Source organism: Pungitius pungitius, chromosome 20 (assembly GCF_949316345.1).
Source record: "Pungitius pungitius chromosome 20, fPunPun2.1, whole genome shotgun sequence".
Taxonomy (NCBI): Eukaryota; Metazoa; Chordata; class Actinopteri; order Perciformes; family Gasterosteidae; genus Pungitius; species Pungitius pungitius.
The window spans coordinates 9,132,548-9,344,650 of NC_084919.1; the positions used below are offsets into that span (position 1 = coordinate 9,132,548).

Genomic DNA, 212,103 nt, shown 5'->3' on the forward strand with positions numbered 1-212,103 from the left:
AAAACCTTGATTAGCAAACTGCAGACTCGCCATCTCCACTAATCTATTGCTCCGAACAGTACGGCAGGTGGGGGCCGACGGGGGGGGGACGTGCTCACGGTGGTAAACTAAGAATCTCAAGCTGTTGTTCTAATGTACACTTCTATCTATTGGATCTCCTAATTCTTTTCACAATTTAATTATTGTTGTTTTACATTCAAATAATATCTGAACTCTAATAAGGAATCGCATTTTGTCAATTCTGCCACTTTTGTATATTTGATTAATGATTTTAGATTGAGTGGACCTAGTAGGAGAGGTAACATGCTTGTATTTCACACATTCTCGCACCTTTTCAGAATGACCTTTAACAGAAACATTGATCGTCTCTTCAGTGTGTTGTTCATGCATTGAGGGCAAAATGAAGACCTGGTGAAGAAAGGAGCAAATGGCAGCACGAGAGAGAGGAAGAATGAGACAGTGCTTAAATGATACAACAAACAAATTGAAGTGAAGTACTCAGTGCAGGAGATGAAAGAAATGCACGAGAAGAATGAACACAATATTAACTGTAGATATGTCATTGTTGCGCGTGGTGGGACGAAGCCAAATGGGGAGAGAACAGGAGCGATTCATTTATGACGATGGTGGACCATTAGGTGATTGCTGCGATGTTTGCCAAGAAGACTCCTAAGGCCTTTTCACCTGCAGTCATTTATTTAGTTTCAAACCCAAGCACAGAAGCCACGTGGGGATCATAATGCAGACAGAAACACAGGTGCATGCAGTTTGTAGAGTGGAAGCACCGTTATCATTTATCTCAATCTCAGTCCCTCACTGAAGGTCACTCTCAAGCCGTCTAAAGGTCAAACATTTGACATTTTCCTCTTCCTGCTCCTATTGTTTCTTCCTCGCATTGTGATAATTAACAATTGACCTTTAATCGAATATGCTTGTCACAGCTCACACTTATGTTAACGTAGTTTCATGTCGTGCACAGCCGATAGAGCAGCCAGCACACACTTAATATCTCACACAGTCCAAAGTACACAGGGTCTGACCTTCGGGTATTGATCAGATGATTAACCTTTATGCTCATTTAACTTAATGAAATTTTAATTACAAAGCCAAAATCAAATTCTGAGAACCTTTCCAAGAAAATCCATATCCATGCTCTCCCTGGGAGTCAGTTAATGCGCAAATTGAATCTATCCGCATGCTTTGTCTTGGTCTGCCAGCTACCAAGGACAACAAAACATCTTAGCTGTAGTTAAAGGAATGTGTCTAATCCAACTTTTGTCTGGCAACATGTCAAGAAAACCTCCTGGCCATCAGTATTTGTCATTTTGTGAGATCCCTAATGTGAAAAGCTGTTCATTATGGCTGAGCGCTGGCACCAGGAGCCTGTGTTAAATGGATCTTCAAGCCTCTTTGCTGCTTCGGGAAAGACGGACGCTATTCCAGGTGCACTACAAAGCAGACCCCATATCAGCCGACTCAACCGCATTGCCGTTTGCATGAACTCAAACAACACAGTCGGGCACGGAGTAAACAAGTGAGCAGTGAACCGGTTTCTGATATATTTGGCCTTTTTGCTCCACTTTTGCACTTTAGCTTGGCCCCCAACAGCCGAATACTGAGCGTGTGGCGGAGACGAGGCTGGCATCTCTGGGTCAGCTGACGCCAGTAACCGCTTGAAATTGTTAAACTGCGGATTTTGGAACAAAAACAAGTTGTTGTTTCATCCCCGTCCTATTCCTGTGAAAGGATAACCTGCCTTCCAAACGCAATCTGCATCACACAGAGCCCTGATCCCCAGCTAATTTTGTTAAGACCACAGCTGCTGAAAGGGGCTACGAGGAAATGTATCGAGAGCCTTAAGCCGGATTGGTTTCAGCTTTATTTCAACATTTAGGGATGTAGGACAGGGACAAGTGGGGTGACTATTTCCCCGACAATCCATGTCACCCAAGGATAACGCAGAGTGGAGGGAGCGAGGAGGCGCAATCACAAAATGTCAATTGCAGCCGTGAGATTTTTATTTTGAAGACTGTTACGCACAAAAAAAAGGGACAGAAGTAACAATGTACATGGACTTAAACAATGTTGATCCAAACAAGATGAATTCATGTGAGGGCAGCGTGGATAATGTTACAAAAAGTTGCCTTCTGACCCACTTCTGTAAAGCGTATACGATACGCTTAAAGCATGTTGGGTTCAGTTGTTAAAGCCGACGCGCTTGTTTTGCCTGCAAAGGTTTAAGGCGCAATTTAACACGCTCGTAGCAATTGTTTAAAATGCGTGTCGGGCTTTGTAATGTGCAATGTGGCTTTAAAGAGCCATTTAAAGAAATGGCTCTTTAAAGGACCTTGGTCTCAAAGGTTTACAAGTCGCTAAATTAGTTTAGTGTTTTTTTTGTGAGAAGAAACCAAGCCATGTGTGCATTTCTCTGTGAAAATGTGACGGTTTGAACATCAAGCATATGGGAAGGACAATGTCAAATATATTGCTAAATGTGGGAAATGTATTTATTATTTTGGAGAATACAAACAGGACGCTGTTCTCAACGAACTGCTGAATAAAGACACACAGCTGAACACACCGCACTCCGACTGATTGAATTTGGCACATTCACTGCAGCTGGTGACGAAAGAAGTATTTTAACGTGTTGCAGCAGCGCGGCTTTCTAAGCACTTCAACCAAAGCACCACTACCTGCTAGGCACAAATCTGGTCTCTTAATTATCCTTCAAAGAGCGTTCTGAACAATGAATTCTAAATTAGCGTCCCTGATTGGAACGGGCAGAAGGAAATGGAGGGACAACATGAAATGCAGAATAGAAAGAGGCTTAACAGCTCGGGTTGCACAAAGAGTCAGGATCACTTCTAAGCAGCAACCGCTAAAATTGCCAATTAGAGCAAATGAAAACAACTAAAGGCTGATGATGGACAGGTCCTGTACTCACAAGCAGATAATTGAAAGCATTGCTCCTTCAGTCATGCTGAAACACGCAGAAAACAGCCTCCGTGGCATCTTACAGACCGTATTAAAAAGTTTTTCAGTAGTCAGTTATTCACAATAGAAATAATTACACTGACCTGAATCTGAAGGGGCTGCCACCAGCTGACAGCTTGATTCTCTGCTTACCTGTCCTCCTTTTTCTTTGGCTTTAGCAAAGTTATTATTTCTTCTGATGCCGCGGAATCGTCGCAATTGGCCTTCCTGTTTTTCTTTCTGTGCTCTTCATTCGATTTGCAGTGTGCTTTTCTCCACTTTAACATGTAAATATAGCCGTATGCTGGAGATCGATGTTATATTAAATATTAGCCGTATGCTGGAGATCGATGTTATATTAAATCTTAGCTGTATACTGGAGATCAATGTTATATTAAATCTTAGCTGTATACTGGAGATAACGCTGAGCTGGGAAAGCACTCATCTCAATGTAAAATGCAATGACGATAAGAACCCTAACGATCAACACACTGTTGATGGATTGCTGTTGATAATTTAACCACCTGTGCATAAGCAATGTCTTTTTAAGGTGTGTTGTAAAACTAAAATGTGCTGTACACGTAGTAAACTCCTTTTAAAGAGAAATTAAATCCAGTCCATTTTTCTTTTCAGGCAATTTGATGAAAGTTGGCATAAGCAGAACACCTGCGAGACCATTTAACATGACAGAAGTTCAGCCTCCTTCAAACATCAGAAAATCATTTGCATATCAAACAACTATCGCTATGCAAAGGTTATTTCAAATCATTGCACCTGCTGCCATACCAGAAATTGTTTTTTTTTCAAAATGTGGACCAATTGTCTTAATTGTCTTCAGTGCCCCATTTTAAATTCAACCTTTCACTTGGTGGATACTGAATTCAGGATAGTACTCATGAAATACTGACGGCAACTGGGCTTTGAGCCCCATAAATTGAGTAGTTGAAAATTTGCAATCTGTGCATTGAGCACAACCTGTCAGCCAGAGGTGTGATGAGATTAAGTTCTGGCAGACGGTGTCATCTGAAAGTAAAGGTGTGAACACCTGGCACCTGATGACTTCCTGTCTAACACAAAGTAGGAAATATGCCGATCCAACTGAAATCATTCGGCATTACATTTTGAATACTGCTGTTAAAATTCAATTTTCAAAAATCGCCACACGTCAAAACGGAGATCCATTCCATATTTTCGCTCAATCTTTCAGCCAATTGAACATTTCAGCACCTGTGTTTACAAGTGGCCTGATTGGTTCGTACTGGCCTTGTGGGAGCAGCACTTTGCACATCGTGGCGAGGAACGTCAATGACCTGTCAGCAGCTAATGGCCCCATACCGACTGATTCCCTGCCCACCTCCCACTGCTCTGACTTCGGTTATCTCCTTCCATTAGTCATTGGCCCTGACCAGGCCACTGGAAAGAGCCTTTTACAAAAAGATGTAGAGAACTCTGTCTTTGAAAGCTTGGTACAGTATTGTATGTTTTAGAGAGAAAAGCAGATGAAATGGTGGTGTACTGCAGCAATACACCACCATTTGTGTCTGGAGTGACAATGCATGTGTACTGAGGGGAGGTTACGGTTAGCAAAGGACTGCGTAGAAATGAGATAAAGGTGACAGATGTGATGTTGCTCGTTGCCTGAATTTTCTTAGGAATTAGTTTCATCAAATGGTCTTAAAATCACAATAATACAGTATTTCAAAGTTATCATGATGGGCCTCCTGCTAAAGGGATAAGATATGAAAATAGGAAAGCAATGAGAGAAGATTAAAAATGAAAAATATACCAATAGGTTAAAAAGTAGTTTGAGCAGGGCTGACTAACAGCAGAGGGTCGGCGGGTGCATTGTGAAGTACATAAAAATGATTTAAGAAAGTATACTTGATATAACAGGTTCATATCATTTAATGCTGATGTGGGACAAACCCACTAAATATATTGCGTGAAGCATCCACAGTTTAAACCCCAAGTCGAAGCTCCTGTGCAGTTAGATACTGACAATGAATCGTCAATGAGAGAGCTAGAAAAGTGCTAACGCTAACGGACTTTGCACACGCAGCATTTCAGGAGATCGGGAGTGTACTGGGGACAATAAACCTCAGCAGATAAGCACTGCGAGGTAGTTGTTAAAGCCGGGAGGTTCATTCGGATACGAGTTCATCTCAAGAGGAGCACTGTGCAAGCACAACAGAGATTCAACTGCTCACGTAAAAAGCAATTACGAAAATAAAACTGTGCGTTGTATTTGTCTGATCTGTTTGGTTTCCCCCTCTTGGTTCCCTGCCTTGTGCTCTTTCTCTTGGAGTTCTGCCTGTGCACCACATCGCGGACAGGTTGCCCCTCCCCGTCCTCGGCATCTGGTCCCCGTCCTGTGTGCCCCTTTGCCTGGTGCCAGTGGCAGCTACCCGCCAGGACACCGGTAGCACGGCCTGCCAAGCTGATCAAAGCCGACAGCTGTCGAACGGATCCGCGTGCCAGCTCGCCCTGCATGAATGAGAAAATGGCTGCGGAACGGGAACAAAATAGCCATCCAGCAGCATCTAGCAGCATCCAGCATTGATTTGATATTGTGGGTTTTCCTGCATGTGGAGCTCAGAGAAGGTCAGGCGACGTGTTTCACTGCCAAAGAAGGCACCTTTACTAAAAAGTAGTTAATGGGGACAATTGACTCATGGTGTTAATATCAGAAGTTGCTTTAAGCTTAAAGGTTTTGAAGCTGTGTCCTTCAAAGGCTCCAGAGAGCAAACTTTAAGTTCATTACTTACTTGTGAATGCATAGTGTAGCTGGTCTGGTCTTAAACACCTCAAAGTTAAATCTGTGTTGTTCGTCTCACCTTCCAACTCCAAACAAGAGCCCCTGCTGTCTGGCCGGCTTCAATCTGAGGCAGACAGCAGTGGCTCTTGAATACTAGCCTCAACAAATCCGTGTAAAGGAATCCACACCGTGTTCAAGCAAGCCAGAAGCAAACCCACGCGGTAATCAGTATAATGACTGAATGATTCTTTTTAAATTATGATTAATTCCGTGAATTCGTGTGAATTAAATCAATCAAATATATTAATAAAGAATATATGTATCATTTCGATCTGACCGTACGCTAGATTAAATTCAGAAAATGCTGAACGTTAATAGGAAACGACTAGTTGCCTTTGGGTGTGATGGGGACACACTGAGAAAATATCAGGACATTCTTACGTAGAATTTCAGATTAAAAGCTCATACATGAGTCAATTTCCTTCTTCTGGCCCACCTTTCTACCTCTGGAATAATAACTCCCACTACTGTATTACCCTTCCACTGTTGTGTTCAATCTTTGCACTATTGCTTGTTTAGTTAAGTTAGATTTCGTGTGACTTTTCTACTTATTATTCATTTGTGTTCATACAAATGCGTTTGTTGGCATTACATGAACTGATTAGTTAGTTTTGTTGTATCTTCTATGTCAACAGGCTTTTGCAATTCGTGCCAGCGCCGCATGGCTGCACTGTTGTGTAGCAGAGCCTGACCTTCGATCTCCATTTGAAGTGACAAGAAATTCCACTCAAATGCCTATTGTTTCATTATTAAAAACATCCACTAGATGGATCTCCTTTCTGCTGTGCTGCAGGAGGCTCGTCTTTGCTCACGAGCAGACTGCACCTCACTGGAGCCTCTGTTTAATGCGTTAATTCCCAGAGAGCTCCGTCTGAGCAGGATTAAAATACTTAGAAAGATGGCTAATAAATCATGCATTCTTGCATTGACTATGTTTCATACGAGCACATTAGACTGTTACGGTAATTAAGCCAAATCCTCCGTTCACATAGAGCCTTATTGTCACATTAATATTAATAACACTACTTCCTAAAACGGGATCCAGTGAGCAATAATTTCCACCTCTCGCTTGTTTAAGTTTATTACTGAAACTTCCTCGTCAAACAAGCAGACTGATAGTATTACAGAAAGGGGATTGGTGGACTAATTAAAGCACCTCAGGAAGCCCAGAGCAACGTTATTGTTGATAGGGAGGGATTTTAAGACAAAACTGGGAGTGGAAAAGTTAGAGCTTTCATTTGGGGAGACTTTGCACAGCCACCACAAAAAAACAAAAAACATATGGAAAGCATCCAAGGGATTGATGTGTCAGTTATCACCATTTCCTCCGTTCTGTAGTGCAGAGGAAATGATTTCACCACGAGGACTTTCCCGCGCAGTCAAAGGACGGAGACGACTCATTTGTGGCCTGATAACGGCCCCCCGAGTTCAGGCAATTTGCCGCCTGGAAATATGAAAAGGTTTGACAGATTGCAAAAACGAGCTGATTGTACACGATTAAATGACTTGCCCAGTCAGAAATGATTTATAACCAGCAACAAGTGACAGCCATTGGAAAGGCGCCAATGTAAACCAAGCGGAATGTCTTTAATGGAACATTTAGCAGGCTTCAAGAGCTATCGACGCGTGCGGCAACACGCTGCTCAATCAAAAGAAAATGTGAAGCAACTAAAGGCTAATTACCTTTCATCCTTCATTTGCAGTTCTTAGTAACAGCTCGGCATGTTCACTGCAAACGTGTAACGACACAGCGTCTCCCCGCACCATCAATCCCTGAGATAAATAGTGATGCTGTAACGAGGCAGGTGTACAACAAGCTTTAAATGCTGTGCAAGTGCTGCATGTGAAAAACACTTCAAGTAGTGGAATTGAATTTCTAATCAGCGTTTATGAAATTCTGCGATGAGGCAGGAGCGATTAATCTTTATTAACTTTAAATATTTACACCCTCAATCTACTATAAGAGGCCTTAACAATCCGATTACGTGAAGTAATTGCAGAGGGGAAAGAAACTTGTTATAAAAACTTTATTTAGAGTAAAACGTAGCCATATTACATGTAGTGTGGTCTATCTTACATACCTCAGGAGAAGCGACACAGTTCTGCCATGGTACTGTCCGTCATGATTGGAATCATTAAAAATCCATCATCATCATCATCATCATCATCGGTCCACAGTCCGAGGAGGTTATAGTAGTGTTGTTCAGTCTCACAAGTTTTACAGGATAGCATAGCACGACAACACGACGCAGTGAGGGACCAGTGCTAGTAAGCCAGTGGAAAAACCAACATGAAGCAAAACTCGTCATAACGCCTCATCGGGACACAGACCCATTGTGGTACAGTAATACATTTTCTATTTTTTTTTAACTTGGCGTCTCCTCGTTGCAGTGTACACCAATACAGCAAGCTAAAGCTTAGGAAGCTAAACCAGGTTGTTCTGTTGATTATCACAAGTAAACCAGTTTCAATACCACAAAACCAAAAACTGTGTCTATGAGTCTGAGGTAGCAAGGCAATCATGGCTTTCCTCTGATTTCTGGACAAATATCTTTAAAAGAAAAAGAAAAAAAAAGATTTCTAAATGTCAGCGGGCCTCTTAAAAACCCAAATTCAGAACTACTTTAGATTAAAATCTTTATTCTCCAAAAACTCCCTCTTTATACACAAACCCTCTTTCATTTATTAACTCTTATCTCAGTCTGACAAACTGTATAGGCACAGAAGGGGCAACGTTTACATCAACAAATCGCCGTGGACACAAAGTACGCCGCCATATGAACGCTTTAAAGGGGAACTTGACATCGAGCATGCTACCAGATTCATCTTCAAAGCAAAACGGAGGCTTGAAAAGGGACAAAGACTCAAATCCTTTCAGCCTCTAGATGTTTTTACTCAGGAACTGTGCGTGCTCCCAAACATGGAAACCTGTGGCTACCATCGACTAAGGAACTGCACTGGAATGAAAACACATGTAACAGTTTGAAAAGAACGAATCTCAAACCACCTGCTGAACAAAAAGAAAAGAAAAAAAAAGCATCCTTTTTTTGTTTACTATACAAAGCGTCATCTGCATGACTAGACAAATCACCACCAGGTACAATGTACAGTCCATCAAATGTACAGTTTGCATAGTACGAGACAAGGTGGTCAAAGTCGTTAAGTTGTCTGGTCCTGTGCGTCTTTGGAATCGGAATAGGGGGGGTGTCGGGGGGGGGGTGGGGCGGGGGGGTTGTTTGTTTTCGGACTCATCAACCTCCATCCCTTACTGCCCACGCAACTCGCTCCGTGGTCCTCACAACGCCTGCAGAGCAGAGAACACAGACATTGAGTCGTCTCGTCGGATCAGAACCCCTGAAACACAACGGTGCAGTAGGTGTGTGTGTGTGTGTGTGTGGGGGGGGGGGGGTAGAGCAGTAAAACCCGCCTCATTTCTCCTCATCAGTCATCTCTGTGTGGGAATATCAGATGTCTGAACAAAGTAATCAAGTTTGAAAGCTGGTAAATGGGCTGCAGTCCCTGACGCCAGTAACAGTCTATTAGGAGCTCGCCGTGGAGGGGGGAAGAGGGGGTTGGGGGGGGGATGCAGGAGAGATTTTCAAAAACATCGCTGTCTTGTGAGTGGAATTAGACACTCAGACCTATCCAACCATGGCTTTGTGTGAAAACCAACAGAAAGTGTGTTGCACGTTTTTTGCCAAGGACAATGAACAAGAAAAGAGAAAAGGATGATTCAAGAATGAGGAGACGTAGGAGGTTTGGTTCACTGGTCTCCTGAGGGGACTGGGAACAAAGTGTGCACTGCAGGCTAAACAAGAGTCGAGCAGAACTCGGATCAACTTCAGCCACAGGTGTAAAATGCTGAAGGTTGAAGACAAACAACCATGGAATAGAAAAGAAAAAAACAGCCACCACAAAAAGATCTGAGAACTTTTTGAAATACATTCAGAGTCTGATGAACGGCTTTCACATCCAAACACACGTCGGTCTACCGACCCGGGGGAACCACAAAGATCCATTAGATGAGTCTTTCTCACAGGCCGCCTGACGCGGGCCAACGAGCAGACTGCTTTATATGCGTGTTGTGGAGGAGCCTCGTCTTACCTGTGGTCTCGAGGAGAGGCTTGAAGCTGAGGAAGACAAGAACAAAAGAGTGGTTTAACACTTGAATTCACACACACATGCAAACGCACACACACACACACACACGCTCCGCCTCGGAGCTCTTCAGTAACCAAACGGTTTCATAATGCCGGCGGTCTTCTCTGCCAGATTGGAATGGATTTCTAACTAATGTCCGCACAGGAGTTTTGATTCTTAAAATTTGAATGCAATTTAAAGTCAGTGAGCTCTGACTCGCTATTTCAGACCCTTTTTTTCCTTATTTCTCGATTTAATGAACATTCTCGGGGGGGATATTCCTCCCGCTGTAAAGATGAATGGGTTGCGAAGTGTTTTTCCTGATCATATCGCACACAACAAAACCTTGAAGCTGTTTTAAAAAAATCGATGCGCTTGAAAAAGCACGTTAGTAAAATAAATTAAAAAACACACACGAGGTAAGAACCAGAATGCAGTGCAAAAAACCTTAATATGAATGAACTCTATACACCAGCCTTAAATACAGGACAAGACCTTTTGTATTCAAGGAATTAGGACAGAGACAAAAGCATCAACCAAAGCAGTAAGAGGACACGTTTCTCCGTGGCCTCGGTTTCCTGGTGCTGATGGGTTTTACTGCTGCTGCGACATAAGGCCTTGAAGTAAAAAGACTATTGTATGAATTGTGAGCGGGGAGTTTGATTATCAAGTTGTAGATCTACACACTTTTGATATTTTTATTTATTTAACAAATATGTCTTCAGATTTGGGTTTTCAACTGTTGGGTCACACGGGACTTTTTGTCCACATTGAGAGAGGGATAAATGTATTTCGGTCTCATTCAAATAGCTGGTGCGCTACACATCATGTGAGATGGCGGGACGAGCGCCGCCTCCTTCCGCTGAGCGGCGTCCATGTGGCGAAACACAAATCTGCCCCCAGGCGCTGGGAAGACACTTACGACTGCATGCAGGGAAGGAGTTGTTAATCTGCTCCATCACATCTGCCAGGTCAGAGCTGCTGTGGTGGGACTCCAGCAACTCGTCTGAACACACACACACACACACATTTCTTAGACATCTCATCTTGATACATCAAGATCAATGGGAGTGTGTTTGTGTCGGAGTACGCAAGGCTCCTTGAGCTCGAGTTTCTCACCTGAGTTCTCAGTGAGTGCTCCTCCGTCTGGCGCGGTTAGAGAGGACACTCCATTTACCCTCGAGTCCATCTCCGGCTGTGAGAGAAAGAGAAACGATGATGCATTATTCCGCCCGACAACTTCAAAATCAAGCCGTCATTATTGTTCTTGTGTCGAGTGCAACGAGTCCTGCTAACATGGACGATTCAAATTTAACTCTCGACCACGCAGCCGTCAAGACATCCCTCCGTCCATATTCACACGTGCTCTACAGCGATGACGTACATTCTCTCCCCCCCGAGGGAGAAGATGCGTGTCGCACACATCCACAGGGCGGATGTGTGTGACATGAATGCGGCTGCCAGGTGGCAGACGGTGAATACCGATGACCCAGACTAATCCAGCAATGTTTCTATTCACGTTGTCATGGTCGGGGCCCCTGTGGGTGACGGGCTGCCTCACCGTTTCTATTCGCTGAGGTCTGCACTGTGACTATGGAGAACCTGCAGTGGTCCAAGAGGCCACTAATGAAAAGACCACTGTGGGCCAACTGCAGACAGAGCTTCACCGAGGATTATTCTAAATTAAGCTTCAAGTCGTAGTCACTTGTCAACGTCTGACAAAAGCGATTTCTCAAACCATTAAATACATTATGTTGCCCATAAAAAATAAAAAAAAAGACATAACAAAGCTGTATTCCTATCTAATAATAACATTTTGGGATTGTGTCACTGAAGCGCTGTGGACAGTTGATCAATCGCTTTCACGCCCAGAAGAAAAGGCTTGATGTCTGGCGACATTTAAGGCAGACTCCCACACTCTCTTCAGCTTTTCAGCTGCAAATCGATGTTGCCTCTGTCCCCTCCCCCCCCCTTTCCTCTTCTACTCCTCCTCCATCTCCCGGGGGGCCGAGGCGCTGGTCGAAGGCTAAAATGTTGGAAACGTCTGTCGAGCGCAGGCGGCGTCCTGAGGCCCGTCTGAGAATAGCTAAGGTCAGGGCTTTGGTCAGCCTCCAGGAGAGGGGATTTAGTGCGTGCCATCAGGCTGTCTGGGTGCATTATTCTGCATCGGGGATGATGGAAAGACTTGTTGACATATCATCGGGACCTGGGGCACTCAAACGTCAGAAAAGTTCTCATTCAGTGTGGGGGTGTTTTAGTGATTTCAGGTGAGCGTCTCTTCAATAAATATTTGTGTTTTTTTTAATCAGTTGGAAGGCACAACGCACAAGAACGCACAAGAGGTGATGATATTTGTTGAGGAAAAAAACAGAATTTGCGCGTTGACACTGCTTGACACTTTTAATGAAGGAGGATTTATATTGGAGGGAAATCTCCAATATGGTGAAGGGCGGGTGCATCTTTTTATTGTCAAATTGTTAATCTTCATCCATTAAAAATCTGCAGAGTCACGTCAGCTGCCTTCCTCTGGCCATATTTGTTAAGAGTTATTACTGTGCCTCCACAGCTCTGCGGCCACCACGGAGCCAATACAGGCTCGATCTGATTTGTTGGCTTGAGGACGGAGCCTTTCTCCCTTTGCACAAACAACCAAACCTCAGCGAGCAATTAGTGCGGGCATAAACAAATCTGAAAGGTATTGATAGGAGGACTGTAAACAAATGCTGGACTGCTGGCTGGAATGGAAATCATGTGATTAGGATTTCATCTGAGTGTTTTGTTACACAAAAACTAAAAATGAAGTGAGACTGCATGTTTGCATACAAATCTTTGTGGAGGTTAATGGGAGTAGAACACAATTAGGATTTATTTAAATTACTCTGAAAGGATCTCGCTACTTTTTAAAGGACATTTTGTATTGGCTTTTTCCCCCCTATTTTGTGGCACTAGAAGCTGGTGTGAGTGAGTCTGTGAACTGTGATTATTGCTCTAACAATAGACTTAAGACAAACAAACAGCCTCCAATAAAGACAAACTCATCAGCTACTAAGATAAGCAAGCTTTCACTATAGTGAAAAAACATTACTTGTCCAGCAGTACTTTCAAATGTCAGATACCAAACACATAATTACAGGTTACAAATGCTACCGACTCACTGTAGTATCACGTAACTGTGATTAAGTCCTCTTCCATTAGAGAACAGTTAGTGACGTGGTTTTCTGTCTGCTAACCAGCAGAAAGAACAACCACTCTCTCTGTTAACGGCCTCTTCGCAGCTGCAGTTCAAATCCATTAGAAACAACTATCCTGAGGACTCACGGCCTGCGTGATGTACGAGCCTTGGACCCTCCCCCCCCCCCCGGGCCTCCTCTCAGCCGTAAACCTGTGGTAAACTACCCGACGTGTAAGTGTCCCGTCACCTGGTGCAGCAGCTGTCGGAGGCGATGGAGCTGCGACTCCAGCTGCTTATTGTGTTCCTCCAGGATGTGCATGCGGGCCTCCAGCCGGCCCTTGTGCTGTCGCAGAAGTTTGGCCTCGGCTAGAAGATCGGCTTCATCGGGGCCCTCGGAGTCCCAGGGGCTTCCAGCGGGGGCCCCTCGCTGGCCGTGCTGCTCCTTTAGCTGCTCGTACTCCTTCTGTAGGCCCCTGGTAAACAAGAGTCACACCCAGAAGGTCAAAATGTGTTGGGATTATACAGGAAGCATTCTAAATTTAACTCAAGTAAAGGAGGTAATATGAGCAATGTGACAAATCGTACCGTTATTATGATTGGATTATTACTACTGATGCGTTAATGTCTATTAATGTAGAGCACTTTGATTTGAAGTTGATTTCGAGCACTGATGGATAGTTGTTTTGTACATAAAATCCTCTGTAAATTAACCATTAACTCCAGATACTAGATAAAGATAATGGAGTAAAAAGTACAGTACTGAAGGATGCAATTCAAGTCCAAGAGCTGATTTGCATTGTGATCCTTATAAACCTGTTTCCGGTGTTTATTTCAATATTCGTCATCCATCTCAGGGTCGAGGAAGAGCTTGTAGTCATTATTCAACCACATAAAGTACAAAGGAGAACGACATAGCTGTCCTGTATTTTTAAACATGTTCGAGCACTTTACTTGATGGACAAAGGGGTCAGTGTATGTATCATTGTCTTTTTAGTATGTAGCATCTGTGCATGTATTGGCATTTATTTACCATATGAAGTATGAATAAACAAGAATCCATATATATGTGTTCATGCACAGTGTATTTGTAAATACAGTATATATAGCAACACGTATCCTCATCCTTTTTAAGGGTCCATCTTATTATTATTTTACACTGGCAGTACAACGTGTGTTGTATTCCATGGAGCTCTGTATAAATAGATCACAGGACTGTTCCTCAGAGCGTGTCTTTTATGTTATTATTAGATATCTTTGCCTTTCGTTCATGCCGCGGCTAAGAAAAATAATTGTCCCAAACTACTAAAAAAAAAACTTTATTATTAACTGAGCTTTGAAAAATCTCCTTACCTCGGCTTTCTGCTTCTTGATACACAAACACACCGACCCCCCTCCCCCCTCCTCCCCCTTCACGTGCGCCAAATCTCTGGCACGACTCCCGCCTCACGCCCGCTCTCTCAGAGCGGAACCATAAGCCGCTGTGCTTCACTTCCTGAGCCGGGCAGCAAAGCTCTCCTCTCTGTTCCTCAGGGTGCCCGTATGTGGCAGCAATCAGTGTTAAATCACTGCAGCCGAGCCACTGGCTGTGCAGAAGCACCACCGCAACAGTAGGTGGTGGAGCGGCTCCGTCTGCAGCCCCCGGGCCCGCCGCCATTTAGCAATCAAAGCGGCGAAGGACCTGGCGTGCGAGACGGACTCGAGGCGCGGGAAGTGCCTGGATGTCTTTGTGTTGTGCGCTCAAACAATTGCCTTTGAAAAATGTCACGTTCCATAAAACATTCTTTCCCACACTCTACGGTTATACTTTCCGTATCTAATTTGAGTCTCGAGCGACTCCTTTCCTCACCGGTGTGCTCATCTCTGCGGCCTTACCTCTGCTCCTCCTCGAGGCGAACGATGATGCGCTCCAGCTCCCCTCGCTCTTCCCTCTCCACGGCCTGCAGGATCTGTGCCGGGCTCTGGGGCTGACTCCTTGGGGAGCCCTCCCCCCCCAGCGTCTGACAGTACTGCAGGATCAGGGCATGCTCGTCGTCCCTGTGGAGGTGAGGGACAGGACTTATGGGGTGATGCATGAGCAGAGACATCTCGTCCCTGCCGGTCAGCTCAGTTTCCTGTTCAGTTTTCTTTTTGCAACGACGTGCCGGAAAAAACGGTGTTTTGCACTTTACAAATATTATGATGAATCAATTCATGCAAATCCTTCTGTTTGGAAAACAGAACGGAAACAGAAGTCACAAATGGAAGCCTAGAAATGACCGTGTAGCAGAATAAGGCTCTACAAACATCAATGATATAAGATTTTATTCCTGTTTCTGCTGTCTCGGGTAAAAAAAAAAACAGTAAACCGAAATCTGTGATGAATCCATGGATCTTACTGATTACAACGTGTGTAAATTGACCCGCAGCCTACAGCGTTTGATTATAAAAATCTTCTGAACCTAATCCAAACAAAAGGCTGTGCTGCCGTGATGTGTGAGATCTGCAGCTATTGTGCGTCTGCTACGGCGTAAGTTTCCACAATACTCGGTGGAACACGGATGTGCGAGTCCCTCCCATCGGATACCGGGAATAAAGGAGGGAGCAGAGCCGAAGCCTGGCAGACAGACGGAAAGATATGGAGGCAGAGAAGGAGAAATGGCTGCTGTTGTGTGTGTGTGTGTGTCAGTCAATCTCTTTGTGTGCTATCTCGGTGATCTGAAAGGGGCTGGCAGGTCTAGCTGGAGCCCAGCTGTCACCGTCATTGTGAAAACAACCTTGAGCCTTGACGACTTACGCCTGACAGTCACACAACAACAACACAACAACATGGCAGACTGTTATTTAATAATCCTTTCCATCGCTGGAGAGACTTTAATTTTCGGCGTCGGTTTGACAGCCGGAAATAAATAAAGTTTGTGTGAGAAAGTTGAGTCGCATGGTGACTCGACGTGTGGTTTCCCATCAGGTGGCGACTCTATTTTAGTCGTTATGTTTGTGGTTCCAGCGTCTCTAAATATCCGGCAGCGCTGAGGCTGCGGTTATGCAACATTAAAATGAATATATATGACTCATGGCCTGCTTGTGTAAAGAAAGTATTTAAACCTGGGATTTGTCTGTTGTGACCACATGTAACGGATTATATCATAACACGGCTGCAACGAAAAACACCGACAAACTAACCGACAACGTAACCAAAGCCGCAGCTCAGTCAGTGACGTCCAGGCAGGGAGTCTCGACTCGCTATGAAGTCGGTTCAGAGTCTTATCGAGCCCAGGCCATAAAAAGAGTGCATAATCCCCGGCTATAATGAGTAAGTTAATCGAATGCGATATGGAGGGCGGGCCTGCAAACTGAAATGTCTCAGGTTTTTACACAAGACGCCCCGCTGAATTTCACCAGACGAAACAATCAACGGGGGTTTGCAAAACGATTCAGGATGAGAAGATTACACTATTTCAGGACCCAGGATTGGGCTGAACGGATGGACATGAGAGGTACACAGGATGCTGCTTTCACCTCTTTTTACATGAAAGGAACAGAATCCCGAGGGGAACTTTTTGAAAATTTGTTAACCAGCCTAAGGTTCTTATGTGATTTGGAGCATAAGTTGAGGGAGTCCACAATTTCTGTCGATGTTCAATATTTTACTGAACTGAGAGGCACAAATGATGAAAGACACACAAATTAAACGTTCTATACAACTCATTGAAGTACATTTTACTTTAAACCTTCCTCCATGTGGGACTTTCACATTTTTGGGACCCATCACAGTAAAGTGAAAATGTTTCGTGTATTTTACAAATAACCAAACAATAAAGCAAAGAGGAGAGTCTTGTCGAGGACAACACTGTGCTTCCGCTCGAGGTCAGAGGAAATGGGCAACATTGACTTTGTAATTCACAATTCCCTTTAAGTTAAAAGCAATACAGGACAAGCATTCAATCACTGAAACCACCTAGTGTGCGCATGCACACGCACACACACACACAGAATCTCTAGAGCTTTCTCACATACACACACTTTTACATTTAATTATTGATATCAGTGCAAAGCTGGCAGCTCAGTGTTTGCAGGCTGGGAGCGATCACAGAGAACAAGCCAAAAGCCAAACACGCATGTAATTGGCAAACGCAGTCATCCATGTTGCACTCTGCATGTTTTCATAAGCGCCAACACTGTCAAGAAGACACCTTCTACTATCGCGCCAAGCACCAAGATCATTTCTTTGCTTATGTGTGTGTGTGTCCTTCACACGAAAACACACACGCACACATGATCAGATGGTGTAATAGACAAACAAGCTGGGGGGAAATCAGCTGTAGGCGGTAAAGAATATTTTCTAAGAAAAAGAGCAAATTATTAGAAATCAAGCGGGCTGTGATGATGAAAATTGATTTTCTTTCTGAAGATCAACATTGTTTAGGCAGGTGCACATTTCAATATGTTAATTATCCTGCACTCAACCCACAAATAATAACCTACAACAGAGTAATTGGATGTAACTGGGGTTTTTTTTGTAATTTGTGTTGAGCACTGTTACGAAAAGTTACAAAATATGAAAGTGCATAACGAGTCCTGGGCCTCTGTGTTTTTTTTTTTTTTAATTCAGAGCCTTGTTATTCATTTTATGTATTAAAATAACCAAATGTGTATTTGCGTTGCATAAAAATTTCACAATAGATAAAAAATGATGTTTATTTCTCCTGAAATGTAACACATGAAGTACGCACACACTGATAAGCCATTCTTGGCAAAGCTGTGTGCTGGATGAACAATAAATCTTGTCTAGTTATTAAGTTGAGGTTGTTTTGCAGTAAAGTTGAATAAAAAGCCTCCATGGGTGAGACTGAGGGGAAAGAGTCCGTGAAGGCACAAGAACCACCATTATGTTCTAAATGTGTCCTGGTGGTGTTTTTTCGCTCTGCTGTTGAAGCCATTAGACGTCATCAGTGCTCTACACGTGTGTGTGTGTGTGTGTGTGTGTGTGTGTATCAGTGTTATTTTGGAGCTGCCAAAGAAAAGAATAATAATGGCATCCTCTCTTAAATAAGCCAGAGAGAACAAAGCACAAAAGATTGAGGAGGAGTGGAAATAATGTGTTTGTGCCACATTACAAAAGCTGGAACATGAATCCACCTCGTGCTCACCACCACATTTTGTCTTTCCATTCCACGTTGTATTAATCAGTTGAAAAGCAAAGACTTTTCTTTAGGGGGGGGGGGGGCATGGCAGGGATGGAGGAGGGTGGAGTGGATGGAGCTGTGGTCCACACAACACCGGCACGTCAGCGGGGGACGCAACCGACAGCAGAACGAAGCCTGATGCTTCATTTCTCCTTCACTCCATCTCTTGTAGGCTTTTATCCCTCCTCCCACGGGCCGTTTCTCTGTTGTGCTGTAGTACTCCGTTTTGAGAAGAAACTTGTTTTTACTTTCCTTTACATGCGGGGGAACTGCTTCTCTCTACAGGGGCACACTTTACACCTTACAACTATTTGGAAGTATATTTTGGGCTTTGTGCTACCTGGGATTGTTGAGAGTGAGCTTTCTCTGTAACGGCTTTATTTTCAAGCATAAATTCTGGCTAATTTAGAGCTAATTTCTAAAATTATGAGGATGATCCCTGATCTGGAAAAGATCTACAAGTGTCTCATCAAAGCAGGCAACCAGAAAGGAAAGGAATTCCCTCCAAATACGAGCACAGAGAGAAAAGCGCGTGCCTGTATGTGTGTTTCGGTTTGAACGCACATATTAGCGCAGCCATGAGTTCAGAGGGCGTTTGGACCTACGGAGCTCATTCCCCCGATAGGGATCTCACTCAGGAAAAGGGAGGAATCACCTCAGAAGCCCTCCTCCCCCTTTTTGTGATTTCTTCTTGGCCACGTCCTCATCTCCTCTGATCAAAGATGACTGATCGTTATCTGACATCCCAAAACCAATCACTCTCAGTTGTCATTGTTGGCTCTAAAGCCTGGAAAACACCAAGCCGACGCTCGGGCAGACTAAATCTCCTCAGTGTGTTCCGCACCGTCGGCCGAAGTCGGTCCCCGTGGGCTTTGTTACGGCCGAGTCGACATGTTGAATCGGCGTCGAGGCTTGTCGGTCAGTCGGGCCTTCTGATCATTCTGATTGGCCGCTCAGCCAAAAAACGGCAGGCGCAGAACGGACGTGCTACTTGGCCGTCGGGTGTTGAGAATCGGCTCGGTGTGACGGCGCAACTTTGGACCCAGACGCTGCCGACGTGAGCCGGTTCTGCCGTCTGCTCACGTCGCCACTAGTTGGTCGGCGTCGGCTTGGCGTGTTCCAGGCTTAATGCATTACATTTTCACAAAAGCCCAGACCTTTGCACTGAATTCAACCATGTCCCATTGTCTGTTTTACCCCTCAATCCACCCTTATTTTGCTCTCTCTCTCTCTCTCTCTCTCTCTTTTCAGCATTGCTGGAAGCCACCTATTAATTTCTCTGTCTGGTTTTAATAGACTGTAAGTGGGGATAGCAATATTTTGGGCTGGCCTGATATAAACAAACATCCTCCATCAAATGTAGTTATTGTTATTAGTCATCTGGGTGCAGATTTGATCAGGTGCTTGTGTACTGTGTCATATTAAACCAGATGAAAATGTATGATCGTGTGCAGCATTTTAAAAGGGAAAAAAGTTCAATTGAAGGAAACAAAGAAACAAACCCACGATAGAAATGATCAGTGGTGACTTACATGCTGCCTGTGGCGGAGCTGCTGTCGGTGGGCAGCGAGCCGTTGGATCGCTCCATCTGGGCCAACCTGAGGAGGAAAACCCAAATTAAAGACATCAAACGTGGTCATCGCCTCGTCAAAAAGGCAGAGCAACCGCATCAACACATGTGGATGTCAACACCACAGCAGTTCTAGTGTTGTATACGTTTGGAGACCTTTGCAGACGGAGCAGCCTTGCTAGTGAGGCCCGTTCCTCAGATCTAAGCCTGTATTTCTATATGCCGAATGTAGCAGAGAGGAGGATTAAGAACACGGGCCGCACACTAAACTTCAGGATGAAATTGATCGGGGGCAGAATATGCACAGAGAGAGAGAGCTACTTAAAAGTTATTCTGCCCGGGGTGAAACCTCATCACCGTGTGCATTTTTCCATGCAAATCTATGAGCTACGCCATAATCTTCAATGTCGGTGTCTATATTTCAGGGGAAATAGTAATTTCACGAGGCCCCTGTCTGTGTCATTGCTGATAAAACAATGCAAGCAGAAGCACTGAGTGAAGGTTAATGGCGTGTGACCAATGAAAGGTTACAGGGCAGCATCAGAGGAGCCTTCATCATTGAAGCCTTTCGGAGGAAGGACGACTGGCTCCGTTTCGGCAAAAGTAACCACGGTGCCATTCAGAGAAGATAAGTGTTGGACGGATTAGAGATTCATTCAAGAGGCAAGGTGGGGTTCGTGACCATTTTGAATCCTAATACCCACTTATCTCAACGCCGGACGTGACACATCCATTTTTCAGTTTGCTGATGTTGGCGATATTTAAGTGCCGGTCGCACACTGTGTGCACGAATGGGACCTGCACAGCAGGATCGTTCGAAGGAGGAGGCTGAAAACAGCCCCCAGGGTTCGAGCGCCTGCCCGACTTCACTCACTTTGACATTTAACGTCTTAGATCACCACATGATAGAGACAAGACATATGAAGCGCACATTATGGTTTTCTATCTTCACTGACCAGAAATAATGCAATAGTCTACTGAAACATGGTAGTAGCCATAACAAAATATGTCTGTGTGTGTGTGTGTGTGTGCGTGTGTGTGTGCGCACAATAGAAAGATCAGGCTGACTTTAAAGGTCCTATTTTTAAAGTTCCACAACATTTGGAGGGGATGTGTTACTACAGACTCCTGCCATGAGAGAGATACAAATGGTGTTCAGATGTTGTGTGTCTGAGGGCAAACTAGAGAACCTGTTTTTGCTTCTCTCATTTGCATGTAATTAGGTGGTGAAAGAGATCTCAGAGTTCTTATTTTTTGTAGTAAACTTGCTTTCTCCTTCTTTCTGTTGGAGTAATGTCTCATAAATAAAAAGCAGTCCATATTCCCTAAACATGCAAAAAAATGTTCTTTGGTAAATACTGGAGCGTAGATCGGTAGAACGTGCTTTGGTCACATTACAGTGTAATGATGATAAATAGCGAACATTTCCTCAAGAAGCTCAGGGGCAACTAATAAAGACATCCAACATCCTCTGTACGATTGTCTGGAAGCTTTCCAGTCGACAGTAAACAACAAATTCTTAAATTGTTTTTCTTAAACCATTATACTACATTATACTTACTTGGTCCTACAAGAGTGGATTACTCAACCCTTAATGGACCCTTTTAAATGAGCTACATCTACATGCAGTGAGCAGGTCTTTCTGTGTGTGGGTTTGTGGCATCTGAGATGATGAGATGACGACTGGCGAAAGCGATGCGTACCTGCTGGCATACTGCTCTATCCGGGAGTGCGTGTCATCATGTGAGAGCTGGGGTGACTGGGACAGCCTGGAAATGAATGGAGCGATGGAGATGAATGAGATTCTGCATGCTCACACAACCTCGTTAACACACAGCGATTCACAGGCACATGCCAACTCACTCGCGCACGCACACACGCACACACACACACACACACACTCTCTCAGACTCTAATGGCCCCTCACAACATCACCTAGAAAACAAATGTGATGATCCTAGAGAGAGCAATAGGAGAGCGGGATGATCTACGATGCGGCTGCATGGTTTTTGGCCAGCCGCCGCTGGGATGAGAGACCGAATGCTTTAGAGGGGAGTGGGTGACGCCAAGGAAGGGAAGTGGGTGAGCTTTTAGTCGGCATGTTCGACCATGCAGACAAGTGAGCGGGCAGGCAGCATGCAGCGCATTCATGGCCTAGTTGGATTGAGGACTTGAGGGGGAGGTGAGTGAGGAGAGAAGGGAGCAAACAAGGTGTCGTTAAAAGGCATTCCGGTCCGGAGACGAGGCGTTGTCGCTGGTGGCGTAGATACTCACTCGTACTGCTCGGGACACATGCTGATGAGGGTGACGGGACTGCAAGAGAATCGGAGGGAGGAAGGGAGGGAGGGAGGGAGGGGAAGGGGGAGTTTAGGTACCACAACACATTTCAGGGTCCAAAACACAGCAGGTGGAGGAAGAAGTGGAAGGAAATGTCCGTCCAACATGTGAACGGGTGGACTCCACACGGAGCGCGGACATGGGAAACAGTCACAGGTACACACACCACATGTGGTTATGATTGAGCCCCCCCACGTACTGGTGACACAGCCACAAAGCACGAGATGTGCATGTGGACTCAGTAATGTACCCAGGTGTGTGTGCGTGTGTTTTTTTGTAAAAGATCGTGCAGAAGAATAACAGATTGAGCCACTTGGCTTTGCTACAGTAACATATATTTCATTTATACTACATTATAAAGTAAAGTTTTTTTTAATCAATATGTGCATGCAGGACGATATGGCCCATATTCACGCCCTTTTGTCATTTATTTCAAGATGGATTTACTGAAATAAAATCCTAGCAAAAGACATAATAATCAGTTTTGTTGTTAATTCGCTGTTGGGTATATAATGTTGTAAAACAAAAAACTGTTCAGGGCATGAGAACTCAGTCGATGAAGCTGGAATTAATTAGAGATTTGGGAAGCAAAATGTCAAAAGCCAGGATGCTGGAGGCGTGCGTCTTGAAGTCCTGGTTTAGTCCATGATCATTGCAGCTAGAGACGAAGAGCATTACTTGTTGTTTGTAAGCCAATGGGGCTCTAAAGGAAGATATGAATCGTTTACACAGAGGAAGCTTGATAGAAATTGGTAAGATAAGGTTGAGGTTGCCATATTTTTGCCTCGTGCTTTTGTTCCTGTATTAAAGCAGGGAAATTTAAAAGGATGCGTGTGTCTCGGTGGGTACGTTTCTCACAGCGGGGATGCTAGTGTAGTCCCACTTCTGTAGCTGCGAGGCAAATTTCCAACGTAGCGGGGGATTCAGACGAAGAGGCAGACTGAGACAAGTATGCTGAGAGGTTGGTGCGGCATTCCTGCCCCTCCGACCTCGTCGCTCAGGAGCAAAGTCCGTCTGCTCATTTTTTTCGGCAGCGAAGTGAAGGCAGAAACACAAGCTGCCGTAACCGAGAAGGAGAAGAAATAAGACGAAAAGAAGAATGAAGGAAAAATGACCAAAGGAAAGGGAGGGAGGGGGAGAAATCCCATCAGCTCGGGAGTCTCTGGGAGTATTTGCTGCCTGACAAATGTGGCTGCTGTAAAGGTGGTGTTTAATGGGAGGTTTGTACCGGATAAAGTGCAGCGAGGAGGGAGCAGAACAGACCTCTGGTCACATTTACCTTCCACTGCTATTGTGAGAAAAGTCTGACTGCAGATCACCATTAGTCAACCTATGATCAGTAGCTTCATTTTTATTTCCCCCAAGAACAAAGGTTTGATTTTCAATGACAATGAGGTGTAAGGATCAGAATCAAAAATAACTGTAAAAAATAGCCAATCTTTTTTACTTAAGATCTCATCAAGGACTCAAATTAAACAGACAGTTTCATAACCATTTGAAAGTCCTGAAAGGTTTCATAACAATTCGGATAGTTGGTCATTGTACTCGTTGCTCTGTCACAGTTAACACTGCTTCCCTCTGTTCGACTTGTCCTCCTCTTCCTCTGTCGGGATAAAGGGCAATGGGAGATGCTGACGCCTCTGTCTGTCTGTCAGAACGCGCTTAAGGGCCGAGAGGAGAAGATGTGTTTAACGTGGAGCTGTATGCTGCCACAAAGCCCAGCACAGCCTTTTACCTACATATAAACAGAAAAACTGCAACTTTCCCTAATGTTATAATTAAGAAATACTTGGCTGACAACAAAAAAAATAAAGTATTTGTGTTTTCAGTAAAGCACAAAGGGTCATAATTGATTCTGGAAAAAGCGAAAATATTTAGCCACTAATTTTCACATCCAAATTAAAACCTGCGAGATCCACTTGTTCTGGTAATGTTGTGTAACAAGCAAGAACCAGAACTGAGTGGGAAACCATTAGAGGGGTTCTTTCACATTATGAAACATGGCTGTAAAGAATCAAAATCCCATTTGCCGTGAAAAGAAGCAGAGGTACAAGTGGGACGCCATGGAGTGGGCGGTGTTTAGTGCTCTCAAAGCAGAAAGGAACGGGGTGCAATAAAAAATAAATAAATCTAATTTTCGCTTCTGCTGCTGTAGTATTGTCAAATGTCTGTGAGTCAACTTATTGCCATTAAAATTGGTCTCTTAAAATTGTGTGGACAGCACAGGTACATGTGTTAGTCGCACGTTCAATTGACTGATTCATCATTATTTTATAAGACATACGTATCTGATCAGATTTTCATCACAACAATCATGAAAGCAACCGTTATATTTAACTAATCTGTACGTTCATGCATCTCAAACCGAATCCTTGTTCCAATTACATATCCACAGTAATTTAGGTCACATTCATGTCAGTGACATGGAGATGAAAGAAGCCCTTTAAATGGGATAATATGAGTCTTAAAGGAATTCTGCGCATTTCCTAACTCGGTCCTATGTTTGAGCCATATCTAAGAAAGCAAAGAGCAAACAATACCACATTCAGGCTAATAACAACACATTGTGTACTCAAGTCTGTGGCTACATGCCCACAGTCCACAGGGGACAGCTGAGACAGTAAGAGGGATGGGGAGATGGTGACCATGATGAAAGGGTCCTAAACTTCTTAAGTCTTCATTACTTAGCCTAAGAGGCATTTATCAAGCAGGCATCTCAGCAGGAGTCATTTTTCAGAGAGGAAGGGCCGTGAAAATATAAAGCAAGGTGGGAGGTGAGGGTGAGGGTGAGGATGGGAGGGAGGAAGCAGGGAGTGCAATCCATCTAAGAAGTGACTGTGTGCAGCTGGATGTCGGGAGTGAACGAGTGAGGCATTGTGAGTTTTTTGTTGTTGCTGCTGACAAGATGCAAAACTACATTGTTGAAAAGTAAGGGAGTCCGAGCAGGAAATGTGTGACAGGCAGAGAAAAGCAAACAATAGATAGATTAACGGATAAAGTGTATCATAAGAGAAACACCGAAAAATGTGGAAAGGAGTCTGTGAGCACACGGGGCGAGTGGGCCGGGGTTCCAAAGGGCCGCTACTCAGGAAACCACTGAGGAGCTCGCCTGAGGCGTCTGCATAATGTGGGCCGGGTTGAATGTCTCTCCGGAGGGGGATTTAAAGCAGGGACATAAATCAGGCGCGGCCAGGCAGGTACTGCAGAGAGAAGATCTACGGTGTAGCAGCGGCAACCACGGCGCACAAAAAAACACACACTAAGTGGGAAATAAACACTGACCACACATTGTGGCACAAGGTTAGCTGTGTGTGTGTGTGTGTGTGTGTGTGTGTGTGCCTGGTGATGATACTTCTTAAAACATGTGACCTGAGGCCGATTGGCAAGAGGATACATTTACACAGGCACTTTATCACTATTACGTCACAGTTGAATCTTCAATGAAATTGAATATTTCAAGTGTTACCACCAAAGTCATCTTTGCTCTGACAAACTGGGAGCACTTGACTTTACAGGTTTGCACTGAGTCCAGTTTTATTCATTTTCACTCACAAACATGTCATTTCACCGCATCCCTTTCACTGTGAGAACAGCGGAGAGCCATTGTGAAGACAGCGGGGGTTCGAACGTCCTTTAGCTAATCCTATTCCAGTGTTACTTACGTCTCCATGTTGTCGCCCTCTAGAACCGTCTGGACCGGCAGGTAACCGAGCCGAGGGTGTTTGGCAAAGTACTTCTTCGATCGGAACTTGTTCTTCAGCACTTTGGTGAAATCGCGCATGTCCTCACCTGATGTCGTCTGCAGCGCGGCAGACAGAGGGAGAGGGGAGAGAGGATGTTATTCATCGCAGCGTTTGTGCGTGTCCGTTGTATGCATTTCCACAGTCTCTTGTGCACACATCAGCAGCATCATCTTCATGCGTTTGTGGGGAAGAGAAAGTGTTTTGTTAATTAGATGCTTAGCAGAGGAGATCCTCCTGCAGAAGCGGTTTCTGCCTTGCGAGCAAACAACAAATTACAACAACGGTGTGACCGGAGGGGGAGAAAATCCCTTGTCAGAGGAGTCGCACAACCACGGCTTAACACAGGCGCGCGCACACAAATGTGCAACTCCCCTCAGTCCATGGAGGGACGTGAATGAAGAGACTCTATCGAGTTCACTGTGCTTATTAACTAATCCGCGAGATTTACGGCAGGAGCTGGAGCAAAACAAGGGCAATTACCGCACAATTAAAACTAAAGCTGGAGAAGAAGTTAATTTGTGTCTGCGTGCTTTTCGGCTTTTTGTGTGGTTTAAGATTTTGTTCCTTTGAAAATGTGGGTATAAATACGGAAGAATAATGGGAGAGAGAATGAGGGGTGGTTATAATGTGTGTATCATAACCACAAGGCCACCGTAATGGATTCTGACATCTCCGCTCGGGAAAGGTTCTCCAGCAATGAAAAGTCCCATTGGATCTGTAAAAAAAAATGTCACTCCCATAAAAATAAAAACCTAATGAAAAACAGAAATATTGCGGCAATAAAGTACAGACTGCAGAACAAAAAGAGAGAAAGAATCTTATTAAACTCACAAACCGCTATCAGTCTTTAAATCTCTGCAAAATCTTTGTATTGAAGAATCATTCTTCAATACAAAGATTCTCATTCTTTTCAAAGGTATAAAACTGAAACACAATTTGGTTTTGGGGAGAGGGGTAAATATGATTGAATATCAGGCTGATGTTTTCAGAAGAAACAAACCGAGGGATAAGTGGATTCAGGTGAGGTTTCATCTGGTTTTTGCAGGTGTCAGCTTGGAGATGCTGGATTTGGGGGGTTTCCCTCGAGTCTCTTGCTGTTTGAATAAAGCTGTGTTAAGTTTCTGTGTTAGTTTTAGTTTCTCGTGATGTCAAAGCTTTTGAAGAGAAAGCTTAAGGTTTTTCTTGCTTTTGTTCTACGGGCCCTCCCGTATCGGCCCCACGGTGCTGAATGCTTTAAGGAAAGTGTGAGCAGAAGATAAGCTGTTATCACGTCTGATTCTTGGCACAGCGAAACAAGCTGTCGTCAATAATTTGTTGGTATTTGGCTCTATTTGAGGCTCCCTTTCTCCTTGTTTGTGCTGAGAGCCCTGTGCACAGTACACTGCTGTCACAGCCATTCTTTAAAAGAGTCGTGTTGGTAAGATGTGAGTCTCAGAGTTAAAGTGGTTACGATTAAAAAAAAAAAAAAACTGGCCAAAGAGGGGATCACAAAGAAGAATTGAATTGAAATTCGGATTAAGTTTAACTGTACTTTATGGTGGTTTAGTTTTTTTTTTATTGAATTGGGAATAACAGTGGGGCACCAACGAGACTTATATCGTACAGATACAACGGCCGACACACAGCACACACAAAATAATGCTATCCAACACCAGATAGACCTACAACAACCGCTAATCCAGCTAACTGGGTCCGTAGCAGAACAATATCTATATCAGTATCGCTCAATGTGGAAAAAGTTGGCGGGAATGTTAATTCCTCTCTGAGCGCACAGTTTATTTCCTCCTTTTATGGTAAGGCAGCAGAACAGTAAACTCCTGAGTGATTAGGGCGCCCTGCAGCTACGTAATAATCTTTACACAGCATTTTAAGTGTTTGTTGCTGCAAAACAGATAAAGTTTTTCCAAGTTGTTGCAGGCTGCTGCTCCGCAAACTCAGCTCAGGGAAGAGTGATCACTGCTCCCTGCAGCTACTCTCAGAGTCAATAACCATCCCATTTGCAAAATTGAAAAAGCAAATTAAAAGACGGAATTGAGAAACGTCTCCAGTTGAGTCACTCAAAGTTTGACGCTGGGCATTATTGGAACGCGTTGGCCCACGAGTGCGCGATACTAATTGAGAAATGGGCCAATGTTCAATTTCACCAAGCTCCCCATTTTGTAATATTCTTCTCTCCGCGCAGTAGTAAAGTGGAATATTGCTTTCTGGCAGAAATCATAAAAAGACCCCAGAGAGCCACAAGCATTTCACCATTTGTTCACGAAAAGTCAAATTAAACCAGAGCTCCGTCGGGGGGGTTGGTTGTTGAACTAGTCGGAGGGATCTGCTGCAGATGCAGTAGGAGGTGGAGGCGAGTGGAAGGAGTGAATTCAACCACCATTCATCCCAGTAAGGGGATACAAATCTGTTCTCCTCACTGTGTATGCAAGGCCAAGTGGTTTTCTGAGCCTTGAACCCGTTTGATCTCAAAAGAGTCCTGACAGGCTGTCAGATGGAAAACGGCCCACCATTAATCAAGTCTGAGTGATAGATGGAGTTTGAAGGCTCATCCGACCCGTAAAAAAAGAAGCACAGCTCTATGTCATATTACGAGTGGGGATTTTACAACTTGTGGAAGTGTTTTGACCCCATTGTCGCTTCCCGCCTACTTGACAGCACAAATGATTGCAAGGCGATCTGCGGCGACTTTGAAAAACTTGCGCTATCAACGCGCGGTACGAGGTCACTTTGGAAAACGGCCCGCAACGTCCTTCAAGCGGTGAGAAGAGCCGGCGCGGGTGCGGCGTGGCGGACGGAGAACGCGTGAGGCCACCCACTCACCGGCGTGCAGTACTCCACCATGGGGTAGTTGAGCTTGTGGCCCTTGGCGGTCCGCCCAGAGAAGAAGCAGCTCTGACACACGTCGTAGTTGAAGTGCTTCAGACTGCGATACCTGGAGGGAGGAAGAGAGAGTGTGAGGGGAGGACAGGAAGGCAGAAGTGTGGGTAGAACTTGCGTAACACCTGAGGGGGCACGCACCCTTCTCAACGCGCTGCCGGCGTGACGGAGACTTGGATCCGCAACAAAAACACAACAACGTGACAACGCCTGGCGGGATGTTGTTCTCAGAAGCTGTAGCCAGGAGGCCATCTAACAGCTCAATTGTGACAGGCCCCATTCAGACATAATAGCTTAAGTCTTTTATCTCCAGCTCTCCCAAGGTTAGCTGACTGATGAGCTGCGGGAGGGCCGCCATACATCAAAGGGATGCAACATCGCACACGACACCGGCAAGTCGGAAGCGCCATTACGTACGGACGGGTAGCATATTACCATGAAGAGGCGGTGTTGATCCACCTTCATAGCTGGAGAGGACCTCCTCCGGATAAAAATAGCTTTTAATTAAGTTCCTTAAGTAAGAAACTGTCAATGAATGATCCATTCAAGCAGTGTTTGAACAAAGGATTAGAAGCAAGGGAATCAATAGCAAGCAGCAATAACGATGTTACCACTGACTCCGTGAGATTCATGGTGTCAGCCCATCGTAGCTCACAGCGCACTGGTTATTGTCACACTAATATGGATTTTCATAATATGCTTCTTTCCCACAACACAAATAGGTTGATGATTTTATTTCCTCAAATCATGATTTAATTTCTTCTTTTTTTAATTGATTGTTGCCAGGGGTTATATGTAGAACAAATTGTCGAGTAGCTCAGTTGATTTTTTTTTTTTACACGTAGTCCTGTTTGGGAATCACTGATTGAAACCACAGCAATAAGATGACATCACCAAAAGGAGATTGAAACGAGAGGGGAGTGAAGGCTTTTGTCTCACTGACCTTTTGAGAAGCAGTTTACGTTTAAACTACTGTTTACAGGCACAACCCTGAGAAGTAAGTAGGCGAATGACGCCCACGTTCAGGACAAGTCGGCCTGAATGCTCAGGAAATGGTGCATGTTGAACGATGTCTCAGCCGCCCTCAACAAGCCGAGAGCGACCGGGATGGGTTGACATTCATCAAATGTAAGCACATCTGCTGACACGTCACCCTGCTGGAGTCCGAGGACGAACCCATGTACAACGCTGCTTTGAAATCCACTGCTACATGAAATCTACAAAATGCCTGCTGTGCAATTTCCCGCCTCTTTCTCTCTGCCATTCCCTCCTTCGCTCCCTCTCATCGATCAATGACAGAACTTGGCGGACGTGTGCTTCATCAAACGTCTGACTGTATTTCTCTTTTTGCTGGCCAAGCAAGGAATCCGGAGGGGACAATACAGCCACCTCCCCTTCACTTGGCATAGTGTCGGACACGTCTCCAGCCACGACTGGTCAGGGAGAAACTGAACTGTGTGAAGAATTGACACCATGAGAAACCAGCTGAAACAGAGGTAGCTGTGTGCGCGTGTGTGTGTGTTTGTGTGCGTGTTTGTGTGTGCGCGTGAAAGTCCGGCACAGAGTCAGAAGTCCGGTCTGTTACGGATCGTTGCGATCCAATCGCCTCTCTCTGAACTTTGTGAATGTGGAAGTGCCCCTGTGCGTCTTGAGCGTGTTGCTGCCTTTGCGAGGAGCTGTGTGCGTTTCCTCGCAAACCACCACCATGGTATTTAGTCAGGGCTGTATCAGCTGTTGACATTTAGACAAATGCCTGCCCTCCAGTGCAGATCTGCCCTTTATGCTCAACCAGGAGAGAACAACACCGAACACAGACACATTCAGTGTTTGCGTGTGAAGCCTCTCACGCGTTGCAACCTTATTTGTATTGGATGTGCTCACCTGAAGCCGACAATAGGACACTCCTTGCAGATGTTACACTTGGCCTGATGTTTTGCGGTCTCGGCGGCAGCCACCCTGTGTAGGACAGGAAGCCAAACCATGGACTGGGGTTCCAGACGCATCCAATCAACAAACTGCCTGGGCTCCAGCTCCACCTTGTTGGTCACCTGGGTGCAAAAGAGGCATCAAAAGTTCACTTTACAGTTTCCATTAAAAGTTCCCACAAGGCTGGTAAACTGTAAGGACACTTTGTGTCAGGAGAAATAGTAAAAACAGCCACTGCATCATCCGCATGAATGACAAACAGGCTGTTACTCTTGGCTTGTTACTGAAGGCCTAATAAAGATGCAGGCAAATTGAAGATGACCGTACATAAAAAAACAAAGATTCCCTAAGCACACATTACTGCCTTGAATTGCGGACCAAGATGATGTCACTTTTACGAGCTCTCAATTCACGTCTCTCGGTTGAAATAAAAAAAGATAAACATTGATATTGCTCCGTATAAGGAGCTATAAATTACACCCCTAAACTCCTCTCTACTGCCATGAACTTTTTCATGTGTAATTGTTTATCTGACCCTTACTTGCACAGTGCTGCATATGTTGTTTTAGATATTGTTTAGATGTAATATACATATATATAATATATATGTCTAGGCTTCTCCAAGGAAAACCAGCAAAATTTTTCCTTTCAAAAGCAACCTGTCAATAAGAAGAAATATCACAGGAGCCCCAAAGAAAAAAAGAAATTCCATTTCAGGATTTGCTGGGCTGCAGGTTATAATGAGCTCATTGGAAAACTGTGACTTGGTTGCTAAACAAAATCAAAGCCGACCCTTCCATCATCGCTGACACACAAAAAGGGCAGCAAATGGAGCAAAGGGCTGAATGCATTTGAAACAGTAGGAGAAAATAATCGGGAAGAAAAGAGGTGTGTGTGTGTGTGTGTGTTCACTGATCCCTTCCCAAGGCTTATGCCATACAAGACGGTAAGTGTCTTAATATTATTAGCCTATCCTCCTGAAAATAAACTCAAGCTGCAAAACAAGCCACGGTAACTAGAGGCCGACCTCAAATTGGAATCAGGGATTGGGACTCAATCAATTCAGTCAGTTCACAGTAACAACTTTCAGTGAATATACATTTTTGATGAGTTCATAGCCCCAGATATAAAAAACATCCCAGTACCAGAAACTGGCATCATTTATTCAGATTTGTGCTCTGATTAAAAATGTCTTCTATTTAATTCATGATGCTGGTTCTTGGGCCTTTGTTTAAACAACATTGAACATCTCAGATGTTTTTGTTCCCTTGGAGAAAAACCTGTCTATATTTCTAAAAGTATTACATTTTACGGTTAAGTGTAAATAGAATGTCAAACGATACTTGGGCCTGAATATGGCCCGTTTAATGATTTCAGGTGATCAATCAATGATCTATAATGTTTAGTGAAACATATGGCCGTTTAGAAAAGTTAAACATCAAACCGGTTATTAAAGTGTGGGTTCTTTCAGGTGAGTTGAAGGGCAGACAGTAAGATACTGGTTGAAAAATGAGAACACTGACAATTAACGCCCCTCCCCCCCTTGATGACATCTCAAATCATCTCAGCACCCTTCACCCTTCCATGTGACCTTCCCCTGCACAATCAGAGCACATCTCCGTCTCTCCTTTCCCATACGTTAGTCTCATTGCCGCCTCCCGCCCCTCCTCCGTGTCATCTAACGGCAGAATTATGGCACTTACAGATTAATTACTGCAGAGAGGAGACGGCTCGGAGGGTGGCTGGATGAGTGGATGGACGGATGGATAAATGAAGGAGAGGGACAAAGGAACGGCGAAAGCGGCCATATTTATGGCGGAGCACCTCGTTCATCACCGGCCCATTAAACCAAATGGACTGGGTGACTGCAGTGTCACCGGCAGGGCAGACAGACAGACACACACACACACAGGTGGCTTTGCTTGCATTTGTGTGTTAGATCAAAGAGGTGTAGCGGCTGTGGGTGTGTGTGTGCCCGCGTTTGTGTGTCTGGTTTCTATATTCCAACTTGGTTTAATTATTGAATGATTTATGAGAAACTGAACAACAGCTGGCACATCACTTCCTGATAGAGAGTGTGCGTGTGTGCAGGCTCACCTCTGTGTGTGTGTTAACGTGTCATCGGGAGAGTGAATTGTTAAAAACAGGTTTGCCGTTTTCATTATTTTGACACGACAAGAGAAATAAGGTTCAAACTGCCTCACGCTGCTATTCTGAGAGGCGTGCAGCGCAGGAGAGCCGTGAAATTTATAGGTTCCTAATTTTAATGTCTGGCTTCCATTCAGACTGACGAAGCCCGAGCCAGGGGAGAGAAGTTGGGGAGAAAAATGAGCCGGCAATCCTGGGGGAGGAAGATGTCATTGAGTATTCGTAACGTGCAGAGACAAACCGGAGTCAAGTGGTTAGCTGGCCGCTGTAAAACACCAGAGGACAAACAGCCGAAGACTGAAGGCCGTTTGAGGCTTCATGGTTGGTCAGCGGAGCCTGAATATTGAAGCACTTTTACCGGATTGAGAGAGGCAGGCGTTACAGGACACTGGAGGAGTCTGGGGCTCTTGATGACAATTAACTTTGGGAAGATGCACTGAAACTTAATCTCTTACAGTACTAATTACCTGCCAAAAACTATTATCGGTAATGCAACTCTAAATGCACTGACCTCTTTGACCTACGTTTACTATGACTCTAAAACCGTTACATGTAGGAGAAGCTATAGACAAACCCAGGAGTACATTGAGCATATACGTGTCGGCAGCGTTAAAGTGCAGTGGAACTGCAACAACAATGAATATTTCTCAGCTCTTGGCACACTGCCTCACGTAGATGTTGATTCACGTCAAACAGTGTGACAAGAAAGGGCTTCATTTGAAAGAAGTCTTGCTGGGATGAAGTGGAACATCGGCAATTGTTTTTTGCGTTACAATTTATTTAAGCCGAAGCAGATGGCAGTTGTTTGTCAAGACTGCAAACCCTGTGCCTGCGGAGCTTCTTTCACTACACTACAAGGCTAAAAACCAATAAACCCTGATCCGGGGAGATGCTATTTCATCAAAATAACAACGGCTAGGTGTTATAAAAGTTGAGTTCGGTTGAGTTTATCATGGGATTGTCTGTGTGTGAACCTACGTGCTGAAAGCAGCTGCGGACGCTGGGTTCGATGTTCGAGCCTCCGAAGGCGGCCACCTCCCCGAGCTGCCTCGGCACCTGGATGGCTTCGTGCAGCAGCAGACCCAGCTGCCTCTGGTCACATGTGTCACCCGCTGACGCCACCTGGTTGAAGAGGTCTGTGGGGGCAATACGAAACAAAACATTAAAAAAAAAAAAAAAGAGAGAAAGAGGGGGTGGGTGAGATAGTCAATTCATGTGGGGGATATTTGGAATAAAGATATAGGTATTAATAGATGTAGAGGGAGAAAGTGTGAAATAATAGAACAGAGTGGGAGGGAAAGTGTTAGTGTGCGTATATGTTGGTGGGAGGCTGTAGGGAACAAATCAGGGACGAGACGTATTTTTAATCTGTCTTACTTCTAACATGCCAGGCTCTTCCTCCTGTAATGCCTCTCTCCCCCAAACCCTCCCAGAGATTGACAGAGCTGTGACTGGATACGGACGCCTGCCCCGTGACACGCAGGGCTCCACCGCTTAATGTGGGCGGGGCACGACCCGCTCTTTCTGCTGCTCTGCTTACAGTCCACTTTGATCTCTGAGTAAAGACTGGCTCCTGTTGAGTGTGCGCTCGCTACATACGTGAGCCGCCTCGTACGCGTCCGGCTCACTACTTTTGTCACAAAAACACAATCGACACTCATCCGTCACAAAAAAAGCAGCAAAAAAAGCAGCACGCCTGGTTGAGTGTGTGTGTGTTGCACAGTAGCACAATGTGCATGGGACTAACCGCAAATGAGACTCCAACAGAGTAAAGGAAGAACGACGCAATCAAGCATGGTCGATAGCCTCCTCGGGCTAATAGAAACTGCCAGTGGAACGAATGGGGTCGAGAAGGCCGTGGCAAGAGACCGGGGGGCGCAGGGGGGGGGGGTAGAAAGACGAAGAGGGGAAGGAGGATGGAGAAATAGAGGGAACGTGAGATCGTGGATGAACAATTGTGTTGGCAGTGACAGCACTGGAAGATAGACAGAGAGAGATAAAGCAGGCGAAACAAAGAGGGGGAAGCCAGAATGGCAGTCTCCTCCCTGGTGCAGCGGGCCCATATTGACGCTTTGCTAATCCTCAAAAAAATACATCGGAATAGAAAATTAAATAAAGAACAGGGGAGACGCGTAGGAGGTCTCTCATGCAATTAGACGATCCGCTCTCCAGCTATCTGGCTCTTTCTGTGAGTTTGATTAATACAGCTGGGACAGCGGCTTTGCAGGAGAAGCGGAGGACGGACTTGCCGCCAACAGGCTCGGACAGCGAGTTTAAGCGCATGTGTACATCAGCAAATATCTTACTAGCAGTCGGTACTTACACTTGTATTTCTCCTCCAGGTGTCCTTTGGAGAGAGAGAGCAAACCGATCTTCATGGACAGGACGCGGATCTTCCCACTGCGACCACTGCACGGACCACACACACACATACACGCACACACACACACACACCAGACAGTGGGCAATGAGCCAATTTTATATACTGTGGGTATATATCCGTGTACAACCAATATGTTATATGCAACAGCAGTGATAGAAAGTAATTAAGTGTTTGGATGGGAGGAATATTCAAGTGAGTGTGTGTTTGTGTGTGGAATGGAGGGGGAGTGAGGGGGGTGATTCTAGTGACAACTGGTGAGATTACTACTGCATTTTCTGGGGACCCACAAACAATATTTTAAACAGGTAGCACGTTGATTTGCAGCATGTGAACACATTTAGTTACACGGTATGTCCATGCAGATCGAATATCAACATGTAATATGCATGTCTGGTAGATATGCCAACTGATATTGATGCACACAGCATGTTGCCACTGCCACAATATGTGTATAGATAGGAGATGGGAGGGATAACTCAACCGTTATGCACAATGCCAATGCAGAGGAGTTTAAAAATGCTAGAGCACAGTGACAATGAGATGTGTCAGTTCTGCCGCTTTCGTCTGATTCAACGTTTCACACAGCGTATTTCAAAGCTTATGTTCAAATGTGTACCAAAACCTGATATTATAGCAACCCTGACAGCTTTCATTAGTTACTTTTTTTGAAAAAGACAAGGATGCAGGTGGCGACAGGCTTTGTCATAATCTGTGACAAATTCAGAGGCTCGCGTCCTAAATGGGAAGCAGATGGCGGACGTACGTGTCGTAGACGTTGAGCAACCAGTTGAGGCACATGTCGACGCAGAGCGGCACGTTAACCAGGTCTTTGTGCTCCTGCTCCAGACCGTCGTAGATGGACGTCAGGCAGTTGATGACGTCGGGGACCGACAGCAGCTGACTGTTGTTGGTGAGCTTGTGCTGCTCGAAGGTGTTCTGGGCCACGCTGAGGTCCAGCAGGTCCACTGCAGATGAGGAAGAGGAGGAGGCGGAGGAGGAAACAGAAACCAGGAAGATGGGGAGAAGAGGAGAAAGAAGAAAAAGAGGACTTGTTCAGTGGGCTTCCAGCAGCAGTTTGGATCCAAACAGGATCGAGGAGCTGGACATGGCGCAGTTTTCATAGAGGAACTGAAAATGTACTTTCTTGTTACTTGTTCTTCTGAGTTTGTATCTCTATGTGGAAATGCACTTATTGTACGTCGCTTTGGATAAAAGCGTCAGCTAAATGACATGTAATGTAATAATGTAATGGAACTTATAAAGTGCACCACTAATATCTGGTCCGGGCAGGACAGACACAGAGCAGATTATTGTGCTGAATTATTAATACGAGTGAGAAATCTTTATGGGGATGTTTGCGCTGCAACATTTGCGGCATATCTTTTGTGCATTAGATCTTGAGACGGCGCAGATATTCGTTGCAAATGATGCACATCATGGCGCTGTCAGCGGCTACAAATCAATTATCTGTGAATTCCACACACAGTGTGTTGTTTGCTACGGGTTTTTAAGACAAACAACTTAACAAGACAGGGTAATTAACGTGGTCCGTACGTATAAGGATACAGCGATTATGATACAATACATTTGCTATATATTGTGATGCTGTACGCACAGTGATACATTTCAAACCTAATAGTAGAGGATTACATACATTCAAGCGTCTGCACAAAATGTTTCAGATTTTATTCAAACTGAGCAAAATAATGAACCTTCCATCAAATATGTGCTCGTGGGAGCTTTTAGTTAAAGAAATCAAGCAAATGAAAGACAGTCTTTTGTAAATGTACTATTTTAAAATGCATAATGTGTATTTTGGCTTTATTTACATGGATCTCTAGATGTATCAACTTATCAACTATCGTACACCCCTACAAAATAAAGGTTATTACAGTGTGGACATATAGAAGAGCGTTGCTAAAATAAATATATACCCCTTATGTACATTTCTATTCCTAAAAAGGTACTGATTACCAATGAGTACTAAAAGTCACGCCATGACTCTTCTATTGCTCTGAGCACATCGCTCCCTCTGACCTCACCTCCTCATTTGCCCTGTTGCATGCTCCTTGCAAAGCCCCCTCTACGGCTCTGTGCCTTACTTTTACCCCCCATGTCCCCAAAAAGCACCCATTAGCGCGGTGCATGCGCGTTGAGCAGGCCCATGCAGCGATGGAGCCAAAGCTGTCGGAAAGCAGAACTTTGCTCCGCTCTAGTTTCCTCACTTTACACGCAGATAGGACAGCTATGAGATACAAGAGGCTGCTGCGGCATGTTAGCACGATACCACGCAAGCTCATTTGGGCTTCACCCACACCCCCCCCCTCCAACACCCGCGGCACAGACTTAACCCAATTAGACGTTTGATAGGATCCCTGTCATGTGTGCCCCCACCCACACAAAAAGGTCTCCAAGCAAAGGTTCCACATGAATCCAGGCTAATAACTAATAACTGCTGATCCTTCTGCTGTGAGTGTGTGTGTGTGTGTGTGTCTGTGTGCTGGCATATGTGCTTTTGTGGGTGTGTGTGTATTTTTGCTCTAATCTAATGGGTGAAATTGAATTGCAGCGCCGCCAGTCGAAATCACTCGGGCTAAAGCATCCCCATCAGAAACACACGCATGCGATCGGAGAGCCAATACGAGATCGCAAACCAGAATGCCCGAATCACTCAAACCTATTAATGACCAACAAACACAAAAACCCTTTGATAGCCACGGTTATTCAGGTACCCATATCTACTCTGCACAAACACAGGCACGGCCGATTTTGGTGACCTACAAGCAGCAGGATGTAAATGAGCAGTTGGGAGCTCCCAGCGTGTGTGTTTCAATAATAATGTCAGCAGCTAGATGATAGTTAACATTTGTCAACATTATTATTCCGTGCAGAGCACAAGTAGCTGCCGCCGGACTGCTTGAGTCTTCATGCACCTGCAGTGTGTGCGAGTATGCGTGTATATGTGTGTGCCTCCTCCATGGGTTTGATAGCCACCTGAGAACCTGGGTAATAGCCGCCTTTATCAAAGCTTCCTTCATAAACGACAAGACAGCAGCTTTTGTTTTGAGAGAAATTGAAAGGAAAAAGCCTAATGAAGTCCCACCTGTGCACAGCGAATGAGGACTCAATAGGTTTAAGACCGTGAAGGGTCAGGACCATGCCTGTACACACACTGACAGCATAAAATATCCCAGGCTCCTGCAATGTTTTGGCACATTGTCTGGCAAAGCTCCCAATTATTACTGAAGCCCCCTCCCTGGACTGAGAATCACGTCGCGCCGGTACCAAGGTGTGTTTGGGTGTGTTTGAGTCCTACTCACAGCACAGCGCTTTCTGCAGTCTGCGGATCTTCATGGCCGTTCGGTACGCTGAGAATCTCACGTTGTTCAAGTCCGCTACAAACGGGGGGGGGGGGGGGGGGGCGGGGGGGAAGACGAGAGGGATGAAAAACAAGCAGAAATCTGAACAGAAATACGCCCACCAGGCCCTCTGTCTTCAATGACAGGTTTTTGTTAGTTATTGTCTATGGAGATGCCCGGGGGGAGTGGCTAATGTGCATTGTGTAATTAGGTTAGTGAGTCCCGTCTCTCGGGGGTGGGGGGGGGTCTATTTGTTGAGCTGCTGGCCTAAAGCAAACGCTCCCAAAGTTTCACAGCTTATTACTTATCGGGCTGCTCATTAATGAACCGTCATACTAGTCCCTGTAACCTCCCCCCACCCCCCACTGGGAAAGACACGCGCATATGGATATTAACAAGGAGCAGGAGAAAGAGCGAAAAAGATCACGGTGCAGTTTTCATGACATTAAATCTAAAGAGTAAACTAACCAGAGACGAGAGGAATGAAACCACCAGAGAACCGAGAACACACCCTAGAAACCTTCATTGGAATATTTAACTAATCAGTTAATTTACTAAGTGACGGGAATGTGGTTTCTTAATAGATATTTCACTGTTGCATTTATGCAATAACATTTATTTAATACTTGGATTATTCCTGGTACTCTAAATACTAAGCGGTAGTGTGTTTCTCACCTAGCGACTGGTACAATTCTGTCATCTTTGGATGGTCCCAGCAGGTCGTCTGGATCTGATGACTGGAAAACACAACAGACGAGGGACGTTAGAATGAAGAAAGCTCACACACAAACAGAACGGGAGCCACTGACAACAACGCACACAGAAACAAAGACGTTTGAGGCTGATCACAGAAACCACCTCTGTAATTATCTAGAAACTAAAGGAACACACACAAAAAAAGAAAAAATTTAACACAAAAAACATTGACTTGCACGCAAGCTAACACCATAATGATCATCACTGGATGTGTGCAAACATTGTCACTGACTTCATTACCAACTCTTCTGTTGTTGAGCAGAAGGGACAAAGGCTAAATATTCTTCCACAAACCATAAATCACACACAAAAAAAACTAAACGGTCCACATTAAACTGCAAGCAGACAAACACAAATAGATACTTGAATCCCTCTCGCCACCACGCCTTCTGTCCTTTCCAAACACCATGGCACATGGAGGGAGCCGAGCTTTACAAGTCCGCCTCAGGCAGAAGCTTCACACACACACACGCACACGCACACACACACACCAACAAAGAATCAACTGAAACACAGATGCCATGAAAAGACAAAGGAATAAAGCCGATCGAACATGGGTGACTTCACTTGGGACAACAAACAATCTGACTTATGGCTCGGCGTGTGTGAGTGTGTGAGTGTGTGTGTGTGTGTCTGCGTTTTATCTGCCAGCCACAGGACTCGGCAATCAGATCTCAGTGGAATGTTTGAGAACATTTCTGGTCGACTTGTTCCTGGAAAGAGGTCCGTCTCCTGAATGCCCCTGTGGCCTCAGCAGGAAGTAAAGTGGAGTGCAGAGTGAGACGAGATGGCGGAGACCCTCCTCCCGCCCAGGGCCCATCATCGCTATCGCGGACCGATGGACCCGTTCACGCCGCCACAGGCGTCGCGCCTCCCGGTGCCGATGACAAGACGCACATCGAGCAGACGCGTAATTGGCCGCAGAAAAAAAAATGTTTGCCGCGCTAGACACACCATCAATTCCTTTGAGTGAGTTTATGTGAACACGCGTATACACACAATTCCACCTTCAAAAAGATGACAAAACCCGCGCTTACATCCAACAACTCATGAATGCCGTAATGAGGACGACCGAGTCGCCAGGTTCGACTGTGCTCGTACGCTTTGCCGTCACTGTATTCCCTCTGTAATGCCAAAGGCATCTTTTTTTTGACACATAACACAGCAGGGAACATTCGGAGGCAAGAGGAGAGGAAACAGGGAACATCAAAGAGCACGGGACACAAACAGATCTCCGAAAACAGACATTCGAAAGCACCTTGTAAATTACAGAAGTAAATCCTCAGTCTACCGCGACCCAGCGGGAGGTCGTCCCAATCAAAAGCTCGCTTCCACACCAGTGATTCAGGTGCAGTCAACAACTTGCTTGTGTATTTATTTCAGATCCGTTGACAGCTCTCTAAAGCAGGTGGGTAATTATGTTTTGATTGGACAAGCAACAGAAAATAAATCACCAGTGGTTGTTTTTGTTTTACAAGATTTCAAATTGAAGATTATCTGTGTTTTGGACTGCTGATCAAACCAAACATGTTGTTTTGCAGTGCAAATTCAAGCGAGACGTGGCAGGGCACTGTCCCTTAATCAGGGATGGTATCTTTTCTCTCGAGCTTCTGGGGATGACGTCCATGTTTTGACATTTTTCTTTCATTTAATGACCTCTCTTTTTGAGCCAGCAACAAAGCGCATGAGGTCACGGAGCTCTGCAGCAGGCGCAGGTGGGATGCAACGTACGTCGCCACTGGGCTGCATCTCTTTGCGAGAGATCTCTCACACCAGCAAAGTCGGCAGAGGAACATTCGAGTGTGGTCTGACCCCCTCAGGCCAAGAGATCACAATAACAATGCTATTGACCTTTTGACGTAAGTGTGTGTTATTGTTCGAGAGCACAGAGAATAATCATGAGTGACTGCTTTTCAAAGAGACAGAATGTTGAATATATCCGAGTATGGAAGATTTCAAGAACTTTCTTTCATGGAACCTGCCCGATTCCTCACAAAGTGTGACAGGAGAAGAGAGGCTGCTTTCACCACCTGACATCTTCTGTCTCTCCTCAAATACCCGGCCCTCCCGACGCCATCAGACTATTTCAAACTACTTTACAAAGGGATTAGGTCTTTTTTCATTCCGTCCAGCCAAGCCCACTAACGGTTTCCACACAAAGACACAGAGAGACCTTCTAAAATCTTTGCAGAGATGCAGCCCTGCTGTATTTCCCCTGAATTAGCCCAAACGGCCTTCGAGCCCTCCCCTGAAGTGGCGTAATGGGAGAAATGGGACGGCGCGTGAGGCCGCCAGCATGAGACGGCAGGCACAGAAATAGTGCAAAGCCATTTCATTTCCCCCCCCCCCCCCAGTATATCGCCCGAATGCGTCGCTGCAGCAGGCGGACAACGCGCTTTTTTAATCAGGGGCCCTTTGTCAGCCCCGAGAAAAGAGGCAGAGTGCGAGAGGAGATGGAAGAGGAAACGAGGATTGGTTCGGTGGGGTAATGAATGTGTCAAAGACTGATGCGGGTGTCCTAAGGATGTCGCGGCACTGGAAGCGACCTGTGATTAGTCCTGCAGATGGATTTAGAGTTCAGTTTTCTAAGGCTCCAAATGAAGTGGATTCGCACGAGTGTGTGCAGCGGCCCGATTGCGCGGGTCTGCGTGAGCGAGGTCCAGGGAGGGCAGACGGCCCGGTGGACCATCTTCATTTTAATATGAAAGAAAACCTCACACGGAGGTCAAGGCTGAGAAAGAATTGATCCTTTTCTTGTGGTTTCTGAAAAGCAATTTAATGTTTAAAAAAAAAGGAAGGAAAAAAAAAGAAGCCGTGCAGGAGACGGGTCCAACCCAGTCTGTGTAATCAACAACACCAATGGTGTGTGCTGACTCTGTTGTGTGTTTGTTTAGTGAATTCTCTGGTTTCCGGTGGGAGCTCACATGCGTGTTTGGGTGTGTGTGTGTGTGTGTGTGTGAGCGTTTACTTGCCAGTGAGACGATGGAAGTCTCAGGCGTGTGTGTTTATTTGCTTTGTACCAATACTCTGTTTGTTCCGTGGAGCGCGGGCCGGGTCATCGCCTTGGGCACGTCCGTGATCACAGGCAGATGTTGACTTCAAAGTTAGAAGCCTGTCCTCCGAGGCCGTTTGCGGTCTTTCATCTGATCCTCCTCTGATGCCAAGCTGCAGCCTAAACGCAGCGCAGGTGTCCCTCCTCTGCTCTATCCGTCTAAAGCCCTGGGTTTTCATCTTTGTTGTCCATCTGAAAACATTATATTGTGACCTCCTCCAAAATTGAGTCGTATTCATCCGGTACGATTCAAAGGACGGTTCATTTTAATTACTAATTATCATTTGGGAGGCCAAGTTTCCAGAAACACTTAAATGCACCGCTGAGCTAAAGTCTTCAAATCTATCCCGAGCGGACGTAAAGTCCAAGTCAACGACAAGTAAAAGTTAGTACGGACCGTACTAGACCAAAATTGATATGCTTTGGAAAATGTCGCATTAAATCTCTTTGGTGACATTTAACTTATCACAACCCCCGGGACGGATCAGTTCATCTCTGTGGCCGAAGCTTTTACGATGGGTTGCTCTGTGAACAATGGCACAAGGGGGAATTTTTTAAAAGTGCAGAGAATGCTGTTTTACTGATACGATGACATTCTCAATTCTGGGCGAAAGGCAATTTGAGGAAGTCCTAAAAATGACAACTTTTCTATTATCCTAAATCCAAAAGTTAGACAGCAACAGCGTCCCAACAGAAACTGGAGAGAAGAAACAGCTACACACAAGATTCTTCTAAAATGAGGGTGAATTTAGCTCTGGTTGGTCAGCAGTTTACTGACAGTTACATGAGTTCTTGATAATGAGGTCGTTGCAATTTGCAGAGCTGTCATTTGCAAAGAAGCCGCCTTGTTTGCCATCGACACAGATATTCACCTTTTTTTAATAAAAAACTGCTGTTTGTGCAGCAAAAAAATTGAACGGGATCAAGATGTCCAGCTAAAGTCGTTAAAAGTCACTGTTAAAACAGTGTGGAGGGCTCCCCGGGATTCATCCAGATATTCATCAATTCAAAGGGAAATGCAAATGGACTGAATGAGAAATGTGCAGGTGGAATTTTGACATATACACACACAGGAGCTATTGGGCTGAACCGAGCGGGTAATTGGGAGCAATAGAAATGAGGAACGTGCACAGAATGTAGAGGGGACAATGGCTACCTGATCACTCGTGGGTGATGTATGCGACAGGTCAGAACTTTAATGTGAAAAGGTTGATGAGCATTAGATAGGAAAGATAATGGGCTATTTCCTTATCAACTATGAACATTTTTTAAAAGGCAAAATATAATTGAAAAATCCAACTCTGCACAATACAGCCCACATTTCCCCTTTCTTGCGGAGGAAATATCAGTTGGAAATCTACAGAGCAATACATTTACCTTTCAAATGCCAGCTACAGTCGAGGATACTATTTCTGACTATTCAGAACATTTTGGCTGGTAATGAATTAACCTGCATTTTCTTAAAACTCTCCAGCTGGAATCTAAATTCTCAACCTTCGAATCAAGACAATAACAGCGGGCACAAATCAATCTAAAGGGCCAAAGATCGTCACCGGGAAGACAAATATAAAAAATAAAACCCACTATACACAATTGTATTAATAAATAATAGTAATTCTTCATCTTCAAAAATACTTTTTAGAACAATCCGAAGCAATTAAATTTATCTTAAATGTAGCTACTAACAACTGCAAGACAAACCCCTGGTGAAAACATTTAAGACACACAAAGATGGCTATCGAAGTCATCTTTGAACACTTACTTGATGTAATATGGAACCTTATTCTGAGACACTGCACGTTGCCAGGGGAGCTGCACAGAAGCTGCAGACAGAAAAAGACAAAGACGACAGGGAGAGAAAGACAAAGGTCAAAATCAAAACACCACCTTGATGAATATTGCAGAGTTTTAAAATGAAATACAATAATTCATTTTGTATTTTGGGGTTTGACGTGAATATAAATCTCATATCTAACACTTCCATAATAATAATAGAAATAAATAAGAGATAAAGTGGCACATGTTTTGCACTTTATAGAAAGGAGACAATAAACAGTGACAGACAAAGGTGCATGTTCACCACGACGGGCTTTTACGCCGTAGAAAGGAGCCACACATAAGACTCCAAGAGCCTCTTAAGAGAAACACGGAGCAGAAACGTTGCTTGATTTATTGCCCTCCCACTTTCCCTCCTACTTGACACAGCTATAAGCCCAGATAGAGAGATGAAAACACAGTAAGAGAAAGAGATTAAGCGAGATTGGGAGATGTACGAGATGGAGAGGCCAGATAACGACGCGGCGCTTTATTGATCCCCGGGGGAATATTAAGCTACAAGTGTAATGAGAGCGAATGTGTGATGGAGTAGATAGTGTCCTGGAACCAGGAAGATGAAAGAAGAGGCGCAGGGCCGTTTCGTCTGCTGCGGTTTGCTGGCCTCTCAGCAGGGCTTACTTGGGTAAATCCATGTCTATTGGAGACGTGGCGCGGCGGGGCCGAGCTTACCACCTGCCTCTGAGTCACACGCCGTCCCACTTCATCTCTGCGTCTGACAGCCGGCAGAGCAAATGGGGCGCAGCAGAAAGAACACTAATGGCCTCATGATTATAGAAATGACATTAGAAAGAGACACACTGTGAGAAAAAGAGTCTGCCAGCTTTGTTTACTGTTCACACTCGTACACTTATACTTTCTCTCTATAGCTGTGTCTCTGTTACCCTCTCTCTGCTAATCACCACTCTGAAGCAGGGGGGAAGAGAAAGGGAGGCAGTGGAGCGCTGTAATCAAGCATTGCATTATTCAAGATTGAAAAGCTCGTTTTCAAACTGCGTGTGTGTGTGTGTGAGTGGGTGTGCACGTTTTACCCACATATCGAAAAGAAGGCATGAGTGTGAAGCACATGGCCGAAGATTAGAAGATGAAGTGGGTTGTGAAACAGTGTAACTGAGTGGAAGCAAACAGAGTCCCCCGTGTTTGTCTAATTCCCCTGCACTGGCTCTGCACTTACTGGAGAGGAAATGTTGAGAGGACGGGCCGAAGTCTCTGTGGGCTTCCTGAAGCAGCTTCAGTCTGTCCTCCACCGCCACCTACACAACGACCAGACAGACAGACGGACAGGAGACAGTCAGCTGAGGGCCTGAGGGCGGTGCTCAGCGTAGTTCCTGATCCTTGATTTTCATTTCTGTGAATGTGGAGTTGCACATACTCGAGGAACTTCCTAACGAGAAATTATAAACACATTATCTTGAACACACATTCATATATGCAGCTATTTACCCTGTGGGTGGTGGTTTAGCGGTATGTATAGCCATATATATATATATATATATATATAGTCAGGCAGCGAAAGCAGCACATCAGCATTGTGCTTTTGAAAGCTTTTTTATGAGAACAATGAACAGTCACGCTTTAAAGTCATGGGAAACATTGGTGTGGATAGATGCATTGATGACTAGTTACAGCCTTCGCCATAAGTTCACTGAGAAGAAAAATGTTGTCCACATACATACATCGTCAACCCGGCGGCACAGAAAGTCTACGCAACCATCCTACTTTTTAAAGTGGGAACCAAAGATATGAGTCGCCATTTCAGTCTCTGACCAAATACGGTCACAAACTGGCCTTCTGTACTCAGGACCACACACTGATGAAGAAGCGTCCCCCAGACACGCTGTGACGATCAAGTGATGCTTTGCAAAATACAAAACGTCATATTCTGCTTTCAACAGGACAAATCTCCAGAAGCAGATGACAGCCATGTGGCAAAATGTATAATAATGTCAAATGTCAAATAACAAAACTGTATTTCAAAAACAAATAGCTCACTTGTCTGATTTTACTTGCATCCACACACACAGTCCTCTGCCCTTGAGTAAACTGAGTATTGACCTCGCAGTCAGTGGACCTGTGCCCTCTGTGGCAGTGGTGCTGCTTCGCTGCATGAGGCTGACTAGCAGGATGGTATTGGCAGTCTGTGATATTAGGACTCACACACAAACACACACATGCACACACGCCTCAGGCGGTGTGGAAGCCTGATAACAGCTGTGCACGCAGGCCATTTCTGGGAAATGGGCATAAAAAGGCCAATAGCTCAGTTTCTTTCTGGCTACTAATGGCTGTTATGGCGACTGTCCCACTGAGAGGAAGATGGGAGCTGTCTGCATTTGAAAAGCAAATCATCAAACTGCACAGCCAGATCTGGCTTGTTAGTGAAGCTGTGGCCTTCCTGCAGGAAGGATCAAAGACAACGCACAACAGAGAGAAGTGCGCAGACCACTGACCACTTTGTCCTCCTCCGACTCAGAATGTGAGTTATGTTTATTCTGCAGGCAGAATGACCATTAGGTGGTGTCGGTGCAGTACAGGGAAAATATCACAAGGCTACAAATGAGCACAGCTGGCCAGAAGAACGCTTTAAAAAACGGGAATGTTTGCATCCAGGGTTTTCATTTTTTTTCTCATTTCTCATTTCACATTTAACTCCCTTTCCTGTTTTCTTTCCTGCCCAACCTCTTTTATCTACACCAATAATGCTGCATGACCTCACACAAGAAAATCCTGTAGAAGTTTCCATGACAGGGACATCTTTGGCTGTCATGTGTCCTTCAAATTGATGTCATGTGGTCATTAAATCTACATTCAACCCTTCCACCACCAAACACCACGGGCTTCCCCGCCCAGCTGAGCCTGCTCAAGCACCTCAAAGGCACCTTCCTCTGCAACTGTACGGGAGATGTAGAAACGATGACATAACACTCAAGAAAAACACAGCCAATGTTTCAATGAGGCCCCGATGAAAGCGTAAATAAATAGAAAAAGATCGCACTCCACAATTAAAAGACGGCATCACTTCTCTTCCCATCTGATGACGTCAAAAACAGACTCCACGACTTTCCCCCTCGGGGCTGAGACATGCTCCACTCTGAGAAAACCGACGACACCGAGACACAGTGCGACGCGTGGGGAGCCAAGAACGTGACTAGTGTTCTCTGAGAATATGGTCCATTGATGTGCAGAGAGAAAGTGTGGAAGTGAGCTCTGGGCCGCGTTTAAATAAAACAGGTACACAGGCAGAGGGACAGCTCTCAGTCTCCTGTGTGTCTGACTGACACAGAGAGAAATCAGCATGCATACAGCAAGACAATAATAGAGAGAGAGAGACTAAAAACTCACAAGCAGGCAGTAGGAGAATGAAACGACATGAAGTAAGGAGGACCAAGCTATATGAAAAGCAGCCTTCATTTAGGCAAGCGAGGACAAAACGCTGTGAGACAAAAAGCGTCTTCTCCAACCGAAGGAGGAGGACTTCAGCTACCTCTAGCAGTTTCCACCTCATGTTGAGCTGGTCCAGTTGTCTGGAGGCGGTGGAGGACAGCTGGATGTCCAGCGGCGTCAGCTCCGCCGAGAGCTCGTTGACGACTCTGACGTCCTGGCGTAACGGGGCCGTCTCCTCTCTGAAGGTCTGAACAGAAAATCTTACGTTGTTACAGGGTCCAAAGCATTTCCTGGGATTTGTCGTTATTCAAGACTTGGGCTGTCTAATCACTTTAATCGTGGTGTTTGTGCTTTACAAACAATAATTATGTTCCAGAGGAACAGAAAGTGGTCTTTTTTGTTTCTCTTAATTGCTGTTTAATTTTTCCTTGTTTACTTTGTTAAACTTAGGTCTGGATTGCAGATAAATCCATTTTGCAGGCACGTTTTGTTGTGTGACAGATACTGTGGACGTGTTTTCACTGTTGTAAACCAGATCTATTTAAAGATAAATAGATTTATGCATAGTGGATGCTTACACTACATTGATTTAAAAGAAACAAATGGCCCGACTGTCTATGCCACTGGGAGGCATCATTAAGTCAGGAAGAGCTGTAAAAAAAAAAATTAAAAAAAAAAATTTCACTTTTGACTGTTTTACTGCCGCTGTTTCTCCTTTGTTTATGGATTGTTACTAGGAAGTAATTGTTCTGCCTTTACATGAAATGTGCTGCTTGTTTCTCTTGGCCAGGTGTCCTTGGCAAAATTCACTCTGACACAACAAGTGCATTTGGAACCAAACAGGAATTAACCGAACTGCATAAATCATCAAACAAATTCTAAATAAAGAAAAACGGGGGAAGTGGACCATTTGAAGTGAGAACTCACAGAAATGACTCACTTGTGTTAAAGCAGACTTCTTTTATGGATGTGCAGTCTCAGGCTTGTGCCTCTACTTGAGGATCCACTCCGCTGTTAAACGAGCCGAGATGCCGCGGGAGGCACTCAGAGGACTCACTCACCACCGTCTTGTCGATGTGGTCCTGCAGAGAGTCGATCAGCAGGTCCCCCACGGGCTGCCACGTGGCTTTGACCTCCTCCGCCCGAGTCAGCCGCAGGTCGAGCTGGTCCATGGAGCTCTGCAGCTCTTGGAGTCGCTCCAAGCCGCGCTCCACCTGACTGTGCCAGCCCCCCATGTGTCCTTTCAGGCGCTCCCATCGCTCCCTCACCTCGCCGGTCTGCTTGCGGATGGCCCGGGCCAACCCTCGAGCCTTCTCCTCCGCAGTGAGGTCTGGAGGAAGAGGAGACGGATTGATTTTCTCTCTACCAAAAATCATACCTATTCAAATCTTTCTATCAAAATGGCTATTTTTCATTTCCAGAAACCTGTAAAGTTATGATTCAAAGATAAAGAGAATCATTCTAACATTATAAGAGGTTATAAAATATGGAGCTCTGTAAATTAAAAATACAATTACATCTAAAGTTACTGAGCAGGACTTTCTTGGGAAGTTTCCCTCTTCCTGAACATTACTTTCCTCTTGTTTGATTTCAGCTTGGGGCAATTAGGAAAACTCAAGAGAAGAAGAGAAGAACAGGGGGTGATAAAGAACAAGGATCTCAATTATAGTGAGGGTGAAAGTGAAGGAAGGCATGAGAAAACTCAGAGATAAAAAAAAAGAAAAAAGAGCGAGACAGAGGATGCTGAGAGGAAAGAAACGAGGGGGCAGAGGAGAAAACGTCTATAGCCATTTTGAGCAGCTTTTATGAGGTCTAAAGTCTTCTCTCCAGGGTAGTGACACGATTACCATCTTCACCTGTGGCACCTCTCATTTTCTCTCTCTCCCCTCCTCATGGCTGTGCACACGCGCACACGCGCGCGCGCGCACGCGCACACACACACACACACACACACACACACACACACACACACACACACACACACACACACACACACACACACACACACACACACACACACACACACACACACACACACACACACACACACACACAACAGGCAACTGAAGTACCGCAGATGGAACCTCTTGGATACAAGCAACGTCATGCTGCCTGTGATAACATGGTGCACAAACCAAAACAATAACGGTCAATATACTAAATGGCAAAAAGAGAGACACGGTGTTCAAAAAGTGTCACTCTAAGATATCTTTTACCATCTCCACTGGTTCAACAACAAGCACAACGTCTCATCTGCAATCAGCAATACAATGTGGCGACACTTTAATATCCGTATCAGAGATCACAGACTACAGGCCTATCGGATTGCACTCTGAAGTCTTGCCACACTCCTACAAAGCCCTTTGGGAAGGTTTAATTATTTACACAGTTGAGTTTTAGATTGAAAGGGAATGTGCTGACTTAACCGCGACTTCAGCGGCGCACCCGATAGAGACCGAGAGAAAAGGCTGAATGAGACTTTGCATATTTTATCCTCCTGTTAGATATTGGCATAACCACAAGCTCAGACTTCAGTGAATGGCGTCTCTAGAGCACTTAACCTTAAAACTGGCCCAAATAAGCACTCGTGTTTGATTTAAAGACAACCAGACAGGCCTGCTGTGCATGTCTGAGTGCTTTCTGGTACTCAGTGTACTGATTCCGACGGGTATGCCAAGCTGATTAAAAGCTATTCTACGAGGACATTTCAGTGACCTACTGGGCCTGACTCACTAAACATGCAATCGTAATGTATCGAGCACCATGTGTGTCACATGGAAAAATAAAGTGTCCATAGCATGCTCACGATCTGGTATCGATCCCTCAATTTAATGTTGTACTTTAAAAAAAAGGCCATAACTACAGTTATGCAACACTACACAGGACACGGAATGCACACTATGCATCGCACTACTAAGTAAGGAGATAACATGCCTGTCTTTGGCTGCAGGGTCTTGCGCGGCTCCCCGGGACCCTCGATGGGCTGGTCAGCGAGAAACATCCGGGCTTGATCCAACGTGCTCATCACAAAGTACTCGCGTTCCTTCAGTTCGGACCGTAGTATCTGCAGGAGAAATGCAACGCGATACAAAGGTTATTGCTAATAAACGCATACGGCTATTTTACATTGTAACAATTATAATAGAAAAGACAGTGTGCGTTATCCAGTCAAACCTTTTTGCAGAGATAGAAGGCAGAACAAGCCATCCAGAAAGATAAGTGCATTTAATTAACGTATCCCCTGTGCAGGCACGTGTAGATATTTGACTCTTTAATCTCGTCAGCACCAGTGAACTCCACATGAACCTGCTGAAGAAGGTGTTGCACCCAGATTGCTGCTCGCCCAACTGAAATACCGTTTGAATCAGCTCCGACTTTCCTTTTCTTCCGAAAGATGACCTCACAATCACCAACATGGCAAAAGAATACGAGAGAACGATAATTTAAACTAGCGGTGGGATAAACAACACTCCCAGAGAGCTGCTATATTCCCCGGAGGCAGCGAGCGTGAGATCTGCAGGAAGGAAGAGAGCCGTCGAGGGCGAGAGTTCAGGGTCAAACCGGACATCGGTCAATTCTCTGTGGAGCAAAGTGAGCTGCTTGGAGCTCCAACCATGCACAGTTATCAGTATAAAGTTGGCTAGAGAAACTATCCTAGTCATCTTCTTACACTGCGATAAGACACATTACTACACATGTAGCCATCTGCTACACACTCCAAGTCCTAGGGTAGAAAAAAAAAAGATGTGCAGAGCTAGAAAAGAAAAAAAGATGTCCTCAGCATGGCAGGATAAAAAAAAAATGAATGAATAAACAGAGGGAATAAGGATGGCATGTAAGGGTATAATTGGTGTGGTTTTAATAAAACGGTTGACCCCTGGGGAACGGAGGCGGCGATGTGGCTGAAAAGGTGCCGTGGGGAGAGTTGATTAAATGGGGCGACGCGCTTTGAGGAATTCACACACTCATCAAACGGGCGATTGCGGCTAAAATGAGACACCCGGAAATGTGGTTTTCGCATTCTTGCACGCAACATTCACTGAGCGGCAGATGTCGAACGCGCCGTGTGCGTCGGGATCGTATGTGCAGCACCATCTGGAGAGAAAAGAAGAGCTGGTGGGAAGTAACAGTCTGCTCGCAGGCTGTGAGATCTACTTTTTTTTTTATTGCTTAAAAATAACAAAGCTATTTTTCAGGGAGTAAATTTCACACGGCGTCCTGCAAACAAAGGAGCCCTCGTGCTGAAATGGAGCATCCCGCTGAAGACAAATTAAATCACAACCTGCTAATAAATGGTTTGCGCTGATTTCCTACCCGGAGGAAACAACAGGCAGGTCGCTGACGGAGTGGACCAGGAGAGATGGAGACTGAATGAAGGGTGATTAGGGCAGAGAAAAAGAGGTGTTTGTGGAATTGAGATAAGAAAAAAGGAGGGTGGGGAGCTAAGCTGGGAGGACCGCAAGGGAAAGACCAACTTCTTGCTTTTTTTTTTTTTAATCCTTTTTTTGTTTTGCACTCACAGATTTGGTGGCGGCTTAAATTGGACTTCAAAAGAGCTCAAATTGAGGGTGGCGAGGTTTATTTAAAAAATATTCTTTGCATAATGAGTTAATGCAAGTAAAATAGTACGATATGTGTTTTCTCATGTCGCAATATTTTTTTCATTTCAAATCACAGATGGCCTTCCGGTTTGAATCGACCTTAATTGGACCTCATGTTAATAACCATGTCACGCGGCGCCGGTTTGATAAATGCGGTGTTATTTGTGATATTACAATAGAGGGTGACATTTATGAGAATTACATCGTTTAATGTCAACAGGCTCCGAAGATACACAGACAAAGACACAGAAGGTTGGTACATTGGCAACGAAAGCAGTGCCAAGTAATTCGCTGTGTCAGAAACCTCTCTGTCCGTCATCATGCCACTCTGTGTGCTTCCAGTTCAGACGGACTCCAAAGACTCCCTACACTCAAATGAGTCATTGGAAAGACACTTCGCTCTGGCACTCACATCCTCAGAGTGACACACAGGGACGCACTTTTCCAGAGGAAGCTGAAATGAAAAATATCAAACAGATGTGCAGCATTGAAGGTAGAGAAAAATGCTTTCTTTTAGCGAATCCCAGGTGGTTTATGAGTGATAAGACATGGCTGTCAAAGTTTTTTTTTTTTTAAAAGGGCCCATGTTCCGTATGCTTCACTAGTTGTTTTTTAGCATTTCACAATATGGTTTGGGGCCACTGTGATTCGTGAAAAGCAGAGGAAGACGAGGCTCCCGTCAATCCCACAATGCAGGATGAGTGCCTCAGGCCTTGGTTGCGAGTGTGTGTGCGCGTCCAGGTCTGGGATTGCGTAACGCGGCGTGGAGATAAGATACCATCACAACACGGCTACTTTCTGAGCTCCGCTGAACAGGCCTCCTTCCCGCTCCCCAGGCCATCTCTGCCTCGCTGAAATATTACTGCACTGCGCGACTTCAGCAGGAAAATATGCCCCCGGAGAGGAGCACTACAATATATATATATATATATATATATATATATATTGTTGTAAACATCAGTACAGAACGTGACTGGGTCTCGAGGAGCCTTTGAAATGAGGTTTTCACTCCCATTCAAAGAAATAACAGACTGTCCGTAAACTGAGGACTTCAAAATAAAAATGTTCAGTGGAGGCGAATCATTGACCTTGTAGTCGGAGCCAAATCAGACTTTACAACTGTTCAGTAGAGTAGCCGCAGTGTGACTACAAACATATTTACACCTTCCCCTTAACACCCACTGTTATCTCAGGAATAGCCAAAAGCTACAGATATGTAGATGTTGTTGTTGTTGTTGTCGTTTGAAATCATTCCCACCGACATGCTCTACTAATCTACTGCTTCCAGCCTGAGCCATTTTAAAATGAGTAAAATACCCAGAGATCCATGTGTCTCCCAAATACAACATAGTCATTTTATTATTCCCTCTAAAATATGCAGGGGTTATTCTAATTTTACAACGTTTCTGCCACTGCGATGCTTTTTCAAGGATTTGAGCGCTTTTGCTTCCGGCAAAAGGGAAAACCTTCAATTCCCAATGGAAATTGACTTTGAAATCATATTATTTCTGTAACTTTTATTATCACTATTCTGTCGCATTTATTCATTCATGTCTTTGTTTTTGTTTTTTGTTGTATTTTGTCTTAGTCACTTGAGGGCAGAAACAGACAGACATGCGATATTCATCCGTGGTGTTTTTTCACATGTGTGTATTGATTTTAGCTGTGATCGTAGAAGTTTTGATTGTTGATGCTGCTGAGATGTAGTGGGTGGAATATTTAGTAAAGCGTGCACTGAAACGCAAAGTGAACTGAACAGGCAGGACTACACACCGCCAGGACACAAGTCCGTGCAAGGAATACAGAGGGAAAAACAATCCAAAGTTACTCAAAATGAGGCAATTGAGTATTTAGAAATGTCCTTCCGTTCCTGAGAGATAAGGTGAAGTTAATTCATTCCATTCTTCTTTACTACCTGTCTGTTCAGGTGCAAATGGTGCTAATCAATCATGCAGGCACAATGATTAACATGGCTCTCTGGAGTAGTATACCCCTGATTAAGCATATTAAGAGACTGCTAAAGAAACCACTGTGAATACATACAAATTGAAATAAAATCCCACTTTTTGCCAGTTTACCTGCTTACTTATTCACAAAATCCCTGACAGTGTAGAGAAGACAAAAGTTACAGAAAGACAAAAGATGTCCAAAATGCCCACAAGCGCCTGTCGCCTTGTTCCCGTTTCTTGAAGCTGTTCATTTAATAGAAGAGAATAATGAGTTTAATCAGCAGAATGCTGACGGAGAGCTTTTTATTGGATAATTGAATGTGCAATTAATAGATGCCATTAGGCTCATTTTAGTAGAGGAAAACACACGCTCAGATCAATAGAGAGGAAGGAGCACAAAGTCGCTCAAGTGAGCAGGGACAGTGCCTTTTACCTCTCTGTCTCCCACACACTTAAAGCCCTCCTGCGTGTTGCCAAATGAACAGAAAGGCTCTCAGGCAGATTCAAAGGCAACAGCTGTGTTAGGAACTGAAAACCCTGAAAACAGGCGGGGGAAAGTGCTCCGTGTTTCTGCCTCCGATAACCTTCTCCCTTCCACGTATAAACCTCCGCATCACTTTCTTCAACCGTTCGGACGACTGCTCTCTCATATTTTTCTCCCCTCAGATTCTTTAATAACAGCGATATCCGTTTCTCTCTGTTGGGTAGAGTGGCTTAGCCTTCCCTTTTTATCTCCCAGGAGAAAAAGTGTTGGGGGGAAACAGACAGGTTTTTCCACTTAGCCCTTCTAAGCTCTCCGTACAGCATCCATACCCATTTCAAATTTCAAATCCCAATGCCCAGCATCGCATCAAGAGGGAAGCTGTGCATCACTGAGTGACTTAGTGTGTGTGTGTGCGTGCGTGAGCACAGGGGAATAGCGTGCGCGTCTGTGTAAGCATCTAATGGTGCACGACGTGTTCAAAGAGCCGGCGCTCTTTGTGCCGCTCAGGCCCCTCATCCCTCTCAGGGTCGGCAAGACCCTCAGGCCAAACTATTAAGAATACAAGGAGGGGAGCGCAGGGAAAATGCACTGTAACGTGGTCCAAATGAAAAGAGGGGCCTTCAACTCCCACGTTTCATTATTCCCCATTCCGGCGTTCTCAAAGCTAAGGACCCGGAGAACGAACGAAGGAAATGGAGAGAGAGGACGGAGCGAGAGGAAGGACGGTGCGCGAAGGAGACGCGAAGGCCGGGGAGAGCCACAAAGGAGACGGAGGGGCGGCGAGGGGCTAATGAGAAAAAGGGCGGCGCAAGTAGAGATGCGAGAAGATTGTATTCTCCTGCGGTTACTGTGTGCTCGCAGTCACATCGCTTATCGAAAGGACCCCGAATGATGATGATGTTTTTTGGGGTCAGTTTTCTGAGAACAAGACACCTCGGTATCATCTCACACACCTGAGGGGACACATTTTGATTAACCTGGGCAGTCGTCTCACGGATCAATCAGACAGAACTGGAACTCGTTGAGTCATAACTGGCAGGTAGTATTTATCCATCTTCCCATAACCTCGCACATGAACACGGCCCTTTTACTTTTAAATTCATATTCTGTGAATCTCTTTGCTTCACAGAATGAATTCATAATGATCCTTTTAGTTTTTTGTCCCTGGATACAGTGGTCTGGAATTATACTGGCATGAATTGTTTTAATGATATAAGATTCTAGCCATGATTATGAGGGGGAAAAAAACTTTTACATAATCAGTTCTTCTTTTGAATGATGATGACCCATTCAATGATTAAAAGTATATACTTAGCAGGCATTACAGCCGGCCAAGAAATTGATTGTCTGCCGATGCAGAACCCCACTCCGTCCCTACAATAGATCAGTTATCTGCCACTCTCAATCTATCGTCTTTGAAATTAGAGGCTGCAAAAAAGTTATTTTTTCTAACATTGGTCTTAGTTCCTGTATCTTTTTGGGGGTTAGGATAAGATGCAATACTCCTTTCAAGTTTCAAGACTTTTAAAAATAGTCTCATTTCCTTTACCTCATCTTCTTCTCCATCCGTGTATTAGCATTGAGGAGCGTTTCATAGTATTCACTCCTCATAAAGGACGTATCTTATTTCAGCTCTCTTGGAAAGCGACTGATGACACACACTCACACACACCGGGATCCATACGGTATGCACACCGCGGTGAACGTCCTGGTCCCCTGTCACAAGTTGTGTAAGTGTAGTAAGCATCATATACACAAATGTGATGTATTTGTATGTGTATAAATGATGTGGGGGTGATCAGCCCCACAGTGGCCGAATGTCCCCGATCACTTGCACCAGCACTATAAAGAACTGTTCAGCTGCCTGCATTTATCACCTTGTTCCAGACCTGAAGTTTCTTTAGGCTGGACGGGCTGATCCAGCCTTGTTTAGCAGAGTCTAGTCTGGGAGTCGTTCTCAATTAAGCAGGACGTCACAGGTGTGAATCATTTGATTGAACGATCGCTTGGTTTTATTTGACTGATGTGAGCGGATATAATTAGGTCCTAGTAAGGTTATCAGCATGGTGCTAATTTAAATTCTCAGTCATCCAGTTGCCTTTGACTTTAAAGGGGCTGTAAACCCACTCGGGTGGTTTTAATTCATCCGCCGGATGAAAACTGCACAGTTGAGGTAAGTCAGCACACAGCCAAAGAGCTTTAAAGAAAAATGAAGCAAAATAAAACTATAGCCTGGTGGGCTTATTAAAGAAGGGACTTTATAACATGGTTAATAAATGCTTAAACCATTGGACAAAAAAAAAAACAAAGAGAGACACGGTACAGTGAATGTAGTAATGAGCCTGTGGCCACAGAACGTACCGTGCAGTGGTTTTGCTGCTGCAGCAGGGTGGGGACATCCCCTCCAATTGGCATCTGCTTGGCCAGCTCCTCATCCTTCACGCAGATCCACCTCCACAGCTCCTCCAGGAGGCCCAGCAGACGAGACCAGCGCTCAGCACTCGCCTCCAGATGGGCTCTGCCAACACACACGCTCATGCTATTAACGAACCGCTTGCGTTTCCAACTCTCACTTTTGAGCCTCGTACAGCCTGGAACGCACATAAAGCTGTCCATCTAAGAGACAGATTCGAAAAATAAATGTACTCCGGTTAAAGGCTGACTTATTCACACCAAAGCGATGACATTCTTTTATTTTGAAGAGAAACTGATTGTATTGTAAGAATAGAGCCCAGCTCACCTGGTATGACACCAAAAAATAAAAATCTTCATAATAAAGAAGCCTGTATTACTACAGAAGCCCCGAAAGAACGTGATCCCTGACCACTCGATTGGTAGATTGTAGTCATAAACGGGAACACAGTTGGATGGTAATAGTGCGGGTGGTAGCATGCATGCAATATGTGTTGATAAGCACTCGAGTTTCTCTCCTCTCGGCATGTAGTTCCTGAACACAGTGTGCAGAGACCTCCTCTTGCGTCTCGCTGAGTTAGCCATAATTACACATGTACAGCAATTAAGGCATAATGGGCTATATGCAATCAACAAACCTGGTGCCCCGTCTCCCACACAAACTGATCTCTCACCATCTATTTCTCTCTTGTTTCCCCTCTGCAGCCTCTCTAACCATTGCCCTCGTCCCTGAAGCTTTGTTGTGCTCCTCTGCTGCTTCCCCTGCGTGTTGTCTTCATCTCCATCTGGCCCTGTCAACTTCACTTCCACCTTCGCTTTGGTCACCCTGCGCATCGCCACGCTTAATTACTTTAATCCGAGGTGCCAGCTGACGCGGCATTGTCTCTGTCCTCAGATGTTTATGCGCCACCGTGGCAACCATCATGTCCTTTTGGAGCCGATTCTCATCCCTGCGCTTCACGGTGTACATGTGGAGCACATGAGCTACTGTAACCCTCCATTTGAGCATTCCACAACATGCAGTAGGTATCGTGGGGTTTTCCATGAATCCAAGACATGGGAGCGGACAACAGTGCATGCCCCAGTTGACAGACATATCATCAGTTGAGAGTGGATTTGCTCTAGATAACAAACTCTAGATTTGTTGAAGAGCGAAACTCAATGTGTATTTTTAAAATATGTCTGGCTTTTTGGTTGCTTGGTGTTTCAGACGTGCATTACACGTTTTTTTGCATTCGAAATGTGAGAATTATATTTGAGACACTCCCCTCTGCAGCAAGAGTCTAGAAATAAACCATCTAAGCTGCTTGACCACTAAAAAACTTTTAGTTTTAAGCATTGGAGGAAGTTCTACTGACCGGATATTGGCAGATTTGGCCTTCAGGTCGCTCCAGCGTTGGTTCATGTCATCCAGTCGATGTTGGAGGAACACAGCTTCCTCTGAGCTGCCCAGAGCCTTGACCATCTTTGACTTGTTTCCCTCCACACTCTTGTAGATGTCATTGTGCGCATCAATCTCAGCCTGGATGTCCTGCAAATACACAGACAAAAAAAAGAGAAAGAATTGTCACAAGGAAACATTTCTTAGGGGGAAACTGTGGTCTCTGCGAGTTGAGGGCAGTCAGTGACAAAATCATCCAAAGTTTGGACAAAAAAAAAGTTTTTGTCATGAGGACTGCTCTTGAGGGAGTTCAAAGCTTACCGCACACAACTCTGCAGGCGGCAGAGAAGTTTATTTATATTTTTATGAAATGTCTTCAAGGTGCTTTTTGACTCTTTGACTAAAAAGATTTAAGCTTCTACCCTTTCGCTGACTTCCGAGGCCTACTCGAACCAAAAAGCGAGTCCCGAGGCAGTCTGCCTCCGTACTAATGCTGCGCGAGGTTAAACCAGGGCATCGCCAAATTAAGCTTTGATAATTTCATGCTGGGATACAGTATGCAATACTAGTGGATTGCAGTGCTATCCCAAAACACTGCAAATGTGCGTGTGTGTGTGTGTGTGTGCTTCCGGCGGCGAGATGCAATTACATTACAATGTGATAAAGTACTATTTTTAAGTGTCCTTAACGAGGCTGCATTATTACACAATCACATCTCAAAGGGAGTGCGTTACTGTTGTGTTGTGTGCGCGTGCACAGACCCACAAGAGGGAGGGGTGTAGTGGGTGAGGGGAGGGGAGGAGGGGTGGGGGTGTGTGTGGTGTGTGTGTGTGGGGGGGGGGGGGGGGTATGACGCAAGAAGAGGATCCTGTCAAATGTTTTATTTTTAGATGTGTAAAACTGCTCCATTTTCCCCTCACTCTCGCTCTCTAGTGGGACTCCCTTCAGTTCAACCCGTTTGAACTGCAGATAAAGAAAAGACTCCAAAAGCACATGGCTGAGTGAAACACTGCCTGCAGCACGCAGACCGATTTGCAAATGGAAAGAAATGAGTGTTGATAAGAGAAGTGTAATGAGGCACATAGCATACATATGTATGCTGATAGAAAAGAGCGCGGTCAGTGTGTGTGTGAAATGACCCTTCTTCAGAGCCTGCAGATGTTGCTCGCGTATCCGTCACGTTGTTGCATTACAGATTGGAAACCACTGAAAGCAAATCAAGCTTTTCCTCTTAAAAAATGCTGCGGGACTGTTTTCTTGTAGTCTCTGCAGTATCAAGAAATATTTACAATTACCAACAACAAGTTATTAATATTGCAATGTTCTCAGCTTTCACAAATCAGTGAATTAAGCAAAAATTATTCAGTTTGCATATCGGATGCCTTAATCCAATGTGCTTGAAAAATGTGACACAAATAGCATATATTAAAAAGAAAATACAGTAATGGAATGCCCTATTATCCCGCAAATATAGACAGAAACATACCCATCAGCAAGGGATTTAAGGCTATTAAACGAAGGCACAGACACATTATTGAAAATGATGGTGTACGACACAAAGTAACTGGAGCTGAGATGCTGGATGCGTCTGAGCCTCTCGGCAAGTGCAGTTTAGAGATGAACTGATCGAGCTGCAATACCAAAAGCCCTATCTGCTCTCTGGGTGTTGATACAGAGTACCGAAGCGATGCCAGGTGCTTAATTTGTAAGCTGTGTGCCTCACTTTGCCGATGTGACTGGGATCATTATTTTATCTGAAAGACAAAACCAGACTCCATCTTAACGTTGCCCACTTTTTAAAACAACTTGTAACAAATATATACAAATATATAAAAGCACTGAATTGTTATTTAGTAAACATGAAAGGTATTTAGTAAAGATGGGAATATTGTCACTTATTCCAGATACAGAAATTTGACCTGATATATTGTAACTGATATCATCATTATGCCAAACTATTTCAAATGGGACAAAATGCAATCCAGCTGCATTAAAACCCAACTACTCTGAGAACAACTATAAATTACCACAGTCATCCGAGGCACCGCGCTGCAATCCACTGAATGCCAATAGTCATTTCACAAAGGCTGAAGCAAAGGCTCCACGGTGATCTGCAAGGATCACCACCAGCTGGCCTTTTGACACAAATCAAATGCCTCACACTCAGAGAGTCAGAGAGACACACAGGGAGGCAGAAGAAGAAAGACACTGTGCGAAAGACGGGGGAAGCGAGAGAAAGACGTATAGTTATAGAAAGACAGGAGGACGGACAAAGAGCGAAAGACAGCGTCATTCTGTCGCTGAGCCAGCTGGCCGGGTTTCAAGTCATTACCAGAGTGCTTCCTTATTCGTTTTCTTTAGCACTTCTGCCTCCACTGGATGTGTGACACGCGTTCGCTCCCTTTAGATTTCATCCCTCCCAATGAAAGACTACTCTGAGCCGGTGGTTTATGTATCCCGGTTTACACAAAGGTCTCCGTTTGCCACCATTCTATGATTCATTCACGTGTAACGGGTGACAGAAATGAACTCAATATGGGTTGTTCGGTCCTGTCGAAATATTCTGAAATTTACACCAATAGCTTGTGGCTCTCAAGATATCAAAGACAGGGAAAAGGTGATGTATCCATATTTTTACTCTGAGCTTCATGAAAAATAAAAGTGTTAAACACACACAAGCTGTGGCTGAAGTCAAACAAACACAATTTCCTATTAAGGATAATTTTGCCCTAAATAAGTATTTCAGATTGACCAACAACCCTCAGTGGGCGAAGCCGTGTTTGCTGCTTTCCTTTAATTAACATGATTACTTTAAAGCCCCGCTTTGACAAATTAGACCTGATCCAAGGCTGTGGGTCTCATTCTATACTAATTCTCTCTCTGCATGGCAGTGCTCTCTAATACCTTGCAAAGCAGGCCAGAATAGATTATTCCACTTTAATGAAAACAATAATGACTGTTGAGACCCTATAGAGCTGACTACATTAGAAACTACAAACACAAGATGAAGAATCAATGGCGACTGGGATTGTATTCACGGTGTCAAAAACCACTCCTGTGAGACCAGATCCGGTGAGCCGGGTACACATGTACCTGTTCGAGCCTTTTGAGCAGCTCCTGCAAGCTGAAGTTCAAGCCAATCATGGCGAAGCGTGTGCACAGGCTCCTCCCTCTCCCTCCAGTGCCTACGTGTTCTCTACTGTCAACGGGGTGGAAGGTCGCCGAGGAGCCGGCGCAGGCCAGCGGGTGCCTTGGAGCTGGAGGCTTGGATCAACACTGAGCCCCAAGTACGGACAAACTACAATCCAACCAAGGAGAGACCCGGCTGTGGTGATCAGTTCAAAAGCAAGAGGGTGAAATTCGGGTTGCCGTCCTTCACACGCGCCCCGGCAGCACTTGGGCACGCGTGGCGGTGCGTGTGCTCGCCCAATCCCGCCGCATGTTCGTAGCATCCTCTTTGGAAAGGCAGCAGGGCTCAGAGTTTGGGTGACGGCCACCCTGCAGGCCGGGGGGGGGGCGGGCAGCTGGCTTCCTCCGGCCGCCGACTGGGCCACTAAAACACGAGGAGGGCTCCAACGAGTCTTAGGTCGGACGTGTGCAGAAGGGAGATAACGCGTTGTGTCTCGAGGGGCCCGATGCGGACCCTCCGAATGGCTCCTTCCACTCTGCTGTACTTCCCTCCCTGCACGGCCCCTCGGGGCCACGAAGGCTTGAACCGCGTCCAGCAGTCCAACCCGGGGCGGCGCTGCGGCATTTGCTCTCGATCGCTCGGATAAAGAGCGCTCTTGTCCCGCAGCTCGGTCACCCCCCCCCCTCCTCCCCCTTTGAGCAAAAAGGTAACAGGCTCAGAGAGACAGAGTCACCTCAGTGTCTGCCTCGCCACTTTGGTTTCTCCGACCCCGGCCTGGTCTGACTCCGTCACACCCTGCTAATCGCTGCCATGACTGGGCCACTTAGTCAGAGAATGCCTCCTTCTTCTTCGCCACGTGTTCGCAGGCGCCTCGATCCCGAAGGAGGCGAAGCTCGGACGATTATCCTCTCTTTGCCTCTTGAGCGGGAGGAGAGGTCGATTGGTTTGTCACCCTGTTCTCTCCCCCCAGCACCGCAGCAGCGCTCCCCTTGAACCTGGAAACTTCCATGAAAAGTTACGTTCCTTCTTTGGGTTTTTCTTTGCGGGAGGGGGGGGGGGGGGGGGGGTTCACACAAACACCCTGGAGGTTGGTGTCCACGTCCCTCTCTCCTCTTCCTCTGTGGCCCTCGTTCTCTCCGGCCACCCGCTCTTTTGCACAGCTGTTTATTTCTTTGATCAGTACCCTCCCTTTCCCCTCCTCTGCCTACCTTCCCACCTCCCTCTCTAGCTCTCTCTCCCTCTCTCTCTCTCTCTCTCTCTCGCTCTCTTCCCCACCCCCCCTTAAACTAACTCAACACACGACACGCCCACTTCCTGAGGCCTGTGGGGGCAGCGAGCATTGGCACACAGAGGAACGTTTACAGTGAGGGCTTCATATGGAATTTAATAGTTTGAAAAGTATTCAAATGTACGATGCGCTAAAAAATGGAAAAGTGGATCAAAATATAGAAAGCGAAGGGCAGAGGGAACGGGAACCAAACTCTCTCAGGTTTGATGAAAATACGGCTGTTGTGTTAAAAAGGACAAAGGACAGAAGACATCATTCATGCGTTTTAAATGTTCAGGAACTTTCTATGACTGCTCCTATTTAAAAGTTCAACTCCAGGAACCAATGAGCCGAAGCCGGTTACAGCTCAGGTGCACAGGTGGGGAGGATTAGGGGAGCGCTGGGATGCCTCTTAGAGTGTAGGCGATGTTGTCTATGGGGCAATGTTAAAGAATTACACAAAAATGCAATCCATATGGTGAACCTGTAAGCGGAGGTGTTTGTGCGCCTGTTTGAGTGCAGCGTTGTGTTGGCATTTTGAACAGCAGGGCAGACATGTGGTGTGCATCAAAGACATGCAGACAGATGGCTGTCGAGAGAGAGAGAAAAAAAAAAGAGAAGATACAATACATCGTTGCATATTCATATGAGAAAGACTTTGAAGTGCTTAGCTAATTTAACATATTTACATAGTGGAGGCCCTTTAAACAGCATTTTCTGATCTATGCTGACACATAAATACCATTTAAGGGGCTTTCCAGCGAATGATGTGAAATTAACCGGCAGGAATTGGTCCATTTGACAAGCATAACTAATTAAACAATGCGTGGAAGCAGAGACCAGAAGTGATGAAACAACCTTTTTGCGAAACATGTTCAACTTCTATCAGTCACAAAAACAGGGACTTATTGAGGCTGGAAACACGCTCTTATGTGGAGCTTAAGGAGGAAGACGTTGGGGTTAATGTTGGGCCACAGTACTAAAACTAACCGGATTACCAGCGTTACACGGGGAAGAATGGAACGGCTCCAATCCCTCCGGACTGAATGAGTGAGGAGAGAGGCACTGACGGAGTTACATGATAAATAAATAAAAAAAGTCATCAGAGAGAGAAAGATTATGTGGGGAAGAGTGAAAAGAAAAAGAAAATACAAGAAAAAGACATAGCTGCCTATAATTAATTGCCGGTAGGAATTGAAGCTTGAGGAAATAAAAGGTTGAGATATTTAATTGGAAACTCAAGAATTTCTGCGGTGTAAAATCAGGATAACAGAGCGGATGAACAAACATCCGAGCGGGACATTTTGTACGAGTCCGGGTTATGAACCCGTGAAGCTGCACAAACTTCTTATTTCTTCAGCAGAAAATAGATTGAGACCGGTTCAAGTATAGACACCTCGGGACAAATGATTCAGGTTGTGAGTGATGAAAAGAGAGGCTACTTTTATTCATCCACAGACGGAAGGGACACTATTCAACGATCTTAACCAAACAAGAGACGAGGATACGCAAGAGTTAGGACGCTAAGAGGGAGGCTGTACAGTCTAAATAAAGTCGGGCCGCCGTATCGCCGTATCACAAACAAACATGTAAATAAAACATGGCCGCCCAAACACAGCCAGTCTGCAAAGGTCGGATCAATGCGACCCATCCGATCCTATCTGATCCTGACTTCCTGCCCCTCGGACTAAAATCAATGCAGCTGCAGCATTCCACTGTAATTCTCCCCAATAAAGGCACTTCCTGTGCCCCAAGGTAATCACTGGCACTCCCCTTCCTGTTAGGAGGGAGGCACCCATCTGGGGAGATTAGGGGGGGGCCCCCCCACACTTTGTTTGTATACTCAGTATGTGAATGCTGGAGTAGTTCTTCATTGCTGCCCATTCAAACTGTGGAACAAATCACAGTGGGTGTAAGAAGATGAAAGAGCTCTCCGTCCTTTGGGGAACTAGTGCTCTTCAACCAAAATAACACACACACACACACACACACTTCTTTATGGTAACTTTGGCAATTACGCTGTAGTAGTAGGTCTCTACAAATAAGTGGCGCTTCACATAAACGCCTGATAATTTTATTTTTTTTAAAACACGATTACGGAGAGAATAATGGCTTCGGTACTCAGAACCCTCTTTGCTTTTATCAACACAAGGTCAGTGCAGCGTGCCGTTTGAATGGTGGAGGAAGTATGGAGGGAAGTAGTCCGCTGGGTGTAACAGCATCGACGAAGTGGTTCCGTAGCATGCGTGCGTCAGCTGTTCACATCCTGTGCGTCTCCCACAGAAATAATCACCCGACCTGTATGTATTATAAATATACACGTACGTACAAAGGCTTTACACATGACTCAAGTGGAGGATCTACTGTCTAAATCTAGACTTGTTGACTTGTGTGTCAACTGAACGGCAGATCGTGAGTCGAGAGAACTCCTTGAAACAAAGATAGTAAACTGTAATGGAAACGGCAAAGTCAAAAGTAATCCAAAAGTGATTGCATACATAATGCACTTATGAACACCTGGAGCTGGAGTTGGATTTCATAAACACCTCAAGTAGTGAAACTTAACAATTCAGAATTGAAACCGAGGTCACCAAAAAGCAGAAGAAGTAATAAATTGCCAGATAAAACCCCTTTTCGAGTTAAAGGATTTCCATTCATTAAATTTAGTAAAGTAGTTGCTCCCATAACTGGATTTTCAAACCAGAGGCTGCTACAGGCCCTCTGAGTTCTTATCTGCCGCCACTACTGTTCAAACATTTCTTCCCTTTTTTCATGGCTTCCCTCCAGCACGACTCCCCCCCCCCCCCCCCCCCCCCTCCGTTTTCTCTGGTCATCGAGACCCTTTGAAGTGTCGTGCCTCTCGGGAACAGAAGCTCTGGGCCGCGGTAGGTGGTCAGTCAGCACGAAAGAAACAAAAAAAACAAAAAGTCACAGTGATGTCACCGCTCCTGAAGCCGCCGTTGCCTCCACAGCAGGCCGAGGTGGGAGCTGGCCCCCTGTTGCGTGTGACGGGGGAGCAACGGGACTCAAAAGGTCATGTGACTGCACCAATTAAGACCGCTGAGCTAACAAAGTGCAGTTCCCCGCTTTAGAAAACCACAGTGTGGATAAAAACACGGGTGGGGGGGGTGCAAGCTTACGTCAACATAATCAACCATCACGAGTCATAACTAAGACCTCCCTGGATGGAGCCGAGAGGGGTGGGGGGGGGGGATGAGTGACGATAGATAAGCTAAAGCTGACAATATGTTGTGCAACACACAGAGGGCCCTCAAGAAAAATGTATATAGCAGAAGAAAAAAAAAGAGAATGATGAGAAGTAATAAAGAGAAAGGGAGAAGGACAGCATTAGTAGAAAGCTCAGGAAGGGAAGTATTCAGGGAACACCTCGGCTCATTAGGTTAGTTTTTCATCATTTGAACGCTTTGCGTCGGGACAAGAGACAACAGAAAGACGAGGGAAAGGGTGTGTTCAAATCCTCCTGCCAGGTTCTCCCAAAACACACACACACACACACACACACAAGAAACATTCCACTGCAGTTTTCCGATAACAGCCCCCAGAATGCACCCGGTAATCACGAGCTTTCCTGTGAACTACTCATCAACATCTCCGCTACCACCCACACCTCTGTAATGCCACGCTGTATCAACTCAGTATGCGTTTAAAGGGAGGGGGGGGGGGGGGTATATTAATTCAATATTAATTCTGCCCTGCATTTCCTCCTTGACTTGCACCACATCTCTGCCTCCAGGCGACAAAACAGAGCAAAAACAAAAACACCATTCAGAGCTTTTTTTAATAGGAGGACCTTAAAGTTTCTGCACGCGGTGGAAAAAAAGGGGCCCTGCTCTTCACGTGTTGTTTTCAACCGCATTATATTGAAGTTAGAGACTTGCTGTCCAGCGCTGGTGTTTATTGAGTTCACAGTGTTCTGTGGAGAGGGTCCTGGTCGTAGTGACCCCACGTGTAAAAAAAAACGCTTGAGGTTTGAGCGCTATGAGAAAAAAAATAAAAATAATCGGACAGTTTCCAGGCAACCTCAATTAAGCGCTCCATCGATCTGATGGATGAACGGGCTCGGATCTAAAGGGGATGTCTGCGTGACAATCAGAGCTTCGTTACAGTGAAAATCCATACAAATATTACAGTTCTCGTTGATTGAACATTGGTTGGATCAATGACCACAAGCCAAAAAAACATCAATGTAATCAAGCGTACAGAGAACCAGCCGCGGCTATTAGAAGTCAGATGATTTCGATTTCCATGACCTAAAAAAAAAAAAAAATCACATTCTAACGTGTCTACGTGAGTGTGCGTGCGTGGTGGTACAGGCAGAGTTCCTGTCCGGTCCCATGGGGGCGAGCAGCTGGGTGGGACTCACAACAACGCCACAGTTGAAGGGAAACATCCAGCTACGCTGTCACAGTCATTTTTATATCAGAAAACATCTCAAAGAAAACGAAAAAAGGCACTAGAAGAAAAAGTGTAAAAACAAACAGAGGACACTAAGGCGGTATTCAACCAGACAGGCTTTGATTTAAAGGTGAACGGGCGGTCAAGAGGAGGGGAACTCCAGGAGGAGACTTGACTGTGGGAACAATTCAAACAGAGCGAAGGAGACGGCTGAGACTGAAAGAAATGTCAAAAAGAGAAAACAGCGATGACATGGAAACAAGCGAGTGTGAGAAGATGACAGTGAGCAGTGGATGGGTAAGATAAGGACGATCATGTTCGGTACATCACGGTGGTTCACCGCTGTTTAAAAAAAAAAAAAAAAAGTTTAGTAAAGGTTTGTTGCTCAGAATATGCCAAACCTTCCCTTCTGATCCAGCGCTCTGCCTTGTGATAACTTTCTAGGTGTCTCACTCAGACCCAGGGGAGATTTAAAAAAAGAAAAACTATTGGATTCATGCCCACGGGCCAGAAGGAAAAACAAAGCCGCCCGAGTTCAATGGCTGCGCGGTAAGAGTGTGAAACGCCTGTGAGGTGGAAGCCATGCCGCTGACACGGTGGGCGCATGAGTGTGCGCTGAGCCACGCGCTCCTCCTCTCCACCACTCACAGCCCCCCCTCGTCTTCCTCCTCTGCTGACGTCAACACCGACCGCACTTTCTTCCTCTTCCTCCCTCTCCCGTTCGACTCTCACTTTCTGCACCTCCATTTCATCCCACTCGTCTTCTTTTTTTATTTTTTTATTGCTCGAGCGAGGTGAGCGAGAGGTACCCAACGTCCACAGGTCGTCCTCCCTTCTCCTGCTCACCACCTCCTCCCCCTCGCTCTCCTACGCCCTTCCCAGGAGAGCTGTCCAGGCCTGCGTCCGTGTTTTCTGTCCCGCTGAGGTTAAGGGCTTTCGGGGAATCGTTCAAGCGGGACTCGGGGCGGGAGGTTTCGTCCCGTCCCCTGCAATGACTCATTTAATGGTTTGTAATCCATCAGATTCACAACAGATGAGAAAGCAGGAGCTCATTTCTTTCTCTTTTTATCTCAGTCTACTGCTGCCGATGTGTATGACTTTCACATTCAGCCTCCCACTGGGAGTCCATTACAAGTTTTGATGAGTGGCGTCCGGGTACAGTACTCTCCTCCCCAGAGAGGGTTTGCGCGGTGCAACAATTTAGCACAAGGCGTGGAGGCTTCAGCTCGATTTACTTCCTCCGGACCAACAGGGAGCCGCTTCAACTCCACTGGGCATCAGGTGAAAATAAGAAAATTGAAAGGAGAGACTTGCTCCGGTGTTTTCCCAAATGCATTCTCTCCCTCTCTCTAAGCTCCTCGTCCCTAGAGGTACATGTCTCCTTTTCATAGGTGAGAAAAGCAATGTTCTTTTTCTTAAATGAATCATCTTTGTCCATTTTTCTCCCATCTCAACCACACAGGTCCGGGTGGTTAGTGGCCTCACCGGCGTACTCCTGACCTGCCTGTGCTTCTACTCCCTCCACAGGGAAGAATCAGGACCACCAGCAGCATCCACCCCTCCATTGGAAGTCCAGAGGAGTCTGCCTCAGGGCTCGGCAGCTCTCCCTGAGCTCTTAAACTACCTCAAAACAACCAACAAGCAAAAACATTTTCCCCAACATGAAGTTCAAAAAGTCCTTAAGAATCTCCAACGCTGTCTGTCACGATCGTTGTCCTGATACTTTGATGTGCCTGATTTAATGATAAGATTTGAAAGAAAAACTATTCAAAGGGATTCCTGTCGGCAGGTGAAATGCTTCATCACCTCACACGACCCTCACAGTGAAATTACAACTTGTGCCTGATACTGACGAGGTGGACACTGTCACACGTGAAACGGAGGCACAGACCGACTTCTGCACATTCACTCTGCTGCAATAACTGATGGGCCCCAAAAAGAAGGAAACCGCTTTAGCATCTTTATCAAGAGGAGACAAAATGCGAGTGATTAAGGACTACTACGGGCTAAAAGCGAGGATGAGACAGGTTATATATAATCTGACACATATTGGGGATAAAAGCCTTTAACAGCTAGGTGCAGACAAACATCCTCGCTCTCGGTAAGTTTGTGTGATAACTTTACTTAAAAAAGTAAGACACGGACATCACAGATGTCAGTGTGGCGGCATGCATTCACCCGCTACCCAATTCATTCATTGGAAAAGCTGTGATGCAAAAGAGATCTAGTTTGGAACAATGTCATCTGTCATCTGTCTTCACAGTGGAAATCCTGAGAAAGAAATGTTCGGTTTCCAAAATTCCAGTGCAGTGACCTTCGAAGGTTAAAAAAATAAATGAAACTAAAGAAGTAAAGTGTAGAAGTAAAATTAATTATTTATACGGCGATATGGCCATGAAACAGGATTTGACACCTCAAACCGCTTCATGAGTTGGTCCTAATGGGATCTTTATATTCTAAAGTCTGTAGTTACCAGTTTTCTCATTAGTGGATGCATACATTTTCACAACTATACAACAAATGGGCCGTGACGATCCTTTTTATTCTACCCACACATTTTGAGGGACTTTTGGGACCGTGCATGGCCAATAAGAGGGAAGAAATAAGAGAAAAAACTGGCAGGCAGTAAATGAGACCTCGAGGGGCCACACACTGTTGGACACGACCGAGTTTGAGGATCCGCCTCTTCGGTGTATAAGCACACAAAGACTGATGCTGTTACATCAATCTGTTCTCAAGTTACACGCCTTTTCATCAGCAGTTCACAAGTTCCCTTCCTTCCTTGTGCACATCCACTCCTCACGTAGTAAGATGAGATATAAACAAAAAGGGATGAAAACACACCGTCTTCCAACTTGGTTACACTTTAAAACCTTAAAGTAGGAATCGGGGCAAAATGTAACCGACTGTCAAACAAACGTCTGAGGTTTCACCTTTGAACTCACCAGTACAACCGGAGGGTCATGCAGCTAATCTGCGAGATGGGGTGGGGGCAGTTGGGGGGGGTTGGGATAGATCGCATGGTGGATGGTGTGTGAGGGCATGCGGGATTGCAGTTAACGGACAAACAGCATCTGCTTCCATCACTGAGGAGCCAGAGCGGGGGAGGGGTTCAGAATTAAGAGAATTAGAAAATATAGTGAGACATTTATAAATACAAAAAAAAAGATAAGATATATTAGACGCTAGTAGTCGCACTAAAATATCTAAGGATAGGCGAGTCATACCGTCAAACGACTAAATGTTTTTTTTAAATATAACATCAACGTGTCGGGAAAAGTCCATTAACGGACGTACCAGCAGAACCTCATTATCCCAACCGAATGTGTTGTTGGTGTTATTGTGTCGACAAAAAGGATGTTTACCCACCACTATAATGAAGTGCAAAGTACTAGCCAATTGGCATATAGAGCAATAATTAACAAGGGGCAGCAGCTTCCTCATGAAATGGATTCTTTTTAGTGGGTTGGCATTAATGCAGTCGCGTCTAGTTAACAAGTGGAAAAAAATGTGAAGTTCTGTTACCAGGCAACCAGACTCCTCGCCATACACTCACTATCCTGCTTTACTAAAGTTATCAGTTTAAAGTTATAACATTTCTGAATCCTTTAAGACGACATCCCTTTTTATAGTTTCCCTTTATTAAACAACTTTAAAACAACAAAAAAGTGGACAAATATTTAGTCCGACTTGGAAATAAATCATCCTTTATTAAAGTGAATACAATAACATGGAGGTAATAGAGTGCCTGCAATGTAAATGTAAAATCTACGCTTTATTTTCAGTTTTCAAAACTGTGGACAAGCTCCTTCATTGATAAAAGAAGATGTTGTTTGCTAGCAGCCGAGCATGAAATGAAGCCAAAAAGGACAGATTTGTTGGAGAACGAGGACCAAACTAGTATTAAAATGTGAGTAATTGTTAGACTTGGATAAGAAGTAGAAGACACAAATTAAAGTACCGACTTTAATGGGAAATCTGTGTTTCTCTGCTTTGTTTTGGCGTCTACTTTTACATCCCAGGGGCCACAACCACTTCATATATTTTTCGCCAAAGTGGGATCTCTGTCTCCGAACCACTGCAAGTGTTGCTGTGCCGTTAAATTTAGATTACGATTAAGACAAACCGAGTGTCAAACACGGATATATCAGTGTTCCCTCAGATGTTCTTTTTGAGTATGCATGGAGGCATCCACGCGCGCATATTTATACCGTCGTCTTTTTAATCTGTAAGTGCTGCCTTTGATCTGCCACGAATAGGAGACACATCATCAGAAAACCAGCACGAGCCCAGAGATGAAAGGCCCGTCCAATTACAGGGAACCAAAGCCAGCGCCGGAATACGCAGTTGTTCATAAACACATGTACACATTAGTTTGATACGCTGCGGAAAGAAGGAATACAATGAGCTACTCCTGTACACCAAATTAAAATAGTTGCACACAGTTGATGTTCTAGTGTTGGCCCCGGCATCAATTTTATGCTCCATTTGAAAATGGATTGGTCTTCATTCAAAGGGATTCCGTGGATTACTTGTAAGCCGCACATTAGGTTCTTGGTTTATTTCAAAGGCTTGTCTAATCATCGAAGTTTGTGGTATTACATCCGGAACACAAAAGGTGCTTTAAATAGAGCAAAAAGCTGATTTGCCAATGACGACTTTTTGCCGTTAGTGATCCTCAAGTGATGTGAAACATCACCAGAGCAACACAACACAGCACATTCCTTCAATGGAAGTCAACTGACGTCCTTCATTTGCTGAAAATGCAATATAAATATCATTTTTTATGCACTGAGGCTGTACTAAACTAAATGTTAGTTGACGCAATGACGTTAGGCAGACATAACTGTTGCCATGGCCACAAACGTAGTTTAGGGTGTTAGCTAATTAGGTGAAAAGTCAGGGGACACCAAAGTAATTTCAGTTCATCCTGAGGAGGATATGGAGGTCTTCACCAAATTTCTTTGCAACGCAAAGACATTTAACTAAAAACCCAGAAAAGTCATGTGGTGCCAGAAGGAAAGTGAAAGGATTTATCTGAGTCTGAGGGGTGGATCATCTTCTGGGGACCAACGGACCAAATTCCATAGCGATTCATTTAATAACAACCTGTGTGTCGGTCGCATTCTCTTTGGGACTATGGAGGTCTGTATGAAAACAGAAAGACGCTCTGCAATCCATCCATCAGCTTCCCCGAGTGCTCCTTCCAGTGGTGGAAATGAAATGACCTTTCATGTCATATATTCACCTTCGATGTCATCCAAAAAAAGTCTTGTAGTGATGATGAACTCTAATGTGGAACACACTAATGTCTCATGCAGTTACCTTTAAGTGGCACTAATATCCATGAGGGAAAGTGCAAGATGATGGCGAACATCCATTTTCAGCCTTTGATTTGCATCTATTTAGTGCTCTCGGGTGGGAATGGAGTCGGCAGCTGCTCACCTTTTGGTGCCCAATTAACCCTTCACACTTAGCAGCTGTATTAAGAAGAAGATAAAAGGGAAGAGCACGACTGCTCTTCCCTTTTATCTTCAAAATACTGCTTGTTCACTTGGCGCATTCAGTGGTCCGCAGCAGACGGTTGGAAACAACTGCTGAAGCTATGGATGGCTCAAAAGTGACGCCATCGATGACTCAATGGTGTCAACACTGACACTGTTAAAACCAAATGAAAAAATGGACCAATCAAAACTAGAAGCACAGAGGCTGCAGTGTGATACCTTCCAGCTTAATTTGATCGGTGAGGTAGAACGTTTAGAGAAGGCCTGAATTACAGAGTAAGATGAAGTGGTTAGTCATCCATGAGAAGTCGCAATGTTTACTATTTCGGAGCAAAAGAAAAAGGGTCAGAAATCTACCTCTCAGATTCCTTACATGTAAACAGAAACTGACACACTGGGTCTGTAGTTCTGCTTCAGGAGCTTGTTCATTTTACCATGAACAATAAAGGGTCAGTCTGCTTTATATTATTTAAAGTTTTTTTAAGTCAAAACTGCGTGCATGTGTGTATTTCATATATTAGCATATGGCTGTTCCTGACTTGCAGAATATTACCCTTCCCCTCTTTTAATGAAGCCTGAACTGCTTAGCTGCCGCCCCCCCCCCGATGATAGCAACCCCTGTAAATTGAACGTAGCACTTGGCAGATTCTTTACGGTTAAAAAATAATGAAAAAAATACTGCATGCTTTGAAGAATCCAGGACATCCCGGTAATAGATGTTCACCATCAAAAATAATAATACCAATGGCATGGTGGGGAGGGGTATCTGAACATTACTGGGTTTTATTCATATAACTAATTGTAAGGTTCCAACACTTTAAGTTATTCAATTATTCTCCCTCCACCACAAAGACCGTTATCAGACCTGCCTGCTGCGTGATGCCGGGATGGGATTTACGCCTCGTGCCTCCGTTAGTTCACTTAACCCTCCCTGGGAGAGTTGTGATGCAGTAATTGGCTTGACTTAAAGCCCAGTCTCTAAATCACGTTGCAATCAAACTCAAAGCCGCACACGCGCGCACACACACACACACAATTCATTGTACTCAACTACTTCTCCCTGATACGGCCTCCTTTTACACATTGAGATTCTCCAAATGAACACAAGGCTAATTACAGCCCAAGCTGGCAGACCTTTGTATCACCACACACAAACAACGAATTTCATAAAAGTGAATTTAGTAAATGCACTGGGTCCATGGTAATGCATTCCAGGGAAATCAGCATCGATCGGTAAAAAGAGGTGCTCTAAAAGCTTTAGGACAATTGCAGTGTGGCTTATTTCCCCCTACTTGCTTTATGGTTTTTATGGTGTTTACGTATTGCAGTCCTGCAGAAACAAAGCGTGCAGGAAAACATCAGCACTGCAGCACAGCGAGGCCCAATAACATGCTGCCATCTCTACCTGCAAATGTATGGGAGAAACAAACACTGGGAACATTTTCTAATCACAAGGTAAAACAAGGTAGATATTCACGACGTCTACCATCGATCTGTGAAATAAACGCTAGAGCCGATGACTGATGTTGACGAGCCGTCAGGAAAAAGAGACCACGAGCGATAAAAACTACAGAGCTATGTATGATCTCAATGTAATGTATTGCTACTATTACACACACATTTCCCCTTGGGGATTAATATTATCGATCTGTCTATGTGTGATCTGACATGTTTTCCACACCAAACTTTGTTTTACATATAAACTTAATATACGAGTGGGAAGTATAAAAAACATGGTGAGTGGGAAAAAGACAAGGAAAAAGAAACAATTAGGGTGACTGTTTAACTATAAACGAGGACAGTACGTTATACTGCACCTGTATAAAGACAAAAGAAATAAATAGTTTGTGTAGGAGCACAATGTTAATGGATAATTTCCCCTCCATGCGTTGCACTCAGGTGGGCGATCTGTCCCAGCTGAGGCACATCCTTCAGGTCAGTGGAGACTTGTTTTGCACCGTGGTGCTGACACAAGGCTTGAGGCGACCTTGTGTCTGGAGGCCCGATAACATCTGTGCCAGTTAACTGAGAAAAGTCTTGGGGAACAGCTGTATAAAAACTACAGAGCGCAAAAACAGGAAATACTTCACCCAGATCATGATAGTACTTGTATGTCAACCACTCGCATCGTGTTACCTCGTATTCTGCAGAAAGAAAATTGTGATTTTCTTGCAAGCAGATTCCAGATTCACAGATCATGTTTTCTCTGATACAAAAATGTTAATAAAATTAATCAGCAGAAAATGAATCGACTTGTTGACTGCCCCATGGTAATGTATTTCTGATATTAACCAATAAGCATTTAAGGTTTCTACGTGCACAGAAAACAAGCAAAAATCTTCTTTTGATCTAAAATATTGAAAAATGCTCATGTTAGCAAGTCAGCTGCCAACAAAATATGCTGCAGGTGATATTATCACAAAGGTCATCTCATAAAACTAGACTGCATCAATAAAACCAAATGCCACAGAAGGGCGGTATGGCAAACAATCTCACCAGACTTAACCTTCAAAATCAATAAAAAAGCTGGAATAACATCGACTGCAATGAAAAAGAGCATAAAATCTGAATTTTTCCTGTTGATACAAGAACAATCCTGTACTGAGAGAGTAATACGTCGATGGGGAACAGAGAGCAGGCCTGCCAATAATGCGTAGCAGGTGGATTCCTTTAGGCCTCGAATGTTCCCCCATTGGCTGAACAAAGTAATATCACATACCGTCTTTAGTACGACACAATGAGCTCAACTCCAAACTAAATAAAAAATTCCCAATTAGTGGTTTGCTTTCAGAAACATTTCAGCTCAATATTCCATGAAATATGAAGTGCAATATGTGCAATTTTTGATTGGTGCATCGGCGAAGAGAAAAACATTGGGGATTTTCTGACAGCAATTAATTCACAATTGTAAATCAGATTTAACCACAAAACGCATGTCAGCATATCACTGAGACATAACCCGCGTGGATAAAAAAAAAGAGAAAAAGAAGTTAAATCAACTTTATATGCATGTAGTGTCACAAAACTAATAAACAAGAAAAATCTGTATTTTTAAAAATAGCTAAAGTTAATAATTCAATAACTTTTTTCTTTGCTTAACTTCTCATTACATTTCACACCAAAGTTAAAAAGAAGCACAAATGTCCATGTCAGGATGTCCTGAAACAACCTTACGGTGATAAAGGAAGCAGCCACTTAGAGATGTCAGTTCAGCCTTAACAAGGCACTCGGCACCGACTGCGAGGCAGCAACGAGAAAACAAAGGAAACGAGACAGTCGGAGACACAGTGTGTGTGTGTGTGTGTGTGTGTGTGTGTGTGTGTGTGTGTGTGTGTGTGACGTCTCTGCTGTGCAGCCAATCAGCGTCACATTCACAAACACCGCTCAGCACCTCCAGCGCTAAAGCCATTCATCAACTCGTCTGCTCGGTGACAAACTGTGCACGACTGTGTGTGTGTGTGCTGGTTAATTAAAGTATACTAGTAAACTGAGCAATTATGTGATGAGTGACATGTCCATGGAAAGGTCGGAGCCCCTGAATTGATTCCCCAGCCAGCTTAAGGACCCGGGCCTGTCAGCGGAGGTGCATGAACATAAAAACAAGGCGGGCCGAGGCAGAGGAGGAAGCGCCGTCTCACGCCGCCGGCGTTAAAGTCACCGGGGCACAGCGGGCCGTTCACATACAAACTTCCAAGAAAAATGGGAAAAGGAGACAGAGATGAAATGGAGAAAAAAAAATAAAAATAGCCCTGCTCTGCCGGGTGTGATTGCGCTGCACTGAAATTGGAGAAAGGAAGTGAATAAAATCCACAACAGACTGAAAACCGAGTTACAGCACAGACACAGCCTCAGGCCGTCTTCCATTACAGCGACTATTTGTCCCCTCCAATTCAGCCCCCTTAATGCATGCGCTTTCCACAAGCAATTCAGCAACACAGCACATCCGCCCGATGCCCCCCATACGGCTGGAGAAACACAATCCTGGTGTCGGGAGCCAATCACACTCCCGACGGTTTCATTTGATGGAATGGCACCGTGGCAGCGACGTGGCCACAGACAGCATCGGCTGGACGTTAAGATTCAGCGGGAATTCACATCCGAGTACCGAGTGCATCGTGCCTCAATCAGCTGTGTGTGTGTGTGTGTGTGTGTGGAAGGGGGGGGGGGGGGGGAGGGGGGGGGGGGTATTTCATTGCTCTTTTGCATTATTGTATTTTTATAAAGGGCAGCACATGGCTCATTCGTTTCCATTATAATCTTGCAAGTCCGTCAGGTCAAACAGCCTCCATCTGCTCGGCATTCACATCGCCTTGTTTCCTGTAAGAGGACATCTTACCCGCAGAAACCGGATACAATTACTCTAATGCATGCTATTTAACGCAAGCCAGGTTTATTATACTCGAAGCCAGTAAAAAATCCGCAGCGGAGATTTGAACGGGTGGGAAATAAACAACGAACAGCCTCTTGAATGCCGTCACTTCTCTCAAAGGGGCTTTACTGGCAGTGCGGCCCTTCTTTCTGCTTGACTGGCATTCGTCATGAAAATGGAAACCTTCCTATAATCGTCGTGCCCATGAATCACTTCAAATGTGATTGATTATATGCACTCAGGCCTCGTTTCCAAAGTAATGCTTTCTAATTTTGCATTATTTTCCTCAGGGCACGCCACCAAAATGAAAGCCAAACCACCAGCAGCCTGTTTCAGTTTCGTCTTACTTTGACCAAACCTCAAACTAAATCACGCCTCAAGTGCTGGTTCATGTTGTCTTGCGCGACACGTTTTTAGCTGTGAGTATCCGCTTCTTCAGGTGGAGGGTAAGGTGACATTTATTTATTCCGTCATTATTTTACCTTCATTTCCTCTCGCCCGACCGCTCACAGGTCCTTTTTTTTTTTCTTTCTTGTTTTTCTTTCCTCCAGCCAGTGACACTGCCATGGCAACCAGCATTTGCAGGTCATGTTCACTAGCTGTGAGCGAGATGAGATGAGATGTTGAGTGGTGCTGTGGAAAGGTATGGATCCCTCCCGGGAGGAGGCAAAAGGATGTATGGTTTGTTTACTGCGGAGCGATAGATGGCGTGCTCTCAAAAATACATACGACTTTTTTTTTTCAAAAGTCCACTTGAACAAAGCAGAGAAATGTCACAGAGAACACTGATAGGTCAGTAAAGATGCGAAGAATCATAAAACTTCAACTGATTGACGCACTGAGACGCATCTGAGTAAAGAAAATGTATCCGCTAGATTCCAAAAGCAAGTCATTTTTTCTTTTTATTGATTTATTTTATGATTTGTTCAGTTGGTGTTTCACTGAACAAAAATGCGACAAAACATCATAAATGACACAAAAATAATAAAATGAAATTAGTGAGTCAGTAGTCGCTGGTTATAATTTTAGACCCACTCTTTTCAGGTCAGATCATTACTCATCTTTCCCCTTGTATACGACGTTGTTCTTGGGTTCCTGCTTTGATCCTTTGAGTATATTTCCTCTACAAAGCGACCTGCACGGATCATTGAAAATGCTTTTGTACGTCGGAGAGAAGGAATAACGGCTCTTCACATATTTACAGCTAAGATATTTCTCAACAAATAATTATCAGCAGTCGGTAATGAAGTGATCAATGTGTTGACGGGTGCATCTAAAAAAATATGCTTATTCAGACGGGAGGAGATCTCATGCTACACGATTCCCAGGGATTGTGTACAAAAAGCATGTGCTTTACGATGGTCACAGCGCCAAATTCAACGCCGATCGATGAACAAGCTCCCGGCGCGCTGTCAACAAACGTCACAAAGTGAAGACGGAACAATATCTTTGTGGTGCCAACAGGAATCTGAGTGGTGGCCAGTTAGTGGCAGAGCACCGACTCATCTTCCTGCACAACAGGGATGTGAAAGTGAAGCCACTGTGATAAAAGAAAGGAGTTTGCACTGAATGTAGTCGCGTTTGTTTTTTGCTGCACGAATAAGACTGAATCGAGTGGCGCAGCTGCAAATGTGGAGCCTTCATTAGATAAATATCAGCCTTTGCCGCTCATCCTTTTGATCCTAAACAAAACACCGTTGCTGATGCAAATGTGGGACACTCTGTAGGCCAAGAAGCACTAAGCTACGCTTTTATAAAGCTTAAAAAGGCACTATACATACCTACGATAATGTCAAAACATCTCGCTGGTTAGAAATACACCTAAAGCGTAAGCTGGGAAACTGACACCTTTTTTTTTCCTTTTTCTTTCACGGGAGGTGTTATGTGCACATAAGCACAACTGACACCTCATTTTTCCCCCTCACTTTCAAATGGTACAATTCAAACTTAGAATAAAAACTGACGGCCCGGGCCAATACACAACAACAGAGGTTGAAGTTAAAGGGCGAGCAGTTAATGTAGTCAAGTACAGTGCGTTTTGGCGGCGGGCCATCCAGACTGAGGGACACGGGGGACACCGGGGACACGGGGGACACCGCGGAGCGAGAACGGTCAGGCGCTTGCGATGCCACGGGGAAGGTGAATGGGTGGAAGGAGAGGGTTCGACGGGTGGAGCGTGCTTGCCGATTGCCGCGTCAATCATTTAGTTGCCATGGCACTGCCTGGCAGGGCGGGGCCTAAAATGGGCTATAAATAGAGCGGGGCGGGATGGAAAGAGGACAGAGGCCAAGTAGGATACACCGGCCTGGGGTAGAGGTGTCTCCCTGGACGCGTGTGTCTGCGTATATTCCCAGAGACGTTGGTAGTAATCAAAGGTCTTACTCCAGGAAGGAAAATATCAATCCAAAATGAACTGAAATTGACAGACTTGCAAACACACACACACACACACACACACACACACGCACACACACACACACACCCATCCATAGAGAAGTCATTTGAGATCTCACTCGTTCACACCCAAAAGAGCAAACCGATGTGTGTGATGTGTGTAAATGGAGACATGGCGGCCGATGGGACAGAGCTCAGTTTGACCTGAGGTGACCTGCACTTTAAGTCATCAGCGGTGGATCGTTTATCTTCCTCCGCAGCTTCGGCGCTAAAAGAGCATCGCCATAGTGCCTGTAAGGAACGTCTGCTTCTGGCTTTTAACGGTTTGTCCAGTTGAACTCTGCTGGTAAACTGGTAAATGTCTGAGTTGATCTGGTCAGATTTATCAATCGGTAAGAACAATTATTTTGAGATCTTGTGGTGTTGTGTGCCGGTAGTTGACTATTTGTGTGTTTATATCAGCTCGCAGTAGTTGTTTTTTGTTGTTGTTGGTGTATTGCTATTGTCACATGAAGTGGTTTTATTTGTGAGAGAACTCTGCAAAAGGAAGCATACAACTTCTGCCATTGGAGCGGGTTCACTCCTGTCTGGTTTGAGTGTGTGCGAGTACAGGTCGGGTTCGTTTGGAGAATGTTCTAACAACAGCATCCTGTTATCCCTGAACAGTCACCCGAGGGTCTCGAAATCCCTCACAAATAAATCCCCAGTTATACGAGTGAACACAAAAGCATCCTTTGTACTCAGAGAGATCAGTCAGTGATACAGTGAAGCACAAACACACACACACACAGACACACACATTTCCCTCCATCTACTGTCTTCCAGCATGCAGGGTTCTTCAAGGACGCTTCCCGCTGAGTCTACGAGAGAAGATCTCATTGCTGCCATTAGCAACATGGAATTCAGCCTTTAAGATGAAATGATTGTGCAAACCTGTTTCAGGGCTTCAGAGAGCGAAAAATGCCAAAAAGGAATAGAGAGACGGACAGAGGGGAGGCGACAGCGTGCCAACCAGCTCGTCAGGGAAAAGGACTTATGTCCTCAGAGCATATCACTCGCCCCTTTAACCTCCTAAACAAACGCACAGAGGCCACGAGAGGCCGAGGGGAAGGAAGCCCCTTCTCCACCGTTTCAGCCTTCACCCCTCTTCACCAATTACCAATTGTTTGTTTTAATCCTCCTTTAATTTGAGCAGACAATTGCACAATTTGTGTGTGCGTGTGTGTGTGTGTGTGCGTGCGTGCGTGAGATGCACGCTGTGGGTCCGTCGCCCCATTCGCCAGATTAGTCGAGCTACTCCTCGCCAAGCGTCGCCCGCGGCGACCAAAGGTAATTGCTTTTTAATTAAGCCCCCGGTGCTAATCCCAGTGATATTTAGCAAGCACGAACTGGCACACACATATGCTGGAGAGGGCACGGAGACTAAGAGAGGGGGACACTAAACAAGACCCACCTGGCTGTAAACTACACAAATGTGAAAAAGGCTTTGCTGCCATTTCTCTTTTGAACACAGTGGGAACCAAAGGATGGTGGAAAATGAGGTTGTTGTAGTGAAACAATAAATGAATTTTCACCCCGTGTCCAATGAATGAATACGAGCACCTGGATCGATCCAGCGCGTGTGTGTGTGTGTGTCTCTCCGGTGACCCTCAAATTAACCCGGCGAACCTTGAAGATGTAAAAACGCCATTGAACATTTCTTCCTCTCTGTGGCGTCTTTCAACTTTTCGAATTCATTAATGTGGCTCTTTATTCATCCATAATGTCCTGGTCTTCTTATCCCCACATCAGCTTTTCCCCCCACAGAAACACAAACTGCTTTCCTCCTTGGCTCATCGTCCTTGTGGAGTGGGGGGGGGGGGGGGGCTTTACTCGTCCCCTCCGGGGTGATGAGTGAAAATGTCCCTCTTTTCATACATTTCACTGATAACTATGAAATCCGCTGAACTAATGAACATCCACAGCAGCGGCCCCGTAGTGAATCTAATGTGACTCCTCGTCACGTGGGACCGCCCCGGGTTCCCTTTGAAGTGTACGGTCCGATGGTTGAAGGGACCACTCTGGCTGAGGGAGAGCTCAATGGTTGCTGCTCACACTGATCCTTCTCTGGACTATTGCACATTTGGTGGAGCCGTCTCACGTTGAATCTTAGGTCTAAACTATCACGTCAGCAGCAAGAACTCCTTTGGGCAGAGTTAAGATATCATACTAACAAATATTTCTTTGGACGGCTTCTGACTAGCCATCATATCAATTTGACTCTGGCTCCTCTTGCAGGCCGTAGCCTCCTGCAGATTACAGACTATATATAGCTCGATTTATCTTTAATCTCCCTGTGATATAACAGTGCAACCGTTTTCAGCTTTTGACACTTTCCAGTATTTACTTTCGGCCGGGGGGGGGGGAGGGGTGTTGTTGACACATTTCTTTATTTTATCCTTGTCCTGCAGAGTTCACATGTGTACATTCACTCATTCATTCTAAAGAGGCTGCTAGGCAAAGCTCTTCATTCACATAAAGCGTTAAAACAGCAAAAGATGCACACAAACACAACCTTGAGTTGTTGGGGCAGATCACATGTGACGTGGGAGTGGACGCTTAAGTGAGGGAAACATTCCCCACCCCCCCCGCATATCTGACCCTGCATAATTAGATTGAGCTGTGTCAGAGAAAGCATTTGATCAATGTTTCAGCAGCATGTAATGATCTGCCTCATAAGCGGGACATCAAGGCATTTTCAAGTAGCATGTAAGCCATCCGTCTAAAACCCGTGGAAGAGATGGGCAGAGGGTTTTAGGGAGAGGGGAGGAAGAGGAGAGAGAGCATGAATGATTTAAGAGTGGCATGCAAAGAGCAGATGACGCCATAAATGGAAAGTGGATGATATGAGACCCAGCATATGCTAACTTACTGGCTTACTGAGAGGTGGATTTAGGGAAATTGGAAGAGGCAACAGAAGAGGAAAAAAAACAGGTGCAGCCAGAGGGGAGTTTCTGCAAAAAAGTGCATAATTAACATAAAGAAAATATGTTTTGTCCCGATAAAAAACGGCAACGCTCAGAAACAACAAAACAAACACCATTGCTTCGACCTGAATGCAAGATTTTGCTGAATGCTGTTTTTTAAAAGTATATTTTTAAATGACTAAACTGTCACACAAAAGGATTTGTGCTGAGTGCACCGTGGAAATAAAATGACAAACCACTAAGACACAAAGGGGAAAATGTGCCACTTCTTTTATAAGAATTAATTATACTTGTAAGGAGAGTAAGAAAGGCCAGAAGGAAGAAGGACACTAAAGGGAACGAACCAAAGTGTTAAAATAAAGGGTTTTTTTATGGGTAAAATGAATAAAGCACCAACAGAAAAAAAACACCAGGAGGAGGAAAGAAGTAGAAGCAATATATATTTATGTAACAATATATAGGTCAATGCCCTACTGATCATTATTCCCGCCTAATGTTATCGATTGTGTATGTGTGTGTGTGTGTGTGTGTGTGTGTGTGAGGCCGACTGAGTGTGTGAGTGTGTGAGAGCGAGGATTACACACCGTAATCACTCCTCCAATCTGGGACTGTGATGTTTGTCGGCAACACAGAGTTACAGACGCACACACACCCACCACTTGGAGAAAATAACAACACGGGCTGTGAGTCAGCACAGAGCTTAGCGTAGATATTGGGCTGGAGGGGGGGCGGGGGGGGGGCAGCCATAGAAGGAGCACAAAGAACAAATTATTGCACCTCTTGTTTTATTCCCCCTCACCTAAGCTGCGCCCCGAACTTGGTGTGGCAAATGGCTTCACATTTATACTTTTGTTACACAGAAGAAGAAGATACGATCAATACGGTTAATTATAACACGAGTAGATCAAATCCAGCGTTCTGATTGGTTGAGAGTCAGTCATGAAGGGTGCATTATTGAACGATGCTACAAGTATTTTGTGCTGAAAGGCAGCTATTTACTTACTGTTTATAATTTTGCTGGTAACCATATTATAAAAGCAATAAGGGTTGCCTAACTACACCCTCGAACTGTTACATTATTGGTTGATAAAGTACAGCCTCTCGTACCTTATTGCTTAATTAAGCCGTTTCAGAGGTGCTTCTAGATGATTTTTCCTTCTGCTTCCAGTTGTTATGCTGAGATAATATCCCTTTCGTTTGGCTCCAAAAAAAAAAAAAGTCTACTTGCCAAAGGCTGATTACAGAAGTAAAAAGTATTAATACTCAATAGTTATGATCATCATTGTCCAGTAAGTGAAAAAAACTGAATTTTGGTTACTTAATCGGGTCAAGAAAGTATTGCTTTTGAAGACCGTGTGTTTCAATCACATCAAACCAATTCAGAGATGGCCGAAGCAATATAAGCCCCCCTACAATACAAAAATGAATGTAATTCTCCATGGATAGCACTGCGTCTGTCCCACATCCACTGCATGAGGGGCTTGTTATTACGTTCCACCTGACGACAAACCGCACACGCATTAGCATTTAACCTGCTGCTGCCTGAAAGCCACTAATGGAAGTGAGTGGCTAAAACCCTGTTGTGCACAAACCAACGCACAGATGCAATACCGGCTCAATAAGTTGGTTTACTGGAAGCTGGAGACAAAGTGGGGGGAGAGAGAGACAAAGTGGGGAGAGAGAGAGAGAGAGAGAGAGAGAGAGAAGGACTTTCTCTCCATTTATCTCTGAATCTAATAATATACAACATAGTTTAATCTAATCCCCGGATGGCATTTGTCCATCACATGGCGAGTTTCTCCTCATCTTCAGCTTAACTCTGGGCTGTATCCATGATTTAAGTGCAATTTAAAATCCCTGCTCCTGCCGGCCCATCTGCGGTGATCTCCATGTAATGTTGATTGGAGGCAGAATCACGTCTTCATTTTTCTTTCATTGTCTCTGCTTGCTTCCAATATGGTTTGACGAATTTAAATAATCTACACTTATGAATCTGTTACCGTATAATTCCCTTGTCTGTGAATCATCACCAAGGCTAGCTGTGAAGCAAGTAGCTGTGTGTGTGTGTGTGTGTGTGTGTGTGTGTGTGTGTGTGTGTGTGTGTGTGTGTGTGTGTGTGTGTGTATGAGTGAGCGTGAGCAGGATGCATTCTGGGCATGTGTGTCTGTGAACTACATTTTTCAGAGTATGCATGAAAGAAAAGAAATCTGGGATTTCAGTGCGACCCAAAAAACAGTGGGAGGAGTGTGTGTGTGTGTGTGTGTGTGTGTGTGTGTGTGTTTGTGTGTGTGAGAGAGTGGGCTATCCGGTGGCACCTGAGGCTCTGACCGCTAATGCTAACACCTGCTAATGACCCACAGGACCCCGTTGGAGCTGAAGGACGGGGAGGTCAGCCAGCCGGGCCACATGCCCGGGGTAACAGTGAGCCACGAGTACAGGTGGATGCAGCAGGGAGGCGACAGGCCGATGCCTTGGCCAGAAAAACCACACGACCGAGAAAACACCACTGCACTCTATCCGTGGAGCTGTTTTTTAATTGGGTTTTGGCATGCACGCACACGCACACACACACACACACACACACACCAGGGAACCGATGCCACAGTAATGAGAGCAGGAGGACACTCCCCAGGAGGGACGTCGGTCCTTCAGCCAATTGGCAGCCAGTGATTACACACAGAGAGAGACACGGCAGAGCAAAAGTTAGGAGAGTAGATGAGCTGCCGGGGCCCCCTGTATGCCAGAGTCAGCTGACCAGGCGAGCTACTCAGCCAGCAGGCACAAATGTGCACGCAGGCGAAGAAAAGAGCGAGATCGCTGGAGAGGAAGGACCAAAAAGTTAAGTGAATGTGAAAGGAAAGAGTCGGGACAGGGCAACAATTCACATGTACTTTTAAAGCCTTCAGTTGGCGTCTTCAATGGAGGCGAGTGCCGTTCTGCGTGTGGCGTAAACACGCTAGGACCAGCCTTAGGGAGCAGCATTGTTTAGATGTATTCCCTAATTGCCAACTAGCTCATTAAACCTTACAGCGATGAATTGCAGGAGAAGAAAGAAAAAACACAATATAAGCACCAAATAATAGATCCAATTTTCTGTTGAAGCTAAATGGCTTCTGCTTGCAAAGTCTGCAAAGCGCAGTATTATACATCAACGTAATGAGTTGCTGTTAAAAACAAATAATTAGTTGGACATGACTCATGAGACTTTATAATATATGGATCCCATCTCATCATATCTTGTTGAACGGGCCTGCTTCATCCTGCCAGACAGGGAGACACAGCGAGGACCAACATGATGGTGGTCATTGAGTTTTAGAAGATGAGCTTGGCTTTGAAGCTTAAAAAGGTAGGAAAGCAGAAGCAAAGCCGCGGCGCCACGGAAACCTTCACGCCACAGAGTGTCGCCATGGTCGGTCAAATCAGCCGCTGAATGCAGACACGCCGATTTCAAGGTACAAGATGGTCTCCTAACTAAAGAACATTTAATCTGACGCTTCTCATTGCTTCTCTCAAGGATGTCTCTCAGTGGTTACATAGCATTTAATCAATACAAGAGGGGCCACCAGTTTATAGACGTACTCATCATCCCGAGTCAACGGCCACGTGGGCTTGTTTTCCCCGGAGCAGAACGAATGGCCGGACCCTGGAGGGCGAGCCCCGAGCACAGATCCATCACGCACAACCTACTGCTCCAGTCTGGCAGCCAGTGAGCGCACCCCAGGGAGGCAGGAGGACAAGCCCAGCATCACCGAGCCCCCCCCCCCGCCCCCCCTCCTCCTCCATGGGAAGGCCAAACGAAGCTGAAATGACTGATGCAACCCAGGGGAGGCTAATCGAGGGTGGAATGACGGATGCCTCCCACCGCTAGGGAAGCATTCCAGGAAAGGTGCAGCCTAGGGATGCCCAGCGGAGCCATACAAGTGTGCAAAAGTGTGCAAAATTTCGGCACTGAAAGAAAGGGGCGGTTGTTGATTGGTGTAGATTTGGGACACCAGCAGGGCCGCGGGAGTCGTCCGACTTCACTCGTTTCGCCCAGAAATTGGTTGAACTAGCAGCAAACAAACGAAGCATCAAAAAGATGATGAAAAAGGAGTGATGGCTGTTTATTGCTCTCACCTGCTGTCGATTTCCTCCAAGTCCTGTTAATCTAATCCATTCAATATTCCCCTTTCTATGAGGGACTGGATAGGTAAACCAAACAAAATATAGTAAAGTGCACTACATTGACCTGTAGTAGTAACACTAAAGTCAAGTGGGAAAACAAAAAAAGAGAGCGATGAATTGGTGGATTAAAGCCGGATTAAGTCTAACCACCACATGTTTGTCGGAGCATTGATTGAAGCTGGCACGTGATCAGAACCTTCTCTGATGCATTAGCCGCTCACGCTGTCAAATCCCAACAGCTGGCCCCCTCTGGCCTTGCTCTGAGAGCGGGTCAATGTGGCGCAGAGGGAAGAGAGAAAAGGGATCAACAGCGGTGGATGGTGACAAGTCCGCTGTATTCGCTTCCTCTCTGGTGCACTTTGCTTTCACCAAGCAGAAAGCCACCTGGTCAGGACGCCTCTCGTAAACCGCAAAGCCCTCAGACGCTCATTTGGAAACAGTTGTTGGCGTGTTTTAAATAAATAGAAATAAAGGAGAAACACTTGGATGTGTCACAGTTAGATTACTTGGTGAGTGATTTGTGACAAATACATTGAAAGAAGAAAAAATTACACCTACGCAGCAAAGACTTTGTGACAAAACATCACATCACAAAAAAATTAAAGAATCCAAAAGCAAGACTCCAAAACATGCCTTGAAAGTTTTAAGAGTAAAGTAAAAATAAATGTAAAAGAATCAACTGTACTTAGGCAGAAACTTTCAACTAATATTCGTCCAATGTAGTAAAAGAAACCCCCAAACAGAAACCCTGAGTCTCTCTCTCTCTCTCTCTCTCTCTCTCTCTCTCGCGGAGTCCACGTACCTTGCAGAGTTTCTGGTAGCGCGGCGAGGAGATGGCCATCCTCTGGAGCCTGTGTAGGAAGACCACCACTTTCTGGAGGGAGGTCCGGACCATGGCCATCATCTTAAGACTGCTACAACTGTGCAGCAGCCTGCTCCTGGTCCGCATGCTAGCACTGCCCTACCTCGCTCATATTGTTCTCCCTCTCACCAGCCAGCCGACCAGACCCCAGCCAAGCTGACGTGATGCGCGCACGCACACACACACACACAGGGGAAAAGAAAAACAGACACACACACACTGTCTGTTTAGTCGCATACACACACACACACAAGACAGACACTACACACAGTGCGTGCAGCCCCAGTTATCTCTCTCTTTATAGACAGTCACTCTCTCACAGCTCTCAGCACGCACTCTCTCTCTCTCTCTCTCTCTCACAAACACACACACACACATACTATGATGCAGGCGAGGGGGACAAGACGAGACACTCACTTTCTCCTCCACGCGGACAATCACGCGCGCACCCCGACAGCAGAGCCAAAAGACAATCAAACAAATCACTTGTGACAGCAGAGTCAGAGGAGGGTGACGAGGGAGAAGAAAAAAAGAAATGAAAAAGAAAGAGCAAGAGAGAAAAAATAAATAAAATAAAAAGGAGGGAGAGAAGAGTGGAAAGTGCCGGCAAGCAGTGTTTGGAGAGGAGAGAGGAACCGTACGCGGTTCACTTTTTACTGCCACTGGACCGGAGAGAGATGAGGAGGAAGAGGAAGAGGGAGACAGGGCTCCTGTTAGATCATAGAAAGAGAGAGAGAGGGAGAAGGAGAGGGAGCGAGCTGGAGCAAAAGCAGCCGCGTGATGGAGGACAAACGCTGCCTCTGCCGTGAAGGTAGAATGACATTACGCACAACGGCCAGCGGATCAATGAGCGAGAGACAGGCGGGGAGAGAGAGAGAGAGAGGGAGGGAGAGCGGGTGGGAGGGGGAGAGAGCGTAACTGTGAGTGGGAACCCGGAGCACAAATGAGATGCAGGCACACAATAGAGTTCTGGGAGATGGAGGAGTTCTTTCTACCGCCGAGGGTTCCTGGTAAATGTCCCATTCATCTTCTGCCGCGGCGGCTTGAGAGAGCGAGCAACAATAAAACTAGTGGTGGAATCACGAGGACAAAGGCTGAGTAACTAGGAAAAATCGGTTTCTAGGGATCCAAGGGGAAAATGAAGAAAAAAAAACGGCGTACTTATTAAGAGCATTTGAGGAAACATCCAAAGTTTAAATTCCTGACATGTGTGCCAATGACACCAGACTTTTAGATTAAAAGGTGAGTTCTGAGTTCTGATGAGAACATCTGGCCTCGTAGGGTTAAAGGCCACGTTCCTTTAGGATACAGCACCAAGTTCAAACCTTTTACTTGGGTCTTCCTTTTCATTCAATCATTTAAAAAAGACAAGCATACATAGTCGGCATCAAGAAAGTGTCCAAAATACGTGACTGTTTCAATGTGCTCAATCACAGAAGATATTATTAGAAAAAAGGAAAATACAGCAAAGAAAAAGAAAAATGTTCAGACACCAGCAGCTCCTCCTACTGTGTGTGTGTGTGTGTGTGTGTGTTTAATCATTTTATTACATAAAGCTGACAAATCAGCTGCAGCAGGAGTAAGGAGATGATCTACGTACAAGATAACGGAAGAGGACTATAAATCTTGTCGCTTACAGAATTACAGGTGACCACAGGTAATTTCTAACAAACAGACCAATCGTTTGAGTTATTGTTTATTTCATTAACTCCAGAGGTTATTCCACTTTCTACACATGAGAGGCATCCATAAATCCTGACTCCAACTGAGACAGAGTGATGGAAATGAGAGGGAAAGGATGAGGATAAAAACACGATAATGCAGCAGTAGAAAAACTTTGAAAGACTTTTTAGGAATAAAATCCAATAAGTGTCCTTTTAGAACTTTGAAAAGACATAAAATCATGATGGACAAAACAAATAGATCCCTGTGACGGACGGATGAAAGTGAAAATCACGTCCTTTTTTTCCCCAATGGTCAGAATTATATTGGATTTAATCCAGCCGAGGCCTAACAGTGAGTGAAAGGTTCCTCACATCCATACCAAGTTAATAAAAGCTCAGAAATCCATTCATGCAGTGATTCATTGTCGTTTTCCTCTCTAACCTTGGCCTCCTTTTGACTAATTGGAACCTGGAAACAACGGTTTCATTCAAGACAATGAAGCCAAAAACTGTTGTTGGCCCTAAGCTTTCGGTTTCTAAAAGATGTACGAGGCTGCAGCGATATCTCAGGGACGAGTTTATCCCGAGACCAAGAGGAAGCTTGGATACACGCACATCTTTGTCAACGTCTGAAAAGCAGGTTGTGCAAATGAAGGCACCTCAATGTGCAAGCTAAAAAAGATGAAGACGCCGGTGACAGGGGAATTACAGTGCCCGTTTCATCCGTTGCATGGGTGAGAAGGAGCAATTTGGGGATTAAAAAAAAACGTTACATAAAGCATAAGACGATGTGTGTCAACAGATCCCTGAAGGGAGGTCTGAGCAAATGACAAGCTGGAGAGAGAACGCACAAAAAAACGTGTGCAAACTCGCGCACACTGAATTCCTGAGCAGCACGGGGCAAGAGGATCAATGAGCAGCACTCAATGCATACAAGCACTCACATGCCCTCTGCCTGCCCGGAGTCACACACACACACACACACACCTTAAATCAGCCACTTACACATGGATGCACACACGCACCTCTGTCTTATTGGTGAAGGATGCGCTAATGGAGGCTGACACTGAGATAATAGGCCTTACCATAGATTCCACACACACACACACACACACACAAAGTTTCTCCACCTGTTTATGGCCCTACCTCCAGTTGTCGCCTCAGCTCTTTCACGTGGGCGGACTCCTGCGACAGGTCTTCCCTCTGGGAGGCGTCGGCCAGCACGTTGACCGTGGTTTCCGCCTCTTGGAGCCATTTGAGGAAGGACTCGAGCTCCCGGAGAGACATCTGCAGACCCTTCAGCTCAGAGTCCAGATGGGCGTGGCGGTCACTCGCCCTGCGTATCAAATACGGCGGGTCGAACGCGTCACTTCACGTGCGAAACGATTCTGGAGTTTATCCACCGAAGCAGGCAGAGCGTTTAAGGCCCTCCTGTGGCACAATCAAAGCGTATGCACAGGTAGACGGGCGGGTGTGTGCGTGTGCGTGCGTGCGTGCGTGCGTGCGTGCACCTGTTGTTGATGCCGTTCCAGGCAGCGCTGTGCTTGTCGGTGACCTCTTTGATCCTCCTGGTGTCGTCGATGGAATACTCCCGCAGAAGCTGATTGGAGAGCTCGTTGAAGGCCACGACCGCAGCTTGGCCTCGGCCCAGGTCTTGGAGGAACGCCTGTGGCACAATCAACACGATTGGCATTAGCATCATCGCGGCGGAAATAGGGACAAATGCCACTTGACAATTATGTGTCACTGTGGAGGGCCGTGGAGGCTCATTATTTTTTGCCAGGTATCATATAAGTTATTAACGACCTCTTGTACACACTTCACGAATATCAAATTAGACTTCAGGGACCAAAGACACAAAGGCATTTGTTATTCTACCGCTCAGCAATCTGACTTTGGGTTTTTAACCTCTACTTAATCAAGCAGGTTACACGAGACACAACTGTTATTCATGAGGGCATTATTACTTCAGCATGAGCAAAAAGGTCATCCATATTTGACCCCCAGGCTCCTGGTCTTTTAACAAAAAGGTACACTTCACTATCGTAAATGGACAATTACTCATCGTTACAAAAGCACATAAACCAGGAGGAGTCTGTTTGTCCTGCTGGATTCTCTAAAACTCAGTTGCCCTCTAGTGCCTGGTTCTTGTAATGCATGAGACACTCGTCCTTTGTTTGCAGAAGCTCTCACACGAGTCTTCGTCATATTAAAATGATGGATTACGTGGTGTTATTAAGGTTCAAAGTTATACTGCAGAGAGGTGATTTATTCATTCCCCCCTTGCACAGACTTACAGTCATTAAAGGACCTCTGATACTTAAAATGAAATAAAGTTTGGTTAGCATAGAGATTTTTCTCTCCATTAGGAAAGTGAGCGGACAGATTCCCCCGGAGTGTATTTCTAGTCTACCGTGAATGACCGACGGAAGGACAGACACCCGGAGGACGTGGAAAGAAAGTCTATTAGTTTCACTTGTCCCTGACCTTGTTGTCAGCAAGCTGTTTAGTCAGGGGATCGCCAGACTGCTGCAGAAGGTTGTGGAATCGTCCTTCATTGTGCCCAATCACAGCGTTCACCTCCTTCCTTTGCTCCTCCCACTGGTTGCTGTGGCCAATCATGTTATCCAGCTGCTGAAGACGAGCCTCGACACCATGCTGGGTGCTGTCCCACTGGCTGCGTACCCGCTCCACTGGAGACAGACACAGTGACAAAATCATAGTAATAGTACCACCTGTCAAATGAGCCATTGTATTTATATATAAAGAAAAGGTTTTCTTTAAAGCAGCGGCCGTGTTTTAAACGGCTTTCTGCGTACGTTTTTCGGTGATTGATGTGCGAACGTCCAGATTGGACGTCTTGTTCTTTATGTTCTGCGCCAGGGTGAATATGTCCTGCAGCTGGGGGTGACGCTGTTCCAGGTCCCTCTTTGTCACCTGCCGAGAAAGAGGCACAAAAAAACACTCACCGTCACACAACATACTTTCAGGAAACCGGATCGCAATTGACGGGTCAGTTTTTTACAAAAAAAGAAACACGTACTGTTCGACTCACAAATGTTTGCCACACAACTTTTTTTTTTACGTCTTCTCAGCTCCGCGCGGCTTACCTGAAGACGTCCCATCGTTGTCCTGATCTCCTCCGTGTCCCCCACGGTTACAATGTTAGACTTGAGCATCTGAGTGATGAGTACAAGCCAGTTCGCCAGCTCGGTGGCGGTCTCGTTGAGGTCGGTGGGCGCCACAGACTCGGGCGTGTGCGGGGTTTGGTGGTGAGGGTCCTCGCTGACCAGGCTGGCCATCTGCACGGCCGAGGGGACAGGGGACACTGGAGCCGCGACGAAAAAACAGGCAGGAAATGTTAACATGTCGGGCTTCTTTTACAGAGGAAATTATGCAACGGACATACAAGAGCGAGAGGAGGTGCTGCTGTCAAATGGCTCCCAGAGGACTGTGGCATCCCACTAAATCATGATGAATGGGGCATCAGGGCTTGTTTTCTCACCTCGTTCCTGCATTTCCATGCACCGGATTAAGCCAAGCCTATATCGAATTTCAAATCTGCCAGCTGAGTACTTACATGTTTATATTTTTTCATACCTGTACCAGTGACAATATATGAATATAGAGCGGTGGATGAAGAAATGAGAGGAATTAAAAATGAGTTTAATTAAGTGCAACCCTATATATCTTTACCAGGCTGCTGGTGCTGGACGAAATGTTGTTGCTGTGTCCACGGAGAGACGGGTGCTTGGAGAGTTTCCCTCAGTCGACAATCCAGAGCTTTCCAATCGCCTGCCAGCTGCTCTACTTCACCCTATAAGCATGAACCGTAGATGGGAATGTACAATTAAAGACTAATGATCAACAACAGGAAAAAGAGACTGTATCAGCGTTTAATAGGAAAGCCAATTAAACTTGTGGCATTTTAACAAGCAATGTGGCATAACTCTATGTAACAATTAACAGTATGTCATTATTAAATTGTATCGCTATGGAAACTGGGACCTTTTCCTGAGGCAGCAGCTGCTGTTGTCGCTGTAGCTCTATAGAATGAGCCAACAGGTCCTCCAGGTCTTTCTTCCTGTCCCTCATGGAGGCTTCCAGATCCTACATCAGGTAAGAAATCATTTTAGGCATTTATGTCTGTGTAAAAAACAACAACACAGATTTCCCAATGATGTTAGGTCTCTTGGTCCTTATGATGCATTCAGAAAACCTACCTGTGCTTGGCCATGGCTCAAGCCTCTGGTGATGATGGTCTGGTGTGTGACGACGACCCAATCAGTGAGCCTGTTCATCCTGTCCTGGAACTGGGCGTGACTTCGCAGTTTGGTCTCCACCTCCCCGACTTTGTCCAACAACTCATGGGTCACCTGCCGAGGACAGAGGGTGAGTGGGATAACGGACAGGACGTGTTGCAATGTTGAAAAAAATGGTACATTTTACAGTATCGCAATGTTTAACAAGATTGCCTCGGAAACTTGGAAGACAATGGCAGAAAAATAGAAGTAAAAGAGAGTTAGCACCTTGCTCCAGCTGAGGTTGATGGCTCTTAGTCTACCAACATGCTGGTCTCTGCTCTGAGGGCTCACACTCGGACCGGTCAGGATCTGAGGCGCATGCTTGTTAAGCCATCCGAGGCGTTCATTATGTGCATCCATTTCCTCGGCAAGGACCTGCCAGGGGGACAAAGCACCAATGCAGACGAAAGGAAGAGAAATCAGAGTGTGAACCTGTAAAAAGGTGAGCATTGGAACATAAGAGTTGCTCCATAACGTCTCGTTACATCTCACATTGTACTTTTGTCCATGTTTTTTTTTGTCCAGAAGGGATGAAGGCCCCAAAAAAAAAAATATGCGAGTACACATGTGTCTGTTCACTGGGTTCGACAGGTTTTGCTTGAGATTGAGATACAGGGAGCGACATGACGGCAGAGAGGAAAAGAACAAAAACAGACCATGAAAATAGCTGATTCTTCCAGCCCCGGAGCGGAAATAAAAGAATCCTTGCGCTGCCATGCGTCACCCTAACATGGGCACGTCTGGGCCTCGGTGTACCTTGAGTTCTCTGAGGTCGCTGTCGGCGGCAGTGACGGGTAAGGAGCTGACGGCGTTCTCTGCCTGCTGCAACCACACAGCCAGCGCCTCGCTTCGCCTCACCAGGTCTGACAGGGCCTGGTCTCCTCCGGCCAGCCTGCAAAAACACACACACACACTCAGATTAGGATCTCCATTTCCTGCGAGTTGCAGGCCTATTGTTAAAATTTACATTTAAATTACTGTTACAGACCGATTGGCCACACTGATAATGTTAACCTGCCGAACACTGATAAAGAAACAAAGAAGAGTGACCTCTTTGCTAAATGATACTGTAAAACCAAAACGTTCCACAATCAAGGCGCAGCAATGATGTTCATCATATGTGTGAAAATCCACATTTGACCTCGTCCGCTCAGTATTTTCGTTCCACATGGCAAGTGACACCCTGTGTGTTTTCCTCCAGTGTGCATTACCTGCGCTGTCTCTCAAGCACATGGCGGTTGACAGCTCTCCAACGCTGAGCGAGGCTGTCGAGCTTCTCCTCGAGGAGGGATCCGTCAGGGGACGACAGATGCCCAATTATCTGTTCCCCGCTGCGCGTCAGCTCAGCGAGGACAGGCTGGTGGCTGACGAGACCTTCCTCCAGCTCCTAAAATACGTTCAAATGAAAGGAACGACAGCATGACCGCAAATACATATTAAAAAAGGTGGAATCGGCTTGATCCGAAACACTGCGGCCCAAATCCTTCCAGCTCAAGTTTGTCTCCTCAAGCAAATCTCGGATTGACACGAAGTCATCATTTGTGGCACATCAAGATTGAAGCTGCTAAATCCTTACTTCCACCGAGAGAGATTTAACTTGCCAAGACAGACGGCGAAAGACGGGCGAGCGAGCGCTAAGTCCGCCAAAAGGGCGAGTAAGCCAATTGATCCCTCGATTCCCATCCACTTGATCCCTCGCATCTCTCCCAGCGGCGGTGGAAACGCGCGAAAGAGCTCGACGGACACGGTGCGGCTCGCACTTTGCAGATCACAGCGATGAAAGCGTTATTGGCAATGGCGCCGGCGGCGGCTTCAGAAAACCTCATTCTCACACTTGGAAATTGAATTAGATCTCTCAATTCAAACAAAGCTCAAACAGAGGCCCCTCCTGATCTCACTTTTCAGTTCATCTCTCGCTGTTCTTAACGAATAGGTTGATGTGCAGGGTGTTTCTTTATTAGATACGGTATTGCGCTTATTTTCCCCCCTGCTGGAACCAAATGCAATTATCTGTAACATTCCCAAACACCTGCTTGTATTTCAAGCACTTTACTATTGTACCCAGGGAACGTAATAATCTAACTTTGGTACCTAAGGGATACCAGTCTATATTTGACTTGTTAGTGTTATAATGACAAAAGGGAAAACACATATGCGGACGTTAACTACCGTCCATTACTCCCCGCTGACCTCTTGGTGTTGTTTGGCACAGTTCAGGTCCAGCTGTCCATCAGGGCCAACGCTCTGTGACAGCAGCATCTCCGTATCAGTCAGCCACTGGTTCAGGTCGTTCATGTCGCAGTGGAACTGCCTCCACTCCTCCACGGCGCGGTCAAACCTCCTGCAACAAAGGGACAAGCACCGGGCCTCTCTTGAGTGTAATGGAAACGTGTAACAGAAAATCGGTATCAAGCCGGTGGCTGCAGATTGCAACCAATGGAAAACTGCTAAGAAGATGAGCCGCCAAAACGTGGTTAAAGCCTTTTACTTTCCTCACAGGTAATCCGTAACTTTAAGAACAAGTTCCATTTCTGATTATGGATCCCCCGAAATGTTACACACCGTCCCTTGAAGTCAATCTCAACAAATAAAAGCTAAACATACAGCAAGCATTGGTTGACATGTGAACCATTTGCATTGGACAATATTTCTAGTAAATAAATTTAAAAAACTAAAGAAAATTTCCATCAATTTCAAGCATTCCGTTTTTAAAGTTTACGAGCCAATTTGATTTTGAGAACTGCGGGTATAATTAAAATAAACAATGACAGGCATCTTCCTTACTTTTTTGCTCTTGTTATGATACAGAAAAATGACACAGTTGACCTCGATTAAAACATCACACAATCTCATGACGATCAAGAAACCCTGACAGCAGAGAAAAGTTCACACAGACGCTGCTGAATAAATCAGCATAGACGGGCCGATTACTTAAACTGCCTAATATAAAAAACAGATATTTATCTCATTGATGGTCTTCATGAGGGCTATTTCCTCCTACAGCAACGCTTGGAGCACAACAAATCTGATGAGAGAGACAAGGTGAGGAAAACCAATTTTGCAAAATGCGCGCAATTCTTTAGATTTTTTTTAATGATGCCCAAAGGTTATTGTGATTGCAGACAGAGTGCTTTAACATCAGTGTGCACTCTTCAGAATTAGCTTATTAGTTCATTCTCAGCGTTTGCACATTGTGTGCTCAGCAAATGAAGACTGTTTACCCCAAAGGAACTGTGTTGATGGTAGTCAAGGTCACCCAGTGTGTGTGTGTGTGTGTGTGTGTGTGTGTGTGTGTAAGCACATGTCAGTGAGTGAGTGTAGACGTGAATAAGCACAGGTTTATGCCAGAGGATTTGTTTTCTTTGTTTTGATAGTAATCAAGGTCAGTGTGTGTGTGTGTGTGTGTGTGGCGAGCTTTTGTGCCTTGGTCTCTTTATCTGTTCTCACGGTCTCCTGACTAGCTGACAGCTGGCATCCAGCTGTCCCTGCAGCTTCGACCCCAATTTCCCGACATCCACACACCACCACGCTTGGAGGGAGCGGCTCGGCATCTCCCGAGTCGCACGTTTTTTCTGTGGGCGACTCGTTCGAATTTGATTCTCCGGCATATTTCTACTTGATGGGTGCATGCACAGTGTGTCGTGTGACGGGTGCTGCGTGCAGAGGTTGGCGCGCGCACCCTTTGCGGTGGTTGTACATGCGGTTGAGGCGGTCCCACTCGGCGTTGAGCTGCGTGAGGGCGTCTCCGATCTGGGCGACCTCGGCAGGGGAAGCGTCCCGGACGACGTCGGGCTGTCGCGCGTGGATCCCCGCGACCTGCTCACCGACGCGCTCTAGACTCTCTTTGATGCTCTATGAAAAAGACAAAAGGTAAAACGGGGGTAAAAGGAGAGAGTGACAGTGAGTGGGAGCAGAGAAAGCTCGTTTACAAGGTGCAGCGCCACTGCTTTCTAGTCAATTATTTCCTCTATTAAAAGAAAAATGGTGACTTTCCCTCCCTCTGGTGAACACTGTTAGACAATAGCGACAACAATACAATATGAAGGAGAATATTTCTGACCCACCCTCAGCGTGTCCTCCTGGCTAGAAAAGTCTTCGTAGAGTCCACCGCTGAGCTCAGTGGAGTTCAGGAGCAGCTCGTTGTCGGCCATGGCGAGGAGCACTTTGTTGATGTCCAGCAGGTAGTCGGAGCTTCCCAGCGAGGGTCCGCTACGCTGCACTGAAGACATCTCCTGCGGCGAAGGAGGAGGGGAAGAAAACCTCAGCAACGCATTTGGGGCGTTGGGGTCACATTTGGGGAACGTTCTAAAAGTTAACATCTTAGTTCGTGTCAGTGTACGGACCATGTGCTTCTCCATGTGCGATTCCCTCACTTCGGCTCTTATCTGCTTTGTGAAGGTGTGAGCGGGCGTCTCCGCAGAGACTTCGGCCTGCCTGAGTCGTAGCACCCTCACTTCCTAAAACAGGCAAAAGAACACACACACACAATGACCAAACCGCCGGAGTGCAAACACAATAGGATAAAACATTGCCATATAAACCTGTTTTAAAGAAGACGCAGCATATTTCGTTTCTCACCCTGTGAGCAGAATATTGGCTCTGCAGCCGCAGCAGCAGGAGCCTCAACTCGTCTCGCTGGCCTTCGTCTGAAGTTTGCTGCAGCAGTTCGTCTCCTCTTCTCAACAATACTTCCACGCTGGCTTTCTCCTCATCCATCTGGTACAGAAAGGTTAAATGAAGAGTTCAAGAAATAGCTTATTCTACTACTCTGCGATCTTAATCTATTCAGTTACCGTTAAAAAATTAAACTTACACACGAGACACTGAAATCCGCGTTTAGGCGCTCCTGTGCTAAACCAGGAAAATACTGTTTGAAACACACCAAGAGTTTCCCGACTGGGATAATGACCTTGCTTAGGACTGGTCAGGTGTGCTCTGGCAGTGTGCTTTACGTCATAAACCTTGATAACACAGATTGAATTCCGGACTTGTTAGGCTTTGAAAGTCACCAATCAAAGCTTGTTTTATTCGGTGGCAGCTTTATATAGCCTCGCACGTTCAAAGTAGAAAATCACATTGAACTTCAGAAAGAGAATAATAGGCAGCCTGGGGCCATTTTTTGGAATTTCTGCGGAAAATTGCTGAAGACGGCAAACTTTGACAAAAAACCTTGGCCCGACAACAGATATGAGTGCCCTTAGAACTATTTACAAGACTTTGGCATGTGGGGCTTAGCAAAGCCATTACCTGGCTGCTCGTGCCTTGTGTATGAGTACATATCGCATGAGTATTTTTAAAGGGGAGTATATTTTAATTTTCAGTAAACAAAATGAAAAAGCGACAAAGATTAAAAGGCAGCCCGGCCGTGTACCTCGTCGTCATCCAGGGCGTCTGTTGGGTCGCGCTGCAGAGCCCTCAGTGTGTCCTGGAGCTCCGCCTGAAGGTCCATCACCTCGACGCCGACCCGCGTCCGACTCGGACTCTCGGGGCCGCAAATGACCTGACGAGAAAGAGCGGAAACAGACCTCGATTCACAACAAGCTAAATAAGTCAAACCACCTGGCTGCGTGCTTCGGTTTAAAAACGGCTGATGGGAGTTTGGATGAGATCTCTGTACCTTCTGAGCCTGCTGGTTGAACTCAACACGCCCTGATTCCAGACATGTCATCATCTGAATGCAAAAAAACAAATAGAGATGAGGTTTTTTGGACAGTACTACAAGTTTTATATTGCATTATTTCATTTTTTAGCTTCCATACAAGGCTTCTTTACCTTGGCAGTTTTGATGTGTTGGGAGACTTTGTCGAAGTTGCAGTTGAGTTCAGCCAGTTTGGGCTCCACCACATCTCGGCAGGCGGGCCCCCTGCTGGTCATCAGGATCACGGCCTGGTCCCTCACATTGTCCACGCGCAGACTGATGTCCTCCAGCTCCTCTAGCATGCTCTGCGGACAGACAAGGCGCTGCCATGAAGCCTTGGCACAGAACGATAAGCTTGGCACACCGTGTGTTGATGGAGGTTTAGCAGGGCCATGCACACGCTGGTATTTAGTGGAGACCTTTGTGTACTCGGGAGAGGAAGGGAGGTGTAAAGAATTGAATAAAACTGGAGGAGGCATTATTTCATAAAAGACTGAGTTTCTCCTCCTCCCTTTATACTCCAACAAACCTCTATCTGGCACCATCTAGCTTTCACTCTTTTTTCCGTTCCATTTTTTGAAGCATGGTGAAACTGGGCATCTTCAATAGCTTTTAATAAAGTTGCTAAAATAACTTTGTAATGTAAATTTCAAAATGTGCATTCCTTGAAAATTCCTATCTTCTGCTGCAACACTGGCCAACTCAGGTAATGGTAAATCTCAAAATGATTGATCATAGCCTTGATACTCTTTTTATGAAGAAAATTGAACATAAAACATCTGCATACTGCAAGGTAACAGGAGGCAGCTTTCTTGATGGATTCTTGTAGAATACATTTCCTTGATGAAAGATGAAGTTAGATGAAGGAATACTACTGTTAGATACTGCTTGTCAAAGTAAAGCTCTGCCAATTTTCACAAATTTCCTTGATTTCTAATCTAATCACTTTGCAAAGATAATTTATAAAACCTCCGACCACTAACAATCTTCTATGTACAGAGTGTGCTGTATCCTCCCTTCATTGATTATTATGTGAAAACAGAGGCTACCTCACCTGTACCACCTTCTCCCTCTCTGTTGGGCCGAGCCGCTCAGCCTCGTCCAGGTGGATCTGTGTCTGGTAGAGCCAGGTGCTGATATGAGCCAAGTTCTCATCAAAGATTTCCACTTCATTCTGGTGACTCTGCTCACACACAATATGAAACAAGAGGGATCAATGTTTCCATTAGAAATTAAAAACATGAATTGATGTTAAAAGGCCCATTCACTACTTCATTACATTTCTATGACTGGCACCAGTTCAAAATTACAAGAAGCAATTACAATTCGCAGACTGGTATATATATAAAATCAATTAACTTTTTTGAAATACGAAAAAAAATTAAGTTCAGTCATAATTGAAAAAAATAATTCTCGTTACTAACAAGTAAGACAAAAATACATGCATCTCCCAAGACTAGCCGTGGTTCATTTCAATTACATAAAATTAGATTTATTTCATTTTAAACTTGTGAAAATAAAATCATTGTTTAAGCATAACACTACCAAAAGCAGGTAAGAGTTTTGACTCGTGAAATAAAGAACACAGCATCTATATATTTATTAAGCCTTAAATGTCTGCACTCACCAGCACGGCACTGAGCCAGTCCTCGGTCCAGGTGCGCACACGGCCCCAGGCCTCATTGATGCCACCGAGTTTCTCCTCCAACGGAACCTCGCTGTCCTCCACCAGAGTCTGCAGACCAGCGCTGGTCTCCGTCAAGCTGGTCAGCTCCACCTTACGCCGCTCCGACTCCTTCAGCAGACCCTGCAGGAGGGACCCGTACATACAAATTCAATCTACGGGAATCATCAGATGACCTAATTATTGTCACATCAGCTTGCTGCTGCTAGGACGTATCCCACAGCCAACACACGCTGCAGCACATCCTCGGCACTGTCAAGTCAATATTCATATTTTCAACTGCTTTCACATTCTACAACCCAAAGACAAGTAGATCTGCAGAACCAAATTGAAAATTTGACAAATCTTTCTTCTGTGAACCCGTGACCTAATTTTTTATACTGTTGAGTCGAGTACTCACATTAGCCCAAGCGATCTCCGCATCAATGTCAGCCGGCATGTCTCCGCAGCTGTTCTTCTGCTGCAGCTCGGCCTCGTTGGTGGTCAGCCACTCCTCCAGGGCGGCGCTCTCTTTCTGGAACTTTTGAGACAGAGACAGAGCTTTTTCCAGGTCCTGCTTGCCCTCCGTTACCTGTAAAGAGGAGGAAAACAATCAAGTCTCTAGAATTGGCCCTCAGAAATATTGACTATTATAATAATCCAACACGAGTGGCATTCAGAACAAGAAGTAGATAAACTAATAAGGTACCTGTGCCCCCAGGTCATTGTAGAGCAGTTTGAGAGCAGTGAGCTGTTCATCCATAGCCTTGGGGTTCTCCGTCTGCTGTTTCTGCACAATCTGTCGACCTGTTTTTATCACTGTCTCCACCTCCAGTTTCACCTCACTTAACAACTTGTAAAGTTTCTGTAATAAAAAAAACAAAAAACATAATGAGCCGAGGGCGAGATGAACTTCCCACAGATCTACAATGAATGAACCGTTTGTGTTTGCTCATAACAGAGTTGGAGAAAGCTGTGGCTCTCACCATGCAACCACTGAGGTGGGACTGGAGTTTTTCGGGGTCCACGTCCGTGACATCCAGAATGTGAAGCTCAGCCTTGGCACCGTCCAGGACTCTCTTACAGTCCAACATGCGCTGCTCAAAGTTAGCTGGCTTCTGGAACAGCTGGTATTTTGTAGAGATCTCTCTCAGTTTCCTCTGCAGCGGGTTAAGAGAGAGATGCTTAAAGTAACACGTATGTATAACTAGATAGAAAACACATGTCTTTCCACGGCTTTAAACCTGAAAGTATTCATCCAGTGTGAATTCCTGCAGTGCCCCATGTTCTCCAGGAGAGGTCAGTGTTACCTGTAGATGGTCCAGCATGGTCCCACCCCGCGCAGCCTTGCCATCAGTGGCAACGGGAGGCAAGTTGGCCACATTTCTCTTCCTCATCTCCTCCACTGTCACCTCGTGGGCTGCGATCTCTGCCCCGATGGTCTGAACAACAAGGGGAAACAAACAACACGGTGTGAGTGTATGCACACACACACAGACCGCCTTCTCACACCTACTGAAGCCGTTTAGATTGAAGAATGAAGTATATTTAGGTATATCTGTGTCGTGTGAATAATATTAACACTTTTCATTAATATGTTGCCACTATTCACAGACCTCTAGGTGAAGGGAGGTAAAGGGGCCCCAGACAAGTGAGATTACAAGTAACATAAGTAACATAATTTATGAGGTTCCGGTGTTGTCTGGTACCCGTGTGTGCACTGCACATGTAATGCACCTGTGCCTCCTGTGAGAGCTGGATGGCGTCGATGCGGTCAGTGAGGTAGGACGTGAGTGTTTGGTCCAGCTGGCTCAGAGACTCCTGCAGCTTTTGGAGAGCCTGTTCGTTCTCCTTCAGAGTCTGCAGCTGCTGCTCGAGGCCGACCTGCCTGTTGACCGCCTGGAAGGGGACACGTACATTAAGTTGTGGGTTTGAATGTTTCAATTTGTCAATTTGGAATTCAAGCAATTAAGGGGAAATTCAAGTCTTTAAAATATCAATGCGTTGATATTACCATCAATATGATAAAACTTTCATATTTGAAGAGGAGACATTCAATCCAAATTCCTACAGTGAAATTAAATGCCGGTCCAAATATACTGGAGATGGAATTCAAACAAAACACATAATGGATGCCTTCTCTCTACACCACCAAACCCACACGTTTGCCTACACACGAAGCTCAACGCTCTGACCTGGTGGTTGAGTTGCTCGTAGCGGGAATTGAAGGCCTCTAGTTTCTCACTGATGAGCTCGTCCAGTATGCCTCCGTCTATCAGCGTCTGACCCAGCTCTCGGATTTGCGTCCGGTTGTCCCCCGGGTGCCGAAGTGCACCCTCCAAACCCTGGTGGGGAATGACCAGATGGAGATGGAGCAAAGAATCATGAAAATCAAGCAAAGAGGGAAGTGAGCGCGAGTGAATGAAGAAATAGAACAGTCCTATAGTCCTATAGTTAAGTTTCTTCCTCTCCTGCTCAGGTCCAAAAATGTGCCCAAGTAACAAAGAGAGACGATTTGTGTAAAAAGATTAATTATGTACCAAAATAGTGAATAAATAGATGGCGTGCAGATGCAGAAATCGCAGCGTTGGGTGCGTCGGATGGAGGCAAAAGAGAATGAAAAAGATAAAGAAATGAAGCAGTGAGAGAAGCTCATGGAGTGACGACACATCCAATGTTTTCAGAGGGTTCATTAAATCAGATTTTCTTTACCGGCGGTAATGGAGAGAGAGAGAGAGAGAGAGAGAGAGAGAGAGAGAGAGAGAGCGACAGCACCCTCTCCTCTGTTTGTGAAACTGGGAGGGAGGTTTAGAAGAAAGGATGAAGGAGAAGGGGAAACATTGTCTTTAAGGGTCTTCATTTCCCGTCGTCTCTATGCGATGTTACAGGAGCAGCACTGTGAGTGAAGCGAGCTTGACAGTCATGCTACAGGGCAAGTCCACAGATATAGAAACACAGCAAGGGACAGCAGAAGGGATTTGGAAGGCAAAGTCAATGAGGTTATTAACAGAGTGGGAATATTAAATGCCTTGTTTGATTCATCAAATGCAATTTTAAATGCATTATCTAGTGAGCATGCGGTGAGTTTAACTCGGCTAACTAAATTCCCGGCTTTATATTGGATCGAGCAGCAGCTTCTCTAAAAGGTACAAGAAAATGGAAGAAATGCAAATCTACAGAAATTCAAAGATGGATGGCTGATCCAACATTACAATTTGTTGTTCAAGTATGTTTTTCAAAACTCATTTCCATTATAAGAAAGAACCACACATCTTATTCACTTTCTGTGGATGGGGCTGTAGCCATAGTCAACTATGAGATGAAAGATGAATCAAATGTGATTACAGCGTGTGTGTGAGTGTGTGTGTGTGTGTGTGTTTGCATTTGTACCTCCAGAGCTTCGGTCACGGCCTCGGTGCTCTCTGCTATGTTCTCAGAAGCTTGGACCTTCGCCCCCAGCGTGTTGAGCCAACCTTGCTCCATATCCAGGTACTGAAGCAACTCCATCCAACACGACCAAACCTCCTGCACATAAACAGTCAGTAAGTCAGTGACATTTAAATGAAGTTGTGCAGAGCCAGAAGAAATGAGAGTACAAAAAAGGACAGCTGTATCAAGCACGTCCTCGTGTACAATCTTAAAGAACTTTAGGAAAAAAACTCTACCGACTAAGAGAGAATAGTGACCAATGGATCCATGAACATAAGTGCCGCTCATGTTTGACCTTTCCCCCCGCATTCTGACGGATGATGGACCAAAAACAGCCCCAAACTATCACACCCACATTACCTCCAGAGTGTGACACTTGCTCTTAAAGCGGTCACAGAGCTTTTGGTAGTTACGGAGAACTCCCTCCAGCTCAGAGGTCAGCTCCTCCGAACCACTTCCGACATGAGGCGATGTTCTGGACACCAGCAAGTTGATGCTGTCCTTCAGGATCTTCACCTTCACCTCCTTCTGCAGCACGTCCTCTTTGGCCCTCTGTGTGAGAGGTAAGCGGAAAGCGGCAACATTAACTGAATGAGGCCCCCACCCTTGAAGTTAAAAATCTGCTCATGGACTTATGGTTCTTAAAAGGTTTCTGAATGTTTCCTGTTATGTTAGAACCGAGCCTCCAGTCCCACCTTCATCTCCTCCAGCGATGCTTCCAGCTCCTCGGGACTCTTGTACTCAAAGTCCCTCATGAGAAACTCCTCATCGACCTGGGTCATCCATTCCTGCATCTCCGCCAAGTCCTTCCTCAGATTCACCTGCCTCTCCCGATTCTCTGCAACACGCTCCTGGTGCTTGAGCAGCTGCAAGGACACACAAGCTTTGTGAGCAAAACCAGACACCAAAACCTCACTGTGTTCATGCGAATGAATGCCAGAATACAAAAATACACACAAAGTGGGAAGCATCATTTCATCCCTGCGTGGAATGCGATGCGAATGAGAGAAGGTCTTCCTCACCTGTTTGCCGAGCGTGTCCCATTTCCCGCGGCACTCGTCCAACTTATCCTGCCCCCACTTGGCTAGTCCTGGGACTGCAGCGCCCTGGACGGCGCTCACATTCTCCCCCATCTGCTTCAACGAACCCTCCACTGACTCCATCTCATTCACGTACTCCTTGTGAGCAGAAGGAAAGACAAATGAAGTCAAACAAATGCAGTTTTCACATAAACAAATGTAGAAGGGACTTTCAACTGGTGAGGCCATCATGTCTTAGAAGGTTAAAATGTGTTCAAATGCACCGGCCCTAACCTTGCACTGGTTAAGCTCTTCCTCGATAGTCTCCTTGCCGCCCAACGACGTGGCGTCACGAGACAACAGTTCCTGAACCGCATCCAACCAACGTTCAACTTCCCCCAAACGCACCTGACAACATTAAAACAAAGGAATCAAGAACATTAAAGGCAGAAAAGAAATAACACACTCATAGGTTTCTGATGTCACCGACTGCAGCTACTTTACCTGATTGTCCTTCATGCTACCCAGGATGCACTGCAGTGTGCCCAGCTCCTCACGGGCCCTGGAGGAGAGCTGACTCCATCGTTGTAGTTCCGTAGGATCAGAAGCGTGCTGCGTTTGCTCAATCTCCAGACACAGGCCCTGAGGTCGACGAGAGATCAGGCTTATTAAAATGACGCGTCCAAGCTGCAGCAACATCAACAACAACAACTACAATGTCTAATTGAGTGTCATCTCTTAATGGGAAGATACCAGGTCTCTAATCTCGTTGACAAAAAGGATTCAAATGTCTCCAGGCCGTCTGCAGGTTTCACGTCAAACCAAATAGTTTGAGGTGAAAAAGATTCTTATGTTTATGACTGAATTTAACTTAACGTGGACCCATGACATGAGAGTTTAGCCGACTCATTCGGGATAAATTACCTGGAACGACGTGGGGCGTGTTTGTCTAATTTTCAGGTAATCAAACTTGACAGTAGGACTGTGTTGATTCTACTCCGGTTTGACAGCCATAGTCACAGTGGCTCCAGTTTGACATGAATAAGGCATTACAACCCGTTTGTTTTGCAGCAGTCAGTCGGCGACACGGTGCGATGGTGGAATGGAGACAATATGACTCGTGTCCACTCTGACCTACTTCACTGCTTCTGATGAAATGGGCTTCATGAATTTATAGTTTCAATTGAAATGTGTGTGTGTGTGTGGAGTGGGGGGGGTGAATCCATTTAAACACACGAGAGTCACAACGGGCCAACCAGATGATTAGCGTCATCTATCGTTAGGCTAATTGCTAATGGGAGTGTGTGTTGCTCGTCGGGCTGACCGACTGGTCGAGCTGTTGGGAGCTCCATGCGGCATGCACGGGCACGCTGCCCGGAATGTGCCAACTCCCCACCCCTTTCCCCGGCACCATGCCCTATCTGCCACGATAACAGGACTGAGCCACATTCCTCCAAACGATGGAGGTTTGAAACACACACACGAAACACAACAAAGCATATCACAGAGCTGCATACCATAACACACACACACACACACACGCGCTATGTTCCTCCTACACAGAGGTTTGATACAGTGCAGAGGGAAGTGACTGGCTGATAAAGGGGACCTATTGTATGCTAAGACTCAATCTGATGTACGTAGAGGGGCACACAGAAAAAGCAATGAAATATATTTGATTCATGTGTTATCAGCTTCAGTGTCAAGATAAACAAAAATAGTAATATGCTTTTTATTTATTCCAGTAACCAAGTGTGCAGTTTTTCTGTAGTTTTTACTTAGTTATTTATTTTAATATTTTCAATTGAAAAAAATCTATTAGGTGGGTCTCATAAAATAAAATTATAAATATAACTGGCAATTTACAAAATACCTGGGAACTCTGACATTTGTTTTTGTTTGTTGTTGACATGTTTAGACTGAGAGTTAAATGCAAACGTTTGAGAAATAAGGATATCATAAAAAATTTGTCAAACCTCCCAGACAACCTCGAACCATAAAATACCTCAAACAATAATAATAATGTATAATAATAAGTTCCCTTGTGGTTTTCACTTGAGTCAGAACTTCATTCGTCTACATGACGCAGGACTCACCTGAGCACTCTCCACTGCCTCCTGCGCGGTCGGGAGGTCTACTATTCCTTCTCTCAGAGAGGCCAGCCTGGCCTTCAGCCCGTCCACCCGGTTCGACACCCGGTTGGCCTCACAACTGGTCAAAGCTGGAACAAGGAGGACTTATATATTAAGTTGAAGTATCAGGGCTTTTGCATCTGGATTTAAGCATCAGGATTAAATCCACAAGGGGGCAGTGTGCAGGTTTGAGATTCTCCAGATGTTCGACACTCTCAAGAGATGTTTGGCTGAGCTCTACAGACAAAATCATGCATATGTCTGATTATCTAAATAGCAATACCCCGAGACAGAATATATTCATCCCGCAAATCAAATGATATTAAATGATATCTCATCCATACCCATTCAATCATTCTTTCAACAACTTCCTTCTGTCGAGCAAGAAGGAACCATTGAACCAACTGCAAGGCCATACGTTAGAGCTTATTAAAGCCTTTAGATACCTTTCCCCGTGGAATCCCCGCCGCACTTTCACCTTCTAACGCACTACACTGATAATCCAGCAATAACATCTACAACACATTTCACACGGACGTGGGAACGTGGAAGGACATGCCAGAACTCATCTTTCGTCATGTCTCATCTGTAACGTGGAGATGTTTACGTTTTGTTCCTGCGACTGTAATGTAATTGTGATTCGGTCTGTGGTCGGCTTTTGTGCAGGGAGTTTTAACGGAGTCGGGCCTCACCGCACCCACACACACATTAAAAGGTCACTACTAATGTATAAGAAGAAGAAGAAGAACACAGAAATGGTACCAATTATGACCGATGCATTTGAAAACTACACAAAAGTGAAGTAGTGCCCATTAGCGACTTGCTGAACCTTATTTCTACTGAACGTTGTATTCTTTTGTGTACATTCTCTCTTCGCATCTGTCATGTGAAGAGAGTCATTTAATAATCACCAGGTGATTTAATGCTTACTCAACATGGCTATGTTTATATACACAAAGAGCAGAGCTGGAGTGGAACTGGGGGGGGAATAGAGAGAGGCCCCGGTGGGAGGAAAACGGCCCCGAAGGAGAAACAAAATGGCCTAGAAGGCACAGTAAAAGTACACACACACACACACACACACACACACACAGGGACTGATTTTCTGGACCACTGCAGGTGCAAAGTGACGTCCTCAGGTCAAGATGGCCCAGGCACGGAGGGATGATCCCACACTCAATCGCTTGAACACACACACACACACACACTTTTGTGAGCTTTTGGAGGACATATAAGGACATCACGGATTCATATAAAAGCTGATGTCAAATTTACAGAACTCCCGTGGGACTGAGTCTTGCTCATCTTAGCTATTATTCTTCCAGTCTCCCCTATAAACCAGAGAGCCTTGAGCCAAGAAAAGAGAAATAGGTCTTTGTTTTAAAAGGGGGGCTTAAATCTCCTGTACTGTGTCGCTGTGAAATGGGAGGATGCCTCAGGGCTGTCCGGCCCCGTGAAACCCACATACCGTTAATACCTATAAACCTCCTCAAAGTTTCTGGACTTCTGCGGCCATTTAAAAAGCTCATTCCGATGCGGTTCGGGCCAAAGTACCTGTGTTGACCTCCTGCTCCCTGCTCTGTAGCCGCTGCAGTGTGGAGGCGTGATGCGCCGCCACCACCACCATGTTGTCTCTCAGAGAAGGCATGGCTCCCAATGACCCGGCCTCCGCAGAAAGCTGCTCCAATCGCGGACTCGAGGCAGCAACCCGGACAAGTCGGGACTAAAGAAAACGAGAGAAAGACGCAAGTTGCCTTCGTTTGTAAGAATTGTTTAAGGACAAGTCCTGTGTGTTGTCTTTGTCGTGCCACACAGAAAGGGAATGAAAAACTCTGCTCAAGTTAAGAATATTCTCTTGATATCTTCTTTCATGATGATCCAGTATGACACAAGATGTGAGTGCATTTGATCTATTTATTGCCATTAAGTTAAAAGGAGGCTGGAGAGTCTGGAGAGAAATCCACGGGTTGCAGAATGAAGTCATGCTTTAAACTGACAGGTTTTCCTCAGAGCTCAAAGGGAAATTATTTATACTTGAAAACTCACACCTCCCCCCGTCAGAAGGGGTTTTATCAGACTTAATTTGTACCCGTTTTATTGACTCTTGATATAAGGCACTGCCGTCTGTTAAAGAATGTATTCTCAGCTCACGTAGGGAGGGAGAAGTTGAAGGGGACATAAAAAGACCGAGCCTGTGACTCCTACCCGACATTCTCCACTCAGGCTTCTGAGCTCGGCCTCGTCACACTTTTCTCCGGCCGGAGTGGAGTCCAGCCACCGGTCCTGTTCCTCGAGGGCTCGGTCCAGGTCCGCCAGCTCCGCAGACAGCGCCCCGACGCGGCTCTGAGTGTGAACTCGCTCGCGGGCTGCCTGCAGCTCCCTCGCGCACGCATCCCACTCAGTTTGGGTCAGGTCTATGTCCGTCCTCACCGAGTCCACACACACTCCCTCTGCAGGGGGGGGGGGGAAACAGACCGGGGCTTGCTTAAAACGAACTGAACGACTGATTAAGTCCACTAAGTGGAGCAGTAGCAGCCAGGAAAAGTGAAAAAGGTGCGTTCAAATTTTTTAAAACTAACATTTTGGATGAGAGAACAGCAGATGTGAGGTAAGAAAATACCTCATATTGTATGTGTAACATACACCAACTTATCGGTGCCATTTCACTACCTCTCGCTCGACAACAGTTGAAACACAAAAAAAACATCTTTATTTCAGTGAGCAGTTATATGAAGACAACAACCCGCCGGGCTGACGGATTTTACTGCTCAATCCACAAGCACACGTTTCAGATTACTGACATTACAAACTGAAAATAGGCTTGTAAATACACAGAAAATTCTAACCAGCTGTAGAAAAGTGGTTAAATAAGACAAATAAGTATTTCTGTTTGAGCCAATAGTTTTGAGCCTGTGAAACAGTAAATATGAGCGACTATCTTGAAAATGACAGTAAATCATTAAAATACTTTGTTTGACATATTTTGTATGATAATGAAACATTTCCGTGTCAGTGAGTGAGTCGTACCTCTCTCCAGCTGGTCCATCAGGACACGTCCATCCTGGATCACTTGACTAACTGTGGCCTCCTTTGCATTGAAGTCCAACTCCAAACCCTGCAGTGATTGGTCAACACGTGTTAACAAAAAATATATATCTTTTTTTTTGTTTTTTTTGAGTGGTATCAACTGCTGGGTCAACCTTAAGAGTCTCCTGCAGGTCTGGTGTGTCGGGCGTAGCGTCAGGGTGTGTGGAGGCCAGCGCCTGAGCGGACGTCTTCCATCTTTTAGTCCAGCTCAGGGCTTCAGAAAGCTTCTTTTCAAACCTGCAGAACCCAAAACACAATATGTCTGTAACTCTTCCGCGTCACGGGCAAAGGAAGTGTCGCGTATCCGGGGGAGCCGTCCCAGGTCTTACAGTTGTCTGACTTCTCCATCTGTCTCCACCAGTCGTTTCTTAGGAGGAGCCGGCGGGGCCAACTCCTGGTCGGCGTGCGACGCAGCGACCGCAACCACGGTGACCTGCTCTTCCACCGGAGACATCCCAGCGTCCGTCGCGGCTTCCATTACCTTAGCAGGGAGGTGGAGAAACTGTGAGAACGGGACCGAACTCCACCACGCTCATCGAGTCAAAACAGAGGTTTATTCTCCATTATCTTCATCCAAGGTGATCTACTGTAGCTTTCCCTAACACCAACTTCTATATTTTCTAAATGAGCTTATATTCTGATGTAACCTGTAGCATTTGCTGGACTTATGCCCTGAATTGCCACGGTGAGTATCCGTGTATTAGTTCAATTACAGTATGCAGGTAGACCTGCCCATTCGGAATAATATTACATGCACATTTGGATGACACACACACACACACACCTGGAAGGAGCTGTCCTCCAGCTTCTGAACTAGTTTGTCCCATCTATGTGCCAGCTCTTCTGTGTTGTTCCTGATCGTGGCCCCCGCCTCGGGGCTCCGCAGTAGCAGTATCACATCCTGTCCTGCATCGGAGAGCTGGTCGAGAGTCTTCCTCTTCTTTTCCATGTCTTCCTTTAAAATCTGCAGAATTCCATCAAGATCAATGGCTACGCTAAACACAATGGCCTTACTAATAAAGTCCACCAACTAATAGTAGTTGTTATAAGTCTCTACAAATACTAGGCACTTACTGCTAATTGGCGCACATTGGTGTTCATTTCACTTGGGTCCTTAAAGTTGCTGGTCTGTATTTCACTCAAGGCTTCCTCTTTTTCTGCTAACCACGCATGAAACAAACTCTACAGAGAAGGCAAGAAAGTAGTATCATCTTGAAATACTTTGAAAACGTGAAACAAAGTGAATTTTGGCATCTTGTTAACGTCTAAAAGTTCTGAATTCAGCAATCATCCAAAAAAAGAAGTGCTATTCCACTTAAAATACTGAATCTGAAACACAAAAAGGACTTCATTGGACTTAAGCAAGAGGGAGTGCTCAGAAGAACAGATTACGGTGTGCACGTTTGACCCAACCTGGTCTGATAGGAGCTGCTGCCACACCATGAAGACTTCCTGCAGCTTGTGCCACCTCTCCTCCGTCCAGCGGCACACGGCCGCCCAGCGCTCCCCCAGAGACTTGAAGACGGGAGAGAAACGTTGAACACAAACATGGAGGTTCTCAGAAACCCAATGAAAGCAGAATACATAAAACTAGAGCTGCCCAAAACCCAAAGATGAATGGATGAGCATAATAGTTCTTCGATTTGTCAACTTGCCGTTGAAGCTCTCCATAGATACAGAGGTCAAGGGTCATGGATTAGACTTACTGGAGGAACACTGCCCTCCTATAGCTGCCATATCTAGACGTCCGATAACTCACTTGCAGCTGCTCCTCCAGGGCAGCGGTGGCACTCTCGCCGCTGTTCTCGTCTACCACCACCACCATGTGCGTTAGAGAGTTGACTTTCACCTGCTCCGCCTCCAGGTCGTTCTGAAGCTCCTGGACAGAAAAGGCAAATAGTCAATGGAGCACGGTGGCACATTAGCCATTAACAGAGCTGGCACAGCGTTACCGTGACACAGCGAATGACTCACGGCGGTTCAGGGTCAAACGTGAGACTAAGTGGTCACTGGACTGTTTTACAACGAGAGCCTCTCAGGAAGGCACAATGATTTTCATGTTCTACTCCATTCTTTCTGTATCGCATATATTTTGGCTTTGACTGAAAGCAATTTGCGAGGGAAACCATATATTTACTTTGTGCTGTTCCAGCTGTTCTCTGTACAGTTCAAGGTCTGTAGCCGCAGGTTCCGTCTCTATCTTTTTGATTCGCTCCTCTGTTTGTGACAGCCAATCAGAAAGCTGCTGTAACTGCTGCTGCTGGAGATCCATCAGGACTTCATGGAGCCTGGGGAGGGAAAGAGTCAGCACGGACGGTGAGGAAGGAAGGACATGAGAGCCGTCGGTTTCATAATCTTTACGGTGCAACTGCTTATATTCAATCACCTCACAGTAACACAAACACAACAATAAGGGGCAATGCTGTGTATGGACCTGGAAGACAATACGTCATGGCATTCAAAAGCACATATTCTGTGTGTGGGTCTCTAAAGCGCCATCAACCTTGATAGCATGGATTAAGAATAGCCACCGTCACACAGTTTGCAGCCTTGTACATTCTTCACATGGAAAACTCTTAAACATTGGATGTCAAAGGTGATACGAAGAGGAAAATGACCTCTGCTGGGTACTTTTTTTTTAAACGTAATGATGTACTTTGCTATTTCTGTCTAGCTCCATCGTACTAAATTAGGTGTACATAAAGCGTTTCAACCTGGCCTGGCGGTCCATGCTGGCCACTCGGAGGCTCTCCCAGCGGGAGTTGAGTAGGCACATCTGCTCCCGAATTTCCTCCTCTTCCTCGTCTGTCAGATTGCCCTGTGCGATCAGTTGGTTCCCCGCTTGGAGCACATTACCCACACTGCTCTGGTGCGCTGTCAACTCCATCATAAACACCTGTTGGGAGGGGAGGGGGGAGAACATGGTAAAAACATGTTTTACTTCAGAATACTCCAAACGAAAACTTTTCTCCTCCGCCGCCCCCCTCCCCCCCATCTAGCTTCTCTTGGTACAACCCTTGACAATGCCCTGCAGAAGCTCTGGGTATCACCTCTGCGCCCTTGCATTAACGAGCGTTGCCGTAGCAACAGTCAGACAAGCCTGCAAGCACAAACTGAAGAGCAGAGTCTGTCAACAGCTGACTGAGGCCCATTACAAAACAAAAGAGGGCGGTGAAATTCTTGAGGAAGGAAAACAAGCCTTCGAAGGAGTAAAGTTGCTTCTCAACTGTTTTAACTGTGCTACTTTTTGCCGGCCTTTGTCGTGAGCAATGTGAAGCCCAATGAATTGAGTTATTGTCTGTTTTGAGTGAGCTCTCTGGATGAGTAAGCATGTTTGACTGCACCTCCGACCACATAGTTTTTGATGAGGCTTTGCTGGAGAAGTTGGAGTAAATTGTAGACCTGCTTAGAAGCCTGGCTGTTAAAAGAGGCTTTGTTGCTCAGTCTAACTACCAGCTTTCAGCTTTGACCTGGATTCCAGACATTAGACTTGACAAATACTCACATTTCAGCCAAGGGAATCCAGCCAAAGCCCCTTTACACACATGCACAGACACAAACCCCGCGGCTACACCTTCTCAAGAAAGCAAGGAAGGTTTGTGCCAGGGAACCATGGGGTGCTGTGAGCCCCTGTGAGCAGCAGAATTCCTGACATTCCCAACATGGACGCAGCATGTACTGTTGGTTGTGGGAGGGCTTTGTCTCTGGGAGACTACATTCAGGCTCAGCAGTTCACTGCAGTTCTTAAGACCGGTCGGACAAATATTGCAATCGCCATATAACATTTTAACCACACAATGCATCACTCTGTCACTTTATTCAAGTGTCAGAGATGCAAACAAGTGTGTTATTCATTTGTTTATCAAGTTATGCAAGATACCTGTCTACATGTACAAGCATGTTTAAATTCATGCAAGCCCTAAGGCGGGTCTCCTTACTACCTCGTGCGTGTGAAACTGCTCTTTGACTTCCTCCACATCATCAGACACCTCCTCCTGGGTATGCAGGGCATCCTCAGCCGACAGCAGCCAGGTCAGGACCTCCTCCAGCGTGGTCTGGTAGCTGTCCAGGTCCACATCCAGCAGGCTGCCCTCCACCTCCCCTTCCGTCTCTGTCAGGGTGCTGGGGGTCTCAGCCCGGGGGCTGCTGCCAGCGTCCTCCATCTGCACATTCTGTAAGACGCAAGACCCTATTTCAGACACGCGTTATCATTACCGTCCTAACAGGAAATGTTCCATAGTAAAAGTTCATTTACAGGGGCCGAAACCTCCATTTGTCTTTTTGTTTTATTTTTATTTAAGCACAATAGTTGGTATGTTTTGAAAGAGTTTAGACATTTAGGAGGGGCCCGTGTTGGTCTGGACGCTGCAGAGCAACTTGTTCTGCTCAGTTAAGAAGAAAAACAAACAACTGTGAGCTTATTATAGGATGTTAGGAGGGGCCCTTTGAATGCTGGGCAGGGCAATTCTCATTCTAGGACTAGCAGCAAGTATGTTCCGGGTAAAGTTGAGTGTACAGTCATGAATGGTATGAATGGCGCAGGAGAAATGGCTTTAATTGCTTTAATTACTAGAGGGAAAGCATGTTTGAAGTTAAACAAAATTGGTCAGTAGTTTTGTCCTTCAGTACAGCTTCCCGGAATATATTTCAAAAACAAAAACAAAACCCCACGAAAAAGAGACTATTCCTGGTTTCTATTTTCTGAAGGGATGTCAGGATCGACGGAGCTCAACAAATTAGTCCGGCGCTGAAACACACAAGAGATGGAATCTTTGCAGCCAGAGCCCTGCCAAGTCAAAGACGACAGCAATGCTAATGGCAGTACAGACGGGTACAGTAACTAGTCAAATGGACCTTTGTCTTCTGGACTGGAACTACACAACGGCGCGCTCTGTGTAGCAAACTCTCAAAAAAGATCACCCGCTGAAAATATATGATGGCCTTTGGATATTTTGGTGTAAGTCACAAAAATACTCTATGTATTACTCTATACCTTATGTTAGACGAGTGATAGGCTGGCAGAGACAAAGCAACAACTATAGAACGAAGGAGAGAGAGAGAGAGAGAGAGAGAGAGGGGGGGGCGGGGCGGGAACAGACAGACTGAGAGAAAACTGCAGCCGTGCGCGTTTTAATCGACTTGAATGGCTGTAAAATAGCTGTGGTCTGGCTCAACAGAAGACTTTATTATAGCCAGATGATTTGCTCGACTCAATCCCTGAATCCATCATGTTTTACAGTGGAGGTCCTGCAGCGTGCCATGCCTCATTGCGCAGACGAAGACGCACTACTAAGATACCGTGAACCAGTAGCATGCACTTCAAACATCAAGGGCGGAATAAAACACTGTTACTCGACACAAAGGGCCTTCACTCCCCTCGCTCACTTCCAGCAGCGTGACGCATCACTTCCTATGGAGAGAGGAACTGTGCCAGGAAAGTGAAGGGAAGTATAGGCCCTGTGGGTAATACAACCTTAAGCGGTGGTTTCTGGGATCAAAACGTCTGGAACACCCCGCACCAGGGATGCAAACACACAGGGCTGCGGTTTGATGTGCTCTAGTCACTGATCACAACTTAGCCAAACGGCAGGAAAATCAAACCCAATCAACGTGCAAGAATGAGACACTCTGAAATGTTCCCAGCTGTTAAACATTGAACCAGTGTGAGCATGTAAGGCCTCCTGCTAGCACACAGACATCTTTAATGCTGAAATAACCTCAACTCGCGGCGCACACTCCCATTCTCACCAGCGCATTCCCTCATTTCCTTCCATCCCCCTTACGGCTGTGTTTCCAGCAGCAGGCAGTTGGGTCTGTTGGCTAATGTCAGAGGGGTGAGTCATGGCTCTGCTGTGCTTTTCATGAGCAGTGCTGGAGAGAATGAAGGCGACGGCTTTTTCAGGGTAGGAGGGACTCACTCTATCTGGCAACGCACAGTGGGACACTTGCGCACAATATCCCTTATGCCTGCACATAACGGCGTCAGTGGCCTTCAAGCTGAATGTTATCAGAGACGCATAAACAGCAGCAAAGGTTGAAGCAGTTATGTTTTTTTGTTTTTGCACCTTTAGCTTTTGAGTTGTTGAAGCTGATTTATTTTACCATTCATTAAAAGGAGGCACTGCTTTTTTTCCCCACAGACGAGAAGGGGCACAGCCAGCCAGCTACAGGGGAGCACTGTGTCACTATTGCTATCATCGAACCATGGGAATAAAAGAGATACGGTTTGGTTTGTTTCTCACGTGGTGTTTTGATGCAGAAAATGACCATAAACAGGATGTGATAGATGTGACATAAACATATAATAGAATACTTCCTGTGAAACCAATAGTTAGTCTACCACAATGTATTTGCAGTACATCTTAAACTACTGGCATTATTATTATTGGCATTTTGAAAATAAATATCCAATGAGGTCAGTTTGTGCAGGGTTAGTCATCATTTAGACCCGCTCACTAGATATCCCATTGACTTTTTGAAAATAATCTTTGCAAATTATCCCTGCTTTTTTAGGCATGAATGCATAAGCAAAATTGAAAAAGAGGTAATAATACTTACTTGTACCATGGTGGCACCAGTCACCAGCCTTATGTAAAAGGTGGACCGCTATGACAAAGTTAAGTAATCTCCTTTAGTCTTTGGTTGCACGGGTAAAAAGTCTCTGTATAAAGAGAACTCGCTCCGAACAGCTTTTTCATTCCAGGTATAAATTGCCTTGGCTTTTTTAAGGTTTGTCCATAAAAGAGCACCGTAGATCTTTAAAACACGGATGTCTCTTACCCATCTAAAAGGTTGTGATAATGTACTGTGACTTTCTCCTTCACATGGACTCAAGTGTCCCTCCCACTCTGCCCCAAAATCACGCAAAGTACAAAACGCGCCGCGTTGTGCGTCGTACCTGAGCGCTGAGGCCGGGCTCGGAGTGCTCAGACTCCACTTTGTATTTGCGCGGCAGGGTCTCCACTTCTCTGATCGCCTCCATGGTCACGTCTTTGGGCAGCACGGCGAACAGCGAGGTCACGTACATGATGATGGACTTCTTATCTGGTAACTGCACCGCCACGTCTGGGAGAGAAGGGATAGGGGGGGTACAAGGGCGGAAAGATCACAGGTAAGAATTAAGCAGAAGGAGGAGTGGGAGAGGGGGGGGGGGGCAGAGCAGCATGGAAGATGCAGAGAGATAACGGTTCAGTGGGACCAGAGGAGATCAGATGGGAAGGAAAGGGAGGGGGAGGGTGGGGGAGAAAAAGAGCAAGATGGGGCTAATTAAAACAAGGCTTTGACACAGGTCAAGTGTGACTAGCTTTCGGTTGGGACATAACAAGAAGTGCCTGAACGTAGACAGCTCGAGTGCGTGCACACTGTGGAATCTCCACTTAGGAAAAAAAACCATTCTGCACAAATGCAGCTTCTTGACTATCTGCAGGCAACAAGATATGCGCTCTACTGTGAAAAACTCCAGCTGGCACTACATGAAGGCATTTTTAGATATTTGAGCATTTTAGACAGTATAATGGGAGTCATTTGGGACTACTATAAAAAAAAAGGTAGTTGAGCAGGTGCCTTTGCTGTTATCCGTGTCCAAATAATTGCAACAGGTGTAGAAGGTGATTGAGTGTTTTGAACTGCTGCGACAGGTTGTACCTTCGGCATCCAGCAGCCTCTCAATAGCCAGCTGGTCTTTGGCTACAGTGAAGGCATGTTCCAGTCTCTCCACCGGGCTCATTCTGACCACCTGATCCCAGCCGAACGCATTCGGCCTGAAGACACCGAGAAGAGCGGCGATGAGAACAGCAACACACAGACATTTAAACAAAAAATACATCATGAGCACATCTCTGAAAGCTAGTGGAGGAAAAGTAACGCCCTAATGACGCTTAACCTGAATGAAGAAGAATGCATCTCATTCATTGTTTTTCTTTTTTTAACATAGCTTCTCGTTTACATGCACTTATGAGAAAATAACAACAATGTTATAACTCAGCCGGTTGAGGTTTCTAGAAAGTGCTTGGAGTAAAGCAATGCTTTTTCCTAAGCATAACCTGTGTGCAGAGAAAAGGGAACACATACTAGGAACATATAATCTGTCCTGCGTACAGAAAACACTCTTCCCTTACTTCTACGGGTGGAAGGGGGGGGGGCTTGTGTTCAGACTGGAATGTGGGTGTTCAGTTATCCACCTAAATCCTGGCCCACCTCTAAACCAACACTCGCCTTCCTCGTAGCTCACAGGCCTGCTGGTGTGTGTGTGTGTGTCACTATTAAAGACGAGGGGTTACAGAAAGCGGGGAAAAGCGTCTCTATGTTTCTCCCGCTCTCTTTTTCTGACACAGAGCGGCGTAAAGTAGAAGGACGAGCGTGAGTAAACACGGGCATGGCAGGCGTAAACACAGCAGGTCAAGCGGCTTACACACACCCAGCAGGCGCTGACCTGTCAGACTGACCTCCTGCCATTTAGCCTGGGTATCTTCACAATCTCTCTCTCACACACACACACGCACACTTTGAAGCGCTTAGACTGAGTTCCAGGAAGTTTACATTCAAAGGAGGATAAGTCAAATAGGTAGAACAACTGAAACAGAAAATTCCTACAAAACCAACTGATTTCAAAACATGACACATGAGAGGGTACAGAAAGGGAGTTTAGTTAATGCAACTCAAACTGAATGCACCAAAACACACAAATGAAGACAGATAATATTGTTCATTTATTGAGGTACCTGTGGTACAATGTTTGCCTTTTGCCACATGAATCTGATCTCTCCTCACCTGAAGTGATGCAAGATGCTGTTGAGAGCCAGGCCGTCCGCCCAGCTGGTGGTGAAGTTCAGCACATTGACTTCTGGGTACGAGCGGCTGCACTGACGAACCCAACTCAGTAGGATCTTCTCGCTGTTGGTCTGCTGCAGGTTGGACATGATATCCTTCATGATGTCTTTCACCTACACAAACAGAGGAAACAAACGGCATCAATATGGGCCAATAAACAAAGAGGGATTATTGTAATGATCACCGTGCTAACCAGGGTACCATGGCGGATAAGAGCATTGTGTGACTGGCATGGATTTTAAAAATGTTTACTTATGTGCGATTATTACTTAGTGAATCTGTGGTTATACAAAATAATTTGCTGGCTTCAAAAAAAAAAAACATAGTGATTTTCCATTGCCTGTTTACCGTCAGAGGAAACATTAATTTGTGTGGGTGGAGACAAAGGAACAGCCCATGTGTGTGTCTACGTGTGTGCTCACCTGCCAGTGAAGGATAATACTCCAGATGAGGCCCAAAGTCAGCTTGTGGTTCCCATCCACAATGTCTGTCCCGCCTATGTTTACCAGATCAACCTGAGGAAAAAAGGGGAGTGAGACTTGTTGAAAATAAATGAATAATAATACAAGCGATGGCACAAACTTGGGTCCAGACTGTAAAGTAGAAATGATTCCTGTTTTGAGCAGATTAGTTAGAAAGCCACACACAATAGAAAGGAAATCTTTTGCTTTCTGTAATCATATAATCTGTTCAAAGAATAAACCGGTTACAGTAAAACACAAAGTCACATCTGGATGTCTTCATCAAGTGAGAGTACATAGGTTGAGTCTACACCGACACAGCTGAAACCTTTTGTACCGTGCCTTGGCATCGCACGCTGGATTTTACGGGCCCAATTAGAGCCTTCCGCTGGTCCCCGTGAAGAGCCTCCGCAGCCTTGTCGGACACGAATCATATGAGGAGCGGCCAAGTGTGGACTGATTATATGTAAATATGTTTGAGAGGATCAGAGCACAGAGCAGAACATGAGGTTAAGTGTCTGGTCAAACTCAAAAGAGACCTCTGTGGCTAAGGCAGCCGCTAACCACTGACCCTTCTCTGCTCCCCACCACGGAGAAGAGGGGGGACCAGGGAGGGAGGGGGGGGGAAATGCAGGAAGAAAAAAAAAATAATGAACTCAGGGTTTCACTTTCAACAGCAGAGCTTACACTTCATTATAGTTCCTCTGGCTGTACGGTAGCTAAAACAAAAGCTTGCAGTCTCTTGGAAGCTCCTGGTTAAAAGCCAAAGATGTCCTTGATTTGGCTAAAATCCTCAGTTAAAAGCAGCGGCCGGGACCCAAAAGAAAAATGCAGAAAAAAGCCGATACTCACATTGTTTTGATGCAGGACTTGAAGAACTTTGTTGACGTTGTTGAGAGCGTGCACTCTGGTGGAGCCTCTCTCTTTGGTCTGAGGAACAGGAAGCACAACGCCGGTGATCAGGTGACAGCATGTTCAGTGTTATCGTAAGTTCATTATTAAACCATCAAAGATACATGGAGTGGTTCCTTCAAAATGTAGCCTATGGCACATTTATTTCATTATTTATTCGCATTCGAGGGGAAAAAAAAGTGAGGCATCGCTACACCCAGAAAAGGAATACCATCACTCAGCAGAAGGTTTCTCTCCATACGTTAATCACAGCCATTACCCTATCAGCAGTGTCCACAGGCCAACGTACGGAAAGAATGGCAGGATGAATAGCTGCCAGCTGCAAGTCTGCACATAACTCTGTCACTCATTAGCACCCCATTATAGAATTAGTATTCTGGTTTTGAAGAGATAGCACGTGCAGACGTAAGTGGCTGCACGTGTGGTATGGAGACAGCTGCAGGTGCTGGAAAGCACAAACGCTGTTGAGCAGGCGACACAGAGGGGACGCCACAACGTCCTACTTTGTGGGTTAACACATGAGCCTGACATACGCAGATAAATATACACGTGACTCACCAGCACCGCGCCAGTGAGACCCTCCAGCAGGTCCAGCAGCTTCCTCCCGTCCCGCAGGTCAGAGAACATGTCATTGATGGGCGTCTTCCCCGTCTGATGAGAGAACACGGCAGAGCGGGTCAGGCTGTGTCGACCACGTGGAGGCACCACAGATGAGAGCGGCCGAGCAATTCATGAACAAGCCAAAGAACAATCGCGCTGAGATATTTGTGCGGGAAGGTTAAACGCAAGTAGGTGAGGTTAGATAACTTGGTCAATATAGCACACACAAAGAGGATTTACTGCATGATTTGACGATTTTCCAAAAATGAAGATATTAACTTTGAATCAATCAATCTAGGAAGATTTAACGTGCACTGTCAGATGGGCACTGAGGGGACATTTTTTATGACAAAGTGCAATTAAAGTCCTGGAGGCATAACATTTATGCACATTTTAATAAGATAGTTTAAAATGTGCCGTTCAACCAGCCAGTGATGCCTCAAATATGGAAAAGACGAAGAGAGGTTTGGCAGGACGTAACCAAAGCCATTACCACAGACGTGGATATTAAACAGAACTTTCAAATCGTCTTCAGTGAGCACGCGGCCGAGAGCCGATCACATTCAAAAGAGCTTTCTAAAATCGAGAGCATAATTAACACGACTGTGTTAACGGCTTGCTTGTGACAACTCTGGAGGAACGAGTTGCTGAGTGCACGTTCATGTCATTGTCTTTTGCCACATTGAGAGATATTCAAGTAAATAATATAAAAGTGACAACAACATTTTCACAATGCAAGTTAAACAACAGACATAGCCACACCACTTAGGTCACTTTATACAGTATGTTGTTTCCATATTATGCAGATGAAGCTCTTTCAAAATCAGTAACGCCGCTCAGTGGACTTTGGTCTGAATGCATTTGCTTTTAAATTTTGGGCTTCAAGTGAGCTCGTCTGCAGTGTTTCCCGTTACCTTGGATAACTGTGCATTTATCCATTTGGTGAATGTTTTCTTCTGTACGGAATCATGCTCATCTGTGGAAGACAAAGAGGAGGAGTTGTTAGAAAGGACGTGGACTGGAAAGCACAGCCGGTCTTATGACAAAAACAAGAGAGCCTTCTTCACTCTCAAAGTCCATTTTCCCTTTGTTTATGTCAGGAATCCACTGGTCACATTGCCTCTGACGCCGTTATGCTGGTAAATGGTTAGCGAAGCCCGAGCCGTCACGGCTTGAAAGCATCGCCGCATCGATGTGGCTGGAACACCAGAAAATGACAGCCTCAAGAGGGACACTTGATCATTTGCAGAAAAAAATAAATAGGTGTGCTGTGTCAGCAAAGGACGCGCATGTACATCTGTGCACAAGTCCTTGCTCAGATATAATGCTGCCGCGGCCTCTGGAACCAAATGTACAAATAATTCACATTCCCATCCCTCCCCACGGCTCTCCAGTAAGGGTCGGTGGCTTTGATATGCTGGATGGATCAGAGTAGCCCGTAAAAAGCCTTGGACTCCACATTTAAAAGAAAACATTTAATATTAGGACTGTAATGAAATCGTGACAATTTATTCTTGGCTCGCGACATCTAGGCGACGATGACGACGAGGTTTGGTGTCGTCAGCTGTGAGTAGAAAACCTTCAAAGAGGACGCCTCTGAGGGTGTGATAAACAGTGTAGACCAGTGAGAAATGAAGTGGGAAAACTCGTCACCCGTTTCACTCCCGACAGACAAAATGAGCGAGTTTGGACAATGATCCCAACGCTTTGATCAGGATCAGACCTGAGTTCTATTTTCTATTGTGCCCAATCAATCCCATTCAGACACCAATCTGGTAGCCTTCGATTACATAAAAACGATCTCAGTGACTTACTTGCAGCAAGAAGGAAGCATACAGATTTAGAATTGGTAAAAAAAAAAAAAAAAGGGGGAGTGCTGGGACCGGATTGGCGTCCACATTTGTACACTGGCATCACACGAGCGTCATCCGCTCCTCCGTCAGAGAACCTGCACCTCACATAATTATGCACGGCAGCCTGCCGTGTTCAACAGGTTTAGTTTCTCTCCCTCTCGTGTGCCCCTCCTTTACTTTTAACCTCAAACGATCCCTTCATTAGGTTTTCACACCTGAGGGAGTCATTACTAGAATATAGAGGACTCTCGTGTGTGAGCATTAAACTGTCACTGTCATTCATCCAACCGGCCGCTGTGTAAAGTACCATGAACTGAACAAAAGGTCAAAAGGTTATGATCACCAGTCATCGGCGTCTTTGTTACGGTGTGTGTGTGTCAGTGTGTGTGTGTGGGTGAGAAGGGGCATGAAAACAAGAATGTACTGCAAACAGAGGGCAAAGTTGGAGGGGGGGGGGGGGGTAAATAGAGCTGGAAGAAACAAGACTGGACTTGGGCTTTTTGTAAACTATGAAGGGTCCATGTATGTCTCCTATATAGATAAATCGGTGATTGTTGGAGCCGACTTGAAGGAGTTCTTGAGGGCAGACTTTGAACTTGTGACAGATTGATAACTTTCGGTGGTCAAACAAAGTTGCTTTAAACTATGGACAAAATATACATGCATGACAATGCAGGAGAGGAAATTTCACAAACACCAGAGAGGACGATTGTGGCTGAGATGACGAGCACGTGGAGATTTATTTCTGTGGGAAACAGACAAAAGCAAGAGAGACCGGTCACTCGTGGGCACAGCGTTATTTTCTCTGTGCCATTGTCTGGCTGTAAAAAGGTCGTCCTGGGAGTCTGTTGACCTATTTATTTTCACCACAGAAATCTCAGGCGGCAACGATGCAACCAAAAGGAGGACAGGAAGGGGACAGCTGAAGGAGGTGAGGGACCGCGATATGGACGGAGAAAAGGACGAAGGCACTGAATCGCGGTGGAGAACTTACCGAGGGAGAAGGGTTTAAAATGTCCTCGCGGACACAGAGAGATGAACAATGAAAGACAGGTGGACAACAAACAATGAGAGAGAGAGAGAGAGGACAGGTATGGGACATAGGCCCTCCGCAGGGGGCTGATAAGACTGAAAGGACCTCCTGTCCTTTCAGTCTTATCAGCACCCAGCAAAGGGCCTCCGTGAGGAGAGGCTCCCCCGGGGGGCCTCGGGTCTCCTGGGCTCTCCGTCTTACCGACCTCGACAGGACAATACGCTCGATTCATGCTCAATCTGTCGGCTGCTCCCACTCGCCACAGCACAGGAATGTCTTACTGGTGGACGGATCAAAGCAGCGACGGGGCCACGTGCGCGAGTGTGCTCAAAGGAGAGAGTGTGTGTGTGTGTGTGTAAGGGAGAGGGATCAAGAGAAGAAGAAAAAAAAAAAACTAACCTGACCAAGTCTGTAAAAAACATCGCTAACACACCACTGCAGGTCCCCACTTATGTCACTGTCTCTCTCACTCTCTCACACACACACACACACACACACACACACACACACACGGCTAGCAGTCCTGTTAAGCCTAAAACATGATGTGATGAACGTTCATTTCAAAATTCGAGATGTGTGAAAAATAATAATAATGAGCAGGAATGCCCAAGTGATGCTTACAAATTAGTTTACAAAGTTTACATTCAGGGAGAGGAAAAATAAAGAAATTGAACTGAACTTTATGATAAAGGTGTGTTACTGTAGCCTCTTTGTAGTATTCTGCAGTGTCCACTGACAGGAATTCCTGTTTATCTTTATAATTGAAAAGCTCTCATGTGCTGAGAAAGAAATGTTTATTTTTACTCAACAGCCAAACAGGAAATGGCAATTACATCAGGAAGAGTAATCCCGCTGGTGTCGTCTCACAGTCCACTGAGCGTGCGCACACACACACACACACACTTAATATAATGTTATGTACACACTTGTGCACTCACACCACAACAGACTAACTGTTGTGTTTCATGTTTTTGAGTAGGGTTCCCGTTTGAAGAAAACTGTTGACAGAGCTGTCTGTTTCGATCAGAATTAGCTGGCCGCTCCCATGCCCTTGACCCCGTGTTGACCAACATTAAAGTCAGCAAAGACGTGACCCAGAAGGTTGGGGAAGAGCGAACCACAAGAAAACCCTTCATAACCGAGGCCAGAAACACACAAGTTCCTCACAGCAGCCGGCTGGGAACACGGGAGCAGACGCACAAAGCACACAGCCCCGGGTCTATTAGTGTACCCCTCCCTCTCACAGGTGGAGAGACCCTGTGACCACACAGCATGGAGAAGGGGGGAGGGAGGCACTGAGGTGAAAAATCAAACACACCATCCTGGTTTCCACGGCAGCGTCGCACAGTCAACGCCAGAGCTCAGAGATTAGACAAACAGAGAAATATTTACTAAGTTCTGCTGCAACACTGAGCAGCAATTACCTGCAGCTAAGCTATACTTAGCTGAAGCTAAAAGTTGAAATTGTTGCCAGCCATTGATTCATAGCTCAACATGCATGGGGGGGCGTCTCGCCTCTCAGCCCTGCAGCCTGGTGAAGGTCACCGACTTCTTAAGCGCCGTTAACTCTCACTCACATCAAGATTTGTAACAGCTCCGGTTTGTAAAGTGAGTTACGCCTTTCTTTGTGTGATCCCTAGATGTGCAGGAATAGCGTTTCCATCAGTGAAATGTCACATGATCCTCGCCAAGTTACAAAGGTTCGGGTGGGCACAACTAACTGCCACGACCGCTTTCATGGGCCCAGATTAAGTAGATTTCATTCACTGGAGCGAGCATAAATTACGTTTTACTCAAGAAACAAAGTCCCTCAAACCGTCATTACCCACCACAGAACATCACAAATCCCCCCTCTTTGTCACGAAACAGCACAACTCAATCCATTTAACAGTTGGGGCGGCAGATGCGTGTGTGTCATTTTGACTTTGTTTGTGGCGAGGAATGCATAGAATTGCTGTAATTTCCCCCATGCATTCCTCCCTCCCGTGGTCACTTGTCTAAGCCTGTCCCAGGCACAGCCTTGTTGACACTCTTCCCATCACTACGATCTGGGAATTTCTAAGGAAAACACTTGTACCGCACGTTCAGAGAGATTACGCGGCGTATGCCCACTCGTCAGCCTGCGAAACACCAGGAGGGGACGGGCACCGGGGCTCGGGGAGGTCAGAGCGGGTTGACACGAGAGGACACGACATGAATGAGAAGACTGGTGAAGATGTGGCATCTAAGGAGGATGCTATGTGAGCACCTTCAAGAAAAAGTAATACACTATTACTTTCATAGCCTCCGACCGCTTTAAAGCTCTTGCACGCACACACACACACACGGCGGGTTGCAGGAAAGCACTAAATCAACGCGGCGGCGCTCCCCGTGTCTGCAGTCCGCCACGTGAAGCGCCGCGTCACATACACACCCGTGAAAAGTTCCTACCTCGGAGTTTGAGCCCGTGGTCTGCCATCATCTACCAGAAGCCCCCACCGCGTCGCACCGAAGAACAACCACGAAAAGGGCCAAAGAAAGAGGTAGTGCGAGAGATAATCCCAGAGTATGAACACAAAACAAGAGTTTCATTCACTCTCATCCTCCTCACGCTGCGTCCGTCACTCCTTGACCAACGAGGGATGAAGAGATCAGAACAATGCTGCTGCAGCAGAGGGGGGGAGGGAGGGAGAGACAGAGAGAGAGAGAGAGAGAGAGAGAGACCGGCAATGAAAGCAAAACAGTTCGGGGGCAGCGCAGAACACGACGGGGCAGGCCTACTGTGGGGAGTCACGGCGGAGCACAGGTAAACACACAAACACGGTCCCGGAAACGTCCCGGCGCCCGAATAGGGGGGCAGAGCGGACGGGCCGCGGAGGGACGGCAAGACGAGACACAGAAGGCATCACTGCCCAAAATATGCGGTGGGGGCTGAGGCTTTGACTTTCAGATTGGCATCTGCTAGAAATATTCCAACGATGTGGGGTCATAAAATAACTGCGGTGATCGGGAGGGAGATGAACTAAACAACGGGGAGTGTGTGTGGAGTGTGAAGCCCAAAAAGACAAAAGAAGGACAAAGAAAAGACCTGCACTTTGAGAAAAGAAAACTGAGGCATCTGATGAAGAAAAAGGACTAAAAAGCCTGATGACAACATCTCCTGTGACGCACGGCTTTTGGCATCCATAAACGTTACAAGTCTGAAATCTGTCCGTCTCAATGTTTAATCTCAAAGGCAAAAACCCACAAACAAGCTGCATGCAGCAGATCTCTGGTAAAGATGCTAAAGGTCAGCAGGTCATTTGAATCCAACGTTAAGCTCCCCCTCGGATGGACAGTAATACAGATGTGCTCATCCACTTACCTGTATCGCAACTATTTTCAGGCTTTCCTTTCCTCTTGAAAAGGTTACGCTTCTTCCACGACATCCACTTACTCAAATTCATGTTGCAAAGCAATTCTTTACACAAGAGAGAAAGAGAGAGGGAGAGAGAGAAAAGAAAAAAAAGAAGTGAAAAGGCCTGAGAAAGAAAGAGAAACAAACCCGGAACAGGAAGGCAGAGCGCTGTTGTCGGTGGTGGTGGGTGAAGAGAGAAAGAGGAAGGCGGGGGTTGTCACCTCACACGCACGGACGGACACACACACATACACAAACAAACACACAAGGGTGAGAAAAGTGAGTGACAAGACCAGCGGGCTGCTTCAGTACAGTCTATTGACAAAAGGTAAGTGACAGGTGACGTTGAGGTTGTGCTGCTGTGACAGACAGCTGATTCTCGGCAGTGAAGGGCAGCGGGGGGGGGGGGGGGGCGGGCCGCTTCACGCGCCACAGACGAACGCGATCCACGGCGACCCCTGACCCCTAAAAACCATACGGCGGCCCACCGCCGGCTTCAGCAGCCACTAAAGTGGTTCTGTGGAGCAGGGAGCCGGGCAAAGGTCTGAGTCCATTTGCTCATTGACACATTTAGTCAATGAGGGCCGACTGAACAAACAACTCTATTCCCACAGAGAGGGTCAAATTAGGACACAGATGGGAGCGAGACTGGAGTGAGGAAAGAAGAGAGGGAGGGAGGAAACAGAGACAGTGACTTTCCCTTTCTTTTGTTTTCCTTCAAAAGAGGAGGAATAGCAGCCCCGTGACCGGCTTCCTGAGTGCGACTGAATGAAATGTGCTTCTTCCAGAGAGAGAGAGAGAGAGAGAGAGTTGTAGCAGCTGGTCTGGTCACCACTCAGGGGAGAGACTTGTTCTGGGTGAGGCTGGGTGGGGGTTTGTGGGAGGCAGGCTTTGGCGGCAACTGAAGGAAGCAGGGAACCAAAAAAGGGACTTTCCCCTCGGCTGCATCAGTCCCGAGGCCAAAGACGGGCGTCTCAACTCCACCCCCCCCCCCCCCCCCCTTTCTCACACACCACGTGCCGAGAGCATCCATCAACAAGTGTGTGTGTGGGGGTCTCCTCCTCCGGCCGGCCAACAAAATCCGCTCACCCACCCACGAGCTCAATAAACTATGCTTCACCCGAAAAGGAATCAGCGCCGCACCAACCCGTGTTGTTCTAGAGGGATTTCTCCTCCAGGAGTAGACGTCGCTGTGATTGTTATCTCAACACACGGGAGCACAAAACATGGCAAATGCTGAGGATGGATTTTATTTAAATGTACGAGAACAAGACTGAAGATACAAATCTCTCCAAATGCCACAGGGTGGAGCTTTTGTTTGATGCATAACTACTATTGCACTTTGCTTTATCCTGGGAGAAAGTAGGACATTTTTCCTGTACTGACCTGAAGGTCGCGGTAAGAATGCGTTTACGGATTGTTAAAGCCCTCCAAGGCCAATATGTGAAATTCAAAATTGAATGGAATCCTCAAAATCTTTGTCGAGCAGCATAACATGCACAGCGGCCTCACTGTCCTCTGGGCTGATCAGAGACCTCCCCCCCCCCCCCCCCCCACTTTGTCCCGTTCATCTCCACTGAACATTTGTATTGGACAAAAACAAAAACAATGGTATACGATGAAGCAGTAATACGTTTGTATGAACACCGCTGATCGTTCTCTGCCATTTACAGCTCAAAAGCAAGAGAGAAAGGAGTGTGATGTTTGAATGCACGACCAACGAGGCTCCCACACAGACACGCCCAGGGAAGTCGGGTTTTTTGGGCGGTACTTCCGTTTCCCAAATATCCAGCCCGGAAGTTAGAAACAAGTGCAGGTCGTCACATCTTGGAGCGAGAGGGCGGCCACAGTGAGCGCTTCTTGTCTTTTTTTATTTGTGTTCTGTGCTGCCCACACATTCCCACCCATCATCATCATCATCATCACCCGTCCGCACGCCGCCGGGCTCCCTGACAGAAAGATTCTACCGTCACGGCCAAGACTTTCATTCCACCCTGCAACCAGGGCCAGATCCTCAGGGGAAACCGCCCTAACAAACCCTCCATCTGGTCACATTCCTGTTCTCTTGTTCGACACCAGGGTTAGAAATGAGCAGCTGCTGGATTTGATTCAAGCAAAAATCTAGCCAGTAGGCTGACATAAAACGCTCAAGATGTACGATTCCAAACCGCTTCAAAGCTGTAAAAGGAGCTGGATCCCCCCCACCGAACCTCTAGCGGTCCCACCCAAACAGAGGAGTCACTGAGCAGCAGGAGAGAGTGCAGAGTGAGGGACAGAGAAAGAAGAACAAGGTCCAGTCAGCCATCAGAGCGCTGAGCAGGTTGTCACAATATGACATTTTTGTTGTGCGATAATTGCACCAACATTTCTTGCAATATTATTGCAATTTTCAGACCATTTTATGCCACTGATAACATAATGACAATATAATAGCATAGTAATACAAGTATGCTATTACAAAGAACAATGAACGTCAGAATAGTCAGAAAAAAATAAGTGCAAGGGACACTGAGCCAAGCATCGGGCTTGGTTTCATGCGGTTGTTGATTTTAGCTTAGTTGTGTTTTTAAACGCACCGGATCGTTCACATTGATTGGCTCTCCGCTCTCATTCGGCTTAAAGCCAAAATGTTCCCAAACTGAAGCCGGACATTGTGCCTTCGTAAACAAGTCCTTTGGGACTTGTTTATCTTACGAAAAAGAACACTTGGTGGGTTCGCTGCTTCTCTTCACCGGTCCGTGTGCGCGCTGCCTAAACCTCACACTGAGGCACCCCGATCAACTTGTATGTAAAATGAATATCGCAGCACCAAAACGTGATTGCCCGCGATTTCAGAGAGTGTGCGATATGTCAATTTATTGCATATTGCGACAGGTCTAGCGGGCAGAGCTCTCAGGTGACACACAAGCAGAGAGGAAATATGGTGAGTGTCCTCTACTGGAGTGGGTGATAAACCCACTGTGGACCCTGTGGATGATATGTGACCTTTCACCTCTGTTTGCACTCTGGAATGGGGAGTGGGAGGGGCAGCAAAGGGACATGGGGCTTCAGGGTGTTGTGGGCTAATCCAACCAGGACTCAGTCAGAAGATCTACCCACCAACATCTGTTTCGGCCCATTCAAAAACAGCTGGGCCGTGACATGAACACTCACATCTGGTTTCCAATCGTCTATTGGTTCGACCCCAGGCAAGTAAACATTCCTTCATTGGAGTATTTTTGTGGGCCCTTTCTGTAGATTATTTTTTGAAAGACATTGCGAGGGCCCGGAAGTTGCCTGAAGATGTAAGGAGGGAAACCAAAAAGCAAGTACTGACAGTTGAACAGCAGGCACAAGTTAATTTGTTGGATGAACAAATTCAACTGTCAATGATGTTCTGTCCACCGACGGTTTCAACATTATCCAATCTCTCATAGCCTTTTAGTGACTTAAAAGTCATGTTCAGCATGTGCTGAAAAGTGCTGAAATGCTGCATCCCGCCACCTCAGCAGAGGAGCACGACAGGAACATGTGTTTGGCATATTGTAATAAGGTATGTTGAATGCGTAAACCCGCCAATCACACAGCTACCAATGTAGAGGCCATATTCCTTCCCCACAAGGCACTACTTTCTGCAGCCGCACACGGTTCTACTCTGCACATCGTTTTCTCTCTGCCTGGTGCACCGCGAGGCGGCGGAACTACTGGAAGAGCGAGGTACACACCGTGCATCCCACCACAAGATCAGAGAGACCTGCAGGAACAGGTATGGAGAAGAGATGAAAAAGTGGGCAAATGCTTTTTTGAACCAGAGTCGTCTCAGCTGTGAAAACAGCTAACCCTAACCCACACACACACACACACACACACATATTTCTCACCATGTACCTTCCTGTCTGAATTCTTTGCACCTCAGCAAACGAAACCCAGGTCTGTTATCACAGAAATAATTGAATAAATCTGCTCCTGTTTTTCCATTTGGAGTGATGCATATTCCACGTGTAGTGGGGAATAAAAATGACCCGTACATAATTTTCTCCGTTGTGATGTGTGCAGCTGCTCACGTGTACTCAAGGCACACTTCATATTTCCACAGGACCAGAAACATGTAACCTTCAAAATTCTTCTTCAGGGTTTGTTTTTGTGCGCAGCTAAGCTACGTGCTAAATGTTCCCCCTCTCTCCCAGAGAAGAAAAAACATTACTTGTGGCGTTGCTAGGGAAACCCCATTCTCTATGAGTAAAAGCATTGTGGTCTGGATACAAGCGTCGTAAATTACAAAATCCGGCCTTCTGGGGCCGGAGCAGCCGTGGAAAGCTGGCACACGGAGCGGATCAACCTACACACTTTTCCTTTTTCCTTAAGTGTTAGTCCAACATGTTTTGTTTTAAGCTCATAGAAAGACATAAAGAACCATGTGTGTGTTTGTTCCTCATATTTCCTTCTATGTGTAATATAATACAGTGGCAGGACTCAAGATGTGGGCTTGGTAGTATGACGCTTGAAATGAAGCATTCATTCAATAAGTCACTCACAAGTCCTCATTATTATCAGTATTATTAACTAACCACATTATCTACTAAGCCAAATGTGGAATAGTTGTATACGGATATATATACACATTATGGAATAGCTTGATATACGAGTATCTAAGTATTCATAGTTGCAAAATTCCTTTGTTTCAGAAGAAAGCTCTGTTGGTTAAGAATAACTTATACGTTTTTATATGTGATGTAATGTGCAAATCCTGAATGTTTAAAGTTTGCTCTCTCTGTGTCTGCAAAAGATTAACCTCGGGAATGGTACGCTGTGCGGAGGAAGTGATCCGAGGGTGTGGCTCTTTACACCCTCCCCTGCATTCTTGTCTTCCGTTTTCTCCGCTGTCATTGGTCACCTGGCCTGTGACTTTTCTGTTTCTCCCGGCAGACGCGTTTCAGATCAACCGTCTCCTGTTCTCCTCGTCGCCTTTGTGGCTTTGCTTCGGGGTTCTTTTTACCTCGTTTCCATGCACAACGTCGGTCTTTTATCTCAGAGGCTGCTTATGCACGTTCAGCCAAAAAAGTTCTCACGACGGATGCACACGTATGGGATGTAAATGATTATCTTTTTTTCTTCTTCTTCTTTTTTTAAATGGCCTGTGTCTAACACGGAGCATCGAACACTAAACATAGCCTCGAGGGTGACAAACTAAAACAACTCACCGGATCTCCACTTTATGATGTCGTTGAACTCTTCGTTGGCTCCTCCCTCTGCGGGGTCCCTGTGCGTTGCCATGGTAACCCGTAGATTTAAATGCCTAAGCAGTTCAAACTGTGCGATTCAGTTCCACGCGTTTTGACCCGCAATGAAACAGCCCTCTTTCAGCACCTGTGAGTGAGAATAAAACTTTAGCTCCTTTTTGCTGATTTTTAAGCAGAAGAAAAATGGTCTTGAAAAAAGTGGTGGGGTCACATGCTCTTTAAGCTACACACATAAAACATTCAAACATGGTCAAATAGCGAGCATTGATTTTAGCGTAACACAAATTCCAGAGTAATCAATGGTGTAATGATGGATTATTATAGTGTGGACTTTTTTAGAAGCTCATAAACACTAGCCAATAATCGCAGAACTTCTGCGAACATAGGGTTTTGTTTTGCGTGCTTATTTTGCTCCACAGAAAAACTCCCAACAAGTCTAACGCGTTCTTCTGATGCTCAGTTCTGTTCATCTTCAGGCTGAACTAAGTGGGAGAGTTCAAAAGACGTTTACTCTAACTTCACTCTGTCACTATTTACTTAGTTCATTTAAGACCCTGTTAAAGACTGGTGGCTTTGTGTAACGAGGGAGGTTTATCGTCATGCTGACACTGAACTATGAATCATAGCAGGTGGTGAGAGTTTCCAAAAATGAGAACAAGTGATAAGAGTTGATTAGAGGCAATGAATCAAATGCTGATATTTGCAAACGGCACTGGGTTTGTATGGTTTCTTTGATGGTGAAATTGTGTGCCCAACTTTCTGTGGCTCCAATAAATGAAACCCAATACGTCATAACTTCCTAAATTTGATTTGGACCTAGTGAACAGGCCAGCTGTTGCTAGACAGGTCATTTCTCAGCACCTGCAATTTAGAGCAAGGGAACATGCTTTTCATTAAAAACCTCAACCATGTCCACTCCCAAAGGAGTTTTTTTTTGTTTTCAAGGAGTGCTTGGTGGGTTATAGTTCTTGAGAAATGATGCAAGTCCCTAAAAGGAACAACTGTAAACTGAAGAACGAGACAGGCGAGACTCTGTAGGCTTTTACAATTTCGGTTCCCCTCTCTGTGAGTGACGAGCTTTTTAAGAACCCAACGGCTCGGATCAATACATTTAAAGTGACCCCGTGCTGTATTGATCCGACGAGATAATCACACAGAACTCCTCAAGAGAATCACATACAGGTTTTTTTTTTTTTTATTAAGTGTAAACCACTCGTAGTTAATGTTTTATTTCTTAGGTATTTAGGAGCTCACTGACTTTTAATCAGGCACATTTAAAGACAGGTCGTCATGTCAACTGAGGGCTGCCTCGGTGACGAGCGACACTCTTTCGCGTGTTCGTTTCAACTGTTTAACTGTTGCTTTACACCCGAAGGTCTGACCTCTGACCTCGAGACAACCACCACCGCCGCATTCCGGTGACCCGGTGACACGGTGGCGGGGGGCGGGGGTGTTAACGTTACAGGTCCGACGGCCCATCGCGGATCCAAATCAAACACTCACCTCCGCTGTCACGGAGGAGTCAGAAGTCGTGCTCCCTCAAAACGAGTCCAAAAGGCGCGAGGAAAGGTGTTGGTTGGTGGGCAGATAACGTCAAATGTATTGTGGAAAGTTGAAAAAATGTTATTAGTCCGATTTATCTAAGGCATTTTCCCTTGGTCTTCTTCACTTTCGCTAGCTGGAAAAAAAATCCGTTCTCCAGCGCATCCAGGCTCCACAATGTGCCAAAAAACGAAAAGAAAGCGCTTTCATGGACGCCTTTCTTCAGCGCAAAGCGGAGCACAACTCTGCTGGTCTTCTCAACTCACGGCTGGCTGTCTGTTGGAAACGGGGCAGATGGTTCTTACGTGCCGCACTGTGGGAATCACGTCCCACAACTTTGTTCCTGTTGCTTACTTTACTTTTTCTCCCTGCTGCTCACAGCGGCGTGGAGCTGATAGCTAAACACAGCGGAAGGGATAGAACAGGATTTTCGAGGTAAAAGGGTATGAGGGCGGCCCGTCGTGATAACCACTTAGAAGTCATTAAAGTTAGCAACTTCGCAAAATGTTAACTGATTGACATGGTTGTGATTATGACCGTAAAACCGTAAGTAATATTTAAGTGTGCTGTGTGTTTCTATTTCATACTCGATAGTCCTCGTGTAAGGTTTCTACTCGTTACGTGGTGTGTCAACGACGTTTATTGTGAATGTGTTAACCGGAAACAGAATGTTCACTTCGGGTGGCTTTATGCTCATCTCGAGTATTTTCCCTCTGGCTGTAAAAGTTTTCCCAACGTAGAGATGGAAACATGGCGCGGTGGGCGTCACGTGACGTACCATCAAAACCAGTGATTCCCACTGGGAAACACAAAACTTTACAACCCCCTTTAATTGTGGAAAAATAACTGGAATGTTTTCCTAGCAACGAAATTTGGTGAACTGCAGAAGGTGGTACGAAATAAAAATAGTCTGAATTTTCCAAAGGTGTATGGTATAGTCCTGCATGTGTTCTGGTTTCCTAAAAAAACATTTCATTTCCATTATTTTAGTTACACACTTTATAAAACATTTCCCTCTGTAAGAATGAACGTTATTTATATAGCGCATTTATTTCCTGATATGCAAACAAAAACAATACAGAACTTCTTGAGTGCTGAACTATACCTTAACACGGAGGGAATCCTAATAATAGCAACATATATTGCCCTTTCAATAAACATCTTTTCACCACCTCTTGTATCAGGTTTTCTGTAGTGAGTGACGTGTTTTGCCTAAAAACCACAACTTCTCCGCTACCTGGTGGGGCTGAATAATAGATTACGGCCCATTAGAAAGAATCCCTGGGGCGTTGGGGGATGCAGAGATGTTGATCATCCATTGTAAGCACCCCTCCATTCCCATCCCTCGTCTCAGTTGTCAGGGATCTTTTGTGGATGCTTCCTCGCACAGCTCAAAGAAAAAGCTCAAGTTCACAAATTAGTGCTCTCTTTAGACCTCCAACACCTATCAAGTGACAGCATATTTCTTGAGTGGTGAGCATACGGGGAGAGAGGGCATAGGTGGGAATGTTTCCTTGTGGTTCACTAATGCGTTGAAATATAGCATTAAGTCAAATAAGGAAATCTGAAGTAATGCTACTCGAGTAAAATGCCTTACTACCACCATTTGTCACAGAAGTGCTGAACAGGAAATACGTGTTTACATTAATTTTTCTGTAGCACTGAAGTGCGAAAGACTTTCATTGATTGTCGCTGGGTGGGGAAAGTTTTTAAAGTTTTCCATCCACACCTCTTGGATCCATGTGGCAGCAGTGCAACACACTTTTCTAAAACAACTTCAAACGAGTTGAAGCTATTTCTATCTGTGAAGCTTTTCCTGTGGCAGATGTAGATGACTGGGTTTCCATGACTCCAAGGCATGGCCCTAACTTTGCAATTATAGGGGTTGAGAGTGCAGGCCTTCAATAAACCAATGTTGGACACCACCCCAAAGACTGCAAAAAAGGGTTAGAGTGCCCTCTTCTGCCCATGGGGTGCAACTGCTCCACAGGTCACATTTACCAGGAGGATTTTACTAAGCAAATACAACGACTGCTATTCATAAGGATTTTCACACATGTAGAAACATGCTCTGCACCAATGAATTTAGTTGAGATTCATTTGTAATTATTGCACAGACATAGTCACCCAATATATCACGTTTGGATAATTGCAATGTATGAACCCCCAGGTAGTGGGGCTTTTACTGGCACTTAAAATCCCAGATTATTATGCATTATTGTATAATGAGTACTGCTGTCTTGCCAGTCTTGACAAACAAAAGTAGAGAAAAAGGCCATTCACAACACAATAGCTTATATGAAAACAGACTGCTAAGAAAAACAGAGAAGTAATTGGAAAAATGCGAGTTAAATCGCCTCCATTGAACACTGTAGAGAATGAATTGTTACAATATTACAACTTCTTGTCTTTTCAGTAGTTTTCCCCTTTTTAAGGGTGGTAACATTTTTTCTATTTTATGTCCGTGCTGCAACTATCAATGGTTGGACCAGACAAGCCTCTTATAGCGTTGCATTTGTTTTCGTCTGTACTAAGTATGTACTGTTTTGTTAGGCATTGCAGGCTCAATCGTCTCTAATATTGTTTATGTCGATAACGTAAATACACAGTCAGAGACACCATCCAAAAAACATATACCAGGAGTGGGGTTCGAACCCACGCGGACATATGTCCATTGGATCTTAAGTCCAACGCCTTAACCACTCGGCCATCCTGGTGTATACACCGCGTTGCATGCCATTTACTATAATTGAACCTGCAATCTCTCTGTATATTTTGTATTTGCTAACGTAGCTGACAAACAATTATTGTAACAACGACTGAATATGAAAATGTCTCGTCCCGGGTAGAACAATGTTACTAGCACAGCTAGCAGCTAACGTGTAAGGTTGCAAAGTGAAGCAAATGTTACGCTCGTGGACAACTAACCTTAGCTAGTTAGCAAATTAGCTACAAGCATTCAAACGGAGTTAACGTTAGGTAGGGTTGCCACCCGTCCCGTCAAATACGGAATCGTCCCGTATTTGATAATAAAATAGCGAGACCCGTTCTGAATCGATACGGGACGGGATTTGTATGTGTAGGGCCAGGCGATTTGTAACTGATATGGAATGGTGTTGTTTGTTTTTTATGCACATGGCATTTCTGAAATGTATTTACAAGAAACATGTGGAACCTTTTTTTTTTTTTACAAAAATAAATTTATTTTGAGAGGTTTCAGAAGAGCCACAATAATGAGCAGATTTGATTAAAACCATCAATTTGATTTCAGAACATTAACACAATTGAGTGCTTGTAAACAAATAAATAACTTATCTGGGTCAGAGATCTAAGTGCAAGTTACATTTTAGACAGTGAAAACGTTTAAGCCTCACACCTCAAGTGCAGTGTGCTGCTAGAATATGTTTTTGTGAGAGTGCAAAGTCTCAATTTATCATGAATTAAACAAATTAACATATATTTTCAGCCTATAATATAAAGGTTTGTATTTTTCAAATCATCCATAAAATTCTATTCATTCTATATAAGGCCTAAAGTAGTTTGTTGGGATTCCAACAGGGTAGACAGGGACAACATTGATGACAAGGATTCTTCCTCTTGTACTGCAGGGCCCTCTTGATGTTAACAGTGATTTTCTCAGTATATTCCAGTATACCACACACATTAGCCTCTATGTTATTAACTTTGGAGCTCTGCTCCTCCACCAGCATGGCCATGTCAAGGAATAGATCATGGACCTCCTTCAGCCGGACCTCCAGCTCCACCAGCTCCTTGTGTCTCCCTTTGATCTCGCACATGGCCCAGCGGGTCGAGCGTGCACCTTGCAGGCTCTGGGACAGCTCCGTCCATCCCTCGCCACCTTTGTCCACCATCCCATCCAGCTGTTCATCTGTGATTTCAGTTCCCAGAATAGAGGCCTGCCTCTTGATCCTCCGCCGGCAGGCGCTCCTCTGCATCTCCTCTGCCTCATGGTAGTTATTCATGGCCTTACGGAACAAATGGGACAGTGTGTCATGCTGAGCTCGGGCGATGCGACTCACAGCGGAGTTTGGACCCTCGCTTTCCTCCAGCTGGCCGCTCTCCTGACCCAGGGCCTGAAGGCGGGTATGCAGAGCCCCCCCGCGTTGCTGGATCCCCCTGGCAATCGAGTCAGAATCCTTTTTGAGTAAGGTGAGACGCCGCACAGAGGTGCCGAAGCGTTCGTTATTTATCGCCAGACGCTCCACCCCCGAGTCTAGTAGAGAAATCTCCTTGCGTATGGACTGGGCCTCCTTCAAGATGTTGTCAAGAAGGGAGGTGTTCTCAAACATCACCGCCTGTTGAGACAGCGTCCCCTTGTCGACATCGTACTCGTCTCCATAGAACTCTGGCTCGTAGTCCTCCTGCTCCTCACGGAGGGTCTGCAGCCTCTGTAGCATGTCCCGCATTTTCACCTGTGAAACCAGTAAAAAACAAGATGGCGGTTATTGTGCAAATCAATCAAATTCATTGCGCAAATTCTGTGTCATTTGTAACTCATATGCATAACGCCTCCTCATTATTAAATACAAAATAATCTTCAAAGTGACGGTATTCCGCTCCCTAAAAAATGATTCATATTAAGTAGTTCACAATTAATTTACCCAAGGGACCTAGCAACATGTCAGTATTTTACAACTACAGCGACGGGTCAGTTTATGTGTAGCAGGTTCTCTCTCTTTCTCTCAGGTGACAACAATGACAGTCGAAGCTCAAAGGACCTTTTTTTGAACCAGGAAGAAGGAAGACGTTATCTTATTGAAAAACCTGCATTTCTTTTTAAATGTGAGGTTCAGGCGAACAAATACTGTTGCATCTGATACGGTTTAGAAGTTCTTTCATATGTATGTCCATTTTGTCAACGACACTGCGACAAATATTAAAAATTCTCAGGCTTGCATTAATCTGCGATTGATTATTTTATAGTTTAAGCCTGAACACAGAAAAAACATTTCCTCATACCACAATAGTAGAACATCATTATTTCAAAAACTGCCCCAAAGAATGATAAAACCATTAAATGTGATCTTTTTGATAGTCATTCTTTTAGCTTTTTTCACTGATTAGGTCAAATTACCCACTTCTGTCCAGGTGCTTCTAAACATATTACTTAAAATGAAATAAACAAAATTCAACTATCGCCGCAAAACAGCCTTACCTCTCGTGACGGCAAATCAGAAAGTAAGAAAATCTCTTCAAAGTGTTTGGGGCACATTTATTTGGTCCAACACATTCTGTAAGCTGATGAAGGAAGTCATTCATCTGCTGTGTCCAGTGTGTGTGTATGTGTGTGTGTGTGTGTGTGTGTGACTGCCTCCCCTTCCCAGGTGACGGAATTGGGCCTTCCCACTGCAACACACAACACTTCCTTGAAGGAAGATGCCTTCTTTTTTATTATCTGAATTGTCACATCAGTAACACGACATTCCTGTCAAATCATGCATCCAAATGATCACAAGTACATTTAAAAGAATTTGACTTAAAGGTCTAATTGAAACTGCTCACAAGGCGGGGCTCTAAAGTACATGATTTTAGGTCATGATCTCTGGATAAAAAGACATCACTGTTGAGTTTTTCACGTCTTTTTTTGATGTCATTTTCAAGTCACCACAACCGCAGTGGTCCTATTATTTGAGAGAAGGAAGACATCTCATGTATAGACCATATAAAGATAGTTATTTTTATTGTCATTGATGATACACAACATTTTGTTTGGTAGCCTTCAGCCAGCCAGTAGCAGCGATAAACAATGTACAAGATAAAAAACATACATAAAATGATTTGGTTTGATAGAGCAAACAGTACAAAGTGTCAAGTGTTTTAGTGTCAGTACTTGTATCTCCAAAAAACTAAATATATTACTTCTTGTATCAGTAGGAACACAGCATTTTTGGCAGTGAACTTTTCCTATATCTATTAGACAGGACAACAGTGGGCTAATGCAGTTCAAGCTCTTGCATGTGTTTGACAGCGGTGTGATTAGAACCTGAAGCATGCAAAGGACTATTAGGATTAAATAGGTCACACCTGTGATTAAGCAGCTGCAACCCAAATCGTTTAGCAACTCACACAGGGAAGTGCTGAGTAAAAATTAACAAGTGTTTGTTCATCAAACAATACCTTAACCCAAACAGCTAATTGTCATACGCAAGAAGAATAAGAAAAATCCACACTCCCATTGATTTTAATAGAACCGTTTATGTAATATACACATGCCACCACAAAAGAAAGAAAACAGTGTGAAAAGTAAGAGTCGGATAAATTAAATCCACTTGTGGTGTCCTCAAACGAGATGTTAAATAATAGTGGTGGATTTTAAGCACATGAACAGCAGTTTACTTTGAAATAAACCAATTTCTTAAATTATGCTAGTGGCAGAAAACCTGACAATCTGATCAAGAGCACTAAAGTATACAATTTCTTTGAGCTATACCTCAGGGACATCCATTTTTTCACATGGTGACAAATTTTACCCGATTCATTAAATCTAAAAAAAAATAATCTATAGCAATAATAGCCTCAATTAATTTGTAGATAATATGATTTAAAAGGTTTTAGTTTACTGCATCTTAAACCAGGAAGCTTGTCCGGCTCAAACGAAATCTTAAACAATGAGTTTCCGGCCTGCATGACACGTTATGGACCAGAATTCTGATTTGAGTCATTGGATTCAATTACTTAAAAATACTTCTCCCTTATCGACAGTTTTAACCCTTCATCGAAATCTTTACTTCCTTGTAAGGTGTTAGAATAACTTAAATAAAGTTGCGCTAATGATACATACAGAAAATGGATATTATCCTTCAGATTTCCCCCCCCCCCCCCTCCTTGTTGTTTCTGTCTGGTCAGCACATATTCCTCATCAGTCGACACATGGGAAACAGCTACAAAACATCTTTTTAAACGGGTTGTTCTTGTCATGACGTTGCGCCCTGCTGAGTTTGACGAGGGCCTCCTTTACGCCTTCGTCGGTTTTCTGAACGTTGGTCTGGATGGTGTTCAGCATGGGGCCCTGCTCCTCCACCAGCAGGGCGACGTCCAGGAAGACGTCGTGGATGCCGCTGATACGGGTCTCCAGGTCCAGCAGCTCTTGGTGACGTTTCTCAATCTGGGAGAGCGCCGATCGAGCCGTCTTGCCTTCAGCCATAATGTTGTCGGTGAAGGTGTTCCAATGGCCTTTCTCCATCATCTCCTCCAACTCCTCTCCAGTCACCTCGCGTCCCACCACCTCCATTTGCCGCTGGATCTGGGCTTTAATGTTCTCCCGATGGCTCATCTCGGCCTCGTTATAGTCAAACATGGCGTCGCGGAAGCCGTTGCTGAGGCAAGCGTACTGGGTTCTGGCGATGCGCGTGGCGGCAGAGTTCGAGCCGTGTGCTTCCTCCAGCTCGTGGGCGGTGCCGTCCATCTCCTTCAGGCGGGCCAGCACGCCCTCGGCACGGCCCTTTATGTCGGCGCCGATGGCGTTGGAGTCCTTCTTGATGATGCTCATGGTGGTGACGCCCTTGGTCATGCGAGAGTTCTGCTCGCGAAGCTTTTTAACGTCCAGGCGGATGAGCTGGATCTCTCTGTGGATGTCCTGTGACTGGGAAAAGACCCCTTCCAGGTCAGGGCTGTCGCCGAACACCACGGCCTCGTGGGACAGCTCCTCTTCCAGGTCCACGTTGCTCAAGGTGTCGGAGCCGGTGGAGTCCGCATACTCCATCTGCTCCACCTGGACAGTGGACATCTCCTGCAGGTTGCTGAGTCGGTCCCTCATGGTTGGGCTGGAGAATAAGCGAAGGCCTGCAGACGTCAAGAGGATTTTATCTGTCCAGTTATCGTTCCTCTTCTACCACACATTGGTAAAGGGGACTCATTAAGGAGGGCTGTCCTGAAACAGAAAAAAGTAAATGGGTCAAGACGCACAGCTCATTAATTAAAATTAGATTTTAGATGGCTTGATAAAGCAAAATGTGAAAAAAAAAAAAAAAAAAGACACAAGACATCCAAGATCCTCACAGAAAAAGAAAAAAAACGTTTTCGAAGTTTAAACACACCCAGTGTCTCATTCAAGCTGGCATACCTGTTTAAGAGCCTTTCCTTTCAGCGTTCATCCACCCAGCACTGGCTCAACAGGTTCTACAATAGAATAATCACATGTGTTGTTCCTCACCAGACTAGTTGGTTTAACTTGTGATCCGTCCGACGTCTTTATCTAACTAGCGTATAAGAATCAACAGATACATGTCGGCCCAGCAGTTTAAGACTCAAATATAAAACATTTCCTTTGAGAAATTAGGAGGCCTGGTGACAATAAGAGGCTCAAAAACCTGCGACACCAAAAGTTTTTACCTTATTGTTGCATTCTCTCCATTTACATTAATATTTATTGTTACAATACTCAAACACAGCTTTTTAATTACTAAACTTTCAAACCGCTCAGTCTTCTGGTTAGAATGTCAGAATTAATTAGTCAGGTTGTGAATTCATAGACATTTTGTTTGCTGAAAGCTTTTTAGGAGATAAATGAACGCTATACATTAATATTAAATTGCGACCACAATACACATCAGATACAACGCTGAATCATTTCATTGAAGTCCAAAAGAACAGCTTCTTACCTGTTGTGCTCCGACGAGAACGGTCCTTCGAAAGCGCTGTCCTTTAAAGTAAGAGGAGCGAGGCGCCTCAGCACCACGCCAAAGCCAAGAAGTCGACTGTGAGCAGGGACAAAGGCCCCTATGCGTAACAGCAGCTATCTTTGGAGCCTAAACTGGTATTTGGCTGTGGTTTTGTTGGGGTGGTGGATTGCGCCACGCCACGCAACTGTGCTTGGAATGAGAGCCAGCTGGTTTGGCTTTTGGAGTGACGCTGCATGTCAGGAGCGTCAATTGGATAGGACGAGGTGTGTGAGCAGCTGGTGTGTGTGAACCCAGTGAGTGCCAATTTGAACTGCCACTTCATTCTAATAAAGGTGAATTTAATCAAACGTAAAGGGAACAAGTGTATTGGACTGTTGGCCAATTATCTCAGTTTGATAATATTTAGCTTCCTCTATTGACACACAATAAAGCCTTTTTTGCAAAGTTTGAAACTTACGATGCACACGCTGGCAGTCTATCAGAGGTTACCTGATCAATCACATTAAATTGATTCCTATGAGACTTATGATTTGCTTTCTTTGTTTTTGACTTCCTGCTTCTTTCTGTTTGACCTCCTGCTTGTCGTGTTAATTAGGCCCCCTTAAGTGCCTGCAGTGCTTCCTTTTGTGTAGACTAGAGGCTGTGCTTAATGTTTCTTATTCAATGTGTCTCTGGGTTGCTTATAATTTAAAAACTTGCTGCATTCACAAGTAGTCATTAAAGTTTCATCTAGGTCTTTATAATTACTGGGTTAAATGGCTGTTTACTTCGGCCTCCACCCTGTCAAGCTATATTCATTTCAGTTTTTTCCCCCTCAATGCTGGTGCATTCAGGGCACCTGGTGGTGAACAACATGTAGCCTAGGACATCTTTAAAAATATTGCAGTCCTGTCACTCTTTTTATATCAGGATAGGGAAAAACATTACGCATTACGTTACAGAGGCGGTTTTCCAATTCAATATCGAAAAGAAGGCTCCACCCAAAGAACGGGGCATCCCAAAGCCGCTTTATTGGTATACAGCGTCACACCTAAAGGGTTGTTGGTGTATTCCCTCTTGAGTAGTCAAATATCCGACTGCCCCTGAAGCTAGCATTCCTCCATCAGGACCCTGTTGCCAACTTTATTTATTTTTTACCCTCCGGAGGCGGGGTCCTTCTTGCTAACCACTTGCAATACCAACCAAGAAAAGGCTTAGACATCACTATCACACACAACCCAAGAGAAACGACCATGAAGTTGTCCATAATTCGCAGTGCTTGCGGCAGCCTCCGGATGCATCCAGCCCGTCCAGTGAGCGGGGTCAGCGGCTTGTCGCGTAGATGCCACCCGGCCGGTCCGACCCACAGCCGGCTGATCCTCCGGGCGGCGAGCGCCGCTTCGAGCGGAGGTGCCAACCCGGTACCGGCCGTCCACTTCGGGAAACCACCCCGAAAGGAGGACGGCTTTGAGTACGACAGTTCGTTGAGGTAAAGTGTGTAGTGCGTGTGTGTGTGACCCAGCATCACGCTACGGAATCGATGTCGTCTTCGCACGCGTTTTAACCGGGAAATGAGTAAACTATTGCGTAAAGTTAGCATGGTAGGCCGCTGTTTCCGGTCTCATGGCCGCACGTGTAGCTGATCTCGTCAGAGAGACTGCAGCCAGCTGATGTAACTTTTCTCCCTGGTTGCCATTCACACCGCGCTACAACGGTGTCTGGATTCAAGGGGAATCATTCATGGGTGCGAGGCTTGTGGCGTATAGGTTTATTTTATTTTTCCACTTTAAGCGTGTCGGACATGTTGGTTCGGACCTATTTGATGGTGACAATGTTTACGCTGCAGAGTAGGTCCGCGTGTTAACTGGGTCATTTGCATATTGGCTCCTCCCACTATTTATTTACAGTAACTATCTTGGGCGATGGGGTAAAACCTTACAATTATTCAGTTTGATAAGACATAACTTCATGTAACTGTTTGAGTTGGATGTGATGTTTCTTTACCTGCTGCAAATACAGACAAATCACTCTCAGATATTAGTTTTTTTTTGGTTCCATGGGGTGAGGGGGGGGTGGTTGATGTTTTATTTAAATTTAAGTTTAATTTAAGATAATTGGAGTAATACTTGGCCGTGTTTCCATGTTAGCCCACAAACACAGGATAAACCATTCTGAAGGTGCTCTCCTTTTTTCTGATGGTGTTACCTTTTCCAAAATCTCACATATTTTGCTTTGTGTTTCACTTTAATTGAAAACCTAAATAAATGAATGGTCATTACTAACCAGATTATTTTCTCTCATAGCGAGGTGGTTCGGAGCACCAAGGAGGCTATGCTGGCTCTGCAGAGAAGAAATTCAACAGCGCAGCCTTTGTTAGCCATTATACAGGTATGACAAAAATCAAATGTGGCTTTTGCTTACAAGACTGTAAGCAAAGTGAAAACAATTTTGGAAGGATAATAAAATATTGCTAAATTTACCAAGGAATACTTGTACAAGGTAGCTGCATTTGTGGGGGTTTATTTAGCTTTAACCTAAGGAGTGTCTGTTTGAAGTCAATGAAGATGCCTTTGTCTTTCTCATCAAGCACTTTGTTATCTCAAAGGCAGGTGAAGATGACCGCTTGTTGGAGATCAGCAAGAAAATTGCAGCAAGGGTAAGTTCTTGTTTGCTGTTTTCATAAGTGAATTTTTGCCATTTTTGTCGTTTTCACAAATCGACACAATTATCCAAGGAGTTTAACTCTTTAACTTGTTGGTCCCTGTACGTCCACAGATTGGCTTAAACATCACCCAGATTTGTCTGGCAAAGGAGTGCAGTGAAGATGAAGTAAGTGAACCTGATTCACAGATTTGTATCATAAAAGAAGAAAATATCTCTGAACTCCCTCGTTCAATTTCAAGTCCGTGCATGATTGGCCGTTCCCCTCGGTTTGTGTCTAAGGCACTACGGGGGTGGGTTTATCATCTTCAACCCTGTCTTGACTAAGTCATCGATTTATTTGTAGATGGCTGAACCCTCATTTCCTAATCCACTCACTCAAGTTGAATTTATTTGGCTTTAATTTTGTACTTAAAATGTTATTGTGGAATGCGGCCTCTCAGCTGTGGCGCTCTTTTCCCATTTTAAAGTTTACTTTTGATTCATTTAGAAAGAAAGAAACCCTGTAAATATGCTTTCAACTGAGCGGATGATTTACTTAACAATTCTAGATCTAAAGGCCTCTGTATTTACTGAGCATCTTCTTTCACACATTTTCCCTCTTTGTCTGTCTCCCCCAACCTTTACTCCCTCTTTTAGAAAATACAAACATTTTTCCACTTGTTCAACTCATACATGCAGATGCAATATTAACATTTAATAATTTCTGCTATACTACTACTTCTATGAACCTTCTTTTTGTGCGTTTTGTGTCTTCGTATAGATCGTAGAAGAGGTGTTGAAGCTCAACGAAGACCCGGGTGTGCACGGAGTCTACCTCCACCTCCCGCCTGCTTCACTCACCAGTCGGGTGTTGAACACACTCAAACCCGAGAAGGACGTAGACGGGTACAAACCACTAGCACCAGCTAACTAACTGGATACAAGCTATAAGAAGAGTGTTCAGTTCTCGCTTAGAGAGGCTAAATAGTGAAGAGAATATCTCTGGCAAATAGCATGTGCTATTAGTTAAGTCTCTTAACTGTATTGTATTCGTAATCCCTTAAAACGACCAGACACGTCGATTAGCGTTCCAGTTTCTTTTTCCCAACAGAGACAAATGTATTTACTCACATGGTTGTCTTAATTAGAAAGGGGCTGCTCAGAATCAAGGCCGTCTCAATGCAGCGTGTGACTTCAGCACATGAGGGAATGCGGAAAATTTGCGAGGCACCCTTGGTAATCAGCACAAATTGAGTAGCTGACAGCAAATTATGTTAAAAAGAAATAATTGCGATATACATAAAAGGTGATTCGGTTCTTTTTACTTTGTTGCAACAAGCTACTTTATTCTTAGTTTTTAGTTTTTCTTTTAGACCTGTAATCCCAGATGTATCTTCAGTAATGCAATGTTACTCAGCAATGTTGAGCTTTGCCGTTGACTAAATGATGTGTGCCTCGTGTGAATCACATGTTTAAATGATCTGAATTACCATAACACTGTCACTGCACTTAACAAGATAACCTCAATGCAGGGCCCATATGATTTAATAATATTATTTGTTTTGTTCCCTTCCATTTGGTCTTGTACATAGGATATCCGATCTGAATATGGGCCGTCTGGTGCGAGGAGACATGAGTAAAGGCTTTGTGCCGCCCGTTGCCAGCGCTGTCCTCGCTCTGCTGGAGAAACATGGTAAGCACACAGACATAATGGCTGTAATGCTGCTCGCATTTCATTCACAAAGGGACTTTTTTCCAAGACACATCCAAGCATAAAAAATGCATTTGTAGCTGATCAAATTAATTTAATAGCAGCTGGAATAGAAGAAAGCTCTAATAATCACTTGTATTGTGGTACACAAGATCCTACTTGTAACTTGCATTGTATAACTGCATTAAATAACAGAAATGTACTAATTTCTATGTTTGGATCACACCAGTTGGTAAGAACGCAGCAGAGACTGAAATCTAATTCTATAAATGGTCTTATACCAAAGGTTTACAATGTAGCCTTGATTTTATTGCAAATTTGGTACCTCTAGATGCGAGTTCTTGCTGGATGTCCTGATTTTCACACCAGATTCTTGGATAAAACCCACTTCTAAGTCCAATAATAGTGGCGAGTCTTTTGCTCGAGAAGCAGTCAAGTTAAAAACACTTTTTATTGTCTTTTCTGCCTTCAACCCATAACAATATTTTCTCAATTTCTTTATTAGTTGTTAATCATTCTTATTCAAAGGCCATGTTTCTCTCACCGCTTTCTCCAGGTCAAACCCCTCAGGTTGAAATACTTCCTCGTATAGAGAAAGGGGGACTTTGCAGAATGCAGATTGCAAATAGTAGACGTGCGGCTCTCAACTGAGAATGATCCTGATTCACTAACGTACTCAAGCTGATTTAATGAATTCAACGGTAATTTTAATTAAGTGCATTTCTACTTGCAACGTGCTTATAATTGGCGTGTAGAACATAAGATGGTGCATTTTGGGACTTATTTGGGGAAACTGCAGTACTCCAAAAATATTTTTTCATTGGGACAATGCACAATAAAAAATGCCGACGCACCAGACTTTTTAATTTGGGACTAATTTAAGACCCACCCCAAGGTTCAGAGAGTAGGGGTCAAAGTTCAGGTGTACACAGTGCTCCTGATAGAATTAGCATTTTTGCTAACATGTGATGCAGTTTGTCAACACGCAATGTGTTTCAAATGAAGAACGTGTGTTCCAGTTGCAGTAGTATACCGTTTGGTGCATTTCTAAATATAAAATGAGCAAACTGTTGCACACCAGTTGGTCGACTAAAGAAAATACCCTCCCATTAGCAATATAAACCCCAAATGTCCCACATTCTGTCTTCTTCACCTGCATTCACCTCAGATTATTTTAACCCAATGGTCTATTTAGTGAAAGGTTTTCAGTGTGCATGTAAATGCCATTTCCATAATGTAAAGTGCCACAAATCAGCACACCTTATTTGTAATTATAACCACAGTGATGCACAAAGCTATTGATTAGCAACTTTTCCAATTATTTTCTTTTTGTGCTTTACACAAGAAAAACAATCCAATTACAGACAAATATACCCCAAAAAATATATTTGGAAAAACAGTAATAATATAACCTTTTAGAGGGATGACATATATAAGTGAGTAGTTACAAACTAATAAATAACCCGTTGGTAGAAATTAAAAGCAGGGACAAATTAAATAAAAATTGCATGAGCTAAATACAAAACGTTTTCATATTTCCATCCATGGTCCTTATTTTAATACGCTCGACTATTATCGAGATACTTACCTCGCCGACAGTTTTGTCGTTTGGGAAAAAAACGAGGCCTTAATTCACAGATGTTGCATTGAACTATTTCTGCAGATGTTCCTTTGGAAGGGAAAGCTGTGCTGATGGTCGGAGGAGAAGGGCCCTTCGGGGTGGCCCTGCAGTGCCTGATAGAAAGAAGTGGAATGGTGGTTTCCAAGAGTCACTGGAGCTCCAAGAACCTTCAGAGTCAGGTGTGTGTGCATGTGACTCTCCACACGTTTTACTCGACATTTATTTGTATAAATGTAAGTGTTAAATCACTTCAGCTATTGCTAACTGAATGGCTTTGCCAGTTGAAAGCCTTTTTCTAACTATCGGCAGGATTTTTCGAAAAAGATTTTTGGCTAATTTGTGATAAAAGTTCTTTAAGCCTGTCACAGACCATAGTTAGCATAACACGCACGTCTTCTATACTCATACATTTTACTTACATAACAATCTCTGTTCTTTTGCTTTACTTATTTTTTCTGATTCCCAAGGTGATGCAGGCGGACGCTGTGGTCCTATTAGGAGCTGAGATTGTGGATTTCCCCTCCACCTGGGTCAAACCAGGGGCCTCCGTCATCCGCTGCACGCCGACTCTGGAGACAGGTAGTGTGAAATGGATTGTGATAGTCATCAATGTCACCTTGTAGGGGGCATCCAGGTGTCCTACTTGGTAGAGCGGCCCATGAACCAAGGCTGAGTCCTTACCGCAGCAGCCCGGGTTTGAATCAGAGCAGTGGCCCTTTGCTGCATGTTGGTACCAACTTAAAATATATATATATATATATATATATATACCCTAAATGACACTCGCCCTGTTTGAGTGACTTTTCAGAATGGATTATAGAAGACCTAGTGTACTTTGTGTTTGGCTTTTTTCTGCATTGTAGAGTTCTTGGATTTGCAGCATATCGTGTAAGCATCTTTTTTGCTCTTAGATGAACATGCCATTGGGATGTCCTCAAACGTTGGGTTGGGGGCCCTCACAGCCGCATACCGAACACAGGTGCGTCTCCTTCTTTCTGTCTCTATCATTGACCCATGTTTTTACTACCTTCTTTTCTTTTTCAACTACCTACCTCGTTGTCTCCCCTCTGTGTCTAGAACGTGGTGCGTAGTTGCGATCGGCGGCTCCAGGAGCAGCAGTACCAACCCTGGCATTTACGCAGCCTCAAACTGCAGCCCCTGACCCCTGTGCCAAGGTATGGACGATATAACAATCCACATCCACCTGGGTGTAGGATCCTTTTCTCGCGACGCACTGTTCCTTAAGTTAATTTGGCGCTTTTAAAATCAAAGTGCGTGAGACTGATGATTCTTTCTGTATTTGTATTTGTCAGTGACATAGAGATCTCCAGAGCTCAGACGCCCAAACCAGTGGAGCAGCTGGCTGAGGAGATTGGTTTGCTGCCAGAAGAGCTTGAAGCTTACGGCAGGAGCAAAGCAAAGGTCCGACTCTCTCTGTTAGACCGCCTCCAGGAACAGCCCGATGGGAAATATGTGCTGGTTGCCGGGTGCGTGTTACCTATTAACTGAATTATTTTTCTTGACTATTTCTTCTGCTTATATTTGTGATTCAAAATAAGTTAATCTTGACTGGTCCAAAGCAAGGTCACACGGGCGAGCCGTCACTCAGGCCCTGCTTCCTTTTATGGTATCCACTTTAAAGCCATATATCAATGAATTGGCTACAGGCAAAATGTGATTGAGACTTGAAATGTATAATACAGATGTGGAATATTAATATTCTGTATGTCTGTATGTCTAGTATAACTCCCACTCCACTGGGCGAAGGCAAAAGCACGGTGACCATTGGCCTCGTCCAGGCCCTCACTGCCCACCTTAAGCTCAACTCCTTTGCCTGTCTGCGACAGCCTTCCCAGGGACCCACCTTTGGGGTCAAAGGTCAGTAATGACTACTACATGCTAGTTGCCTATGATATATCCTGTGCCCCAGAAAAGCAGTGTCTTAATTTGCAGGTCATCCTTCCAAAACTTGATTTTGTACTCTGTATTGTAAGAAAGCTAAATTCAACTCTGTTTCCTTTTTATTTTGTGCATTTCAATACAGACCATACACACATTTCCATGTTAGAAAAGTTGGATGTTATTTCGTAATGCAACTCTTACGTTAGTCAAGTGGAATTTGGAAAAGGCCAGAGACGGGCTCCCGCGGAGCAGTTGGGAATGTCTCAAGTAACTGCGTGTTACGCCATCTTTGTCAGCGTGGGGCAGCATTTCAGAGCCTGCTGCCCCTGTGCAGGGGTGGCGCGGTTCACTCTGACCGCACGGCTCGGCATTCCTCCCTTTGTGTGTTGCTGTCCCGTTGGTTCGCCTCTGACTGTGTTACCTGTTGTTTGTGCCTAGGGGGAGCTGCAGGAGGGGGATATGCCCAGGTCATCCCGATGGAGGAGGTAAGACACACAGACACCCTCAAAGCTGCCTGCCGGGACCAACGTGGGCTTCAAAGACTTAAGATATGCAGGGACTCGCAATAGTTTTCACACACACACACACACGACTCCTGGAGCTTTGGCATAATATTGTCTGTGACCAAATCACTGTCTGTGAAGGGAAGGAGGGGTGAGGTGGAAGCGGACCAATTTTAGAGCTGCAGTCTTTCATCTTCGTTTCATCTTCATCTTCATCTTTTCACAATGGATCTGAAACCATGAGTCACTTACTCTGTTTGAATCCATGTGATTTTACATGATTTCATTTGAATTGTTGGTGGTTTTAATTCCACTGCAGCCACCCAAAGCTCCAATGTGTATTCTTTCACACTGTTTCCGCACATCAGTCCTCTGTTTTTTTTGTTTTTTACCGTTCAGTTCAACCTCCATCTGACTGGTGACATTCATGCCATCACAGCATCCAACAACCTGGTGGCAGCAGCCATCGATGCCAGAATGCTTCACGAGGCGACGCAGTCAGACAAGGTGACCTCAGTAATAACTTTCCCGTACAACAGCTCGAAGTGTGTGGACCCGGATGCAAGTATAACGATGACTTAGCAAGCAATTCCAAATGTGCTCATTAACAATAATTATATATTATCTTATTCTGTTATCTGGTGTAAATAAATACTCACAGGGAAGCCTTAAACAGGTGGTACTAAGACAATGAACTAATTACTGTAAGAGCATGCTTTTCATATCTCAATTACACATTCAACACGTGAGGTAATTAAATCATTGTTTTCCTTATTCCTTCAAGGCCCTGTACAATAGACTCGTACCCACGGTGAACGGAGTCAGAAGATTTTCACCCATCCAAATCTCCAGGCTTCGTGTAAGTCTAAAACTTAAATAACCATTCCTCTTTTAGCCATTAGGGGACCTCAGTGAGCCGTAAATTCAATCTTCACCTCCACCGTGTCCTCATCTCCCAAATCTATGTTGCATTAATCTTCTACATGTCTACAAGTAATGCTCTTTGTTTGTGGTATTGATGAACAAGGCCTAATATCAAGTCATACTCAATTAAATACAAATGGCACATGAGATGTTTGATCATAAAACGATGGGCCGTCTGTCCTCCTGTATGAAAGTCTCCTGGAGGAGAAGTTAAAAGACTATAAAATATTCATTGGTCTTAATGGACAGTGAGATGGACGGAGTGAGAGAGGAGAGTTGTGTGTTTCTATTTGAACTCCAGTACTCCCAGTGAACCGTAGCAACCTGACAGCAGGTTGATCGCCTCAGAGGCATTTATTCTTATTTTGTTTACACATCCTGGGGTGATACTGCATCCAGCTAAGTCCCACTACTTGTATTTGTAAATGCAGACGATGTCAGGTTACCCTAAGTAACTGTATCTGGCAGTATCTGCACAGCTGGGACTGAAGCCAAAATGTAGACATAAACATCACAACGCACTCACAGATGATCCTCTTAACAGTCTTTGTCTCTTCGATTCCAGCGTCTAGGGATTAATAAAATGGATCCCGCATCTCTGACACCCCAGGAAGTCAGCACCTTTGTTCGTCTTGACCTTGACCCCTCAAAGATCACCTGGCAGAGAGGTATCTAAACCAAGTGTGGGGGCGGGGGGGGGGGGGGGGGCGAGCATGTGTTGAAGTATTCAGGGGGATTAGTGTTTTATTCTCGACCCGGTCCTTCTTTGCATCTGACAATATTATCAACACACTAACCGACGTGATGTATAAACATTAGGAATGTTGTATGCATTAGGCCGTCCGAACCATAAAGCACAAAGCTAGTTTTTTATTACACATTAACCTCTTGTCATTTTGTGGTAGTGATATATTTTAGCTCAAGGACAAGAAATCTGGCAATATTTTAACTGCTTTTCCTTGTTAGTTTTAATTCATCATACTTACTATTCTACTTTATAGTTTCAGTTTGATTTCACAATGTATTTGTTTCTTGAGAATGAAATGCTGTTTCATATGGATTCAACGCGCCTGAAGTCATGAGCACGGAGGCTACCTCAGAGGTAGCTGTGTTTGCTTTAAAGTCGTCAGTGAGAACAACCAGCTGGGCTCCGCTATGACTGATGTGGTATTTACTCCAGTGGCTCCGGAGGGCACTCTTTAAAGACCGACTGTGGAGATTAAAAACAGATTTACAACCTAATGTTATGCGGCTGCGATTGTGTGTATGTGTTCCTGAAACAAACCATGTTTTTTTGTTTTTTTTTCACTTTCCCTTTCAATTCATCAAACCAACATGAGGATAATGTTTGACTAATGGGACTCCCTGCCTCGCTGTAACAACAGTCAAGCAACATTATCGGAGTGTAGGCCGATTCCTGAGTGAATAAACTTTAGGTAGCAAATCCACTTTCAGTGTGGTGCCCACGACTCACTATAACCGATAAGAATCTAGCTTTGTGTCAATTATTTTAGTTTGAGTTTTGAAATGGATTTTTACAGACATGCAGGATCAGGCTGTAAAAACATAACTCTCTTGTGTGTCTCCGGCATCAAGTCTAAATAAATTGTGTTCAGTCATTGACTTAATGGACGTTTTCCGGCTCAAGGTTGTGGATTCTATGAGAAATGACCAGGAAACTAAACCTTTTTCTTTTTGTCGTGGTTTCCCAGTTGTTGACACGAATGACCGTTTCTTGAGGAAGATCACAGTGGGACAGGCGAGCACTGAAAAAGGACAGATAAGAGAGGTATGCTGACCTCGTGACTTCACATTCATACCAAAAACCCTTTTTTGTTTGTTTGTGCGTTTATGATACATTCATTGAAAATATTTTCTGATTTCCCTTATGAGAAATGTTGATTTCACTGCAGGTTATGATGATATGAATTGGCCTTGCATGAGGTACTTAAACACAGTCAATGTAATGCCCACTGTGGACCTCGGCCAGCACACTCCCAGCTGGGAGAAGATCGGTTAACTTGCACCGTGTACCAACTTAAGTCTCACAATAAGACAAAACATTTACGGTTATTAAGGTAATGCACTGACTATGGATGAGTACCTCCTACAACCCCAGCTCAAAACATCACAACTATCCCTTTTAAGGAAGCATGAGTTGCATTTATTTGAGGTACTCAAACTTTTTAATACACCCTCTCCTCCATTTATCCTGTTCTCTCTTTTATGATTAAGCCCAGATGTATTTCATCCATATGTCTGCAGTAATGACAGCTAAATGAAATCCTGTAAATAAACACTTCACCTCAATGGGAAGCAAACGGGCGTAAGTGAAAGCAAATGTTTGAAGAAGGAGAAAAGTGACCCACACACACACACTCGCGCTCAAAGACACACACACCTGGAGCCGCCTCTTAGCTAGTTCAGCAGATGTTTACATTTACCGCCATCAGTTCCTCCATTCTGTTTCCTTTTTCATTCCTCCTTCCTCCAGCGCTGGACACACTATAGCCCCTCAGGGCATTATTGCTGGGAGTAGAAATGTGTTCCTTGGTGGATTGATGCGGTTTAAGTTCTATTTCTTTTGACGTGCCTTGGTTTTTCCATACTCTTCCCATAGGAAATTCCACATTCCATCTTTTTCTGTTGTTGACCCAAATCAACACGGAAAGTCCAGACTAAAATGGTCAGACATCATAATTGACTACTCCAAAACTAGGCCATAATCGTATGACTTGTATTCTCTCGCCCGTGTGATAAAGCCTGACCGTCACTGTGGAAACGTGTCTCCCCGTTCTGGGTTTGCTTCAGAACTGTGGTCTTGAGACTATTATTCTTTACCAAGCAGTCGACACTTCAATATATAGTAAAAAGTGCCAAATTAATTTTGCATCTTTGCTGCAAACACACACAAATGAATTCCTACAATGTGTCGTGGTTGATAAATGTATCTCCGTGTTCTCGTAGCCGGGCTACAGACACTGCAGTGTGTTGTAGTTCACATTGTGTCACTTTTCCTCACTCTGCAGACCGGGTTCGATATCGCAGTGGCCAGCGAGATCATGGCCATCCTGGCTCTGGCGGACGGCCTGGAGGACATGAAAAGGCGTCTGGCGCGCATGGTGGTGGGCACCAGTCGCTGTGGAGAACCCGTCACCGCAGAGGACCTGGTGTGTGTGTGTGTGTGTGTGTTTGTGTGTTGCTGTGGGGTCTTCTCAGTCAGAGAGTTTGGGAATTTCACAGCTGACCAGCTCACAACTGGATTTTCATCACTACATCTTAGAATTGCAAAGGAGGGACTTTCATGCGCCGTCGGGCCCTTGTTGGTGTTTTCTGCAGAAAATGCATATGTTAAAAATAATTCATTGTTCTGTTCGGGCAAACTTTCAGTTTAAACATTTCCAAATTCCCAGTTCACCTTAGATTCCGTTAAAGTACCACTTCCCCTGTTCAAAACATCACGTCTCATATAAGTTTAACCTCCTATCTAGATGTTAAGCAGAGTTTTTGCACCTCTCCCAGAGTCCCCATGCCGGGTCAGCTGGTTCTGGTTTTGCACAGTCGGCCTGTGTTTTTGGCTCAGGGCCGAAGAGGAGGATCGCCTATAGTTACATTAGTCTTCTGATTAGGCTCTTTGCAAAAACATCACCGCGCCTTTTTTAGACCCAGCCCCAGTGAGGCAATGGGGTGTGTGTGTGTGTGTGTGTGTGTGTGTGTGTGTGTGTGTGTGTGTGTGTGTGTGTGTGTGTGTGTGTGTGTGTGTGTGTGTGTGTGTGTGTGTGTGTGTGTGTGTGTGTGTGTGTGTGTGTGTGTGTGTGTGTGTGTGTGTGTGTGTGTGTGTGTGTGTGTGTGTGTGTGTCAGAAGACAAAGCATATTTTAGGAAGCGAGCGCCTAAAAATGGACTGTGGTAGCATATAAAAGCTGTAAATCTGAGGTTAACTGTTTGTTTGAATCCATCTAACTTGTTCTTGTTTCCTTTCCTTCCTGCCTGTCAGGGCGTGAGTGGAGCGCTGGCCGTGTTAATGAAAGATGCCATTAAGCCCACGTTGATGCAGACCCTCGAGGTGAGACACGCACATAACCCCACTTAAATACTCATCATCCTGCTCAACGGAGCGTCTTCAGGTGCATGTCCTGTGGAAGGAACAGGCCGGCGGTCCACGGGGACGCTGAGGTTTCATTACACCTAAATCTGCTGTCAGAGAGGCGAGAGCGAGCGCCCCGCCGAGAGCTTTTAAGAACGCATGATGAATTGACTTTTTCCACCCCGCGGCTTGTTATCTTGTGATCAGCTCGGAGGAGTGTAGCGGACAGGTGGAGCTCAGATTCATTGGGTCAGATTCATTGGGTCCTAAGTCCTTGTGACTACTTAAACCATAACTCTGCCTCTCGCAGCATCTGGCTTTCATTGAGTTTATGAGACATTACAGTTAGATGAGTGGACACGTGGTCACTCAGGAACATAAGCACATATTTATTCCCCTGTTCTAGAGGGAAAAAGCCCAACCCTCCAGGTGATTACGGGAGAAATGGAGAGGAGTGGAAGGTTTAAATCATTGAATGTACCGATAACAAACCAGACATTTAGAATTGATCTTTGGCCTCTCTGGTACAGCGAAAGCCCACATGAAAGAAGAGGACTAGCCCTTTAACTGTTACTATACCCAACTGTATTAAGTTATATGGCTCCATGGTGTGCTTCATATGTAGCTATGTTTTTTATAGTGAACTACAGTGGCCGATTGAGTCATTAAAGTCAAGTCATTCAGGTTCCTACTTAAATGTTTGTGTTTTTGTTAGTTGCACATAGCAAAAATAAACACAGAGGGGGTGGAGTGTTTCATGCAGCATATATGTATAATTCTTTTATACATAAAGAGGAGGAAGCATTGCGGTCATGTTGTGTGAAAGCGTTTCCTGTGGTTCCGGTCAGGGGACTGGTATCGGCGACCGACAGGCCCTCGAAGCTCCATGAGAACTTTCCGCTCCGCTGGGCTGCCTGCGCCCTTCATGCCCTCTTGGCTCGTGATTGTTTGTGTTGAATACGGATTCACACAAGAGAATGGACTTGGCATGTGGAAGCCAGTTAGTTTTTGTGTGGGTGTTGGAGCGCACGTGTTTCTGTGTTGTTTCAGATGGGGTTTGGAGCTTTTCTCAAGAAGAAAGGGGATCATTTGTTAACCTACTCCCTGTGTACTATCATGTAGCATCTTTTCTAGCGAGAGGCACTAGAGGAGGGATAGACAATCAGGCCACTGACCACAGGTGTGAATCAGTGTGCTGTCTATGAATCATTTTTATGTTCCCTATGAGTGTGGCTCTGGTTCTGTAGCCGGCGTATTGGACCGTACAAGAGATGAACAAAAACAGGAAGACGGAGATCACGTCACGGTTTCCTTCTCTTGTGCATTTTCCTTTTTTTTTCTTCATAATGCTGTTTTTTAGTGGGAAAGGGGACAGAGCTGAATTTTATTATCTTTCCGCTTTCAACAACCTGTTGAGGCTAATTTATTGCCTGTCTCTTTTCCTCTTGTGCGTAGGTGGAAAGTGTAAACTGGTTCATGTTCATTCAGGAGAGAATTCACATAATGTAGGACAGAAAGGAACATGTTTTTAATTGGTTATTAAAAGTAATGTTCTTTTTAATGTTTAGTCTTCCTCTTTTTCCGCTCAGCTGCTCCTCTTTTCATTTTCTTCTTGTAGTTGGATACTGCTGGGATCTCTTCAGCTGGTTTTCATATACAAATAGACAGCGGTTGTCACAGCTTTGTTAAATGGCTGATTGACTCCTGTGAGGGGAGGCTGTTTATGCGGGCAAAGGGAGAGGTATGCAAACAAAAGCTTAGAAAATCAGTCCTTCCCATCCTTCCTTTTAACTTCCCGCAAGGAATTCACATGCAGCTCAACAATGGGTCAGGTGGCTTTTCAGTTTTATCATTTCTGTTCTTTTTTTTTTTTTTTTAATAAAGTGTCTTAAATGCAACAGAAGGCTTGTTTTCTTGAGCAGGAGAGGAACATGCAAACCCTTTTAGGATAAGTAGACTGCCCCCGGGGGCTTTAAATTATTATCAGCAGTTTCATTCGTTTGCAAAGGAAACGCATTAAATGCAGTTTAATAAAATCAATTTATATTAGTCATGCACTCTAACACAGTATTTCTATTCTGCTTGTTAACGCTAAAGTGCAAACAACCCCAACAATAACCAACAGCCAATAACTCTAACAACAATAAAAGTGGGTTAGTAGTAAATTGCACATCACCCACATGAAGAGAAAGCTACATACTTGCTTCACTATGTTGTGAAAACCCCATCGCACGGATATCCATCCATTTTGAATACATATCTGAAGTCTCTCTGGTTCTATGAGGGAACCCTGATCCACCTAGAGGCAATGGGATCGATATTTTTGTTCGCACGTTACTTGGAAGGTTGAGTTCAGATCAAGAACTGATCTCTTACATCAACAGAGAAGTGTCCATACAGGCCGAGACATCTGGTAACTTATACTTGAAGTTCTCCTTTAGTGTGTTTGTGTGTGTGTGTGTGTGTGTGTGTGTGTGTGTGTGTGTGTGTGTGTGCGTGTGTGTCCAGACTTTGAAGAGTAATCCAAATCAGCAGGGGGCGAGCGGGGGGGAAACTTGGCCTGTAGTCGGGCTGCCACGCTAGTAGAGAACCTCTTAACTTGAGCCTGCTGCTTACTCGACCACAGTCCCAGCGTAGCCCCACTTTAGCACTTATTCATCCTTCTGAAAGATATTGAATTTAGTTTTGAAAGAACGAGTTAGTCCTTCTTTGAACTTGGTGGGTCACACTGTTTTCTAAACCTCTCCTGCATGTTTTGTGTGCCCCTCTTTATTGTTGCAGGGTACGCCAGTGTTTGTGCATGCTGGGCCCTTCGCCAACATCGCCCATGGCAACTCCTCCGTGCTGGCAGACAAGCTGGCTTTGAAGTTGGTTGGACGGGACGGCTTTGTGGGTGAGAACACAACCCGCGCATACAGATCACACACACACACACACACACACACACACAACCCCAAAGACTCCAGAGGATGACCGACAGCTAGAGGTTGACTGCAGAGTGTAGGAACCCCGGATGCGGAGGGAGTTTACGGCCCTAATCTTCCCAAGCCGTGCAGATCAAACCTCAGTTCACACCAGTCGTGAACTTGGGCTTGCTCCGCTGCTTTTACGACCTCTGTTCTGCTTTCATCATAGTTCTGGTTCTGTCCCAACATCCCCTGGATGCTGCGTAACTTTCTAGGAAGCGGCTAAAAAGATTGCTTGGGAAAAAAAAAAAGAAATCCCTGGAGAGGAAGGAAGCTGATTGATAATCTTAAGAGCCCCTGGAATGCTTTAGAGTAAACCACACTAATCCCTCCAACGTCAAAGCATACTTGAGTATTTCCATTTTTATCCGTCCATCTGTCCCGCTGCCCACTTTCTGTCCTCTTTTACTTTGGCTGCAGAAATATGTCTGGAATGTACATGTGTGTGTTGTTGAGTTGGTTGGGTGAGTTTGATGTATGCGTGGGGGGGGAATAACCAGGGGAAGGGAACGGGACGCAAGCTGTCATCTGTGAGCAGAGAGTTGGGTTTCACAACACCGGAGCGGAGAGGCTTGTGTGCGCTTTATACCCAACCTCTCCACAATTTTCAATGTGTCCATCTACCCCCTTCCCCCTCCCTCCCGCACCCACTTTCCCTGTTGGTGCGTTTGTTACCTAACCCTCAGGTATGCCAAGAACTCCCTTCTTTCCCTCCTCTCTGAAGCTGGGAGGCTTTTTCCCGCTCCCTCTCGAGCCCCCGCTCTCTGACGCGATACACGTTGCCTTATTTGGCTCCAACGAGAAGGATGATTCAAGTGAAATTGAGTAAATAAATATACCTGCATATGCAGTCTGGACCGGGTCATGATTTTTATTAAGTAATTGCCAAAATGAATCAGGATGATGACGTCTGAAGGGTTTCGGCTATTTGTACTACTATATTTGGAGGTGAAATCACATTCCTGTAATCCCTCATTGCACAAGAAAACATGCATGAGGACACCAAGTCCATAAGCGCCAATTTAAAATATTCAGGGGATTTTTTTTGGTTGTAAATATAAAAAGTTATTTTATTGTTTGCTTCAACTGACGTAATGTGTGCGTAAAGGGAAACCGACAGAGAATTATCACCTCAGTTCACTCTCACTGCTCCCGTCGGCCTTGTTTTTGACACACGGCCGACAGCTGTTTTCAACACAAAAAGGGCTAAAACGGTACTCCACCTGCTCGGCACCCATCGGCAGCTGTGTGCTACGGTCAGCTATTGAGTTGTTAAAACCCAGATACTGTTTCCACAAGTCCAAAAGAAATCAGTTAGTGCATTTTTAAAACCAAACATGTGATGTAATGATAATAACTGTTATATAGTATTTAAATCGTGTTAATAATACTTGTGTCAATGTCTTATTTCTAATTCCGCTGCTCTTGAATATTTGTTTCGGGCCCCACAAACTCTCGCTTCACCTCTTGACACTTTTATTTTTTTAATTTTATTTAATTATGATAAATATTTGCAGACAATAATTGGTTAAATAAAGAAGTTAAGATTAATTAAACTAATGGCATTATGCTTTTTGATTTGACCCTTAATAATTCTGATGTTACATTTTTAGGGCAATTTAAAGATTAAACCAAACTTAAACCCAAATTGACGGTTATTATTCATTTTGTCTTTGACACTGATGTAACCACAACAATGTTTTATTAGAATGTATAATAATGTAATTACAGATTATCTCTACAAACTCTGCTCGTGTGCTGATGGAAGTAGATGAACTCTCTGTGAACTCAGAGGCTTTTGGGGGGGGGTGTAAATAAATTCCTAGACGCCCTTTATCATGCTCTGTATTATTGTGGGTCGCTTTGAAATCTGGCCTTAAAATTGAGAAATGCTGCTATTTGGAGGAGGAGGCTGCTGTGAGATGAATCCCACATGCTGGATGTGATTGATTCCTGTAGCAGTCCGGCGTATCGAACGCAGTTAACCCCCCCCCAACGCGGTTTAAACTAAAGCGACAAATCATTTGGTCTTTTATAGAAGTCGCCCCTGAGAAATTATTCTATAATCAGCATGTAAACCTTTTTGACGCCACTTTAAAAAGAAAATCACCTTCTTTTTTTTAAAATCCTCCAGCCTAGATTTGTTTGCAATACAGATATTTAGTAGAACGTAATCCCGTAATAAAAAAATTGCATTAAAATGACAGTTCCGCACACCCGCAGTTTGGAAAGACCCACGTGGGACAGAGCAATGCTCATTATTCATGACCTGTGCTTTATTCACAATATTTTCCCAACAGGGAACTGAAAGTGAAACATAACCGCAGTTAAAATATTGTTAACGTACTGTTCACTTAAACTAATATTGTTCTTTGGGTGGGGGGGCTTTACATGAAAATGTGTTTCAGGTGGCTAAAATATATGTTTGTGCTGTTCCCAGCCACGGAAGTACATTTCGCTGCTCTTGTTATTGCACTCATGGCTGCTTTTCCAGACTGGGAACATGGCAACCGCCATTGCACTATCCCTTTTTATGTAGCTGTAAATGTATGCTTGAGGAAGTAGTGCAGAAATGATGGGTAGATTTATAGATATATTGAGGTATATTGACTATAATTAAGTACCTCTAACAGGCTCACTTAAAAAAAACACCAAGTTATGCCATTGAGAAAAAGGCCATAGTAAAAAATACAGGATTTGGGCCTTTTCAAATTTCCTTTTCCGTAATTATTATTTGCAGTCCAGCTAAATGCAACAGCTGGACGAGTTTGTGTGGATGAAACCTTCTGTGTTGGTGCTTTTAGCTGCCCGGGTGTCAACGCCATCCGGCTCCCATGTCACCCTCTGCATCGACCTCGCCTTCCCCCCCCTCGCCCTTTAGCCGCGTCAAGGCCGTCACACAGAACAGGAAGCCGGCGAGCGTTTCCTCGTGACCTCCTCTGGAGTCAACCTCCTGCTGGGGAGCGATGTCACGGTGAAAGGAGTGTCGTACCCGCTGTCATTGTGCACTCGCGGCCTTTCCTTCCATTCTTTGTCCTCGCATTACTGTAGTAGTGCGGGAGTTCTCCTGTGGTGAACTGGTGGGAGGTCGTCACACAAATATCTGGGAATCCTGATTCCACAAGATTTTCACTGGCAGGCGGGTTTACGAGAAATAGCCCGCTATCTGTCAGCGGCCGAGGCCACCCGTAGTCCAGTTACATTGTAGAGAGGGAGAGACTTCTTCTCCCACTAAGGCCTCGTCCACTGGAGGCCACAGTGAATCACTCCCTTCTTACAGAAAACCTCATATCTACCTTGTTCCCCTGTAACCAAAGAATACATTTTTTCAATATATATATTCTTTTTTTTTCAAGTTGAGAATCAATAATGTAATATATTTTCTACCCTTAGGGAAATGATCCAATCCTCATGGCAGCTTAACTGCGCTCATAAAACAGGCAGCATTTAGTATTTAGCATTAAAGATAAAATATTACGTATATATTATAGCATATATTACGTCAATGATGTATATAATATATATTTATATATAATTTTGTTTTCTGACCTGCTTTTGAGTCACGGTTCAGTATCGTCTTTTTCTAATTGAATTGCACATGAAGTGACGGTTCGTCGTGTCAGAGGCCACCCTCACAAAGCTCATGCAGAATGAGAGGTGCACCTCTCACTGTGGGAAACGTCTGTGCTGCACAGCTCAGGGAACTCGGAGTAAAACGAAGCATCGACCGTTTGCCGAAACCAGCCTTCTCCATGTTGCCCAGTTCTTGTATAACTGTGATGTGATTTTCTCTCTCTGCTGATCTCATTGTTTTTACGTGGTTGATTGTTGTAGTAGTTATGAAATCTCCAGGGCTCGACTAATTTAGAGCGCGTTGAAAGTGAAGAGCTGAAACTAAAGCTGCAGTCACGTCTATCATTAGTTATTTGAAATTTAAACTGTATTTTTGGGGGGGGTGCGTGCAACGTGTATTCCTTTTCAAGGCTCAAACAACATCAGGCTGCTTTAAATGGAAGAAAAAAAAAAACCCAGAAGTCGTTGAAACCTCACCACTTCGTTACGCTCCAGATCAACCGCAGCCTTCCTCTAAAATTCCACCCTCGCTCCACCGCAATGGTGCCACACACGATAAGTAACAGGAAGCCGTATCTCAACAAGGCCGTGGTTCCAGGAGGACTATTTGCTTTGTTTGGAGCTCGTTCAAGAGGCCCGAGCGCGGGGGCCGTCCGCATCGGAGGCACGGAGAGCCCTCACCGTGAACCCGTCACTCACAGCCCTGTTCCTGTTCGTTTAGAGATGTCCCACTGAGCGTGTGTGTGTGTGTGTGTGTGATATAAAGTTGGGTTGATGTGAAAGACGTGGAATCACAAAATTATACAAGTGCTGCGAGCTACAGCTGTCGTACGTTGCAGAAAGTCTGTTCAGACCAAAAGGGATCACAGCGCGCTTACATTTCAGTTATTTACCGTCCAGATTCTTAAAATGCACTCTGTATATTTTTTGAAAATCTATTTAATACTTCAATCATTTAATCCGATCCGTTTCCTGGCAGTGACGGAGGCTGGATTTGGGGCGGACATCGGGATGGAGAAGTTCTTCAACATCAAGTGCCGGGCTTCAGGCCTGAGGCCCGACGCGGTGGTGCTGGTTGCCACGGTGCGAGCGCTGAAGATGCACGGCGGGGGACCCAATGTGAGTCTGCTTCTGTCCGTAGTGCTGCCTTTTAGAATAACACAAAGGAGTCCTGCAGCCCGGCTCCCACTCACGCGTCTCCTCTGATGTGGTAGAAGCTACGTTGGCACCAATGTTTTTCCAGTGATCCTAAACTAGCATGTGACACGACTATGTACACAAACGTAATCACCCAGTAAACGTGCTGCTTTTGGTCATGAAGAAGCTTCCGTGCTTTGTGACTAATTGTGTGGCAATGGATTAGTTACCCGCTGATTACAGTCACTATAAGTACATGTTGATCTGCAGTACAAACTACAGATGTATACACACTGCTTCCGTGACCATAAACTCTGTGTGTTCAAATACAAGAGGTCAAACTAGGTGGGAAATAAGGTGGTCTACTGCCGACTGTTACTCATTTATTAAAGTGTGTGTGAATTTTTGTTGTCTTTGTGTGTTTTCAGGTGTCGGCTGGGGCACCGCTTCCCAGAGAGTACATTGATGAGGTATGAGCCGTTTTAGAGATGCATAAATCCAGACACAAACCTAAGAAGCGATGCCTCTGTGACAAACAAGGGAGACGTGGTGATTGTTATAATGGTAATAACAGATGGGTGTTTACAAGTAATGATGTATTTGAGCAGTGGGGTCTGGAAGCTGTTCCATCTCTTCCAAATATTTAACCAAGCCTCTTTTATTACATTTAGCTGTTTTAACTCATCAAGCTTTGCCTCACAAAAACCTTTTTAAAAACGTGCAACAAGGCCAGTTTGGATCGTCTGAGATACATTTGGTTAAACTGGCTACATTATGATTCATTCAGTTGTTCTCTGCAAAAAGACTGTGAGCCAAGTTGCAGCTTTAACTTTTTCAGATTGAAACTTCTTCACTTAAGAGAGTGACATGTAATTAAAGGGAATGGCTCGAGACGGAGTACGTTACGGGGGCTCGCGAAATGTGAGGCATCTTGTAAACCGCTTAACATTTTCAACATGGTAGAGCCAGCACAAACAAGGTAGCTACGCTTAATGACTTCACCGCAGGGACAAAACGTGACACCCGCTGCTCGCAGCAGGGCTTCCCTGTCCGTCATCAGAAATGTTGACGTCTTGTGAAAACACAAGCCAACTTTTCAGGTCATGTTACCAAACAGCCGTAGCATGTCATTCGTTTCAGTTAAGATACACTGTTACTCATGTGAAATTGACTCTTTGACTCTTGACTCCTTTTGTTATGTAGCCTATGCACATAGTTATGTCTATGAAACGTAATGGAAAAAATACTGGAAACCTACAAGTAAAAACTAACATGGTTGAGAGCGCTTATTTGATTAACTGCACAAACACAACCTTTGCACGTGCTTCCTGTGAAGGTGCGTCTTGGCAAACTGATGTGTGTGTGTGTGTGTTTTCATATCTGGCCCAAATCACTGGTCTTTCAAGCCGCTTCGGCTGAGTAAATGATGAAGCAGTAAAAGTTAATTGTGAAGCCTGTAATGAAAACCAGAAGTACCGGAGAAAACAGAGCCATGGAAATACATTTATTGGACTTGTATGGCTGTGACACACACACACACACACACACACACACACACACACACACACGCACACGCACACACAAGTGTAAGGTTGGATTACTGCCATCAAACGAGTCACACAATGGGCAATTAATGTCGTCTGAAATAACTGGACCTCTGCACATAATGGTATACAATGTGAGAGTGATGACTGAATAAGTGCACACAGTAGGATACTACCCGTCTTAATACACAGAAGGGACGGGGGGGGCAGTTGCTCTGATGTCATTTGCAGCCGGCCGGCATGCACAAGCATATTTTAGTTGATTTGGAATAATACATTCCTGACCGTTGCTTTGTTTCTTCTCTCTGTTTGTCCTCTAGAATCTGAGTCTCGTCGCAGGCGGTTGTCGAAGCAATCTCAGGAAGCAGATCCAAATTGCTCACCTGTTTGGGGTACCAGTCGTGGTGGCACTCAATGTCTTTAAGTAAGAGGCATCCAGATACTTCGAATCATGGGCATGAATCGCCAAGTTTTCCTTTATGTACATTAAAGACGGTTTTCATTGGGCCTCTGAAATGAGCTATTTGGACAACGAGCGCTGCTGAATATTTTGTCCCGTGGTGATCCTCCAGGACCGACACCCAGGCAGAGATTGACCTCGTGTGTCAGATCGCCAAAGAGTGCGGCGCGTCAGACGCCGTGCCGTGTCACCACTGGGAGCTGGGCGGCCGAGGCTCCTTGGACCTGGCCCAAGCTGTGAATGAGGCGGCCAGCAGGCCCAGCAGCTTCCAGTTCCTCTACAACATCGAGGTGAGAGCAGATGCCATCGGAGAATTCCTCCCATTTGTAACGGACGTCCACCTTGTGGTCGAAGGTCAAGGTCTTAATAGAGCAAGAGGACTGGAGTGTTAGTAGAGGGGTGGGAAAGGGCAGCTTTAAGGGTCAGAGAGAGGAGACAGATGGAGGAGAGTGCTCGAGCGCAGACCAGGCTCTCCGAAAAAGGAGGATCCAGCAGAGGCTGACTCTCGTACGCAGGAACAGAATTATGTTAGCGAATATCACCAATCCTAAATCCTGTCAGTGGCGAGGAAGGAATGCGGTGTCTGGTACGAGTCAAACGTCAAACATGGCGCTTGATTTTCATTCCATTCTCGTTCATGTTGACGTCACATGTTTTTCCCTCTTTGAGTGCTTGTTTCTTTCCGCCTTTCTCTGACGCACGTTTTTTTTTTTTTTTTTCTCCATAGATGCCGATCACAGAGAAGATCAGAACAATCGCACAAAAGGTATACGGCGCTGACGACATTGAGCTTTCTCCAGAGGCCAAGGACAAGATAGATTACTACAATCAACAGGTGAGATCACTGCTGCTGCAGTAACAACCCACAGATCGTCTCAAACTGCACAAACACACATATCAACCGCGTTTCTCTTTCTCCTCTAACTAGGGATATGGTTCGTTGCCCATCTGCATGGCGAAGACTCACCTGTCCCTGTCCCATATGCCCAACAAGAAGGGCGTACCCACTGGATTCGTTTTGCCCATCAGAGAGGTCCGCGCCAGCATCGGGGCTGGTTTCATCTACCCGCTCGTGGGAACGGTATGTTAATGCATGTACTGTCATTCACGTGATGCACATCATTAAGGACCAAATAAATACAAAATAAAATAAGGCATAGCTAACAGGACTTTTGGACGAAATGTATTATAAAGAAACAAACCTCTCAAATGACTGATATTGTTTCTCCATAACAGCTGGATGTGTTAATAAGCAGCTGTTTGTTAACAAGTTCCATATTAACTTGAAAGGTTTTGATATTTCACAAAGTATTTTCACTGGTCCCAAGTAGCCAAAGAAACCCTGTTATTTAGGTTTAAAGTGAAGTCTGGAACGCGTTAAGGCCTCACCCTGAGGGCTTAGGACGTGTTTTGGCTTAGAACCAAAGATTGTGGCATTGTTGCTCCACAGGAAATCATAGCGACGTGTTTATGATGAGCTTATGATTTGACCCTGTGCACGGAGCCTCCATACATGTCTACGTGAGTGTTTCAGTGGGAAAGCTGTGAGACCTTTTTCAAGTTCTAGTTTTCAAGTGTCAACGCAGCTTTGAGGGGCTTTTTATTGCACGAGACTTTAAATCTTAACTTTTCAACATGGCGCCCTCACCTTTACTGTAATATAAGTGCAAACGCGACTCTTTATGTACCGTATGTGGACGTTGTGTTTTTTTTTAAAACTTTAAATTCAAGCAAACAGCAATCAGAGCACGATGAGCTTTCCGACCGAGCTGCTGAGCCGGTGAGAAGCGAGCTGTGACGGGTTGACGATGGGCCGGGCAGGAAGGCAGCGGCTTCCTTAGCGTTTCGCCCCCCTGCTGTTTCACCAGAGTGCCCTGAGGTTTAGGGGCTTTGATACGCCGGAGCGGAGGTGTCAAACACGGAGCATGCTGGGAAGGCATGGCCGCGTCTTGTTGTGGCGCCTGTCCGGTCTCCCGAGCCTCCCTTTGATCTGCTGTGGCCCCGCGGAGCCACCGGCAGGATGACAACCCTTGAACTGTGACTCCCAACCCAAAGGAAGCCTCCAGATTGTTCTTTGAACTCTTTGGATCGGCCCTCCTTAGCCGTGGACATTTTCAAACATCCACCTAATTGATATGTGGTTTAAACCCCAGGGTGTTGAAATGTTACCGTTACAGTCTGGAAACAGTACTCCAATATAATGTATCAGATCATTCATTGTTTACAGTGAACAAGTAGAAGAGAGGCGAGCATCTAAAGGGGGCTAAGCATCTACGGACTCTCTGCCACTTGAGACCTGCTGATGTGGGTTTCTTTTTGTTGTTTTTTTTAACAATGGATGACATCGCTGTTTTACAATGTCCGTACAGTATGTTCTGCATTTTCCTTAATATCTGGCAAGGCAACTCTCAGGGCACACGAGACTCCGAGAGGAAGACGGATCTCCATAACGTAGGTCCTGAGGCGGGGAGGAGGGGGAGGGTCTTTACAGGGGGAAGAATCAGGAAGGGGCTGATGTCATTCTTGAGATATGTGAGGGAGGGGTCGCAGCCCCGAACAATAGGTCTCTTTAGAGTTCACATCCAGTTAGAAATGCCTTCCCCTTTAGCATTAAACCCCAAAGGGCTCGGATGGGCCCATTTGGTTAATGTTCATCAGGTTGTGCGTCTGTGATTGACATCGACTAGAGGCGACGTGCCGTAAAAGGAGACCTTTCATTTACGTTTGCCGACTTACCGGCAATGAAATTTACCAAAAGACCTGCAACAAACTGAATAAATCCAGGCATGGTTTTATCCTCCTACTTATAGGACTGCAGTCTGCGGCATCAAATATGTTATTGTTGAACGTGTGACATGTTATTGTTCACTTGACCTGCAGAGTAAATGTTTGCAACTTGTCCCGGTGACATGCAAAGTGCTCCCCTGGGGAAATAATGAAATCTCACCAATGTAACCCTGCCTTTCTAGTCAATGGGTTATTTAATACTACTAACGTCACGAGACCAATTCTCAGCCCCAACTTAAGGAGATTCCCTTTAGCTTTTTTCACACAGACTGTAATTTGCACATTTCCTGCCTCCAACGGTTCATTAATCTTAAATGGCACAATTCCATAATCTCCTCGACCCTTTTGTGTAGCGACTGTGCTGCTGTTGACCGAGGCCCCCGTCCAGAATCAGTGGGGGGTAGAAATCCAGCTACATTGTCTCCTCCAGGGTTTCCTCTGACAAAGACGCATTGTGTTTGGTACAATAGAGGGACTTATTTGGCCGAGTGGAGTTTCCAACTTTAGCCGCGGAGTGTAGTGTCACTTTGCCAACTAGTTCTCAGACTGGCAAGAGACGAGCAGCAGAACAGAACCTCCTTTGTACCGAGACCTTGACAGTTAGGCGGTTACTCTTCCCATTTTAGCACTTTTTGGATATTTAAATGTGCGGCCTGATGCGTGAAAAAAAACAAACGGCAACCAAAATATTTTGGTAATTAATAATTGCTGTCCTACTTTTGGAATGGTAAGACGGGTACACTGTCTTCTGACCACATTGTATTGAAAAATTAGCTAATTTTTGTGGATTTAAGTCCAGTTTAGAAGGTTGAATACAACCAGGAAGCTGCTTTTTGCGTAATGAAGCAATGATGCTTTAGTTTGGAACATTAAATACTGTTACTATTGACCGCTTCAATGGTTCTTGGCAAATGTCGTCACACTTATTTCATCTACCTTTTTAAAAACTTGGGACTTTTCATTAAAGAACCCAATATTGTGGCTATCAAACCACCTGATGCAGATGAGGTGGTCTTGATTTTTATTGATCATTTATCAGGGAGAACTACATGCTGATCAAAGTCGTAGATTTCTGTGGGAAATTCTTCTCCCACGTAGCAACTAGTTATGACATCACACAACCGTGTTCTGACATGTCCATATTAAGTGATTCCTCTGCCACCATTGTTCCTAATGCATCCATTAGATTAAAAGGAGATGCACTGATATTGAATTCCTTCAAATCGGCACGTAGTCTGAGTCATCTGTGGCGATCGGTCGTCCGATCAGCGTTGCGTAACGGTGTGTGTTTTTAAATGCTGCCTTTCCTCAGACAGGAAATTGGCCGTCACTTCCTCCTGTCTCATTTCCACTAATGGGCCCATAAAACTTGCTCCGGGTCAGAAGAAAGGAGGCACGCGAAGAATGCCGCTCCCTGTCTAATGAGCGAGATGATTTCCTTTTTATTGCTCGGACGAGAGGACGTGGCCGTGTTTCATGGGAGAAAAAGTATTGATGAACAAACTAATTCCATCTTTCCATTTTTACACACAGGAAACACTGGAGTTGAAATGTGATTTCACGCTAACGCGCTGTCACGATCTGTCCTCGTTACCTGGGACCAGCCTTCGCTCTGCTGTGCACGTCACAGAGGGCCTGTAGGAATAATAGTCGGCTGCCTGTTTATTTTTATTTTTTCCCCGCTCTTATTGAATTTGTCTCAATAAAACGACACATGGATCTCCCGGATAGACGTTGGATGTCAGACTGGTCACAGGGGGGTCGGAGTCACATAATAACACATAATGTCCAGGTGGACGCTCAACATTAGCCAAGCCTTTCAAAATATGCTGTGGGTAACTTTTTGCCTCAAACACTGGAATTTATTTCCGTTGTTATTACCAATCAATCAATTTATTACTTTGAAAAGTTAAAATCTTTATTATGTTATACTTATTTGAGGAAACCATCAGTTGTACTCTATTTAAGAACATTTCTTAAATGCAGTTACGTTGTTCGTGCGCATCATTTAAACTGTTGGTTCTTTTGGCTTCTTTTAGGGAATTTTATATCAAAACTCAATTTGAATTCTTTCTTCCCCAAACCGCAATTCATCAGGAATGAAAACCCTATTCCTGCCAGTGATTTGTGTATCGTGTGTAAACTTTGCCTTGCATCTGTGAGGTAACGACTGTTTCCTATATTTTGTCCACAGTAAGAATAAAGGCATCATTGTGTGGGTTGACTAAGTTCATTAGTGCTAAAGTGTAGGTTGTCGACAGGTTGATCAATCGCTGCCCAGACCTGAATGAGTCTAGATCACAGTCATTGACCCTGTAGGGGTTTGTCTTATTCTCACGGCGGATACGGAGTCTCTGCTGCACAGCAGCTGTGTTGTGGCAAATGCTTTAATATGAGGTTTCACTTATTATGGGTTTTGGTCTTAATTATATTAGTTTTGACGTTGCTGACATTTTTATGAGACTCTTGTTTAAAGATAAACTGAGAATACGAACCAGCTGCTGATGTTTCACAACGCTGAAACCACTTATGATGGGTAACCCACATCTAGGTGTGAGGATGATGAGGGCATTAAACATTTCCTAACATGGAACCAAGGTTACAACTGGACCTTGACTGCAGTGAGTCGTCTCCTCTGCCAGTGAAGTTTCTCACCGCCATCTTTCTCTGTGCTTCCCTCAGATGAGCACCATGCCCGGCCTGCCAACCCGACCCTGTTTCTACGACATCGACCTCGACCCGGTCACAGAGGAGATCACCGGGCTCTTCTGAGCGTGCTTCAATCAAAGAAAGCAGCAGCAGCAGCAGCAGCAGCATCATCAACAACAAACAAAAAAAAGTGTAAAAGTTTGTTTGTACGACCGCATTCACTTAGTGCCAAGGCTCTGGTCTGGAAGGAGACACTCCACTCTCACTAATACACACTTAAAAGCGTCATCCTGGTTTTTATTCCTAGATCCATCCACCACATCATTGACCTGAAACACCTTCTTTCCTCCCAGCAGCCCAAACGGACTCTAAACCATAGGAGCTCTGAGAGTAAAGCTGTGTGTAACGTGCCAAAGATGAACATCTGAGAACCGTATCACGTTTGTCTCGTAGGCTGCATGCATTTGAACCTCCGTGTTTGTTTTGTTTGTATGAAAGGGTCAATTTAAGTCGTTAAGTTTACTATCATGTGTTTTCATGAACTTTCAATTTTTATTTTGGAACTTTTATTTTTTGGAGGAAATTATAGCATTTAAATGTTATTTTAAAATTGTGCTTCATTTTCTACATGTCTTATGCTCTCCAATTGAATAAAGCATGGCTTGTTTGTTTTTTAACAAACTTTTTTTTTTAACCAAAAACCATAACTGTTTATTTCACCATGCTGACTGTCCAAAACATTCAATTTAGATCTTTCATTTTAAAGTTTCTTTTGAGATACTAAGATTGTATGTGTTGAAAAACAATTGTCTCTTGCAAATGTGATGTGTTAACAGCTGTTTATTAAAAGAAATGGCAATCTCTGTCTGAAAGGTCTTTACTGTAAATCCTCATAATTGAAATGAAATGAAATGAAAGTGGGAGCTTTTCCAAAGCTGCTGTTGAAGTAGTTGTACAAAGTCTAAGGCACACGTTGTCTAACCAGTGTTATGCGAATACCAATATTCTCTGATAACCAATTTAGTATAGTTCTAATTTCCAGCAGTATTTTAAAGGGTTATTTCTCAGAGATCAAATGTTTGTTTTTAAAATAATCCTCTCATGTTTGTGTTTTCCCACCCTGCAGTGGATTAGTGGCGGAAGCCATCTCTTGTGACACGTGCGCGCTCCTTACACTCGTCCTTGTACGAATACGAAGCCCTTGTTGCTAACAAAGCGAGGAAGATTTCCCTCATCGCTCTCGCTCCACTTGCATTCATAGAGCGTCCCTTTTGTTATTGCGTTTTCTTCCTACCCAAATGCAGCTTTATTCCTGCAGGCGTGCTTGGAAGCGTGCTTGGGGGCCGTAGCTCGGGCCGGCCTCTGTTATTATGGGCTCTTTTGGTTTTGCAACAAGGAGCAAACATGCCTGTGTGTACCTGTCATAACTGTCAGTCCACACCTGCTGCTAGTCTGTTATTCAGTGTGTTCACCGGGCGGGATCTGGCTCTTTTAACTACTGCAGAGGCTGCAGGAATGCTGTCATCTATACAGTAGTGCTCCAGCGGCGTGTGTGAGAGAAAGAGAGACCGAACCCCATCCTTTTGAGCTGATGACAGATTTGGAGACCTGTTGTCGACAAGGAGGGAGTTTGTCACGGCTCTGCAGCGTGCCGGAAAAAAATCCCCGTTTTGTCACGATGGAGTTGTGTATGTTGAGTCTTCTGACTTTAGAAGCCTCCAGTTGCTTGAGCGCTCGTCTTTTAACACTCTTATTTAATAGACTCGCTAATTTCAGAACCGAGGGGCCGGTCCCTTTGAATGGCTGTGTTGGTGTAACTCAAATGAGTTTGCTGTAAAATGGCCGGTGTGATTCTAAGGCTGGATTACCATCCAGGCGCCACACGCAGCTGGTCTGAAACTCCCGGGGGGCCCCCCAGAAGTCTCAGATCGACTGTGTGACAGTTGCCTCTAGTAAATGTGATGAAAATGAGTTCAAGTGTGTTTACTGTCAATGTCAGAGAAGAATAAGAAATCATTCATCTCATGTCACATTAGGTCCATCGATCTTTGAGCTGTCCCTTTTTTTTACCCATATTGTTTTGGAGCAGACCCCTTAAATTGCTGCTTGTAACAAAGTTTGAGTGCCCCCCCCCCCCCCGCTGTGTGAGGGGCGAGCCTCGGCTCTGCGCCCACGTACAGACAGCCACCCCGTGGGCCACATTCTTCAACTCGCTGCCTCTGTCTGAGCTAAACACGCCACTTCCCTCCGATTCACAGTCTCATTTAACCGTCTGGCGTCACGTGGAAGTCCTGTGGGAAGTCTTGCAGGTCTACGTGGTCTCCATCTGGGGACTAGTAGGCTGTCGCTTGTGCCAGAAAGTCAGAGATTATCTCGGTTTTACCGTCAGCGCTCGCTGTGCAGCCAGGTGTCCTATGGTTTGGATGTCTGTTCATCCTCAAATCTCTCTCCCCCATCTCCTCACATCTGCCTTAAACCATTACTATTGTGTGTGTGCGTGTGTGTGTGTGTGTGTGTGTTTGTGTGTGAGAGAGAGAGGGAGAACATGCCTTATGCCTTTAATGTACCTATGAATTACTTTTTTATTGAGCGGAAACCATGGCATATCCGGTAAGGCTTTCACTTTAATGAGAACCTCCTTCCCCCACCAGTCCACTCCTCCAGCCCCCCCCCCTTTCCTCTTTCACATGACCTCAGCATAGCTGCTGGATGCTCTGCCATGCTGAAGGTCATTTATTAACACATCTATCTACACACACTGCACAACTTTAATTTGGTTATCCGTCGTGGTTTCCTGCCTTGGAATACATGTGCTTGAAATCATTTCATAATTTTATAAAAATACCGGCTAACGAGCGCGAGGTCATTTTGTGTCGCGAGCATCTGTAGATTCAGGAGGAAGTAACGCTGTGCTCCAGATTTAAGGGAATACAAAGTCAGTTCTGTCAATGGTTTTCATGAAGTAATATTGGAATGCTGATGCTGACAAGATGCATGTTGCCTACATCTTTAGGATTGGTAATGTATTCCTGTCATGTTAATACTTGAAAACTGTGTTTTGGTGGTAAGAGTCTTGATAATGAAACTAGAAGCATAACAGGGCATGATTGACCTCTTCTATAATGCGGAAATGCATTTTACATCCAGGGCAATGCTTGTTAAGAATCTGAGTGCATGTAAACATTAGTGGACTATTGCAATGACAAAGTACTTCAAGGAAGGAATACAACATTGAACAGAGCGTTATTCATTTTTGAATACACCTATTGAATAAACCTATTTTTGTCATTCAAAAATACTATAAAGTATTTATATATATATATATATATACACTTTGGGGTAATTATATTATGTAGTCGTTAAACTTCTTTACTTACATCCGTTGTACTTATGTTGTCTCTGTTGTCAAATGGATGCAATAGAACGCTTTGTGAATCTGACTCTTCAACTGCTTAATGTTTTTTTACATAAATAGTTTAGTTACTCTCAGGGGAAGGTGCTCTCCCCTTATAATAATGGTATATGCGTCAGCATGTTTGTGTATTCAAAGTATTTGTGTTGTTGCACTGTAGGTTTTATGTATTGTGCGTACTGCAGCTGCAGGGACCCACATTCTAGGCCTGTGTGAATGTGGCTTTCAACACTCCGTTTGTAATTTGTACGTTTTTTAAATTCCCAACAAATGGTACGTGGCTCAACATTCAAATGACATCCTTTCCCCGTGCAGAAAATACACACACCCACACACACACACACACACACACACACACACTCCACAGTGGGTATATGCCATGCATATATATGTGTGCGCTGAAGCCAGATTGGAGTGAACTTGTTAGTGTTTTCCGTTTAGCCTGCTTCATATATCTTATAACCACCAAAATGATAAACGAGCACAACCGGATCTGAGTGCATGTTAAAGCGGATGCTACTTCACCTTGTTTAACCCCGAGAGAACGATGGGGAGATAGTCGAAGTGAGAGAAAATAAGTGGAAGTGAAGTTTTAACATATTTGAAAAGTACTGGTTTTTCTATTTAAAGTTTTATGTTCAAAACTTCATTGCAGTGTTTTTTTTCCTCTTTATGTCTCTATGGGTTAGTATTGATACTTACTCTTTAAATAGAAAAGGTGTTCTTGTTAAGAATTTTTAATAGGATCAATTCCTGTACGCTAATGGTGTAAAAATGTTGATGGCTGACTCGTAGCACTCAGTGCTTTTTGCTCATAAAACTGTTATTCCACTAAGATTGTATGCAAAAATCTGTTAAATAGTTATAAAATTAAATGAAGTATGGTAAATGTATATGGAAGTTTCATATTGGTGTTTCTATAACATTGCTTGTATCTCCTACTCATTCCAATACAGTTCTCATTTCATACCGTATTCAGTTTATACTCCAATGGTCTGGTTTTAAAGTCTCCAGGGAGTTTTGTAGGTTTTGCTTTCACTTTCCCCTCATTAGTGTCAGTGGTTCATAACGGCTACCACTCCGTTCACCAACTCCTCAGGATGCATCCATTTCCACAGATAAACGAGGCTTCAAACGATTCCACTTTTATTCTATTCACCAATTCTCTCTCACTTGTCTCACTGTGGACTTTGCGTCTTGATGCTGCAAGGCGTGCCGCGGCGCACCGGCACCCCATGTGATACTGACGGGTGGAGGAGGAGGAGGAGGAGGGGTGGGGGGTGTCGTTCCTGCAAGAGCGAGCTGGTCCTCACTCTTCACATCACTCCAGATCCAGGCCATCCTCGGGGCGCAGCTGCACTGTAGAGCCTGTCGGTTGGACGCTTTGGATACCGCCTCTCAGTCAACACAGTGGTGCCACATCTTGGGGGCTTGTTGTTTTTGTTGTTGTTGTTGAGCCCGAAGTCCATCTTCGTCATCGTCAGCCATGGGCGCGCAGAGTTCGGTGCAGCGGGACGGGAAGGACCAGGAGGATGATGCCTCAGCCTCAGCCTCGGCTTCGGCCACAGCCGGGGAGCAGGGTGCGGAGGTGGATGCGCCCCAGGAGGGAAGCGGCGTCCATGACAGCAAGGTACAGACGATGATGGGGCAAGCAGGGGGGGGGTGCATGTAGGCTCATTTTAACCTCGTTTACTTTGCTTCCTGGGCTCGCCCGTGATGTTACCAAGTTACATATTTTACCTGCGGTTCCCATGGCATACCTGACGTCATTGTGCCACTTTGGTGCGCATCGGTGACGCGGTGCAGCGCACAGCCTCCATGTGTGTGTTTTTTTTGCTGAGTAATGCTTGGAGTTGTCTGCAGTCCCGCAGTCATAAAAAGGGAGGAAGGTGCGCAGCTCGGTGCTGCTCAGCGGAGGCGTAGAGTCACGACTCGTGCTTTCCAAAAGGTTTGGAGCACGTGAGAGCAATGACAGGTAACTGAGAGGGACTGCGGGGCATTTAACATTTGATTTAATAAAAGGGTCACGTGTCACTGGTGATGGTGCCTTTTCTTTTTTATCGTGCAGTTTTGTTTGTTTCAGTTTTTTTTATATTGTTTTGATAACCAAATCAAAAATAGCAACGGTATATTATGTTTCAATGCAATCCAAGATGGACTGTTTTATTTGCATTTAAGTATGTAAAAACGTGGAAATCAGCCTTGCACAGCACAGACATGGAAACACATCGAAAATATATTTTTTATATAGAAATATATAATTTTATAATTATGAGCAAATATAAACCTAACACAATATAAGTTATATGTATTATTATATAGTTTTAAAATCCTCATGCAGAATATATGGACTTTCGAAGTTGTTTTGAAATAACATATGCCAAAACGTGCAGATGTCAGAAAGTTGACAGCTGGCAGCCTGTTTGCAGTCCCAGTAGCAGCACAGGAAACTGTGAGCAGTGTGAGACTTTATTAATAAAGAATTCCAGATTATAAGCTTATTTTATGCTCAATTTAAAGAATACCAGTGAGCTCTTGCATAAGCGTGCATTGGCCGTGCAGTATGTTGTGGCCCAGCTGACATCCACCCAGACTCTGCACTGTCACCTCTGTGTAAATTTGCTCAGTGTGGTGTGAATTAAACTTTGGAACCAGCGCTATTCACGCCTCATATAACTTATGGGATTTAATGATGTTTTTGAGGGACCGAGGTCGGTGGATCAGATTTAGTCTATTTTAGCAGAAAGGTCACAATGACAATGAAGCAGACATTTAAAGAAACAGAAGGCTTCAACATCGGGAATGCGATTTGAATCATTGCTACATCTATCATGAATGTTCATGATATTTTTTTTCTTCTCAAGGATGTGAGTTGTTGGCTTGTTTATGCAGTTTCAGCAAATTGGCTTCTTCCGTTTGATCATTGATGTTTGGATAAGCTTTGAGTTTTTGTCATCGCAGTAGCAGTGTTTCTTTCGCTAGTGTTTAACACTGCAATGTATGAAACAAAATGCTTCAAAGCTGCTAGCCCGACTATCTATTGTGCGTTTCTGATTCCAGCTATGGGTGGGGAGATACTGTGTGTGTGTGTGTGTGTGTGTGTGTGTGTGTGTGTGTGTGTGTGTGCGACTAAACTGGTTGTTGGTCCAGGACTGTGCTGCCAGCTTTATCAACAGCCGCTGTCATGTTGTCTGTTTGTGGTTGCAAAAACTGGAATTCACTCTACACACTTTTCACACACATTTCCATTTCATGCTACTTTATTCTTCAACTCCTCTATACATCTCAAAAGGAAACATGGTGCTGTTTTATTGTATTCATGGAAGGCTAAATGGTTGGTGAGTATAGTTTAGGCTCCTTGTCTCATCTGAGATGTCTATGAGCGTTTAGCCGCTCCACAAAGGAAACGTTTTACTGTAGGAAGACACGTGTGTGTGTGTGTGCAGCAAAACTTCTCTCTCTCATCAATCAACCCATTAACTTGCACTGAATGATCAATCTTGTGACCATTTGGTACGTGGCCCGACCCAATGTTGGCAACCACTGGAGTCAACACCGTATAAAGGAGCTAAAACTAGATCCAACTCCACCAGTGAAATGTCACTCCACACACATGAAATTAACCAGCATCGAATAATTTATCACTAACAATGGCCGTGTTTCGGCAGAATCGCTTACTTTTGGATGTGTTTTTGTAGCGTGACATCGCACACAGTCGATACACAGTCGTTAAAAAGCCTCCTCACTCGACAGTGGAATTTTAGCAATATCTTTGTCTTCGCCCCCGTCCCACCTTCCTCATAGCTCTGTCAAGTATCACAATAATCACACACATACATCCCGATGCTAGCAAGCCTCCAGTGTTTCCCCTAGGGTTACAACTTCAGGGGGGGGGGGTAGTAGTCACGTTAACAGTTTGGCCGACGGGGGGTAGGGATTGTACGCTGGTGCGAGCAACACGTGCGCTTATATGGACGTGTGTGGAGATTTTTTTTGCTTTATATCCTCCAACTGTTGGTCTAAATCAACTTGTGTAATCTGTTGTGTAATCAGATTTGTTGTGTATACGTTTCTTTAATCAGTTTTTCGCTACTTTATGAATGTATTCATTTGATTGTGTATACGTTGCCACAATAATTTATGTTTGTCTTCCTGTCTGGTGTCAACACTAGGCTTTTCTTTCTTAAACAGACATTATAATGTCACAAATTATTAACTGCGATCTCTGCTCTCCTTTAAATAACAGCTTTCAGACGTGACATAAACGTGTGTTCAACACATGTTGTAAGATTCTCTTTCTGAAAACATTCGAACTCTGTTCAAACACGTCTATGTGGTAAAAAATAAAGCTGCCAAGCATTTGTCACGTGATGGTTGATGTGAGACGTTACTTAAAAGGCAGCTGTGAGACGTTGTCCACTTCGCCCGTTCTCACAAAAGTATTATTGTTCTGCTGTTTGTGCAAAGATGCACATGAACATCTTTCCAGACCTACAAAGCAAAGGAAGCTGTGGACCGCTGTAGGTTGCAGATGTTCACACAGAAGCACTCCTGCCAAGTCTCAAAGCACACAGCGTGACCCGCATGACCCAGTGTGTCAAAAAAGCAGATCGGAGTAACCAGTGCAGTATACAAGATCAGCGCTTCTTCTCGCCACTATCCCACGTCTTAGTAAGTAAAGATGCACGATGACCAACATTGGTCCAAAGGGCTTGTCGTCGTGGTTCCCAATGTGGGTATTGAATTAATGTCGAGCAGAGCGATCACACTCTATAAACAGCTTGCATGCTAGATTCTAAAATGTCCTTTCTGCACTGGCACTGCACTTTAACACAAGGCTTGGTCTTTCTGACTCCTCTCTTTGACACCTCTGCTCTTTCGCACCTGTAACTGCACCCAACTCGGATGTCGCGCATCGCTCTGCAGCAGAGAGAGAGGTTAAAAGACAGGCACCTGGAAGAAAAAAAAGGAAATCTCATCAGGGGTCCCTTTGGTCCTCAATCTGCGGTTTAGGGTTAGGGTTTAAGGGTAACGTTACTACGGTGACCTTCACAGAAATGAACAAAAGCAACGACATCACAGATAGCCCCCTGACTCCAATGAGCGACATCAGGTTATGTAATGTAATGTCATGTGTGCTGATTAAGGCTGGTACGTTCCTGCATAACGAGCTGCAGCTGATCAGATGCTGCTGTGGCTCTGATTATCCTGTTTAGCAGAGAGAGACGGGGGGGCAGGGGGGGGGTGGGGCGGAAGGGGTCAAACAGAGAGTCCATTGAGGATGGGCCGGGACTGCGACAATCCGGGGGCCCCCGTGCTCACCGGCCCAAAACAAGAGGAAGGAACCCACCAGGGAAGGGGGGGGGTGGGCAGGGGAAGAGGGGACGGGTGTGGAGGCCAGAGAGGGAAAGGGGGGGGAATAGAGTTTGAGAATGAGAGAGAGCCAGAGGGGGCCCACCATGGTGACATAAAGGCAGATGAATCAGCCGATTGTTCCCTCGGTCCTCCCTCCCGCCTGGTTTTTAAAAAAGACACAGATGACAGAGGTTGAGTGGAAAAGGGTGCAGGTAAAAAGAAAGGAGAGAAACAAGTGCAAAGTGTGCGTTTGCATGTGTGACATTCAAGGTGTCAAAGAATCGACATGTGACAAAGGAAGCTACGAGGAAACAAATCATTTTACAACAAGTGAAATGATTTACTGTTCTTCAAGGTGATTTTTACTCCAGGTGATTTTTTTTGTGTCAACTAGCACATCTTTACATTGTTTAGAGAGCGTTGGTCAAAGGTCAGTTCAGTTAAAGGACTAAATGTATTGCATAGTAAACTGTACTTGCCACAAGCAGAGACTTAATTAGTTTTAGCTTGAGCTGTGCTCCCAGTTTACCGTTATGCTAATAAAGAGTAATCATACATTTATATCTCTGAAAGCTTTGCTTATTGTGTTAAATTAGACAGTAAAAAGAACGTCCGGATGTTAGCTGACTGACTAATAGAATAACGTCCTGTGAAATACACAGAAAGTCCTGCAGCAGATACGTTGCCACAGCTCAGAGAGCTAACTGGAACTTTCCATGATGATTTTTTTTGTCTTTTTTCTTGTGCAGGAAGTAGCTTTCTGCTAATTAGTCCGACCAGCTTCCTATCTTCTATCTCTCTGATTTACTGCCAGTAAAAAAGAGACGCATGTTTGAGGATGTAAAAAAACTGAGCTCTTTTGTTCCTTTCCTCGTCAAATTAGATTTCACCCCAATAATTCGATTTAATGATGAGATCACAGGAAAAAATGAAAATCGCCAAAATTCATCAATCTCAAAATGTCACAGAATGCTAAAAACATGTTTTGTCTGCAGTGCTTGTTTTTATTAAAAAATAATTTAATTTAACAAAATCATATGTATCATTTGGGTTTGTTGACCTTTTACCTAAAATATCTCATTGTAGCTGCTGCTGTTTTTTTTTTCTTTCAAATTCACCAGGAGTCAAGTCTCATTAGTTTTAGTGTTAGACAGTAAATGTATGCAGTGTGACTATAAATCACAGCTTTGCATACTGATCCAATGGATTGAGGCCACTGACTCACAGCCTTGTCATGCTGCCCCGCTCTGCATTATCCATCTCGGTTCAGGCTCTTGGCTTAATGTTGTTAAATAAGACAGAAGGAAATAGAGGCTCGACGCGATGCCACGGTCAAGAAAGAACCGTGTTTTTCGGGTATTGACGTGTTTCCTGTGGCTCTGCTGGGAATGAATCGCCTTATCCCAAAATGGAAAAACACTTTCATTCAATTAAGACGCCACACGTTGGAATCCTTTTTGCCGTGCACAAACACACACACACACACATCAGCCATCAGCTGCTCTGCGTTGATGGGGGAGTTGTGAGGAGGGGGGGGGGGGTCCCATCCGCTGATGAGCATTGTCACGTCGTAATGATGTAATGATGTGCTATGGATCATGTGAGCTCTGGTCTGTCTGACGACGCCCCACGGGGACGGTCACAGCTCCTCGGCCCCCACCGATCGGTACGATTGGAAGACTCCGCACACGTCAGCGTCTTTATCAGCGTTTTTTATTCTTGTATCCTCGTGCAGCAGGAGGAGGCTGGGAGGCTCTGGGACTCAAATGATAAAGGAGGACACGTCCGTTTGCATAATTGGATTGTGATCTTGTAGACAATCTGATTATTTTGTTCTGCTCTCCTCGTTTTCCATTTTGGACACTTCTACCCCTTATGTCTTAGATATGAGCGCCTCCTCTCTGCTCCGTCCTCATGAAACAGCGGGATTGCTGTGTCAGATATTGTGTAAGTTGGAACTTATGAGGCACAAAAGAGTCTCATGGTTCAGGTTCAGGATTTTGAAAAAAGTCTGTGTCCACTGTGCTGAAAATAGCATCTCTTACATCACGAGCCTCTGTGGACTCGCTCATCCATTCTGCCTCCACCTCTTGTCTTCACCTGTTAGCTCTTTGCTCTGCACGGCAAACCAGAGTGAGAATGCACCGGGTTTGTTGTCCTTTTTTTTCATAACTTCCAGAATCAAACTGACAAGAAATGTATTTGTTGAACTGAACCCATAAATGAGACTCTTGATGTTGCAGCGGCTGACGCTGTGGTACTTCCGATGATGATTAAGAAGAGAGTTACCGTTCCGAAGATCAGGAAAAGAAAAACATTCAAATGAGCACCTCACCCTGTAGATCCTTAATGGCACCTTCTCCTTAAGCGGGTGGGCTTCGTGGCTCACGTGGGCTCATTTATTCAGGGCTGTAAGGCGCATGCTCTCATCCCCTCTGCGACGAACCTGTTCACCTCTCTCGCTGCCTCCTTCCTCTCTTTTTCCTCATCCATTTTTCATTTTTCGCTCTGGAGCCCCAACTGCTTCACAGAGCACAGGGGAAGATGTGTGATGTCACGTTGTGTGTGTGTGTGTGTGTGTGTGTGTGTATTGTACTGTGTGTGCTTACACTGCTGGTGGGCGTCGGACCATTTGAAGGACAAACTGAATTGTGGCCTGAGTGCAGCTGCGTATTCATTCATTCCAGAGGCCTGAGATTTAGTGTACTGAACAAACGCTTGTACACATATCACAATCCTCGTAAATAACGGTAGAACCCATTGGCCTGAAAAATGTACAAAAAAATGGCGGAAAGTACTCTTGTTCAATGCCAGCGGCCTGTTGCAGTATTTCCATGTCATGCTATTTAGGTACATGCTACAGTACATTTTGGGAAGTGCGTTGCAGATGATGATCTAATCTCAGTTAACATGGTGCTTTGCCCTTCTGTGAATTCAAATATTAATCAGCCGAAACACTGTTTGTATATAAATACATTTAAAAGTTATTTCACACTGCAAACAACTGCTCATTGCTTCATTAAAATAAGGACTAAAGGACTAATTTACCATCAACTACCTCCTCAAATCCTACTGAATGGTTATTCGCAGAGAAGCTGCTCAGGCATCAACAAGTGAATTAGTGATGACATCTCATCACCACAGGTCACAAACGGAAGAAATGACACCGTTTTGTCCAGACGTGGATGTTCACTTGGACGGTTGGCAAAGGGAGACAACCAGCAGGAGGTGGTTCTGGTTTAGACCGGATAATGCCATTAGTGGATTAAAGTGCACACGGTTCATGCTCCGCAAGGCAGACAAATAAAAGTAGTGAGACAAGGAAAACATACTTCTATTTGAGGCTGATTCTTTTCACATGTCTCTTTTTAACCGTGTTAAAAATTAAATGAAGCCCACAACGGGAGAAAAAACACCAGATTGTTCTTCTGGAATATACACTTAATAAACATGCTGCCGTGTTAAAGGTGGTAGGGGAATAATCTTTGAGTCATTTGGGCCTGAAGCCAGAAAAAACAGTCTGGTTAAAATGCCTCACTAATTAAAGCCACGTTTGAAGCGTTTGTGTGCGTTTGTGTGCGTTTGTGTGCGTTTGTGTGCGTTCCAGACACCCTCTTGCACTAGTCATCATCTTTTCTCTCATATGACTCTGCAGCTCTGATGCTTATCGGGGCTCGGAGATATTTACAGATTCATGACAGGAGGGTCAGCAAAAGGGGGCGGGGTGGATTTGTTATTTCAACCCAGTCGGAGAGGCAGCCCCCCCGGGGGGGGTCAAGCGCTGGCCTGTGTGGCCTGATTGTGATCGTGTCCTGGGGGGTCCTTCCTGCGGCCGCGCAGGCCCCTCTGTTGTTGTTTGGCTCCGTTTGCTGTTCGAGTGTAGCAGCCGCGCAGATGAAGGGGCGGGGGTGATGAAAAACAGACAAATTGTGGGAGGTATTGAGACTTTGGGTTACGGGGTTAGCGATGCACTGATGTAGGTAGAGCGGGACGACCTGGTTTGATCTGTCTTCACGAAATGGCGGCTAACAGGTGCGTGACTCCTTGGGGTCACTCGGCCTTTTTGTTTGCTTTTCATTCTTCCTGCTCGGCCTCTTCCTCTCTTCTCACACACAGATGTACACATGCTCGAGTCTCTTTTTAAAAAAAAAAAAAATCTAGTCCGTCTCCCTCTGGGCCTCCTCTCACGTCATGCACGTCAACTACAGCGGACTGTCGCGCCGACAGGCAGATGTTGTTTCCGGTGCTACACAGAAATTGGCCACAATAGTATCGGTGCACAGAAATGTACCTTAGCATAGTTTCATGTATTTATTTTGATTCCTGACTTTTTAGTTGGTATGTCACAGTTCACGCGGTGTTCAATCAATGAAAATGAATCAATTTTGGGGCAAATTCAAGACACGTTTATGCTTTTAAATGCAAATAACAAGTCAGCTGAAGTCTTTCATGTGTCTGACTACTGACCCTTATAATAAAATTATACAGTATTTAAATAAATACTCCATATAAATATCTCCAAAAATGTTGGATGGATTCCAGTGAGAGTTTGATGGCAAATTTCTTTGGCCACCCTCTCGTGACTCCAAACTGTCACTTTAATCCTCACCTGGTCAATTATATTTTTGTCATAAATTGCAGAGTTGCTCTTTGCAGACTGTTGGAACACTCATCCATTTCAAGGTAAGCTAAATGAATAATTGGCACGCTCGCTTTTGGTTACAAACACGTGAGTTTTTTCAACATCCAGCTTGTGTTTGCGAGTGAAGAGTTGACCAATTTAACAGTTGCCTTCCGGAAAGCCAGCACCATAAAAAGTGTGTATAAAATCTGCTGTGTGTGTGTGTACGGCAGAGGAGGACGAGACAACTGGGATGATAGAGGGAAAGAGGGTGTAACAAAAACAAAAGAAGATGAACTTACTTTTTCACGTTGTAAATCCGGTAAACATCTGGATGTGCCTTGACGTTGTCAGATGTGATCTCATCCAAATGTTTGAGGGAATGCTGTGGTTTTGCCTCGCTCCAATCTGCCATCTATATATAATCTTTATTTAGTCAACCGGGACCTGTTATCATTAAATCGGTGTTTCTTTATTTTGCTTTAAACTGCTCTGGACTGGACTGGACTGGGGACACACACACACACACACACACACACACACACACACAGAAGCACAGGTACTCACTGTCTGAGCACCTGAGCAGAGCTAAAGGTTGTGGAATCAGTGAGAGTGCTCTTTGGGGGTCTTGTCAGTCTTTGATCTTTGGTATGTACTGAATGTCGGGGTCAGGCATAGTAGATTGGGGGCTGACAGAGGCGAGGAGACATGAAGGGAGGGAGACCGACACGATGGTCGCACAGCGCCCTGGAAACCCCTATTAGACCAAGGGGAAACATTTCTAAGAAAATACCTGCAGCAATTAGATTAGATCTACTTTATCAGGGTTGTTTAGAGGATGAGAGAGTGGAGCTTCTATTGGCCAGACATCATCACCATGGGGAGGTTAAAGCTAACTTTGTTAAATACTGCCCATAACTAGTTAATAGATCTTGCTCACTCTGTTATTGATATTGCATTTGAATAAGTCTAAATGCAGGTTTAAATTAATTTGATTGTAGAGCAATAATGAGCTAAGACTATCTAATGTGCTGCTGACTTAAACTATTCCTGTAATAGTCTGCTTTCTTCATGAGTAAAAATGAGTAAAAGTAATCTTGTTAATAATTAATAAAAATGAACCAAAAACAATAAGCCTTACAAATAGACCATCAAAATGATTAAAATGCCATAAATATTAGGAGTACTTTCCTCTGACTTTCTGGCCGTCTATTTCTCCTCATTGTTTGTCTGTTTCTCATCTCCTCTCTCCTCTTTCTATCTTCACATCTGTGCTTTCACCTCCTCTCACTCTTGCTCTTCATTGCCTTTATCTCTCCCCTCTCTCAGTCGCCTCCTTCGACAGCCTCATCCTCCTTTCGTCTGCTTTGAGAATGTCTGCACCTTAGAGGTCAGAGGTCGCTGGGTTAACTGTCACCTACAAACTGCGACCGCAGAGAGATTCTTTATGCTTTATGTTATCTCCTACTGAGAGTGGAGACAGCAGGAAATAATGTGAGCGGAACTGCATTTTCCTATCTCTACAAGTGTGTGAGGTTACAAGTTAAAGACATTTTGAATCTGCATTAAAGTTTCCACATTGTGCATTTTCTTCAGCACCTCGATGAGTCAGCGTCAATAAACTGGCAATGACCAAGATGGAGTGATCTCATGACAGCTGTTTCACCTCCTTTCTTTGTTGTGATTGAAAGGTACAGCTAGATTCTTGGTGAGACGGAAAATCTGATGGCTGCTTGTTTCCACATGGACTCTTAAATATGTTCTATCTCCATAATGAAAGACTTCAAACCACGTTGACAGTCACTTGTATAAACCATCTCAAAGACACAAAATAAAAGGAGTCAAATGCAGGCTACACACCAAAACGACCCTACCCAAGTCGGGCAGGGGCCTACAAAAAGGCAATTCTGTCCTGTTTTTTATTTGAGCGGATCCGATTTAAACAAAGGTCAGCGAAGCACTTTTGGCCGATTAGTTCCACCTCTTCCCGCCTCTTCGTTGCTGCCTGTCCTCACACGCAAAAGCCCTGAGCTTGAGATGTGATTTGCCAGCTGCGTCATCCTCTCCTCGTCCATTAAACCCCTCCTCCTGCGTTCTGTGTTTGCTTTAGGTGATATAAATCTCCCGCGCCGGCCTTTGTGGAGTGATTTAGGAGACGGCGGGTCGTCTCTCTCCTGGAGTGGAGAGGTGCAGCCAGGAAGCGGCCTAAATGAGGGAGGCACATGAAAGAAAGGGAAGAAATAATAACTAATTTAGGGTTAAAGTTACACAGAAAGGGTGCTAAAGTGAGAGAAAAGATTACAAGGAAAGAAGAAAAATCCTTCTGCTGCTTAGTTTTATACAACAAATGAGATTTTGCGTACTCTGTAAAAACACTCCGTTATAAACCTTGAACTTTCATCACCTTCTATGAAGGTGGAGGATTATTCTTTATTTTTTTATTGTTACTATGAATAGATCCTAACCAACAATGCCTGGATCTGCCTCTTCACTTTCCTGTCTGTGTCTCTGAAGCCCGTTGGTTCCTGTGGAAGATCTTTGGCATGAATTGATAACTATTTTCAGTCGCCGAACAATACACAAGTATTTGGAACGGCCTCAAAATAAACTACTGTGCTGAAGCTCATCACGGTGAAAGAACACGTCAGCCACTGCAACAATGTGGCTCATTGATGTGTTTGAGGGCAACAATGGAGCTCAACGGCCCTGAAGAGTAAGCTGAATCAGGCTTTGAATCAATTCACGGTGGCCTTCAGGTCTTCTCTAGCAATTCAGTGACTAAAAGAAGATGAAAGAATATCCCCAGCCTTATTCTCTGATTCTCTGAAGGATTTATGCTGTTTCTTTACCTGTCTGCCGCGCATTGTCATTAGACAAGTGGTGTTACATCTGAATGGTGACACAGCAATTACCGTAAGCGCCACACAAGTCTGCTGGCAGACAGATACCAAGTGCCTAATGGATGTGTAAACACTCAGTGAAAGAGGCTGCAAAGAGGGAGGAGGGGAGGAGGGGGGGGGGGGGGAGATAAAATCATCCATTGCGACTATCTGGCCTCTTGTGATAAATGAAGACGAAAGCCGAGAACAAATAAAAAGGGGTTGAAACCGGTTTGAAGAGAGGCGGGAGGTGTAAACAGATACCGGATCCTTCAGTGCTACCTGTTTATTGAATAACAGATGTAATGTATACACATCCACAGAGTTTACCTCCTGCTCACGAGGAAGGTATTTATCTCTCCTGTAATTCTGCGGGATACGGCTGCTTGAATACCAGACAGAAGACAAAACAATGTGGGTTTTTTTTCACCCTGCTGTTGTTTTGTCGAACAGATGTTTTTGTTTTGTGACCAGCAGGTCTAAGTCTGTTCTTAGGTCTTTGTGGCAAACCATGTTGACCAAGCAGACGTTTAAAAAAAAAAATACTGGCAGCAACGGGGAACTTGCATAAGGAATTCAGAGCAGCTCTGTCAACGCACTACTTATCAGTTCTTGGGTCAGTTTAGTTTCAGAAAAACTGCAATTCTCATACCAACACAGCATGTCAAGCTGAAGCAGGGCGGGACTCATCCGTTGACAGGAAGAAGTCTGATTGTAGGGAGGTCGAAAAACTTCTCACTTGCTCTGGTGCCTCAGTTAACATTGGAAACACAGGTTTATGATTGACAATGTTTATTATCAAAACTATGGTCCCATTTAGAGTAAGAAACACCATAAAGTGTGCTTTAGGGCGGGTTTACTGTGATTGACAGGTTGAAGCCGCTGCAGGAGCCGGGGTCTCTGCTTCAATCCTCAGCAAGCCAAATATGCAAAAAGTCATGATGACGAAGGCCCTCATCCATGATTGTTTTATTACTATTAAAGTAAACAAAGCAACGGGTCTATGCCGTCGACAGAGATGAGAAGCAATTGCCGCCATGACGGGATTTTTGTTTTATTTCCAAGTGACCTCAACTGAGACAAGTCATCAGACTTCTCGTGCCCAGCGTTGGGTGTGACCGCCCTGGATGCCGAGTTTGACTCGAAGCCCTCTCTGCCGGGCCTCTGCTTGACCCTAGTCTGGCTGCGGTGAGAAACTACCAGGGGCATTTTTGACCGGCAGAAAAGGGAGTGGCATTTTGACGGGGATAGAAGGGGCTTATGAGGTAACTTCGGGACAGAGGTGGTCAAAAGGTGACCATCCGGGGGAGGTGGGCTGTCGGCAAAGAATGCTGGGAATGCCAGTCATGAGGTGGACTAGGGTTGGGCGGGGTGGATGCAGGCCTGGAGGTCACTAAAACACAATCTGATCCGAGGTCCCGGTGGCTTTAAAAGGAGAAACATTACGGCAACATTTCTAAACATTTTAACCAATGAGTTTTTGTTAATTTCAATATGTGAGAGAATCTGTTCCGGCTTCAAATATATTCCTTGTACAGAGGTTCCTGTTAAACAAAATCAATTTGCAAGTACTCCTTACATACAGATCTCACATTTTTCATAAATAACATACTCATGCATGTGTTATTCGTTTTCATGAAATGTCAAAATTAAAGGCAGATGGAAATGATCTAATGCTGCAAAATTGGTGGAACAGTCCAGAACTATAATGTGATCTAAAAATTGAGTTTCTGGAGCACTTGGAAGGGATCGAACGGGGGTAAAGGGCGCGGTTGTATTATGTTTTCACAGTTAAAGTGTCTGACCACATCTCTCCTCTGGTTTGGCATAATAGAAGCCATTGCAAACAAAATCAGCCATCCGCACATCCAATGAAACTGTAGCTGCCCCCCCCAGCTCTCCACCTGATGACCAGTCCTCCCCCCTTTTCCACAAAGCAGCTCTCACCTTCATTTTCTCATCTCATAGTCCGTTCCTCCCGGCCCGTCCCGGGCAGAGCCTCCTCTGCGGTGTCATCTTTCAGGGCTTTCCTGAAGGAGCTTGGGCTGATGGGAGTGGAGCCCGCGTTGTCCATTAGTGGGATTAGCAGCTCTGTGGGGAGGCTCTGGTTCCATCTCCCCCGACCCGGACGGACAAAGCTCCGACCCGCCTGCCATTGTGCGGCTGTCAGTCGGAGCGGGTCGCTACCAGAAAGAGGATCCAGATCGGACCGATATGGTGCTGTGAGCCAGACGCTGTGTTATTTACTTGTTAACACACCATTCCTATAATGGAAAAATGACTCTGTACTTTTTGATTGTTATTCTTATAATTATTATTTTTGCGGTGATACATGACTCAGTCTATTGAGGGATTTGTGTGTAGCGCATTTTCAGAATTGACTCTCCCCGTCCCGCCTGCCTCCAAACACTCTTCACCCGTCCACGAATGGCAAAAATGCCAAAAGTTGATCTTAAATGAAAGGGATGCGAATCTCATTGCCAGCATTATGAAAGCACTCCTGCAGGCTGCTTCACTGATAAAACGCCTCAGCTGTGTACTGGCTTATGAAAGTGGTAAAGATTGTATAATGAAAATAAAATCACTAATTCAGCCCTGTTTTTGTTATTGAGCTTTTTCTCTAAAGTTTGTATTTAACTAACCTCTCTAACTGGTTCTTCTGTGTCTTTTTCAGCTTTTGGAAAAAAATGGACAAATCTCCAGCATGTCCAGTCTGAACGGACACTCGGAGGACAACACGCTGGCAGAAGGTGTGTGTTTACGTTTGTATCTGTTCAGTCAATACGGTTTATTTACAGTGTGGGACTTTGGCTGAAGTTCCTGTGGTTGCTGTGCCAAGTGATGCTTGTGTGCGTTTGTGTCTGGGATTTTGTACTGTTTCTTCTTCAGAAGGTAAGACTGCTTATGTGGGTTGGGTTGTCTGTGTGTGTGTGTGTGTGTGTGTGTGTGTGTGTGTGTGTGTGTGTGTGTGTGTGTGTGTGTGTGTGTGTGTGTGTGTGTGTGTGTGTGTGTGTGTGTGTGTGTGTGTGTGTGTGTGTGTGTGTATCTGTGTGCGTCAGTGTGTGTGTGCACAGATTCTTGTCTGCAGTTGACTTGATGGCTTTGCAAGATTTACTTGATCCTCAACTAATCCCTTTGTCAACACCTGGGGAACACCTACATGGGCCTTTCGCCCACACACACACACACACACACACACACACACACACACACACACATACACATTCACTATTCCTAAACCCGTCGAGGGATTGCATGTAAATTTCTGCTTGATACACAAACCCTTTTTTGTAAGGTGCTTGACCTCAGTACAGATGTAAAAATACTCGTATCATATCCATGTGTGGGAACTGTTTCAGAAATATAACTTTGAAACTGTCGTTGAAAAGTATTAAATACCTCGTTTTTGATCTTTGAACCTGCCAAACTTTTGAAAAGCGTCCTTGAAATATATCTTTAGTAGAAGCAATTGCGTAAGCGATGGGCTATCGGCCCGATGGCGGATGAGCCTGCGGATGTTCCTCGGGCTCCAGTGTAGCCAATGAATATCCGGGCCATGACTTCCTTTTCCATCTGCCGTTGTTTACGGGTCCGATTTGCAACTAAAGCTGTGTGACTGGAGTCGGAGGGATGAGAGGCGACGTGCACGACCGGATTGTTTCACAAAGTAGCCAGTTTACAAGCACATTTTGAACTCAACAAAAATTGAACTCTTTTGCCAGACGATAAGTCGTGGATTCCCAGATCGCGTTGCGCACAGATGTGTTTTTCCTCTTCCTTAAACACATATTCTGAACGCGGATGCAAACTCTGTTAATCTGTTAACACATAAGTTAGCTCCAGGTGTCTTTTGGAGAAGACTTAAGTTTTTAGTCTTGTGGAAGATACTCCAAGAACACAATGACATTTTTTGATTAGCACCAGGTGATAACCATTAACCCGTCTTTAATTGGCCATTCATTTAATATGTGAACCACTCTGCTCTGTCCATCTACCGCAGCACCCTCCAATCTCCAGAGCTACGTTTGTTTGTGTTCTTTGCCATTTCTATAGTGTGTCCCTCCATCTGGGAGGGCTGCAGGGGCCTGCACACCCTCCTTAAATATTTAGCAGGCCGCGACCTTGGCCCCGCACAAAGCAACCTGTGCATTTCATAATATGTTATGGCCCAGGGGAAGGGGTAACCCTACACTACTTAAAACACAGTGATATGTCACATACCACTCCATCAAATAACCTATTTAATAACCTATTTAATGAAGCGATTCTGTTGGTTTATAGAGTAACCCAACACCGCCTTTAGAGCAGTTACAGAGCGTACGAGTCTATGTGAAATAACAGTCATTTGGTTGTTGAAATTGTTGCTTCTGTGGACATTTACTGCGTGTTAATTTGTAACATAAAAAAAGATATAGAAGTTTCACTTCTGTAAGGAGTCAGGAAAACCCTTTTGAGTGAATTATGCAGACCCTTTGATGCCATGTCCACAAAAACCAAAACCAACTTCTTCTTGTCTTAAAAACACACTACAAATGAACCAGCCAGTTCCCTCACCCAACCAGCAGGACTGAAAACCCTAGACAAACAAGAGAAAACCGCTGAAGTTATGAAAAGCATTTCAAGGCTGGAGATTAAATGAGAGCAGGGGAGTGGAAGGAAGGGAGATGCACTTTAGGGAGAGAAGATAGTGAAGCAGAAGGTACGGAAAGGTTTCACATCCCAGCACTTCTCTACCTCTTGTGCAAGCTGATAAAGACAGCGATGCATTGTGGGGGACAGGAAGAGAAGGGGAATCTCGCTGATAACAACGAAAAACATCAAAAGACTGCACATCAAAAGACTGACGCATGAGCAAACACGCGCACACACGCACACGCATGCACAAGGATACACAAATGCTCGACCGTAATCGTCCTCTATCAGGTATACCAGTGTTTTTTCAGTGTGAGGACACCCCGATGGCGAACCCTCAAACACACAACGCCATGGATAACATCGCAGTCTGGCTTTAAGACAACATGAGACACCTACATCGCTTTCTTAGAAGATCTATAACTGTATTTTTTTAATATTTTAATTAGTGAGTAAAAAATTCTGGATAAACATAATATTGGACACGTCTGCAGACTTCAACGGACGTTCGCTTGTCAAATACGTAAGTACATACGTATGTAAGAAAGTTACACGGATAGTGTGGCGATACGTTGTCCAGAGGGCCCCCCAGGAGTCACTCCCTAATGTGAATTTAAACACAGAATGTGCTGGCCTTCAGTTTTGCATGAAAATTGTGAACAATTTGGCTCGGACACCGTTGGAAAATCATTCTTTAATTCTTCTTCCACCTTCTCGGAGTCCCGGGTGGGCTGAGAAGTCCCAGGCTGGAGAGCTCAGGGTCAGGAATGCAGCGTTCACACCGAGTTATTAGACAGAGAGGAACGGAATAAATATTAGATGGAAGCAGAGTTTAGAAGCAAAATGTTCCTTTCGCTAAAGAGCAGACGGAGGCCACCGAAGTGCAAGAAGGTGTAAAAATAGAAGGTAAAGCCGGTTAACTCACATTTGTCCATGAATGATGCAGCCGCCCTTAGCATCGGCCAACAATAAAGTGCATCGTCATCGAACCTCTCTGTGCAACTATCATTTTTGAGTTCATCAGAAAATCCTTTGTTATCAAGGAAACCACAGTAACCTCATCAGCAACAGTGGCATTTGTTGTGGTGCTGTTTCATGTCGACGTGCATACCTAAGCTTGCGTTTGTGTTTGGGGCTGCTAGTATTTTGGGGCGTGGGCGCATGAGGCGCAGTGGGAGCCCAAAGTCAGTAAATGACATCACCGCTGATGTCATTTACTGGCCGGAGCGCTGACGGTCCCTCCCAGATGGCTTACAGGCGTTTGAGAGAGGACAGATGAAGTTTCGTGGAAGACTTGGAAGGGAATGCTGACTGTGTTTGTGTGTTCTTGTGTTCACTGCAGTTGGTGTTTGTGTGTAGCGACGCTGTGCATCCCTTATTGTTCCAACCCTGCATCTCTGCTTAGTTCGGCTCACTTAGGCGACCAGAAGGGTGCATATTAAATCAGTCTGTTGAATTTATTCATTAATATGTTTCCACGAGTCAGAATTGCGAGTTGTTGGTCCAACAAAAGAATAATGAACAGCTGTTGCTTGCTTTTCTTTCGCTCAGTCGTTGCTTTAACACATTGCTTTATCAAATAAAACTTCTTTGCTGTGTTTCTCTGTAAGATTATCCTTGTTTTTGTCATTTTATGGGCTAATTATTAATATAAATGGTAGACTTACTCAGGCTCGTGGGAGATTTGTAGCCATGTTTCCAAAATGTTTATCATGCCTGTGGAAGTGACCCCTCCCTTCACGGTCTGGTCTCTGCCAATAAGGCCGTTCAGTCATCATAATGCAATCCAGCCCTCCGGGATTGTTCCTTTTTTTCCTTTTGGATGACAGCTTTCCTGTTAAGATGTTCGTGTGCATCTTTTTCTACTGTAGTCAAACTACTGGGAGGAATTATTCCATCCTTGGTTTGTACTGTATTTGTGCAGATGCTGATCCATCTGAAGGATTTGCCCCCCTCAGAGGATCGTGTTAAGGAGGCAGAGTTTTACGTTGGAGTGCTTAAAAGGTCCTCAGTCCCTCAAGATTCATCATTGTCCAGTCCATAGATCATTAATGTTCATCAGTGCCACATATTTTATTCAGTCCTTTGTTATGAAGAGACAGCTTGAAGGATACACTTCAGGGCGAGAGGGGATAGAAGAACTCTATTAGAAAGCTGTGATTTGTCGGCTTTCCCTCTTTCTCAAACACAATGGGCAGCTAATTGTCAATATATCTATTGTATTGTCTACCGAGACATCACACAGTAACTCCCCCTTTGTCTCGGTTTGGGTTCATGTCTCGTCTTATTTTGTAGTTTCATGCGTTGGATTCACTTCCTGCCTTCCTGTGATTGTCTGCCATGTCCATGATTGTTTCCACCTGTGTCCAATCACCTGCACCTCCCCTGTGCATTTAAGCCCTGTGTGTCTCTTGTCCCATTGTAGTCTGTAGTCTTCATGTCATTCCTGAATCTTGTTCGTGTGGTCCTGGTCAGCTGTTTTCCATGTCTGCGTTCCCACCGCTGGCATTTTAGTTTTCTTGAATTTTGACATTTTTTTGTTGGTGTAAACTCTGCGTTTGAGTCCTGCTTCCTGCCGCTGCCTGCACCCACCGTTTGCCTCGCACCACACCAAAGCTACACCTCCCCTTGAACTTACCCTGCATAAGTAGAATTCACTTATTGTTGTAGCTTGTATTGTTAAACTCTTACAGCCTAATAACGTATATAGCATTATGTATTGTGTGTTTGGACAGAGCCGTGTCGCCAACATCAATTGTACTGTTGGGTCTGGACACACAAGAAAAGCCTGTACCTTCGGTAGATTAAACTTGGGCACAGAGCTGCTTTGAGCTAAATGCTAATGTCAGAAAGCGAATATGTCTTATAAAAATCATTTAAGATAATGACACTAACCTCAACAGTCTTTGAAGTGTTGACGAGGGCGTCCCAGGTACATGTTAAAATGACAGTAATAAGTTCAGACTCTGACCAGAGCTCCCAGACCCCCCAGGACCCTCACGTCTCCAAAGGCTCTCCTCCCTCATCTTTCCTGGCATCAGGGAACCTAATCTCCCTCCTTAAAACCCAACCTCCCCCAGGCACATGTTGGATTGAGAGAATCAACAAGGAATGTGACTGACCCCCCCTTTCTCTTCCACCTTTCATGGCGTTATGGCCCCGGTTTCAGTGCTGCACGTATCCATACGCTGTAATAACTCAGTGTCACCTTGCAAATAATGATCAAATCTTCTTTAAATAAGTGCCAAGAACGTGTCAGCAAAGCTTCTCTGATGCAAAAACTACGTCTAATCTTCTTGGTCCCGGATACTCGACACGTCGGTGATGTCTTGAGTTACCCTCGTTTGTTTGTAGAAAAATATCTCAAAATAAGTCAAATTGTTGTGGAAACAAGTGGAATGGCTCAATCCATTTGGTTATCTCCACTGACCTTTGCGAGGAAAAAAAATTATTTAGACAGATTGACTTGTTAGGATTACCATTTTTTGAGTTCAGATGAAGGACTCATTAATGGACCTCTGCCAATTGCTAAACGGAGCCATACAAAGGGCCGAGGAGAGGAAGATGGATACGAGCAATTGTTCTCATGCAGCACAGCTGGGGACGGAGTGGGAAGCCTCTTCTTTGGCTCACAGAGCAGATGAGCCTGTTCCATCTATTTATTAAACACTGCCATCAGCAGCACCTCTGATAATACACCATCCTCTGAAACGCCCATTTGTCTGGATCTCATCGAAGCATCATGTTGACCAGCTTTCGTCCCTTTGATGCCACACCCGTTTGTAAATGAGGATCATCCCCAAAGCGGCTTCTTTAGATCAACACTTCTTCATTTTCGCAACTCAGTCTGCACTGGAGGACGAGACTATGCATAAACAACAACAACTTGCAGCGTAAATATTTCAGCAATGCGAGTAGAACAGACGGTAAAACTTGCTAGACGTCCCCCTACTACTCTTCACTTTTTCGTGGCACCCAGAATGGACCGACAGTCACAGAAGCACGCGTACGTGATCTCCAGTTTATTTGTTTCTGGTTGCGTGCAAGATAAGATTGACTTCACAGAACCACAATGTTCTCCCTCTATGCTGAAAGCTCTAAACAACGTTCTCCATTGTTTTCCAGCAAATCTAAACAAAGGGGTCGCGAAATTCTCACACTTAAGACGTCACATCTACGGGGTTCATCTCGGCGCGCTGCATGAAGTTATGTGCAGAAATAACGTCAGCGAGTAAAAAGACGGAAGGGCGGTTGGAGAGAGCGTGCGGAGTACAGGAGGAAGTGAAGATCGAGGAAACGGGCGCGAAGGAAGTGATGATGTCAAGAAATGACTGCGTTTCCTGCCCGACATTCTTGTCCGTCCCTGCGGCCCCTGCACAGGGGTCCGGATGGAGCCTCTCGAGAGGATGGAAGAGACACGGACGGGGGGGGGGGGGGGGGACGTGGTGGAGAAGGATTAAATGCGAACCGTGTGGATTTCGGAGGTAAAGACAACGTTGCGAAAGGAGCAATGGAGAACAACGGAGGAGAAATAAAGGATCTCTCTGATCTCGCTCAGTTTCACACACTCGCGGGCCCTCGTTTCCCTTTCCTCCAATTATTTCAACATCGTCCTATCCAGTTCTTGGTGGAGTAGGAGGCGTTTTCTTCTTTGCTGTCCGATGATGTCATTTACTTCTTTACAGGCTGCAAAAAGCTCCTCCGCCCAGCGCCCCAACCCCCACCCGCCAGACCCCTGAAGACCCCTCCTCAAACATTCCTGAGCTCAGGCACGCTTTTGATTTGCAGAGATATGAAGGGCGTCGCCGTCTCAGACGCGGCACTGTTTTCTCCGGACTTGATTGGGGATTTAATACAATATACACTTTCATTCATTTATTGTTGTGATTGAAATATAATAGAATTAAATTAGCTTTTATCTTGATACACTGTCCTTTTTATTTCCTCTTAAGTTGCTTTTAAGGTTTATAATTTTTTATGTATCATCTGATTTCAGTTCATAAATAAAGTCATATGATGTCACATTGAGTGAAATACCTTTCTATGGGTATTTGGGCTGTTGATCAAACAAAAAACAAGACTTGTCACATTTTGGCTGTGGGCCATTTTAACAAAAGTTATTTGCAGTTGGTTGAGTTTGAAATAAAGGTTTAAACGGTGTTTGGCTGCAGATGGGTTTTTAATTATCCTGGTCATAGCGGGTTTGTAAGGCTTGATTGGTTAACCAAATTAGGGGGAAAAACTAAGTGGTTTATAGTATTTGGTGAACAGAAAGACGTATTTGTTAGCAGAATAAAGTCAGAGCTGGTTATTCATCTCGTTGGATTTTTTGAAAATAAAGATTTTAAATAAAATGCCAGACATTTCTTCCAACTCCACAATGAACCATATGCACGTTTTTCCCATAGAGCTGATTGTAGCCTGAAGCTCTGCCTAAATTAAAATATTTCGCTATGTGTGGAAGTCCGGGAATGTGACTGATGTGTGTGTGAGTCATTTGAAGGAAGTTGGGAGTGAAAGGAAGAGCCGACGCAACAGAGGTACTCTCATCAACCCCTGAATTCCCTTCGGTGTGACTCACTGTTCACTCAGCATAATATAGACTACAGTCAAATGTAATGGTACAAATAGTGAAAAGCCCACCGGATGAGTCATTTGAACAACAGAAAGCCTCCCTGGTGATCAAATGAAAGGCTCCTTCATGATATACTCTCAGCCTGCCTCAGAATGCTTGTCCTCTTTGCAAAAGAAAAGTAAAAGTTGTCTGTAATAATAATTAAGATTCCCCACATGATCCTGGAACTTTATACTGAAAATATGATGTCATTAGAGCTGTAGCTCTTGTTTTTCCTCCCCCCTTCAACTCCTCAGAATCCATGATGTAAAAAAAGACTTCCAGGAACACATGAACTAAGAAAATGATTTAAAAATAAAAAATAGTGTACAGTCTGCTGGGTGTCCCATCAATAATCAATCATTTGCAGCTAGTAGTTGCCTAATTACTGCATTATACATGTGTAAATGCTTTATATACAGTATAGGGCGGCAGTCGGTATTGGTTTCTGCTGTTATCACCAGTTTGGGAGCCTTCTGGATGGAATTCACACATTCCTCTCGGACAATGCTGAAGTGTGACAGATCTGATTGTCCTGGTATTTACCTGAGGATTTATCTGCATTCCTTCTACCCCCCCCCCCCCCCCCCCCCCCCCCCCGACCCCCCCCAACACACACCTCCTCCAACAAAAGTTCAACGTGTCTGCCTTGGCGTAATTGAGAGGAGCCTATTAACATTCAGATGGGCCAGGCAGCTACTCAATGGCACCCCCGTCCATGTTTCGTTTTAAATCATTTGGGATTGGTCTGAGAAAAAAAAAAAAATCAAATACCAGTAACCCGCTGAAATCCCCTCTGGTTTTCCTCCATCAACATTCCTACACATGACCAGGGACATGAGCCATGAGATGTGGGGGAGACACATGGGGGGGGGGGGGAGTACGAGGGACCGGGTGTGGTGGCTGTTCTGTGAGAAACTGCCCTTTGAGGACAGACTGGGTTTAAGACCAGGAGGAGAGCGTAGAAACAATGTGCATGAATTGGATTTGTACGAAATTGCTTCAGGAATCAAAGGAAGTGGGCTATGTGGGACTTTGGAGGCAAATACTTCCTAAAGAAAACACACGTTGAGCTCCAGTCATCCGGGCTGGACAGTGAGGTCTGAGGGGAGTCAGAGGGGGTGTAAAGGAGGAGGAGGAGGAGGAGGAGGAGGGTGCTCATTCAGAACAGCTGAAGAAAGGAGGGGGAGGAGGGAGAGGGAGGCGGGGGTGGTCCCTAACATGACATGTGTGTCAGCCTGTTGAAATGTGTGTGGATTCCTCTCCTCTGTTCATACTGGCTGAGAAGCGCTGCAGGAGAGACAGGAACACACAGCTTCTGTCCCCAGACAGAGTCAAGCAGTGAAGAAGGAGCAGACCTTATTGAATTAACCCAGTGTGCACCAAAGTGAAGGAAGACGAGAGAGGGACCGATTTTAGATTTTTTTTTTTATATCTGTTTTTTACGAAGATTTTGAAGGAAGAATTTTTGATCTATTACCAAATGCTTGGAACAATAACTCTAACGGGTAAGACATATTTTTTCAATGGGGTCTCATTAATTAAAAATGAACAATTTAAGGGGTTCTCTAACTGTGATAAAACAATTGACTTCCATACGTTGAAGGGCAAATTTGATTTGTTTTGTATTCAGGATGTACCTGAAACAGAAACCGTTGGTTTCTCTCCACACGAGTGAGAATAGCGGAGAGTATTGTTGTGCTGAGGGTGTGGTTAGTTAGCATTGGGTTTGTAAAGGTTCTGGCTCGGTGGGTGATGGTTTGGATTTGGCCACTGCAGAGCCTCCTCATGTAGAAAGTTAAATAATGTTTTGATGCTGTAGTTTTCTGATTTGAAACTCTTTGAAAAGTGCATCATCAAGTGTTCTTACATCAATCGTGTGAATCCACAGTAGCATGTGCAAGAAAACATCCCTTACAGTAAAATCCTGTTTATCCACTGTATTTAACATCTCCGGTCAAAGCCAACCATAAAGTGTCCTGAACTGTGAAGGATTCATCCTCTACTACCACCCGACCTCTTCACGTGGGAATAACTCTCACACATGGACAGCTGCCTGAAATAAACATGTGAAGAGGCCTTCATAGAAACATTTGCAAAGTCTGCGTTTAGCTCACAGCACTGTGAGTCTGAGCCAGCTGCCTCTGTCCCGTCCCATGTGAAGCGTTTCATTAGAGAGTGAGATCCTAATTTCCCGTGGGGTTATTCTGCAGCTTAGCCACAAAGGGCAAGGAGGGAGGAAAAGGGGTGGAGTATGAAATTAATTGCATGCCAGGACCAATTCTTCTTAAGTTCATAATTGGGAGTGATGGTTTAGCAGAGCTGTAATGTTTTGCTTTGTGGTGACCTGAGGTTTCGGTTCCTGCACAGAAATGGAAAAGCAAAGCAACGATGTGTATCTGTGTTTACGGTTCAGACTGCTCCTTGATTAGATAAATTGCGCTACAGTGGGTGCCGTTAGTGCTGGTGATGGTCGGGGGGGTCCTGCGGAGCCCTGGAGAGGCTTCGACCACACCTTTTGATGCAGACAGGGAGCGCTTGTTTGGTGTCTGTGGTGGGGGAGAGGGGGGGGGGGTGGGTGGGGAGTCCCCTTGCCCTCTTTTTAACTGACTTCTTTTGTTTAAAGGGCTTCTCCTCCAGACTGATAATTACCACCACGATTTACATATATTTGGCAAGTTTGCAAATAGTGTCTTGGAAGAATAGCTCCTATTCAGCTTCCCAACACCCCCCTCCCTCCTCCACCCTAACCCCACCCCACCCCCCAGACAACACACAAACACACACTAGTGCTGAAACAGCCACAACATAAACATGATCTGATCTCACTGGAGGAGAGTTTAATTGTTTTTTTTTTGGAGGGGAGGTGGGTGCGGCGGTGCTGATATTTGATATGAGAGCATCACCTTACCAAATGCTCCGACTCGCACACAAACAAAGTATTTCAGCTAAGAATGTGTGTGTGTGCCAGACATATGTCACACCCTCTAAAGTGAGTACTGGCTTTTGGCCCAAGGGCAGAGACCCTACCCCCTTAACGGCATCTCTTAACTGTCCCGTCCTGGCCCCCTGTGGCCTCACCCCTTACACCCACATTCTTTCTGGTAGTCGCTATTCAAAACACTCAAGCGTTCTCCACCACACATTAACTTCCTCCAACCACAAACCAAATCATTGAAGGATGTTAACAGTTGTGTGACTGTAAAAGAATAATAAAAAAAAAAAGATCAAAAAGACGGGAGACATGCCAGCAGTCTGTTAAATCAACATGGTCCCTGTTTTATTATCCATGTAGATACACACAGCCTCGTCTGGCTCTCAAACAGTTGGAATCCTCCTACACAAACACACACACACACACACTCATTCAAAAGGTCTTTGCTGCATCGAACCTCGTTTGCTTTCAGCTTAGAGGAGCTGGCTTTAACATGCATTGCTGTTTTTGCATAATTGAGCTGAATTTTCCATTGTATTCAGGTTTCACAGACACAAACGTGAACCCTTTTTGTGTCTTCTTTTGTTCTTCTGGTTATGGCTTTTTGCTGTGTGATGGAACCCTGAAAATAAGACCTATGTGATAGAGACTGGGAGAGAATGTTGTAGTTTATAAATCACCCAGGCCTTTTATGTTGATATTAACACTATTTTGATTAAGTCAGCAAACTTCTCCCAAGCTGCAGCATGTCTTTATAATAGGAAAGTGGACCACCCCCCCCCTTCCTTTATTTTCGGGGGCCAGAGAGGGTCAGAATGCTATTGTGTTTGCTTGAGTGTGAGTGTGAGTGTGGGATGGGGGTGGGTCCCCGTCCATCCTGCTGTTGTGGAATTTGGGTCAAGGAGATTGGGACATTTTTTTTTATTTTAAGGAGGGATGGCAGTAGTAGAGGCGTTTATTGTATTGGTTGGAATCTTAGATGGGCACAGTCAAACCAAATGAAAATAATAACATTCCTGAAGTCCCCTGGTATTTAAATTCTGATTGCGTTCATCTTTAAATACATTTCCCAAACATAGCTTACATTCCACCTAGGTCGAATCTATGAATAGGATATGGGCGTGCCCTCACTAATAACATCAGGGTATGAAAGAATGTGTTTAGTATATTGTGCACATTTAGTGTGAAACACTGATTTTTGCTAATTTCTAAAAATAATATATATTCTTTTTTAATTTAAAGCTAAAATATTCTAGGAATGCAGTGCTACCGAGTGAAACATATAATTTACGAAAAGGATGTGGACAGATGTGGGCACATAGTTTAACATTTTTGTGTGGGTCAAAACACAAGATTCATCTTTCCCAGATCTATATAAATACTGTATACAATTTTCATAGCAGGTCGCAGCAAATCATGTTAAAGATGTGAAATGGTATCCAACACCTTGTTTGGAACCTAGTATTATTCTAAAGGAGGAACTTCTCACAGTTCTGTGTGAAAGCTGATATCTTGGAATTAAAGGTCCTGGGAATTTGTTCTGAGAGTCCGGGGGTATCAGATGTGAGGTTTTCCTGTAGTGGGATCTGAGGAGAAAGGCATAGAAAAAAAGAAAAAAGCTTTGAACACTGGCAGGTCATAATCCCCCTACGCCTTCCTCTGTCAAAACACGGACACACATGTCAGGCAGACGTTGTGTGTATGTGTCTGTGGTATGAGATATGAGATGTATAAGTATTGTACCTGGGAATTAACCACAGTAATGGTGGCTGCCAGATGTTCTAACGGGTCTGCTCCCATGTTTTGGTTCAATAGTTCACAAATGTCCTAAAGCAATTCTCTCATTGTGTAACCGTTTCTATATAACTCCCTTTGGGGATTTTTTTTTTTGGTTCAATGCCTCAACTATTATTTTTTGGCACTTTTTTCAAGCACACTTATTAGCTTGGCTGAATAAATTGTCCTTAATCAATTTAGTGCTCAAATGCTTGTTAAATCTTCTTAGGGGGTTAAGATCATAACAAATCCTTTCTACAAAACGTTTTTGATTAAATGCAGATGGCAATGAACCCCCCCCTTGAGTTGATGGAGTCCCCCTCCATTAGTAATCGCATCGTTTCTTCATTAAACACAGATTGAGATCCTAATCATTACCCAAATATGATAACTTGTAAGTTACAAATCCCAGCTCGGCTCAAAAAATGTTCATGTGAACAGAATGTGAATACGGTGATGTTTCACAGTAGGAGCTGTGAGAGGAGGAAGTAAAGCTAAAGTGAGTTTTCTTTGTCTTTTCAGTTGGCCAGCCTGATGGTGTGGCTCAGAAGGAGGAGGTTCCTGAGATCATGGACACCATCCAGGGCGACATGGCCCCTGAAGTAAACAGCGAAAAAGTGGAGAAAGAGTCTCCTGATGCTAATGACATCTCAGCTGTTGAGGAGAAAGCAGCGGAGGAAAAACCCCAAGAGGCCAACGAAGTAGGCTTCAAGAAGATCTTTCGCTTTGTGGGCTTTAAGTTCACGCTGAAAAAGGACAAAAGTGAGGAGAAAGATCCTGTTAAGCTATTGACCGTCAAAGATAAGGAAGAAGGAGAGGTGGATGCTGTGACTGATGAACCTACGAAGGAGGAAGAGGCTGCCCCTGCCGAGGAGAAGAGCTCAACTGAGGAAAAGGAGGCTGCTGCAGAGGCACCTACTGATGAGGCCGAAGCCATCGAGGCGGACAAAGCTGAAACCACTGACGCACCAGCTGAAAACACAGCTGCTGAGGCTACTGATGAAGGAGCTGAAAAGGAAGGAGCTGAAAAGGAAGGAGAGACCACCATGTCCCCCTTCAGGAAGCTTTTCAGTGGAGGACTATTCTCTAATCTGAGAAAGAAGGCCAGCATCAAGAAAACAAAAGAAGAGGAAGACAAGGTGGCCGCTGTTGAGGAAGAGACAGCTAAGACAGAAGAAACTGCTGCTGCTGCTGTGGAAGAAAAGGAGGAGAAAGACAACGTTGAACAACAAACTACCGAGGAGACACCAGCCACTCCCGAGGAGGTGAAATCAGCGAGTACCCCAGAGCCCGAGGTCGCTGTTGAGGCCCCTGCTGCTGCACCTTCTGAGGAGACCAAACCAGAAGAGGAAAAAGCACAACCGAGTGCAGAAGAAGAGAAGGTCCCCGCAGAGGTGACTAATGAGGCTGAGCTGCTATCATCACAGGAGAAGGCCAAGCCCCAGGGAAGCCCCCTGAAAAAGCTTTTCGCTGGAGCTGGCTTAAAGAAGCTCTCAACTAAGAAACAGAAAGCCAAGAAAGACACTGAGACAAAGCTCACTGCTGAACCCGCGGCTGAGCAGCTTCAATCCTCCACTGAGTCGGCAGAGGATCAAAAAAACGACAGTGGGCCCGCATCTCCTGAGGAGGTGGGACAGGAAGTTATTGCTGTGGAGGTGACCCAGAATGAGTCCAGCCAAGAGACCGATGGGGAAGTTGCCCCTGATGGAGAGAAGAAAAAAGACGGCATCGTTGCCTGGTCCTCCTTCAAGAAACTGGTCACACCCAAGAAGCGTGTCAAACGGTCTTCTGAAAGTGAAGATGAAGCTGCAGCTGAAAAAACAGCTAAGTCGGCCACTCTGTCCTCTTCTGAGAGTGCCCCGTTAGCAGATAAGAGTGTTGAGGAGGAGGCAGAGGAGGAGAAGCCAGCCGAGGACGAACCAAAGACTGAAAACACTGAGAAACTGGCCAGCAGCACCGAGGAGCCCAAAAAGAAAATGGACACCTCTGTCTCCTGGGAGGCTCTCATGTGTATGGGTGGACCCAAAAAGAGGACGAGGAAGACGTCCGATTCGGACGATGAAGAGACCAAGGTCGAAGAGGAATCGGTGGCAGCAGCGTTGGAAGGGGAGCAGGTGAGAAAAACCGAGGCTGCCATTGTCAGTTCCCAAACCACAGAGAGTGACGGAGAAGTTGGTTCTTCCACTGAACCTTTGAGCCCATCTCCTGAGAGGGAGTCCACCTGGGACACACTGAAACGCATGGTTATGCCAAAGAATAAGGCCAAAGGTGAGGAAAAGCTGGAGGACAGTACAGAACAAGTCCAGTCAGACAGCGAGGCACCAAAAGATGAGTCGTCATTCTCTTTGAGGAAGCTCTTCCCCGGACGCAAAAAGAAGAAGGCTGAGAAACAAGCATCCACCGAACAGAGTGAGGAGGACTCTGACACCCCAGCTGTAGTTCCTCTATCAGAGTATGAAGACCAGGTCGAACCAGCTCAACAGGTCATCCAAGAAAAACCCGCTGAAGTCCACGTTGACGTTTCCACCGAAGATAGATCTCCTTCATGGATCCCAGCAGCCGCAGAAGACGGGGACGATAAACACGAGCAGCTCAGTGACATCCCGGAGGAGGCGGAGAATGCTGCCACGCCAAAGTCAGTCGACATCGATACCGCAGAGGAAGAAACTGAGGACAAGGATAATCTGCCTCTTGAAGTCCCCAAACGCACAGGGCGCAGACTGTCCACGGCCGAGGTAACCTCTTTTGCTCCAGCTCCATCTGCAGAAACTACTCTTGTTCCTAAAGGACCCAAGGCGGAGAGCGCAGAGGAGGAGATGGAGGGCTTACAAGCGGAAATCAGTCAAATCCCCCCCCAGACAAGTGTGACCGTTGAAGACGTACCAGTGGAAGTAGGCTCTGAGCAAACAGAGTACGAACCACCGACTGAAAATGCAAAGTCGAAGACCCACACCATCCTGGAGCCACACGCTCACAATGACGCCATGGCTATCTGCACCGGCCTCGGGACCAAGGAGATTGCCAAAGTAGCTTTTCAAAAGCCTGTGATGCCTGGTGTGGAGGCCGTGGCTGTGATCAATGATGGCTTAACCACAGAGTTGTCACTGGAAGATAAGCCAGCAATTGCACAGGAAGCCATCTCTAGAGAAATTTCCATCTGCAATGCCCAACTGCACCAAGTGGACACCACCGAGCTTGAGCCTGTCGTTGCAGGTTCAGATGACCTGATAGCCATTCAAGCTGCTGAGAGCCATGAACCCGAGATTGAGATGGCTGTGAGTGTCAGCACCGTTCAGGGGGAGTTTGAAATCATTCAGCCTCCCACCGTGAACGAGAACCTCCCAGAGGAGGTCATCAGAGGAGATCCCATCACACCAACATTCGAAGCAGCCATTTGCACGCAGAGCATACAAGTCGCTGAGCCATCTGTAGAAACCAAGGAAGTGAAAATGGTTGTGGAGCACCTTGCTGCAACAGAACAGAATACTGTAAAGGAGGAAGTCCAGTGTGTGAGTGCAGAGGTAGTCTCCACCATAGATGCAACGGAGATCTGTGTCACAAACGAGACTGAGCAAACCATTTCTGTGGTCGAACCAAGTGACGTTGTTGTTATCTCCCAAACGGTAGTCCTTGCGGCGCCTGTCGGTGCGGCGGCATCAGACCTGGTTGCCCTGGAAAACACATCAGAGGCCGTCGGTGAAGAACCCGTCCAGGTGCAGCAGACCCGGGAGGAGGTTGAAGCACAAGCGACTGTGGAGGCGAAGTCCGAGATCGGCGCAGTCACTGAGCAGCCCGGCCAGGATGTGGAGGAAACCGTGGCGGAAGTGGAGCCGGCGGGTGAGATCGAGGCTCAGAGCATCGCCATTGCCCAGGCTGTCATTCAGGATGCCGTGGATAAAGTTTCAGAAGATGCCCCTGAGCCCGAGCCCGAGCAAGCCACTTCTACACCAGTCCAGGCTGTAGCAACAATAGAGGAAGAGATGGAGACCAGCCCGGTTATCTCTGACACCCCGGTTGCGGTTGTCTGCGGAAAACCAGCATCAAAGTCACCTCAGCTGCTCCAAGTTGCCATGGAGGTCATCGACCAAGTCGCAGTCGAGGTCGTCACGGAGAGCCTCGACGCCTCTGTGGAGGAGAAGAAACCAGCCGAAGGGTTGCTGAAAGCGGTGGAGATAAAAGCAAGTGAGGAAAATGTAGTAGAGGAAGAAGTCGTAGAGATAAAAGCAGAGAATCAGGCAGGTGAGGAGAAGGAACAAGTCGACGAGGAACAGAGCAAAGAAGAAGCAGAGGTTGACGAAGCAAGTGTAGAAAAAGGAGCCGAAGTGGAGGAACAACAGTTGGAGGAATCAAAGTCAGAGGCCCCTTCAGAGAAGAACGAAGTGCTTGCGATTCACATGCCGGTCCAAGTGGTACTGCAGACGGCGCAGGTGTTTGAGGAGCCGTCAGTGGAGGAAGATGTTGCCCAAGGGTTCGATTGCAACGGCTCTTTGGCTGAAGACACCGACGTGAAGAGCACCGCGACTCAAAGCAAACTCCCAACACTGTCAGAAGAACCCCAGGCCGCCCCGGGCCAAGACACAGAGGCAGAGGCACCAGAAACACCGTCGGGAAAGTGCGCAGAAGTGATGGCGCAGGTGATCGAGGTGATTGAGGAGGCTGTGAAGGAGATCGAGCCTGTTTCCACGGAGATCACAGCAGCATCATGAGCAGGTGAGACCGGTCTTACAACCTTGATGGGGATTTTTTTTTTTAAATTAATATGTAGTTTTAATTCAATGAATTGTGTTTAGTATTTCAGTAAAAAAAAAGCTAGGAATGGAACAGTAAACGAAGGTTGTTATTTTCAAATTCCTTTGTTGGCCTATCAAACCATCTCAGGGGCTTTTTTCGAGACATCAATGGGCCCCACTTTTATTAGGGAGCAGGGGAGGGGCTTTGCCCACTGAACAGATGAAAAAGCCTTTGTTCAGGGTATGCGTAACCAGGGGACCTTTGATATCAAAGTAGGAATGCCACCGTTGACCCCTTTTTTTGCAGTCTGGGGTCTTAAAGGGAAGCGCTGTGTGAGGGGCAGATGAACTTGTGCTGAAAGACTGATAATGAATCCTCCCTCCCTCCCTCCTTCCATCACAGGCTGCGTACGCCATCAGGAAACCACACCTTTGTTAAATTTAAATTACGAAGCCTCACAGGAGCTTAAGTGGGCTTTTTCCGTTGTTTTGATTGAAATATATCTTGACTATGTGACGTTTAGTGAACTTTAATGTGCAGCAATGTTTTCTGATCCAACTAATGTGGAGGAGGTGGAAACTGTTTGTCGCAGTAATAATATGCGTATGGTTGTTTCCACCAGGTTAGGAAAAACATCCTGCTGATGTCACAAAGATTTTTTCCAAATATTATTTCAATCTCAGATCCTAATGCCTTTTTTTTCCTCTATTATTTCTCTCCACCACAGCTGAAGACACAAGACTGATGGTTGGGAGACACACTGCACCAGGAGGTGAGCGACGAGGGAGAGGGAGCGAGGCGGCTCTGTGGTAACACACTGAGACTAGGTTCTGCCCACAAAGACTGAGTGACTCTACCTCCCCTTCCACCTGTACTCCGTCAACACAACGTGACGTCACACCGCCGAATCCACATCCACCCACTCCCTCTCATTCACACACACACACACACACACACACACACACACACTTAAGCGTCCCATCTGGCTCATTATCAATTAGATGTTTGCCCCTTTCCACAGTCCTTCCTGCATATGAGTCTGCCACCTGGTCGAGTGTGTGTCTGTTCTCACGTAGGTGCGAGTGTGTTTGTCTGTGTTTAGCAGGGAGAGTGAGATGGGGTCAGAAGGTGAAGAGATGGAGGATTATTATCTTGTATATTGTATTTATATTTGAGTTATCTTTCATTCTTCAGTAAGTCTTTATTTTGTTCATTTTTAATTTTTTTTGGACATTGTTGCCTTGATGTGTTTTTTTTTTTTATTCCCACCCTAAGCTGTGATACATCGGGTTTCCTTTTGAGCAACATGATTACAGTAAACGTGATGGCTGCTGCAACAGAACCAACGTGAGACTGTGCATGTAAGTCGGCGGTGTATCGCAGCTTCTACTCGTCATAGCCAATGATTATTTCAAGACTCTGTAGCAACTATAACTAAACCATGGTACAAGTGTGATTCCACTGACAGTTAGCGATGACACTGACTGCAGAGGGGAGAGAGTATAATGAGAGTCAACAACAAGTGTTATTGACACATTGCTTTGCCACAATATGTTTTCACTCTGCACCACAACAAAATATTTAATAAGCTTCGTGTAGATAAGTGCCTGAGAAACTGTGAAAAAAAACATTGTTACACTGCTTTGTTACACATTGTTTCATGTAATAATACAATAAAATACTATTTTAACACCCTGATTTGATCATGCGGCGGAGGTATTTGGTAAACAGTGATATTCAAAAGAAGCCATTTTGGGTAGAGACGTACACGAAATAAACAATTACAAAGCCTATTAAGCTTTTTCACAGGCCATGTTTCCGAGGGAATGTGTTACATACTGTATGTGTTTTTTACATTTAACACCTTCCTCATTCAACTATATTTATAGTTCCTGACAGTATGTTGATGCCCTCTGTCTCCCACAAAAAGTACTGCATTCAGTTGTAATTTTCTCATCTTGGCTTCAACTGGGTGATGAAGTATGTACATGTTCAATCACGTCTTATGGTACCTGCTCCTATGTTGTGTTCTTCGCTCAGCATGATTGCTCGGGTTCATTAAACTGGTTGGGTCTTCAGAGAGGCACAGACACAGACTGCGTTGTACCAGAAGTAAACATAGAGTCTCTTTTGACCTTAATTTAAAATCCAAATCAAGTTAAGCTCAATCAAGGAGTCATGGTCTTTCCATTGCTCACAGAATCAGACATGAGCTGCATCCAATTAAATCCCCAAGCATTGACTCAGCTGCTTTAAGTCACACATCAAACCTAAGTCACAAGAGCTCATTTTGCAAGTTCACTGGTAAAGTGGGGGATGAATATCGGAAAACACAGTCATCCCGTTTAACCACCAAAGCTAATGTGATAGTGATGTGACTGGTTTTATCTTTACTACCAAATTTGGAAAACTTGCACTGCGTTTCTTCAGGATTCTTTCAAATGAAACGAGTGTTTCTGTGACAGATCGAGCAGCTGTAGATGCCCGCATTTCACTCAGCTTTAAGACCAAACAAGAGAAAGACCAGGAAGTGTGGACCACGGTTAGGTCACCACTTCCCTTTACGCTGACTCAAGGTTAATTCACGCTTTATGTCAAATATGTGATTAAAGACTTTTGCAATTGTTGAATAATGTAAAGCATTTAGATGGGGAACGCGCCCACGTCTGCCTGCTTTTTGTAACACACTTAACTGTGAACCTGTTAACATTTGTACAGATTGTATACCTACTGTATGTACCTAAAATCATATTGTTGTGATATTAACTAATAACCTGCAGACATTTAACATATTACTCATGTAGCATGGTCCTAATTGTATTTTATATTTTCCAATCTGTTAATAGTAAGGATAGAGAAACTTGTCTATATTTCATTCAATAAAGGTAGAGAAAATTGGTATGTGCCTTGTGTTTATCTTTTTGAAAAATACACCATCAATAGACATTAATAACCACTGGAAAACGAAATTCCGGTAGATAACTTAATGCTAACACACGGCTTTTAGCATATAGACACAGTTGTAGGAAATGGTTTATAACATCTTGTGAGGCTTTCATAAGTGGAGCCTGAATGAACAATGAATCACAATAAAGTTTTTAAAAAAACAGGTGTAACAATAGGAAATATATCTTTATAAGGAGGTTGCAATCTTAAACATATTAAATTGTATTATGGTGTGCAATAACCATGAATGAATGGATGAACAAGAACTCATGAAAAATCAATTTTGTTGAGGAAATGATGAGTCAAAAGCCCCCACAATTATAAAAAAACATGTCTTTATTGTTTATTCTTCATTGAAAAAAACCCCAACTAAATTGTTTATACAGACAATTACTCACATTCCTGAGAACATATATTGATCACAGACAGGCATTGGGGAGTACAATTATAGGTCTGAAATGAATAGATTATTTGAATAAACATTAGACAGAAAAGACAAACTTGTCATCTTCCTGAGATGTTTAAACACCCACAAGTCTGGTCTGGCAGAAGAACGAATACGACTTGAAGTGAGGAAGGATTTAGACTTTTCTTGAAACTGCACATTTCTGAGCTCTGAGAAATGAATTTCAGTAGTACGACATTTCAGCCGCCCCTTAAAAAAAAAAATGTTGGAGACAAACAAGAACTCTTCGGTACTGAATACTTTATTATACTAAAAATAAGTTTACCAGCATTTGCATTTTTATTTCCTCTACTTTTTTTTGCCAAAATGCCATGCCATATTAAAGATGGTGTTAAAATTGGAAACATCAAGAGACCTGAGTAGACAATAAAGAAAAACAGCTCCATCTAGCTGATCACTGGGCTCATTGCATCCAAACCGCAAAGTAGGATTCAAAGCAGAAACATTAAAAACACTAAAACCAAGTTGGACCTGTGCCTTTTCCTCTCGGTCACAGACCTGTACTGAAGGCTGGGTGGAAGGGGCTCAAAAGGAAAACCTACGGTTTTAAAACATACTAGGGAAGGGCCTGTTTTTGTTATTATTAAAAATATATAATATAAAAAAATACTAAGTACTAAGATGCAAACTGTTTAATGAATCCAACAGACTATATTTAATAACACTTTTTACAATACCCATGTATGTCTGTGTGGCTTAGTGAAATAATTCTGCTTTAAAATGATATTGCAAATGGTAACGCCGTTAATCCTTTGATTTGTTAAATTGCTCTCTGGGATGAATATCTATCATTATAGTATCAGCTAGAAATTGCCTAACTGAGACTTTAATTTCTAATGGGGTGGTTAGTATTTGCAGCAATAAAGGCAATGTGGTTGCAATAACATTACAATGCAGAATTTATTTTCCACTGGAAAGGGACAATAACAATATTAAGACAGTATTAAGACACACCTCCCTAAAATATAATTCATATGAATCAGGCTGTAAAGTAAAAAAAATAAAAAATAAACAACTTAACTAAAGAAGAAACTGAAGATAGTGATACTTCAAAAACCTGCCCAACTCACGTTCCTGAACAACCTGTTTTATGCTTCTGTTACAGTTAACATGTTTCAGCATGAGAAATAATACATCTGCTTCACATTAACATGTAAAGACTTCTTCACACTTTCCAGTCATCAGTAGTTCTTATAAAAGTTTCTGTAATCCCAAACAAGGGACATCCTTCCAAGTTACAATTAATGGCATCTTATATTCACATAACGCACGTGTCCAGACCAGTATATAGAGATATCCCCCATAATGCTTTTCTTATT

General features: G+C 44.8%; 5 protein-coding genes and 1 non-coding gene across 10 annotated transcripts; 2 read left to right on the top strand and 4 right to left on the bottom strand.

Annotated features, from left to right (window-relative positions):
- Nucleotides 1–7,776: 7,776 nt before the first annotated feature.
- utrn (utrophin) lies at nucleotides 7,777–134,752 on the bottom strand. Of its 3 annotated transcripts, XM_037450241.2 has the most exons (79): nucleotides 134,252–134,752; nucleotides 132,710–132,875; nucleotides 122,182–122,243; nucleotides 121,226–121,318; nucleotides 120,608–120,685; nucleotides 119,717–119,809; nucleotides 119,235–119,407; nucleotides 118,110–118,225; nucleotides 117,364–117,530; nucleotides 114,407–114,637; nucleotides 113,180–113,361; nucleotides 112,603–112,753; nucleotides 112,225–112,344; nucleotides 111,879–111,980; nucleotides 111,540–111,647; nucleotides 111,250–111,429; nucleotides 110,795–110,946; nucleotides 110,579–110,702; nucleotides 110,406–110,493; nucleotides 109,584–109,828; nucleotides 108,933–109,101; nucleotides 107,343–107,467; nucleotides 105,751–105,888; nucleotides 105,541–105,654; nucleotides 105,250–105,405; nucleotides 104,923–105,093; nucleotides 104,588–104,779; nucleotides 104,189–104,323; nucleotides 102,994–103,143; nucleotides 102,536–102,697; nucleotides 102,109–102,240; nucleotides 101,785–101,958; nucleotides 101,508–101,663; nucleotides 101,220–101,390; nucleotides 100,763–100,942; nucleotides 100,190–100,318; nucleotides 99,270–99,440; nucleotides 99,115–99,168; nucleotides 98,869–98,997; nucleotides 98,076–98,213; nucleotides 97,841–97,954; nucleotides 97,562–97,729; nucleotides 97,177–97,349; nucleotides 95,688–95,838; nucleotides 94,709–94,884; nucleotides 94,254–94,389; nucleotides 93,723–93,872; nucleotides 93,417–93,569; nucleotides 93,202–93,303; nucleotides 92,890–93,010; nucleotides 92,304–92,521; nucleotides 92,013–92,130; nucleotides 91,681–91,886; nucleotides 90,705–90,859; nucleotides 90,340–90,529; nucleotides 58,435–58,607; nucleotides 57,026–57,182; nucleotides 50,565–50,694; nucleotides 48,692–48,960; nucleotides 47,731–47,877; nucleotides 45,421–45,499; nucleotides 44,176–44,236; nucleotides 39,281–39,342; nucleotides 38,567–38,641; nucleotides 36,010–36,211; nucleotides 35,187–35,272; nucleotides 33,842–33,999; nucleotides 30,671–30,837; nucleotides 28,733–28,844; nucleotides 25,832–25,968; nucleotides 22,107–22,145; nucleotides 21,536–21,601; nucleotides 19,795–19,860; nucleotides 14,973–15,134; nucleotides 13,348–13,573; nucleotides 11,048–11,123; nucleotides 10,851–10,934; nucleotides 9,893–9,918; nucleotides 7,777–9,092 (listed from the first exon to the last, which is right to left on the bottom strand). In XM_037450241.2, the coding sequence occupies exons 2-79, from the start codon at nucleotides 132,780–132,782 to the stop codon at nucleotides 9,084–9,086; spliced, it is 10,584 nt and encodes a 3,527-aa protein (XP_037306138.2). In that variant the 5' UTR covers nucleotides 132,783–132,875; nucleotides 134,252–134,752; the 3' UTR covers nucleotides 7,777–9,083. The 3 variants fall into 3 exon arrangements, with proteins under 3 accessions (XP_037306138.2, XP_037306141.2, XP_037306140.2); XM_037450244.2 differs by lacking the exons at nucleotides 90,340–90,529; nucleotides 90,705–90,859; nucleotides 91,681–91,886; ... (50 more) ...; nucleotides 132,710–132,875; nucleotides 134,252–134,752 and adding exons at nucleotides 87,470–87,685; nucleotides 87,947–88,373 and having other exon boundaries at nucleotides 7,782–9,092; XM_037450243.2 differs by lacking the exons at nucleotides 90,340–90,529; nucleotides 90,705–90,859; nucleotides 91,681–91,886; ... (50 more) ...; nucleotides 132,710–132,875; nucleotides 134,252–134,752 and adding an exon at nucleotides 87,470–87,882 and having other exon boundaries at nucleotides 7,782–9,092.
- A 2,172-nt stretch (nucleotides 134,753–136,924) lies between these two features.
- On the bottom strand, nucleotides 136,925–137,007 carry trnal-uaa (transfer RNA leucine (anticodon UAA)). Its single transcript has one exon. It is a non-coding gene; the product is annotated as a tRNA-Leu (tRNA).
- A 459-nt stretch (nucleotides 137,008–137,466) lies between these two features.
- On the bottom strand, nucleotides 137,467–139,611 carry LOC119195377 (syntaxin-11-like). Its single transcript, XM_037450263.2, has 2 exons — nucleotides 139,467–139,611; nucleotides 137,467–138,723 (listed from the first exon to the last, which is right to left on the bottom strand). The coding sequence occupies exons 1-2, from the start codon at nucleotides 139,521–139,523 to the stop codon at nucleotides 137,821–137,823; spliced, it is 960 nt and encodes a 319-aa protein (XP_037306160.1). The 5' UTR covers nucleotides 139,524–139,611; the 3' UTR covers nucleotides 137,467–137,820.
- Nucleotides 139,612–141,108: 1,497 nt separating this feature from the next.
- Nucleotides 141,109–143,304, bottom strand: stx11b.1 (syntaxin 11b, tandem duplicate 1). 2 transcript variants are annotated; one of them, XM_037450268.2, is made up of 3 exons: nucleotides 142,912–143,304; nucleotides 142,374–142,429; nucleotides 141,109–142,181 (listed from the first exon to the last, which is right to left on the bottom strand). In XM_037450268.2, exon 3 carries the CDS (start codon nucleotides 142,065–142,067, stop codon nucleotides 141,171–141,173), a length of 897 nt encoding a protein of 298 aa, XP_037306165.1. In that variant the 5' UTR covers nucleotides 142,068–142,181; nucleotides 142,374–142,429; nucleotides 142,912–143,304; the 3' UTR covers nucleotides 141,109–141,170. The 2 variants fall into 2 exon arrangements, with proteins under 2 accessions (XP_037306165.1, XP_037306167.1); XM_037450270.2 differs by lacking the exon at nucleotides 142,374–142,429.
- Nucleotides 143,305–143,822: 518 nt separating this feature from the next.
- Nucleotides 143,823–172,300, top strand: mthfd1l (methylenetetrahydrofolate dehydrogenase (NADP+ dependent) 1 like). The gene is made up of 27 exons (XM_037450258.2): nucleotides 143,823–144,400; nucleotides 145,215–145,299; nucleotides 145,517–145,567; nucleotides 145,687–145,740; nucleotides 146,336–146,460; nucleotides 147,147–147,247; nucleotides 148,929–149,065; nucleotides 149,354–149,465; nucleotides 149,798–149,865; nucleotides 149,964–150,061; nucleotides 150,200–150,373; nucleotides 150,628–150,764; nucleotides 151,227–151,273; nucleotides 151,691–151,798; nucleotides 152,076–152,150; nucleotides 152,781–152,883; nucleotides 153,928–154,004; nucleotides 155,245–155,385; nucleotides 156,212–156,280; nucleotides 159,083–159,194; nucleotides 163,820–163,959; nucleotides 164,406–164,447; nucleotides 165,842–165,945; nucleotides 166,094–166,271; nucleotides 166,709–166,816; nucleotides 166,910–167,062; nucleotides 171,451–172,300. The coding sequence occupies exons 1-27, from the start codon at nucleotides 144,165–144,167 to the stop codon at nucleotides 171,538–171,540; spliced, it is 2,925 nt and encodes a 974-aa protein (XP_037306155.2). The 5' UTR covers nucleotides 143,823–144,164; the 3' UTR covers nucleotides 171,541–172,300.
- A 3,778-nt stretch (nucleotides 172,301–176,078) lies between these two features.
- On the top strand, nucleotides 176,079–208,976 carry akap12b (A kinase (PRKA) anchor protein 12b). Of its 2 annotated transcripts, XM_037448943.2 has the most exons (4): nucleotides 176,079–176,459; nucleotides 190,359–190,434; nucleotides 203,164–207,351; nucleotides 208,100–208,976. In XM_037448943.2, exons 1-3 carry the CDS (start codon nucleotides 176,316–176,318, stop codon nucleotides 207,345–207,347), a joined length of 4,404 nt encoding a protein of 1,467 aa, XP_037304840.2. In that variant the 5' UTR covers nucleotides 176,079–176,315; the 3' UTR covers nucleotides 207,348–207,351; nucleotides 208,100–208,976. The 2 variants fall into 2 exon arrangements, with proteins under 2 accessions (XP_037304840.2, XP_037304841.2); XM_037448944.2 differs by lacking the exons at nucleotides 176,079–176,459; nucleotides 190,359–190,434 and adding an exon at nucleotides 199,182–199,438.
- Nucleotides 208,977–212,103: the final 3,127 nt, after the last annotated feature.

What these genes read in the sequence shown, in the direction of transcription:
- LOC119195377 (XM_037450263.2), bottom strand. Translation starts at nt 139,523, where the DNA reads ATGTGCCCCAAACACTTTGAAGAGATTTTCTTACTTTCTGATTTGCCG. An exon ending in CTGATTTGCCGTCACGAGAG is followed by an intron (nt 138,724 to 139,466) that starts GTAAGGCTGTTT and finishes CTGGTTTCACAG; the next exon opens with GTGAAAATGCGGGACATGCT.
- akap12b (XM_037448943.2), top strand. Translation starts at nt 176,316, where the DNA reads ATGGGCGCGCAGAGTTCGGTGCAGCGGGACGGGAAGGACCAGGAGGAT. An exon ending in GCGGCGTCCATGACAGCAAG is followed by an intron (nt 176,460 to 190,358) that starts GTACAGACGATG and finishes TGTCTTTTTCAG; the next exon opens with CTTTTGGAAAAAAATGGACA. An exon ending in GGACAACACGCTGGCAGAAG is followed by an intron (nt 190,435 to 203,163) that starts GTGTGTGTTTAC and finishes TTGTCTTTTCAG; the next exon opens with TTGGCCAGCCTGATGGTGTG.
- utrn (XM_037450241.2), bottom strand. Translation starts at nt 132,782, where the DNA reads ATGGCAACGCACAGGGACCCCGCAGAGGGAGGAGCCAACGAAGAGTTC. An exon ending in ATGTACAACCACCGCAAAGG is followed by an intron (nt 95,839 to 97,176) that starts GTGCGCGCGCCA and finishes CCTTTGTTGCAG; the next exon opens with GAGGTTTGACCGCGCCGTGG. An exon ending in ACTGCAGAAAGCGCTGTGCT is followed by an intron (nt 36,212 to 38,566) that starts GTGAGTAGGACT and finishes CCTCATCTGCAG; the next exon opens with TGGACCTGCTGGACCTCAGC.
- mthfd1l (XM_037450258.2), top strand. Translation starts at nt 144,165, where the DNA reads ATGAAGTTGTCCATAATTCGCAGTGCTTGCGGCAGCCTCCGGATGCAT. An exon ending in CACGCCGACTCTGGAGACAG is followed by an intron (nt 149,466 to 149,797) that starts GTAGTGTGAAAT and finishes TTTTGCTCTTAG; the next exon opens with ATGAACATGCCATTGGGATG. An exon ending in CCAGAGAGTACATTGATGAG is followed by an intron (nt 164,448 to 165,841) that starts GTATGAGCCGTT and finishes TTTGTCCTCTAG; the next exon opens with AATCTGAGTCTCGTCGCAGG.
- stx11b.1 (XM_037450270.2), bottom strand. Translation starts at nt 142,067, where the DNA reads ATGAGGGACCGACTCAGCAACCTGCAGGAGATGTCCACTGTCCAGGTG.